Genomic DNA, 288,358 nt, shown 5'->3' on the forward strand with positions numbered 1-288,358 from the left:
CATTCCCCAGGGAGGAAGAAGAAGGAAACTATACTCTATATAAGCATTTGAGAATAGAATGTAGAGCATTGTTTGATGATCTGTATATTAGAGCTACTGCTCAGTGAAATGTCACACACAACCTCTTTCTTCCCTTTCTTGCTCTTCTTCCTATTGCTCTATCATGCAGGAACCCAGGAGGACAAAATGTTTGTGAAACTCATTTTTCACCCTGTGCTATGTGGCTTTGGCAGCCTCCCGGGAATGTGCACAGCACTCTGAGCCCCCCTGGGCTCTGTCAGGAAAGAAGCTATTTAGGGCCGCTTGCTGCTTGTTTAACACCTGATCTTAAAGGCACTGCTAGCTTTCTCTTATGGCTCTGGTTTTAACCATTTCCCCCCCCCCCCCCCCCCCTTTACTCTTTGTTAATTGTAACAACATAACAGCGCCTTGAAAGACAAAATAGAGGGGAAAAAAACATCTTTCATAAGATTATCCCAACACAAATTGGCATCCTAGCTTTTTGAAATCTGTTGGGATCCAATCTCTTTTACGATTTTTTTTTTACATAGTCATGATGTATATGTTGGGTCTAATTGTTTTACACTTAGCACGGAAACATTGTTGGATGTGCCTATAGTCTTCATCATTAACATGTAAGGATTCTTCCTATTTTAAAAAAAATTTTGTTTCTGTTTATTTTCTTTCATCTATGTATATAACACTATAATAATCCTATCAATTCATAACACTTTCTGTTTATTTTTTAAAATATCCTTAGACCAGAAACCCAGAGTGAGTGTACTGGGGTCAATGGATATGAATTCTATAGCTCTTAATACACATGCCAAATTGATCTCCGAAGGACCCGTGCCAGTTTATTTTTATTTATTTTTATTCTTTATTGAAGTATAGTTGATTTAGCATGTTGTGTTAAATTCTGATGTATAGCAGAGTGACCCACCTATATGGTTATGTACATTCTCTTTCACGCTCCTTTGCATTACGGTTTATCACAGGACTTTGAATAGCTCCCTATGCTATACAGTAAGGCCTTGTTGTTTGTTTTTCCATGTATAATAATTTGCATCTGCTAACCCCAAACTCCCAGCCCATCCCTCCCCCAGGCTGGGACAGTTGATACTGCAGGAATTATGGATGAAAATTTCAGTTTTTGGTGCAGTCTACCTCACATTCTTTATGTCTGCTCTATGCTGTAGCCTCAGGGGGGGAAAAAAAAAAACAACAGACAAATAGGACTAGCTGGTTCTGTGCTCTGTGAAGAAAAAATATTGGTTGCAGGAATCAGCTTCTAGTGATTATTAGGAGAGAAAATTGACATCTTTCACTGATAAGGCGAATTGGAGACCATATTATGCGTTGATGTTACACTATTTAAATCCTCATTCTTTATTGTGTTTCTATTGCTTATTCCCATTTTCTAAGTATGTGCTATTTTATTCATAAAGATATTTTGATAAAGTCATATTTTTATAGAAAAGGTATTGAAGTGTGGAAGCATGTGTCAGACTCCGACTTGGCTGATTGTATCATTCCTTGATCAAAACCTCTCTAGACTTTATTACTTACAAAATAAATTCCAAATTCTTTATCATGACATTTCAAGGCCTTCATTCCCTGGCCCCAAACTTTCTTCCATCCTTATCTTTTATTACAAGTTCTCTACATGCCAGTCAATGATACTGATTGGACCCCCAAATATTCTTCACTGTCCTTGCTCACACTCTGTCCAGCTCCCTCTTCCCCACCCCCTGCTTCATCATCCCACTGAAACTCTACTGGAATTTCAAGATGTTTAGAGTCAAACCCTCCTATAATCTTCCATGATTCCTGGGCAGACTTCTCCCAAATGCTTGAAATTTCTTCCAACTCTGGATCACAGTCAAACTTTTGCTGTTGTTGCTTTTCAAAATTTATTTCAGTCCATGGTTTACTTTACCTATTGAGCTATATTTTTGGAGTTTCCCATCACTCTTATTGAGGTATAATTGAAACATTAAAATTATATATATTTAAGGTATACAACATAATGATCTGATAGTCATATAGATGGTGAAATGATTACCATGTTGAATCTAATTCATACATCCATCACTTCATATAGTTACCTCGATTATGGTAAAAATTTTACTTCTTAATCTTTTTTTTAAAAATTTATTGGTATAGTTGATTCCCGATGTTAAGTTAGTTTCAGGTATACTCAAAGTGACTCAGTTATACACATATCCACTCTTTTATAGATGCTTTTTCCATACAGGCCACTAGACAGTATTGAGTGGAGTACTTCTTACTCTTAAAGAATTTATCATATTGTCTGTCATAGTGTTTGTGAACTTGTCAAATCCCATTCATCTGTAATATTTTGAGAGGAAACTTTGTATTCATTTGTGAATTATTCATAATATTTAGCAATGTGTCTTTATACAGTAGGCATCTAGTGTCCCATGGAGTATTAATAAATATTTGTTTAATGGAAGTGTTACGTTGAGCTCAAGAGATTCTCATTAGTGTTACCCAGTATTTAGTAGGAACCATCAGAATGCCGATATAAGTCTTAAGAGGTACTGATGCTCTTACAGATAACTGATGTGAATAATTCTGACCCTCAAGTGTTATGAGATCCATAAGTTCCCCTGAATCATCAAAAATAAAATTATGCTGTTTGACCTTTTCTGGTTGAAAATGGAATATAACCTTTTATATATTATATAACTAAAATATAAAATATTTATATTTTATATGTTATATAAACTTTTAAATATATATTTATATATTATATAACCAATATATATTCAGGTTACTTCAATTAGGGTATTTATTGTAAGGATTCATAAGGAAATAAAGAATGATTAGAAATAATCTCACTTACCACACAGTCAGGATCCTAGAGAACAAGTATTTTCAGCTCTTTGGCTTAGTTTCCTTGTCTCCTCAACAAAACCCTTGTTGCTCCCACCCGACTCCTGAGTTTTTCCACTGAGGTCAATTAATGATCAGTCAACTTGTGCTGCCCTTTGCTGCTACTGCTGTCATCGAGAATGACTTGGTCACATCGGTGGTATAAGAGTGAGCATAGATGCCTTCCAAGAATGACTGCCATTCAAGCGGAAGATTTGATTGATCAGCTAATCCCAGCCTACTAGGACCCTCCAACCTTCTGTGGATTGGACTCCAGTCTCACGGAGGAGACCGCATGCCAGAGCCCACTGGCATCCTACCTGTGTCCAGGGACTGTGACCCAGCCAGCTGTGTTGGGATGACTGTGACAACTGTATAAATTCTGACTCCTTTTTCCATAAGGAATTATACTTGTGATTGACAGAGTATTCTCTCTCTTAAATAGGTTTAGTATTTCAATGTTACATTATTTTCTCATTTTGTAAAGTTGATAATCCATATGTTAGATGTCAAAGCTACTTGCTTGAATTTTATGTCAGGACATTTTCTAATTATGACAGGTGTTAGTGGATGTTTTACTTATTCATTGCTGACTTTATGAAGCACTTACCATTGCAAATATATCTCATCTTCACAAGTGCCCTGTGAGTAAGCTCTTTTTATCCTCATTTCACAGATGAAGAAACTAAGGCTCAGAAAGGTGTATTAACTTGCAATAAAGTCACATGATTTGAGTTGTTGAACCAGGATGTGAACTCAAATCAGTCTGATCTCAAAACTTTTACGTGCATCATGATCAAGCATGGACAATGCAGAGTTTGGATTATTTAACCACCATTTTTCTCTTCCAAAAAAAACTTAAAAGACATGTCTGGATTTTATGTAAGTTTTAACTTCTTCACGTTTCAGAGAGCTTTTGGATCTTTTGCAAGTGAAATCAAGAGTAGTGAGGCTGAAGAAGCACAAACTGAACTTCAGCATTGTCAATATTCCTGCTCATTCCACCGTGAAAGTTTCTCCCCCTACCCTTCCGTGTCTATTCTCAAATATTAGGAAATGACCCAGAACACCTCATCAATGAGACAGAACGTGCACCGTGCTGTGACAGAACTTTCTACTAAAGGGCTTTCCAGAGGGAGTTACTGAGTGGTGAAGCAACCTTGCTCCTGTTTAAATAGCTTTCCAAGCTCAGCTCGCTGCTCAAGCATCGCTGCTGCTTTCATAAATAGTACAAAACAATTGAAGCAAGCAACTTAAATTTGCTAAACCTAGATCATTTTGCAGGAGGAAAAAAAAAAAAAACCCAGGACCTAATTTCTTTTTTTTTTTTTTTTTCTTCTTTCATTAGAAGCTGAACTGGGCTCCCCATTGCATTTCTAATTCAATGATAATTTAAAACTGACTCCAGTTTCTCCTATAATGCTGTATTCCTTTTATCTGGAATTCCAGGTTCCTTTCTCCTGTTTCCTGGGATTTGCAAAACAGCAAAATCAGCCAGTTTACATTTAAGATGTTTTGATTCTTTTCTCAGACTCTTGCCAGTGTACTTAACGCAGAATGATTAAAAGCTGTGTGTTCTGTTAGAACTGTTATAGTGTTTAAACAAGGAAGTCTGTGTTTGTTTAAGAGAATGGGGAAATGGTTATCTTGACAGATTAGACTGAAAAAACAGGACAGCCACAGTCTAGCACAGATGTCCACATTTGCCTCTTGGCTGGCTTTTTGAGGTATTCTAAACAAAAGTGGCTTGTGTGCTGGTGCTGGAGCTCTGCTTGGCACCTGACTGAGGAATGTGAGTCAGAGCCACTGCCAGGCCCTGGGTGTCTTTGTGGGCACGTGTTCCCAGGTTTGAAATTTTTCAGAGTCTATTTAACTGTGTCATAATTAAACTAATGGAACACAGAAGGAATTTCTCTTGCTGGCTTCCACACCCCGTTCCAGGGTGACTTCATCTCAATCACACGTGGTTCCTGTGGCTTCACCGAGCAGAAGCCCCGGGGATGACCATCTTCATCCATCTTTTACAAGCTTGATCTTTAACTGGAGGAAACATTAGGGGCAGCTGTGGTTAAGTGGCAAAAGCATGGGATGAAAATTCAGGACACCTGAGTCCAGCACGAGCTCTCCCACTTGCTAGCTGGTTGGTCTTGGTCGGGTCCTCATTCTCCCTCCTAGGGTCATGCAGCTGTGGTGGATGAGACTGCTGAAGGCTGCCCACGCTTGGCGAGTCTGCCCTGTGTGCCTGGCCCTGCTGCAGGCTCTACCCGTTGTGCCTCGCGCTCTCCTCCAAAGAGCTTGCTGAGGTGGGTACAATAGCCGTGCTGTGTCCTACAGCTTCTCAGAAAAACTGAGAACTCTACTCAAAGTCAGGTAAGGTGGTATGGAGCACACCGGCTCGGATATTTGACCACAGGTCCGATTAGTAAACTTATCTGGATTTCGGCTTTCTCAGGCACCCTGAACTTCAAGGTAACTTCTAGCTGTGAAATCAACAGTTGTGAGATCTGAACACATCAATAAGGCTATGTCTGCAAATGTATTAAGAAAGACCGAGATTTAGTTTTGGTTGCTTATAATCATGGGTATGCACATATATCTTTGTCTGTTGCCTGGTTGCATAGTTTGCCGTAAATGCTAATGTAAAATTCTTGTATCATAAATTTTATGAAAATCTAGCACTCTTATTAAGTAGCACTTATCGAATCAGATCTTGGCAGTGTGAAACTCTGTCATGTGTGATTTTGAATTTTTACTGAAGAGGAATTTCAAAATATGGTGCATGACGTAGGACTTTGGGATGTATTTGATACGTTATATAAGCAACTGCCAGTTTAACTCTGTTGTATTTGTTGCTGTTAATAAATACTTTATTTTTATAATATGGGTGATATTTGAGTGCAGTCAATCTAGAATTGTAATTCAGCTTTATTAATAACAAAGAAGTTTTCTATTGCTGTATTTTGAATAAATAAGATTTTGATTGATTTCTAACATATTCACATGTGGTATGTGAATATATTTTCTAAAAGTCATGAGAACATGGTTTTTATTGAAAATGTAAAATGCACAGTGTCAAAGCGGCTGGTGGCAGTCCATTTCTGCTTTGTCTGTTTTGTCTATGTCAGGGGTGTTACCTAGCAGGACGTGGGGAGAACAGACAGGATTGCAACTGTGGGTTCTACTGGCCTTATTCTTAGAAACCTTCTAGAGTCTGCCCCTAATGTAATGTCTAAGTGGTTGGTTTGAAGAATTGTCTGTACCAATTTTGATACATCTGAACATAGGTATTAGGTAATCAAAATGTATTAATTAATCATCTTCCTATGTGATTAAGTGATTTATGGTATTATGTCTTAGCTCCTATAATCTTTCAAAAAAATATTTATTATCTGTTTGGCTGTGCCAGGTCTTAGTTGCGGCCCAGGAGGCTCTTTTCGTTGAGGGCAGACTGGGGTCTAGTTCCCTGACCAAACATCAAATCCGGGCCCCTACCAGTAGACCTCCAGGGAAGTCCCAGCTCTGATCATCTTGACCTGACAATAGTTAGGCTGAATGACTTCATTCCTAGTCTTCTTGCCATAATCCTCCTCATTTATTTCTTGACCTAATCCTAGTTTCTTGTGGATGTCAGTAGTAACATTTGGAACGATAATTCACTTTATGTCTATTCTGTTTTTTCTCCTACCAATTCTGTTTTAAAAGAAATCTCTTGGAATTCTGTCCTCAACCATCTGTCTCTGCTGTTTCCTTATCAAATGATAGCAGGACTTACCCAATGCACTATTTGGTTTATCACAAAAACAAGAGCCCACTTCTCCCCAAATAGGAATCTATTGTTTTATCTTATCCCTTGGCATCTAAAAATTGAAAGATCAGGGTCACTTGCTTACCTGCTTGCTGATAGAGTGCTTGGCAATGAATAGTAACAGAGAAAAAGAGAAAATTCACTATAATTATTTCTTAGGTACATTCCTGGCAGTGCATCATATAATCTCCTTGGTTTGATTTCTCCTGGAATCCCAAAGATCAGGAATTTAGATTGGTTTCTGCTAACATTTAAGAGCAAATTGTGGCTGTCGTTTCTGTTTTCTGCATGGCTCAAAGATAAATAGAAATAATGAGCTTGGATTTGTTGGATCATGTTTAACAAAAGTGAGGTCCAAGTTTTGGAATGCTGTTGGGTCTAGAATGAGTCATACGACCTGCCTCTTCCACTGAGTATCTTTTCTTGGAAGAAAGCAGGGTAATGATCTGAGGCATGGGTGTGGGAGGCTTGCCTTGGTGTTGGAGGTGATTCATGGAGGACTGTGTGTTTGTAAAACTCAAGGGTTTGTGTTTTTCTTCAGGCTCAGCGTCCCCACCATCTCCTCTCTGGTCCCCATCTCCCCCGAGGACTGGGGCTAACTTGCCCACCTTTGAGCCATTGATTGTGTTCAAACTCCAGGCCAAAGGCAGTCACCAGGGTTTGGAGAGAAATAATTTTAGCAAGAATGGCTTTTGGAGTACAGTTTCCCACACTTGAGTCGTTTGTGAATCTACCTTTCCAAAATTTGCTAAGTCTTAGGAAAGGAAAAAAAAAAAAGAGACAGGAGCCCACTTACCTTTTTATTTAACTAAATCTGTTATAAAAAGAAACAGGATATCACATGCCCAAAATAGAAGACTCAACACAAAAACTGTGAAGATGAAACAACAGTTTTTAGATTCTCAAGGCTAAAAAGGATCTGTGTTTAAAGCCTGGTCTCTTTTTCTTAAAAAGGAGATGTTAGTTTTAAGGAGGAGAGAAGGGTATTCTTGTGCCAAAATAATTTTTTTCCCCTTAATTTCTTTGGAAGAGCTGAGAAAGAATTGAAAATAGAATAACTATAATTCTCTGAGTTGTTCAGTCACTTGGTTGTGTCCGACTCTCTGCAACTCCTTGGACTGCAGTATAGGGTCTGTGCTCAAACTCTTTGAGTTACTATTAACTAATATTGTGTGTGTGAACACTTTCATCTTATAGAAACAGTAGAAACACTGTTTTTAGTTACTTTCTGGAGCAGCTAGTACCTGGCCAGGTAGGGGTGACATTGTTTGGGTACCAAGAGGTAGTGTAAGAAAATTTTTTTAGGGTCACGGGGGGTGAACCTAAATGTTCCATATTCTGATTATGGTGGTAGCAACATGGCTTTATGCATTTGTCAAAATGTGTAGAATTGTACACTAAGTTCAGTTCAGCTCAGTCGTGTCCGACTCTTTGCGACCCCATGAATCGCAGCATGACAGGCCTCCCTGTCCATCACCAGCTCCCAGAGTTTACCCAAACTCATGTCCATCGAGTCAGTGATGCCATCCAGCCATCTCACACTAAAAAGAATGTCAATTTGCATACAATAAGATGTGTGAATTTTTAAATTTTTACAAGGAATTAGAAAAAATATTCCAGCAATAGAAAATATAATTGACTCCCTTAAATCAGATCATTGACGACCCCTCAGCAAGCAGAACTCTGTACTGTTTCTCCAGGTTCGATGGGGCAGTAAGAATGGGTTGGAAAATCGAATGGGTTTGCAAATAAACAGACTTGTAAGGAAATAGTTTCGCATTGTGACATCATTGTGAAAGTGAAGTTGCTCAGTCATGTCCGACTCTTTGCAACCCCATGGACCGTAGCCTACCAGGCTCCTCAGTCCATGGAATTTTCCAGGCAAGAGTACTGGAGTGGGTTGCCATTTCCTTCTCCAAGGGATCTTCCCAACCCAGGGACTGAACTCGAGTCTGCCGCATTGCAGGCAGACACTTTACTGTCTGAGCCACCAGGGAAGCCTCATCATTGAATAACATTATTTAATGAGCATTTTCCCAAGTTGTTAAAATTGCTTTGTATGCATCAACTCAAAATACTGCTAGAGCTGTTCTACACAGGGTTGTCCCTGCTAAGTTTTAAAGAATTTGAAGCAGGAAGAGGTCTAAGTGTCATCTGGTCTCAGAAGTGTCAAAATCAGGATCCAGTCAGTCAAAAACTTCTTTTGGAGAACTCATTTTGAATATAACATTGAATCAAACAGTGTATCTGGCATAAAAATATATATATTAAGATTCAAACTTAAAGATGCCAAGGAGCTTGCTTGTTAGGGAGTAAAACACATAGGAAAATGATAGAGGTATTCCTGTTTTCTGCTTGATACGTTTCTTATAGTCTCTATAAAGTTACGTTATACTAAGTATAAAAATAGCCCTTGTGTAGTCGCTAAGCCCTGTCCTACTCTTTTGCTACCCCATGGATTGTAGCCTGCCAGGCTCCTCTTCTCTATGGAATTTTTCAGGGCAAAAGTACTGGAGTGGATTGCCGTTTCCTTCTCCAGGTGATCATCCTTACCTAGGAGTAGAACCTGATCTCCTGCCTTGACAGGCATATTCTTTACCACTGATCCACCAGGGAAGCCTGTTCCCCCAAAAAAAGCCTTACTGAAAGAATAAATCTTTGAGGCATCAAAATCTATAAGTCTTCTTTGAAATGTGCAAACTTGTCTCAGGTGATCTCTTCCTTGTCGGTATAAAGCAGACACGGTACATGTTGCTGATTTATATAGTTCTGGAGTACTTCCTTAATTTTTCTCATCAAGTATCTTTGTGCAATTGCTGAGCATATAGAAACATACTTCAAAATCAACATAAAGAAAAGAAAGTGAAGTCACTCAGTTGTGTCCGACTGTTTGCGACCCCATGGATTGCAGCCTACCAGGCTTCTCCGTCCATGGGATTTCCAGGCAAGAGTACTGGAGTGGGTTGCCATTTCCTTCTCCAGGGGATCTTCTCAACCCAGGGATCGAACCCAGGTCTCCTGCTTTGTAGGCAGACGCTTTTACCATCTGGGCCACCAGAAAATCAACATAACTAGATATCAAAAGCAGCAGGGTTTAAGCCCAGAGCTGCTAGTTGATATTTAGGGATATCAAGTCACATTTCCTACACTCTAAAAATACAGTAAACTCTATGGTTTACTATATTAATATGGATGAATCAGTAATCATATCAGAAATCAGAACTAACATGTTCCCTGGCTGCTAATCCTAGGCAAAGAGCCACATAACTAATGTCACTAGGCTTAATTAAATTTATTCCTTCTAGGAATGATATTTCTAGGTTAAGGCTGAGGACAGTGTAAGACTGTATGTGTGTGGCAATGTTTAGGGGGCAGGTAGGGAGTTGGAGAGTAGCTCAATTTCTTTTTATGAGGCCCTTAGAGAGGCAAATATTAAAATGTTCTCATACTCCATTTTCTGATGAGCAGATACAGTAGTCATCCAGGAGGCCCTTTAAAAGAAAAATAAGGAGACTCTCAGTAATCTCCTCTTGTCAGACTTTGCACAGCAAAAATGTATCAGTAGAAGATGAAAAGCCAACTCATGAAAATAAAATAGAATGACTTGAGGTGATTCAGGGAGAAGGCAACATAGTCATTGTTTGTAAATGAAGGTTAATGATATCTTTGCACCAGTTGCAATTTTGTAGCCTGCCTATTTTGATGAATTATAGCTAGGCTGTATCATAATTTGTGACCTATATATAAGAGTCAAACTGAAGTCATTAGCTGCATTTTATTGTCACAAGAGTTTTTTTTTTTTTTTTTTTTGCCTGATTAGAGCCCTCCCCACACCCTGCTAAGAAATCACTAGACTTTAAAAGAAATATTCAGAGTTATGGTTCCCCCAGAGACTATGATAACATTGACCAGCCACAAACTGATGAAAGAGAAAGACAGCTGTGCCAGTCACCTACTCTTGACAACAGGAGCTGAAGGCAAAGACTTTCGAAACTTTTTAAATTTGGCTTTATTTACTTAAAAAATTGGTAGAAGTTTTTGCATCTTGCCTCTGAAGACTGTACAGTATCACTGCTGACAGTACATTTACCCAGAGATTGACTTTATGCTAACAAATACGGTGTTCAGGTTGTCAGCAGAACTAAAATGAATGAGCTTAGCACAATTCAAATGGATCTTGAACACATCATCAATCAATTAAACTCTTCCTGGCCCTGTTAGGTTAATATCAAAGTGTGCAATACAACATCATCCATTTTATTTAACATTTTTGTGTGTGTGCAGTCCTATAAAAGATACAGTTTTCCCTATATCTCCTTCTGGACTAGAGTGACTGTAACAGTGGCAAGGTGAAACCTGAAGGCATGTGGCCTGGAGGTGTTCCCATAGTTTTATTTTTGGTCTCTGGATAAAAGCGGAGTATCTCCAAAACAGCCCAGTTCAAGGATAAAAACCTAAAACGCAGAAATAGAAGGGTGGGAAAATGCCAGAGAAATGGAGTAAACCACCCAGAAACCTCAAGCTCAACTTTGGCAGTTCAGTCAGATTTGATCTCAGTAGAAGGCTGAGCAGTGACTGATGTGGTAGGGTTAGCGCCAGGAGCGTTTCTGAAAGCTGGAAGGTCATTCGGAAACAATAATTCCAACATGGATTATAATTTATCTGAATGGATTTTCTTCACCTCAAATGCATTAAATTCAAATTTCGTTCAAGATGAAAGTCAATCTAATTATCGTCATTACAGAATAGCCTTTTTTTTTTTTTGCCATGTACAATTTTATTTGGCACAGAAGAGCCTGGGCTTACGTGCCCCACTGGGATAAAAACTCGTGCTTCAGTGGAAAGCAAGAAAGCATAACAGGAGAATGGTTATTACAAACTCCGTTTTCTGGTGGAAAGGGACATTCAAATTTTAGCACATTTTTTATTTAAAAGATCTCAAAGGTAAATATATCCTTTACAGCAGTTATTCTTGATCTCAGAGCCACTTACCTCTAGTGATACAGTAGGGGAAATAGAAGTCATTGCAAAGAGGTCCATAATCCATGTGACCCTAAATAGTATTGTTCAGTCGCCCAGTCATGTCCAGCTCTTTGCGCCACCATGGACTGCAGCCTGCCAGGCCTCCCGTCCCTCACCATCTCCGTGTCTTGTGTGCTAAGTTGCTTCAGTCATGTCGGACTCTGTGGGACCCCATGGACTGTAGTCACCAGGCTCTTCTGTCCATGGGATTTCCCAGGCAAGAATACTGGAGTGGGTTGCCGTTTCCTTCTCCAGGGGATCTCCCTGACCCAGGGATTGATCCTGTGTGTCTTAGGTCTCCTGCATTGCCAGGTGGGTTCTTTACCACTGGCGCCACCTGGGAAGCCCCCTTACCTTAAGAGGTGATGACTATTGTGTAGCTTGTGTTCCAAAGCCCTCTTCTTGTCAATCTGGCCAAAACAAGACTTTCCCTGAGCTCACTTGCTTGCCTGGCTCCTTCCCTTTCCTTATCTTGCTCCACCCTTCTTTTAGTCTATCCTGAGAATACGATATTAACATCACTCTCAAAGGAGTCTCCATCTCAGGCTCTGTTTTTGGAAAATCCAACTTATAACACTAGGTAGGTGGCTCTCAAACTTGGGCATGCATGAAAATCACTTGCAGGGCTGGTTTAAACCCTGGGTCCCAGTCTCAAAATTTCTGGTTTAATGAATCTGGGGTGGAGACAGAATTTGCATTTCTAACAAATTGCCAGGAGATGCTGATGTGTCTGGTCTGGGTACCTCACCTGGAGAATTATTACTTAAGCAACTGCTACGTTGGTACAGTTTCAAGCACTGGGCAGGCCTCTTCCATACCCTTTTCCTATGGCAAGAATGTTCTGCCAAGTGGCTCTGCATGGGCTGATAAGCCTGAAGTTTGTACTTAACGCCTCTTGCTTAGGAGGTTGGAGACCTCAGTAAAAATGCAAATGCTATCCTGAGAGCATGAACACATTCTGTTTGAACCCCTTCGGGTCAGCTCTTTTGTAGTGTAGGTTACTTTGTCAGTTATTTAGCAGAGTTCTTCGGAAAATGGCAAGAAGGATGGGAAAGTTTTGATGAGGTCAAAAATTAAGAAGGTTCAATCACAGTGTTTCCAGCTTATTTTAGTCACAGAATCCTTTCTTCAAACAAAATTTCAGAGGAGGCCCACTATATAGAACCAAATGGACAGGATCCGAAGAAACCATCAGGACTGAGTTTGAAAAAACACTGGTCTATTCCACGGCTGTGTTGGCTCAAAGGGGTCTTCAGCTGTTTTCTAGTTTGACCCAAGGCTGGTTCCATATGGAACATTTATTTTGAGGAAACAGACCAACCATATGATTTCACTGGGAAACCAGAGCCCCCACACTGCATTTCAAGATCTGCAGACTACTGCTGAGAAAACATGCGTTATGAAAGAAAACAGGTTTTGGCTCCGTTGTTTACACAAACGATGCTTAGAAAAATCCATGTTAGAGGAATGCCCATGTCATGGGCCATGAACAAATTTTTGGATGTTTTCCCTTCTGTGTGTTTCCATAGTCTTGCTTTTTATTCCAGTAAAAACGCTATGGCATATGAAAATGCTTAAGTAACTACACATTGCCGCCTGTGATGGCTTTATTTTGATGGATGATGTGGGATTGCGCAGCTCATTGCAAAGTAATGCTTTTAACTTAAATCAAATCAGTTTTAAGTGAATACGTTTTACACATTTATGCTCCAGGGTTAGAAGAAAACTTTTTTCCCCTAGAAAACAGCTCTTCTTGAGACACTCCCACAGGCCTTAGGTGGTGGGGGGCTGGGACTGCCTCCCTGGCTCCGACAAGGAGAGTGTTTACTTGTATGGACTTCAAACTCCTGCAAGTTTTAGGGCCCACAGGCTGCTGTCTTAATGAAGCAGTTAATGATGTGTGAATTACAGATCCTGACAACCCCTCTAATAAAAACAACAGGACTACATCCGCAGTATTCTGCGGCTGCTAAGTAACGACAGACCGTCTGCTTAACAGAATGCAGTGTCTTTAAGTAAAGAGCCATTCTTGCATAGCAGCAGAGGAAATTCCTAGTCAGCACAGGAAGGAATGAGCGTCATGAACATGGATGCACAGGACACTTCATTTTTACCCAGCGGGGGTGTAGAGTGGGAGAACTCAAAGAGTTTTTAGAGATGTTGCCGGATCCTGAACGGGCCGTTGTTTACACCCTTTGCTTGGACCGCTTTGCATTCCTGGGAGATGCCTGCTGTAGGGAAGGAGGACTGCGTGATGGATGCTTTAATGGGTGAAAAGTCCCCCCACTCCCAGATTCTTTCTCCCCCCACTGGAGGCATAGGAATGCTAGCTTCCAGTGGATTTTCAAAGAGCCAATTGTCTGTTCTGAATGCTGACTGCTGTTTGGAGGGAGAGGGAGTAATACGCCGGCCTGGCCTGCATTCACCCAGGAGAGCGATGCCGAGCCCAGCTGTGGAGCGAGGCTCTCTCTGGTTGCTGACCTGGACGGTCAGAATGCATGAAAGTGGGGCTTGTGAGGGGCTGAAAAATAAACCTCAACAAAGCCCTTTTCTCCATGTAATTTGTTGCCCACTTTTAAGGAACAGTGAATTCACTTTCAGTCTCTCAATAGACACTGGATTTGGATTCATAGGCCAAGGTCCAATCTCTTTATCATCAGCCCTCAGGATGAGAAGATCCAGACCTGACTTGTTTGGGCAAGGGTAATTTTCCTTTAACCAGTTCACGGAACTGTTTGTCTAACCCTCACCATCCGAGGTGACAGATAGCAAAGCAAAGAAAACAGCACACGTTCACCGGCAACACTAATCACATGGCTAACGGTGAAATCCAGGCAAAGGAAAAGGGCATTGACATGCAAACGAGGCCCCGGGCACTCTGCTGTGTGCCTTCCCTGCTGGAAAAGGCTGCCTGACTGGGTGAGGTCTAAGTGGGCCAGGGTTACCTTCTCCTGGGAAAACCACCTTCAGAGAAGGGCCAGAATTAGCTGAGGGAAGCTGGGTTTGGCGGGAGAGGAGCCTAGGGTGCATGCTCAGTTGTCCAGTCATGTCTGACTCTTTGCGACCCCATGGACTGTAGCCCGCCAGGCTCCTCTGTCCATGGGATTCTCCATGCAAGGATACTGGAGTGGATTGCCATGCCCTTCTTCCACCTAGAGACTGAATTCCGTCTCCTGTATTACAGGTGGATTCTTTTACCGCTGAGCTACTGGGGAAGCCTAGGGAGGATCAGGGAAGTTGGCGGGGTTATAGGGTAGCCAGTGGGGGATGCGGAACCTCAGAGCTTCCGCCAGGGTGGGTTGGTCATCCTAATTTAGAAAGATCTGCTTCCCTTAACTTTCTCAGCTAGAAAGCAAACAGAACCACCATCATCGTGGAAACATTGAAATCTACTAGATGAAAAATTAATCAGTTGACCTAAAAAGAATTGGAAAATTTCATTCAAGCCAAATTTGAGGGTTTATAAATGGAGAAGAGCATCTAAGAAAGCTCTGAGAACTGTTCCAGCCATTAGTAGTCAAGACAGTTTATACAGGTTTTTTTTTCAATTGATTTATTTTTAATTGAAGGATAATTGCTTTGCAGTGTTGCGTTGGTTTCTACCAAATATCAACATGAATCAGCCATAGGTTTACCCACATCCCCTCCCACTTGAACCTCCCTTCCCACCCCACCCTTCTAGATTGTTACCGAGCCCTGGTTTGAGTTCCCTGAGTCATACAGCAAATTCCCATTGACTGTCTACTTACATATTGTAATGTATGTTTCCATGTTACTCTCTCCATACATCCCACCCTCTCCTCCCCCTCCCACCCACCAGCCGAGTCCATAAGCCTGTTCTCAATATCTGTCTCTCTGTTCAGTTCAGTTCAGTCGCTCAGTCGTGTCCGACTCTGTGCAACCCCATGAGTCGCAGCACGCCAGGCCTCCCTGTCCATCACCAACTCCCGGAGTTTACTCAGACTCGTGTCCATCGAGTCAGTGATGCCATCCAACCATCTCATCCTCGGTCGTCCCCTTCTTCTCCTGCCCCCAATCCCTCCGAGCATCAAAGTCTTCTCCAATGAGTCAACTCTTCGCATGAGATGGCCCAAGTACTGGAGTTTCAGCTTTAGCATCATTCCTTCCCACAAATAGGTTCATCAGTACCATCTTTCTAGATTCCATATATATGCTTTAGTGTACAAAATTTGTTTCTCTCTTTCTGACTTCACTCTGTGTAATAGATTCAAGGTTCATCCATCTCATTAGGACTGACTCAAATGTGTTCCTTTTTATGGCTGAGTATATTTTCCACTGTGCGCCATGTACCACAGTTTCTTTATTCAACTGTTGATGGACATCTAGGTTGCTTGCATGTCCTAGGTATTATAAATAGAACAGTGAACATTGGGATACATGTGTCCTTTTCAATTCTGGCTTCCTCAGGGTATATGCCTAGTAGTGGGATTGCTGGGTCATAATGGTGGTTTTATTCCTAGTTTTTTAAGCAATCTCCGTACTGTTTTCCATAGTGACTGTATCAATTTACATTCCCACCAACAGTGTAAGAGGATTCTCTTTTCTCCATACCCTCTCCATCATTTATAGTTTGCAGATTTTTTGGTGATGACCTTTCTGACTGGTATGAAGTGATATCTCATTATTGTTTTGACTTGCATTTCTCTAATAATGAGCAATGGTAGCATCTTTTCTTGTGTTTATTAGCCATCTGTATGTCTTCTTTGGTGAAATGTCTATTTAGGTCTTTTCCCCACTTTTTGATTGGGTTGTTTTTCTGGTATTGAGTTGTATGAGCAGCTTGTATATTTAATTAATCCTTGTCAGTTTCATTTGCTATTATTTTTTTCCCATTCTGAGGGTTGTCTTTTCACCTTGTTTATAGCTCCCTTTGCTGAAAATTGCATTGAGTTTTATACCATCCAACACAATTTCAAAGTCTTTGTTTTCCCCCATCTCAGAAAATACAGTATTAGAAAATGTTTTCATATTGACCAAACTGATAGCTAAATAAAATTTTATTGTTTTAATTTGAGCAACACTTTCTTTAATCTTCTTGTGAGTATTTGAGTATCTATATTTCTTTATTGGGCAATAAATTGTGCCTTTGTTATTATAGTAAAGCGTGTAATAAGTGTGCCTCTGTGACAGGCATGGGGGTAAATGTCAGGAATACAAAGGTGAACAGTGCAAGACACCTGTCTTCAAGTACGTCACAAGTACCTCAGTCCATCAGGTACATAAACAAAAACTGCAATGAACTGTTAGAGGTACCACGGAAGACGCTCACAGAGAATATTGTGGAAGTCCAAAGAGCCACGTGGACAATTCTTCCAGCATGCGTCAAGGCTGTAGGTCAAGGGTGTGGAGGAGCTGATCTTGAATGTGGCCTAGTAGGGTAAAAGTTGTTTTGGAGGTAGGCAGACTGGGATCCTGACTCTATTTACTGTGCTGTCTTGGGTGATTTCTTTGACCTGCCTGAGTTTCAGTTTCATTACCTGTATAATGGGTATTTTGCTGCTGCTATCCTTTCTGCCCCCTCCCCTTCCTCCCCATTACCCTCCCCTTCCCTTCTCCCTTCCTCCTCAGCCACCCCCTCCTCCTCCCCACCCCTTCCTCTTCCTCATTTTTTTCAAGGAAGGGCTACCCTGCAGGAGAAGGAGGAAGAGGTGGGGGCAGCATGGGGTTGTGGGTGAGCATAGCCCTTGATCGTCTTGTCATAGTTTTATTTCCGGGTGAGGTGGCGATGGGAAGGGTCCATGATGCTGTCTGTAGGTGAAGTGTCAGGGGCAGAGTGGACTCTGTATGGATGTTGTTGTCCAAGAGTTCTGCATTTTCCTATGGTTTGCCCACGAAAATCAGATGCTTCTGGTCAGGAGGGATGCCCTCCTTATTTTGGATTTTGGTTTTGACATTCTTGATGGAATCACTGGGCTCAGTCTCAAGGGTGATGGTCTCACCTATCAGGGTATTCACACAGACCTGCATCTCTGTGTCCTTGCTGAAAGAAAAAGAGGAATTATATGGAATCTAGAAAGATGGTGCTGAAGAACTTACCTCCAGGACAGCAATGGAGAAACAGACTTAGGGATGCAGGGGGAGGGGAGGAGAGAGAGGGTGAGATGTATGGAGAGAGTAACATGGAAATTTACAATGCCATATGTAAAATAGATAGCAATGGGAATTTGCTGTATGACTCAGGGAACTCAAACCAGGGCTCTGTAACAACCTAGAGGGTAGGATGGGCAGGGAGATGGGAGGGAGGTTCAAAAGGGAGGGGACATATGTATACTGATTATAGCTGATTCATGTTGTTCTTTGACCAAAAACCAGCAAAATTCCATAAAGCAATTATCCTTCAATTAAATAAATTTTTTTAAAAGGCGAATTATGCTTCCTTCTTAAATTATATTTTGAGGAGGATTACACAAGGGAATGCTGAAGTGCAAGTAACTATTCCATATAAACTTCCTTGTTAAGGAAAACATCTTCCTGGTCAATAATTGGTTTCCCTCATATCTGAATTAGAGTACTTCTAAACTCACCCAACTTTGAGTTTTCAAATGTGAAAATAATGGTGGCTTCAGAGCCTGACCTTGCTCATTTGTAATAATATCTTCAAATGACATTGTACTTTTATTGTTAAGTGGTATCGCTGAGGAACTTTTACACTGTCAAGGACAATAATTTCTGGAAAATAAGTTTATAAGACTACTGGAAGGAATACTTTCAGGCCCATATGTTGGAAGATGCAATAGGACTGAATCACAAATTATGAGTTGAGAGGGGTGTGATTGAAGATAGCTCTGTGCTTTGGCAGCTATGAAATGCTACAGCATCTTCAGTGCCCCCAGTGGCCTGGTAGGCTTCACCAGAGAGACCTAGTTGACTTCTTAATACCAAATTAAAGGTTCAGATACCCTGAAAACAGACTAAGAATATTCCAAATACCACAACTCTTTGTTCCCATTTAATTTACACATACTTACTGCCCTCTCTGATGAATAGTCACCCCTTGGGGGAACTTCTGGGAGACATCAGGCTGCAAGAATTTTGCTTTTATGACTCTGGAAGGCAATGGGTTTAATTGTCACTTGCATAAAAGTTTGTTTATTCTGTTTGCCATGAGAGAGACCATCTGAACCACTCCCAGTTTTGGTTTTGGTCCTTGGGGAATGTCCACTTGGTCACATGTTGATATATGTGTTCACAAATGGGCTGTTTTCCCACATGAGCTGCCGGAATGATTGCAGCTAAGAGCCCCTGTCCAGGAGAGTTAGTTCATGTTATGCTTTGGGAGGTCAGCTCTGAGGCTGCACATGGGAGGCCAGGGCTACACTCACCACTAGTGTGCCTACATAAATTGTATATTCCAGCCACTGGGTGGTTTGCCCTAAATATAGCCAAGTTCTTTTTCATTATGTTTAAGAACAGTTTTAGAAACTGAAGGGAATGTAGGAGCTTTTCTTAGAAGTCAGTTATTCGAAGCTGAGTTCAAAGTAGGCTAAAAGTAGCAGAGTAACTTCCTCATAAAGATCAAGACCCAAAGTAATGTCAAGGTTAGGGCATTATACAACTCAACAACTAAAAAACAGACAACCCAACCCATAAATGGGCAGAACACCTAAAGAGACATTTCTCCAAAGGAGACACACAGATGACCAGCGAGCACATGAAAAGATGCTCAACATCACTGAGAAACGCTAGTCAAAACTACAGTGAGGTACCACCTCACACCAGTCAGAATGACCATCATTAAAAAGTCTACAAATAACAAATGCTGGAGAGGGTGTGGAGAAAAGGGAACCCTCCCACACTGTTGGGAATGTAAGTTGGCACAGCCACTATGGAATACCATATGGCAGTTCCTTAAAAAACTAAAAATAGAGTTGCCATATGATCCAGCAGTCCCATTTCTGAAGATACAGGTGGACAAAACTAATTAACAAAGATACATGCATCTCTTAGTAAGCTCTAAAGGTACTCCATACCACTTTCAGCCTACCTTGAACTATAGGTTGGAAGAATGACTCTTTTTGAGGTCATCTTAATCAAAGTAGAGCCCACATTCCATAACCTGCACAAATCTTGAGCATAGATTGATGAATTGTTACTTATCTCCCATATGATTTGCAATAAAAATTGAAGGCAAACTTGTCAAACACAGTTCTTGCATGTATTCTGAAATTATTTTAAAAAAGAGCTACTTTTTTAGATTTTCTGATTGCTAACTGCAGTGTTGGAGAAGACTCTTGAGAGTTCCTTGGACTGCAAGGAGATCCAACCAATCCATCCTAAAGGAGATCAGTCCTGGGTTTTCATTGGAAGGACTGATGTTGAAGCTGAAACTCCAATCAACACTTTGGCCACCTGATGCGGAGAGCTGACTCATTTGAAAAGACCCTGATGCTGGGAAAGATTGAGGGCAGGAGGAGAAGGGGACGACAGAGGATAAGATGGTTGGATGGCATCACCGACTCAATGGACATGAGTTTGGGTAAACTTTGGGAGTTGGTGATGGACAGGGAGGCCTGGCGTGCTGCAATGCATGGGGTCACAAAGAGTCGGACACGACTGAGCAACTGGACTGAACTGAACTCTGGATAAAAGAACCCAAACTAAACTTTTCTGTTTTGCTGTCTCTGTCTTTACATTTAGTGCTCTTATTTTGCAGGTGTTTTGAGCACCTGGTTGGGCAGATTACAGAGAATCCAGCCCTGCCTAACAACAAGAGAGGGAATATTGTCTTCTGTTAGTGGTGCCAGAGAGTATCCTCTGGGACCCAGGGGAGCTCACAGGAGAAAATTGGGCTAAAACATCTCTGAAAATTTCTTCTGTGTGTTGGACATGTTTTTTGGTAGCGCTTACTGGAAGCTACAGAAATTGTGGCTCTGAGCTCAAAACAATCAATAAATCAAAGGTAACAGCTGAGGAAGTTTCACAGCATTCCCCAGGAAACTTGGTTTCTTCAGTTCCTCTGCTATCACTTAAAGCAGAGCTCTTTGTCTTTGGGGTCGATGAGTAGGTATAAAGGCAATTCCAGAGCCAACTGTCAGATAAAGCAAACACAGCTCATACCCTATCACGACAAGGTCATGTACCACAGAGACCAGCTTTAAGATGAGCTTTGAGTAAAGTCAGATGAAGAAAAGCTTGTATCCAGAAAAAAAGAGAGATTGAGAAGAAAAAACTCCACCTTACCTGAGAATAGAGGGATCAAAAGGAGTCCACGTCTGGTGAACACCGGCAAATCACCCTGTTTCCGTAATGACTTGTTTCTGTGATTGAATACAATGGCAACTTTAAGGGCAACTGCAATAACAGTTTCTCATGAAAAATTAACAAAGAATTTATGGAAATGTAGGAAAGTCCCAATGCAATTAGCTTAGATTTCTCTGGAGTCTGAGAAAAGCCTGGATAATTGCATGCAGAAACTGCATAAAGGAGCTATTTTCATTATCGCTGGATACAGAGGGTCCATTTTCATCACAATGGGATATAATGATGTTAAAGCTAACAGGGAGATATGTTTAAAAAGGTTATAACACAGTTTACCAAATGGTTTGATTTATGTAACTTTGCAGAAATACACTTAAGATTACCATTAAGGGGACTGGAGAGGTTACCCTTGAAATTTCCAAAGGCTCCTATAGGATGAGAAAATATATGACCATTTCTGAAAGCTAATTGTACGTTACCACTAGGATGCACAAGGATGAATTTAATTTGTCTCAGGATTGAGGGCTGAATTGTCCTACAAGCTGGCACATGAATATCCATTCTGACTCGACTCTGTTGTAAATTGGCTATTATGGATGTTTATAGGTGCACTTAGGGCTGGGTTTCTCTCCCCGGATGTCTTTGAAACTCCAAGGTCCTGGCACCTTAAGGCAGCAGAAGCAACATTTGGAAAACCCGCAGAGCCCTGACTAGGCCTGCAGAGAGATTACATGTCCTTATTTAAATGTCATGATTTTCAGTTAAGATGAAATGAAGAACATCATCTTTTCTTCTGATAGTCATTCACAAGCAGTTTAATGACTCTTCCCAGTTTCAAGAATGCCATCTTCTCCTTGGCCATCAGTAAAGAAATAGAGAAAGAGATATATAATACAGTGAGTTTTTATCAACCTCCAATGTCCTCTGCAATGTCACACACATAGCTCTGGATATCCTTTGCTATCTATAAAAAACTGTAGTTAAGGCTGCACCTGGGATTCGAATGATTCCTGAAACCATTAAATAGATTCTTGCTAGCAACCCCTTGGAATATTAATAACTTTCGTTAGCTGCAGTGTCAAAAGGATCATACAGTCTTGATCTTATTTGGTAAACATTCTTTGTTTAAAGAAAAGGAAAGAAAAAAAAGAGGAAAGGAAGAAGAAAGAGATTATTTGTTTCCAACAAAAGCCTCAGCAGAGGTCCTACTCTGAATGGACACTGCTGCCTGGGGACAAATGTCAACACAGTTCAAGCTTTGTTAAAAGGACTGAAAAGATTGGCAAGCCTGCACATGGGCACGCTTATGGCCAGCATTAAGAAAATCAATCTAAAATAACAAAACTGCATTCACATCACAGCCTGGCCAATACACTTCCAGCCGATGTGACAATCATATTTTGACAGTTGAGATAGCTGATAACGGATGGCAAAAGCAATTTTTCTTTGGCGTGGGACCTCAGTTTATGCAATTACAACTCCTCTCTGTTTGTCTGGGCCACATTAAAGATGCAAAAAGCAGAGAGAATAAACAGAAGCCGGTATTTTGGTATAATCAATGCAAAATGATGCAAGTCCCATGAGTATCATTCTAGTCTACTTTTAATTTTTATTTACTCCTGCATTTAATAATAGCCCCAAGAATAAATTAAAATTCCTGCAGTCCTTTTTGCTTCCCCACTTACCATCTTTTACCAGCCTCTTTGTCATCCCCAATACATTTTTAAAAATCACATTATTCACCTGGTTAATGAAAGAAAGGAAGCAAGAATGAATAGAAAGCTTTGTTGAAAATGGAACTGGCGTTTCACTCAAGCATTCTGAGTAGCTCTGACATTCAGCACCCTTGTACCTGAAACTTCTGGACATCTCCCATTCTGGCAGGTCAAATAGAGTTGTTCCTTGAGGGGATAGTTTAAAAGTACTTATAGCGTGTTTTGATTTACAGATTATCAATTCTGCTGAGCAACAGAGAGACATATTTGGGAGTTGCATAAACAAATACATTCAACTGTGCTGTGGATTAACCTAAAGTGACACATTTATTTAAAAATCTGCCTAGTACTTGTCCTCATTGATTAAATGCCCTTAAGAAAGTAAGTCTGATGAAATAAAAGCCATTAAGATGCAGCGCACCTCCTCCACTCCTTTTGATGGTTGACACATTCCCTAGAGTGGGAGATTGGATGGCTGATAAGCTAACGCTGAATTATAAGCACTTTGTGGAATGTCACTGGCAAATGAAAGATCTACTGTTTTGCTTGCAAAGGAACCATACGCCTTAACAGCACAAAAACGGACACGGTGCAGAATTATTTTGTCCTCTGTGCTCAGCGTACAAACGAACATGTACATTACTTGCGCACGTTCATGGCCGAAATCAGCTCAGGGCCAGCAAGGCTTGTCCTGGCTACGGCCCCACTGATCATGAATAGAGAAGGGCTTGCCAAGAACTTTGTCAGCATTGTCACAGCTCCAGCAAGCGTCGGGGCATTCTGCTGTGGCTTGTTACCTGAGCTTTTGCAGTTTGGGAGGGGAGAGTGTAAGGGGGGGCGACGGCCACGGTGCCAGGACATTAGAGAGGTGAAATGGAAACCTCTTTTCTGTTTGGGAATTAGAGGCACAAACAACATTTGAGGTGAAGTGGGAGAGGTGCCAGATACGGGGTTCAAGTTATATCTTTCCTTACTTGTCTGATGGCCTTGAGAAAAATCACTTCAATTTGCTGAGCCTCCAGTTTCTTTAGCTGAAAAATGGGGCTAATAATGTTAGCTTTTTATTGGACTGTTGAGAGGATGGTGTGGAATAATGCACAAGAATGTGCTCTGTACGCTGGATAGCAACACGCCAAGACCGAGGTCACCACTCGTTGCAGGGAGAGAGCCAGGTCTTACTTCGTACACTGCCTCTGCTGTCTGTTTCTGGCACTCTCAGTGTCAACCCTCTTTGAGAACTATTCCAGACTGGAACAGAAAAACCTAGAAAACCTGGAATACGGAAAACTTAGCACTCAATCTAAGTGGTGTAATGGATGTTCAAGAAAATTAGTGGCTCAGCTGGTAAAGAACCTGTCAGCAATGCAGGAGACCTGAGTTCGATCTCTGGGTTGGGAAGATCCCCTGGAGAAGGGAATGGCTACCCACTCCAGTATTCTGGCCTGGAGAATTCCATGGACTGTACAGTACATCACAAAGAGTCACATACAGCTGAGTGACTTTCACTTTTATACTCTCTAAAAAACAATGAAGGGTTCCCTGAAGTGCAGTGCAATACTAGTAAATTTTGGATTTGCTTTGATGTCACATTAGAGTGGGCTTGAGAATATGCAAGCTATCTTTTTTGTTGCTTCTTTTTATGAGTAACCAAACAAATATTTTAAAAAATCTTCAATGGGGAGTCAGTGTTGGGATCGACATCTACATAAGTGTTTTTTCCTTCAAATCTTTGTCTCTGACTCTGCCATCCAGGTGGTTGCTCACACTTTGTGGCCCCAAGGACTGTAGCCCGCCAGGCTTCTCTGTCCATGGAGTTCTCCAGGCAAAAACACTGGCGTGGGTTGCCATTCCCTTCTACAGGGGATCTTCCTGACCCAGGGATTGGACCTGGGTCTCCTCCATTGGCAGGCAGATTCTTTACCATCTGAGCCACCAGGGAAGCCCCTGCCCATCAGAAACAGGTATTATTTCTTCCATTTCTTCCAAGTATTTTTAAACAGCATTATTTTTTCCAAAAGGTCTTTGGGTTGAATGGGGAAGTATTTGGGGCTGGGCAGACCATGTCTACCTCTGTAGAGATCTCACAAAGGTTTCTCTCTGAGGAGGATTCTAGAGCACGCTCTGGATGCCTTGTTCCAATCTGAAACTCTCCAGGGCTGACAGTATAGGCAGTCCTGTTTTACTCCTTGCAAAACGGTGGCCACACAATGAACACGAGTCTGGTTTTGGTTTAGTCAGCTGTTATCTGTGTTGCTGTATTGTTCAGGATTTCTCTTTTAACTTAAAAAAAATAACAATAATGTTGATAACTTCTAATTAGAGTAATTACTTGCAGGGGCGCTCCGCAGAAAGAAAGAGGCAGTGGAACTTCCCTCAGCAAAGCCAAGGGATCCCGAGGAGAGGTGAGCCTGCTGTCTGCCAACCCAGCCCCTCCCGAGCAAAAGACAACCACACGCTATTGGGGTTCCATCTCAGCAGTTCTGCTTTACTGCCGCAAACTCTTGGTTTATATAGGCAAGCAAGGGGGTTTTGCGAGGGTTGGACCAATCACGTTAAAGGTCAAATCTTAATATACCATAGTTGCACCAATCACGTTAAAGGTCAAGTCGTCATGCGCTTCATTCTAACAAGAGTCTGTGGTGATCACGCGCTGTCCACGTGTACGGGAATCAAGGGAGCCAATCAAAAGTTTTAACAACTTGGGCCGCACCCTCATCTCTTCCGCCAGACGCCATCTTAGCTCTAAACCGCAGAGCTAGCCCTTCTTTTTTCAAGGTTTCCCATTTAGGGCCCCACAATTACTCATACGTCTTCATTTTCATAAGGGTTAATATAGTATATCCGCTATAATTCTCCTAGGAGTTTGACATACTGGGTTTTATTATCATTGTACAGGTTAAACTTCTTGCTTACAATCTACAGTGGATTGATGTGAAAAGAGGGATCATAACCCAAATCTGAATGACCCTGATTCCTGAGCCACATCTACTGTGCTCACCTCACTGGGTTGTTAATATTGTGATCATGCCTGTGAAAACATCTTTCCTCTTCTTTAGAAGAATGTTTATTTATTTAAATATTATGGAAGGAAATGCTTTCTTAAGGAAAATATAGAAAGCACAAAAGGAAGAAGAAAACTACTTATTACCCTAACACTTTTTATAAAAATGTATAAGGTCCAAGTCCCTCCATTCCAACTGCTCCCCCGTTACTCAGAAGATAAACTCTTGTTAAGCTTTTGTGTGTGCACTTTCAGCCCCATCCCCTTGCTTTTTTTTAATGAGAGTTATTTGAAAAGTAGAAAACTCTAAGATGAAAGGCTGATTTTCCTGTTTTTGAGGCATGAAGGATACAGACTGACCTTGAGCTTTCAGGATGTCCAGTCTGGGCTGCCTTTGACTGTGCAACACTTCTGCACAACCATCTGCCTGTGTGTCAGGAGCCACTGTGGGGTGAGCGGTGGTCCCAGCTGGCCCAAGTGATGGGAAACGTGTGTACTGACCTGTCCAGGCTTTTCGTCCTGGATTGTGTGTGTTTGCCTCCTTCCTTTCTTCTCTCACTCTTCCTTTCCTGTTTTAATTCCTGACCCTGTTCTTGATGATCCTTCATCTTGATTTCAATGAAACACATTCTAAAGTGAAAGTGACCGGTGAGGGGCGGATGGGAGTGTTGAGAGGAGGAAGAAATACTCCATTGCTATATTTAGGCAGCTGAGATTTTGTTCCTCTGATTTAGCGAAGTGCTTTGGGGTAGAATTGACCAATACGTTTAGTTGCTTCAGCAGATGTCCTAAGGCTCCCAAGGGAATAAATCAGCTATGTGGGAACCAGAGGGGGCTTGGGAGGCATCTTGGAGTCTGGTGAATAGGTGGAAGGAGGGCCCTTTTTTATTCTCCAGGGCAGTGAAGATGCCCCTGGCCAAGTCAGATCCCAGGCCTGGGCTTTAGCTGGACCTGAAGGCCTGATGACAGAGGAACAAATAGCAGCAAGGCTAGTTTTCAAAAGAGAATTGAAGTGAATGCTCTTGATCAGATGGAGAGAATCATTCAGGGATATTTCTGCCATGAGGGCTGTTTTAAAAGGAAGTTTTGAAAGCTGTCGGGTGGAACTCAGAGCAGCCCCTTCTTGCTTGCCCAGACACCTGAGCGGCACTCCCTAAACTCTGGCTCCTGGGGGGAGGCACTTCCTCTTTCAGAATAAGCGGGGCACCAAGTTAGTATGTTACCAAATGCAAGCTCTTGTGTCTACACAAAGTGAGGCTGAACAAACTGAAACACTGGAGTTTGGAGCAGAGAAAGGTTTATTGCAGGGACATGCAAGGAGATGGGTAGCTTGTGCCATGAAATCCCAGAGGGTTTCAGCAAGGTTTTTTTTAAAGGCAACATGAGAGAGGAGTGTGGTTGGTTTTTGCAAATTTCTTGGTGCAGGAATCCTTTGTTTTTACAGCTGTCCACATAGGTCAGGTTGTGATATTCCTGTAAACCTCCAACAAGACATGTTATTCTCTGTGGCCTATCCTATATACTTCATGCTATAGACAACATTCTTAACTGAAAGCAAAAGCAATAGAATGGAAAGATTAAAGTAAAACAGACAGATCTAATATGGAGCCAGATTTGTCCTTCCCTATTACAAGCACTGAATGGGGAAAACTGCAGCTCTATGACCTGGATGCTTGGCCTCTGACATCTTGAGCTCTTCATTTATTTTCTACACTTGACTGAACGTCTAGGTGTCACCCAGAACCCAGAAGTTACTCCTGCTCCAATTGCCCTTTCAGGTTCCATTTATAAGTATACTTTCATCTCTTCATAACTGGCTAAACACAATCTAAGCAAAATCTGGGCTTGTCCAGTTCATTCCATGTGGCTCTCATCGCCTGTTTTTCACACATGCAGAATACAGAACAGCTTGTACAGAATAACAAGGTAGAAATTCCAGTGAGAGGGGTTCGTCACTCGTGGTATCAGAAGCCATGAGGGGGAGGCTTTGAGTGTGTTATCAATGTCAGAAGAAGCCAGAGATCGAATTACAACTTAATATGCACAGTTGGACATGTTTTATTATTTATAACACATACTTCATTTTTAACCTTCCTCTGAATGCTGTATCATTCCTCTAATGGGTCTCCCATCCTGCTCATCTCCCTCGCCAAACCTCCATCATTTAAAATGTGGTGAACTGCTGCTGCCAGGCAGGCTGGTGCACACTGAGCAAGGCACCAGCTTTCTCTTTAGCATCCTTCTCAAAAGTCTCATCCAGGTCTCTCAGCCAGGTATTCCAGAGCTGAGTAAATTGAAAACAAAAAGGAAAAAACAAGCCATTTTTGAATCTATGTGTCGAAAATGGAACTTGTACCCACTGAGGAGGCAGAAAGTAAAAAGCAGACTCAATCACCAAATATTTGTTCCTCAGTGGCAGATGCTGTGCCAGGTATGGGGAACACAGAGAGGGTTCCCTGCCCTTGTGGAGCTTACAGTCTTGTTAGGAAGATAGGCAACAGTGAGAAATTCCCGGATAGAACTTAGGCTATAAATGATGTGAATAGTAGTGTGGTGTGATAGAGAATAAGGGGTGAGGGAGAGGAGAGAGTTGCTGTTCAGTGATGCTCTCTACAAGAAGGAGCCAATTAAGCAGATTTGAGTAGGTATGTCAATTTCAAGGTCACTGCTATACCATTTTTAAACCTGGTCAGCGAGTCTCCAGCAGCTCATAATTATAATATTGATAATGAGGCAGAATGCATGACATTCATATGAAGAGTTTTCTTGGGAGATGTATTAACTTTCTAGAACTGCTATAATTAAGTACCACAGGCTGGGTGGCTTAAACAACAGAAACTTATGTTCTTGCAGTTCTAGAAGCAAGAAGTCTAAGATCCAGGTGTTGGCAGGGTTGGTTTTTTTTCTGAGCCTCTTTCCTTGGGTTTCCCAGGTGGTACGGTGCTAAAGAATCTGCCTGTCAATGCCAGAGGTGCAAGAGACATGGGTTTGATCCCTGGGTCGGGAAGATTCCCTGGAGTAGGAGATGGCAATCCATTCCAGTATTCTTACCTAGAAAATTCCTTGGAGAGAGAAGCCTAGCAGGCTACAGTCCATGGGGTTGCACAAGAGTTGGGCACAGCTGAGTACGCACAGCACACACACTCCTTGGATTGCATCAATGGATTGCCGTTTTCTCCCCGTCTTCACATGGTCTCCCCCTCTGTGTGCACATCTGTGTTAACCTCCTCTTCTGAGAAGAACACCTGTCATGTCAGATTAGGATCCACTCTAGTGACTTCATTTTAGCTTAATTGTCTCTTTAAAGACCTTGTTTCCAGATATTGTCATCTCTAAGATGCTGGGGGCTGGAAATTCATCATATGAGTTTTGAAGGGACACAAATCATCCCATAAGGCAAGGAAGAGAACATCTGATTGTAGACCTTCCTATGGATGCAACTTGGGAAATGTCTTAACTTCTGGGTACCTTGTAATGTGCTGTGTCTGGCACCTAGGGAAAGGATGCCAGATGACACTTTGAGGGTCACTGTGTCTTCCCCTGATGAACTGGGCTCCAGTGGTATGCGTCCTGTCCTAAGTGAGTCTCCTGAGAAACTTGGCTTACAGGTTCTTTTTTTAAAAGAAGTTTTACATCTATTATCTTCAAAATTGGGTGAATCTGACTACCATCTATGAAAAAGGGTAGTTAAATATTTAACTAAATATATATTAAGTAAAAGTAATCTAGCTAAATATTAGAACAGTGACACTTATTTTTAAGAAAATCTATTGATATAGTCATAATTTTGTACCACAAAAGGAAATCAGTTGACAATTTACTGAAATCTGTGTGCTCAGCACTCTGTTAAGGAGAATCTGGAAGCATACTAATTGATTTATTCTTTCTTTTATTCAACAAATATTTATTGAATCTTGATCATTGGTTTCTTTACAGTCCATTTTTGAAAACAAATCTGCCAAGCCTACTTCTAGCATGATCTATACTATTCTTGTAGACGTCACTCTCGTGCTTGCTGGAGGTGGGTAATAATAAAACAAAGATCTGGAGGCCAGAGGACTCAGAGGAGTCTTCCTGGAAGACGAGCCCTTGAGCATGGGATTGGAGGGATGTGTAGTTAGAATCCTAAAGAGCAAAGGTAACGAGGGGAATGGAGTGCTAGTTGTGAATGTCTGGGGAAAGAACTAGATGGAGAAGCTGGGCTCTTGAGAGCAGTGCTGGTTCCCATGCAGTTATTAGTGTGGAACCTGGGAATCCATGTGTTTTTCTTCATGGACCTGATTAATAATATGAGTATCAGGGAAAAGGGCCTTCCCTGGTGGCTCAGTGGTAAAGAATCCACCTGCCAGTGCAGGAGACCCAGGTTCAATCCTGGGTCAGGAAGATGCCCTGGAAAAGGAAATGGCAACCCAGCCCAGTATTCTTGCCTGGGAAATCTCATGGTCAGGGGAGCCTGGCAGACTATGGTCCACGGGGTCACAAAAGAGAAGAGTCAGTTACAACTTAGTGACTAAACAACATCAGAGGAGAGAACAAGATGGCAGAGGAGTAGGCAGACATGGAGTACCTCTCTCTCCGCAGATAGATCAGGAATACGCCTTCAGACACAGAAGTGCATGCTCTGCACCAGCTGAGAGCAGACAGGAGTACCTGACCAGAGGAAAAGAATATATAGAACCATGCAAAACTCTGTAGGATGAAGGAGCTGAGGGGGAAAGCAGGAGTGTCAGTAGGACTGGACCTGCCCTCGGTGGATGGGGGAACTGAAGCTGGGGTCTGATCCCCACATGGGGGCAACTGTCGAGTCAGAGGAGAAACATTTAAGGCTGAGAGTGAAACAGCTGATCTGTGGCAGCCTAAATGGAATGAGAATCAGAAAGTGCTTGCTGCAGCCATACATACCTTGGACAGGGACGCAGGTCCCCTGGAAGGTGCAGTGGCTGGGAGCTGGAGTTTCGGGATTATGGAGCAATCCCAGGGTGAGGGCTGCTATTGACTGCAGAGAGACGAATCGAGGGGATATGAGGGAGGAGACTGTGGTGGGAAATGCCTGTAGAGGAAAGCCAGGCAGCCACGGAAGCAAGGCAATACTGCTGAGTTATGCATAGCGGGTGGAGCCATCACCATAGCCTCTCTCACCCCACAGGCCAGCACCAGCAGCTGAACAATAGAGAGGCTGGCCCATCAAATGCCTGATGCACTGAACTACAGAGTAGGACCCCACCCAGGGTGCCCCTTTAAGTGCCTGACATGCCAACCTACAGAGTAGGACCCCAGCCAGGGGCGGGCGCTCCTCTATGTGCCTGATGCTCTGAACAACAGAGAAGGACCCCAGGCAAGGGAGCCCTCTAAGTGCCTGAACGGCTGGACCTACGGAGAAAGACTGGCCAAAGAGGCCTTCTGATCACCAGCTACAGGAGGCTTGAATGAGCGAATTTATCAATTTGGGGATACTTGGACAGATTTTGTTTGAATAGATTCTTTTCAGAATTTGTAGTAATGATATTTTTGGAAATCAGATAGAAAATGCATCAGTAAATTCTCGTTCATGGTGATAAGATCTAGGTAAAGTTATAAAGTCTGTTTGGATGCTGGTATCACAAAATGTGACACATGAGAGGGGCTATGGAAGGTATCTTTTGTGCATTGTTTAAATGGAATGTTACTAAAAATGCATGGGAGAGTGGATAAGAGAGAAAGAGTGATGTTATTCTTCTCATAGAATTGAATTTTGCATTAAAGGAAAATGAGCACCCGGACTGTTCACCAAGAGTACCAAAATAGCCTTTTCGAGACTGCTCTCACCTGCAGGAGTGGTGTCATGGGATCAGATTAGTCCGTTACAGAAGCTCAGGCCTGGCAGAGATGGGAGTGCAGACCACAGCAGGCTCTAAGCATCCATAGGGGCCAAAGGCCCTCCCTCATGCCTACGGGCTCCCAGTGAACTAAGACTCACACAAATCAAAGAAGTTCTGTGAGAGGTAGGCAAACATGCAGGAAGAACTTCTGAATCTTAGGGGATTTCAGCTGAGTCTCAGAAGATCGGTCCAAAGACTTTGAGATAGATGCCACTTGGATGGGAACACTAAGAAACAAAAACTCTTCAGAAAAGGAAAATCACTTCTGCCGAGAATTATAACCAGAGATGGAGGAGAATTGTACCCAGTGATTGTTTTTACCTGCAAATGAATAACATCTAGAGACAAAGTAACTGGGATAAAACACGTACATTTAAAATCCATAAGTATAAAATTCATCTAAAATGTTTAACAACAGAAGTTAATTGAATTATATTACATCCTTATGATTATAGGGTTAGTTGTTAAATGTTACATCTTAAAAGAATTCTAAAAGATGTGTGAAATGCTTATGACACCATAAATTAAAAAGCGCTTTACAAACTATGTAAGAATTAAAAGACAGGATTGGGTTAAAAATATGTATAGGAGAAAGACTGAAGTCTCAGCCACCAAAATGTTAATGCTGGTATTTTAATGTATATTAGATCCCCTGGAGAAGGGATAGGCTACCCACTCCAGTATTCTTGGGCTTCCTTTGTGGTTCAGCTGGTAAAGAATTTGCCTGCAATGCAGGATACCTGGGTTTGATCCCTGGATTGGGAAGATCCTATGGAGAAGGGAAAGACTACCCACTCCAGTATTCTGTCCTGGAGAATTCCATGGACTGTATAGTCTGTGGGGTTGCAGAGAGTAAGACATGACTGAGTGACTTTCACTTAATATATGTGGACATGTATACGTTTGGGGGGACTAAAGCCAACTTTTGTTTATCTTTTATGCTTTCCTTAAAACATCTGAAGTATGAAAATTTCAGAGAATCAGAGAAGTTAAGAAAATCATGGAACTGGCACTTATGCACCTATCACAAAGATGAAGCAGATGTTAGAGTGTCATATTTGCTTCAAATCTCTCTTTACAATGTACGAGAAATTCTGCATTACAGACAGCAGCTTCTGTCCCATGCTTACCTCTTCCCCCACCTTCCTTTGCAGAAGTAGATCAGAATTTTTTGTTGGATACCTTTTTGCTTGGAATGCATGCTAGGTTTCTTCAGTCGTGTCTGACGTTTGCGACACTGTGGACTGTAGCCCGCCAGACTCCTCTGTCCATGGGATTCTCCAGGCAAAAATACTGAAGTGGGTTGTCATTTCCTTCTCCAGGGGATCTTCCCAACCCAGGGATCGAACTTGCATCTCTTACATCTACCTTTATGGGCAGGGAGGTTCTTTGCCGCTAACACCACCCACAGATATTACATTTTCCAGGTATTGCTATATGACTAAATTCTGGCCAATGGAATTAAAGCAGAAGTCATATACACAACTTCCTGGGAGATTCCTTAAAGGAAGGGGGTGGGGAAGTTGATCTCCCTGCCTTCCTTTTTTTGCGCCTGTTGGACTGTCATTTTGGGCCACCAGGCAGCATCTATGTGTTAAGGAATATGGAACTATAACACAGAAAAACACTGGTTGTCATGTTTGCAGAGCTGCCATTTCAACCTTGAGTAGTTTACCTGAGCTTTAGTTTGACAAAGAAATGAAATTGTCATTTATTTGTCATTATTATTTTAGATTTCTTCTTATTAGCATCCTAAGCTAATCCATTTAGTAGGCTATGTAGCATTCTTATGTATGTCTTGTATTTTTACCACATGTCTATGTATCCTAGCCAATTTCCACTTTGTGTTAAGATTATAACTAGACGGTATCATACTGTGCATATCCTTTTATAACTTACTTTAAAAAAATATTTGACAAGTTTTTTTTTAATATTTATCCATGTTGATATTTATAGTTCTTTAAATTTTTTGTTTTGTTTTGTTTTCAGTTCTTTATTTTAACTACTTTATACTAGTCCTCAACTTATCTCTTTTCCTACTGAGAAACAGAGAGATGATGGTTTTCATTATTTTTCTGTTGCAAAAATACTACAACAAACATCTTTGTACGTGTTTTGTGGTACAAAAGTGTGAGAATTTCTATAGGGTGAATAGCTAGTGGTAGAGTTTCTGGATTACAAGTATATACATCTTTAGCTTTACTAAGTTTTGTCAAAGTGACTGAAACAAGCAGTATATAAGAGTCTCTCTCTCTGTGTGTCCTGACCAATGTTTGGTATGATTGGGCTTTTTGGTTTTTTCCTGTTTGATGGACGAGAAATGACATTTTATTATCAGTTTCAACTTCTTCATTTTCCATGATGAAAATGTTATCACTTTTGTAATGAGGAAAGATAAACTTTCAAATACCTCTCTGCTTGAATCTCAGGATATACATTAAGTGGCTTAGGGAGTCTAGACATGTATCCAGAATAAGTGGGGAATTGTTCTCATCCATATGGTTCCCTCTCTCAGCTCATAGAGGTGGTTGTTGTTCAGTGAGTGACTCAGTCGTGTCTGGCTCTCTGTGACCCCATGGATTGCAAAACTCCAAGATTCCCTGTCCTTCACCATCTCCCGGAGTTTACTCAAACTCAAGTCCATCAAGTTGGTGATGTTTATTATTCTAGAAATACTGTGGACATTAACAGAGGACAATAAAGAATTTGTTCTGCTTTAACAGTTTTTAAAATGAGAGCTTCAAAATCATGGTACTGAAGCCCCGCTGAATTGGTGACCTGTGATTCTGTGTTTCTGGGTCCCTTGCCAAAAAATTGTCTTGTCTGCTGCCCCTTTGAAAGTGAAAGTGTAAGTCACTCAGTCGTGTCTGACTCTTTATGACCGCATGGACTATACAGTCCATGGAATTCTCCAGGCCAGAATACTGGAATGAATAGCCTTTCTCTTCTCCAGGGGGTCTTCCCAACCCAGGGATTGAACCCAGGTCTCCCGCATTGCAGGTGGATTCTTTACCAGCTGAGCCACGAGAAGCCCAAGAATACTGGAGTAGGTAGCCTGTCCCTTCTCCGGTGGATGTTCCCAACCCAGGAATTGAACTGGGGTCTGCTGCATTGCAGGTGGATTCTTTACCAACTGAGCTATCAGGGAAGCCCTCTGCTGCCTTCTTAGGCAAATCTAACTCCTTGGTATCACCTACTCCACCAAAATATTTAAAGTAGGAACAGAATGTTTTGGCTTGATCTCTTTTCTCCCCCACGATGTCCTTAGTGACTCTCCTATAAGTGAATTTGTGCCCCCCTTCTTCTATTTCCAGGGACACCCCCAGCCCATCTGTTTTCCCTTGTCCTCCCATCCCCTGCCCCCACTGATGCCCTGTAGCTTGAATCAATTTCCCACAGACCATGGACTTGAGCCCAGCTGACAGCTTATCATGCTAAATTGCTGTCTCGAGGTGGTCGCTTTCTGAAGGACATTTGTACTTTAATAAGGAGCTCTGGAAGACAGAACTGCTCCTGAGAAAGGTCTAAATCATTTTGGATGGAACTTCAGACACCTTGATAAATGAAAGAGGTAAAGGTTGGGGGCTTAGAATCTTCTGCAGGTGCTCAAATGACTTCATGAAATTTATTAACATGAATCCACTTCAGAATATGTGGCTGGGCATTTAAAAAAAAAAAAAAAAACACGTGAATGTGGTAGTCAAGTCTTTCGAAGACAGTATTTGACAAAGCCTATGTTTATTTCTAGATCTGCAAGGTAAAATTCTCGCAAGGATGGAAAAAGCCACTTCTGTGAAAAATTTCTGCCTGAGCATCCTCGTATTCAAAAAAATGAATGCACTGGAGAAATTTACACAGGTGAAGGCAGACAGCTTTGTTTAGGTGTGCAGACTGCTAAGCACAGCAGGAGCCAAAGTGTTTAGATTGCCTGAAGGCCAGGTGGCTAGATCAGGGGAAACTCAATGGTTCTATGGATGGATACATTTGGGGAGAGTAAAAGTTTTAAGATCAAATAATGATTAGACCAAATCTCAGCAGTAAGGAAAGGATTCTAGAGACATTGAACCAAATCTGTTAGTTGGTATGGAGAGATTGAAAATTAGGAATTAGGAGACTTAGTTGCTAGACCCAGTTCTGCAGCAAACCAGCCATGTGTTCTTGGGTCTTTCTAGGTCTTGGGACTCTAAAAACGTTAAGGTTGGGCTGTATAGAACTCTACGAGGTCTCCCAGCTCTAACCTTTTATTCAGAACTAGGTCTGGGTCACATTTTTGACAGCTTGAAACAGGAACCAGGTAATCTGTAACTGTTAGCAAGGTATTATAAAAATAGCATCGATTCTAGAACCTGCATAACAAAGATAATAGCTAACATATTGTATGGCAGCATTATTTACATATGGGCTTCCCTGATAGCTCAGCTGGTAAAGAATCTGCCTGCAATGCAGGAGACCCCAGTTTGATTCCTGGGTTGGGAAGTTCCCCTGGAGAAGGGGTAGGCTACCCACTCCAGTATTCTTGGGCTTCCCTGGCGGCTCAGACAGTAAAGAATCCACGTGTAATGTGAGAGACTTGGGTTTGATCCCTGGTTTGGGAAGATCCCCTGGAGGAGGGCATGGCAACACATTCCAGTATTCTTGCCTGGAGAATCTCCATGGACAGAGGAACCTGGCAGGCTGTGGTATATGGGGTCACATATATTAAAGTTCAATTTGCATAATAACCCCATGAGATAAGTATGATTCTTATACCCCATTTTTAGATGAGAAAATCAAGGCTCAGGGAGATTTAATAAAATCTTCCAGCTCTCTCAGTTCAGTTCAGCTGCTCAGTCGTGTCCGACTCTTTGTGACCCCATGAATCGCAGCACGCCAGGCCTCCCTGTCCATCACCAACTCCTGGAGTTCACTCAGACTCACGTCCATCGAGTCAGTGATGCCATCCAGCCATCTCATCCTCTGTCGTCCCCTTCTCCTCCTGCCCCCAATCCCTCCCGGCATCAGAGTCTTTTCCAATGAGTCAGCTCTTCGCATGAGGTGGCCAAAGTACTGGAGTTTCAGCTTCAGCATCAGTCCTTCCAAAGAAATCCCAGGGCTGATCTCCTTCAGAATGGACTGGTTGGATCTCCTTGCAGTCCAAGGGACTCTCAAGAGTCTTCTCCAACACCACAGTTCAAAAGCATCAATTCTTCAGCACTCAGCTTTCTTCACAGTCCAACTCTCACATCCATACATGACCACAGGAAAAACCAGCTCTCTAGGTTTTGTTAAATCCCTGAGAGTTAGTTCAAGTCTCTGTGACTTAGTGTTGCCTGTGAAATGGAAATAACCAAATCTTCCCTGTATATCTCATAGGGTTCTGGTAGATATTGGGTGGAACCATGCTTGTAAATTATATTTGAAATGGCTTTTGTGTTTTATTTATATAGATGTGCAACATCATTAATGATTGACTTTAGAAGACGGATCATACATGCTTAAGCCCTCAGATATAGAACAGCAGTGACAATGAGTGACGGAGCCTGGTGCTTTGTCTCAGGAACTTCATTCCTTTGCCATTACTATTGCTGGAGGTGGGGAGGTGTTGACTACATATGTATTTTCTCCTGCTCCCAGAGATGAAAAATGTGCGATTTTGTTTATATGACCAGGGCATCCATCTATCACTATATCTGTCATCTATATTTGTCTGTCTTTCTATCATCTATCTATCTATCTGGAAGAACTATACCACAGGTACAATTGTTCTTCTAAATGGATGTGATTGAGGCCAGTGGGATCCTCATATGACATCCTTTAGAAAGATGTCCTATTGTTTCTGGAAGTACAAATCAAAAACACCAAGAGTGACATAATTTAAAGCCAATTTTGGTCTAAAGCAATTTAGATATAATAATCCTATCGCAATTTTATTTTTGCTGTGAAATGAGAGAAGTTTCTTTTGTGAAAAGAGAAAAGCAAACATTCTAGAATGTATAGCTGAGCTTTAACTAGATTAGCATAGTCCTCTTTGCCATGCCTCAAAGGCCACCTGCGAAAATCTTAAATAAAAGTTACAGGCTTGTACTTATTTTTTCAAGTCTAATGAAACTTGGAAACATTCATATAAAGAGGTTTTATATAAATCAGCTTCAATTTAAAATGCTTCCAAGGGCAAAGCAGTGATATGAATGTCCTGTGGTTTGTTGTGTGTTTAGACTTTTTCATTAAAAGGGGAAAACTTATAAACCATAGGCTTTTAGGGTTTACAGTTTATGGCAATTTGTTCATACAAGTTTAATTATTCCAGAAATCAGGATTCTGGTGTGGGTCACTGCTATGTTTATAGCTTTTCCCATGTGAATTCCTGAAAGCTTGTTTGTTTTATTCATAGCATTTTTCTTTACGTAATATGTGACACATATGAAAAATACACACATCTATTACACTTAGAAGTTTGAATAAAACTGTAAGCAACATCTGTGAAATAAGAAACATCTGTGAAATTACCTGGTTTTGCCTTAGACTGTTAGCAAAGGTAACCACTCTCTTCACTTTTTGTGTTATTCATTCCTTTGCTTTTTTCTTTAAACATCTTTCAGTTCAGTTCAGTTCAGTCACTCAGTCGTGTCCGACTCTTTGCAACCCCATGAACCGCAGCACGCCAGGCCTTGCTGTGCATCACCAACTCCTGGAGTCCACTGAAACCCATGGCCATTGAGTCAGTGATGCCATCCAACCATCTCATCCTCTGTTGTCTGCTTCTTCTCCTGCCCTCAATCTCTCCCAGCATCAAAGTCTTTTCCAGTATGTCAGCTCTTTGCATCAGATGGCCAAAGTATTGGAGTTTCAGCTTTAACATCAGTCCTTCCAATGAATACCCAGGACTGATCTCCTTTAGGATGGACTGGTTGGATCTCCTTGCAGTCCAAGGGACTCTCAAGAGTCTTCTCCAACATCACAGTTCAAAAGCATCAGTTCTTCTGTGCTCAGCTTTCTTTATAGTTGAACTCTCACATCCATAGATGACCACTGGAAAGGCCATAGCCTTGACTAGATGGACCTTTGTTGACAAAGTAATGTCTCTGCTTTTTAATATGCTGTCTAGGTTGGTCATAACTTTCCTTTCAAGGAGTAAGCGTCTTTTAATTTCATGGCTGCAATCACCATCTGCAGTGATTTTGGAGCCCAGAAAAATAAAGTCAGCCACTATTTCCACTGTTTCCCCATCTATTTGTCATGAAGTGATGGGACTGGATGCCGTGATCTTACTGAGATATAATTCATATACTGTACCCTTCACCCATTTTACAGGTACAATTTAAATTTTTTTAAGATATTCACAGTAGTGCAACTATCACCACAGTCTGTACTAGAACATTTTCATCACCCCCAAAAGAAACATGTTACCCATTAGCAGTTATGACCCTTTCATCCCCAACTCCCCACCCTCCCCTTTAAAATACAGTCTTCTGTTGAATTTGCCAGGGATTGGTTTCAGGACCTTTCATGCTTATAAACGTTCATGGAAGCTCAGGTCCTATATGAGCCCTGGCATGGGTACCCCTAGTTCCACTGCCACAGATTCAACCAGTTGCTGATGGTAACATAGGCAAGATTCCTTGGCTGGTGGAATCCAGAGAGGCACGACCTGCAGATAGGGAAGGCTGACCTTATGTCACTTTATCAAAGGTGTACTTGCACATATGCTTTGATCATAATATAGATTTAGCTTTGAATTTATTTGAACTTAATATACTTTTTCTTGTACTTGATGTACTCTTTTTTTCACTCAGTGTAATATTTCTAAACACCTTGTTCTTGTACGAGTTATAGTTAACTCATTTTCAACAGTGGAATTTCTCTACTTGGATAAAATACCAGTTGATTCATATCTTTCACATGAATTTGATTTCCTACTCTCTTTTTGCTACAGTCCCTCTGTTCTGAATGATTTTGTCCATCTCACCAAGTGCACACATGCAAGGGGTTGTCTGGCATCTAGCTGGCACTGTAAATGGCAAGTGTAACTTTACAGAATGATGCAAACCTTTATTGCACAGTAGTTATAATTCATACTTTCATTAGTTGAGTGACGGGTCCTTTCTCAATGTTCTTGCCAGCATTTAGTGTTATTAGATCTCTTCTTCGCTCATGTGATGGAGGCAAAATGGTGTGCCGTGTTTCAGGGTTTTCCTGAGAATGAGGTTGAACTTTTCATACGTTTATTTGCAATTCTTTCTCCTCTTCTCTAAAACGCCTGTTCGTATCTTTGCCTGTTTTTTTTTTTTTGTCCCCCCCCCCACCCCCCTGCCGCCTTTGGCTACTTGTCTTACTTATTAGCAGCACTTTATACACTTCAAACACCAATCCATTTTGGGATTAGATATGCGGCAAATCCTCCTCCAAGTTTCAAGTTTATGCCTTTGTTTTTCTTCTTGTGCTTGCCTCCCATAAATGATCATTTACTTTTATGTATTCATGAATTTCTATTATAGTTTTTTGACCTATGAGTTATTTTCAAAGACTTTTTTGTTTGAGTATAAGAAAGTCTAACTTATTCATTTCTTTCTCACTATAATGGTTAAAATTGGAGATTTGTTGATGCTTATGTTAACATTTTTGATAAATATGCCCTGTGTAGTTGGGAGATCTCTAATTGTTGGGTACACGTCCTGTTTATATTCTTTAAGTCAAGTATGTAATTTTTAATTTTGTATATTTATCAGAGTTTTGTCAGTTTGAGCTATCAATAACTGTAATGTGCTTGTTCAAATGTTTCTTTATAGTGATGGATTTGCTAATTTTGTCTGTAGTCTTACATTTTGTTATTTTATATATTTTGAGTCTTTATTAGTATAGGTAATTTTTAAATTCTTCATGTTTCTATTGAAGTGAATCTTTTATCATAGTGACGTACTTTGTTTCAAAAATATGTATTTCTTAAGTCCATTCTTTTCTGAATAACTATACTTCTGCCTTCTTTGATTCATGTTGACTTTGTATATTTTTTCTCCTTTTACTTTCAGCTTTATCAACTTTCATCCTTTTACTTCCAACCTTACCGTATCCTCATTTTTGTTTAGTGAATAGTGTGTAATCTATTATCTGTATTCCTAGCTGAAAAATTCAATTCATTGACATTTATTTTTATTTCTATCATTTTACTTTGTAGTTTTTCTATATCTTGACTTTTGTGTTGCTCTTTCTTCAAATTGTTTATTTGTTTTGTTTTCTTATTCTATTTTTCCTTCCACTAGACTATGTTTATTTTTTTAGGGTGACACTTAAAATTCTACTATATTTATCTTAACAAGGTGCAAAGGCATTCTTACCTAAATGCTTTTCCAAACAACACAAGAACTTAAAAATATTTGATATCCTGATAACCTGCCTCCAGATTCCCTTCTATTTTTGTCTATTATTTTAGACATGAGCATCATTATAATTTCATACAGTTTTCTTACATTTACATCCATGTATTTCAGTTTCTTCTTTTTTTCCCCATTTTCTTTTCACATCTTAGATATTCTGTATTGAACAGTTTCTTTATTTCAGGAAATGTGGAAACAAATCTCCTATAAGTAAAAGTGTGCTGAGTAAGCTCTGTGAGTATTTGTTTATTTGCTCCTGCTAAGTAGCTTCAGTTTGGTTCGATTGACTCTGTGTGATCCTATGGACTCTAGTCTCCAGCTCCTCTTTCTATGGGATTCTCCAAGCAAGAATACTGGAGTGGGTTGCCATTTCCTTCTCCAGGGGATCTTCCCAACCCAGGAATCGAACCTGGGTCTCCTGCATTACAGGCAGATTCTTTACCATCTGAGCCACCAGGCAGGCCCATTTGTTTATTTAAACATATCCAAGTTTTATTCTTAAAGGATGACTTGTTAATTTTATCCTCATTCTGAAAGGATGATTTGCTGGACATTTTGTTTTAGGTTCATGGTTATATCCCTTAGCATTTGGATGACATTCCTTTGCTGTCTTTTAACATTCATTACTGTTGTCAAGAATTTCGCTGTCCATCTAATTGTTTCTACACAGGTGATAGACTTTTTTCTTTATATACTTTATAATCCTTTATTCTGGTATTGGATCATTGGTATTTTGCTACCATATATCTTCCCTGGTAGCTCAGATGGTAAAGAGTCTGCCTGCAATGCAGGAGACCCAGGTTTGATTGCTGGGTTGGGAATCCCCTGGAGAAGGAAATGGCAATCCACTCCAGTATTCTTGACTGGAGAATTCAATGGACAGAGGAGCCTAGCAGGTTACAGTCCATGGGGTCGCAAAGACTGGGACACAGCTGAGCCATTAACACTTTCACTTTTTCCCATTGGTATTTTGCTGTTTTGCTACCATGTAAATAGGTGTGAATTCATTTTCATTTATACTATTTGATGAAAGTTGTGCATGCTATATGTGAAGAATTTTGCCTTTCACCAGTTATAGATGTTGTTAGATATTCTCTTCTTAAATAGTGCCTCATCATCTATTCTTATTCTCTTCTTCTGAGAATAGAGTTAAGTGATTTCTTAACCTTCTCATTTTATCCTCCACACTTTATCCTCTCTGTTCTACACTGTAACTTTTAAGCATCTGTCACTCAGTTTTCTAAAATTTTGTAATATATAGTCTGCTATCCAATATTTTGATTTAATTTTAAATTTTCTTGCTCACATTTTTATTTCTAAAAGTTTGGCTTGATTCTTATTGAAATCTTCCTGATAATTTTGGAAAGATTCTTGTTGCTTGCTATCGTTTAAAAACATAACATATTACAGAAAACATTTCATACATATTTTATCTTCTCTGTCTTAGAATTATTTTTAAACTGAAATTATCAGGACACTGTTTTTTTTGTTGTTGTTGTTGTTGCTGAATTCACTGATAGCTGTCAAGTCCCTGGTGGCTCAGACAGTAAAGTGTCTGCCCGTGATGCAAGAGACCCAGGTTGGATCCCTGGGTCAGGAAGATCCCCTGGAGAAGGAAATGGCAACCCACTCCAGTACGCTTGCCTAGAAAATTCCATGGATGGAGGAGCCTGGTGGGCTCTAGTCCTTGGGGTCGCAAAGAGTCAGACATGACTGAGCAACTTCACTCACTCACTCATTTATAGCTACTTATTTCCTTGTGTGTTTGTTGATTTCTGTTGCTTTTGTTATGAGCTCCTATTTAGTTCAACTTAATCCTTAGGAATCATGGGAGCCTAAATTGGGGATGATTTCTTTCAGGGAGGATTTGCCTTTGCTACTCCTTAGAGCTGAGAGTAGAGTCCTACCAACCTGAGACCCCTTAGGTTATTTGGAGGATCCACATTAATGGATCCACAATAATTTTCCACATTTAGCTCTCCCAACTAGAAGCATTCACAAAACTTTGCTACCCAAACCCTATACTAATACCTGAATTTACCCTCAGGTTGACTCCAGATTTTGTGTTCTTATCATACATTCTTGCAGCTTTGATATCAGCTTGCTCTTCCTTTTCTATTTCTTTTTGTCTTCCCTTTAAGATTTTCTGTACTTTGTTGTTCTCTGCCTTACTTGAAAAACTTGTTAGAGTTCATCTAGGATCAGTGTGTTCCTAGTCCTCTGGATTGCCAAAATCCGATATATCCAGGTCTTTTGCACTTAGTAAACAACAGCTCTCAGGATCTTTATTTTCACACACACTTTTGAGCACTCACCATGTGCCTGGCTCTGTGTTAAGTGCTATAGGAGAAATAATTTTGTTCTTGAGAACTTGGAATCTGGTAGGAAAAAAAGGTCATGTATACCAGAAATTATTCTATAAGGCAGCATGAAGAATGTGCTAAAATAGGGGGAAAACCATGGTGCACAGCAGAGGCTAAGGAGCAGGGGGCTCCACTCCCACTGGGAGAAGCTGTCAATTGTGAGGCTCTCAGGATCAAGCTCATGCATTGAATATAAGCTTCCATTTCATAACCGTCCAAGGGTGTACAGCTGGGCAGGAGTTAAATCTAGTCTCTTTCAAGTTAAGAGTGACTGATGTGAAGGGCACAAGCTTCCTGCAGAAATCTGAGGGAATATTCCAGACAGTCCATGCTGCTCTTCTAGTCACAAACCTACGCTTGTACTGGGAAATTATTTAGAAGGTGAGTGGTTGAGAGAAGGTGGAACACTTAGGTATTTCACATATTTTTCAGGGGAAAAAATAGCCGATGCTTAACTGCTGTAAATGGGAACTTCTAATGTGACTACTGTTTGTATACTGGTGTTTTCCATTATAATCCCATTTAAGAGGGCTGTAACTTGACTGTAAAAATTTCCTCTAGGTGAAAACTTGGCATACCAGAGTGCTCCCTTTGAATAATGGCTGTTTTAAAAGAGAAACAAACTAATTTGGTTTACATTAACCACGTGTTTTGGAATTCAGCAGACAAAGCCTGTAGTATTATAGACGTTAGTGTTCTTTACTACATGAAAGTTGGAGCAAACAAACAACAAGAATCAAACTTATTTGTCTTCTTAATGTGCAAAACAAATATCCAATTTTAGACAAGGCTTCATGTGATATGCCGAAAACTACAATGACAAAGCTATTTAATGTCTGCTAAAGGAGAGAGTGTGTTCTAAACTTTTAAGAACAGATGCAGTTGTAAGAAGCCAGATGGCTAAAGTATAACCCCATGTATGGAACTACCAAGAAGCAGGCAGCAGTTTTATTATTTCTGCTGCATTAGGTGAGCTCTACTGAGGCAGAGAATTACATGGTAAAAACCCCAGTGATGATCAGAAGAATCAATATATTTAATACTAAGCAATTATGCTTGGCATTAGGGAACTAAAAGGAGACACTGAGAGCTAGGGAAGGATGTTCCACTCGAAGGCAATCACATGCTGTGTAAGACACTTGAGCCTAAGCTGGAGCTGTTGTCCACGTCTCTTTTCTTGAGGTGCTGAATATAATTCCAGTGACTAAAACTGCACACTCTTGGATATGAATAACTGACTTGAGAGAGACATCTGATCTATCCCTGAAGCATGCATTGGCTCTTTTGTATCCAGAGTGAGTTGGTATTTATATCTACAAGCTGGTGCTTTTCTAAGAATTGTGACAGATACATTTGATTATATGAGGTCAATTTTCAACTGACTGCATAGCTGTAGACTGTAACTGTGGAGTGAGACACGACTCTCTGAGCTGTGAGAGTGGCTCACAGCATCAGCAAGTAGAAGAAAGTTTTCTTGTTGTTCAGTCACAAAGTCATGTCTAACTATTGGTGACCCCATGGACTGCAGCAGGCTGGGCTTCCCTGTCCTTCACTATCTCCTGGAGTTTTCTCAGATTCATGTCCACTGAGTCAGTGATGCCATCCAACCATCTCATCCTCTGTTGCCCTCTTCTCCTCCTGCCTTCAATCTTTTCCAGCATCAGGGTCTTTTCTAGTGAGTTGGGTCTTTACATCAGGTGGTCAAAGTGTTGGAGCTTCAGCTTCAGTCCTTCCAATGAATATTCAAGGTTAACTGCCTTTAGGATTGAGTGGTTTGGTCTCCTTACAGTCCAAGGGACTCTTAAACACCACAGTTCCAAAGCATCAATTCTTTGATGTTCAGCCTTCTTTATGGTCCAACTCTCAAATCTGTACATGACTAGTGGAAAAATAACTATGTCTCTGCTTTTTAATATGCTGTCTAGGTTTGTCATAGCTTTCCTTCCAAGAAACAAGTGTCTATTAATTTCATGGCTGCAGTCACTGTCTGCCATGATTTTGGAACCCAAGAAAATCAAATCTGTTGCTGTTTCCACTTTTCCCCTTCAATTTGCCATGAAACGATAGGATCAGATGACATGATGTTAGTTTTTAGAATATTGAGTTTTAAGCCAGCTCTTTCACTCTCCTCTTTCACCCTCATCAAGAGCTTTTTAGTTCCTTTTTGCTTTCTGCCATTAGAAAGGTATCATCTGCATATCTGAGGTTATTTCTATTTCTCCCAGCAATCTTGATTCCAGCTTGTGAGTCATCCTGCCTGGCATTTTGATAATGTGCTCTGCATATTAGTTAAATAAGCAGAGTGACAATGTACAGCCTTGACGTACTCCTTTCCCAATTTTGAACCAGTCCATTGTTTCCTGTCTGACTCTAACTATTGCTTCTCGACCCACATACAGGTTTTTCAGGAGACCAGTAAGATGGTATGATAGTCCCCTCTTTTTAAGAATTTTCCAAAGTTTGTTGTGATTCACAGTCAAAGGCTTTAATGTAGTCAATGAAGCAGAAGTAGATGTTTTTCTGTAATTCCTTTGCTTTTTCTATGATCCAGCAGATGTTGGCGATTTGATTGCTGGTTCCTCTGCCTTTTCTAAATCCAACTTGAACATCTAGAAGTACTCAGTTCACATACTGTTGAAGCCTAGCTTGAAGGATTTTGAGCATTTCCTTGCTAGCAATTATAAATGTTTAAAATCACAGAGTTAAAGAGGAAACTAGAGAAATGGAGAGCTGATTAGTATTTGCCAGGGGTTAAGGAGGAGGTCTGGGGCAGAAAGTGAGTGTGGCTGTAACAGGGCAGCATAAGTGCTTCTTATGGTAATGGAATTATATTTTGATTGTATCAATGTCAATTTTTTGATGGTGATATTGTACTCTAGGTTTTTATTTATTTATTTGTTGAAGGATAATTGCTTTAAAGAATTTTGTTTTCTGTCAAACATCACTAAGAATCAGCCATAGGTATACCCATGTCCCCTCCCTCCTGAACCTCCCTTCCATCTCCCTCCCCATCCCACCCTCTAGATCGTTACAGAGCGCCTGTTTGAGTTCCCTGAGTCATACAGCAAATTCCCATTGGCTACCTATTTTACAAATGGTAATGTAAGTTTCCGTGTTACCTTCTCCATTCATCTCAACCTCTCCCTCCTCCCCTCTCCTGTGTCCATAAGTCTGTTCTCTTTGTCTGTTTCTCCATTGCTGCCCTGCAAATAAATTCATCAGTGCCCTCTTTCTGGATTCCATATATATGCGTTAATATCTGATATTTATATTTCTCTTTCTGACTTACTTCACTCCGTATAATAGGTTCTAGGTTCATCCATCTCGTTAGAATGACTCAAATGCACTCCTTTTAATGGCTGAGTAGTATCCCATTGTGTATATGTACCACTGCTTCCTTATCCTTTCGTCTGTCGATGAACATCTAGGTTGCTTCCATGTCCTAGTTATTGTAAATAGTGCTGCAATGAACATTGGGTTACATGTGTCTTTTTCAGTTTTGGTTTCCTTAGGATATATGCCTTGTAATGAATTTGCTGGGTCGTATGGTGGTTTTATTCCTAGTTTTTTAAGAAATCTCCATACTGTCTCCCATAGTGGCTGTATCAATTTGCATTCCCATGAGCAATGCAAAGGGACTCCCTTTCATTGGGATGCCCTCTCCAGCATTTACTGTTTGTGGACTTTTTGATGATGGCCATTCTGACTGGTGGGAGGTGGTATCTCATTGTAGTTTTTGATTTGCATTTCTCTAGTAATGAGCAATGGCGAGCATCTTTTCATGTATTTGTTAACCATCTGTATGTCTTCTTTGGATTAATGTCTGTTTAGGTCTTTTTCCCACTTTTTGATTGGATTGTTTGTTTTTCTGGTATTGAGTCGTATGAGCTGCTTGTATATTTTGGAAATTAATTAATTGTCAGTTGTTTTCTTTGCTATTATTTTCTCTCATTCTGAGGGTTGTCTTTTCACCTAGTTTATAGTTTCCTTTGCTGTGCAAAAGCTTTTATGTTTAAATAGGTCCCACTTGTTTATTTTTGTTTTTATTTCCATTACTCTAGGAGGTGGGTCATAGAGGATCTTGGTCTAATTTATGTCATCGAGTGTACTGCCTGTGTTTTCCTCTAAAAGTTTTATAGTTTCTGGTCTTATATTTAGGTCTTTAATCCATTTTGAGTTTATCTTTGTGTATAGCATTAGGACGGAGAAGGCAATGGCACCCCACTCCAGTCCTCTTGCCTGGAAAATCCCATGGATGGAGGAGCCTGGTGGGCTGCAGTCCAAGGGGTTACTAAGAGTCGGGCACGACTGAGCAACTTCACTTTCACTTTTCATTTTCACACATTGGAGAAGGAAATGGTAACCCACTCCAGTGTTCTTGCCTGGAGAATCCCAGGGTCGGGGAGCCTGATGGGCTGCCATCTGAGGGGTCACACAGAGTCGGACATGACTGAAGCGACTTAGCAGCAGCAGTGGCAGCATAGCATTAGGAAGTGTTGATTCCATTGTTTCACACATAGCTGTCTGGTTTTCCCAGCACTGCTTATTGAAGAGGCTACCTTTGCCCCACAATATTGTATATTCTTGCCTCCTTTGTCAAAAATAAGTTACCCATAGGTGCATGGGTTTATCTCTGGGCTCTCTATCTTGTTCCATTGGCCTGTATTTCTGTTTTTGTGCCAGTACCATACTGTCTTGATGACTGTAGCTTTGCAGTAGAGTCTGAAGTCAGGAAGGTTGATTCCTCCAACTCTATTCTTCTTTCTCAAGACTCTTTGGTAATCACGGTCTTTTGTGTTTCCATATGAATTGTGATTTATTTTTGTCCTAGTTCTGTGAAAATTGCCATTGGTAATATTTTTTTTTAAATCAGTGTCTTTTTATTTTCTGTATAGCTTTCTTTTGTCTCCTTAGATAGGTTTATTCCTAGATATTTTATTCTTTTTGTTGCAGTGGTGAGTGGGATTGATTCCTCAATCTCTCTCTCTGATTTTGTGCTCTAGTTTTTGAAGATGTCACTTATTGAGAGGTCTTGGTAAAGTGTGCATGGAATTTCTCTGTATTGTTTCTTTAAAAATTTTGTTTCACCTTTTTTGAGACATAATTGACAATTAGCTGTTAATTAAACAAGGAGGCCATTAGACTGAAGTGGTTCTGATACCTTAGTCATCTGTGTAAGCAAAGCAACACCTAAGCCCATAATGTCTCATGGCGAAGAAATAAAAACCTAAAGACAGCTAGTCACAAACGGCCATTTAGGCTTTCCCAAACAAGGCAACCATGTAAGCTGTAGTCAGTCTCATAATTTGCTTACTTTCCTTCCACCTCTTCTCTGTAAAAGTCTGTCCCCAGATCCTGTTGGTGGAGTACTCCTGAGCACTTCCAGTTTACTGGCCCCCAATTTGAATTGTATTTTGATCAAATAGTTTTGAAAGTTTAATATACCTTTGTTTATCTTTTAATGTAGCATTGTGTAAGTTTAAGGGGTATAAAGTGATGGTTTGATATACCTGTATATTGCTAAGTGATTACCACAATAAGGTTAGTTAACACATCCGGCACCTCACATAGTTCATATGTACAATTTGTGTGTGTGTGTGTGTGTGAAAACTTTTAAGATTTACTCTCTGAGCAACTTTCAGATATACAGCGCAGTATTGTTAACTGCAGTCACCATGCTGTACATTGCATCCCCAGGACTTATGTGTCATATCATTGGATGTTTGTACCCTTTGACCATCTTCACCTGTTTGCCCTATCACCCACCCCTTTGAATTATTTCTTACAACTTCATGAAAATCTGTAATTACACCAAAGTTAAAAGTTTAATTGAAAATAATATTAGGTTTACTTGATACATATTATAAAATGCAAGAGTGGAATAACATGGCAACTTATAGAACAGGGATCAGTAAACGATGGCCAGCAGGCCACGTCTAGCCACTGCCTGTTTTCGGAGATAACCTTTTATTGGAACACAGTCTTACTGATTAACTTTTCTATTGTCTGTGACTGTGTTTTACTGTGGTGGCAAAACTGAGAGTTGCAATGGAGATTATAGGATCCACAAAGCGTAAAGTATTTACTATCTTGCCCTTTACAGAAAAAAATTTGCTGACCCCCTATTCTAGAAAGTAAGCTCGACAGGAGCAAGTAAAGCATCTGATCAGCTTGTTTATCACCATATGCCTGGCACACTGTCTAGCATGCTGTGGGTGCGCAATCATCACTTGCTGAATCAAGGATCAGCATTATTATGAAATGTTAAGTTTACCATGGAGAGAATAATTGGAAGAATTTAAAACAATCTCTTGGGATCATGACTGTATGTTTTTCAAAGGCCATGAAAATGGAAAACAGTAATGTGATGCTTGCCTTTTGTAGACTGATAAAGAGGATTTCAGGTATTATGTAAGCCTGAAGTACCTACATGAGACCAATGAAATGGAAAGAGTTTTTAAAGGCATGAATTAACTGTGTAAACGGTCTAATGTAATTCTAATTCACCATTGCTTTGTTTTCCATGCGAGCTAAGTCATGTCCAACTCTTTGCAACCCCATGGACTGTAGCTTGCCAGGCTCCTTTGTCCATGGGATTCCCCAGGTAAGAATACTGGAGTGGGTTGCCATTTCCTTCTCCAGGGGATCTACCCTACTCAGGGATCAAACCTGTGTCTTGTGTTTCCTCCTTTGGCAGGCAGATTCCTTACCACTACGCCACCTGCTGCTGCTGCTGCTGCTGCTAAGTTGCTTCAGTCGTGTCCGACTCTGTGCGACCCCATAGACGGCAGCCCACCAGGCTCCACCACCCCTGGGATTCTCAAGGCAAGAACACTGGAGTGGGTTGCTATTTCCTTCTCCAAAGCAGGAAAGTGAAAAGTGAAAGTGAAGTCGCTCAGTCATGTCCGACTCTTAGCGAGCCCATGGACTATAGCCTACCAGGCTCCTCTGTCCATGGAATTTTCCAGGCAAGAGTACTGGAGTGGGGTGCCATTGCCTTCTCCGACTACGCCACCTGGGAAGCCCTCATTCGTCATTAGTCAGGCATATTGTTTCCTTTTAGGTTCATAACATGTAGCTGTAGTTCAATCTTGAGGTATGCTTGTCGTTAAGTCCCTGAAACCGATGAATTTGTTCGAAAGATATATATAGGGAAGTCACCTCATTATGTCATTGTTCTGACATCTCACTTGATCAAGAGAATTATTGAAAACAGGAGTGATAAAATTCAAACATTTAAGCTGGCCATGGTTTTGAAATTTTGATGATACCAGTAAAGCTTTCCATTTAAATGGAATCTTCAGCAAATATCCCGCAAGGTGAAACTGTCCTTTGATAATATAAACTTTGTGAGTTCTTAGCTAAAATTTGACTTTCTCCAAGGAAGGGATAATTTTATCACACTAGAGTCTCAAGAATAATTTCCAGGGAATATGGTTGCTGTTGGGAAGATGAGAAGGAGAAGTAATGAAACCAGAGTTTGAAGCCAGACAAAACTGGATTTGAATATCTGGGCCAGGAACAATTTAATTATTCTTGCTGGGGCTCATCTGAAATGAAAAAATGATTCCTGTCTCAGAAGGATATTCTGAGGATTAAATAAGGATGGAACATGCTTAGGACATTGTACCTAACTCACAGGCATTTATCAAATTGTAGTGCCCTTTCCTTGGACCAAAAGACAAACGAAATAGAGGTGAAGAAGGAGGGTCTGCCAGGTGACTGCAGAAGGGAACATGTCCCTTGAGTGACACTATCTCCTAGCTGTTTCCCTGGGGGATAGTAGGACCATTATTTGTATTGTGTCTGAAGCATTGCTGTGCAGTCTAGCTAAATGGTACATCTGCACTTTATTTCTGAAAGAATATTTTATTTATGAACTGTAACATAGATGCCTAAACAAAACAAACACAAAACCCTCTCCTTGGTGTGGAACACTGAATATTTCCAGCAGAACTCCCGTTTGTAGATATTTTCCTAACAGGAAGACTGCATGACTGAACAGGCTGGAATTCATTCAATTCCTTGGTGCATCCCAGTGCCTCCATTTTTGTCATTTTGTCTCAACCCATGGCCATATGGTTGCCCAAACTGTTTGATTAAAATGTGTGTGTGTTTCAAAAATAACTTTATGTTGCAAAGTCTATATTGTGATGAGAGTTCTTTTCTTCCGGTCAGAAACAGTGAGAAACACATTTCTGCAAGAGACGGCGTTTTGTCCTTTCCTGCCCCGAGGCTGTGACCTTGAGTGAGTTCCTTCAGCAGCACCGATGCTGCTGTTAGTTTCACAGGCTGCCTGTCAGTAACTGGCCATTTTACACATTCAGCATGAGGCGAAATTATGATGAAGCACGTTTACCATGGATAGCAATTTATTATTGTACTAAAACATATTTAAGGAGAAAATGTGACAAGAAGAAAGGTAGACAGAAGGTACTGTGACTGTCTAGGGATTATTACCTTACCTACGCTAGGGAAAAATAATAAAGCAAATCTCAGGCTGTAGACTCTGACATTGCTGGATAAATAGCTAATGTGAGGACACAGGCTTATCCAGTGACAAAGCTCACAGCAGCCACCAGGCATCGCCAGTATGGTGCACACACCAGCTTTATGTGTTTAAGAAACCTTTTTAAATTATTAAATGAAGCCAGAGGTTTTTTTTTTTTTTCTTTTTTCCCATTTTCTTTAGTAACTCTATTTGTCACGTTAGTAATTTCTGAGACCCAAAGCCACATTGCTGGGAAAATAATCCACCGACTTACTCCTGTTTTCTTTTCCCCAGATGGCCATAAGTTTCACTCAGTGGTTTGATTCACTTTACAAATGTTGAATATTATAGGGAGAAATAGAACTGAGGAATGGTGTACTTCCAGCTGGTATGTTAATTGAACACTCTTTATTCAATGGCAGCATTAAGAATATAAAAACCTCATCCCTAGTCCTCTCCGAAAAGCCTTTGCGAATAATGGCACTTATATAAAACTTAAGCCTGAATGTTTCTTGTTTTTGAGTAACATAGTATTACCATATTAAAATCATTAGTAACTGGTACTAGAATATGTGTTCAGAAGCCTGTCAAAGTGCTAACGGTAGTAGTCTTGGAAACTCCACATCTGCTACCAGATTAATTACTCACATAAAACATTATCATTTCCCCACATCTCCTATGAGAAGGAACGGCTGCTAGAGTGATTAATGGCCCTAAGTGATATACAAAGGAATAAATGGGAAAGACACCCAGCGGATTGAAAGATCCGCTCTTGATTCATATTAGAACAACTTGAAGGACCTCTGTGGTGTAACATTGATTTCTTGAGACCCATAGGCAATTTAAAAGAAGTATCTGCTCCAAACTCTGGGAAACGAACTGTTTAAATGGCTACAGCTGCCTTCCCCCAGAGGCCTTTGTGTGGGAGAAGATGAGGGTACAGGTAAGGCCAGGCCCCAGTGAGCCTAGGGGCTGATGAACTGGCTGCTCTTTATCTATGCCAGCATTCCTAGATTCTCCCACCTGTCGTTTCATTTGTTCACAAACAGCTCAGAGATGATTTCCATGGCCTGCCCTGGCTTCTCTCCCTCTCACTGTCCTACTTTCTGCTTGATGTCAGGCTTATGTGGATTCCATTTTCAGAGGATGGAGGTAAAGAAAAGTGCAAGAATTCGAAAGGCATTTATTGTTTACAATTAAAACTAGGAGATGACAGCTCAGAGGTGAGAACTCAGCCTGCAGTTATGGCTGGTGGGAAGACTTAAACAAGCTATTATATGACAGCACAAATAGAAACAGGCAATTGGCTGTTTGTGTCTCTGAGCATCCCTCATGTGGTCCATTATTCTGGTCAAGCATCTTTGCATGCGTGTGTGCATACGTGCTAAGTCACTTCAGTTGTGTCTGATTCTTTGCAACCCCATGGGCTGTAGCCTGCCAGGCTCCTCTGTCCGTGGGATTCTCCAGGTAAGAATACTGGAGTGGGTTGCCAGACCTTCTTCTTTGTCAATCCCCAAACCACCTCCATTTTCCAATAAATTGGTCAGCTTGTTTTTGGTTCCTCTGTGTTTCAGATGAGAGTGAAATGGACCTCTGGAATAAAATGAATCCTTGAGTTTAGAAAATCCATCCCATTTCTTCGTTTCTACTTTCCCTTTCCCCCACAAAAGACCTCTTTTGGGGGGACAGATTTCCACAATTGGGACTTAGGAGGATATAGCTATGGCATGTACTAAAGAAACAGAGACAATTTTCAGAAGTTTTTGAGCATCATTATAATTAGAGAAGCAGTTACAGCGAAGCTCGTGGTCATTTAAATTGATCAGCTGGATATCAGATGATGACTTTTTGGGAACCATCACATCTGATGAATATCTACTTGGTGAGCAGACTTGCCTTTCAGTAAATGAAAATAAAACCTGGTTACCTGGTTGGCCAAATTCATGAGCCTGTGAACCTGTGGGAGTACTATTTATGCAGGTGACAGAAAGCTTAGCCCTGTGGATTTTACAGGGAGAATAACAGGGGAGTTCATTCTATTGAGTCTGTAGCCCCTCCCCATTAAATGTCTGCTGCATCAATTAGAAATTTAAATAGACTCTTTTCACAGAATATCTTGGGAGAACCTAATAGAAGGTTATGTTGTGTTCTTAAAGTAGCCACATTTTTATCTCACTTGAGTTTTTGTCCGTTTCATTAGATACAATGTAGTCCAGTGTCTTGATGATTTTCCAAGCACTTACACAAGCCTAAGCAGAATCATCTTGACCCTAAGGATGGAAGTAAGAAATGGAGGGTGGGAAGGAATGGAGAGACAGAGGAGTAGGGAGGGAGAATTATGAATGACTAAGTTTTGTTGAGAAATTATGAATTGTTATGAACTGAATCTTGAAATTTGAGTTGTTTGTTGTTACTGTGATCCCAAGAGTTGTGCTGAAACTTGAATTTTGTGGTCAAACCTTGGCACTTTACAGAATTCAAAAGAAATTCTTGAAACGTTCCATACATCATGACATCACTGACCTTTTAAGGTAGTAGTGCTACTGTTTAAGACATTGAAATTTTGTCTTACTATGTATCCTTTGATATCAGAAATCTGCATTCTGGGTGATTTAGTATTGTTCCTAGTTGGCTTTAAGGTTTGGAAAGTAATAGATCTAGTGAACAGAACTTCTCAAGCCTTGAATAAAAACATTGAAAGAGAAAAGACTTAGCAGGAATTGTGGCTCCCTTTCCTTTTCTCCTTTTTAATTCCAGTTATAGGGCTTATTATAATACATAAAAATCATTTGAAGTTTACACCTTCTATTACATACTCCCAGTACTTCAAAATCCGTGTATGTATTTTCACCAGAAGTGCTAAACCTTTGCAAGAAGCACGGTTGAGGATTGAGCATCTGGCTGGAAATCATTTACTATCGATGGTCATTCAGCTCAAGATTGTATCACTGAAATGACTTAGGAAGAGAAATCAATAATTCTCACATATTGTGCAGTCCTTTTAGAGGATCATCTGTTTTACCTCACAAAAGTATTCTTGTTCCAGATCATTCTTTTGAAATACAAGGAGAAGAAGAAAAAAAAAAAAAACCTAAATCACAGCTCATTTTCTATTATGTCCTATTTTAAGTCCCCCCCCCCCCAAGGGGGAGGAAAAAACCAAGTCTCATGGAGAAGCAGATAGGAGCAGATGAAATACGAAGAAGTAAGATGAAAGGTGAACATGGGTGAGTACTTGTGTTTTAATTTCAATTGCTCATGTTCTCAAGTGAGAAAAAATTCACCTGGTGAATATTTAATAATAACTGAGTTTCAATATTGTTGGACAAAGTGGGAATGGTTTTTCTCCCTGTAGAATGGCTTTTATGAATGGAAAACTGAGGACACGGACACATATGGTCATACACAGGGCTTAGTGGAACATTATCACTCCTACTTTCTGGTAGACAATCAAACTTTCACTGTTCCCTAAACGGAATTCTTACACAGTTGTCCCCTAGCCAGGTTCTGGAACAAATTCTGGAACAGGGTTCTGACGAAATGAGGTGGAACTGTTTGATCTGGGAGAGGGACAAAATAACTTACTGGAGTGCAACTCCTCTGATATAGACTTTTCTGTACCAAACAGTGGATAAAAGAGTCAACTGAGCCAGATTTCCCTCAGCTGCACAAAAGGAAAAGCCTAGGAAGAATGACCTAATCTTGCAATTGACTTGGAACTCTCCTTGGTGCTGAGACAGCACCTAAGGCCGTGCTCTGCACATGTTGCTGATCTAAGTGTGTTTGATGGGTTGTGTTGGGTTGGGTTAGGGCAGTAATTCCCACAGTGATTTGTGTACCATAGGGTTGTAGGAGAAAGATGTTTTACAAGGAAAAAGGACATAATATTAGATAATTGTGATGAGAATGGTGAGAACATCATTCCGTTTGAAGGTCCTGTTCTCCTCTCCTCCCTCTCAGTGTTGATGTGACTGTTAGAACCCAAATAATCCCATTTCCTTCCACCTCTTGTCTTCTTGTCTTCTGTTTAGTTTAATGAGATGAAATCTCTAGGTGTGTTTGTCACTTTATCTGAATTTTACTTGCATCTCTGGTTAGCTTTGGAGGATTTCAGCTCTGCTTTTCGTTTGAGAGACCTAATGCATCCTCTGCTAGAAAGAATAAAAAAATGACTCCATTCTACTCTCTGGCTTTATTTTTGACACCTTCCCTGGGCACGGGCTTCACCTGAACCATTCATCTCAGTAATACCAAACTCCACTCAGAGAGAGCCAGGGCTGTCTTTGACTTTGTTCCGTGTGCTTTCAGCTATAGCTTATTGTCTATACTTTGTGGTTCTATTTCTGATAACAGAAATGCCAACACATCGGTGAAAGGCAGTGCTGTTATAATAACTTCCTGTGTCCTAGAAATAGAATGATTAAAACACTCCAGCCTCTTCCTTCGCAGAGCATGTTTATTTACTGTAAATTGGCTGAAATGCAGCTAGTAAATAAGGAATGGTGTCAGAATAAGGCAAAGTCAAGATTTGCACAGAATTTTCCCAGGCACTTTAATGTTTTCAAGTAACTGGAAGCAAGTTCCCTCACACTTAAAGAGAAAGCTTTGGCTGTACATGAAGACTTCAATAGCAAAAGCTGAAAATCCTGTAGAACTGGCCTCTGTTATGCTAGTTATGGCTAGTTTAGTGCCTTCAAGGATGAGTACATTTTTCAATGTGTTAAGTGGGCTGAAGGAAGTCAAGTGTACAGATAAGGAGGCTAAAGGTTATTTCCTCCTGTATTATAAGAAAATATCTGATTTTCAAGTTAATGAAACTGGTCTTTATTAGAAGCATGTACCTTCAAGGACTTGTATCTGAAAGGAGAAAGCTGGGGCCTTAGGTTGACTACAAGTGACCAACTGATTGTGGTGTCACAGTGCCATTGGAAAGTTAACTGCATCAGTATATTTATGAGAGTTATTATTCTTTTTGTTAGGGTTTTAGTAACAACATTCCATAGCTTTTGTCTAAATTTCCCCAATATTATTTTCCCCCAAAGTCCTTTTTCACATGCAATTTTATAGAATGCAAGATTTGGGGGGTATATGTACATGAAGTTATCACAACTTTGTGTGACATGTCTTATATTGTTCAAATTCATATCCTTGAGCCTGAGTGTAAACAATGTTTCACCAGCACAGAGACAGAACCTCATAGGAGATGTTGCAGTGAAAGTGGGTTTTATTTAGATGACTTAGTAAGAGAGAGAGTTTGCCTTTGTTCCTCAACATGCTCTCTGTTGTGCCTGAGATACAACTAATCTCTCTCTTGAGTGTTGTATCTGTTGAGGGGTCTTTGCTGCCATGCTTCTTTTTTTAAAATTGGAATATAGTTGACCCATAATGTTGTGTTAGTTTCTGCTGTACAGCAAAGTGAATCAGTTAGACATAAACATATATCCACTCACTTTTAGGTTCATTTCCCTTATAGGCCATTTTAGAGTATTGAGTTGAGTTCCCTGTGTTATATACAACAGGTTCTTATCAGTTTTCTATTTATATGTAGTAGTGTATAGCTGTCAATCCCAACCTCCCAATGTATCCCTCCCCCCACAATTTCCCCTCTGACAACCTTAAGTTTGTTTTTTACATCTGTGACTCTATTTCTGTTTTGTAAATCAGTTCACTTGTACCATATTTTTTAGATTCCACATATAAGTGATATCATATCATATTTGTCTTTCTCTCTCTGACTTGCTTCACTCAGTATGACAATCTCTAGGTCCGTCCATGTTGCTGCAGATGGCATTATTTCATACTTTTTAATGACCGAGCAATATTCCATTGTATATATGTACCACATTTTCTTTATCCTTTCAGCAACCCCATTCCTGGGCATATAGCCATAGGTCCTCATTCTGACTCAGCTGCTAATGACTTCCCTGGTGAGGTTTGGTTCTCAGAAAATGAAAACAAGGATAGCTTTTCAATCTCCATGTCCTCTCTTGGTCTGGCATATGAAACACCTGCCAGTTACCCTGCCCCTTTTTGAGAAGTTTCAGAATAACTGCTAAACCCACCATCCCTCTCCTTTGTTTGGCATCACTGGATCTGATGGTTCAGTGGTAGGCAATTCATAGGCTGGCCTGTGACCTCAGAGGGATGAGGCCTGAGAGTTCGGCCCAGCCCCTCCACTCAAGGTGACTGATGAGCCCTGTCGCTTGAGTATCTTGAACTTCAAACACTCAAAATCAGTTGGCAACATCAGGAGCAGCTGAACCAGAGACCCACCCAGCTACAGGGAGAATACCTGCAACACACAGCACTCCCCCAACTACCACTGCCCTGGAGTGGGAAACAGCAGAAGTCAGCTGAGGGGACAGAATGGCTTGATGCATTGTGTTGAATGATATGCTAGTGTCTATGAGACTAGACTGGACTAAATTGGGATGATTTCCTGACTGTCTTGCTTTGCTTTCCGGTGAATTCTTATCTGATGTTATGTTTTTCCACTTTCTGGTTCAGGGCTGAGGATGAGGAAGGAGTGGGGCTTGGGAAAGCTGGAGCCCAGTTATGTCCACTTACTGGTACAGAGACTTTTTTCTCCATACCACTTACTCTTCATGAGGAATCTGGATGCCCATCCTTCTTTGAAGGTTCATGAATGCTCAGGGTTATTGAAACTTGGATGAAATTATTGGGACTGAGAAATCTGGGGCCCTGGCTCTTCCAGAGGGTCACCAATTATGTGCTGTCTGCCGTCCTGGCAAGACCTTTGCCAGGACAGTGGGAAGGAGACTTGGGACAGCTCTTTGGAGCAGGGAGGTGTATTGCTCAAGGTGGGGACCACACAGTCTGCAGAGGCTGACAGGTTCCCAGGGGCTACAGTAACCTTCTTGCAATCCCCAATGGTGATGTGGGGCATATTCAAGAAGAAGAGGCCAGACAGCCTGGGGATCATGACATCACTCCTGATTCGTGGTCACTTCAAGACCCCTCTCTACAGACCTACTCGTGTCCCCCACTTTTTGTTCTCTCCTTATCACTCCTCTCACCTCGAGCTGTGGGAAGCCCAAGAATATCTTGGTGCCTACATGAGGGAAGTATGGTAGCTGTCATTCCTCTTGCTTTTTATATGTTTTGATTCCTGCCTATTCTTCTAGCTGTAGGGTACAAGAAGCCTGAGCTCCAACCCTGTTACAGGCTTCCTTTTTCTTTGCATTTTGCTGCCACAACCCTCCCTGGAGGCAGCAGATGCCATGGGCCTCATTGCTTGAATGGAGGATGAGACAGGGCAGTGATGACAGGGGAGCCTGGGCCATAATGAAGAAAGGATAAAAAGAACTCTGGTTAATTAACAAGCGCAACAAATCCCATGACCTTTTGGAAGTAACCTGAGCACATGTCTCTTATGCATCCTGAAAGAGCCTAATACACTTTCTTTGAGTTTCCGCAGGGCAAAAAGTTTCCAACCTCAATGAGCGGGCCTTCTATTTCAGGTAATATGATAAGTTATAGCATATCTAAGTAACTTGGGAGGCCTTTGAAGTTTGTTAAGATATAACCTGTAATACTGAAATGAAGGAAGATAAATGGAGACCGTTAAAGCCTTGCGATATTGATCAAATAATACCTTGGCTATTGAACTTCTGTTTAGGAGAGATTCAAGTCTAACAATGTATTCAAGAGCCAAACCAAAGAAAAAAACTTGGAAATGAACAAAATCAACAGGATAGAATCTTGAATTTGAAGCATGAAAGCAACAGCATGTTGTGTTAAATCACCCACCAAGCTTTCTCTGGAATACACTCAATTATAGGTGAAGTTCCTAATGAAGATGAACAACCGCAATCAAGTGGGATGAGCTAGAGAGGACTTCAAAGCCAGGGGCCACCTTTGTCAGAGAGGGTTTGAAAAATAACAAAAATAGATAATGATAAAATCTTCCGGATTTTGAGAAGGGCAATTTTGATCATCTAGTAAATATATCACTCCTTTTGTAAAGTCGCTAGCAAATACACATCTTTGCTGTTCTGCAATTAACTGTTTTGCACAAGAAATAGTAATAAGCATTGTGTCACAACACAATGCACTGTCAGTTCTCACTCTCCCTGTGAAGAGCCCAGTCTGTAATAGCTCAGGACCCGCATGGCCCAGAAAGGCAGAATTATTTCAGGAGGCTCTTATGCTGAGGGCAGAGGACAAAGAAAGTCACTTATATTCTACACTTACTCATCAATCAAAAATGCAAAGATATAGGTGGTGTTACAAAAATGAAATGAATAGAATGTCTTATTTGTGATTCAGTTAGCCATCACAGTGAAATCTCATGCCAACATTCTTGAATAATTATGAAGTTATGTTAACTCTCTATTGGTTAGTATTTTGTCTTAAATATTTTCTTTAAAGAATGAATGTCCAGAATTATATTTCACCCTGAGCTTACACATCCACTTGGCTGGCACTATAGTTACAGATTAGAGAAAGAAATGGCAACCTAATCCAGTATTCTTGCCTGGGAAATCCCATGGACAGAGGAGCCCAGCTGGCTACCCAGGGAATGTAAAGAGTCAGACATGACTGAATATGCACACACACATAGTTATAGGTATATATCATCACATCTATTAGATTGTAACCCATGAAGTATAAGGGCCACAACTGGTTCATCTTTGAGTTTCCCACAGTGCCTCATCCATAAGGGATCAGTAAATATGTACTAAACTGAACATGTTTTATTAACCCTCATGCAGTCCCTGCCTAGTCTCCTAAAATTCTGTAATATATATATAATTTACTTCAGTTCAGTCGCTCAGTCGTGTCCGACTCTTTGTGACCCCATGAATCGCAGCACACCAGGCCCCCCTGTCCATCACCATCTCCCGGAGTTCACTCAGACTCACATCCATCGAGTCCGTGATGCCTTCCAGCCATCTCATCCTCGGTCATCCCCTTCTCCTCCTGCCCCCAATCCCTCCCAGCATCAGAGTCTTTTCCAATGAGTCAGCTCTTCGCATGAGGTGGCCAAAGTACTGGAGCTTCAGCTTCAGCATCATTCCTTCCAAAGAAATCCCAGGGCTGATCTCCTTCAGAATGGACTGGTTGGATCTCCTTGCAGTCCAAGGGACTCTCAAGAGTCTCCTCCGACACCACAGTTCAAAAGCATCAATTCTTCGGCGCTCAGCCTTCTTCACAGTCCAACTCTCACATCCATACATGACCACAGGAAAAACCATAGCCTTGACTAGACAGACCTTAGTCAGCAAAGCAATATCTCTTTTGAATATACTATCTAGGTTGGTCATAACTTTCCTTCCAAGGAGTAAGCGTCTTTTAATTTCATGGCTGCAGTCACCATCTGCAGTGATTTTGGAGCCCCCCAAAATAAAGTCTGACACTATTTCCACTGTTTCCCCATCTATTTCCCATGAAGTGACCAGATGCCATGATCTTCATTTTCTGAATGTTGAGCTTTAAGCCAACTTTTTCACTCTCCTCTTTCACTTTGATCAAGAGGCTTTTTAGCTCCTCTTCACTTTCTGCCATAAGGGTGGTGTCATTTGCATATCTGAGGTTATTGATATTTCTCCTAGCAATCTTGATTCCAGCTTGTGTTTCATCCAACCCATCGTTTCTCATGATGTACTCTGCATAGAAGTTAAATAAGCAGAGTGACAATATACAGCCTTGATGTACTCCTTTTCCTATTTGGAACCAGTCTGTTGTTCCATGTCCGGTTCTAACTGTTGCTTCCTGACCTGCATACAGATTTCTCAAGAGGCAGGTCAGGTGGTCTGGTATTCCCATCTCTTTCAGAATTTTCCACAGTTTATTGTGATCCACACAGTCAAAGGCTTTGGCATAGTCAATAAAGCAGAAGTAGATGTTTTTCTGGAACTCTCTTGCTTTTTTGATGATCCAGTGGATGTTGGCAATTTGATCTCTGGTTCCTCTGCCTTTTCTAAAACCAGCTTGAACATCAGGAAGTTCACAGTTCACATATTGCTGAAGCCTGGCTTGGAGAATTTTGAGCATTACTTTACTAGCATGTGAGATGAGTTCAATTGTGCGGTAGTTTGAGCATTCTTTTGCATTGCCTTTCTTTGGGATTGGAATGAAAACTGACCTTTTCCAGTCCTGTGGCCACTGCTGAGTTTTCCAAATTTGCTGGCATATTGAGTGCAACACTTTCACAGCATCATCTTTCAGGATTTGAAATAGCTCAACTGGAATTCCATCACCTCCACTAGCTTTGTTCGTAGTGATGCTTTCTAAGGCCCACTTGACTTCACATTCCAAGATATCTGGCTCTAGATTAGTGATCACATCATCATGATTAGTCTTTACTTAGTCTTTGTTTATTTAATAGCTACTATGCTGTGCTGTGGCAAAGACTGCTCAACACATGTGGTGATCAAGCTAGCAAGATGCATTTTCTTTTGGAGCTTAAGCTCATGTGGAAGGAGGCAGACAGGAAGCACCTCCACGATCCAGATGCTTTGGCCCCTGCAGTAGGCTTTGTGTTATATGGGGCCCTGATCTAGCCATGTACAGGGAGTCCTGGGGCAAATAAAATAATTACGCCTAAAGCACACTGCCTGTACCCCTTCTCTCCAGGTGTCCAAGATGGGAATTACTGCCTAAACATTTCCAGCAGCTTGTTTTTCCAGATCTACTTCTCTGGAGCAGACAACATTGATCCAATAAGCTCTGCCAGGCCCATGGATTGCCTGGAGGCAGTAGTTTAAGAAAGAGGTTGTGGGCAGAGCTTGGGTGTATGAGCCACAGTGTCCAAATGCATGTGTGGCTCCTTCCAGTCATGATAGAACTGTGAATGGGAGTAAAGGAGAAAGCAAAACATAGCCCAAGTGTTTCAACTTATAATCTTGTCCCAACCACACATCTATCAGAAATGGGTCTGCACAAAGATAAATAAATTGAAGGGCAGAAACATTGAGTACTAACTACAATCCGAAAACTAGGTTGCTGAGGGAAAGCTCCCCTGAATAAACAACTTGTAAAGAATATACTGAAGAACAAGTAGGAGGAAGAGTATTCTAGAGATGGGGAACAATGAGGTAAGGGAATGAGTTTGGCCCATTGAAGGACCTGCATATACAATATGGCTGAGTCACAGCATACATATGTGTCTCTGAGTGTGTGCTGGGTAGGGAGAGGGGAGATGGGGGGTGAGGAGAGAGAAAGTTCAAAAGATAAGGAGATGAGGTTGGAAATGTTGATAAGAGCTAGACCATGAAGACCTTGCTGGACTGTTAGGAGCTTTTCCTAAGGGCAATCAATGAGAAGTTAGTGATGGGTTTTAATCTGGGAAAGTATAACATTTCAAGATGCATCTCTCTAAGTTTGTGGAGACCAGACTGTAGATGACAAGTCTGTAGATAATCTATTTACAAGGTGAATTTGATAGGATTTTGTGATAAATTGAATGTGAGATGATGATAATAGAGAGAGAGGGGTTAAGGATGACTGGAGTTTGCTGGATTAGACAACAGGGATGTGGGTGGTGGTGTTGGCTGACTTGTGAGTTACAGCAGGAGGGAGAGTTGAAGTGCTGTGATCAATTACTACCTTAGACTTTAGTGCCTTTTCCTGGATGTAGCCTTTCACCTAGATTCAAAGGGCATGAGAGAGCCAATTCCTAGGCAGGTTGATAAGAAGTCTGGGGTCCCCAAGGAGAAAAAAGGGGCCTGGGGCTCTCAAGGAGGAGGAAGGGGTCTGGAATTCTCAAGGAGGAGGAAAGGACAAACTTTTCGTTTTTTCTACATTCCTTAGTCTTAGTCACACAAAAGGGTTTTTTTCTTTAAGCCGAAACTGATGATTACACAACAAACAGCAGAGTTTAAACCCTGCACAAAGGATTATATAACAACAATGTATCCTGCTTGAGAAGAGTGTCTCCTTGAAAACCTTCTACCTTAGAATTCGTATTATGGGAGTGGTTCTAGTAGGAGCTTTCTATTGTTAAGTTCTAATCCTGTTATCCTAAAATGTAAATTGTGGGAGTGGATCTGATAAAATTGTTACAACCTTGAGATAATCTTTTGATTTATTGTAATAACTAATTTAAAATATATATAATTCCCTTGCTAAAGACTAGTGAGGGGATCACTCTCCATCCCCCTTCCGATGTCTATGTCAGAAGCTTCTCTGTCCCTTTTTCACTTTAATGAAACTCTGCTACACAAAAGCTCCTGAGTGATCAAGCCTGGTCCCTGGTCGCAGAGCTAACTCTTCTTTGGAGATCACAAATCCAACATAGTTCAGCATAAGTGATCAGGCATGGAGCCAAAGGACCTTATAGAGAAGCCATTGGATGTCCTTTTTCCAACAAATCACCCTAACGGGGTATGTCATGAGAGCTGAAGAAAGTTCTTTCTTTATGCTTCAGTAACTCAGTTCCCAGGAGAAAACCCCAATTAAAACAACCTTTGGGCTATCCTATTGTCTCCAATATGGGATCCTAGATCACTCCCATGAGGATAGTCCAGGGACTGCTCTTCAGCCCTAAGTGTGACCCAGCGGCCACCATAGCGGTTCTGTGTCTTTGAGGTCAAAGTCATGGAGAATCCAGTCTACTGGCTGATCTTGGTGTACTGGCAAAGTTGATTCCATTTTTTCCTCTTTCACCGATGGAATAACTCAAGAATGTCTCATTTACATTTTTTTCTCTGACTTTGAAAGAGCTGTAAGTTAAAGGCTATGTTTATTTTGTGTTTTGTTTTTGTTTATTTTTTTTAAAGGCTATGTTTAGTCGCTCAGTCATGTCCAACTCTTTGCAACCCCCTGGACTGTAGCTTGCCAGGCTCCTCCGTCCACGGGGATTCTCCAGGCAAGAATACTGGAGTGGGTTACCATGCTCTCCTCCAGGGGATCTTCCTGACCCAGGGATCAAACCCAGGTCTCCCTCACTGCAGGCAGATTCTTTACCATCTGAGCCCCCAGAGAAGCCCAAGAATACTGGAGTGGGTAGCCTATTCCTTCTCCAAGGGCTCTTCCTAATCCAGAAATTGGATTGGAGTCTCTTGCATTGCAGGCAGGTTCTTTACCAGCCGAACTACCAGGGAAGCCCAGGTTAAAGGCTGGAACTCTATAAAAACATCCTCTTGAGTCCCAGATTGATTCAACCTTTCTCCATCAGTGTGCTTTCCTATGCCTTTACTCTTTCAAAGGATGGAAACGTTGGTCTTACTTGTCTTCAAGTAGATGCCTGGGATATACTGATTCCTCCTTGGTCCTTTGCCTGTGAAGCTGGTGGCGAAGCATTATCTGCTCAGAGACTAGGGATGTGAGTTCCTGCCTTGGAGAAGTGTGGTGGGGGAAGGGAGGTGGGGAAGAACAGTTGCATAGGGAAGGAAGCTGCACTGTGTACAGCCCTGCAAAGAGCAGACTCTTTGGTTTGATATGCAAGAGGGCTTGGAAGTAGAGGAGGGGAAGTGGAGGGTCTACTCAGGAAGAACAGAGGTGAGGAGTAATGAGAACTTTGTAGGTCTCAGTGACACACGGATTGCCTTGGAAGAGAGATGCCATAGGTAGGAGTTAGATTTTGCTGGAAACTGTAGCCTAAAGGGTGTCAGCTGATTCTGTGTTATAGTTCCAGTGTTGGTGCAGAAACTGTATGGGAAAGAAGGACAACTTCCACAACTAAGGAATAGACAGTCCCTACCATGAAGGGGCTCAGACGGTAAAGCGTCTGCCTGCAAAGCAGGAGACCGGGTTCAATCCCTGGGTCGGGAAGATCTTCTGGAGAAGGAAATGGTAACCCACTCCAGTATTCTTGCCTGGAAAATCCCGTGGACTGAGAAGCCTGGTAGGGGTAAGCTACAGGCCATGGGGTCACAGAGTCAGAAGTGACTGAGCGACTTCACTTTCACTTTCACCCTGAAGGGTAGAATCAAATGGTATTGTTTTGGAACTTAGAACGTGGTCTTTACTACCCCAGGCAAACATCTCTTTTCTATGTAGGACCTTGGAGAGTAGGACTGTTGGGAAAATGACAGATAGACATCTGTGGTATGAGCGTGTGACCCCACGTAGTCACTGGAGCAACAGCCCTGCCATGTAATGCAGTTATTTCCCACTTTTCAGTGTCATCAATATACCCTTGAGTCCCTTAGTCTCTTGGAATTAATTTCCGTTCTTCTCTTTAGCTGAACTTCCACACAATTTGTTTTATATGCTTCTTAGCTGAGCATGAAATTCACATCTATTTTTAGTCTCCCACTTTGTCAATTAAATGCTTTCCTATGTCCAGTTTCCACTCAAAAACGTAGAAATGTCTACTGAGGAGATATCTTTGAAATTGTCCCACCAGCAGCTTTCTTAGTGACCTTTAGAACCAAATCTCCTTCATCTTCTGAAACCTAGCCTACTGACATTGCTAATGTGTCTTGTCATATACAGCTCATGGGAAAAAAATAAGTTCAGATCCATGCAAACATATTCAGGACATGAAACATTTATCTTAGGAGCAACACATTTATCAAAACAGAGGTGGGAGATTTTAAATGAAAGGCCTCACTCAGCACTGTAAATTTTTCCTAGGTCAGGAATCCCCAGAAGGAACTGGAATGAGAAAGTTACTTTTCGTTTTCAAGGGCGTGCAGCAGTGGGGTAGATAGAAGGGAGGGTGTAACCAGTGATAATGAAGTTCAACTCTGGAGAGGGCTACTCAGATCAAATTTATCGGGGTTGCTTGCTTTCTGCTGCAAATCCTGGTATGTCTCAGAAGCCACATGGAATTGGCCATTGGCTAAATCTCTTACCAAAGAGGCTTCTTGACTTACAATTTCTGGTGTAATCCCCAGGACCTGTTTGTTTTTGCTAAGTTGTGTCCAACCCTTTGCAACCCCATTGACTCTAGCCCACCAGACTCCTCTGTCCATGGAATTTTCCAGGCAAGAATACTGGAGTGGATTGCCACTTCCTTTTCCAGGAATACTGGAGAGTGGATTGCCATTTCCTTATCTAAGGGATCTTCCTGACCCAGGGATCAAACCCATATCTCCTGTTTTGGCAAGCCGATTCTTTACCACTGAACCATCAGGGAAGCCCCAGGACTGGCTCCTCTAGGCAAATGCCAACACTAGCTTACATGGTAATGAAGAAATCTTGCTTGGCATGTTTCTTTAGGAAGGGACCACATAGTATCTGATGAGAAAGTACCTGTGGGTTAAAATTATTTCCTCCTTAACAATGTGAAGAAGTAGGATGGCCTAATTGCCTAAGTTGTTTATTTAAGGGGGATGCAGATTCAAGAGATCCTATCAGACTGAAAGCAAGAGAAATCGACCACCTGAAAACAGAATTTTTTTTTTTTTTGCTTTACAATTTGTAATACAGGTTCGCAAATACAATGTTTAGCATAAAAAATAAGAATAGTGGCTGAATTAATTCTGCATTGAGTCTGTGAGATGCACCAGGGGAAGATGTTAGAGTGGTAAATAAAGACTTCTCCCAACTCTATTTCCTTTTTCTTTGGGCCTTAGGTCTTTGCTCATCTTCTCTCATCAAAAGCACTGCTTTTCTCCTCATCCTCAACGTTAACGCTCCTCATCAGATGGAGAGTCAATTTTCATTCTCCTATGAACAGTCTCTGGTTAGGCTCCTCTGCACAGAGTCAGCAGCTATCTTTTCGGCTCTCAGGGTGTCTCCATGTTGGTGCACCCTACATCATATTGTGACAATATCTCAAGCGTCAGACTGTGTACTTTGCGTAAGTGGAGACTAGATTTTATGACCATATTCATTTTTTGTAACTGCCCTGCAGACAGCATAGAATCTGGAAACCTGTAGGAGTTTATTGGGTAAGGTAACAAATACTTATTGCCCAACTACTGTGTATGAGGCTGAGAGGGAACTGTATAAACTATTAGGCACCATTTCAGTCCATTTTGAGCTCATAATCTAGCTAGAATGACAGAACAGAGCATCTGAAAATACAAGTAAGCAATGCACGCAACACTTGGTAAAAGGTAAGAGGGATGACCCTAGGGCCATAAATACTAATGAGATAAAGACTGGCATTCCCCCTGGGCTGGCATAACAGGCACATCTTTGAAGCAGTTTCTCTAGAGAAAAGTCATCTGTCTCTTTCTCTTGAATTATAAAATTAGTTTATATATCTTTCATGATACTCATCACATTTTACATGGTCATACAGATATTTGTGTCGTGTCATCTTTTCTTCCTTGCTAGAGTAAATTTTATTTAAAAAAATACCCTGTAGTGCAAGGTTTAGCATTGTGTTATGGATGGAGTAGGTGTTCAAGTGCATCCTGTTGAATGAATAAAATACTTGTCTTAGACAGTGAGTGTTACATAAATTCAAGGTAGGAAAGTTCATGCTGCTAAGCTGCTGCTAAGTCACTTCAGTGGTGTCAGACTCTGTGCGACCCCACAGACAGCAGCCCACCAGGCTCCCCCGTTCCTGGGATTCTCCAGGTAAGAACACTGGAGTGGGTTGCCATTTCCTTCTCCAATGCAGGAAAGTGAAAAGTGAAAGTGAAGTCACTCAGTCGTGTCCGACTCTTCAAGACCCCATGGACTGCAGCCCACCAGGCTCCTCCGTCCATGGGATTTTCCAGGCAAGAGTACTGCAGTGGGGTGCCACTGGCTTCTCCATGGGAAGTTCATAGCCTGCTCTTTTGGTCATTGAATGCTTGCAATAAGAGAAGGAATTGAGCTGTATTTTTAAATAAAGAGTAGGTTTTATAAATAGACTCAGGGAAGGAATTCTCTAAAGAGACACTGGTAGGAGCAGAGGCTTGGAAAGAGGGCTTCAAAGACACATGTTGGAAAGGGGTTAGTGGATAGAAAGCAGATAGAAGGAAGAGTGTGGATAAAGTGGGAAAGGTGGAGTCTGCTTTTTTCTTGGTTGGTGAAGCCAGCCTCTCTCTGTCTCACTTCCCAGATTAGTTCTTAATTCCTGTTGGTAACACAGTGGTGTTCATGACCTGCCCACTATCATTACTGCATGGTGGCAGATGGAGAAGCTTGGAAAGGAAGAGCAGGAAATAGAAAAGAAGGGTATGGAAGGGAGGGAATAAAGAGATAAATAAACATGGAAATGTCTGGTGTAAAGAATTAATGGGTGCTGGAGAGTTCTCGAGCTGGTCTGGAAGCAGTACTGGTACTTCTGAGGTCAATTGAAAGTTGATGGAGTTGCTGAGATGGATAATTTTCAAAATTATGAGTGTTTTTTGTTATTTGCATAGATAAGGGCAACATCAAATTTATATTTTCCTTTTTTCCTCTGTGACGCTGTATCAGCAGAACAACTCATTTATAAAGACCTTGCTATAGTGAGCTGTTTTATAAAATAGTTTCTATTCTTGTGTTTTTACAAAGAATATAAAAGGGATTCAGTGCTTCCCATTCTCTGATTATCATAACACAAGGGTAGTGTGAGATGGTGGAGTTCAACAAATGACTGTATTAGACACGGGCAGGTGAATTCAGTGGCCATAAAATAATAGTGGGGCTTTCTCTGTAGGTAAAACAGTGGCAATTGTATCCATCACTTGAGGGCAGAAAGTGATTGTATACGGAGGTCAGGAGAGCAATCTGCTGGCCACAAACCCCACGGCATCACTGGGAGGTGCATTCGTTTTAAGCCTGTTTTCCTTCCTTTGAAGCCGGAAGTTATTGGCTACTGCCGGAGGCCTGTTATGACCATGTGAGGATCAAAAGCCTGACCAGGGGTGGGAAATCCTTTGTTCCTGGCTCTCTCATAATAGCTTTTTCCTTTTCTTTGACTGAGAGAAGCAAGTCAAATAGGATTATCCTAATGGAACAGAAGTGTTTTCTATAAAAAGTTCAAAAAAGAAATCCACACAAAATCCAATGTCTTTCATTTACTGAATACTTTTTTATTACTGAGCCAAGATGGAAAATATACTGGTGGCAAGTGGGCAATTTTCTGAGGCGCTAAAGAAACCATCCTTTCTCAAATTATGACTGATTTACAAGCAAATGTAATGGTCCTTTTAACCACAGTAAATAAGTAAAACAAATGTTGTGTTTTTTTTTCCTTCTTAATTCAAAGCCCTTAAAAGTACCAGCTTCAAAGACTGGCCTCTTCTCAAATTACTTCATTGCAACTCCAACTTGTTTCAATTGTTACAAAACTGCAAACCATATGCCCTAAGATGAGAATAAAAATACGCTTAAATGACACCTTCAGGGTATAATAAAGTACCATAGAGGTGCAAAAAGCACAATGCAGTCATTTAAAAATGAGAAGCACAACAGTAAAGTAATAAAATGATGAGCTTGGAGTTATTTTCTGGGCTCCATTGTTTTTAAGAGGAACTATTGTCTCCCGTTTAAATAACATTAACTTCCTGATCTCTGTTGATGTGGAATCCGAGCAGAAGATGCCTCCCAATCATTCCTGCTTGTCTCCTTGGCTGTGGATCCCATATAGGTGGGGATGGGAAGTTTAAGTGGTTCTGTGAATGTGTGAGGCTCAATTCTGGAAAAAGGAATGGTGATCTTAGAAGCCTGAAATATTGCACACCAGGGCATTGCACACGAGGAAGCTGGGAAAAAACCAAATGGTTCCGGGGTGGCATTGTAACGCTTTGGCGTATGGAATCTAGCTTGGGTTTTTTATTGCACAGATTTGGGCATGCTGAGGGTTACAGATGGGCTTCTTTCAGGATTGGGTTCAGCAGTGTGCTTGGCTGAAAATCTTGCGAGGTTCTAGAGTCCTCTTGTACTTCCAGAGCACAGGTTTGCAAGGCAGAGGAGTAATTGCAGCACTTTCCCCTCTCAATTAAAATTTTGCCTGGGTGGCTGGCTGCTGGTTTCAATCTTTCTTCAGTAATTTAGGAGAAAGTGAAGAATGGATGGATTACAAGATAGAGTGAGTCAATAAAGAAGCAGCAAGTGGGGAATTGCAGGGAGGGGTCTGGGATGCGCTCATGAATAAAATTAATGCAGGGACACATTAGCAAGAGGCTAATTAGCAAGAGGCTGTGTCCCTTGCCGCCCTGGAGGGAACACAGACACTGGTGGTCCACTGCTGTCTTCTGACTGGGTTGTGCGATGATTTAGAAGTTAAATTAACTGGCAACATGGAACAGCAGACATTTCATGTAAAAACCTGCATTTTGATTCTCTCGAATCCCTGGAGGATAAGGCCACATGGGACCCTCATTGTTTCTGGGAGACCAATGTTTTTTTTGGGGGGGTGGGGCATGGGCTGTGCTGTGAGGCTTGTGGATTTTAGTTCCCTGACCAGAGATTGAACCCCTGCCCTCATCAGTGAAAGCACAGGGTCCTAACCACTGGGCCACCAGGGAAGTTCCAGATCACTCACTGTTTCTGAAACTTAGTACCAGTTGCTCCCTAGATGAGGCCTGTGTTTTCTCCATACCTTTGGATGGTCCCTGTAAACATCTGAGTTTTGAAGTCCTGTCTGTAGGACCCTGTTTCCTCCACTAGAAATTTTAAAATAGCTAATATTATTTGATACCAGACTTTGTCCTAATTACATCACACAGATTCACTTATTTAACCCTTGTAGCCATCTCTTAGGGAATTCCTGTCGCCACCCGCCATTTGGCGATAAAAACATGAAGGTCAAGGGCAATAAAGTAACTTTGCCAAGCTCCCACACTCAGAGATTGCTCTTTTAGTCATCTCCATGTAAGGGAGCGTCCATGAGTTATCTTAGAGGGAAAGCTGAGCTTGGCCAGATGCATTATCAATTCTCATTTTAATGCAGTTTTTAACTTTGAACCCTCGATCCTACAATTAGTTGATGGTCATATGGACATAAAGGGCTGCAGATATGTTACATGACCTAAACCTGTATCGGGGGCTCCAAACATCAATCATGTCCATAAAGAATTATTGCTTGGCATGTATGGCATCAGACAAATCTTACTGTTTTTTCCAACATCAGTGCTATTTTAATGAGAAATAATAGGTTAAAAATGAATGGCTAAAACAGCCTTAAAATGGAAAAGTAAGTGTAACAATGATATGGCTTATGGTTTACAGGGTAAGTCGGCCTTGGCACCTGGACTGTTGTACCCTGCTTTGACTTTTGTGCTGTGGCTTATAGATGAATTGTATTTATAGGCTGTAAAATACATTGTGAAAGAAAGAGGTAGAAAGAAACAATGGAGAGCCTGGCTATTGAGGGATTTGTGCATATGTGTGTGTGTGTGTTATGGACTGTAGGTGCCCCCCACCCCGAATCACATGTTGAAGGCCTGTCCCCCAATGTGATGGCATTTGAAGGTGGAGCTTGGGAGATAATTAAGTTTAGATGACATCATGATGGTCGTCATGGGTGTATTGTCCTATAAGAAGAAAAGACAGCAAGTGCTTGTCTTTGCCATGCAAAGACAAAGTGAGAAGGCAGCTGCTTGAGCCAGGAGGATGGTTGGCACCTTGATCTTGGGCTTCCCAGTCTTAACATCCATGAGCAATAAATTTCTGTGTTTGTGCCACCTAGTCTTCGATATTTTGTTATAACCCAAGCGGACAAAGTCTGTGGGTAGGTGTTTGAGGTGAGCTCCTTCCTCAGGGCAGGAGGCTGGACCTGAGTAGACTAACAGGAGCCTGCGAACGACCGGAGTTGGCAGAAGTTTCCCTGGAAAAATGCAACTCGGTTTAGGCTCTAAATGTTTAGACAGGGCGAGAACTCGGGATGGTAATGGGGGTGAGTGTCACGGGCTGGGAGTGACTAGGAAAGCCTGTGTGGGCTTTGCTAACACGGGTCTCCAGTCTCAGGCTAGAATGCCAAGGAGATGCTGGCAATACGGATTTTTATATCAACCATCTGATTTTTAAAACTTGGCAGTTGGTTAAATATTTATTTAAAACATTGCAATAGCCAAATAAAGCCATGGTGTGAAATTCTACTTGTAACTCCCAGTGGGACCTCTGCCTTGGATCTCTGACCTAGTTTTATCCTGTTCATAGTTGTGTGATACAGCAGCAGGGGAAAAAGCACGTCTCAGTAGAGACATCAGCACTGGCTGAGACAGGGGGGCGAAGAAGAAGCGTGGGCATGACCCGAACCCTGAGCACATGGAGGGCATGGGCACAGTGGCCAGGGAGGCAGCAGAGGACACCAGTGTGAGAAGCGGGGGGCAGGGGGGGAGGGGAAGATAGGGGAGTGGGAGCCTGACCCAAGGGTCATAGGGCCCAAGTCATGAAAAGCATGGACTCATGGCTTCTAAACCTGGCACGTTACCTTGTAGGGAAGCACCATTGCCTGTGTTGGAGGTAGTGGATTGAACTGCGTCCCCAAAGTGAAAGTGTTTGTCACTCAGTCATGTCCAACTCTGTGGCCCCATGGACTGTAACCGGCCAGGCTTCTCTGCCCATAGAATTCTCCAGGCAAGAATACTGGAGTGGGCTGCCATTCCCTTCTGCAGGGGGTCTTCCTGACCCAGGGATCAAACCTGGGACTCCTGAATTGCTGGGAGATTCTTTACCGTCTGAGCCTAAATCCTAACCCCTGATACCTATGAATGTGATATGACTTGGAAAGAGGGTCTTTGCGGATGTCGTGAAATTAAGGCTCTGGAGGGGGCATAGTCTTGGATTAATTGGGCCCTAAATCCAGTGACTGCTGCCCTTACAGGTAAGGGGAAAGGAAGACGGGAGACACACAGACCCTAAGGGGAAAACAGGAGAGAAGGCAGAGCCTGCTGCGGTGACAGGGCTACACAGCAGACACATCAAGGTTTGCTGGAGCCTCTGGAATCCAAGCAAGAGGCAGGGAAGGGCCCGCGCTCAGAGCCTCCACCAGGACCCGACCCTGCCCACGTCTTGATTTCTGGCTTTCAGAACTGTGAGGATTTCTGTCGTTTCAAGCCAACAAGTCAGTGGTGTAATCTGTTACCGCAGGCCCAGGAAACGAGTTCACGGGGCTTCGCTGTAAGATTTCATCGGCCAACCACAGGGGAGGCTGAGGCAGGGGTGACCCACAGGTAGGCTCCTCGTGTGGGGAGTGAGGAGGTAGAATTTGAGGGGCAATCCTTCCAGCACCTGCTCAAGAGGGAAGCAAGCCCAGGGCCAGAAAAGCCTCCTAGAATCACCACGGGACCCTGCGTGGGACATGATGACGTCCCTGACGGTGGGACTGGAGTTAGAGCAGAGGGAGCACCTTGGACAAGGGTCCCTGCAGGACGGAGAATCAGCAAGGCTCGGTGATCCCTGCGCGGAGGGCGGGGTGAAGGTGGGAGACGGAAAGAGAGCCACCGAAGTGGGGTTAGTGACTTTGAGGTCACAGGAGAAGGGTGAGGGTGGTGGCACCTCTTAAAATAGAGACTCTGGGAGGAGCTACAGGTTCAAGAGGGAATACAGTGAGGTTGGCTTTGGACAAGTTCAGGTTGAAGTGCCTGTGGGTCCCACAGGTGGACATGAGAGATGAAGGTTAAGCCTTTTCCCATCTTCCTTGGAGGACAGGCTTTATGGTGAAATGGCAAGAGCTGTTGAACATTGAGCCCAGGAGACTGGATTTGTTGAGAAAAACAGTATATTACCTACATTTGCTTTTAGTTTTTGTTCCTTTTTCTTATTTTTGTGTAGGAAACAGATAGATATCTTGGAGCCAAAGAGTGTGGCTTCATTCCATGGGTAACATTGGTTACTTTTGCTGTCTCATCTCTCCTCTCCTTCCTCTGGCCACACACCCTGCTTTTTTGTTGGGAAGCTGCCCTCTTCATTCTTAGCACCTTCTGGTTTCAGGAGCCCTCAGGTGACCACAGCCTGGCAGTCAGAGCGTCGGACCTCACTGGCTCCAGTGATAAGCTGATGATTGTCGAGATCTCAAATATTTTTAGATCTAAGAGCAGAAAGTTTTGCCTGAGACCTTGTCCTGGTAGGTGGGTGGTTTGACTGAGAGTATGTAAGCCTGGAGCTTTAGGTGGGCATCTGTGCCGTGACAGGGCAGGTCCTCTTGGGTGATGCAGAGGGAAGCAGACTCGAGAGATGAACATGAGGTCCCTGATGGTTTTGAGCCACTAATGCCCCTTTTGCTTTAAGCCAGCATGAGGTGGCATTTATTTCTTTCGCAACTAAAAAGGGTGCTGATGAACACATCAGTAATAGCTTTCCATGGGCTTCTGCCTCCCAGAGTAGGTGCCTTCAATGTTCTGATGGCAGCACTCAGGATTTGTACTAAAGAGAGGAGCGTCAAGGATTCTGGACCATGATGTGAAGAAAGCCAGCATCATTTTCAGAGAAAACGAAGGCTGTCACAGCAGGGCAAATAAATGTTATCTGTTTCTTCCCCCTCTGCTATGTTTGGCAGTATTTCCCTTGACAGAAAGTTACAAAATGACTCTACAATTGCTAATTGGTCTGCCTGGGATCAAAAGTATATCAAGTGCCTCTACAACTTCATTACTGTCAAGCTCTCCTTATTTGTGGTAAAAACAACTGGTTGGAAATGTGTGAATGAACATCAAAAAAAGTTAGATGCTCACATGCATCTTATTCCATTCTGCTTCAAGATACATCCTTCAAACCGGGCTAATTAATGTTAATTTCTCGTCTCTCCCTCTGCCATTCGACTCTCAGAGTGGCTAATATCTAGGATCCCTTTTAGCTTCACCGTGTCACCTATTATGCAGGATTAAAAATTAAAAACTTGATGTCAATGACAAGTTTTTTTTTTTTTTTTAATCAGTAAAATGGGAACTGCAAAATTAAAAAGGTGTCATTGACTTTAGTCTTTTGAAATGAATTCTCTCCTTTTGTCAAAATAATTCTTTGGACTGTTTCCAATGCTGCTATGTGATTTCTGCTCTGTTCCTGTGTGTATGAATGTGTGTAATTAATGACGTCTTCTCCCCCATTAAATTAATCTACTTTGATGGGGAAAAAAGGCTTTAGAAATAGGGGAGCAGTGCCAAGATTTAAATTTATTAACCAAAGTGAAATATAGAACAAATATTCCATTCATTCATACATGACTCTTTTTTTGGAAGGATTCTATATTCATTAGCATGGAATGGCCTAGGTAACTTGACATTCTAAGGAAAATAGAGGCTGCAGGTGATATTAGACTGGTGTCTACAACTTTAAGAGTCATTCTTGAAAGAAATGTTTATAGCATTATAGAATTTAATTTGGAAGCTGCAAAAATTAGAGCCCCTCTGACCAATTATTCCCATAATTTTGTTCTTAAAGACTCTGGGCCACAGTGAGGTTGAATTGAATGTTGCAACAGTGAGAATAGGAGCCTGGACCCTTGGCTCCTGGTGCAGTGAACATTTCTGTAGACATTTAAGCCCTCCGGTATGTCAGCATTTTGAGGGCCATCGTTTTATGCCAGACACTGTCCTATGCAGGGTGTATTTATAGCATCATAGTCTTTGTCTTGAAGGGCATCATGAAGTTGGGGAGACAGACATCTCAATGAGTGATTCAGGAGTCTCGACATGAGTGTTCAAAATGAGACGCATACAAGGATGTGAAGGGATTCCTTAGGGAAAGTAACAGTTGAAGTGAATCTTGGAGAATGATTAAAATTCTGCCAGGTGAACAAAACAGAGAGGGTCTTTTCTGTGGAGAGGAAAGGGTGAGCATGCCCATGGGAATGAAAGGTAGGGAGGACTCACAGAACTGAGAGGCAGGCTGGCCAGAGGGAACTTAAATGTGGCAGTCATAGGACAAAAGATTAGAAAGGTAGGCAAGGGTGGGACTAATTTGGATGCAGTGTTTAGAACTTTGCACTGTATTCTAAAGGCAATGGGAAGGCAAGTAAAGATGGTAAGCAGAGGCCTGATCAGATTTGTGATTTAGAAAGATCTCGGTGGGGTAAATGTGACCTGTGAATTCAAAGCAGGGGAGATGAGGAGGAGGAAGACTAATTAGGAGCTATCCCGATGTTCCGTTTAACACACAACAAAAGCCTCAATGAGCATGGCAGCCCCAGGGGTGAGGTAGAGTAGGGTGTAATATTGATAACTGGAAGGATATTTAGGCAGGAGAATGAAACAGAGCCTGATCACTAATTGGATGGCGGTGTTACAAAAGAACAGCAGTATGAGGCATGCTGATTTTGTAGCTCAAGAAATTGTTACCTGAAAACTAGGTTCATCTCTTGTGTTGAGCCAAAAGATACATCAAGCCAAAGATGGGGAGAAGGAAGGCTTTATTACTTGCAGCAAGTAAGGAGGACACTGGGGATCTTTCCCAAAGCAGTGTCTCCCCAAACAGTAAAAGTTGGGGAAGTTTTTAAGCTGAGGGTACATACATATTCAGGAAGGGGCTTAAACAGAGGAGAATTCAGCATAAAATTGGAACCAGTCCAACAGAATCCAAACTTTAGTGGATTGAAATCAGGAGAGTCAATGTCATCATTCCATCTGCCACCTGGGTGGAGGACTGAATTCCTGTAGAACTCAAAGATGTGTATCAGACTACGTACATCCCTTGAGGAAGATCTAGGGCTCTTTTATTGCAGAAGTATTGTTTCTTGACTGCTTTTCCTTTGTTTCTGCCTTCCTTCACTTCCCTTAAGATCCCTGATGACTGAGACCTGTTCAAGGGCAAGCACTGCTGCCAGGATTGGGCCCCAAATGCCTTAGGCCAAAGTGGTTTCTTTTGTGTCAAAAAAGTCATGCCTGCTTCTCTTTCTCTGAGGACCTCCTCACCTATCTTCTTTCCAAATGTGGGGTGGATGGAGCCACCTCTCAGGACACAGGATAGATGGGTAAGGAGCCATGTAATCTGAGAGGGTTCTGAGAAATTTTGCAGGCTGGGGATGATACCTCCTCATGGTACCTGAGATGATGTGCACAGGAAAGGGCTCCTACTTTTCAGCACACTTTCCAGGCATGCCTGGTGCTAGAATTTAAACAGCTTATTCTTTTCACTTTGTACTTTCTTTTTTTAAATTCTGAGATAATCAGGAAGCTCGGGCTTCTATAAACCAATCTTGTACAACCTCTTTTCTCTTCTTAAGCTTGGATGAAAGCTTTCAGAAGAGCCTAACATTATTGGCAAAAATAAACAAGTACTAGATTTCATGAAGGTGATTGTATTCTGTTAGCAAATTTGTTTCTTGACATATTGAAAGAGGAGTACAGTGTGGCTAAAACAGAGAGTATTTAACCTCTTTGTAATACAGAAAGTACCTTAGATGTTTCCAATTGCCTGTTCTTGCTTGTTAAATAAGAATGACAAAAACCAGCATTTAAATCTTTCCCCTTTAATCTCTGTTTGACAGGTAGAAGGGATTCTCCTCTTTTCCAAGCTTATGTTCACGTGAGAGATAAATGTATGTAACACATTTGATTCTCACTAAATTGGTATATGTTCCACACTTCTGCTGTCAAAGCATCTTGTGGATTTTCAAACAATATTTCATTTTAAATGAAATCCTTAATACCGTTTGACATTTGGGTATGAAATTAGAATGGAAATCTAAATATAAAGGCAAGCAAAAATGAACTAAGTTTAGCTGAAGGTGTTAATGCCTTTTGGTGTGAACATACGTGAAACAGCACACCTCAGATTAGGACTCCAGCCCACTAGCACCTCAGAGGAAACTCAGATCGGGAGCTGAAGCCACAGAATGGACTGGAGCCCACTGTGGTTTTATTAAAATCGCTCAGCTGCCATCAGGACTTGTACTGAGGCTCATGTTCTTCGTATCTCAGCACAGAAGGACTTGAATGAGAGGCAAAGTGATAGGCAAGAAGTGAATTTATTACCCAAGGACTCCTGGGAAGGATACAAGTGTTCAGGCAAGAAGGCTCTGCCCGGAGAACCGAGTGAGAAAGCAGGTTTGTTTGGGGAGATATACACTCTATGGACAGAGTGCGGCCATCTCAGAAAGCAAGAGGCCCTAAGTATGGAGGACTAGCTTTTATGGGCTGGGTAACTTCATAAGCTAACAAATGGGAGGATTATTCCAACTGTTTTGATGAAGGGGCAGAGATTTCTAGGAATTGGGCTACCACCAATTTTTTAGCCTTTTATGCTTGATCTTGGAACTATCATGGCACCTGTGGGTGGGTCTAATTATAAAGAAACTAGTTCAGTTCAGTTGCTCAGTTGTGTCCGACTCTTTGCAACCCCGTGAATCGCAGCACGCCAGGCCTCCCTGTCCATCACCAACTCCTGGAGTTCACTCAAATTCACGTCCATCGAGTCAGTGATGCTATCCAGCCATCTCATCCTCTGTCGTCCCCTTCTCCTCCTGCCCTCAATCCCTCCCAGCATCAGAGTCTTTTCCAATGAGTCAACTCTTCGCATCAAAGAGTTTGGCCAAAGTATTGGAGTTTCAGCTTTAGCATCAGTCCTTCCAAAGAACACCTAGGATTGATATCCTTTAGAATGGATTGGTTGGATCTCCTTGCAGTCCAAGGGACTCTCAAGAGTCTTCTCCAACACCACAGTTCAAAAGCATCAGTTTTTCGGCGCTCAGTTTTCTTCACAGTCCAACTCTCACACCCATACATGACCACTGGAAAAACCATAGCCTTGACTAGATGGACCTCTTTGTTGGCAAAGTAATGTCTTTGCTTTTTAATATGCTGTCTAGGTTGGTCATAACTTTCCTTCTAAGGAGTAAGCATCTTTTAATTTCATGGTTGCAATCACCATCTGCAGTGATTTTGGAGCCCCAAAAATAAAGTCTGACACTGTTTCCACTGTTTCCTCATCTATTTCCCATGAAGTGATGGGACCAGATGCCATGATCTTCATTTTCTGAATGTTGAGCTTTAAGCCAACTTTTTCACTCTCCTCTTTCACTTTCATCAAGAGGCTTTTTAGTTCCTCTTCACTTTCTGCCATAAGGGTGGTGTCATCTGCATATCTGAGGTTATTGTTATTTCTCCTGGCAATCTTGATTCCAGCTTGTGTTTCTTCCAGTCCAGCGTTTCTCATGGTGTACTCTGCATGTAAGTTAAATAAGCATGGTGACCATATACAGCCTTGACGTACTCCTTTTCCTATCTGGAACCAATCTGTTGTTCCATGTCCAGTTCTAACTGTTGTTTCCTGGCCTACATACAGATTTCTCAAGAGGCAGGTCAGGTGGTCTGGTATTCCCAGACTGTGTATTTTCCACAGTTTATTGTGATCCACACAGTCAAAGGCTTTGGCATAGTCAATAAAGCAGAAATAGATGTTTTTCTGGAACTCTCTTCCTTTTTTGATGATCCATACACATTGGCAATTTGATCTCTGGTTCCTAGTTATAACTAATTAGCTAATTATAAAGAAACTTAATGTCCACTGGAAGTCGAATTGTCTGCAATCTTGGGCCTAGTTGGTTCCAACCAGTTTATATCATATCCTTAAAGGCTATGTTATTCTTTTAGAGGTTGCTCCTGCCCCCTTCCCTCCTGTCTCACACCTACTTGGCAGACTCAGAGGTTCTTATCTAGTTGTTACTTGAAAACTGAGTTCATCTATTGATGGGTGTCGAGCCAAAAGACACAATAAAGCCAAAGACCAGCGATGGAAGGCCTTGTTATTACTTGCAGCAAATAAAGAGAACGCTGGGGATCTTTCCCAAAGCAGTGTCCCCCAAACAGCAAAAGTGGGAAATTTTAAGCTAAGGGTACATACATGTTCATGAAGGGGCTTGAGCAGAGGAGAATTTACATAGAATTGGGGGCACAGGTCAACAGAGTCCTAGCTTTAGCTGATTGAAATCAGAAGGGTAAACATTATCATTCTATTCAGCTGCAGAACTCAAAGATATATTACTATATATAATTTCTTGAGGAGGAAGGAACAAGGGCTCTGCTTTATCACTGCAGAGTGCCTCATTGGACTGCCTTTCCTCTGTTCCTGCATTTCTCTGTTCCCTTGAGATCATTAATTACTGAGACCTGTTCAAAGTCAGGCATTGTGGCCAGGCTTAGATCCCAAAGGGGCTTAGGTCGGCATGGTTTTGCATATGTCGAGAAAGTCTTGCCTGACTCTCTTTCTCGGTGACATCCTGACTTATCTGCTTATACAGTGACCTGGTATATCATTCTTTGGGCCACTACAAATGAGGGGGTTGGGGAGAAACTTAAAAAAAATAACAGTCTATAAAAGTGGCTTATAATAATTTAAGAGCAGCAGAATTTTCCTCCAAATAAAATCAAATAAACCACATGCCCTAGTCAGAATCCAATTGAGAAGAGCAGGGCTTGCAGCCCTCAGTGAAAAAGGAGAGTGAAACTCTGGGTCCCCATCCAAGCCCCAATCCCCAGCCCCCTCTCCAAGACAACCAATGTAACATCTAGGGCTCCTCAGAGAACAATTTGAAAACCATTGATGCAAAAGCACAAAGATGGCCACCATCTATCACATCTTACAAGATATGTATTTGAGTGTATATTTTAAAAATTGCCTTTGCTCACCTCGGAATGTAATAAGCTTTCTTGGGCCAGCCACAGTTCTTTCATTGTCTAATTTGATGTCTTCAGGCAAATTCTTTGACTTACAGCTGCATGGCTAAGTTTCTTCAGTTATTTTGGAAATCTAAAAGTGTTACAGAAATGAAAGGCAAAGGGAGTTGTTAGGGAGGAGGAAATTTTCCTCTATCCTTCTAGGTTATTCTGGTGGGTCTAAGAATTAAATTGACATGAAACATTAACAGGAGAAATATCAAAGTTTAATTACATGGGAGAGACCCAGGAAAACTGAGGAACTCACCGAACAGCAAGAGTCTACACCATAAATATCATTCCCAGCTAAAGACAAAAGAATATGTTGAGGGTGGGGAGAGTCAGTTATGGGAGGTCACCAGGAAAACTGCAGTAAAGAAGGGCGATTGTGAGGCAGATTTACGTCATTGCCTTCACTGATAAGAGTTTCTAGAGATTCGATCCTCCTCTTCCTTCAAGTACAGAACGGGAGACACCCTTACAAATGGAGATTTCCCTTACCAGTGTAAATGTTTCTTACAAAAGGGCAATTCCTACTTGAATTTCAGAGCCCTCCCCAATGTCTGCTTTTTCTCAGAAAACAACAATATAAAATAATAATATATTTTATTATTCAAATAACATAATATACTGAAGAGACATGTTTTAAGGTGACGAATTCTGCCCCACTCCTACAGAGTTCATAAGACACCAATAATGTTCTACTCTTTGGGTTCTATCTTTGTAGGTGTGAATCTTCTTTCTAAACATGAATGTGTAAGAGAATTCATGCTAATTTGCTTCCCTGAATTAAAATCTCTCTGAGTTCTTACCCCATTGGGCCAGCAGCAGATTCAGCACCAGCCATCACATAGGTTCCAGTCCTGCACTGTCCTAGGGTCATGGGAAATTTCTGGGGGTTTTGAGATGAGCAGGTCATGTGTTATAGTTGCATTGGTCCCAGGTGGCTTGCTAATATTCTAGGCTATATTTTAAAACAAAATGTTCTTGAATTTGTCACATTGCTTCTGAAACTTTCTGGGAGCAAGAATGCTACATGTTCCCCAAATTGACTCAGGATGGTTTTTCAGGGCATTTATTAATTGATCATGTTCATACTTGCTGGCCTGCCATGGAGCAAAGCCAATTTAATGACACCAGTTTGTGGGGAAGGACAATATGATGTTTACTGCAGGTGCCAAGTAGGGAGAATGGGTGGCTCATGTTAAAAAGACCTGAATTCCTGATGGTCTTAAAGGAAGCATTTTTAAAGACCACAAAGACCACATTTGGTGGTGAGGGCTGTTGGGTGCATAACTTTGGTCTGATGGGTTAGTAGTGAAGTAATAAGGTGGTGATTTGGAAATATCAGTCATCAACCTTCTGGTTACAACTAGTCTGGGGTCAGTGTGCTGGTGCTCAGTGTGAGGTCACCATCCTCTAACTGGGTGAGGGCCTTAGTTCCTATAGAGGAACTCAAATATATGCAACAGATTGTTATATATGTCCCTTGAGGAGAAATTAAGACTCTTTATTATTGTTTCTTGACTGCTTTTCCTTTGTCTTTGCATCCCCCAGTGTCCTTAATTAGTAACTATTTGAATCTACCCTTTGGAACTTAGAGAAGATCTACAAACAAGAAATGGGGGACACAAAAAAGCCTTTGTGCCTAAGAAGGTCCCATAGGCTCCTGCTCAGTTTCAGGCATTTCCCTGAACTTTTGTAACAGGTTCTTTGGGTCTTGACCAAGAAATTATGAGACCATTTTTGCTCCAGTAATGCCTCCATTTCTGACTTATTTCTGAATGCTGCTGCCTTTACCTAAACATCAATATTACTCTTTTTCTATTGGTATAAGAGCACCATGTATCACATGGAGCTGTTAAAAATATTGACAATGTCTCAGTACCCCTCACCCTCACCCCTACCCCCCACCACCCTCCTCTTCATCTCTCTTCCAGGATTTGTTTTCTACAATAGATGTGCTGACTTTTTTTTTTTTTTTTACTGGCACATTTGATATAAGCTGCCTGGCAGTAAATACTGCCTGGTGCTACAGATTGCTTCCAACCTGATTTCTTAATCCTTAGCTTGTTCCAGTATTTGATGGCTGAGTTAGCACATGGGTTGCCATAAAACACTGGGGCTGGTCTGAGATAGAAAGACAAAAAAGCCTTCCTTTTTCTCCAGATTTCCTCCCAGAAGACTTTATTTTTAGAGTTAGAGATAGAACAGACTAAAGCCTATATACAGGAGATGAACTTGGAAGTCTAGCTTGCTGAGACTCACTTGAGCTTTAGATGTTGAATGTAATCAACACTGTTTGCAGTAAGTTTGGGTTGTCATTTTGTAAGTTGTCTTTTTATGTGTAAAAATGAAATGGAAGCCTTTTAAAAAATCTTCCTGCCTGTGGGCCACCCTAAAATTACACTGGTTTCAACAGCCATTTTTCAATGGAAAATATGAGGCCATGTTGCATCTCCAGATTCCATTACCCAATGCAGTGAGAGAAGAAAATGGGCCAGTATCAAAAAATTTTAAATCCTTTCAATTGCACAAAAAGAAGATTTATGTTAATAATCTGTATTCCGGTGAAAGACATCCATAGAAGCCAGCATTACTGATACATTTGATACCAAATAGTTAACAAGTTGTGAAGGAGACTGCTGGCCTCCACTAAAATCACTTTTGTATCTCTGCATAAAGGCTGCCCAGGTACCTTACACTTCCTGGTTCCCCTTGCCTATAGGTGGGGGCGGGTGACGTATAGGAATGTGTAATCTCATGCCTGGACCTCAGCACGGATTTTTCTATTTTGGTACTAGTATAAATAAGGAAAGGTAATTTGAAGTCTTATCATTTCCTTGAGTCACTAAATCTTTAAAGCACAAGTGTTCTTAGAGATGCATCTTATCTATCAAAAAATAACAGCATGTTGTGAGCATCTAGTTATAGCTCTATTTCATTTTACTTATATTCCACCCCTGGGTGCTCAGTGCAGAATAGTATAAACTCTTTTTAAGATATAATCGTATCCTTAAGTCAGTGAAAAATGTATAGGTTAAGCTAGATGAAAAGCCACTTAGAGAAATATTGAACAAAGATGGGGATTTTAGTTCACATTGAGAGACCAAGGCCAGGACATGCTGGCCTGGCATGGACTGGAATGTTGGCATGGAGGTAGAATACTTAAGGTTGAACTGGAAACAGGGGAAAGAGCTTATAGTCAAAATAGAAGTGGAGGGCCAGGGGCCAGGTGAGAAGGTTAAAGTCTAAGTTGACAGCAGGGCTTAGGTCTCCGGGAAGAATCCAGCAGATTGGCATCAGGAGAAAGTAGATGCCAAAGGGAAAGCAGCACTGGGGGTTGTGAAGTCTAAGCAGGTGGTCCCCAACGGAGAAAGCTGAAAAACCTGGAGAGCTAGACAAGGAAGGCAAAACTGATGCACAGTCAAAACACCCGGGAGAGGTTCTGAGTGCGCGGCCATGCTGGCTCCAACTAGAGGCTTCCTCAGTTTCAGAGAGGACAGTGCTAGCCTCACAGACGGTGTCAGCTGCTGTTCCACATTTGCAGAAGGAGTCATCCCTGGCAGTCAGAAAGGGATCCTCTCAGCATTCCTGTGACAGTGAAAGGGTCTGTCCTTTCTCAGAGGGTGCAATAATGCTGAACATATAGCTCTCAAGACGTGGCGTGCTTCAGTCCCAGCCCATGGCAAAGCCTGGCGCCGTTACTTTTCGAAGAGCTGTTTATTAATATCTTTTTTTTTTTTTTTTTTTTTTGGCTGCAGTGGATCTTCGCTGCTGTGCATGGGCTTTCTGTAGCAGTGGCGAGCAGGGGCTACTCTGCCTTGTGGTATGGGGGCTTCTCATTGCAGCTGCTTCTCTTATTGTGGAGCATGGGCTCCAGAGCACTGGTTCAGCGTTGTGGTGCATGGGCTTAGTTGTTCGATGGCCTGTGGGATCTTCCCAGACCAGGCATCAAACCCGTATCCCCTGGGTTGGCAGGTGGATTCTTAACCACTAGACCACCAGGAAAGCACCCGCCTTGTGCTTCTGAATTGAGTAGTCACAATGAAGTTAAATGAAGAGAAACAAGACAAGTGGACCTTGACAGCCCTTGGGGGACCCACCTATCTCAAATCTTTTGTTCAAGTTCCTCAAATTTTTAGATGAATCAGACTCCAGGAAGAAATGGTTATAATGTGCAACAGATTATTTCTACTTCCAAATTGCAGTTGTATTCCTGGAATCTTTCTGTTAACAGGAGAACTCACCCTTTCAAACAGAAAATAAGCTCTCTTCTGATCATTCTTAACAAAAAGCTGAAGATTTTTCTAGGATGACAATGTCATTTTGAATTTCATGGTTACCCACAGCAACTTCCAGTGGAGGCTTGATTTATATCCGGATTCTCATGATTTTCAAGATGAAGGCAGCTTTCGTTTAGGATTCTAATTTCTAATTAACAAACATATTACTTGATGATAACTCTGGCTTAATGACTAACAACCATGATTAGCAGAGGGTCAGCTATATCTGAAAGGGCAGGGCAGTGCTCAGAGTTACACATTCCTCTCTCTTCGAGATAAAAACATCCAATGTTGTTATGAATTTTCATGAGAATTAATACTAGGATTTGTGTCTTTGCTGAAGGTCTTTGATGATAGAATAAGCAAGCAAACAAATAGCTCTTTAAGCCCTATGTGGGAAAGTCATTAATTTATTACTTATATCTTGTTAATCACAGGAAAACTGGAGCAAAACTGGAACAAAGGTACAGTAACCGGTTAGGTGTGTGTGTATACAAGGGTCTGATGGTTGTAAACTGTGAAAACGACCTCAGACAGAGCAGAAGCCAAACACCTGAGTCTAGATTAGGAATTAAACACACAAACTCAGCTTTTTGCCTTCTTAGTTGTATTGCTCCCCTGACATCAAGCTTTTCTCCCATTGGCAATCCTGGATATTCCACATACATTTTAAGGGACTTAGAAGAAATCTTGCCAACCAGGCGGTTTTGTTACTGAACTCCTAGAACACCTAGTTAAAGGTCCTGCCTCTGGGATAAAGCCTTTGGTTGTGCCTTGAAAATGTAACAGATCTTCTGTTTTATGAACTTGACGATTTTTCTGATCTTTGTGCCAGTCCACATCACTAGAAAATTCAGAAGGGCAGTTCCTGGGCAAGGCTTCCTGTTTTCTTTCAGAGACATTTTTTTCTTGCCAATTTTTCCTGATGGTCTTTGCTTGAAGAGGAAAGGAGTTCTAGTGGGAGCTTGATTTATGTGTTTAAGATGAAATCTGTATTATAATTTCCTAAGAACAGGCGTATTACTTTATGACAAGCAAATACGCATGTAGCCATGCCTTTGGTTTAAAGACCAGTGAACATGAAAACAGAGGTTAATGAGGCAGATCCTGCTCATTGTCTCACTGAGACCCATTCTTTCCAGCATGTCCTCCCAGACATGCTCTCCTGAAAAGCTAGAAAAACTGCATCCAACAGATTCCTTTTCAGTTAGGTGTGCCTCTGACCTCCCTTCTCCAAGTACACACACTCAGATGAAATTTATAAGGAGAAAAAGTGCAAGAAGTTGGGGCTGTGTGCATGAGATCCAACCAAGGAGGACAGAGCAGTGTGATTCTGGGGCTGGCAGCTACAGAAGCAGCCACGCGATTCAGCATTTTCTAATTGCGACAGAGGCCCAAACTATACATTCTTTAATGTACCAGTTCTCAAGAGTAGTTCTGAAGTTATTCCTTGAAAGTTGAATTTAAAACCTATTCTTTCAAATCAGACAATGATTTTGTGGGCTCTCTTCTATCCTGTAATAATTCCATTTCTCTTCATAGTATCTGTAATGGATTCTGTAGTCTGCAACACAAAACATTGGCTGATAGAGAAAATCTTTTTGGAAAGTCTTGATAGTAGAATTTCTGCAGGCTGTTGGAAGATTCTCTTCCATTCTTACTACTGGCCCCAGGGATGTGGCCTGCACACCTTTTTTCTTTCTAGCTGTCATTATCTTTATTTTTTGTGGTCTAATTCTTATGACATTATTGTAAGAAAAGAATGCTAATGTTTATATGTCCTTGACCCAATAAACCCCAATCCATTTTATGTTACTTGTCACTGTGTGTGTCTGCTTCAGTCGTGTCTTACTCTATGTTACCCTATGGACTGTAGCCCACCAGGCTCCTCTGTCCATGGAATTCTCCAGGCAAGAATACTGAAGTGGGTTGCCGTGCCCTCCTCCAGGGGATCTTCCCGATCCAGGGATTGAACCCATGTCTCTTATGTCTCCTGCATTGGCAGACAGGTTTTTACCACTAGTGCCACCTTGGAAGCCCATAAAGTGTCACTAATCATGATAAAAAGCAAAGTGGGGCTGCTTGCAAACCCAGTAGCTGGCAGGCATTTAGGTTTCCTTGGTGACTTTTCATAGGAGCTGTTCCCTGCCCACAGGGAACTGTAACAAGAACTAGAGTTGGACACTACTAGTCCCTTTTTTCACATACTTCTCAGGTAAACCTCACCCTGCCATGTCCTCTTTAAATCCCCAGGGATGGTATTCCTTAAGGTCATATCTTCTAAGGAGTGAAGCACCCTGGTGATTGCATCTATGCTTTCAGATTGTACTGGCTCAATTATGTATCAAGAGAAACAAATATATCTGTAATCCTAGAGTCATGTTGCCTCTTCTGCCCTCCTTATCTCACCTTGTAACCGGTCACTTAAGCCATCCTTATACTCCTTTACTAGTTCAATCAACCCTCTCAGTCACTCACAAACTGCTTGCAGTTGGGGCCCTGGCTTCTGAACTGGTTCCTCAGAGTTGCATAGTTCATACGACTATTTTTCTCTACTTTTCTTTGCCAGGACATCAGAGTATTCAGGTCTGTTCATTCTTTTAAGAAGCCAAGTTTCCAAACATGTGTTTAGACTAGAGGAAGTGTAAAGAGCAGATTTAGACAGGTGGGAATTTAGAGACTAGATAAGACTCTGATTGCATTTTGAAAATTTTATACTCCTAGAGAAAGGAACCCTCCTGCACTGTTGGTGGGAATGTAAATTGATGCAGTCACTAGAGAAACAGTATGGAGTCTCCTTAAAAAACTGAAAATAGAGCCACTCCTATTCATATAGCCAGAGAAAATTAATTTGAAAAGATTCCCAATGCTTATGGCAGCGTTATTTGCAAGTCAAGACGTGGAAACAACCTAACACCCATCAACAGATGAATGGATAAAGAAGTTGTGATACATACAAACACACACACACACACACACACACACATGAATATTACTTAGCCATAAAAAAGAGTGAAATAATATCATTTGCAGCAACATTGATGGACCTAGAGATTACCATATTAAGTGAAATAAGTCAGAGAAAATAATATTATATGGTATCACTTACATATGGAATCTAAAAAAATTATACAAATGAACTTATTTACAAAACAGAAGTAGATTGGCAACATACTGAAAAAAACCCAACACTTTCGCTTACTGAAGATGTGGGGAGATAAATTAGGAGCTGGGGATTAACATGTATACACACTTATATATATAATAAACAAGGACCTACAGTATAACACAAGGAGCTATATTTAATATCTTGTACTAATCTATAATAGGAAAGAATATGAAAAGTATGGAATTATTTTTCTGTATACCTGAAACTAACACAACTTTGTAAGTTAACTACACTTCAATTCAAAACAACAGTTAAAATAATTTATTCTCCTAGAATTCACACTCCATATAGAGATAAGAGAAGTCCAAACAGTGAGAAAAGGAAGAGGTACAATGCAAAGAAGCTGTGAGCTGCAATACAGAAGAGGAGGTTTCACATCTCTTGAAGCAGGCAAAATCAATATAAACTTTTGGCTTCTGTGGTTATATCATACAGACTCTGTTAATTATCATGAATTTTTCTTTGGAAGGTCTATTTGTACCTTGCCAGAGAGCCAGTGACATGGAGTCATGGCAGTGTGGCAGAACTAGAATAAGGCTGTGGTTTCTACAAGCAAGGGACTATGCTTTAGGGGAGATTTCGGGGTGTTTCTTTCCACCTCCTGATAACAAAGTCTCTTCCATGTTGAGCTGTTGCTGATAATGCAGAGTCCTTGAAGGAGGGTAGGGTGGAACAGTGAAAAAAAGGCTTGGATTTGGAATGATAGTTCTGGTTATAAATCTTTATCTGTTATTTTTTGTGCTGACCTTGGTCAAATCAGTTGCTTTCATAGAACCTTAATTCAACACCCTTCAGTTGGAAATATTTATATTTTATATCCTGTGCCCTTCTAAGGTTAATTGGAGGATCAAACGAGATAATATATTTGTTGACACTATGTAAACACCACATTGCTTTAATATATTGGTGGTCAAAGGAGGCAATCTCTGATAAATAACAATTAAAGTAGCAAACTAACTCGTTATCAGCCACAGACTCTGAATCAGTTAGCCTTGTAAGTGAGTCTTAAAGTTGGGTAGTATTATCCCTTCAATATTGTGTGGGCTATTCTGGGTCTTCTGCTCCTCCCTATAAATTTTAAAATCAGTTTGTTAATAGCCACAAAATACCTTGCTAGGGTTTTGATCATGATTGCATCGAATCTATAGATCAATACAGGAAGAACTGATATCTTGACAATGTTGATTCTTCCTATCCATAAACGTGGAATTTCTTTCCATTTCTTTCATTATTTTTATTTTTTCCATCAGAGTTTTATAGTTTGCCTCACATTTATCTTGTAGATATTTTGTCAAATTTATACAGAAGTATTTAATTTGAGGGGTTGCTAATATAAATATTGTGTTTTGAATTTCAAATTTTGTTCATTGCTAGAAAGCAATTGACTTCCATAGATTAATCTTATATCCTGTAACCTTGTTATAATACTATAATTGCTCATTGAATCCATAAGATTTTCTATTATTTTTGTTGATTATTTTGGATTTTCTACATAGACATATTATCTGTGAACAAGGACAGTTTTATTTCTTCCTTTCAAGTCTGTCTGTATACCTTTTACTAATATTTCCTTTTGTTCCCTAATTGCATTAGCAAGGACCTCTAGTAGGATGTTGGAAGGAAATGGGGGGAGGAAACGACCTTGCCTTGTTCTTGGTCACTCTGAATCAGTTAAGAATCTTTTAGTCATGAGAAACAAAAATGGTCTCCAGTGGAGATCATAAGCAAAAAGAAGAATTTCTTGCAAAGTTCTTGGAGGGTTTTGAAGAATCAGACTTGGGAAAATAGACAAAAGCCAAGAGAGTCTAGACTCAGGAAATCCTGCTGTTTTAGCAGAAGCCTGACCTGAATGTTACCACCGCCAGTACTGGAGAATAGGACCTCTGCTTTTGAAAGGGCAAATGTCTACCCCTATTCTCAGTTAATGACGATGCTCCTATCATTTCTGCTGATGTACATGAATCTAAGCAATTCTTGTACTCCAGTGTTATAAGACTAAGACAAAGATCCAAAGCCCTGAACAGGAGCATCTTACTGGCTGACTCTGGGTTGCCTATCCTATAGGCTAGCTATCACCATTTAGTGGGAGAGAAGATCTGGTGCCTTTAGCTTCCACTGAAGGATGCAGTGAATTGCTATTATTAAGGCTCCATATAATAGAGAATCACAAGTTCTTTGTCAAATTTATTTCTTTAGAACTTAGCTCATTTTGCAACAAAGGAAAACAGAAACAGCAAGTTTTGGAGTGAATTTGGAATAATAAATTTCATCTAACCATGAATGGGGGCAGAAGGAATGCTGAATAACCAAAGGTCACAATGGATTGTGTACTAAAATGAAAAGGGAATTGGAGGGAGTGATAAGAAAGATGCAAAAAATTACTTTATTTCACCAATACTGTCTGGAAAATTTCTGAAAAATCGATCTAAAAACTCCTTTAAAATTGCACAGTTCTTAAAGTACAGCATGTGTGATCTAGAAAAGACTTATTCATCACTCCATTTGTGAAGAAACTCAGGCTGAGTGAGTTGATATGAATATGCAAGTTAAGGGCAGAGTCAAGACAAACCCCATTTTCTAGACTCAGGTCCAGTGTTATTTTCAAAGTACTACATGGTATCTGTTTCCTAAAACTGTCATTTATTTATTTTTCTGGCAAAAGGGAAGAACTGTGAAATATCTTAACTGGAAAATACACTCAGTGCTATTTACTGATGCAGTCCAGCTGGGCCACTGAATTCTGTGTCTACCCATGACTTCTGCTTCGGGCAATGGACGATTTTCTTAGGCTTGCAGCCTGGTATATAGACCAAGAAATTGCATGGAAATTTCAGAAAGAATTATTTGAGAAAGAATAGCTTAATTTATTTTATTCAGTATTGATAGCATACCCCTTGTATGCAAAGGCGTGAGCAAAATGTGTGTCCTAACCTCAAAGATCTCACAAGCCACTGAAAGTAAAATAGGCAAGCCTACAAATATAATATAAAATGAGTTTTGAATGTCACAGGCAAGGTGCTAATCATAAGCTATGGATTTTCTAAGGAGAACCATTACATCTAATACCACTATATTCTTCCATGTTGGAGACTTCCACTGCTTACTCATATCTGGTTCTCTACACCCTTTGAGGGTGTAGGAGGGTCGCATCTTGTTCTTGTTGCCATGTGACTACCTCTGGCCAACGGGCTACAAGTAGAATGGAGTGTGCCATTCCCAAGCCCAAGTGTTTCATTGCAGTAATAGCTCTTTTCACCCACTGAGGTAACAGACAGGCTATAGCCTCAGATAGTGTAGCTATAATAACGTGCATCATTCATGAGACTGGATGGCTGAGTCACTGCATGGAGATCAAAGTCCCTGGAAAGTCTCCTGAATCCATGGTGGATATTTTGTGAATGAGAATAAGCCTTTGCTGGGTTGTACCACTGAGAATTTTAGACTTTTTTGGTATGACATTATCCAGTTTATCCCTTGTAGCTCAGTCGGTAAAGAATCTGCCTGCAGTGCAGGAGACCCGAGTTTAATCCCTGGGTTGGGAAGATCCCCTGGAGAAGGAAATGGCAACCCACTCCAAAATCCTTGCCTAGAATATCTCATGGACAGAGGAACCTGGTGGATTTCAATCCATGGGGTCGCAAAGAGTCGGGCACGACTGAGCGACTAGCACACACACAGTGTACCTTCATCCTGGCCTATTGGTTATGAAAAACTTACTAGGTAAGTGAAAAAAAAAAAGTATATATAAGCAAATATATATTTAATAATTTAAACAATAGTTGAATTATTAAATCTATTTAATAGCTTAAATATAAGGTAATAATTAAAATTTTTCTCTCTCTGCATATATTGGAACGTATATTATTTATTACCATGAACAACTTAATACTTGAAAAATTAGGGTTCTGCTCAAAGTCTAGGTTGTCTCTATTTCTCTCCTTCCCCTAACCTTAACTATTTGTGTATATTTAGAAGAAGAATTACATTTTCCCCCTTCACTATTAACCACCTGATATTCTTACATAGAGCTAACTCTTTCATAGAATCATTCGACTCTGTAGTCTAAGAGTTTGAAGTTGATGGGCACAAAGTATGCAAATAAATATAGATGGTTCAGGTTGAGTGAGTGAAGAAGTAGGGAATAGGCTCAGGATTCCTAAAGCCTCAAAGAACAAAAATAACTGACTTAACAAAATAATAAGAACAAGAGAATTGCTGTCAAAAAGAATATTCATGTAAATGATAAAAACATTTTGTTGTGGAAAAAATGAAACTCATGGAGTTAATTTTTGCAAAGTTTAAAAAAATTTTTTTCTGTTACTCCTTTTTTTCCTTTTGGCAGTGTGGTGGTTGGGGAGATTGTTGGACTATATGAAGCCAAGGAAATCAGCAGCGATGATTCCAGCCAGTTGTACTCTCCAAGAAAGTGAAATCACTCCAAGTTAAAAAGCACATAATACTGCCTGAAGTCTACTGAACTCCTTCCAAAATATGCCCAAATTAAGTCTTCCAAGTTTCATTGCTCTATTGGTGCCCTCAAACAGAGCGCTTGCAAATCATGAAACCTACAAGAAAACTGAAGTTTTTATTTTTTTATTTTTTCAAAAATAACAACATATATCACAAATAGGTTTATTCCTTTGGAATTATATGACATGAACAGATAATTTTTTCCCTCCTTACCCCATTATCAGCCCTTTGGCATTGTTATTTTGTAGCTTCCTTGGTTTCTCCTCAACTCCTTTGACTGCATACCAGGAAAACTTGGAGAAGTACTTAAAATAGAAATAACTGGGAAACTCTCAGGCCATTCTACTTTTCTTAATGCCAGCACTTAACCTTTGTTGATGTAACGTTTTCTTTGCAAATAGTGCAAATTGGAAATTTCCCTAAGACCACAATCCAGCCCTCCCCAGAGCCAAATTCAGCCTCAAAGTTGCTGTTCTCAAGTATAATGATACTTACTCAGTCTCAGCTCATTTCCTACTTTTCTGTTGAAACATCAGCACCACAGCATTACTTAACAGTCAAGTCATTTGGACAATGAATTGTTTGGTTCCAAATTTTGAATTTCTGAAGGAAGTGTAAATATTTGTTCACAGTTGATATTTTGGGTATTGATCAAGGAGGGCCTGGTCTGTACAACCAGTTCGACCTTTGGCTTCCCATAGAGACGTGTAAATTTCTTCCAATTTCATTCATTTTGTTTCACCTGCTGAGAATCATGTTTACATACAACAGTACTATAAGAATCTATTGAGAAATCCTTGGAGCTGTCATTAATGTGATTTCATTAAAGTGCAGAGGAGGCTTTTATTGTGTAGCCCTCCACTGACACCCTATTCATGCTTTCTATTATCCTTCTAGCTTTGTCTTCAGCTAAACACATTCTCTACCCGCCCCCCTTTCCTCCAAGTGATTATTTGCATGAAGATTTGCATTTAAATGAATGTGGAGAGTACATTGACAGCACCTACTCCAACCATGTAAACGCTGCACAGTATTTGTTGTTACAGACATGAATGGGAAGAAAAATCAATGAATGTTTTGTAAGGAGAGTCTTCAGGTAACTGCCTTTTAGACACAAAGACACATCATTAGATTATATTTAATAGTGATTATGCATGCAGAGGTAGATGAATACAGATGCCCTATCCCCAAAAGGGATGATGTGAAATCCAACAATACATACGTGTTCACTGCAGAAAGCAAACATATATGTCAGCATTTGAGTTGAATTCAAGGGTCCCTAAATGGGTTGAGAGGATATTCCAGGGTTGGTTCTTTTTGACCTTTATGTCCTTGCTAGAACAGGAAGGAAAGTGAGACAGAATTAAAATACACTGCATTTTCTGTCTGCATCTTAGGGCTTTTTGTAAAAAGGCTACATACTAAACAGTGTAAAACAAAAAAAGGAGAGAAAGGGCCTGGAGAGCAGGGTGGGAAGGAAGAGAAGCGTGGGTAGTGAGGTTTTAGGTGTCTACCCAGTTTTGATTCAAAGAAAAAAAAGTGGGAAAAGAGAGAAGAGGAAAAGGCAAAAAGGGAGAGAAATGGAGAGAAGGAAAAGACATAGTAAAAGGACAGATAAGTCAGAAAACAAGTCTGCATGCAGAGGAGGAAGAAAGGGAGGGAGGGAGGGAGGGGGAGGAGGTGAAAAGAGAAAAAAGAACAGAAGAAAGCTTGTGAAAGAACCTTAATGTTTTATATACAAAGCAGAGACCCTGGGTTATCATTCAGTATTACGAGAGAGAAAATTAAATTGGTCTTGGCAAAAGGATTCTATTACGGGATAATATCTTCCCTTTTATTGTTAATTATTTTATGTTTACAATAGTCAGTGTAAATGTATATTATTTTTACAGTAACACATGGCTTAGCATAAATAATTTACCCAGGATATATGGCTAATTTCTAATTAACTTCTAACTCTGTTAGTTTGCTTTAGATTAAAGCCCTTTCTCTTTCTAACAAGTCCTTGAAGGAGAGCAGACAACCTAATTACAGGCATTCATTGTGGAATATTTATATTTAGCAATTTAAAAAGGTAATATCAATTGAGAAATGTAGTGGAAAATAAAATGGAAGAAAAAAGGTTTCAGCGGATGAAGGAAAATTTATTGTTTGTCTTTGTATTTTTATGTCTGCATAAGAAAAAAAAAATTAGCCAGAGAAATTTATCAGCAGGCTGAATGCAATACAGCCCTGGTACCTCTGTGTCCCCAAATATAATTATTGTTTATTGCTTAAAAACAATTTTCCATAGGCTGTATGCACTAAAGAGAAATCCATAAACATCAGAAACAAGTCTCTAACAAGTCCTCATTGTTTATGTGGATGAAAAAAAATCCATACTTCCCTTCCCGTTAATCCAGAATGGACCTGAATAAAGCAAATTCACTGCATCCAATGAGATTTGTAATGCAACAGTAGAAGAATCTGATTTCACACATTACAGTTAGGGTCCTCCATATCCCAGCCATAACAAGGGTAATAAATAAAGTCTACTCTAAAACCAGGCATCTAGCCTCAGTAATTGACTTGCTGTCTGCATGAGACACAATGATTTCCGAATGCGAGGGGCTCACCCGCGTCTGAGGGCTTGCAGAAATTCACCATGGTAATGTACTGACATAAACATGCCTTTGTGCATACAGCCTCATTCTCGATGCTAGGGCTTCTTTAAGAAGCAACAAAATGGGATCAGTTTCCTGCTTTATACCTGTATCATTGTAATTGACACAACAGAGGGAAGTCCTTTCCCCCTGGGATCTTATTTCTTGAACTAATCAGAGTCACCTTTGTACCAGAGGTACCACAGCCCTGAATTCACTGAGGTTTAGATAAGTGTGGTGTGTTAGTCTTAATGTGCATTTACAATACATGGTGTAATTGCTCCTTTGGAGCTGTTAATGCATTTTTATGGCCAAAAAACAATTTCCCGGAGACTGGATGTATTAAGGAGAAATGCCTGCGTTAAGATTTATACTGAGAAGGCATAAAAACAAAGCAAAACATCCTAGCGCGTGCATTCATCTCGTTAAAGACCATACACTTGGGTGCGTTTGTTCTTCAAAGAGCGTGAGGAACATCAAACATTTAAAGTTCTTTGTCATTCCCGACCCTGCCTCCAGAGCTTCAGTGGTCCTTTTCTATTTCTTTCTGTATCTTCGGTATATAAGGCTATCTGGGGAACAAGCGAGAAAATATAGGGCAAAAAGGTTTATGCGGAAATGATCAGAGAGAATGATATAGTCTACATTTGAAAATCATTTCAGAAGAGATGGTACTGATTCCTATGAACAAAAGAAAAATTCTGGGAAGTGAATATTATAGGACACAAGCATGTAAAGTCACAAAGTGTTTTCACCCCTTTTCCTAATGATTCTTTAAGGGCATTATGTAATACTATCAAAATAGAGGAGGTGAGTAGGTTCCGGGTTATTCTGTTTTGTCCTAAGCCAGATTCTTAGTTTGCACTGCTCTGGGCCCAGTGAGGGCTGCTTTATGTGCATTTTTGGGCTCTGTGACTGGCTGGCTTTCAGATTTCATTGGGGCAGTAAGAGGCACTGACTGGTTGGAGACCAGAGGGCAGAAAGGGAGATGTTGGGTGGATTCTTCCTTATTTCCTGTCTGCCTTGGGGCTGTGTCTCTCTCATGCATCCCTCTGTGGCCACAGCCCCAAGAGGACTCCAGCTCTGTCTGAGCAGGGGTAACACAGGATGCTGAAGCCTTCTCAATTGTTAGTAGTTTCTGGGCTTCCCATCCCTCATTAATCCTGCATCCTTCTCTGTAAGTAATCACTTTGAAAAGTGAAAGTGAAATTGCTCAGTCATGTCCGACTCTTGGCGATCCTCTGGTCTGTGGCCTACCAGTCTCCTCCGTCCATGGGATTATCCAGGCAAGAATACTGGAGTGGGTTGCCATTTCCCTCTCTAGGGGATCTTCCCAACCCAGGGATTGAACCCGGGTCTCCCGCATTGCAGGCAGATGCTTTACCATCTGAGCCATCAGGGAAGGCTGAGAAGTAATCAATTTACTGAAATACAATTACTGAAACCATATGGGTTGAGTCTTGGGACCCAGGACGCTGGAACTCTGGCTGATAACAAGGGTGTACAGGTAGGAGAAAGAGACTCCTAAATGTCCAAACTATTTTACTCATGTGGTAACTGAAATGTTCCAGTAGCTCTGCTGACTGTAGATTTTGGCAAACTGTGATAGTGCCAAAATGATGGATCCCTCTAGGTCTTTGCTGATTGTCCTGTTATGTAAGTGGGATGCTTTGGTTTGACCTAATGCAAACATGCATGATACACAGGAGACATGGGCTGGATCCCTAGGTTGGGGAGATCCCCTGGAGGAGGAAATGGCAACCCACTCCAGTATCCTTGCCAGGAAAATGCCATGGACAGAGGAGCCTGGCAGGCTACAGTCCATGTGATTAGAGTTGGATATGACTGAGCATACACACAATTGTGTAGTCATCAGGACTTTATAGCTGCAAATGACAGAAACCCAAATTAAACTAAAAAAGCAGGGAGGGAGGTGTGGTGGATTTATTGGCTCATGTAATTGAACAGTCTGGTGGTGGTGTGGCTTTAGACATGGCTAGAAGCATAGGTTCAAATGATGTCATAGAACTCTACCTCTTTCCAGGTCTCAACACTACCTTTCTCTGCACTGGCTTTTTCTTTGGCTGGATTATTTCACATGCAGCAGAGATACCCCTTGGAGTTCCTAGCTTACACTGCCCTGATGAGAGAGATCTTCTTTTCCCAAGAATCCATATAGACTCTGGAAAAGAAGTCTAATTCTCCCAGCATGATCTGAGGCTAACTTCTTTATGGCTAGGGGATAGAGCAGTCACTCTGATTTGCCTGGGTCATATGCCCGAGTCCAAGAATGCAGGAACAGTTCCACTAAGTCCAAAAGGGGCCATTTTTCAAAGGAGAAGATGCACCTGGAGAGGGAATTCCCTGGCAATCCAGTGGTTAAGACTTGGCACTTTTGTTACTATGGCCCAGGTTCAATCCCTAGTCAGGGAATTAAGATCTTGCAAGCCATGCAGCGCATTAAAAAAACAGAAGAAAAAGATGTACCCAGACAGAAAGAGGTGATGTGAAGATTAGATGCACACTTAGATATGTTCTAAACTATTCTTAGAATATGCTGTCACTGTGCAGAAATGATCCACAGGAGCCATATACAGATGAGTCGGAAAAAACACATGAGCAGTCTACACTAAACACATTTGTGACCTTCCTAACTGCCTTTTAACACTTATTTGCAGTCCATAAATAAATACCAGAGTAGATGACTGTATTTCTAGTCTTCACTTTATGGCAAAAAGAAGATAAGAGATTTTTGGAAAAAGCACTGAATTCATTACTTTATATCCAGTAGGTGCTTAATCAATTTTAATTATCCCACTTATGAATGGGAGAGAAAGATAAGGGATGCAAAATCATTGCCAAAAAAGAAAACATCTGGCTTGGCAATGGGACTCAGAGTCTGAATCCAGTCCAGGCTCTAACTTGGGCACGCTCACAAAAATCTGTGGTTCTTGGTTTGTTTCTCTGAGAAATGGGGAGGAGTCTAGCAGATGAAAGGAGGACAGGTCCTGTTTTCCCTTTTTCTCTGAGATTTCTTTTACAAATAGTTTGTGCTACGTCGCTCTAGTTGCGTCAGACTCTTTGTGACTCAATGGACTGTAGCTTGCCAGGCTCCCCTTTCCGTGCGATTCTCCAGGATACTGGAGCAGATTGCTGTGCCCTCCTCCAGCGGATCTTCCCAACCCGGGAATCGAACCCACATCTCCTGTGTCTCCTGCATAGTTTAATAAAGGCATCGATAATCATTAGGCTTATATCTTGGTTTTATTTCATTATTCAGGAAAAAATACATACTTCTGTACAATCTTTGCCATCTAAATATTTCAGAGAAAACATTTAAGAAGAAATGAACATTCTGACACCCAAATTCTGTTACCCTAAGACCAGGGGAAACAGGTGATGTGATGGATCCATTTAATTTCTTACCTGTCATTATTGTTTCATATCTTCTCTGGCCTTAGAACATCTTTTATTCTGGTCGTGGATTTTCTCTTTCTCCCTTCTTAATAGACAGTTTCGTACAAAACATTTTGAAGGCTCAATTAGGACAGAGGCTTTTACAAAATGTTTTTGTTGTTGTTGTTGTTGTTGTTATCTGATCTGGGCAGGAGTCGGTGTTGGCAGAAACTGGGCTATCTTTTGCTGCTTCCCTGTGAACATGTGGATAGGACTTACCTGAGATGCTTTGGGGTTTCCCTCCCCAAGGAAGTGTCACCCTCTAGAATTGAGCCTTTGTTTTGTCCCTGCCCCTTGAATCTGGGCTGGCTAGTGGAATGACGCTATAGTGCACTGCTTGCCTTTTGAAGTGCATTGAGAAGACTTGTAGGTTTTACTTGGGTCTCTTGAATCCTTGCTGTGGGAGAAGGCTGGTGCTACTTAAGAAATCAGACTACCCTGAGACTACATCTGGTGAGGAAATCCAAGCTAGCCATGTGGAGAGGCAGCAGTGGGGAGAGAGGCCCCTAAGCACACTGTAGTTATTCCGGCCATCTGAGGCATCAGACGGGTGAGCGACGAAGCCATCTTAGTTGGCCAGCTCCAGTCTTGAATTTAGATGATTCCAGCCCCCATCTGCCATCTGACTGCAAATGCATGAGAGAACCCAAGTGGGAATCTGCTTGACTGAGTCTAGTCAGTTCAGGAACTTCAAGAGACAATAATAAACTGTTGTTTAAAGCCACTGTGTTTGGGGATGGTCTGTTATGTAGTAGTAAAGAACTGAAACAGGACTTATAAGCAGATGAGTGGCTATTTCCATGGGGGCTGAAGTGGTTCCTGATTTGGGGTCATTTTAAGTCGGTTTAGTTGGTAGGACTGTGAAGATGAATTGATGGCCTGAGAACTGGAATAACTGTTTCATATGTTGGACTCTAACCAGAGTGAGTATCCTCTCCATGTCCTGCAGTCACCCCACCTGCCTTCTCTCTAAGTTTAGGCTCTTTGCCCGAATAGATATTTATTACTTAGTATTAAAAATGGTCCTTCTCTGGTGCTGTGCTCCCTATTCACCCTTATTCTGTTTAGCTAACACTCACTACTATACACAGTTAGGAGAAAGGAACTTAGGCTATAAATGTGTTTTTAAAACAATATAAAGAACCTCATTGTTTATATTTTTACATATAATAACACATACTCATCACAATGTATCACACTTCCTCAAATAGGCAAAGTAGGATGGGAGGGTTCTTATAAATAGGAAATGACCTATTGAAGGTCTTCATTGAAAAGTTTTGTTCATATTAAAAGAAATGCAAAAAATTAACATCAACCCCTCCAAATCCTATCAGCACTATAAAGATATATTATATGACTAGTTGTGAGGATTCGTGAGATATAAAACACAATCTCTAACCCTAATGTAGAATTTAGTTGAAGAGAATTGATGAGAACAACCAGTATTTGTTGAGCACTTATTATGTGCCAGGCACTATGCTAAGTACTTTGTATGTATTTATTCATTTAATCTTTACAACAACCATCACACAGATCACAGTAATATTTTGAAACTATAGCAGAGAAAAATTAGGGAAAAGAGAGGTCTGTGGCTAGTGAATGGTGGTAGTAAGCAGTTAACTTCTATGTTATATTGCCATGTATACTATAAAACATATGCTATCATTACCATTATTATAAGCATTACTTAGGCTCTGTGCACAGGATACTTTGTCACTCAAAGTGTGGTCCCTAGGTCAGTGACATCAGTGTCCCCCAAGAACTTGTTAAAAATGCGGAATCTTGACCCTCACCTCAGACTTACTGAGTCAGATTGTGTTTTAATAAGATCTCCAGGTGATTCAAATGCACATTAAGGTTTGAGAAGCACTGATTTAGAAAGTAAATGCTAAAGGACTTCCAAAGAAGAAGTTATCACTGAGACCTTCAAAAGGGTGGCTGCTGGTTGCCTGCCGGGGAAAATGGGTGGCCTGATCATGTGAGGGGGCTTGTTTCATCATCAAGATCTCATGGAGTGGTGATGCAAATGTAAGATGAGAGACATAGTCTTTTAAGCCATGTATTTGCATTTTTGAAATCTGAAAAATGTGTTCAGGTCAGAGACATGCTAATTCCTAAACTGAGCAGACTCTCAGGGGCCAGGTCATAGTTTATTCCATCTGCTAAACCCCTTCAATGCCAGTGCTCAGCAACCCTAGCATACAGAATGTGTCAGCTTGGCCCAGGAAGATGGATGGTCATCCACAAGGTTATTTGGCTGTATTTGGTGAGCTGAGAGGAGCTGCCCCAGCTCTCTATATAATGGGGAATGCGATCTATCACTTCTAAAAAGGAAAAAAAAAAATTTTCAAGTCCTCAAGAAGTTTGGCTAGGTCATAAATTTAAAAGAGACACAAAAGTATTGCATATGACCTTAAACTGATCAAAACATGAGATCAGTAAATCTTTAGGATGTGGGAGCAGGTAATAGAAGATGGGAGAGAAGTAGAGGGTGTCAGAAAAGTTTTATGACATAGCTTGCTCTCTTAATTTGGTATATGGTTTGGAAATACCCCCAAAGAACTGAAAGAGATTGTTGAGATAGTTACCAGTAGAAGCAGGGAGAAAGCGTAAGAGGCTAAGGCCGGGGAGTAAAGGGGATATTTATTTTCGCTGGTGCAAAAAAAACCACCAAAACTAACAAAAAAGCACACCAGTGGACAGTTGTTACAGAAAAGGAATTTTGTCTAGCCAACTTAGGAGGAAGAAGGAAAAAAGAACTGTACAAAGCACAGTGGGAGAAAGAATCCTGACTATGCCTTGTACAGCCAACAGAGGGATCTTGGTGGTGATGGTTTTCTATTTGGTTTATAAAGTAGCGGTAGGTGAAGATGTCAGCGGCTTTACCTTGCCCACTGGAGGAAGAGGCTAACAGTAAGTGTTCTGTGAGCAAATCTAGGAACAGAGAACTGAGAAGGACTGACAAAGCAAGAGGAAGTTCAAATGTATGTGGGAGACAGTGTAGGAGATCATGTTCTGCTTCTTATGAAACAAGTTCTGTGGAAGAAAATAGGGGCTCCTAAGGCAGAGTTGGTATGGGAAGCTGCCTTTTGTCTTTTTCTGACTTCATGCCTTCCTGAGCCTGCACTTTTGTATCTATAAACTTCAACTGGTCAACATGACAAGGCTGTCCAGGGAATTCTCTTAAGGAGTGGATATTAAAAAAATCTCAGTTCTGAATATTCAGTTCATCACCGTGTTCTGTGTACTCACCTTCTCAAGATCCCTTGAATCCATTTACCCTTCCCCAAGGTTATCACTTCTCCTCTAGCCCAAGATCAGTCAGTTCAGTCACTCAGTCATGTCCGACTCTTTGCTACCCCATGGACTGCAGGATACCAAGCCTCCCTTTCCATCACCAATTCCCAAAATTTACTCAGACTCGTATCCATTGAGTCAGTGATGCCATCCAACCATCTCATCCTCTGTTGTCCCCTTCACCTCCCGCCTACAGTCTTTCCCAGCATCAGGGTGTTTTCAAACGAGGCATTTCTTCGCATGAGGTGGCGAAATTATTGGAGTTTCAGCTTCAGCATCATTCCTTCCATTGAACAGCCAGGACTGATCTCCTGTAGGATGGACTGGTTGGATCTCCTTGCAGTCCAAGGGACTCTCAAAGGTCTTCTCCAACACCACAGTTCAAAAGCAGCAGTTCTTTGGCATTCAGCTTTCTTTATAGCCCAGCTCTCACATCCATACATGACTGCTGGAAAAACCATAGCCTTGACTAGATGGACCTTTGTTGGCAAAACAATGCCTCTGCTTTTTAATATGCTGTCTAGGTCGGTCATAACTTTTCTTCCAAGGAGTAAGCATCTTTTAATTTTCATGGCTCCAGTTACCATCTACAGTGATTTTGGAGCCCCCCAAAATAAAGTCTGTCATTGTTTCCACTGTTTCTCCACCTATTTGCCATGAAGTGATGGGACCAGATGCCATGATCTTCGTTTTCTGAATGTTGAGCTTTAAGCCAACTTTTTCACTCTCCTTTTTCCCTTTCATCAAGAGGCTTTTAGTTCCTCTTCACTTTCTGCCATAAGGGTGGTGTCATCTGCATATCTGAGATTATTGATATTTCTCCTAGCAATCTTGATTCCAGCTTGTGCTTCATCCAGCCGAGAGTTTCTCATGATGTACTCTGCATATAAGGTAAATAAGCAGGGTGACCATATACAGCCTGATGTACTCCTTTCCCTATTTGGAACCAGTCTGTTTTTTCATGTCCAGTTCTAACTGTTGTTTCCTGACCTGCATACAGATTTCTCAAGAGGCAGGTCAGGTGGTCTGTATTCCCATCTCTTGAAGAATTTTCCACAGTTTATTGTGATGCACACAAAGGCTTTGGCATAGTCAATAAAGCAGAAATAGATGTTTTTTTCTGGAACTCTCTTGCTTTTTTGATGATCCAATGGATGTTGGCCATTTGATCTCTGGTTCCTCTGCCTTTTCTAAAATCAGCTTGAACATCTGGAAGTTCACAGTTCACTTACTGTTGATTTTGGGAATTACTTTACTGGCATGTGAGATGAGTGCAATTGTGTGGTAGTTTGAGCTTTCTTTGTCACTAGTCCAAGATACCAAGTACTAAAGCCCTACCTCCCTGAACTACTTGCTATAGGCTCTGAAATGGTCTCCTTATATCTACCCTTCATTCTTTCCAGACTGTTCACACTCTTCACAGTGCAGGCAGGGATATTCTCAAAATGCATATCTGGTCAGATTACACATACCACCTCCCCGCCCCCTTCATGCAGCACACATAATCCTTAAATAGCTTCACACAGATCTTAGGGTAATGATGAAACATGGCCTGGCCCCTGCCCACCCACCACTTACATTTTGGCTATCACAGCCCTTTGCCTTTTTTCAGTTGTTTGAAACATTTTTTCTTTTTGCTTGTTTCATGTCGTTTTCATCACTAGAATTTGAGCGCTGGGAACTCAGGGTCTGTGCCTATTTTCTTGGAGACTGCACAAATGCTTTTTTTTTTTTTTTTAACTTTATTTTACTTTACAATACTGTATTGGTTTTGCCATACATTGACATGAATCCACCACGGGTGTACATGCATTCCCAAACATGAACCCCCGTCCCACCTCCCTCCCCATAACATCTCTCTGGGTCATCACCGTGCACCAGCCCCAAGCATGCTGTATCCTGCGTCAGACATAGACTGGCGATTCGATTCTTACATGATAGTATACATGTTACAATGCCATTCTCCCAAATCATCCCACCCTCTCCCTCTCCCTCTCCCTCTGAGTCCAAAAGTCCGTTATACACATCTGTGTCTTTTTTGCTGTCTTGCATACAGGGTCGTCATTTCTCTGATACCCTGGAGGCTCATTCACTGTTCCCAAATGAATGACAGTGCCTATTTAGCAAACTCTGACCCTTGTTCGCTGATGGGAAAGAGCCCATCTCAGAACAGTGTTGGGATTCAAAGCATACGCTCAGTGTCTGGTCTTCCATCATTGGACTTACGCACCACACAGTGGAAGGACAGGGTTAGTGGCCATGTTGATGCTCTGCTTACGAAGACTTGCCAAACCTCATTCTAGAATGGTGTTCTCAGTCTTGACTCAGAATATGAATCCAAGATAAAGAAGCCATTTGAGGACCTGGGAAAGGTATGTGATGCCTTATGTTGCAGTAAAATTTCCTGAGTAAATAGAATTGTTCCATTTCATACTTTATTTTTCCTAACATCAGAAATATTCTCCCAGCATTCATTTATTTCTTCTTTCATCGTTCGTAAAGTAGAAGATGATGAAAACAACAGCACCAACTTTTATTTGATAAAATTTTACATTTTAAGGCACATCTTAATTGCCTTACCCGTTCTTAATTTTTATTCTCTGCATTATGTCTTTTTAGTCCCACTTGGAAATAGCCTTCTGTCACTTTCATATTGGCTTGCTCACATTTTAGAATCAGCCTATGTACTCTAATCTCTAGAAGTTTAGCTTTTGCAGTTGTTAATAATAATATGATATGATTAATTTCTAAAGACCCTCATTAGTAAGACTATTCATTTCAAATCCTCGTTAACCTGTCAGATAAGAGCTTTGGATTCTCCACTGCTAGAATTAAGGCAGGTCCCAATAAGGTTTAATTACTTGGAAGGAGGCATTCCATGTTGTCTTTCACGGTGTTTGTGTGTTCAGGGATTGATGGCACTTGGCTCAAATTTCATCTCAGATATATATTTTCTGGAATCTGCTGGGCTATGGCACTGTTGACAGAGAAGATGAAAATCAGACCATAACATGAAACCATCTGATTTTTTCTGAATGCTCTGCCTTGTCCATTCTGTTGGGTTGAAATCTCTACACACGTGATGACAGCCTTGATTCTATCATAAATGTGTAGAATAGATGTTAGAAATATGGCACCTTCTGTCTCTTGGCTGGTCAGATTTGAAGACTGTGTGTGGGAATGTGTGAGAGCTTGGTGGAGCACTGAACTCTAGAAATAGGGCAAAATTATCTTCATTCCTTTCACTCTTGACTCCGGAATGGTACTGTGTGCATGTTTAGAACTATTAACCTGTGGGCCTCTGGTGTCTGGTGGAATATTTTGAGCAGGCTCAGAGTGCAGTCATTTCTCTGAGGTATCTCTTTTAGCAAAGGAAACTCCATGAAGGTGCATGGGCATGTAGTGGGAGATTGTGCTTAGGTGAAGTTTGATAATTTGGGAACAGTAAAGTTCAGCAAGATAAATGGAGATACAGGCTATTGTCACATCTGCATGAGCTGAGCTAATGTGATTTTAAACCTTCACTTTAATGCCCAAGGTTATATGTGGCGAATTGTAGGTCAGGGGTCCTGGTGAACCAGAGGAACTGACCTTTCGTCCTTGGTGCTTTGCAGAGTGCATCAGGTAGAAGTTTGGGTGGCTGTGTAAAGTACAAAGAGAGATACCCTTCAGGAAGCAGAGTAGTCTCATTAATTTATTTTTTAAAATAATTGCTTTTATCGAGGAAATTATATAATATTAAAAATAGATTTCTTATATTAAATTTAGAAAATATGAGTCAGGAGAAAGAAAAAACTAAAACTTTCCCATAAACTCATTATCCAGAAAAAATCACTTCCAATTTTGGTGTTCTAATTAGAGTCTCCTTTTCTCTGTCTTTATATTACTGTGAGTGCGTGTGTCTATGTCATATGCATACAGATACACGCAGGACAAAGTTAGAAAATTACATACACACAGATTATAGAGAAAATGTATCTTCATTTTGTTTTAACTGATCTGATCATCTTCTCAAGACCTCACATGCTGCCTGCTGAAACAAAACCCACATTTTATTTATTTATTTATTTATTTTTTAATTTTTATTTTTACTTTATTTCACTTTACAGTACTGCATTGGTCTTGCCATACATTGACATGAATCCGCCACGGGTGTACATGCGTTCCCAATCCTGAACCCGCCTCCCGCCTTCCACCGCATATCATCTCTCTGGATCATCCCCGTGCACCAGCCCCAAGCATCCTGTATCCTGTATCGAACATAGACTGGCGATTCGTTTCTTACATGATAGTATACATGCAGAACCCACATTTTAATCTAGTCAGGTAAACGTTGTCTGACCTGGTACAGACATTTTTTACCAGTCTCTTTGGATAACTCAGTCTCTTGCTACCTAATCTGGGGTGGTGTTGTGCTCAGCCACTAAGTCGTGGCTGACTCTTTGTGACCATATGAACTGTAGCACGCCGGGCTCCCCTGTCTTTCACCATCTCCCATAGTTTTCTCAAATTCATGTCCGTATAGTCAGTGATGCTATCTAACCATCTTATCCTCTGCCACCCTCTTCTCTTTCCTTCAATCTTTCCCAGCATCAGGGTCTTTTCCAATGAGTCAGCTCTTCCCATCAGGTGGCCAAAGTATTGGAGAAGCTTCAACTTTAGCTTCCCTGGTGGCTCAGATGGTAAAGAATCTACCTGCAATGTGGAAAACCTGAGTTTGATCCCTGGGTTGGGAAGATCCCCTGGAGGAGGGCATGGCAACCCACTCCAATATTCTTGCCTGGAGAGTTCCCATGGACAGAGGGGCCTGGCAGGCTACAGTCCATGGGGTCACAAAGGGTAGGGCACAGCTGAGCAACTAAGCATAGATTCAGCAACAGTCCTTCCAATGAATGTTCAGGGTTGATATCCTTTAGGATTGACTCGTTTGATCTCCTTGTTGTCCAAGGGACTCTGGAGAGCCTTTTCCGGTACCACAATTTGAAAGCAGCCATTTTTCAGCACTCAGCCTTCTTTATGGTCCAACTCTCACACCCATACATGACTAGTAGAAAAATCATAGCTTTGACGTTTGTCAGCAAAGTGATGTTTCCGCTTTTTAATACACTGTCTAGGTTTGTCATAGCTTTTCTTCCAAGGAGCAAGCATTGTTTAATTTTGTGGCTGCAGTCACCATCCGCAGTGATTTTGGAGCCCAAGAATATGAAATCTGTCACTGCTTCCACTTTCTCCCCTGTATTTGCCATGAAGTGATAGGACCAGATGCCATAATCTCAGTTTTTTAATGTGTGTTTCAAGCCAGCTTTTCCACCCTCCTCTTTTCACCCTCATCAAGAGTCTCTTTAGTTCCTCTTCACTTTCTGCCATTAGCGTGGTATTATCTGTATATCTGAGGTTGTTGATATTCCATTTCTTCTAAGGGACTCTTGCCCACAGTAGTAGATATAATGGTCATCTAAATTAAATTTGCCCATTCATGTCCATTTTAGTTCACTGAATCCTGAGATGTTGATGTTCAGTATTGCCATATCCTGCTTGACCACATCCAATTCACCTTGATTCATGGACCTTGTAGTCCAGGCTCCTATGCAATATTGTTCTTTATAGCATCAGACTTTACTTTTACCACCAGACACATCCACAGTTGAGAGTCATTTCTCTTTTGGCCCAGCTGCTTCATTCTTTCTGGAGCTAGTAGTAATTAGCTCCACTCTTCCTCAGTAACATAATAGGCATCTTCTGACCTGGTGGGGGTGGGGTCTTTTTGCCTTTTTATGCTGTTCATGGGGTTCTCATGGCAGGAATACTGGAGAGGTTTGCCATTTCCTCTTCCAGCACACCATGTTTTGTCAGAGCTCTTCACTATGATTCATCTGTCTACCTTGGGTGGCCCTGCATGACATGGCACATAGCTTCATTGAGTTAACAAGCCCCTTAGCCATGACAAGGCTGTGATCCATGAAGGGGCTGATTTGGATACAATTCAGGTTTTCAGAATTGAGTGCCCTTCCCTCACTTTTCTTTGAGAGGCTGTCTGGATGATACGTGTGACCTCATGGCATGTGGAAGGAGGGAGCTGCTCCCCATGCTGGTGATCTCTGAGGTGCTAGAGGTCCCAGGTGGCATTTCCCGGTCAGGTGCCACCGTTCCCTCTGTGCACACTGGCTCAGTGTGGAAGGTGGTTTGTTCCTCTGGGCTGCAGCCCTCCTGTCCTTCAGAGAACTCTCATCCCTGTGTCCCACCATCACTGACTCTGGCTGCCTTGGGCTGCATGCCTGGACCTTGGGGAGCCAGGACTCTGCTCCCCTCCCATAGTGGACATTTTGCTAAGCAGGGCTGTATCACCATGCCTGCTGATGGTGAGTGGAGGAAGCACAGCCACGTGTAAATACCATAGCAACTCAGGTTGGGGTTTAGAACTGCTTTCAGGATTGCCCAGTTAAACTGTCTTTTTCTGGATAGGCTTCATTCTGCTTTGTAAATTTCACCTGACCTGCCTTACCCTCTCATCTGGGTCAAGATTTGTTCTTATCAAATGTTGCCAGGGCAACAATGCCTGTGGCTGTTTAAGGTATTTCAGAAGTGCCTGAAGAGCTCTCTCCATCTGCCGGTGAAGCTACTTGGGAATAAGAGAGAGGCCTTATGTCAATTTGTTTCTTATTAAGATCATATTAATAAGCATTACTCAAGTAAATCTCACAGGCAAACAGAAATTCTTGGGCTCTGCTTACATATTTCCAAATGCAGAATTCTCTGCTTCTGTGCTCATGCAGCACACCAACTCTCAAAAGACAAATAGGTTAATTCACTTCACTTACTCCCTGTCCTCTGAAAGCACAGTCCAGTTTGGTTTAAGTGGCTGTTGAAGACAGTCTGGAGAAGTGTGAGTCCATGAGGAATCCAGTGAAGGGGCACTTAATATGCCTCTGGTCATATGTGGACTCTTAGTTGGGGTCATGAAAGAGAGTGTTACTTGATAGGCATCGAGGAGACCCTGGGTTGACCTCAGGAAAAGGCCTGTGACTTAATATGCTGGGTTGGGTAGACTGATCCAGGGTTGAGATGGGGCACTGGGTCATGAAAGGGGGCTGGAGAGGGCCCTGTGCTCTGTACCCAACCTGGAAGAAACAAACCCCAGGAGTCCAGCTGTGTCTGGAGTCCAACGGACCATAGATAGTCTGTAACGGATGCCTGAGACTTAATATGGAGGGTTGGGTGGATTGGAGGTAAATAGTTGAAAGCCTCTACCAGTCTCACTCTGTGGGGAGCAGATTTGCCCTGGCTCTTGCAGAATTTGCATCTGAAGCATAAATGTCTTCATTCAGCCTTCTCTGTTTTGTATTTTGTGAGTAAAATTACTTTGTACCATCCCCTTGAGGAAACAAATCTCTATTAACATGCTCACAAAATATAACCTATAGCCATGGGCCAGGCTGACATGCCAGACAGGAGAGGAAAACTTGTGGCTTTCTGACTCTAACTTTAATCGGCTTGTCTTGATTACACAGCGCAAGCAATGAGAAGCTTGATTAAATGACTTTAGTTCATTGATGTCTTTAAGGAGCTGAATATGTAATTTGAAATTTTACCAACTCAGTTACCTGTGGGTTACCATGGTAATAAAGCATATGCTGAAATGACATTTGACATTAATTTTATAACTTTAATTTACAACCACTGAAACACAATAGCACATCTCTAACAATGCATTTCATTTTAAGGTAACCAAGGAAGATATACTCACATTTTCAATGTAGTTATGAATTACAGTACATTAAAGAGAAAAGGTTAGGACCAATTCATCCATCCTTTAAATTAAACCTTAAACTTATGTGGGTGGTGGGGTTAAATGGGTTCTCTTGAAACAGGTATCTATCTGGCCTTCTCACCTATGAATCAGTGGTATTTGGTGCTGAGACAAGTTACATCCAAATCCATACTGCAAAATGTGTTATAATGAGATGATACTACCCTGGCTTCCTTCTGGAGCTTAGCATTTGATACAAGATTAAGGTAGGAGATACAACCAATCTATTCTGAAGGAGATCAGCCCTGGGATTTCTTTGGAAGGAATGATGCTAAAGCTGAAACTCCAGTACTTTGGCCACCTCATGCGAAGAGCTGACTCATTGGAAAAGACTCTGATGCTAGGAGGGATTGGGGGCAGGAGGAGAAGGGGACGACAGAGGATGAGATGGTTGGACGGCATCACAGACTCGATGGACATGAATCTGAGTGAACTCCAGGAGTTGGTGATGGACAGGGAGGCCTGGCGTGCTGCGATTCACGGGGTCGCAAAGAGTTGGACATGACTGAGCGACTGAACTGAACTGAACTGAAGGTATCCTTACACTTTGTTGGCAGTCTATGGCTGTATAGACCAAATAGGCTTTGGTTGAACATTGATGGTTTAGTTAATAATCTAGGAATAATTACTCAGGCATAATGGAAATATTAAGAACTTTGGACAATTGTTTTAGTCCAATGGCAGATTTTGGCAAAAGGGTAAAATAATGAACTAACATAAAAACATTTTAAAGAATCAGTACAATTAATAGTATAGATGAGCAAAGGTTGGCATGAAAGAGGAACTAGAACTTTATACTCATTTGGAAATGGTTCCCCTGGAGAAGGCAATGAAAGTGGTTCCACATGAATTCACCATCTCCCTTGTCATGAACTTTGTCTCTCCCTTATGAAGAGAGTCCCAGATCCTGGCCCCTATTCTTGGTTTCACTCTGGACCACATCTGACTCTAAGGATGTCAATATTGCTTCTCTTTGTTTCAATTCCTATCCATATTTGATGAAAACTTAACTTTTTACTTTTCAAGTTATTTCTGTTGGAGGGATTATTATTGTGAGAGTGCATTTTCGAGTACTTCTTTTATTTTTGGCTACTAAGGGTATCTAAAGTCCTATCAGAGGTATTTGAGTATCCCCACCATATTCTGCAATGGCACATACGTTTTTAAAATTTGAGGATGAAGATGCATGAAGGAATATTTAAGTCTAGCTAATTCATTGTTTTGTCAAAAAGCCATGTGCAGAAATACTGTTTAAAATAGATCCTGTATTTTAATGGCAAATTAATCCCTCTCAGCTGTAGTAATGATAGAAAACATACAATCTAACTTTCTTTCCTTAAATGAAACATTCATCTAGAAGCCAACCAACAGAAAATTGAACATGGCACACCCCAAGCACTTTTTAGTTATTTATTGAGAAGTTAATTCAGATTTTTGCTACCAAGTCATTACATTTATTATCTAACCACTCATGGCAAATAAGCAAGCCAAAACAAACCAAAAAATGAAAAACACAAAACCTGGCAGTTGTAGGGAGAGAAGATATTAAAAAGTAGAAAATAAATGTATCTATCAGCTAATGGAAATAAAACCAATAAGCACCAAAAACAGCAAAGAAAACATTAATTCAGGCAGTGCCCTTTCAGTTTGCCTTAGGAATCATGAGTAGCAATTTGAAACCCTGTTTTCTCTTGGGAAGGAGTGCTGCCTAGAATATGATATAAACTATACTGATCAAATAAAGAGGAGAGCCTCAGGCTAAAACAGGAAGAAAGAAGTTACAACAAAGAAAAACAGCAAGTTGTATGAAATGACACATTTATACACCAGCAAAGTAAAATTAGAAACCTCCCCCTACATAAATGTTATATCAGCAGTAGAAGAAAAATAGCTACATCACAGAGACCAGACTTGAGAAAGAGGACGATGTAAAGCAGGAGATTATCTCAAATAGTTCCCAGAGCATGCTGTATGTGTAAGTGTTTTGATCATGTTATCAGTTTAATTTTGTTAAGTGATGATAAAGTTACTAAAAAAATTGAATGTTTTAGGAAAAATATAACAGTGAATAATAAGTACCTACTAAAACAAAAAATGTGATGGGTGTGGATTATTAAATTTAAGCAGGCATTTGACATTCTCTTTCTTCTTTGAAACTATAGCTCTTGATTCAGGCAAAATGGTACCCTTTGACTTTTGCGAGCATCACTGAGCTTAGAAAAGTGAAACTGATGACTAAGTGAAATATTGCAGGGGCAAGCTTTGGACATGATGAATTTGTTCTTGCAGAAATTTCCATTAGAAATTCAATGTCATCTATCAGGAAGGCCTCTGTGCCTCGATTTATGCAGCAGATGGATTTTGAAAGGCAACAGATAAGTAAAATTTTTGTAAATTAAATCAGTGTGCTTGTCATTTGTGGTTCATCGTTTTGTAAAACCAAGAGTCCATTTGTAATGTCAATGATTAGGCCTAAAATATCTGATTAGATTTTCTAAATCTGATTTTATTTGAGAAAAGCATTAAAAACATTGTCGAAAGCAACTTAAATGTCTGTCAAAATACTAGAATGACCAAGAGAAAAGAAAACTGTAGGAAATCATGAATGATTCAAGTTGTAGTCAATAAAATCTAAACAAGATTTTATGAGTGTCTCATCTTCCCAAGAACTGGCAACCACTTAACTTTTCTCTTTCTGCAGCCCAGGTTTCTAGATGCCCAGTTCATATTTTGACTGATCTGAAGGATTTTTTTTTTTAAATTTTTTTTAACAATTATTGCTTCTCCCTGCTTGAAATATTCTTAAAACATCACTCTCTCTTAGAATTCTTCAGGTCTCACTGACTGCTTCATCTTCATCTCCTTTTCTGGTTATATCTCAATGTTGGAGTATCTAGGCTTAGTTCTCGGATCACTTATCCTCTATTTGACTTCATGCATTGATGATTTTGTTTACTCATTGAACCTTATAACTTTAAACACCATGGATATGTGAATTACACTGGCTTCACTCCTGAGCTCCAGACTCATATATACAACTACATACTCAACATGTCCATTTGGGTGCTAATGAGCATTTCATGCTTAATACTTGCAAAACTGAATGCCTACTTTCCCCCATGCTTGCTCCTAGATACGTCTCTATTTCAGTGACTTAAAACTTTCGTCCTTTCATTTGCACAATTTCTAGATACCTCAATAATAATCCTTATTCTTATAATACATCTAATTCACCTCCACTTTCATCCACCTGATCTAAACAGTGAACTTACTGGTATTACTTAGTGGCCTCCTAATCTATTTCCCTGTTTTCTCTCCTACCCACTCTACAGTTATTTCCCTAAAAGCAATCAGAGTGATTCTTTTAAAAGGGAGATCAAGTCTCTCCTCTCTCCCCCAACCTTCCAGTCATTTGCCATGTCACTCAAAGCAGAAAACAAAGTCCTTACATTGACCTTCAAAGCCCTCCATGAACTGACCACACTACCTTCTGGCTTCATCCCTTATTTCTCTCATCCCCCTTCTTGGACTCTTCTCCGGCCACACAGCTCCATTATTGCCATTCAAAAGTACCAGCCTCACTCCCAACTTGGAGCCTTTGCACCCTGGACCTTGACCGTGTTTTCCCCAGATACCCACGTGGCTATTTCCCATTATTATTGAAGTGTCATCTTCTCCATGAGACATTCTCCAAGCCCCCAATCTAAAATGCAATTCCCACCCCTGCACTCCTTGTCTTTTCCTTGCCATTCTCTTTGGCACTTTCCACAGTCTGATATGCAATATGGTATCCCTTTTCTTATACTTAATGCCTGTTTCTTGCTGCTCTAATAGACATTCCCCAGAAGAAAAAATGATTGTCTTTTTTGTTCACAGCTATCTCCTCAACATCCCAAGAAGTGCTTAGCATGTAGGAGGGGAATAATTGGTTTTGGTAGCATGTGTACAAATGGCACTGTGGCCACTTTGAATATTTTAAAAATCTAACCTGCATGTACATTCTATTGTAAGGTCTGTTCTTTGTGACTACCTGAATTTATAATCTAGAATTGGGATCAAGGTTCTTGTAATGGAACATACCATAATGTAGATGGAACAGAAGCTGTTCAAGAAATATAAGTAGCAAAAAGTCAGGATCTGGCCAAGGGCAATTGATTGCTCACCCAACAGCTATTTCCCCTTTTTTCTTGGTCAAAGACTTCTGATTTTATGACTACTCTAATGAATCCCATCCAGCCCCCGTATGGTTTGTGATTAAATTAGGGCAGCCACAAAAATCTCATTCCTCTTTGCCCAGTGACTAAACTAGGGCAGCTCTAATCAATGATATAAGAAAACTTCTGGGAAAATTTTCCTACCCTCATAAAACAGTGGGTGGTACAGAGAAAAGCTCCTCGTTTGCCCTCCTCCTTGCTCCTCATTTTGGATATTTCTTACGGGTGATGTGATGCTTCAACCTTGAAGCACCACCTTATAGCCGTGAAGGAAGCACCCCCAACTTCCAAGAATATCTGAGCAGAAACACGGGAATGGCTGCTGTCCTTGCTGACAATGCTGGCACTTGCCAACCTCCAAACAGCCTGCCCGTGGACTTCCCAATAAGTGAGATGATGAAGGTTTGTATTGCTTAAACCACTCTTCATTGGCGAAAATTATTGTCACTGATTCAGAGGACATGAGAAAATGAAGACACAGCCACGACTCAAATAAACCTCAGTTGTAATTATTTTCTTCAGGGAGAATGAACAGATAGCTATTCTTGAGAAGAAAGCTTGGGGATCACTTAAAATCTCTAAGTCTGAAGACTGATTCTCTCACTCTGCACGGTCTTCACTGGTTTTAGATCTCTGCACAGAATATAGGATATTATGAAGCAACATGTTTGGTAGTGTTGTGCCATCCTCCGCTTTCTAGGTACATTCAGCCTCGGCCTGCTGCCCCTCACACCAGAGTGTGCTCCATTGGTGCTGGTGTTGGCTGTGCCTGGCCAGGGGTTGACCTCATAGTCCTTCCACAGTCAGGGCTGACCGAACTTTCCTCTCTGCACAGGGAAGTTCTGCCTTCCACAGAGCTGTAATGGTGGCCACCTTATCCTTGCAAGAATTTCTCTTTCTCATTATTCTTCCTCTTCAGTGCAGCTCCAAATCCTCTGGCTTCACTAAAATGACTCTCTTCGAACATTTTCTCTACAGTGTTGTGCCATTGTTCATGCTCAATTAAGGATGATGACGAATAATGCAACTAACAGTAATTAGTAGCCTGAAAGAAAATGACGGCTGAAAAAAACAGTAGGGAACTTCCCCCAGAGAATTTTATCCCTAATTCGACTAGCCAGATGAAAAATGTAGCGGAAGCATCATCCACCTGGGATAGAACAAGGCTGGACAAATAGCAAGAATAAATGACAGTGGGGAATTCTGCAATAGTGAGCTAATGAGCTGAAAGACCCAATTGTTTTTTTTTTTTTATATTCTATTTAATTTCAAAGGTTTAATTTTCACCATTACCAAATGGTGATTATTACTTTCCCTTGTGAACACAGCGTTGACCTAAATACTACCACCTAGAAGCGGATTCTGCCAGCAGGCACTTTAAATTGCCTTTGGCTCTATTCATAGGAAAACAGCACCTGATGGAATGATTGTAATAGCGAATTGTCCTGCCTCTCTGCCTTTTGCTCTTGCTGTTTCCTGTGACTGGAATACTCTCCCCTTTTCCATTACTTCTGCTCCTCCAGTCCTTCCCTCTCAGGACCCTGCCCTTCTGGTAGCCCTCAAGAATCCTTCGTCAGAATTGTTTCTTCCTCTCAGTTCCCCAAGTACCTTATTTGCACCCACATTCAAGCGAACCGTTTTAAAAAAACTGTTGTATGACTTGATACCCTAAAATTCACATATCTTAAGTGTGCAGTTTGATGAAGTTTAAATATAGCCACCATTCAAATCACGATCTGGAATATTTTGAGAAGGCTCCAACATGCCCCCACTCAAGTTAGTACTCTTCCAGCCCCCACAGCATAAGCACTATTTTAAGCTCTAGCACCATAGATGAGCTTTGCATTTTTTCTTTTTTTAATGTGAATCAGTGTCTTTCACTTGAGGGTAATTCTGTCTCCCAGAAGACATTTGGTAATATCTGGACCCAATGTTGGTTGTCACAATGAGTGAGCGGTGGGGTGGAGGGATGTACTGGTGTTGTCAGCATCTGATAGGTGGAGACCAGGGATGCTTCTAAACACCTCAAGATGCACAGGACAAGGCCTCACATCAAAGAATTCTAACATGTATACTATCATGTGAATTGAATCGCCAGTCTATGTCTGACGCAGGATGCAGCATGCTTGGGGCTGGTGCATGGGGATGACCCAGAAAGATGTTATGGGGAGGGAGGTGGGAGGGGGGTTCATGTTTGGGAATGCATGTAAGAATTAAAGATTTTAAAATTTAAAAAATAAAAAACTAAATAAATAAATAAATAAAAATAACCTCAAAAAAAAAAAAATAAATAAATCTGGCTCAGAATATCAATAGTGCCCAGGTTGAAAAGCCCTGATATGAAAAAAAAAAAAAAATAAAATAAGAAATCATAAAGTATATACTCGTGCCTGACATTTTACTCAACATTATATCTTTGAGACTTATCCACATTTCTGAGTATATCAGTAGTTAGCTCTCATTTATTGCAGTGTAGTGTTCTACTCTAGAGATGCATGGGTTTACTTTTTCTGCTGTTGATGGATATCCCAATGTCATTTTAAAAAACTGAAGTATAGTTTATTTACAATATTATGCTAGTTTCAGATGTACAAGATAGTGATTTGATATTCCTTGGGCTGTACATCACACCCTTGTATCTTTTTAATTTTATACCTAGTAGTTTGGACCTCTTAATTCTCTTCCCTTATTTTATCTCATTCCCAATCCCTCTCCCCATCCAATGTCATGTTTTTAGCAACACACTTAGAATATTTACTTCATTGGTATATATTTGTATCCAACTTGGTTGAAGAAAGTCAGTAAGTGATTAAGAGGTTAGATTTTGCTTATAATAGCGCTGAATGTATGGCAAAGGGCTAAAATATGTTGGGCTCTGTGCCCAACCTAATTCATTGAGCTTAGTTACTGGTCAAAGTTGTTTACTCTAAGAAGCAATTTCTGGTGAGAAAGTGGGGAAAGGAAGAATTGTTTGGCTAATTGTTAAGACTACAAAGAAAAATTCAGTATTCAGCAAAGTGTCTCTCATGAAGTGTCTCCCCTTTCCAAACTGGGGCTCTCTTTGATTATCAATAAATCTGTAGACAAGTTATTTTTATATTCATCTTAAAATAACAAACTTCAGAAACTTTTAGAAAATGAAGAAAAGTTTATTTTCTTTAATGTCTTTCAAATTAAACTAAAACTTTATGTTTTCTAAGAAACTTTCTCCAGGCTGAACAGAGATAATCATAAACAAATATTCTAATCATTTTTAGTCATGAGAAATAGTAGCACATGGGGGAAAATGACTAAAACTATTTCAGAAGCTAATTTAAGAAGGTTTTGGAAAGAAATGATATTAAAAGAAATATAAACAATTTGCCTGGTTGAATGAGGAGATCATTAAAGATGATTTTAAAAACAACTTTCTGAGGCAAATATTAATTCTTAACCCCTCTTTTTTTTAAAGATTTTTTTTTCACGTGAACCATTTTTTAAAAAGACTTTATTGAGTTTGTTACAGTATCATTTCTGTTTTATGTCTTATAGTTTTGGCCCCAAAGTATGTGGGGTCTTATCTCCTTGACCAGGGATCGAACCCCACCCTGCACTAGAAGGTGAAATCTTAACCTCTGGACTTCCAGGGAAGTCCCCTTAGTCCCTGTTTACATGTTACTTATATTTAGGTGCAAGTGAGATGCTTGGCTACATAGCACACCTTTTGGCTCAGTCTGTTGGTAATATTTCTGTTAATGAAGTTTGTGCAGATGGTCAAACCTTGTTGTAAGAAACAATTCAATATACGGTACAGATTGTTTGCTTGTGACAGATTTGCTTTGTTGTCATGATAATCCTTATTGTGTAAACATAGATAGTGGTCTCCAACCCTTGTTATCTAAATGTGGATAGGATCTGAATGGTGATCCGCTGAAAAGACAAATTTAGTGAATATAATCTCCTACATACAAATTCTGGAAGGAACTCCTGGCTATTGTCTCTCTGCTCTTTTTTCCTAGCAATGACCTTCTTTCTCATGGAAATCTGGGGATATGAGATATAAAGACAATTCCTGGGTTTTGTTCATTCAAGTAATGGGTTTCAGGGTTGTGATATCACCACTATGCAAGGCTAGCATGTTATTAACCTGTGTTCTGTAGATGTCTAAATGTTACCAAACTGGGAATGATTAGGACATTTGGTACATAGTCTGTTGTTGCTGAAAGAGCCAGGTTACTCTACCCAATTAGCGCTTCCCAGAGGCTCTTAAAAAGTGGGTGTCACCTGTGATGGCCAGGGGTGTTCCTGACTGTGAAACTGCTCATGTTGCCTCTTTGGGGGTGCACGCAATTGTTTGACAATGAATAACTTTGTAACAATGTAAGAAGGCTTAAGAAAAATATAAATGTTATTAAAACCAGGTGGTACTGTGAATAAAGCACAGTTTCTTATTTGAAAACATGGAAAAAAACCAAAAGGAGAAAGACCATTCTGCATAATCCCCTCTAGTAAAAGTTTATTTCAAGAAATATTCTCCAGTGTGGATGGATTGATGATATAGGTACATTTGACACAACCCATGGAAGTCACTTTCTATGGTTTTTGTGATGGGTTACAGAAGAGCATAAAATTATTGCCTCTTGACATGGAAATCTGAAATGCATCCCCACCTCCTCCCCCCGACCCCCGCCCAAGACATGAGGAGACTGTTAAAGAAAAAACTGACAGTAAATTCACAGCACAACCAAAGTGAAGGCCTCATTCCAGCTGAGGTTTGATTAGGAGAACTGCCAAACAAATGTGAATGGATTGTTATTTCACAGAACAGAGCAACAGTGAAGACGCAGAAGGAAAATGAGGTCACTGTGCTCTCTCGTTAAAAAAGAAAAAGCCTTGTTTTGAGTAGAAAACATAGTTGAAGATTTTAGTGTCAAATCCACACTGTAATTTATCCTGGAAGATTGAAAACGAAAAGTCATTCATTTATTCTTTTTTCACATGCCTCTAATGAGTGCTCTCATTACTGGAGCTGAACCTACTTTGGTTTGGTTGATGGGTATAAACACCAGTGAATATCAACTCCTCCTGAGGAATGTCTGCAAACTTCCACGGCTCAAGGCCAGCAGGACCTGCATGTTTCCATCCTGCTGACTGGCCTCTGCATGGTACACTGCATTGAAGGAGCATCACAATGGAGTCTCCCACATAGCCATTTATTAGCCCACAGGCCTGGTGTGTAGTCCCGAAGAGGACTATCCCCTGCTCTTTGATACCCTGGTCAGCATCTTACATGAAACAGGCTCCCTGTGAAGTGGACAGGATCTTCTGCCAGTGACTGTGGTCCTTTCTTTTGAGCAGCCTCTGCATCCTCGGTACAGAAGTGTGGGAAGAGGCAGGCTTGAACCTCTAGGTCCAGCAATGGTGAAGGTGACTGATTCATTCCACTTCACTTAGGAGTCCTGGGTCCTCTCACGTCACTCCCACCAATCACATGCCCTAAACATCACCGTTCCCACCAACTGCAATATATTTCTACTATTCCTGATAAGAACCAAATCAGTCTCATATGGGTGCTATTGAGGCTTTAACTTATTGCCACATATGTCGCGTCATGCTATTCACACTCAAATATTTCAGAATAAAACACCAAGTGTAACACAGGTTTATTATATGTTAGGGATTGTTCTGGGGATTCATGCTGAAAGTTGCTGCTCTCACATAAGGAATAGTTCAGTTCAGTTCAGTCGCTCAGTTGTGTCTGACTCTGCGACCCCATGAATCGCAGCACACCGGGCCTCCCTGTTCATCACCAACTCCCGGAGCTTATCCAAACTCATGTCCATCGAGTCGGTGATGCCACCCAGCCATCTCACCATCTGTCGTCCCCTTCTCTTCCTGCCCCCAATCCCTCCCAGCATCAGGGTCTTTTCCAATGAGTCAACTCTTCCCATGAGATGGCCAAAATATTGGAGTTTCAGCTTCAGTCATTGGAAGGCATCAGTCCTTCCAATGAACACCCAGGGCTGATCTCCTGTAGGATGGACTGGTTGGATCTCCATGCAGTCCAAGGGATTCTCAAGAGTCTTCTCCAACACCACAGTTCAAAAGCATCAATTCTTTGGTGCTCAGCCTTCTTCACAGTCCAACTCTCACATCCATACATGACCACTGGAAAAACCATAGCCTTGACTAGATGCACCTTTGTTGGGAAAGTAATGTCTCTGCTTTTGAATATGCTATCTAGGTTGCTCATAACTTTCCTTCCAAAGAGTAAGCGTCTTTTAATTTCATGGCTGCAGTCACCATCTGCAGTGATTTTGGAGCCCCCCAAAATAAAGTCTGATGATGTTTCCACTGTTTCCCCATCGATTTCCCATGAAGTGATGGGACCAGATGCCATGATCTTTGTTTTCTGAATGTTGAGCTTTAAGCCAACTTTTTCACTCTCCTCCTTCACTTTCATCAAGAGGCTTTTAGTTCCTCTGCACTTTCTGCCATATGGTGGTGTCATCTGCATATCTGAGGTTATTGATATTTCTCCTGGCAATCTTGATTCCAGCTTGTGCTTCTTCCAGCCCAGCGTTTCTCATGATGTACTCTGCATAGAAGTTAAATAAGCAAGGTGACAATATACAGCCTCGATGTACTCCTTTTCCTATTTGAAACCAGTCTGTTGTTCCATGTCCAGTTCTAACTGTTGCTTCCTGACCTGCATACAGGTTTCTCAAGAGGCAAGTCAGGTGGTCTGGTATTCCCATCTCTTTCAGAATTTTCCACAGTTTATTGTGATCCACACAGTCAAAGGTTTAGGCATAGTCAATAAAGCAGAAATAGATGTTTTCTGGAACTCTCTTGCTTTTTCGATGATCCAGTGGATGTAGGCAGTTTGATCTCTGGTTCCTCTGCCTTCTCTAAAACCAGCTTGAGCATCTTGAAGTTCACAGTTCATGTATTGCTGAAGCCTGGCTTGGAGAATTTTCAGTATTACTTTACTAGCGTGTGAGTGCAATTGTGTGGTAGTTTGAGCATTCTTTGGTATTGCCTTTCTTTGGGATTGGGATGAAAACTGACCTTTTCCAGTCCTGTGGCCATTGCTGAGTTTTCCAAATTGGCTGGCATATTGAGTGCAGCACTTTCACAGCATCATTTTTCAGGATTTGAAACAGCTCAACTGGAATTCCATCACCTCCACTAGCTTTGTTTGTAGTGATGCTTTCAAAGGCCCACTTGACTTCACATTCCAAGATGTATGGCTCTAGGTGAGTGATCACACCATCGTGATTAGCTTGGTCATGAAGAAATTTTTTGTACAGTTCTTCCGTGTGTTCTTGCCACCTCTTCTTAATATCTTCTGCTTCTGTTAGGTCCATGCCATTTCTGTCCTTTATTGAGCCCATCTTTGCATGAAATGTTCCCTTGGTATCTCTAATTTTCTTGAATGCACATTCATATGTTAATTACTTGACAGACACTTTAAAATTAGAGAGTGAGAAATGCTATGAAGAGAAATAAAGTTAAAGGTGACTCAGTGGTAAAGAATCCGCCTGCCAATGCAGGAGATGTATGTTCAGTCCCTTGGCTGGAAAGATCCCCTGGAGGGAAAAATGACAACCCACTGCAGTATTCTTGCCTGGAGAACTCCATGGATAGAGGAGCCTGGAGGGCTACAGTCTGTAGGGTCACTAAAGTGTCAGACACGACTGAGAGACTAAAGAACAAGAAGGAGAAAGAAAGGGATGGGTAAGGGTGGTGTTTAGATAGGGGTCAGGAAATAGCATCTTTGAAGGATGCACTGAGCAGAGATTGGAGGAAAAGAACCATCTGGATATCTGGGGGTGGGGTGTGCTCTGGAAGAGGACACAGTAAATGCGAAGGTTCTAAGGTCATGTACCTTACTTAGTCTTTAAGAACAAAAGGAGCCACTGCAGGAACATCGCAGAGAGCAAGTGCATGAGAGGTGGAGAGGCATCGAGCTGGATCAGGTCACCCTGGGGGCCTGAGTGCAAGACAAGGAATCTTACTCTGAATATAGCTGGAGACCATGGGAGAGCTTTGCACAGGAAAGTAAGATGGTCAGATGTACTTTAAAAAAAATCTACAAGAAAGTGTAATATCCATATAGGACTCCCCCAACATACGTCCTCTGGCAAACTTATCTGTTAATAATCATTGGTAACATGTTCAGAGTTAACTCTCAGTTATTTACAAAAAGATCATTCTTTGTGGGATATGGTCCAATGGCTTTTGTGAAAACTCTCATTTCGTCTTTAGGAAAACCCTGCGAGCAATCCTGGCCACATTTGACTGAGTCACTCCTGTGGCCTTGCAGTTTGCTGGTTGGTTTTCACTCACTTGCTGATCATCACAACCACTTTGCAAAGGAGATTTTAATAGTTCCATTTGAATATAGGGAAACTGAGGCTCAGAGAGGTTAGTGATGGTATCAGTAGCCTTGAGCCAAGACTTCGACACCAGTTTAAGTCCAAATTCAGAGCCCTTTCTTCCTCATTACTAGGTTTGCATTGGTTTTGCTCATATTGAATAAATCAAGTAATGGATGCTCAAGAGATGAAATGAGTCTCTTAACAATCTCATGGCTGGAGCTTGTGGCCTTTCCACTGACAGTTAACCCTTTGAAAGTTATCGGGCTCATAAGAACCTGTTTTCAAACTCATGTGATGGATCTAGGGCCAGAACATAGTTTATGTTGCTTTTCCTTCTCTGGTGCCATTGTCATTCTCTTTGTTAAAACTGATACCGTGGCTATAACCTGCAGATGAATAAGAGCTAGACGGGATGGGTGCTCAGTGCTCCTTCAGCTTACATCGGGTAGAGAGCAGGATGGCAAAGCCTTTTAAACTATGCTGTTTAGTTAGTTCCTCATAGAAGTTTGTCCTAAAGAGCCAGGGAACATGTTAGCTCAGTGAAAAACAAAACTCATGTTCAGTTAGAGAAGGGAGTAGATTTGGTTAAGTTCAGTTTGACTTATTTTAGCTATTTGTATCTGCGTGCATGCTTGGTTAGTCAGTTGTGTTCGACTCTTTGCGACCCTTTGAAGGGTAACCTGCCAAGTTCCCCCATCCATGGGATTTTTCAGGCAAGAATATTAAGAGTTGGTTGCCATTTCCTCCTCCAGAGGACCTTCCTGACCCAGGGATGGAACCCAAGTCTTGTGTGTCTCCTGCATTGCAAGAGGATTCTTTACCCACTGAGCCACCAGGGAAGCCCTGATACTCTGTTCCTAATAGGATTTCCTACCTTGGAAGTTCTGAAGATGGGGGACCTTGCCTGTGCAGTGAACCTCGTCTATGAGCCTGTCTCTGCTGCCAGTGCGCTAAATTCAGCCAGTGCAGCTGCAGACACCTCGGGACGGCTCATCGATCTTCCAGGTCCAAGAAATGAGGCCCGTGTGTCTGTAACTTTTAGGGTTTCTAATAGTGGCTTTGTTTTATGCCACAATGGCTTTTCTCAATACTGACAAGGATGCATACTCTAGTCTTCAAAAAGTGTGTTCAAGGAGCTGTATTGCATGCGAACTCCTCATACACGGCTGGTGGGGCTATGAGATTAAAGAACTGATTTGAAATCAGTTTGCCAGTGTTTTTAAATGTTAAACATATACGTACCATACCATTCACATTAATCAAGAGAAATGAAAATGTACGTTCCTCACAACATGAATGTTCCTAGAAGCTTTACTCATAATAGCCCCAAACTGGGAACTACAGGTAAATAGATTTTTGAAATGTGTATTATATCCATACACTAGAATGATCCTTGACGATAAGAAGGAATGAGCTACTGATATATTCAACAATATGGATGAAACTCTAATGCATTATGTTGAGTGAAAAGAGCCGATCGCAAAGAGTACGTACTGAATGATTGCATTTATGTGAAGCTGTTGAAAATGCAAACAAATGTATAGTGACAGAGCCGGTCATTTAGTGGTCACCTAGGTGTTGGAACGGAGGAAAGATGGTGTTGGGCTTGAGGAAGCATTTTGGGGGTAAGGACAAATATTCTGCATCCTGATTGTGGTAGCAGGAGATGAAACTATACATGTCCATTCAAGTATATATATGTCTGACAAAACTCTTCTAACTGAAATTAAAAATATAAAGCTTATTACATCTTATTTTACACTTGAATAAAGCAGTTTTTTTTTTTTAAGTTGTGTTAAACTGTTTCCCTAAGTTGCCCTAAATGAATGAGTCCCTCAGTTCCCCCTTTCCTGGTAGGAAATGTCCTGGCAGGAAATCTGACCTGAGTGCTGAAAGTTAGTCCAATAATTCATTGGCTCCTCTTTTTGTATCTGGAAACTCCCAAATGGTTATGGTCAAGTTGATGTTTAGTTGCTCTCTACCTGTATTTTATTAGCAGAGGAGTGATGGAAATGTATGGGCAAAGATCTGTATTCTGTTGATGAATGGGCCTTTAAGAACGACATCTGTTTTAAGCATGAGTTCTCACTCCTCATCTTTCTGACCCTTCAGCATCAAATACAGATTTAAACAGACTGGGGTGGGGAGTGTCAATGGACAGCGAGAGGAAAACAGTTTAAATCGAGTGAATCCTCCTTCCGGCTAGTCCATTCTGCAAGTGACTATACTAGCAAGAGCTGGAGATGGGAAGATGAAAACTCAGGTACCCAGGGCCTCCTGCTGTGTGAATATCTCACCACACTGAGTGTGATTTTAGCAGTTTAAAGATATGTGCCTTTCATACAACAGATTCCCTGAACATAAGCCAATTGCTTATGCCATACATCACTGAAGAAACTGGATGTTTCTAGGCTATGAAGTTAAGGGGGACAACATTTTCTTTTTATTAGAAGGAGCTACCAACTCCTCAAAAAGAGGAATTTGGGTTCCATTCCAAGACAAGTACTAATGCAGTGGTCCCAAGATGGCCCCAATGATTCTGCATCCTGGTACCCAAGTTTTTTGGTAGTCTTCTCCACAGTGTGTTTATTGGAAGGTCTGTTGCTGAAGCTCCAATACTTTGGTCACCTGATGTGAACAAACAACTCATTGGAAAAGACTGAAGCTGGGAAAGATTGAAGGCAAAAGGAGAAGGGGTTGGCAGAGGATGAGATGGTTAGATAGCATCATCAATTCAATTGACATGAATTTGAGCAAACTCCAGGAGGTACTGGAGGACTGGGGAGCCTGATATGCTGCAGTCCATGGGGCTGCAAAAAGTCAGACACAACTTAGCAACTGAACAGCAACAATTACACGGTATAGAAGGGCCGCTCCTCATGACAAACAGAATTGATGTAACTGATGGTCTTTGACATGTGAGACTCATGAAGGACATTGCCACTTTTGCTTGCTGTTTCTAGAAATGCTTGCTTTCTCTAGATCAGTTGCTCTGAAGGAAGCTGACACTCAAGCATCCCTAGAGGCATTTTCTATGACAAGAAACTGAGGCCTCCTACCACCCACCAGCACCCATTTGCCAGCCCACGTGAGGGAGTTTTCTTAGAAGTAGGGACTCCAGGATCAGTACAGGGTCAGGATGACCACAGCCTTCCTTAGAACCACTCATGTGCCTATTCCCAAATTCATGGCCCACAGGAACTGTGAGGTAATAGATGATTATCACTAAGTTTTGAGGCATTCTGTTACGCAGCAGTGGATAACAAATTCAATTAGAGTCCTGAAGGCCCTCAGGGACTCGAGAGACTAATTCCGTTTTCCATAAAGCATCTAGTTTAAGTTAAACTGTGGGTACAGTGATTCCAAAAACTTTAGGCAGAGCCTCAGGTATAGTTTAATACTGTCTCATTAATCCAGCTCTGTGAGGTGGATATTCTCTATAATCCTGTCTCACAGATGAGGAAATTGGAGTCCAGTAAATTCCAAGATCACTTCAGTAGGACTGACTGGCTTTAGTGCTTGCTGACAATGTTACTAACTCATGCTAGTTACTTCTATTTTATCTGAGATGTTCATTTGTTTTCATTTTTCTCTAGATGAGATGCAAAGTGGGTTGCAAGAGCATAGCTATTTCACTCGGCCCCTTGTGAAACCTGGGTAATGCAATAAACCAAATTTCTGTGAAATCGGAGATCCTTAGAACGTTGTATTTTCGTAGTAAAACAAACTGGGTGAGGAGGAAATATGTTACTTTTCTTCTTCTTTTTTTTAGTTGCTTGAAATAGCTTTGTTTATACTAAGAAAAAAATAAGTTTTGTAGAGATTATCATTTCAATATGCTCACAGAAATTTTATCAGTCAAAAAGCCTTAGTTTGATCCTAGAAAGTGGAATTCATCATGCTCAGCAAGAAGTATTTTCTCCCTTAAACCAATGCAACAATTGATTTTTCTCTTCAGTTACTAAATCCTCCCTTAATCTTTGCCTGATTTTAGTAATAGTAGCTATCCCTGTTAAGAACTACATGGCTGGGATGTATAAATGTGCCTTGAGTATATAATTTTTAAAAATTCTTTATAAATGCTTCTATAAAGTAAATACTAATGCTATCCTCATTTTACAGATGAGGAAAACAAGGGTCAAAAAAACGCTGTCTTTGTCCAAGGACACCCAACTCAAAAGCAGCAGACTTGGGATTTGAGCACATGTCTGCCTAAGCCCAGGGCTAATATGCTTTTTCTCCTCTATTGCTCCCACCTCACTCTGAAAAGACTGACAAAATATTGAACATACAAGACCAAATAGAGTAGATGATCAAATAGATCAAATGATCAAATAGAGTAGAAGCCTATTGTAAATGGCTTTGGGATGCAGATTTCATTGTTGAGTTGCTGAATTTCTGCATTGCGGTGTAGAAGTGTTCAGCTGTGACAAAAACCAGTGATGTGAAACCAGTTCTTGTATGTGAAGGGTTTTAGAGTATACCTTTACTTTATTATTATTGCTTCACATGCGATCTGTTTCAATTTATTTTATGTAGTTTTTTTGGTTGTTTGTTAAATTATAGGTGACACTTTTAAATAGTGAAGGAGTGTTTTGTGATATGTAGATTTTCGCAGTCACTAAATGTAGCTCAGGCTTTTATGCACCTGCTTTTTGTTTGTGGAAAACCATTTTTCCTTCAGATATGGTACTAGTAACCGTTGGTCTGCTTGGTGGTAGGGTCAAGGCGGCAATGCTAGCTTTCATGTGCCACTCCTAGTGATTTTGGCGACATGTTTGTGCCTTCCTTTTAAAGTATTTTAGATACAGCGTGAAATGATTTTGGGTCAATGTGGGTTCACCTCTTTCTTTTCTTTTTTTTTAGCTTGGAAAGGAATAGCAATTTTAAAAGTATCTTTCTAAGTCTCAATGTATTTTAGGTTCTGCTAGAATAGTTTTTTATTTTCTTTTATTTTTCCCTTCTGTGAGGTCATTCTTTCGGAAGCTATAGCTATTGGTTGCTGGGGTAATAAACATATAAATATTTATAGGAATGAAGAACAGTTTTTCCAGAAACAGACTTTTATATCATCTTTCCCCAGTCATCTCATTTGAATCATCTCATTTGAATTTAACATTACTGATCCCAGTGATTGTACACAAACTCAAGTCACCCTAGGGCTAACTGTACTAGGTTTCCTGTGCAAGAAAGGCTCGTGCACAGATAAAAATTTCTTCATGAAACTCTAGAGAGAATATATATCAACTCAGAGAATTCTTTCAAAAAAGAGCAAAGTAAAGGAGTTTGGCAAAACTTACCCTGAGGATAAATTATTCCCTGTCTAGTCCTATAGACATACTGGGCTGAAGAAAGAAATGGAAATACTAGTGCCCTAAATGGGCCAATTAAAGTGAGGAAAAATAAATGCAAATTAAACAATAACTACTGGTTTATGCTATGATCATGTGTTTTTTTTTCCTAATTTGAAAAACCAACTTCATTCAACTTTTCTCCTTCACTATTGATGCCTTTGTAGAATTGATAAATCTAGTTTAATATAGTGAAGTATCCTTCTGACTCTAATAGGCACAAAGGTCTTTCTCACATGTATAGAGTTTATAAAAAGTTTCATAAGTTGTAATTATTATATACATTGGAAAAATTGCAATGATATTGGTAACAGAACTTGAAATGGTTTCTAAAAGGACAAGTTGAAAGGTGGATCAGATGCTGCTCCTGCCAGACAATGGTGTGTATAGAAATTAGATTAATTAATTAATGGGTTAATTAATATCATTATTTATAAATTACCTGCTATAGGCATGCTATGCTATTTATAACTCAATTGTAGTCATGTTGAGAGTATTTCGGATTTGGCAGCTATCGAATTCTTTCTATCCAATTTTGTGCATTTCTCCTAAGATAAACAGAGAGATGGGAAAGAAAGTACCTCCTGAATATTCTGGAATCTAGCATGTGCTCCTTCTGTGACCTGTATATCTTTGGTGTTCAGTTAAGTTCAGTCGCTCAGTCTGAAGTGAGTGTCTGACTCTTTGTGACCTCATGAATTGCAGCACGCCAGGCCTCCCTGCCCGTCACCAAGTCCTGGAGTTCACTCAAACTCATGTCCATTGAGTCGGTGATGCCATCCAGCCATCTCATCCTCTGTCGTCCCCTTCTTCTCCTGCCCTCAATCCCTCCTAGCATCAGAGTCTTTTCCAATGAGTCAACTCTTTGCATGAGGTGGCCAAAGTATTAGAGTTTCAGCTTTAGCATCAGTCCTTCCAAAGAGCACCCTGGACTGATCTCCTTTAGAATGGACTAGTTGGATCTCCTTGCAGTCCAAGGGACTCACAAGAGGCTTCTCCAACACCACAGTTCAAAAACATCAATTCTTCGGTTCTCAGCTATCTTCACAGTCCAACTCTCACATCCATACATGACCATAGGAAAAACCATAGCCTTGACTAGACGGACCTTTGTTAGCAAAGTAATGTCTCTGCTTTTGAATATGCTATCTAGGTTGGTCATAACTTTCCTTCCAAAGAGTAAGCGTCTTTTAATTTCATGGCTGCAGTCACCATCTTCAGTGATTTTGGAGCCCCCAAAATAAAGTCTGACACTGTTTCCCATCTATTTCCCATGAAGTGATGGGACAGATGCCATGATCTTTGTTTTCTGAATGTTGAGCTTTAAGCCAACATTTTCACTCTCCTCTTTCACTTTGATCAAGAGGCTTTTTAGTTCCTCTCCACTTTCTGCCATAAGGGTGGTGTCATCTGCATATCTGAGGTTATTGATATTTCTCCCAGCAATCTTGATTCCAGCTTGTGCTTCTTCCAGCCCAGTGTTTCTCATGATGTACTCTACATATAAGGTAAATAAGCATGGTGACAATATACAGCCTTGACATACTCCTTTTCCTATTTGGAACCAGTCTGTTGTTCCATGTCCAGTTCTAACTGTTGCTTCCTGACCTGCATACAGATTTCTCAAGAGGCAGGTCAGGTGGTCTGTATTCCCATCTCTTTCAGAATTTTCCACAGTTTATTGTGATCCACACAGTCAAAGGCTTTGGCATAGTCAATAAAGCAGAAATAGATGTTTTTCTGGAACTTCTTGCCTTTTCGATGATCCAGTGGATGCTGGCAATTTGATCTCTGGTTCCTCTGCCTTTTCCAAAACCAGCTTGAATATCTAGAAGTTCACGGTTCACGTATTGCTGAAGCCTGGGCTCACAGATATCCTAGAATGCATTTCTATACAGGAAGAGAAGAGGGGCCACAGGGAAATGTCAGGGTCCTGATGTCCTCCATATAGCAGTCCTTTGTGATAGCAGAGATTGAATGGATTAATGATCTGCAACTAGTAACTAGCTGTTTTAATTCTTATTGGCAAGAAAGGCAATAATCAAATGACTCCTGTGGGAATGAATTATAATGCTGTTAGCAATAAGCCTTCAAGTGAATTATACTAATTAATTTCTGTAGGTCAGAATTATCCATCACCTCCATCATAAAAGCAGGGAAGCCTCAATCCAGAAAAACAAAGTTGCCTTTCAAAAGCTTCTTACAGTGGGCATCCAGGGATTGGAATCTGTAGCTTTGCATCCTGAAAGAACAGGATGTTGAATGTAGAGATTCTGCATAATGCCCAAAGGTTTAGCCCTGTTTCTTCTCTATAGAGGTCATGCACTAGAGAGAGGAGGAGCAAGTACTTGGAGGGCTCAGTAGGAATGCTCTTACTGGCAGTACTTGTGCTGCCAATAAACAAACCAGCCCAGAAGACTCTCATGTGTACCTTTGAAGGCATGAAATTCTCACATACACAGTGGTGATTCAATAGGCTACTGCCCAGTAGGACTACTCTTTAAAAATTAAAATAAGATTGAGTTTTCTATACAAGGAAACAGCTCTGCCCTAGAAATTGGCTTCACTGGGCTCTCTGAATAAGAGCTAATCTAAGCCTTTTGTGCCTATGTTTTCTTGCATGTGCTATCTTATGTTAGTGCAAATGAGTAAAAAAGCGGATCACACAGGAAAGAAAATGAGAAAGTTTATTCTTAAAGTGTTAAGACCGCCACCATTCAGTCTTACTGATTCAAAAGCAGACCGTACATAACAGTTTTTCTGCCATTTTAGAGGGCATATATGCTAATAAAACTTATTTGAATAAGATGTAAAATTGCTCATGCTAGTAGACTTTTGTCACATTAGTTTAAGAATTCACCTTCCAGCTATGTTGGCCCCATGACAGGTATGCTTGTGACCACAACAGCATAATGTATTTAAAATGTTGCACGCTTTCCAAACTGGAGGCAAGTGTGTCTAGACTTTATTTGTTTTCACAGCTAGTGCATTTGTGAAGCCATTTACTATGAATAGCACAAGAGTACATGTCAAAATCTTGTTCCTTGCTGCTAGGCATTCTAGATTTTGGAGTTTGGTATCATTTTTCAGCTCCCTCAGTGACTATCACCTTTATGTGGAAGGTAATACTTGATGTTACATCTTGTAGTCAATGACAAGATAAAGGCATTATAATTCATGCCCAAGTCAACTCTCCATTTTGATAAAGCGGCTAGTTTAGACAGTTGGCATGAACTTTTACATATGATATTCAGATTGAAATAGGCATTTCTTCTTAGGTAAAACTTTCATCAACTCTGCCAAAGGCATTGATCAATTTTAGTACTTTTCTGTCTCTCTAGGGCAGCAATATTTTTGGATTACCATCAAAGCTGGCTCTACTGCCATCCTAAGGGCTATATTCAAGGTCATGTGACTGTTTACTGCTTCAATAAAAAACAACTTATAAATGCACAATGTTATTCACTGTTTATTCATCTCATGTATTCATGTGATGCTTGTTGGCTCGCTGTGGTGTCTGCTCGATATGTATTCCACAGCACTCTGTCTGTTTTTGCAAAGCTGAGCATTATATCATTTTTGCATCTGACACTGACTTTGTTCTCAGGAAATGTTCTAATAACAAAGAGAAAAATAAGCTCCAGTGAGGAGCTGTGCAACCCCTGCAGATTTGCTTAGCTTGCAGAAAAGGCAGGGAGATTTTGGAGGGCACTCTGACCTTGAATAGTGAGAAATCCCTCCGTGAAAGGTGCTGAACTATATAATTCATTCTCAAGTCTTATCACTGTACTTCCTGGTTTGCTTGTTTAAGTTCCTTATTATCCATACAGAGTGACATCATGGTTTACATGAAACCCCAAACAACCTCATGAGGAAATCCAGCGTCTTTATTCTGCTTTTTACCATGAGGAGTTGAGAAAATGCTTTTAAGATTACTTCATTCTCTTTTCTTTGGAAGACTTAGAAAATGAAGCTTTAAATGATGATGTCTCTAAATACAACAGTTTTAGCACTGCATTTGGAGTAGTTCTGTTCATTCATTCACATAATCAGACTGCATAGATTTGATGTGCTTATCTCAAGCTAAGTTTCAGAATGACATATGGGACAAACCAGATCTTGGTTTGAGTGAGGCTTCTGTACTCTTGAGTTGTATCAGACTAAGAAATCATTATCTGAACATTAGTTTCTTCATCTATAAAAGGTAGATAAAAATGCCCACCATGAAAGGTTGGTGTGTGTATATGTATAAGAGATTCATCCAATGTTGGTTCCCTTCCTAGTCTCCTTTAGAAAGGGTGAAGTAACTTATTTTTTTTCACGTTCATTCACATCTCTAAAGTAGAGTTAGTTATAATGATTGCTGAAAGTATTAGCAAGTGGAAAAGTAGTGGTACTATCTTTTCTGAAACTGATGCCAGACCACGCAGTGGTTAAATCAAACAGACATGAAGTATATTGAAGTATGTTGGTTCCAGGAGACCAAAACACCAGGATTTAGATCCTGATTCTCCAGTCACTAACTGGATGACTTAAACCTCTCCAAGTCTTAATTTCTTCAACCATAAAATAGAAATTCTAATAAGACAAATTCTAGGAATTCTCTTACCCGGAAGAATCATAAGAATTAAATAAAGTACTGTGGGTATCAAGTGATTGGAATGTTTTGCACATAGTAGGGGTTCAACCACACTATCTACTGTGTGTCCCTAGAAGTTTCCTTTTAGGCCAGGATTCTCTGTTGGATTGTGGCCTTGAAGATCACACATTGAGACTCAGCTATTCAGTCACATGGCAAATATATGGGGAAACAATGGAAACAGTAAGAGACTTTATTTTCTTGGGCTCCAAAATCACTGCAGATGGTGACTGCAGCCATGAAATTAAAAGACGCTTACTCCTTGGAAGAAAAATTATGCACAACCTAGACAGCATATTAGAATGCAAGGAGATCAAACTAGCCAATCCTAAAGAAAATCAGTCCTGAATGTTCATTGGAAGGACTGGTGCTGAAGCGGAAACTCCAATACTTTGGCCACCTGATGTGAAGAGCTGACTCATTGGAAAAGACTCTGATGCCAGGAAAGATTGAAGGCAGGAGGAGAAGGGGACAGCAGAGGATGAGATGGTTGGATGGCATCACTGACTCCATGGACATGAGTTTGAGCAAGCTCTGGGAGATGGTGAAGGACAGGGAAGCCAGGGGCACTGCAGTCCATAGGGTCACAAAGAGTCTGACATGACTGAACGACTGAACTGATTCAGTTACAGAATCTCTAGGTTGATAAACATGTGGCCAAGACCAACAGTAGCATTAGTTATCATTTTTTACAAACTTTATACCACTTTTCAATGTAACCTCCTTCCTTGAGGATATCTGGTGAAGGATACATATGATGTCATGTGCCTGAGGGCTCTGTTGTAGTCATAAAGAATCCTCCTGCCAAAGCAGGAGACACAGGAGATGTGGGTTTGATCCCTGGGAAGGGAAGATCTCCTGAAAGAGGAAATAGCAGCCCACTCCAGTATTCTTGCCTGAGAAACCCCATGGTCAGGGGATCCTGGCAGGCTGCTGTCCATGGGTCACAAAGAGATGGATATGACTGAGCAACTGAGCATGCACACACATCTAGGGGCTCTAATGAACCCAAAAAGTGTATTTAGTATTTCAAGAGTGAAGGCAGAAGATACTGTGTTCTGTATTAATGGCTTGAAGATGAAACACAATTTCCAAGGACATCAATGTTTGCTATAATTTTGTTAGTACCTTCCAAATCTTTAGTTTGAACATCTTGGGGGGAAAATGGCCTTGCTTCTCTGGGAAGCTTCTGGGTTGATCTGCAGGGACACAGGGCCAGTGTGAGTGAAACAGCAGTGACCCGTAGGCTAACCATCAAAGGTAAAGCGTCACTAGGTTCTAAGCATGAATTATCTCCGAAGGTAAATATTGCTTTGAGCTGAAAGAAGGCCTGTCATAAGTTCATGTTCAGCAGGGGACAGAGAGGTGACAGGTACACGGAGATTAGGGGACAAGGAAATCCAGGTTGTTCTTTAAACAATGGGCTGACAGAGTGCACATTTTTAACCATTTCCAGATGGCAAGCAACAAAGTCACATGAGGGATTTATTTCTTTTACAGCAGAAGTCAATTGGCCATGACACTAATGTATTGTTTCAAGGAAAGTCTAACTCAACTAAATCTGGCCTCAGTAGGAAGTTTAAAGAGAAGCAATTTCTGTTATCGGTTTTAATGAATACCATTAAGTGATAACCAAAAAGAAGAGAAGAAAAAAAGATTAGGGATTGCTCAGAAAACATCCTTCCCACTCTTCTAAATTATCATGACAACACAATCTTTAGCTGTGAAGTTAATTTCCTCAGTAATTACTTTCTATTTAGAGGTGCGATTGCTTAGAAATACCCTCCTGGCGGAAAAAGCTTTTTGATTCTGGCAGGGATGAGGAAGAAGGGGTCCCCAGCACCACACAGCAAGTAGTTATTTTCCCTGCTTTCCCTTGGGCACTTACCCATCGGGGTGCCTCCGGAGTCCCTCCCATCCCAGTGGCTGCCTCTCATCTTGAGAGCAGTGGGCAGGAGCATTCAGGAGAAAGCTTCCTTGACTGGATGTGAATAGCACTCAGACTGAATTCCAGGGTCTCTCTGAAGGCTCTTAGCTCTCCTTCTGTCCCCAGGATGGAAAGAAGGCTGGTTGAGTGGGCCCTAGCCTCACCATCGCTGCTCTGTAGGTGAGCAGACTATGTACTTAAAAGAGAAGTATTTCCTTTTTATATGTTAAGAGTAATTTATTTGTTGTTCTTTTTTAATTTTTATTTTATGTTGGAATATAGTTGATTTTTTTGGGCTTCTCTGGTAGCTCAGTTGTAAAGAATCTGCCTGCAATACATGAAACCCAGGTTCAACTCCTGGGTCAGGAAGTTCCCCTGGAGAAGGAATAGGTTACCCACTCCAGTATTCTTGGGCTTTCCTGGTGGCTCAGATGGTGAAGAATTTGCTAGAGACCTGGGTTTGATCCCTGAGTTGGGAAGATTTCCTGGAGGGCGGCATGGCAACCCAGTCCAGTATTCTTGCCTGGAGAATATCCATGGACAGAGGAGCCTGGTGGGCTGCAGTCCATGGGGTCACAAAGTCTGACACGACTGAGCGACTAAACACACACACAGCACATAGTTAATTTACAATGTTGTATTAGTATCAAGTGCACAGCAAAATGATTCAGTTATATATGTAGAAATATTTTTAAGAAGATGAACGCTGATCTCCCAAGGTTCTTTAGTATGCAACTGAACCAGCGCAAGCCTAATTCCCCAGGGATGAATGTATTTTAACATTTTCATCACCTGCTTTCTTGTTTACAACCATCAGCTTTCACAGTCATTGAGTGGAGCGGGGCGGGTGTGGGAGGCAGAGGGTGGGGCTAGGGTGGGGAACAAAAGCAGAAACAAAAAAAAGTCACAGCTCAGATGTGCTATCTTTGAGTTGGCTGTGAGGTCTTCACCCTAAGGACTGAAAACTAGGGCAAGTTACTTTGCTATGATGTAGGCCGGTTTCTGATTTTCAAACCACCAGGAAAACAACAACAACAAACGAGGCCAAAGGATTCTGATAAATGATTCTCAGAGATGAATCCCAAGATTCTTTCACTTTTCACAAAAAAATCAGAGAATGCTCACGAGTGAGGGTCCTGAGTCCAGCTCCCAGAGCCTCTAATTCTATTACTGCCTCATCCAGGCACATTATTTTTGCTCATTAACAAGATGGCATCATAATGGAGCTTGTGGCAGCCAGAGTGATTAGCAAAGCGCCTCCTTCCATTCTTCAAAATGTCATCAACACACTGGTCAGGAAACAAACTCATTTTCCGACTGCCATGATTTGCGGGGTTTCAGGCACTGATGATAGCTTGTCTGCTCGGTTTAAAAGAGCTCCTGATATAACAGAACCTGACACTGTTTACTTCAGCCTATTATGCCTGCTGCATTCACTGAATGCTTCAGTGGAGAAGAAAAATCGAAAGAAGGCTATTCATTGTAATGCCAGCTGCTTTTTAAAAAAGAAAATCAATTTTTGCTTGAGCTCGGAATGTACTCCGCAGGTCCAGAGTGACCTACCACTTTTGATGTCAACAACAAAAGGATCTGCCTGAATTTTCCACAACAATCACCCCAGAGCTCAAAGAACATTGAAAATCCTAGATTAGTTTCATTTTAGTTTATGTTCAAATTGGTATCCACTCATCCCAACAATATCACAAAATAGAAAGTCTTGGGTGACACAGCCCTTGAATGCCACGCTGTTGGAGAGCTTGGGCTCTGCCTTCTATGCTGGGTTTTGTTATAAATTACTTGGCAGGACCATTTCATGACGGAAATAATTAGTTATGTTTAGTATTTATAGCTAGTATCATGATGCCTTTCTGCACTGCTAATTAATTATTTTATGGCCAGCATGTTTCAAATGCAATTAGTTAGGTATGGCAATGATCATAATATTTTGCATATTCATGACAACATTCTGCCTATTTACAGCAAAACTTGGGTGTCAGAATCAGTTATTTTCCTTTTGTTATTAGGCAGAATAATTACAGGAAACAATAACAATGATCTCTTGCATGTGAATAACATTTTACAACCGAATACCTCATTTACGTCAGCCACGCAAGTGCCCTTGTGGCTTCTCACAGGGGAATGGAAACTCCATATGGTGACATGTCTTGACTGGGTCTTTAGCCAGCTTGAAGGTCACTGACAGAGGCTTTTGCTCTTTTCACATGTAGTTGGAGCCTCATCTGGCCCACAGGGATAGACTGGTTGCTAAAGGAGGGGTCTTGGGAAAGAGAATATTTGGGTTGAAAGGGAAAACAAAGAGGCCCGCTTGAACCAGTTTGTTTAGAACAAAGCTCCAAACTATTTATGATTGGGGGCTAAATAAAGAACAGCCTAAATAACCAATAACCTAAATACAGCAACTGTTATTATTTTTAAATAGCAGGCATGGAGGGGCCTCTGCACAGAAAAAAGACTTCCTTAGGTTTTTCTGCACTGGAGGCTCAGAAGGCAGATTGAGTTATTGCTTAACCAGACTCTGTATCTAGCAGGCACACCGCCTCATGTCGAACTATTGAGTGCTTCTTAAATCCTGCGAGTCTAGACAGAGTATTGCCTTGTGAAGCCTGGGAATGTTCTCAATTAGCTTGTGGACAAGATCAATGACACAGGCTTTCTTCCAGATCTGCTCCTATTTCTCTTTACTTTAAAGCCTCCCCGACTAGCCATAATCCTCCATTTCCTTTTCCCCATATGTGCTCTGCGAAGTGCTGAAAATAGTAAAAATCAAGAAAAATATTGTCCACTGAGAGCTGAGATTGAGCCATAAATTTCCTTTTATGGAGCAATCCTGAAACTGGACTGAGGGGGTTTGCAGAACTTGTGTGGGATGGGGGAACAGAAACATTTACATGTTTCCAGTTTTTGCTCCTCAAAGTCAAGGCTCCAAGAAAATAAAAACCATTAAAACAAAGTTGTTAATGGATTTAGATTTTTAGAGAACTGTGTGGTGTATCCCTTTGTTAAAAACTGCATACAAATGTAGACTCCTTGATCAGATTGTCATGCTTTTCCCTCTGAAGGACAAGAAAGTTTTCTATTTCTGCCACCAAATTCTCTCCTGCTTTTAATTCAAGCCCATTTTCATTCATGGGGTTTGTTGCAGACATGAAGAGCAAACAGACTTTGAAGTTAATAATCATTATTTTCTCATTTCTTGGGATAAAGGCAAAAAGAATCCCTTTAGCCTTCCCTCAGAAACCATTCTTTATCCCTTTAATCATCTTTGTCACTTCTCTGAACTTACTCCAGTTTTACCACATCTGCACATGACAAGCTTGAGTTCTCAGTGTTCTCAAACATCCCCCAACTCCATCCTCCAAAACATCTGCCAGCACTTGAGGCCAAGTATAGAATTAATCCTTCTGCTTAACAGCTCTGGTATTGGTCACAGCCTAGCTGGTTTGGTTGCCTTTCAAAACAAAAACAAAACCCTGTAAAAACACAAAGCAAACAAACAAACAACCTGCAGAGAAGAGGTATTTTTAAGATGAGGAGCCCACTCAAGGAATGGCAACCTTCCCTTGTGACCTCAGTAATGGGCTGCTTTCTAGTCTGATTCTTGAGATTCCTTGGCCCAGGTCTAGGAATGGCCGAGCAGTGGAGAGTCCTGTGAGTCATGAGGCCCTCTGGGAGGCTGGATAATTTTGGACTAAACCCCAAGAGTTCTGTTCCTTTCTAGGGCAGGCTAGGGGGCTTGAGAATTGAGTCCTGCATGCGATCTTTATAACTACAATTCCAACCATTGTTAATATTACTTTGGGAGCCTCTTCAGCATCTGCAAGGCAAGCTGCAAAGGCAGAGAATGAATTGAGACAGGAACTGGCCTGAGATCTGGAAGTTACATGTGTGTGTTGAAGCAGGAGTGATAAATTCATCTTCGAGGAGGAGTGACCATTGACTTACAGATTCTGTTCCCATTCATACTTCTATTCGTAACTTACTATGTCTCAGTTTCCACCGTGCTTTCCCTCTGACACATCCCAACCTCTCCCCTCTAACACCATGACATTCCATTTGCTTGGGGGGCTGTGCTTTCTTCTTTGGCATTTAGAAAAATCGAAAGGTGACTGCTACTAGTAGGAGATAGAAGCATTGTTCCTCTTACTATAAACATGTGTACCAGCTCATCCTCTTTTTCTAGTCCCTCCCACAGCTGCAGATGTTCCCTTATGGAGAGAAATTCGAAATACAAACATATTGTAGTCCTGATGAACTATTCATGCTTTTTATCATCAAAGAGCAGCATAAAGAGAATAATGTGGACAATGTGCTTTTAGTAATCGAGAGCGTAATCAATGCCACATCGTAATTGCCCCCGTCATCTGTTTACACACCTTTCATCGGTTTACAATCGAGCTCTTAAAAGGCAGGCTTGCCCCAGCCTGCAGGTTGGCAAACATCTGTCTTCCTGCTCTCTGAACACAGCATAAAGGTTATGTTGAAAGAGAAACATCAGTAACTTTGTACAAACTGATTTTTTATTCATTGAATGTATCATTGTGAAATATTAGTCTTGGGCATCACTTAACAGCCAAAACAGAGAACTTTTCTGTGCTTGATTTGTATTAAAGAGTTGATGTGTTTAGAGAACTTGACAGATTTTAATATTTGTATTATGAATTTACATTACATGGTCTTAGAATATTTTGCAGGCCAGTTATTGTCATCAAAGCTGAATCATTTTACGTATCCCGAGCTCAGGTGAAGTTTTTTTTGTTAAGGTTTCTGTTTTCCAGTTATAATTTTCACACCTCTTATATTTCTAGAAACTTCAGAGGCATCGCTAATAGATTTCCTTGAAGATTGACTTGTAGCAGCCTTCTATAGGGATTAGAGCTGACATCTGTGTAACAGTGCTGGAGAGGAAAAAAAAATTAATATAGTTCCTGCTATATGATGATCGACATTAGAATGTCATTAACAAGCCAGTTTCTAAAATAGAAGCTGATGTCATACTGGGCGTTCTTGTCTTGGGATGAGAACAGCACTGTGATCAGAAATCAAGACAGGACTGCTGAGGAACTATAAACAACCAATAGAAGTGGGACCCTTATTTTTTCTGTAGACTTTGTAGGCACATGGTAAAAATGAAATTAGATAAGGCAGTGTGGTTTTTCTGGTTTTCTTGCTTTAACTCTTTTTTTCATAGCATACCCCCCTCCCAAATGTATTCCATTTTTTTCTTAGGAAAAGATGGAATGCAGCAGAAAACTCACTGTTTTATATAGAAAACTCAGTCTTATATTTGTGTATCTGAAATATGAATAAAACGCATTTAAAAGTAGCAAATTTAAGTGGAGCAGAGGAGCTGTGTCTTCTTTGTCCCCGAGTCCTTCTACTTACTACCAGAGAGCATCCACGGGTGCCGCTTTCTGCATCTCTGCTCATCTCTTCACGTTCCATGCATGCAGGGTGTCTTCAGCTCGGTTGAGGGCAGGGCCACGTGGTTTAACTTGCAATTCTTCAGCTTCTGTTTCTCGAACTCTTTAAAACTTTGTAAACTCACAAATGTCATGCCATTTTCATGAAAGCAATGACTTTGGACTTTACCTTTAAAAATACAATTTAGCTGCTTTTCAGTCAACAGATAAGCATTATATTTACCTGCTTTGGTAACCAGCGTCCCCACTGCTCAAAGATGCCTCACACTCAACCCAGGCCTGCATGTTGCTTATAATCCAGGAGCCTTAGTTACAGAACTCAATACAGTTACCTAGTTTTCTCTCGATCAGTGTCCAGTTTTTGTTTTAATTCCATATTTTATTCTCATAGAGCTGTTTGGTTTATGTTAGAGAACCACCTTTTCATCTTATCTGTATAAAACTTCTGCCTGTTTCTGTATCTATCACTTAGTTTTGCAGCCACCTATCTGAAGGAGTAAAAATGTAAAGATGTACAGTGAGCACGTCTAAAGGAGATAAGGTGATGGTTAGTTCTCCTATTCCATAGTGTTGAAGTTGAGTATAGGAAGCCCCGGGTGAAAGGTCTGAGATCTGTGGCTGGGTCTAAATGAACAGAGGTCTCTGGATGCTCAGGACAGGGTTATTTTCTTACTCCTCGAGGGTTAGACAGAACCAAACATTCCAGGAGTGATTACTTGCAGACCATGCCAAGGGTCCCCATTGCAATTCCCAGCGTTGTGATTTTACCACAGGATGTAAACAGATGGGCCGTGGTTCAGAGAACCAGCTGAATGCTTCAATCTGGCCCCTTTAACCATCAGGACAAAGCAACCCATCCCTAACAAGTACTGTAGGCCAAAACACCCTCGTGGCAGCTCCATCGTCTCAGATTTAGGAACTTAAGGAGAAAGCACCCTCGTGCCTTTGTTGCCATGCTTAAAAGAGATCTCGGGCACTGAGGTAGGAAGTGCACCTTTGTTGTTTTCATTGCCCACGTCAGTGGAGAATGCATTTTCATCAAAGAATTGTGTAACTTTGTTCTATTGTCTTGAGCCAATTGTTAGAGACAAATTTCCTTTGTTTTCTTGGCCGCAGCAGCCTTGACCTAAGCGTGCCTTTGCTCTTCACGTGCCCATCATGAAGTCGTAAAAATCCTGCAAGTCTGTACTGATATCCCTCACAGTGCCGCAGAGGAACCCACTGAGTTTGAAGCGGACAGACTTGGAAAGGATTTAATTGCTACAAACTGTATTTGTAAACTAGGGCTTTCCACCACATCTGACAATTTCATGAAGTAATTGTTAGCAGAAACAAAATCTGGATTTATTAATGTTTATTGTATTCCAGCTGAAATTAATTTTCGAAGCATACTTCTGAGTGCCATTTACGTTCAAAAATAAACACAGCAGATGTGTTATTAGGCCAGCTTCAGGATATTCCAGGAGACCTAAAATGCCGACATTTACTGCACTGAGGAAAATGGGTAAATCTCCAGAGTGCTCAACTCCATGGAACTAATGTTTTATCTCATCCACTGCCTGAATGAGATTTGAGCAGATTTCTGCTTCACTGCGATACCAGTAATTAGCAAAGCCTCCTTAGGTCTAGTTACATTTAGAATAAAGTAAATAACTTATTCATGATTTGGCCATTTCTGATATATTCCTATGGCTTTTAAAATTGAAAGAATGAATTAAAACAAGCTGTTGCATATCGCAGTAATCATAAGTGCTTCTCCAAATAGAGAAGGATTAAATAAAATCAAATTTTCCTTATATCTAAGTCTTAAACTAAATAATATTCACAGTAGGGCTGCTTTGTGCCATTTCTTAAAAGCCTCAAGAAAAACCATGTATATTTTTAGCTACAGGGGACTGGTGGGTACTGGTATAATTTTGTCTTGTTTCCTGGCCTTACTGAACAGAAGAGGACCTGTTAGAAGTTTCCCTGTCTTCAATTCTCTTATGTGTGTTTCTAAAAATAAAATGGACATCTTGTTAAAAGATGACAAAATGCCTACTTTATTGCAAAAGGCTTCCTCTTCACATAGAAAATGGATCTAGACATAGGTTCTCAAATTGCCAACCTTCCTCGACGGAAGAAATGTAACAGGGTGAATTAGTTCCCCCTCCTTCAGGGAAATGCTTTCCACATATCATCCTCTGCTGTGATTGGGCTCCACCTCCCTGGGTAGGCAGATTATTCTCCGTGACAGGAGAGACATCTGCAGTACCTCCACTCAACCAGATGTGTCCAGCTTCATCAGGTCCCGAAGGCACGGAGATGTGGCTTTTTGCACTGCATCTGTTTTGATGCAGAACCTACAAATGGAAGAAAGAATTTTCCAATACCAAGTGTACTAGGAGGCTCTGATCTTCTGTCCTGGAAGATAATGGGGTTTGAGTCTTAAGAAACACATTTTTATGACGGCAAAGGTCTTACGGGGAAAACAGTGAGTGTTAAGCTGAGGAGTGATTTTAGGATACCGATTTGGTAAGTTTGCACTCCTCTCTTCTGATGGGCTTCCCTGGTGCCTCAGATGGTAAAGAATCCAAGTGCAATGCAGGAGACCTGAGTTCGAACTCAGGGTTGGGAAGATTTCCTGGAGAAGGGACCAACTACCTACTCCAGTATTCAGGCCTGGAGAATACCTCTGGACAGAGGAGCCTGGCAGGCTACAGTCCCTGGGGTTGCAAACAGCCAGACATGACTGAGTGACTTTCACTTTCTACTTTTGATTGCATAGTGGAATGTCCTTCACTTCATTTTTTTTTTTTTTTTTTTTTAATGAGCATGTTATTCCCCAGCAAGCATTCAAAGTTGGCTTTGTGTGTTTCGTTCTAGCTAAGGTTCATATGACAGGGTTCATATGAAATCCGTGCTCTTGGACAAGCTTGTATTTCTGGATACAGAAGAGTAATTGTTGACTGCCTATTGGCTCTGTGGCCGTCTCACCCTGAGGCTCTGTTTTCATTGGCTGCTTCATCTCATGGGCTTTTGTAAGGCTCTTCCGAGGACCTGGATTACTCATTGCCATTACCCCATCTTTGGGGACAAGGGCAAAACTTAGACTTTTTCAATTTGAAGACTTGTATAATGGTTTCAGAACTGTGGAACTCCTAAAAAGTAATTCCGTTTGTATGTGCTTCCACCTTCTTAGCTATAAAATGTGCCAATATCTGATGAGTTGTAAAGGATAAATATACATTGAAAACTAAAGTGCATGTTATAATGCCTGACAATCAGCTGATATCGTTAATAGATAAATGTTACAGTTGATACTTAATTATAAAATCTTATATACAAAACCACTTAAATGGAGAATTTAAGTTGCGTAATTTTCTGTTTCTTACCTCTGGCAGTTCTCTATGATTAAAATTCTTCATATTGGATGTTACTGTCTTTATCTTTGAGATGATAACAACCAGGGAAAAATGTAAAAGTCTAAATGAGGTTATGCTGTCATAAAGGTGTCAGGAGATATATTTCGTTTTGAATTCCTTTCAGTTTAGAAGCACATGAGTTAGTTTTTTAAGGGTTTGTAGTGGCCAAAGGCCACCTTTGTTTAATTTTTCAAATAATTTAAGACTAGATTATCTTTCTAATGTTCTACATCAGTCCTATGTTAGTGGTTCTCAAAGCGGGGTCTTCAGGTAAATGAGAGCTCCTAAGGCTAGCAAATTTGGAAAACTCAGCAATGGCCATAGGACTGGAAAAGGTCAGTTTTCATTCCAATCCCAAAGAAAGGCAATGCCAAAGAATGCTCAAACTACCGCACAATTGCACTCATCTCACACGCTAGTAAAGTAATGCTCAAAATTCTCCAAGCCAGGCTTCAGCAATATGTGAACCATGAACTTCCAGATGTTCAAGCTGGTTTCAGAAAAGGCAAAGAAACCAGAGATCAAATTGCCAACATCCACTGGATCATTGAAAAAGCAAGAGAGTTCCAGAAAACATCTATTTCTGCTTTATTGACTATGCCAAAGCCTTTGACTGTCTAGATCACAATAAACTGTGAAAAATTCTGAAAGAGATGGGAATACCAGACCACCTGATCTGCCTCTTGAGAAATCTGTATGCAGGTCAGGAAACAACAGTTAGAACTGGACATGGAACAACAGACTGGTTCCAAATAGGAAAAGGAGTATGTCAAGGCTGTATATGGTCACCCTGCTTATTTACCTTATATGCAGAGTACATCATGAGAAAGTTAAAGACCAACCTAGATAGCATATTCAAAAGCAGAGACACTACTTTGCCAACAAAGGTCCGTCTAGTCAAGGCTATGATTTTCCTGTGGTCATGTATGGATGTGAGAGTTGGACTGTGAAGAAGGCAGAGCACCGAAGAATTGATGCTTTTGAACTGTGGTGTTGGAGAAGACTCTTGAGAGTCCCTTGGACTGCAAGGAGATCCAACTAGTCCATTCTTAAGGAGATCAGTCCTGGATGTTCTTTGGAAGGAATGATGCTAAAGCTGAAGCTCCAGTACTTTGGCCACCTCATGCAAAGAGTTGACTCTTTGGAAAAGACTCTGATGCTGGGAGGGATTGGGGCAGGAGGAGAAAGGGGACGACAGATGGTGAGATGGCTGGATGGCATCACTGACTTGATGGACGCGAGTATGAGTGAACTCCGGGAATTGGTGATGGACAGGGAGGCCTGGCATGTTGCAATTCATGGGGTCGCACAGAGTCGGACACAACTGAGTGACTGAACTGAACTGAACTGAAGGCCCTTTCTGAGTAGAAAATGGCAACCCACTCCAGTATTCTTGTCTGGAGAATTCCAGGGACAGAGGAGTCTGGTGGGCCATAGTCCCTGTGGTCACAAAGATTCGGACATGACTGAGTGACTAACACACACACACATACACACACACGAGGCCTTTTTAGGAGGTTGTGATGTCAAAGTATTTTTATAATAATGCTAAAACTTGCCTTCTCCACTGTGTTTATATTTGTCTTGATGCTAGAAAAGCAATGGTGGCTAAAAGTACCTTAGTATCAATCCTGATAATGGCATCAAACTATTGTAATAGTTATTCTTCACTGGCACCTACTTGTAATTTGAAAAAAGAAAATCTCCAATTTCTTTGAGAATGTCTTTGATGAAGCAGTAAAATTAAAATTTTTTTTTTAATTTTGGCTCTGAATACACACCTTTTAATATTCTATGTGACAAAGATATGTATAAAGCACCCCTGCAACTGAAGGAAGTACGGTGGTTGTCTTGAGGAAAAGCACTTGTGTGATTGTTTGAGTTGTGAGCTGAACTATCTCTCCTTTTGCCCTGGAGCATCATTTTTATCTGAGATAATGAGTGATGGACAAACCATGGTTATTCAGGCTTGGACTTTTGGCAGATGATTTCTGAAAAATGAGCAAAGTGAACCTGTTACTTCAGGAAAAACATCTTCCAGTATTTCTTGCCTGTGGTAAATCTGAGCTTTCAAGAAAAATCAGAATTTTGGAAAATGTGTATTTACCCCTGGGAGCTTGACAGCTTCCATGTTCTTAAGGGGCTTTCCATAAGATCTGGGCTTTCCATACTGATGATTAACAAATGTGATTACGTGACATTGTGTAATGAACTAAGTCGGTCTTGGGAAGATCTGCATACCCCAGGGAACAAAACATTTCCAAATGACTGGTGTATGTTACAAAATTATGAATGAGTTAAATATCCATCAAAAGTATAAGGTAGAGCAGTGAATTTTGAGGAGTGTATTGCTTATTGCAGCTAAAAACTGCTATTTGTTGAGTTTTGGTGTAGCATAAAAGAATTCTTATAGTTTTCTGAAAAAGCCTCCTTTTCCAAGGAATAGCTGTGTCAAGATATTCTCCATGAACTTCAACCAAAAGATCATATTGCAACAGAAGTAGAAACAGACATGAAGTTATAGCTGTATTCTATTAAACCAGATGTGAAAGAGATGTGAAAAAATGTAAAACAATGCCACTCTTCTCATGGTTTTTGAAAACAGTTATTTTCACTTAAAAACTGTTGACATGTAATGGGTGGGTTTCATTTCCAGTAGGATAAATATTGATAGGTATAACCCATATAAGCAAAAGTTCCCTGGGGTCCTTAATAATTCTTTTGGAGTATAAAGGATTCTGAGACCAAAAAGATTGAAAAGTACTATGCTAGATAATACAGCAAAGAGTTGAAAAAGTCAACAAAAGTATTTGTGTTTGGCACATGTCGTTTCCACTCTATGGTCTGATCCATTTGTGGGCAAAGGCATTCATTCCTAAAACGCATGTGAACTGGGAAATACCATACTCTATCTTGTCCAGTATTCACCTTCAGTTCCTCACCATCCTTGAAGTCACAAAAGCACATTAACATCCTGCAAAACTTAAGAAAGAAATCTGTGAAACTCTGCTCTTTTTCCATACTTATTAGGTAAGAGACTGATATTCTGATTCATGATCCTTGAGCACTGATGTACTGAGAAAGTATTTTGGGTTTTCCCCAAATGTAATCTTTAGTTCTGTATCTTTTATTATAACATCTTATTGTCTTGATGTATATTACTTTGTTATTCTGAAAATGTTTTATTTTTAATTTTGGGTATTTTGAAAATTCAGAAACGTTCAAAAAATAATAGTAAGCTCCATGAACATGCCATTTGGGTTTCACAAAGTGTTCGTTGTAACATTTATCTTAGATTATACTCTTCAAGGTGGAAAAGAAGGCTGGGAGAACAGAGTGCAGATATATCCTTCTGGAATCTTTTTTTATTTTTTTCATTTCATATTTGTTTTTGAGTTTTATCCACATTGAAACATGTCAATCTGGTTAACTTAAAACTGTTATAAAGTATTCTATTATGTAAATTCAGTTTCTTGCATTTTTTTTTAAATGGTTAAAAATTTTTAATCCCTAATGAAAGCATGAATGCAATGACAGAAAGATGTACTACTTCTCATACTGGTCAAGATTTTTGGTTAAAGTTGTAGTGAAGCCATACCAACCTTTGATACTTAAATTTTTAGATATCACATAGCATAAACTGAAGCCTGGCTTTTTGGTTTAGTTTTGTGCATATACTCTAAGTAAGCAATTAGTTTATATGTTGTTGTTGTTCAGTTGCTCAGTCATGTCTGACTCTTTGCAATTCCATGGACTGCAGCATGCCAGGCTCCTCTGTCCTTCACTATCTCCTGGAGTTTGCTCAGATTCATGCCCCTTGAGTCAGTGATGCTGTCTCATCCTCTGCCACCTCCTTCTCCTTTTGCTTTCAATCCTTCACAGTATCAGGGTCTAGTTCATATAAATGATCACTAGACCTAACTTAATGCTTTTAACTACAATCTTCAACATACTCCATAGGAAAATAGTTTTGAATCTAATGAAATTCTCAGTCATCTCTGTGTCCCTGGTCCCAAGAGAAATAGTATTTTGGCAATGATTATCATACAGTTGGTCTAGATGACTGTTATGAACTGAATGTTTGTGTCTTTCCCATAGCCCTCCAATGTTTATGTTGAAGCCCCAACCCCCTAATGTGACTATATTTAGAGACAGGGCTAGTGTGGAGATGATGAAGGTTAAATGGAATCACAGCCAATAGGGCTGGTGCCCTTACAAGAAGAGGAAGAACGCTAGCACTCTCTCCACCACGTGAGGGCACAATGAGAAGGCAGCCATGTGCAAGCCAGGTAGAGAGCTGCCACTGGAAACTGCATCTGCCAGCACCTTGGCACTGGATGTCCAGACTCCAGAACTGTGAGAAAGAAAGATCTATTATTTAAGCCTCCAAGTCTGCAGTATTTGGTTATAGCAGACCAAACTGGTTGATATAGTAACCTTTGTATTCTAACATTTCTGAGGGCATTGCCATTTTAAGAAGTGACCAAAACAAGAGTCTTCCTGGCTTTTGTTTATAGCTTGTGTCCCAGAAACAATGAAGCGAAGAATTTAATGCTAGATTGATCAGCTGTTACTGACGGGTTCTTCCTCAGAATGGAGTGGAGTTTTCATTGTGGTGTTGATGAGTAAGTTTATCACTGTATATTGTTGTTATTACTGTCTTAAAGAGAAGGAAATCAACTTGCCAAGAGTCACATGGTTAAACTACAAATCCGGTGCTCTTTCTGTACCACATCGCCCTTCGCTTTTTAAAAATTCCATGCTGAATCATTTTATCGGAATGACTTGCATCACCCTAAAGAGAGCTCTGATCACCAGGAAGCTTTGTGCAAAGAAAGGGAACCATAGATGCTGAACAACATTTAATCAACTGAGAAACCTCTGAAGAGTCCCAAAGCGATGTTGTATGGAGTTACGTGCCACTTAGAGGAACCAGCTTCTAGCAGGTGGCTTACGAAGGATAAGGAGGAAGTGAAAGGTAAAAGCTGAAAGAGAGCAAGTGGTTGGGCAGTATTTTTAGGTTACAATCCTTCAGTCAAGGTCCTGGTGAGAACTTCCCTCACAGGGTGGGTGTTTAATGAGAATTTCTAGGAGGTCCGAGACAGAGTTTTGAAAAAGCAGCTAAAGGTGGGACAGCCTCACTGCAAAGAACAGTAAGAGTGCAGAGCTATGGTGCCAGGCCTGAAGGGGAAAGTGGAGGGAACAGTTTCAGGACCCAAGAGAGAAAATCATGTGGGAAAGCCCCGGAGAGGATTTGTGGGCAGCACAGCCTGTCCAGAGTGAACTTCATCCTGCTCCCACCCTCTGTGCTCTGCTAAGCAGGACAGGTGGGAGCAGCGGCTTAACTCAGACAGAAACCAAAACGTCTGCCTTTCAGTGTGCACGTACCCACAGTGCAGAAGCGGGCCAGAATATCCGGGTCAGACCTTCCACCTGGTCTGGCCTGGACCCACTTTCCTGATATCTCTGCATACCACTTACTGTGTTAGCCAAAGTGACCTTGGGCCACTGGCCATTTGTTTTGGTAAAGGAAAAAAAAAAATTCAATGACACTTGTTAAAGTTGGTAGCACTGACTCTATTCAGGACCATCTCATTAAGCTTAGAATTGAATACAATGGGATTTTACAGTGGGGACAAGAGGCGGGGCATGGGTAAATGGGAATGTATAGCCAAGGAGGTAGGGTCCAGGGGTGGAAAATTACTCAGGGAGAACACCAAGGGTAAGGGGAATTCTGGCTACACTGACCTAACAAGATTCTCTACTGAAGACAGGCCAAGATGATTAGACATCACCTGGGGTTGGTGGATGATAAATGATCACATACTGAGGGTGATCAGATATCAAGGGGATGGGTTTCTGGTTAAACTGACTTAGCAGGGTTCTTGCTAAAACCAGATTTTACAAGGACTTGCACTGATGAGCCTGAATCTTTGGTGGTGCTGTGCTTTGCCTGGCGTGGTTCTCCCTTAGATCAAATGTAGCCTGATCAGAGAGTCCACCTCTGAGCACCCCAACTTCTGTTCTCTCTGTACACAGTTCTCACCCCAACAGGGCCTCACTCACTCATTTCTTGTTTCCTTGTTTTATTTGCTTCATGTTCTTCAGAGTTTCTTAGGTTGTTAACATACTTATCTATGAACTAAAAGCTCTGTAAGACAGGGCCTTGTCTGTTTTATTCCCTGCTTGAACCCCAACCTCTGGGTCAAGTGCTTGGCATAGTTTGGATTCTCAAGACATATCTTCTGAATCAACGCGTGAGTTAGTGAATGAGCAAGTGGAGTGTTTTGGGTGTGCAATATCAAACAATGTAGCAAATAGACAAGGTGGCCCAGGACGCTGGCCGAGACATGCCGCGTTCCATAACAGAGCAGTACATTACGTCTTTAAGCTGTCTCTGCCGGATTTACTGGCCCCAAGATGACGCTGAACAAAGTCATCGTTGAACCCAGCAAATATCAGTGGTGCTCTTCTCACTGCCTGTTAGAAAGTCTAAAGTGGAGGTCTTGATAAATGGCAACAAATGCTCTTGTTTTCCGTGAGAATCTCAGAAACCTCAGGGACAAAGTCAACTTCATGCTTTTTTTCAGGAAGCCTACCAGTTTAGGTGATGCATTTACATCTTATTCACGGTATATATTAATAACTCTCCACATAATTCCTATGTTAGAGAATTTATACTTTTTGACTAGGATTTTAAACATTTTTATTAAATTAAATTTCTTACTCACTTTTCAGGTTAAGAGGATCCCATATACCCCATTAGCTCATAAAGGCAAAGAACACAAATTTTATTTTTTCTGCTGAGCTAAGTTTCCCTCAACAATTTACATTCCTGTTCATCCAAGGAAAAAAAATTTTTTCCCCTTTTACTTTTAGTTCTTTCTGGAATAAGTACTTCTAAATTTCTTGTGATTCGCAATAATCATTCTCTCTTTCAGGAACAATGGAACCTTAAAATTTGAGATTCCTGATCCATTAAGATACTTTAAAAACTGAATATCAGTATATTAATTACTTAAGATTTACTGAGGGACTCAACTCTGCTGGGTGCTGTCCTGAACATGAGCATTTTCATAAGGAACAAGAAAGACCTGGGTCAGAGCTTGTGGAGCTTCTTGGGAGAGGGGATTTTTTTTTTTTTTTTTTAAAGAAAGCCAAGAAAATGGAAAACAAATAGTGCATCCACCAGAACCTTACTTTAGGTAGAGTGTTGAAGGGCACCCTTTCTTAGGAGTGATCTGAATGGTAGGCAGGAGGCAGTCAGGTGGACAGGGCACTCCACATAGGGCGGAGGGGGAACCCTGGTGCATTTGTGGTCCTGAAAGGAGGCCAGCAGGAGTGAGGACCTGTGAGGTGGGGACGTGAGGCTTATGAAGAAGTTGGAGGGAAATGCAGGGCCCCAGAGTGTACCGTGAGAACATTAGACTTTTTGTCTAACTGCAGTGGTATGCCTTTGTTGGTTTTTAAATTTCAGAATGATACGATCTTCCCCTTTTTAATATGCTTGTCCCTCCACGGTTGAAAGCATCTCTTTTGGCCCCTTTGGTCTTTGCCCATTTCTGTTTCACTCTAACCTTATAAAAACCTAAGTATAGGAATGAGATGACTAGGCAATTTCACCTAACTCCTGATTTATGCACTCCTGAATGCACACCATGCCTTGACTAACCTGTTGATTCTTTTCCTAGATTAAAAGAAGTAAGGATGAAGATTAAGGAGTTAGAAAATGACTGGTTCCTTACCCCCACTAGTCCCCTTAGGAATCCTGCTGGCAGATCATGCAGGCAAGATGAAAACTGAAGAGTTAGTGCACACAGTGGAGAATGATGCAGAATCCAACCTCATGCCCTAATGATTCACTGAGATTCTTCCCCCTTTTTCCCTTTAAAAGCTGTCATGGCTGAGCAGAATGCTCAGAGTTGGTCTTGGGACATGAATCCACCTTCCCCCAAGACTACTAGCTTTGCTGATTGAAGCATCTTTCCTTTCTACTGACACTTGCCTCTCAATTATTGGGTTTTGAGTGGCTAACAGATGAACCTGAGTTGAGTAACATGGTGAGTGGCTCAGAGGTAGAAAAAGTGAGGTTAAATCAGTTAGGAGGCTGTACACAACACCGAAATGGTGGTAGAGTATATGAAGAGAAGTGGGGGTTCCAAATATCCTTTAGAACTGGAGTTAATTGGACTTACTGATGACTGAGAATGAGGGGATTTAGGGAAAAGACTAATTGATGAAACTTTTAAGAGTTTCTGAGGAGAAGATACTATAATGTATTGCTTAAAAGCATTGGCCCTTGGGCTAGAATGCCTGGCTCCTAATCTCATTTAAGATTCTTATTAGCTATTTGACCTTAGCAAAGTTAACCTCTCTGTGCCTTGGTTTTGTCCTCTATAAAATAGGAATAATAAAAATATCTATTCCATAGGAATGCTATGAGCATTAAAGGAGGTTAAGCAGTAGATGGCTTTCTTACTGGCACTTAGCATGCATTGAACACACACCAGCTTTTGTTATTACTGAAATAGGAAGACCTATTAGAGGAGCTGGAAAAAGTTTTGGTGGGAAACTGTCAAGAGTTCTGTTACTGACATAGTTTAAATTGCCCATTGGAAATACAAGTACAGACATAAGTTAGACAGTTAGAATCACAAGTCTGGAACTCAGAGGAGAAGTTTCAACTAAATACATCAACTTGCAAGTCATCAGCAATAGATGATTTTGAAACACATGTAGATAAGTATCATCTGGGAAGGGAGACAAGATCCAGGGCTGATCCTCAAGGTCAGCCATAGGAGGAGAAATCAGGAAAAAAGACTGAGAAGAAGCATGTGATATGATAGGAGGGAAACTCTGAGAGAATATAAGACCAACAAAGGCAAGCATGGGGGAGAAAACATCAGTATTTGGAGTACTACGGAAAGGTCTGGTAAGGCATCCATTGGGTTTGGTGAAATAGAATGCCATGGCTACCTCAGTGAGGATAGTTTTGGTGGGAGTGAGGGGAGGAGGACAGGGTGGGGTCTTGGGAATGTGCTAGGATGAGGAAGTGGCGTTAGCACTTGTAGACCACCCTTGAGAGGGTTTACTGGGAAGGACTGTAGAGGGATTGGGCAGACATGTGGGGAGAAGATGTTTGGTTTTGTTTTCTTTCAACGAGTGAGCCACTTCAGTGGGGGGGGATTTCCCATCTGAAAGTGGGAGGTTGATGATGCAGGAGAAGTAGAAGGTGACTTTAGGAGAGAAATCCTGGAGAAGTGATAAGATAGGAGAATAGAGAGGTTGGCTTTTAGTGAGAGGAGGTCTTCAGTGGTCAGGAAGAAAGCAGAGCAGAGTCGGAATGTGGGCTAGGTGTGGTAAGATGAAGGATTTGTGTTTCATTTCTGTTTCGTTTTTTTGTTTGTTTTCTTAAAGCCTGGAACTTGCTTTGTTCATTCGACGGTGTGTTTATTAATTTGTCCATGTTAATGGGTGTAGATTCTGTTCATCCCCTTTCACTGCTATACTACATTCCATAATGTTAATATACCATAATGCATTCATTTCTTCTCCAAGTTATGGACATCTGATTTTTTACAATTAAAAACAGTGCTTTGTGAATATCCCTGCACCAGTGGCTTTGTTACATTTCTGTTTTCTTAATGAAGTATGCACTAAAGCTGTCGGCTGAGAGGGAGGGCCAAGGAAGTGTGGGATGCTGGAGGCAAGAAGAGGTTCGGAGACCCCATCTGAGGTTTGAAATCCTGAACTGAAAATCTGACCACTGCATTTAATTGCATGATCTTCTTTGGCTGTATTCAGTTGCTGGAAATCTTCTTAAACTATTAAATTTAATGATATTCTCGTAAACTTTAAGCTTAGGGATTGAATTAGAAGACTGTTAGTCTCATGGTGGTAGTTGCATTAATGGAAGCTCTTCTTAAAATTTAAGGAAGAACTGATTATCCTTTGGTCCTATTAGACTGCTGCTGTTCTAGCCAGCTGCAAAATGAAATAGACACCAAGTGGGGACTGGAGACAAAGTTGGCTGCGATTTATTCTGAGCAAGTAGAAGACTGGGCCCACAGGCCTTTGCATGATAAGGTAGCCTGCTGAGGAGACTGTGCTTCCAGCAACTGTCATAGACATGCTCCCACAGTTCCTAAGCAGGCCAACATTTTTGTTGCTGTATATAACTGAAGATGGCAAGTCGGTTATTTCCATACTATTTTTTTTTTTAACAGACTGAAAATCACAGTTAGTTGTGGCAAACTGATCAACATTATGTTTAGTTTTCTTGACATTTCCTAACCACGCCTAGTTTTGTGAGAATGTGTGTGAGGTATATCACGTATGCACATATCTGTGTGAGTGTGGGAGGGTAGAGGGTGGGTGGGTGAATGGCAGGTGCTTGTTTTTGCTTTGGGAAAACGAAAGCATCTGTTCCCAGAATCCAATTTTTCCACCTATGCACAAAAACAAATCCGGTTGGTTCTGAGAACAGCTGAGTGTTTCTATATATGTTATCTTCTCGGGTTACCCATTCAGGAAGCTTTTCTACACCAAGGCTGTGTAACCCTACTCTGAATATGTTCTCTTACTCTCTACGATGGCAGGCCTATGCAGGCTGCTGAGAACATTGTGCGGAGGGGCCTTTATTTGATCCAACAGCCATTATGAGACACACTTTGAAATGGGATCTGTCTGCACCTAAAATGGACCAGAGTGATGCTGTCTACCTCTGGGGAAATGTAGCATTTTACTTTGTGGAAGGACAGGGTTTCACAGAGAGGCTCTGTTGCTTAGACCAGCGTTTGCCAACCTGCAGGCTGAGGACTGGGTACCTCCTGTCAGATCAGCAATTGCTTTAGATTAGAAATGAAGTGCACTATACATGTAATACACTTGAATCATCCTGAAACTGTCCACCATCACCCAGTCGGTGGGAAAATTGTCTGCCATGAACTCGGTCCCTGGCGCCAAAAAGGTTGGAGACGGCTGGCTTAGACTTTCAATGACTTTAAATAGTAGCTAAAGTGAATTTTGTTTTGGAGACTTTTATCATAGGTATTGACAAAACTGGGCGCCCTGGTGGTGGGTTGTTAGTTATTTAGAGTATGAGGCCAGGGTTCATAATGCTCCTGAAATGTGACATTGTGTGTGCAGAGGGCTGTAAGAAGCACGTGTGGAGAAGCTTCTTCACTGGGACTCTTAGTCCATTTTGGCTGCTTCAGGAAAATAACACTGTGATTTGTAAACAGCAGAGACTTAATTCTCACAGTTCTGGAGCCTGGAGGTCCGATATCCGGGTGTCAACATGCTCAGGTGAGGGCCTTTTGCTCTGTCACAGACCTCTCCTTGTGTCCCCACATGGAAGAGGGGGCCAGGAGGCTCTGTGGGGTCTCTTTAATAAAAATAATTTATCCCATTCGCCATTTTACTATCCAGAGGCCCCACCTGCTAATACCATCACCTCTGAGTATTAGGATTTCAACATATGAATTTGGTGATGGGGGGAGGGGTGTGAGGAGCAGGGGATGCAAACGTTCAAGTCAGAGCAGGCTCTGGTCACCTGTGGAGAGAGAGAGCAAGAGAGAATCCAAATCCTTTCCCTTCCTCCCAGAAAAGCATTTTCTCTTGTTTTCGGTAACAACTAGCTGCCTTACACAGGAAACTATTTAATTGTTGTGAAAATCAGTAGACCTGGATTCATTACTTGGGTCCACCATTTAATAGCTATGAGACCTTGCTTGAGCTCAAATTCCACTTTTATGAAGTGTTGAAGGGTTGTTATAAGGCTCAAATGAGCTGAGTGGCCTGAGATATACGATTTGGGGCTGTCGCTTGAGTCTTTCAGTGCTTCTCAGAAACATCGCTTGTCTCTAGTCAGCCTGATCTTCTGCCTCCCTTACCAGCTTCTCTCCTCAAATGTCTAATCCTAGAAACTTCTATCCCATAAAATATCGAGTGAGAATTCCCCAAGTTTCTTAACTTTCTGTCCACAAAATGATCTTCATTTGGCCTCTCCTTAGCCCTCTCTGTGTCCCAGGGTATGAGCCAGGCCTGCCCTCTTACACATTCACATGTCTTTGCTTATATATCCCGATGATTCGCCATGTATCAACTTTTCAGCTTCACTGTCTCCTTCCTCTTACCAATTATCTAGCACAAGCCTCTTCTTATAAAATAGACCCTCTCTGGGATATGAGTTTCTTAATTTCTTAAACCAAAGATGTAGGGGCATTCTACACTCTTCTCTCTCTCATCTCCAAATTTGGTTAGTCAGTCAATGCTCAGTTTCTCTTTTCTCTCTTCACTCCTCTATCTCCTTTCTTAATTTGGGCCCTCGTCATCTCTATTGAATACCTTAGCAATCAGCTCTTAACCAGTCTGTCTGTCCTCTTCTCTTGCTGCCCTTAAATCCGCACTCCACACAACAGAGAGAAGGGGGATCAGGTGGTTTCCCAAAGCAGAGGTTCTCAGCCCGTGCGCTGGCGGGGCCAGCACCATTCACATCTCCTGAGACTTGTTACAAATGCAAATTATCTAGCCCCACTCCAGGCCTATTGGGTAGAAGAGCAAGGGGGTGGGCTTATCAATGTGTTTGATAAGCCTTCAGATGATTCTAATGATCTAAAGTGCATGCGTAGTCACTCAGTCGAGTCCAGCTCTTTGTGACCCCATGGACCGTAACCCACCAAGCTCCTCTGTCCATGGGATTTTCCAGGAAAAACACTGGAGTAAGTTGTCTTTTCCTTCTCCAGGGAATCTTCCCAACATAGAGATACAACCTGTGTCTCCTGCGTCTCCTGCATTGGCAGGTGGATTCTTTACCACTGAGACACCTGGGAAGCCCCAAAGTTTGAATGCCACTGTCTTCAAGGATAATCAAGGAGCTGTTAACCAAAGATGGCAAATGGACACTGGAAGGCAAAGCCATGTCTCCTGCCGTCTCAGCAAGGACCTCCTCGTTCCTTGTTGCGTCCCTAGATGCTAGCCCACGGCCAGGCGTGTGGTTTCTCCAGTGACTTCTGAGTGTGTTCTCTGCTCGGCTGTCACACACCAGGTTAGTTTCTTTCTTAGTTTCCTTCACTCAGTTTTAGAGGTTTGCTTTTGCTTGGAAGCAGTCGACTATGGACTTCTGAGAACAAATGACTTGTTGCCTAGGGGGCTGAGTCGTCTCCCTAAAGCTTTATGACAGCGCAGGTCCCTGGTACCGTGACCCTTGTGCCCCTGTCTCCTGTGGCTCTGTCCCTTGTCTTGGTTCATTCTGACCTCACCAGGGTGATGGCATTGGAGTGGGGCCTGCGGGCTAAGGATTTGGTAAGTGGAGAATGAGGGGAAGGATATTTCAGGCTGAAGGAATGTTATAAACAAAGACAAGAGGGATGGAATTACAAGACATGTTATGTGAGCGACAGAAGTCCAACAGTGGGGCTGAGAAGAAGAAACGAGACTGAAAAAGTCATTTGTCATCAGTCCTGAAGAGCCTACTCAGGAGTTTGGGCTTATTTCAGGAAACATGGAGTGTGTAAATAAGAGGCACAGTGTCAGAAGTGTTCTATCCCGTGTTTGTATCTCTAGACTGTTTTATTTCCTGGTCAAAGACAGGGAAAGGCAAGCAGTGTGTATCTAGCTGAAGAGTTTGATAAATCTGGGGAACCGAGGTAACAGCTGCATAGACATTAATACACTGGGAAACAGGAAGAGGTCCTCTCAGGCTGAGCTGTGGATGTCTGAGTGTTCTTTCCTTGCTTTCTGAGGTGTTGACACTGGCTATCCGGGTGTGGGAGTCTTCAGTGGTGACATATGAGCTCAGGGACTTCACTGGAGCCGAAGGCGGCCATGTGGTTGTAAAAAGGCACTATAAATGAGGCTGGTTGCTTCTTGAATACTGTGTCCCTCCTGCCCTCGCTTAACCACCTTCATATCTCTTACTCAGGGAATGATTCTGGTCTTCCAGAGTGACTGTTGTGACTGACTAAAGAAAGCGACCGTTCAGTTCCTAAGACATGACCATTTTGAATGGGCACTGAGACACTTTCCATCCATCGGGGAGCATTTTAACCTTCTTAAGTGGCTGAAAAGCTAACTATCCCTGATAGGTGATCAGCGTGATCCTCTGTCATTAATTTAGCCTCTGGCTCCTTTGATTTCAGAATGGTAACAGAACTTGATGGAGAAGGCCCTGCACCAGCCCACAGAGGAGCTTCCCAAGGCTGCCTCTGGTTAAAATAGATTTATTGGATCAGTTTAAAAGACTTGCTGCCCAGCCCGGGCTTAAAAGTCTAAGACAAAGATTTAACAAGGAGGAGAAACAGAAAAAGGTGGTGTGAGGGTTAAAAAAAAAAAAAAAGAATTAAGGTCAGTTTCATTGTTGTTATTGTTTCATTTCCCTTTATTCTCTGTTGGGTGATTAAAGGAAAAACCAAGTCATGCCTTGACTTCTACGGCAAGACATTTCTGCCTCAACTGATTAAAAAAAAGAGAGAGCTGGATGGTGGAAAGCCCCAGAAACACAGCTCCATCACTCCTCACAATTACTGTGTCTTATTGATAACTTGCAGCTCTCTCCAGCAAATGCCATCTTTGGAACAAAGCCTGTCACAGATCAGACTGAATCCATTAAAAAGCTTTGATTAACATGTCCCTGGGGTGTGCTGTGGAAACTTTTTACGCCAAATGACAGCCTATTGCTGTGGCTTCGGAATTGTCCTCCTGAAATACTCTTGTGTTTTAATCTAGTGCGTGGTTTAAATTAAAAAACGGCAATGACTTTGTGTGACCTAAATACGAGCCACTTCTATTCAGGATGGGATTTATCATTGGCTTGCAGATTAAGTGTTCAGAGAAGCCACAATTAACCTTACTGTGGGGTAGCTAATATTCATTATATATATATTATATGTAGGTTGTGTGTATAATCTCTTGTTCTTCCTTTTCTTCTTCAATGTGGCCCAGAGACAGGGTTGTAGTTAACGTGCTTAATCTAGTGGATACAGAGCTTTGTGTTCATCCTTAGTGGAAAACAATTTGTTTGTGTTGGAGGAACACAGTAATCACTCTCCCTGGTGCTTTTTTCTTTATTGGTTTCCGACATGGATGCTGTAACGAACAGCAACTTTTTGAAGTAAAGATAAAGCTGCTTTTCTAACTGTGGACTTGTTGGGGGTAGGGACCTGCCTGTTTCCACACAAATACCTCACTTTCATCCTAGGGGAAAATTCAATCTTGATCGACCCTGTCTGTATGGTGTGTGTGCGTGAGTGTGTATGTTTCTTTATTGTTACCGTATACTCACCTAAAATACAAGTGTTGAATGGTTACGTTTCAAAACTGTCATGAACTACGTTATTCAATAAAAAATGATTCTCTTAGATGCCATAAAAAGACACTGTGAAAGCTACCCACAGAAGGCAGGTACCTATTCTACTGCTTCCCTTCACGGAATCTTTTAAGTCTCTGAAATTGGTGGAAGACAAAAAGTGCTTTGATTGGCAAGATTCTCAGAAAGTAAACTTGGAAATGAAAAAGTATCACCTACAGAATGTAGGAGAGCTGGGGGCCCCTGTGCTGCCCACTTAGCTATATAAAGCTAGGCTTTTCTTTTCCACTACCCCAGGAATGAAGCCAAGCTCTCCTTTTAAGGCTAACATCTTACCGCTGACTGGGAACTCACAGCACCTCCATCTTTAATGTGGCAACACTGTGTAGTTTCAGAGGGAAATCTAGGATGAAGGAAAATTTTGATCATTTTTTAAAAGGATTTTCTAATTAATATGGGATGTATAGACATGTAGCGGCCTGCACTGTGAAGCAGAGAGCTCTGAGTCACTCAAGGACTGAAATAAGCTGGGTGATGAATATCAGGGAACGTTAGGAGGGGATGGTTTATGAGGCTGACAAGATTTGAATTTTTTTTTAATTGAAGTATAATTGACATGCAACATGACATTAGTTTCATGACATTAGTTTTGGCGCTCATATACTTGTGAAACAATCACCGCGATAAGTCTAGTCACTGTCACAATACAGAGGTACAAAATTTTGTGAAACGAACTTTTCAGATTTAATAGTAACTTTCCAATTTGCAACATGACATCAGTGAGGGTAGTCACTGTACTATACTTATATCACCATAACTTATTCATTTTGTAGCTGGAAGTTTGTACCTCTTGATCCTCTTCACCCATGCTGACCTCCTCTCTGGTAACCACCAACCTGTTCGCTGGACCTATGAGTTTTGTTTTTTAGATTCCACATGTAAGTGAAATCATGTGGAATTTGTCTCTGACTTACTTCATTTAGCATAGTATTTTCAAAGTCCATCCATGTTGTTGCAAATTTAAAAATTGATTTGATTTTTTATGGATAATTAACCTTCTGGGAGGGATTGGGGGCAGGAGGAGAAGGGGATGACAGAGGATGAGATGGCTGGATGGCATCACTGACTCAATGGACATGAATCTGAGTGAACTCCGGGAGCTGGTGATGGACAGGGAGGCCTGGCGTGCTGTGATTCATGGGGTCGCAAAGAGTCGGACACGACTGAGCGACTGAACTGCACTGAACCTTCTATTGTAAATATATATATATTATATATATATATCTTCTTTATCTATTCACCCATTGAGGGCACTTAGATTGTTTCCATATCCTGGTTATTGTAAATAATGCTGCAGTGAACACAGGGGTGAATATATATATATATATACACACACATATACACATATATATATATATATATTTTTTTTTTTTTTGAGTAAGTGTTTTTGTTTCCCTCAGTTAAGTATCCAGAAGTGGAATGCTGAATCATGGGGTAGTTTATTTGTTCAGGAACCTCCATGCTGTTTTCCACATTAGTGGTGGTACTAATTTACATTCCTACCAACAGTGCACGAGGGTTCCTTTCTCTCCACATCTTTGCCAACACTTGTTTCTTATCCTTTTGATAATAGCCATTATAAGAGGTGTAAGGTAATATTTTGCTGTGGCTTTGATTTGCATTTCCCTGATAATTAATGATGTTGAGCATCTTTTCATATGCCCATTGACCATTTGGGTGTCTTCTTTGGAAAAACGCCTATTTAGATCCTCTGCCCATTTTTTCATTGAATTGTTTTTTTGTGATTGAGTTATATGAATTCTTTATAATGTCGACCCTAGAACAACTCAGGGTGAGGTACCAGTCCTCCATGCAGTTGTAAATTGGCACATAATTTAAAGTCAACCCTTCACAGCCACAATTCCCCATCTGCACATTCAAACAACTGCCTATTCTGTAGTCCTGCAGAATGTATTGGTTGAAAAAACTCCATGGAAAAGTGGACCTGTGAAGTTCAAACCCATGTTGTTCAAGGGCCAACCATATATTTTGGATATTCTTCATTGAATATATGATTTGCAAATATCATCTCCCATTCAGTAGATTGCCTTTTTATTTTGCTGATGATTTCATTTCCTGTGGAGAGATCTTCAGTTTGATAAAGTCACACTTGTTTATTTTTGCTTTTGCTTCCATTGCGTTTGGAGTCAGCTCCAAAAAATAGATAGCTAGACTCATGTCAAGGAGCTTTCCAATTATGTTTTCTTATAGGAGTTTAATGGTCTCTGGTTTTATATTTCAGTCTTTAATCCATTTAAGTCTTTAATCCAAACTTTTGTGTATGGTGTAAGATAATGGTCCAGTTTCATTCTTTTGGATATGATTGTCCAGTTTTCTGAGACCATTTATTGAAGAGTCTGTTCTTTCCCCATTGCATATTCTTGTCTCCTTGGCTGTAGATAATTGACTATACAGGTGTGGGTTTCTTTCTGGGCCCTCTGTTCTGTTCCATTGATCTATGTGTCTGTTGTTTTGCCAGTACCATACTGTCTTGATTACTATACTTTGTAGTATAGTGTAAAATCAGGGCGCATGATCCCTCCAGCTTTGTTCTCCTTCCTCAAAATTGTTTTGGCTACACAGAATCTTTTGCGGTTCCATACAAATTTTAGAAATATTTGCTCCACTTCTGTAAAAAAAAAAAAATGCCATTTTTATTATGAATGGGTGTTGAATTTTGTCAAATACTTTTCAAAATGTATCTAGATCTTTGTGTGATTTTTTTTTTTTTTGTAGTCTTCATTTTGTTAATTCAAGGTATCATGTTGATTTTTTGGAATGTTGAACCATCCTTGCATCCCTGGAATAAATCCCACTTGATTGTGGTGTATGATCCTTTTATGTATTGTTGATTCAATTTGCTCATATTTTGTTGAGGATTTTTGTATCTATGTTCATCAGGAATATTAGCCTGTTATTTAATTTGGCAGCTGAGGTCCTTATCTGATTTTAGTATCAGGGAAATGTTAATGTCATAAAATGAGTTTCAGAGCATTTCCTCCTCTTCAGTTTTTTGGAAGAGTTTGAGAAGGATAGGTATTACATCTTTGAATGTTTTGTAGAATTCATCAGTGAAGCCATCTGGTCCTCAAGCTTGTATTTTCGGATTTGATTACTGATTCAATCTCTTTGCTAGTAATCGGTCTATTCAGACTTTCTATTTCTTCCTGACTCAGAAGATCATATGTTTCTAGGAATTTATTCAGTTCTTGGTTGTTCAATTTGTTGGCATAGAAGTGTTAGTCGTATTCTCTTAGGATCCTTGGTATTTCTTTAATATCAGTTGTAACTTCTCTTTAATTTCTGATCTTATTTATTTGTCTTCTCTCTTTTTTACTCAGGTCTAGATAAAAACATCAAAATTTTGTTTTTTGTTTTTTCAAAGAGAGCTCTTAGTTGATCTTTTCTATTTCTTTTTAGTCTCTATTTTATTTATTTTCATCCTGATTTTTATTGTTTCCTTCTTTCACCATTTGCTTTGTTTGTTCTTGTTTCTCTAGTACCTTTAGGTATAAAGTTAGATTATTTCAGATTTTTCTTGTTTCTTGAGGAAGGTCTGTATTGCTATAAACTTCACTCTTAGGACTGCTTTTGTTGCATCTAATACATTTTTTTATGGTGTTTTTTTTTTTCATTTGTTTCAAGGTATTTTTAAAATTTTCTGCTTTGATTTCTTAATTGACCAATGGTTGTTAAGTAGTATATTGCTTAATCTCCACATATTTGTAACTTTTCCAAGTTTTCCTTGTAACTGCTAGTTTCATACCATTATGGTCAGAAAAGATCATAAAAGATGCTTGATTATCCTTTCAATTTTCTTAAAATTTATTGAGACTTGTTTCATGGACTTGCATGTGATCTAGCCTGGAGAAAGTTTTATGTGCACTTTGAAAGAATGTGCATTCTGCTGTTTTGGGATGGAATGTTATGTAGATGTCTATTAAGTTTATCTGGTCTAATGTGTGGTTATAGGCCAATGCTTCCTTACTGATTTTCCTATCTGAATGCCATATCTATTGATGTAAGTGGGGTATTAAGCCCCTCATTATTTTGTAGTACTATATTACTATGTTTCTCATTTTAGATCTGTTAATATTTGCATTATATCCTAAGGTGCTCCCTTGTTGGTTGCATAGATAGTACAAATGTTACATCTTTTTTGCTGGATTGACCCTTTTATCATTATGCAATGCCCATCTATTTCTTTTCTTACAAATGTCATTTTAAAGTCTGTTTGTTTGATAAAAGTATAGCCACCCCAGAATTCTTTTGGCTTCTATTTGCATAAAATATCTTTCTCTATCGCTGCTCTTTCTTTCTATGTGTGTCCTTTTATCAGAAGTGAGTCTCTTATGCAGCATGCAGATGGTTCTTGTTTTTTATCCTTTGAGCCACTCCATGCTTTTATTGGACTATTAAGTTCATTTACATGTAAAGTAATTATCGATAGTTATATACTTATTGCCCATTTTGTTCATTGTTTCCTGGCTGTTTTGTAGTTCTTCTCTATTCCTTTATTCTCTTGTGTGTGTTTGTGTGCTTCATCTTCTATTTTGGCTGCGGTGGGTCTTCGTTGCTCGAGTTTTCTCTAGTTGTACCAAACAGGTTCTCTCTAGTTGTGGTATGCAAGCTTCTCATTCTGGTGGCTTCTCTTGTTGCAGAGCGTGGGCTCTAGAGCATGAGGGATTCATTAGTTGTGGCACGCAGGCTCAATAGTTGTGCCTTGGGGACTCTAGAGTTCAGTAGTTGTGGTACACAGGCTTAGTTGCCCCACAACATGTGGAATCTTCCTGTGCCCCCTGCATTGGCAGGCGAATTTTTAACCACTGGACCACCAGGGAAGTCCTGTCCCTTTATTCTTTGTTTTATTTATTTATTGACTGCTCTGAATCTTTGTTGCTACACATGGGCTTTCTCTAATTGTGGCAAGTGGAGCTACTCTCTCATTGTGGTGCATGATCTTCTCATTGTGGTGGCTTCTCTTGTTGCGGAGAACAGGCTCTAGGGCATGCAGGCTTTAGTATTTGTGGCACAGGGGCTGAGTAGTTGCAGCTCATGCTGTCTACAGTGTGGGCTCAATAGTTGTGGCAGCACATGCACTTAGATGCCTTGCAGCATGTGGAATCTTCCCGGACCAGGGATCAAACCCATGTCTGCTGCATTGATAGGCAGATTCTTAATCACTGGACCACCAGGGAAGTCCCTATCCCTTTATTCTTATCTTCTTTCTTCCCTTGTGTTTTGATGACTTTCTATAATGTTATACTTAGATTCCTTTTTCATTTTTTTGTATGTTTTCTGCTATAGGTTCTTGCTTTATGATTACCATGAGGCTCATGTATAATAGCCTATACACACACACACACGTACATGTACATGTCAGTCTATTTTAAGTTGATAGCAAGTTAAATTTGAATGTACTTAAAACTCTACATTTTTATATTTCCTCCCAAGTTTTATGTTTTTGATGTCACATTTTGCATCTTTTTATTTCGTATGTCCCTTAACTAGCTATTGTATTTCTAAATTTTTATTATTTTTTTGTCTTTTAACCTTCATACTAACTTTGTAAGTGATTAATTTACTACCTTTATTGTATGTTCAACTTTGCCAGTGAGATTTTTATCTTTTGAAGGTATATGTTTTCTTGTTACTAATTAGTATCTTAATCCGCTTATAGAAATTCTTGTAACATTTCTTATAAGGCCAGTTTAGTGGTAATGAACTCCTTTAGCTTTCATTTGTCTGGAGAGCTCTATTCCTCCTCCAGTTTCTAATGATAACCTTGCAGGGTAGAGTATTCTTGGTTTGAAGATTTTTTTTTCCCTTTTACCCCTTTAAATAAATCATGCTACTCCCTACTGGCTTGCAAAGTTTCTACTGAGAAATATGCTAATAGTATTCTGAGAGTTCTCTTCTATGGAGCAAGTTGTTTTTATCCTACTGCTTTGAAAATTCTTTGTTTAATTGTCGACAAGATTTTAATTATGTGACTTGGTGTGGGTCTCTTTGAATTCATAGTTTGGGACTCTCTGGGCCCCTTAGATCTGGATGTTTATTTCCTTCCCCAGGTTAGGAAAATTTTCAGCCATTATTTCTTCAAATAAGTTTTCTGCCTCATTCTCTTCACTCTTCTCTGGGACCCCTGTGATGCAAAAGTTACTCTGCTTGATATTGTCCCATAGGTCCCTTAAGAAATTTTCACTTTAAAAGTTTTTTTTTCTTTTTCCTGCTTTGTTTTGGGTGAGTTCTATTACCTTGTTCTCCAGATCATTAATTCTTTCTTTGCATCATCTAGTCTACTGTTGAACCCCTGTGGTATATTTTTTTTAGTGCAGTTACGCTTTATTCTGGAGGACTTAGTCAGCTAGTTTGCAGGTCTTTTTCAGAGGGAATTGATCAATATGTAGCTGTAGCTTCATTGCCTCAGTGGGAGGAGGTGAGTTTGGGATCTTCCTATTTTGCCATCTTGAACTGTCTCCAAGGTTGACAGAAAAGTAAGCCTATTGGCTAAATTACAGATCAGATGTTTGCTGTTTCTTATTAGAAAGTGAAAATGTCTTTCACAGCTCACTAAAATGTCACCAGAACATAAGCTTCATGAAAGTCTGTATCTTGGTATTTTGGTCGTTGCTATATCTTCAGCTTCTAGCACAGTAGGAACACCTGGTAAGCTTCTGGCAAATATTTATTGGATGAATGAATTACTAGTTTATAATACTTTAGTTCGCATTAACTTCTCAGAAAAGAGCAACTCATTACACATTATTACCAAAATTAGGGCTTCCCCAGGGGGCGCCAGTGGTAAAGAACCCGCCCGCCAACACAGCAGATGCAGAAGACGCGGATTCGATCCCTAGGTCGGGGAGATCCCCTGGAGGAGGAAATGGCAAACCATTCCAGGATTCTCATCTGGAGAATCCCATGGACAGAAAAGCCTGGCAACCCACAGTCCATCAGGTCTCAAAGAGTCGGATGTGACTGAAGCGACTGAGCATGCACACACCAAAATTAAGACCAAAGATGTTTTTTACTCGGCTTATCTCATCTCAGGGATGCTAGACATCCTACTACTGGGGAGACCAATACTTTATATTTAGCCTAAGTTCTGATTCTTATCTTTCTTAATGGATGATTGTTGGCAGCCTTGGGTATACTGGTGTCAAAGCATATTAGAATGAATTGGTGATGACTGGATCTTTTTGAGCTGGGTCTCTTAGGTTGATTTCTGACCTGGTTAGCTCTAACTAGACTCCTTCCCATTGATCTGGAGTACCATGTACCCTGATAAAGAACAGCATCTGATATGCGCCAAGAATGATACTGGCTTGGAAAAACCCTCCTTGGGGAAGAATGGAAAGGTAGATGTGAAGCAGTGGTCCATAAAATTACAAAACAGAACATCACCCTTAATGCCACAACTTGTCTAGAAGCTCTGATACTGTAAAAGGTTCTGTGCTTGGCTTTGAAAATTCATCTCTCCCTTCCATGTCTATCCATTGTTTGATATTCTATTTCTATTATTTCCCAGACAAGAAAGTGAGAAAGACATGAGAAAAATGAATCCTACCAAAATAGTCAAAGACTGTCCTCATACCCTTTAGACATTCTTCAATTTTCCTATAGGAAAGTCTGGGGGAAGCTGAACAAACATTATTCCCCCAAACCTTTGCAAATGTTCTCATGGCAAATTTATGCAGTAAGTATTAGGATCACCATCTTACATAGAGATAATAACCTTCAGAGAGCTTAAATCACATATATCTAAGGGAAAGCTAGGAGGAAGAGACAAAGTGGGTATTCCAATACAGTTGTGTTTGAAGCCCAAACCAATCCATTACAACAAAGAATTTAATGTTCATTTGGTTATTCCATTCTGTAATGTTACATAAAATTGTGATTTCAGAAATAGAGTTTAATATGATTGCTTCAGATATTAATGGATCATAGGTTAGCATCGCATTACATAAACAGATTCTTATAAATTTAATTTCCAATTGGCAGAAAAGGAAGGAGGTTGATGTTGTAGATAGAAATCTCTGTCATGGAGTTTGAGGTTCTTTTTTTCCTCTTAGAACACAAGCAAATGAATGATGAAAATCCACTTTCTGGTGCTCTTTGCGCTTCAGGACACAGACTCGTCTGTGAGTAGAATAATACTAATAATTTAGATATTGTTGCTAATTTGGTATTGAGAGGTGAAAAAGCTTGTGATCTTTTAATTTCTTCTTAAAAATATTAGAGCTATCCAATTCAGAAAATTAAACTTAGAAGTCTTTATACCTATAAATATCTGCTCCCTGGGAGGCCACCATATTCATCTCTCCTCTTTTCCATGTCACCATCCAGTGGTAGAAGAAAAGATGTCTTTAATGTCTTGGCAAACATTTTTCTTAACGACAATAGCATCTTTGGTCATGAAAATCTTCTTATCTGTATGATGTATCTTGTCATTTTATACAGTGCTGACATCTGTAAAACAATTTTATTTTCTAAGCAATATTTCAAGACAGTAGTACTATTCTGTACATCCCAGGGAATTATAACTCTTTATTTGTATTGTATGACAATGCTATTAAGTATAAGGCATACCTCTTATACTACAATCCTTATCCTATAGGGCTAGTCAGTTTGGTAGACCACTTGGCTGGAAGACTGGGTGGGCTATGGCGAAAAGCTTGGGCATAGAAGAGCGGTTAATTGTGAAGATGTCTTCTAGAAAATGGGGTTAAAAAGTGTACCTACCTTGTAGGGTAGTTCTAAAGAGCTTATAACAGTGTTTGACACTTGATATACATTCAATAATGTTCTTAGGTGGGCGAAATATAGTAGCTATTAGGTGCATGGGTTTTGGACTGAGACAATCCCAGTCCCAGCTCTACTACACAAAAGCCTTAGGAAAGTCTCCTTTCATCTCAGTGGTCGTATCTGTAAAATGGGAATCATGATATAATCTGCCTCAAGTAATTGCGATGGCACATAATAGTAAGATGTCTTAGATGAAAATGTTAGTTGTTAAGAGTTATTCTTCAAACAGGAATCATCTGATTGAATGGCAAATGCTCACCTGATGACTTATATGTCTTAAAATTGTCATGGTTAATTATGCTATCATAGATTCTTGCTTACTTTTGAAGCCTCAATATTTCCATAACATGGAATATTCTTTCAAGTTTTAGTAGTACAAAATAATCATATGGCTTTCAGCAAGATAAAAGCTGGACACTTCATTTGATGCTTCACTTAAAAAAATCATGCCAGGTGTCCCTGAGTATTCTTCAGGAATAGGATTAACGAGCAACTGTCATGTTTCATGAGTGAGTTGCTCTATTTGTCCATCTCCTGATGAAGTCAGGGTAACACAATACGTTTGTGTATTGTGCAATGCCAGACCCAGTTTCCCACTCTGACATGAAGCTCTGTTCTTCTTGAAGACTGAGATCCCTTAGGTAGGCTGGAAAACTGTTCACAAAAGCCTCTGAATGGAGGATGTGCGTGCTTAACAAACCTGCCTTTGCTGGTCTCCATTACCTTCTTTCAGCAGGTGTAAAGCTTTATACCCGGTATTCCATTCCATTGTAGATGCCTGGCTCTAAGCCGCCTTTGTTTCCACCCAGATGCCAGCTTTTAGTTAACTATTCTTTTTTTTTTCCCCTCTAAGCTACCAACCATCTGGAGGAAAACTGATTGGGGCTAGGGTCATTTTTGTACCTTTTAAAATTGCCATGTAGGTAAAAGGATTTGTCAGACCCATGAATGACCCTTCTCAGATTTCAGAAGCATGGCAGATTGGCAAAGGGCTCCTCCTGGAAGAAGCCAAGTCAAGCAGAGGTAGTGATGGAGGCAAAGAGGAACATGCTGAAGTTACAAATGGGCTGAGAAATAGAGATCAGCCCAATTATAATTCACACAAAAACAAGTGAGAAACTGTAGTCGTTGAGGCACTCTTGGCCGAGCATCTGGGCTTTGCATGCATGCATGCATAATTAAGCTTCAGACAGCTGCAGGCTTCTGCAGTGCCACAGGGTGGGCAGGGTATCAGAATACACAGTAGGTTGCATATCAATGGAACTCTTTTTAAATTCACATGAAGTCTAAGATAAAAAGACATCAGCAAAAATTAAGCAGCATCCAAAACCTCCGTGAAGAGGGACAGAGGCCAGCAGGAAAACAGTGGAAACCAACCTGGTTTTCCCCCCATTGTTCTGGTTCCTCCCCACAAATAGAGGAGGGAGGCAGAGCTGACTTGGTTTTAAAATACTCACACTCATTAGATCAAAGGGATCAATGCACATTGAAGCAACTTTCAAGGCATCACAGGAAATGGTCTGCTTTCTTTTGAAAGACAACAGAGAAAATCACACACATGCATTGGGACCTTGTGATATGCAGATAGTGGGCTGTCAGGAAAATTAAATATTCATGGCAGAAAAAAATCTCTCCCATTATATTTTTCATGTATATGAGGGTTTGGGCTCAATGCCCTCTGTGTTCCAGTGATGCACAGACCCTGTTCTCTGGACTTGCAGTGCTGTGCCCAAGGTTGGCTCAGATTGTATACTGTGATGTCACCGGTGTGCTCAGGCGTTCTGCAGGTGGGCTGTCCTGTGGTAGTCAGTTTCAGTGCTCGGAGAACTTTGCCATTGCTCTATTTGTGTTTCCTTGGATGCAGTCTATGGTCTGAGAACCTCAGCTGTGTTTTTCTTGCTAATTGCCCCAAGCCTTTATTAAATCTGATTACCAGGGCCACAAGAAATCTTTCAGGCCTCTGACAGGTAGAGGGAGGTCTCGGAGGTTCCTGGGTGCACAGAACGCTTCTCTCACCATCCCACAGGTGCGGCACTAGCATCTTCCCAGCTTTTTTTGTTGTTTGCTTGCATACCTTTGACAGGGGATCAAAGAGCTGTCTTGAAGACTCTTAATCTGATTAGCCACAGTGGGTAATAACTGTAAGGCTGGGGATACTACAGGGCAAGGAGGCATTGTGGAGAAAGCAGGCTTTGTGGTCTCTGAAACTCGACACCCCACCCCACCCCCGTTTCTCCCTGCAAACCCCCACCTGTCGCCTCCCCACCCCCCATATACCAAACCCATATGGGGAAAAAAAAAACAACAACGCAATTCAGAGAAGTGCTTTAGTTTAAGAAGAAAGATGAAAAAAATGGATTTGCTCTGAAATAAAGAATTGATGAGTCAGAGATCAGCGACATCAATGAGTGTGACACCTGCTTATAGGAGGGCATTAAGAATGTGGGGGAAATACATATTCCCCTGGATTTCCATCTGATTCTGAATATAGTTCATTTTAATCTGTTTAGGAAACTGACTTCTCCACTGGAGCTTTTTCTTCTCCATGTGTTCTTTTCATATCCTTTAAAACCATCTCTTCTAGAGCGGATGAGTAGTTAAAGAATGACTAAGGCAGAATAGTTGTTGCATTTTGTCAGCATTCAGGTTATTGGATTTGCACATTATTGTTGATTGCTTCCCATGTGAGGTACTGCACCCCTGCCTTTTTTGTGAGGGGGCGGGGTGGTGGGGGGCAGCGGTCATTGCTACTGTCCTCAAATAAATTCCATCTTATCTCCAACTTAGATTTTAAAATACTTGCTTTCTGTTGTTTTTATGTCCATATTTTTAAAAAATTCAAACGTAAGTGTTCTTACATTTCTGGACCCTAAAATTGTATCTATATACAATACTCAGGAATCTGATCTAACCCCCTCCCCCATCCCTGTTCAGGCCCAAATGTGGGACATGTGCTTTCAGTAAAAATGAATGTTTCCATGATGAGAACTTTGGCTTTTTTTCTTTTAAATATCCTCCAAAAGTGTTAGTTGCTGTCATGTCCAACTCTTTTTGTAACTGTAGCCTGCCAGGCTCCTCTGCCATGGGATTCTCCAGGCAAGAATACTGGAGTGGGTAGCCATTCTCTTCTCCAGGGGATCTTCCCAACCTAGGAATCAAACCTGGGTCTCCTGCATTGCAGGCAGATTCTTTACCATCTGAGCGACCAGGGAAGCCCCAAAGGCCTGATTTAAACAGGACCACAAATTCTTCCTCCATTAAGTTGAACATTGCAACCCAATAGATACTAGGGATTAAAGAGAGGACTGAGAAACCAGCTGCTTGCCTCTTGTTATCACCAGGCACCTCACTGATTCAGCAACATTCTTGGGTTGCATGCTGGACCCTGCTCCAGCCTTGTTGCCCAGAGGTTCATTGGTGAATGGGGCCAGTGGGAGGGCATCTCTGTGAGAAAAACTCTATCAGGACGTGAAGTTTCTCACCAACAGCACACCTGCATTAATGCATGAGGCCCCAGTTCTTCTGGAGGAGGCTGTTGACTTCTTCCACAAGAGTAAATGGTGATTGTTTATAGCTTCGCCTTTGTCCGGTTGCATCAAAGCCCTGGTCCCTGGGGAGAGGAAGCATCCTTGCTCGCAGTAGAATCATGCTGCCTACTTTAAAAGTGTGAAAATAGCACTGTTAATTTTAGCAGCGCTTAAAAAAAAAACAAACACCTCTCACCTTGCTCCCTGTCCTCCTCCTTCCCAGCCCACACACCCTTTTGACAGCTCAGCGGCCTGATTGTCTGATCTTTCTTACAAGGATGTTTCAAAAGAGATAAGTGGTAGGAATCAATGCACATCATCTTAATTACCAAATACAGCTTATTTTATTGTAAGCCATTTATCTCCCAGTGGCCATAAGACAAGTGCCTGGTCCTACTGCTAAAGATTTGCCTAGTTTTTAAAATGGGGCCAGAACATGTGTTGGATAATTCAAATATCCCATTAACTGGCTTTCCTATTCAGGATACCCTGAACTGTAGGGGCAACTGCCTCAAAATTTAATGTAATATGTCAACTTTTCTTAAAGTGTCCCCGTACCTGTCATGTATCTTCTTGCTTTTGTAATGACTTCCTGCAATCCAGAGATGGTTTTGGCTCTAACTGTGAAAGGTTGGGATGCTTCTCAGATGGTTTTTATAAGTGTGTTTTCAAGGTATTCATGTTTTTTTTTTAACTGTAAATTAAAACACTTTCACTGTAAAACAATAAAAAATACAGATACAGGAGACACAGGTCCAGACGTAGCTACCACAGGGTCAGACCTTCCTGAGTGCATGTGAGCCTCTGGGGACCTGGAGAATTATGGACCAGGGCTCCATGAATGTTGTGGGAGGCTGGAGATCGGCATAACCAACAATCTTTTCACCCAAGAGGCATCTCTAGGGGCCATTTGTGTCTTCCATACTGCAAAATTTCCTTGTTTTGCATCCAAGACATTTAAGATGTTACGATATAAGCTCTTAGCCACTGTCTGTTAACTTTTCTGGTCTAGGAACCCTCACACCCATCATATCAGTCAGATGACCTCTGTAAAGCCAGTTGTGGCCTGGTGTCACTATACCTGAGTAACTCTGTATCTCACAGGATAAAGGCAGAGAAGCCCTGTGTTTGGGCTCCTGCTCTCCTCCTCAGAAGCTCCTCCTGTCAGCCCCATCCTGATGCTCACATTGAGGATCCATGCTAGGCTGTCTTTAGCTCCTGGGCTTAGTCCATGATCTCCCATCTGCCTGGCATGCCCTCCTCCACTCCTGTCTTGCTTGTCCATGATCCTGCATTGATGATCAGCATAGGGATCATCTCATTCTTGAAGCCTTCTCTGGTTCCTCACTTCTCCAGAGGGGCACTGGTACCCTGGTTTTGTTTTTCCATGACTGTCTGGGCATTTCTCTAGCATGGACTGAATACGTGAAATTTCACCCAGAACTTAGTTTAGAGCTGTGGTCTCAGAGGGGATGTTGCCTGGAAAGCTTTGAGCTTTCCTGGTCCTTTTTTCCTGTAAGAGGAAAGGGCCATGTTGGAAAGATAAAATAAGGAGAGAGTATATGAGAAAGGCCCTGGGGTTTTCTGAGAGCAAAGGACTCTAGGAAAAAAGTGGGACCTATGGAAGACCCACCTGGCCTACACCACAGAAACATTGAGGTATCTACCACCTCCTCTCCCTTCTCTTTGAAGAAAGGAGATAGAATGGAAACAAAGACACTATTGTCAGGTCACTTTTGGTTGGAAAAAAGCTTTGTTCTGCTGAACTAGAGGCTTGTATTAACTTGATGTTTTTTCCCTGCTATTGAAAATGTGAGTGTGTGTTTTAAGACTCTACACCATTAGAGTGTTGCTCTGTTTGTCCACACTTGACTCCAGAGCAGTGGCCGCTGGAGACCTATAACAAACACGCTAACGTTATGAGAATAAACTCAAGAACTGGATTTGTCTTCTGGCACAAAATTGCTGTGTGACCTTGGGCAGATTGCTCAACTTGTCTGTTTCTTCTTTGGTAAAATAAGAATAAAGTGTTTCTACTTCGTAGGTTTGTGCAGGGGTTAGTGTTTGCTATTATTATTGTTGCTGTTTTTCTGTTTTCTATATCTCATGTTTCTAGTCTTGGTTAATTTACTCTCAAATTAACCAGGACTAAAGCCCAAATTAGTGTCTGGGTAAAATCTAGTGCCATAAAGAAGACTAAGATCCAACTCCAATACCAGGTTCTTTCCACAACTCTCCTGATTTTGCAACTTTACCCATTTATTCCATAGATTCCATAGACATGGTGTCATAAAGGTTTCCCTTGCTTTAATCCCATGACTTCTGCATCAGGATTGTGTATACAGTGCTGTATGCATTTTTCTTTTCCATGGGTATGGTCTTGATCCCTGTCTCCTGTACAATGTCACGAACCTCATTCCAAAGTTCATTAGGCACTCTATCTATCAGATCTAGGCCCTTAAATCTATTTCTCACTTCCACTGTATAATCATAAGGGATTTGATTTAGGTCATACCTGAATGGTCTAGCGGTTTTCCCCATTTTCTTCAATTTGAGCCTGAATTTGGTAATAAGGAGTTCATGATCTGAGCCACAGTCAGCTCCTGGTCTTGTTTTTGTTGACTCTATAGAGCTTCTCCATCTTTGGCTGCAAAGAATATAATCAATCTGATTTTGGTGTTGACCATCTGGTGATGTCCATGTGTAGAGTCTTCTCTTGTGTTGATGGAAGAGGGTGTTTGCTATGACCAGTGCATTTTCTTGGCAAAACTCTATTAGTCTTTGCCCTGCTTCATTCCGCATTCCAAGGCCAAATTTGCCCATTACTCCAGGTGTTTCTTGACTTTCTACTTTTGCATTCCAGTTCCCTATAATGAAAAGGACATCTTTTGGGGGTGTTAGTTCTAAAAGGTCTTGTAGGTCTTCATAAAACCATTCAACTTCAGTTTCTTCAGCATTACTGGTTGGGGCATAGACTTGGATAACTGTGATATTGAATGGTTTGCCTTGGAGACGAACAGTGATCATTCTGTCGTTTTTGAGATTGCATCCAAGTACTGCATTTCAGACTCTTTTGTTGACCGTGATGGCTACTCCATTTCTTCTGAGGGATTCCTGCCCGCAGTAGTAGATATAATGGTCATCTGAGTTAAATTCACCCATTCCAGTCCATTTTACTTTGCTGATTCCTAGAATGTTGGTGTTCACCCTTGCCATCTCTTGTTTGACCACTTCCAATTTGCCTTGATTTATGGACCTGACATTCCAGGTTCCTATGCAATATTGCTCTTTACAGCATTGGACCTTGCTTCTATAACCAGTCACATCCACAGGTGGGTATTGTTTTTGCTTTGGCTCCATCCTTTCATTCTTTCTGGAGTTATTTCTCCACTGATGTCCAGTAGCATATTGGGCACCTAATGACCTGGGGAGTTCCTCTTTCAGTATCCTATCATTTTGCCTTTTCCTACTGTTCATGGGGTTCTCAAGGCAAGAATACTGAAGTGGCTTGCCATTCCCTTCTCCAGTGGACCACATTCTTTCAGCAAAATGGCTGTCTGGGGAGGCCTTACAAATAGCTGTGAAAAAGAAGAGAGGCGAAAAGCAAAGGAAAAAAGGAAAGATATAAGCATCTGAATGCAGAGTTCCAAAGAACAGCAAGAAGAGATAAGAAAGCCTTCTTCAGTGATCAATGCAAATAAATAGAGGAAAACAACAGAATAGGAAAGACTAGAGATCTCTTCAAGAAAATGAGAGATACCAAGGGAACATTTCATGCAAAGATGGGCTTGATAAAGGACAGAAATGGTATGGACCTAACAGAAGCAGAAGATATTAAGAAGAGGTGGCAAGAATACACAGAAGAACTGTACAAAAAAGATCTTCATGACCCAGATAATCATGGTGATGTGATCACTAATCTAGAGCCAGACATCTTGGAATGTGAAGTCAAGTGGGCCTTAGAAAGCATCACTACAAACAAAGCTAGTGGAGGTGATGGAATTCCAGTTGAGCTGTTTCAAATCCTGAAAGATGCTGCTGTGAAAGTGCTGCGCTCAATATGCCAGCAAATTTGGAACACTCAGCAGTGGCCACAGGACTGGAAAAGGTCAGTTTTCATTCCAATCCCAAAGAAAGGCAATGCCAAAGAATGCTCAAACTACCACACAATTGCACTCATTTCACACATTAGTAATGTAATGCTCAAAATTCTCCAAGCCAGGCTTCAGCAGTATGTGAACCATGAACTCCCTGATGTTCAAGCTGGTTTTAGAAAAGGCAGAGGAACCAGAGATCAAATTGCCAACATCTGCTGGATCATGGAAAAAACAAGAGAGTTCCAGAAAAACATCTATTTCTGCTTTATTGACTATGCCAAAGCCTTTGACTGTGTGGATCACAATAAACTGTGAGAAATTCTGAAAGAGATGGGAATGCCAGACCATCTAACCTGCCTCTTGAGAAATCTGTATGCAGGTCAGGAAGCAACAGTTAGAACTGGACATGGAACAACAGACTGGTTCAAAAGGAAAAGGAGTACGTCAAGGCTGTATATTGTCACTCTGCTTATTTAACTCATATGCAGAGTATATCATGAGAAACGCTGGACTGGAAGAAACACAAGCTGGAATCAAGATTGCTGGGAGAAATATCAATAACCTGAGATATGCAGATGACACCACCCTTATGGCAGAAAGTGAAGAGAAGCTAGAAAGCCTCTTGATGAAAGTGAAAGAGGAGAATGAAAAAGTTGGCTTAAAGCTCAACATTCAGAAAACGAAGATCATGGCATCTGGTCCCATCACTTCATGGGAAATAGATGGGGAAACAGTGTCAGACTTTATCTTTTTTGGGCTCCAAAATCACTGCAGATGGTGACTGCAGCCATGAAATTAAAAGATGCTTACTCCTTGGAAGAAAAGTTATGACCAACCTAGATAGCATATTCAAAAGCAGAGACATTACTTTGCAGACTAAGGTCCGTCTAGTCAAGGCTATGGTTTTTCCTGTGGTCATGTATGGATGTGAGAGTTGAGCTCTCAAGGCTGAGCACCGAAGAATTGATGCTTTTGAACTGTGGTGTTGGAGAAGACTCTTGAGGGTCCCTTGGACTGCAAGGAGATCCAACCAGTCCATTCTAAAGGAGATCAGCCCTGGGATTTCTTTGGAAGGAATGATGCTAAAGCTGAAGCTCCAGTACTTTGGCCACCTCATGCGAAGAGTTGACTCATTGGAAAAGACTCTGATGCTGGGAGGGATTGAGGGCAGGAGGAGAAGGGGATGACAGAGGATGAGATGGCTGGATGGCATAACAGACTCGATGGACATGAGTCTGAGTGAACTCCGGGAGTTGGTGATGGACAGGGAGGCCTGGCGTGCTGCGATTCATGGGGTCGCAAAGAGTCGGACACGACTGAGCGACTGAACTGAGAACTGATGCATTTTTCTACGTTTATCTGTCTGTCTTATCTATTACTCCAATTCAGCTGAAGTGCTATAGAAAGCCTTAGGCCAAACACTTGCAGGGTGCAATCAGCCACCATGAGTCCCTGGAGGACCTTGTTTGAAAGAGGTAACCTTAAATGTGTAATTCTTAAATATTGTATACTGGAGGAGAGCTGAGAACCTGCCTTCAGCACAGGCCCGCAGTTTCTGGGGAGGACTCCCACCCAGGCCAGGGGTCACTGCCTAGACCAAGGCCCCTCCACACTGCTCTGCATATTCTGGACAGCCCTTCCTGAGACCTCAGCCCTCACTAACATTCACCCATCAGACAGGCCCTGCCTGGGAGCAGGCTTCTCCAACCTAGTCTTATGGCAGCTATCACTGAGATGAGGCCAAACATGGCCCAGGAGGCTGGGCCAACTCGGGGACCAGAATGAACTGTGACAGTTGTGGGCTGTTGGTCACCAGCTCTGATTCTTGTCACCCCCCCAGTTACCGCCTAAAACTTGGTGAATACACTTGTTGGGGATAATCTGATATACACTTTTCCTGGCACAATTGTAAATAGGACCTCCATTCACTCTTGTAAGTACCGTCCCTGCTAAGGGACAAGATCACACTCACCCTCCCTGATCATGCATCCTCTAGCATTTTTATGCGTTTCATCCTTTTTTCTAGTTGGCATACCATGACTCTTCCCACTTTATATGTTAGCCCTCCTCTTCCCTTCGCCCACACTTTCCTCCACCCTCTGTATTTACTCCTCTATGAAACAACCTTGCTGTACTCTTTCCTTCTAGAGGATGTATCTGAGGTCCCCGAACGGGCAGCTCTCCTGACACGCATATGGCTACAGTTCTCCTGAGAACTGCTCAGCCCTGTGTCAGGAACTAGAACCCGTGCCCCTTGATAACTCAAGTGCTGTCCTCAGCACATTTCAACATCCTGCCCATTCCATGTCCTCCTCAAGTGATGACAGGAGGTGGAAGGAGCTTATCCGTTCTTAGTAGGGCTCTGTTAGTCTCATGGAGTCTGCAAGGTAAAGAACTTGGCCTTGCTGGAAGAGAGTTCTGGCCTTTACCCTCACTTTCTGGGATGTAATCTGTATCATACCTGACAGGAGTGTGTTGGTTTGGGGCAGAGGCTGAACACATCAGGTCGTAGACTGGGGTCAGCCTCTGTGAGTAGATACAGGATGGGGGCTGATCACACCAGCAAGGCCAACCTTGATGTTTAGGATGAGGGTGTTGTTTCCTGAGGTACTAGCCATCAGTCTGGTGACTGAGATCAACCATGTGGACACTTGATCAACCCACCAAACCTGCCTAATAAAGCCCTGCTAAGAACACTGGACACCAGAGCTTGGGTGAGCTTTCATGGTTTTTCCTGATTGGCAATGTTCCCTGCTTATTGCCACATGTGGATGGCAGGAGGGTAATGCATCCTGACTCCACGGGGAGAAGGAATGTTTGAGACCCCTCTCTTCTTCCCCTGACTCTGTCCATATGCATCTTCCCTTGGCTGATTTTGACTAGTATTCTTTCCCTGTAACAAAGTGTAACTGGGAGTATTTCCATTAGTCTGGTCTAGTGGATTATGGAACATGAAGGTGGTTTTGGAACCTTCTGAACTTGCAGTTGGTATCAGAAGAGAGGGTGATACTGGGTGGAGACTGTGCCCTCTATGTTTTGCAGTTTGGCCAACACCAGATAGGATCCACTGCAATATCTTTGTATTTCTATGGGAAAGGGGACAAATTCCAGGCCCTTTTCTCTCAAGAGGCTTCTGTCTCCTTGCCTGGGCAGAGTTGTCAGGGGTGGGATAAGAACTCCTCCAGTATCAGTGGGATGCCTCACGCCTCAACCAACCCAAGGTCTGAGTCTCATTTCTCAAATCCAGCCAAACACGTCCTTGACTTTTGTGTCTGTCTACTGAAAATGCTGAACCACTTTCATAGTTGGCACTAGAATCCCTCTTCACAGTCTTGGTGAAACACCTTGATAAGCCTGTGCTGAGATAAGCCTTGATACCCCTTGATAAGCCTGCAGGAGGGAGAAGATGATCTGAATAAGAGGAATAACTGATTATTTTCCCTTGATAAGTGAAGAGTAGGAAGGGGAGGGAGGGGAGCGCTTTGAAAGAGGAGGGGAGGCCAGGATGAAAGAGAGCAGCAGTCAGCGGACCCTGACTGATGGGTGGCCTCGGGGCACTGCAAGACCTGACACCCTGGTCTCCTGGGAGCCAGTCAGCTGTCCTGATCTGTGCCTCCTCCAGGGACCCCCTCCCCTCTTTCAGAGGGAGCCAGAGCTTCTCACCGGGACATGGAGCAGTGCTGGGAAGCAGATGTGCTGGAGGCAGCAGAAGCCTTGGGATCAATCTGCTGTGGGAATTTGCAGACATCTTAGAGGGGACTTGGGACTCTGCACAGTGGGCTTGGGGGCCCTGGAATAATAGTACTTTAGATCTCCAGGATGGATATTTTTGTTACATGCATATTCTCTCTCTCTCTTTTTTTAGGAATTTTGTTTTATTGTTATTTACATTCCGGCACATTGCGTGACATGTGGGATCTTAATTCCCCGGCCAAGGGTCAAACCTGTGCTACCTGCCGTGGGAGCAGAGTCTTAGCTGCTGGGCTGCCCAGGAAGTCCTCTCATACGCATTTTCTCTCTCAGCATTTCCTGAGCCCTGCTTCTGTTTCACCTCTCCTAAGTGGTTTGCTCCTCATTTCTTCTTTCCCATCACCTGATAGGATGGTTTCTCATATCTCCATTTCACAGTAGAGGAATCTGCCACATGAATTCCCAGCCGGTCAACAAGTACATTGATTCTGGCTCTGGCTTGACAGCCCCCAGTGACTCCCTAGGACTTCAGCGTTTAATTCCAGACTTCTTACTTGCTCCCCCAGCAGGTCCTGCAGGATGGGACCCTGCTGAACCCTGAGGCCTGACTTCTCATCCCTCCCTGCTGCAGCCTCCAATACCTTAGTATTTAGAGAAACCAGCTCATGCTCTTTCTACCACTGGGTCCTAGAGCCGCCGTCGTCTTTTCCCAGCCCACCCTCTCCCTTCCTCTTGGCCTGAGGGAGCCCACCTGCTCTACCTTCAGATGGTGTCACCATCTCCCAGAGTATGGAGCACGTGATAGTGCTGCCACCATGTTCTGGGCACGCATCGGTCCTAGGGTCACCTCAGGGCGCTGAGAGCCACAACGGTCTTCTGTGGCTGGGAAGAGAGCATGCTGTGACGGGTTAAGGGCGCTGTGAGCAAGTCAGCAAGACGATGATGAGGAAGGGTAGTGGCAGGAAGACAGGTTTTGATTTTCCCTAGTTGAGCTGCAAGGAAGGTAGTATTAGAAAGCTGGAGTTTGAGTGTATGCTGTCTCAGAGAGTGAATGATGTAGGGGGAATGGGCAAATGGAGAGGAATTGGGAGGTGGAGCTCAGTTTCTGCCTTCATTGCCCTGCAAGCGTGATAAATTCGGTCAACGATTTTTTCTTATCCACTCACTCATCTTTCCTGTCTTCTTTATCTTTCTGATTTCTAGCTTTAGGAATCTGCTTGGATTTTTAGGTTCTTTACTTAGCAGTCTTAGCACGTTTGGTAGACTGGGCAATGGCCCCATCCACCCCTCAAAGATACCCCTGTCCTGATTCCTGGAACCTGTGAATATGTTAGGTCACATGACAGATGAGAATGCAGGCTGCTAATTAGCTGACCTGCAAAAAGGGAGATTATCCTGGATTTTCCTGATGGGCCTAACATAATCATGAAGGTTCTTAGACCTGGAAAAGGCAGAGGAGGTTAGAGTAAGAGGGGGATGTGAGTAGGGAAGAAGAAACAGAGATGCAGTGTTGTGTCATTTAAGCAGCTCTGTTTGTGCTAATTTCTTATAGCACCAGTAGAGAAGGAGCACGGTGATGACTACAAAAATGTCTGGCAGTCTCATCTATTGGATTCTAATGCCAACTATGAATAGGAAATTCGTCCATCTAGGTTTAATCGTAAGGAGCCCAGGCTCCAAGGCTGCTTGAGTCAAATCTTGGCTCTGAGATGTTGATATAAGGCCTCATATTAAACGTAAGAATTAAGTGAGTTTGTGTATATCTAAATGCTAAAAATGGTGCTGCTAAGCCCCTAGTATGTTGTTGCTGTGATTATTATTTTTACCTAATTTTTATATTCCATGCTAGCCAGGGCCAGTTCTAATGGGGGGAAAAATCCCTTGTATTTAGTAAACATTGACTTCATGTATACATAGAAAAATTTAAACTTTAGTTGCTTAACTTGGAAGATCTGGATTCAGACCCTAGTTCTGCATAAAAGCCATGGCATTGGTACATTTAGAAAAGCTGTATCTTTGAGATGTGGAGAAAATTTAAGCTAAACACATAGCTTTAAGAAAACGCGGGGGGAACTGTGCATTTAAATGAGAGGGAGTCTGGTACTTCACACAATTAGCTGATTGCTCGTGGAGCAAGACAGGTTTTGATATTTCTTTTAGAGATGTGAGAATGGTGAGGTTAGAATACCAGGTTGGGTAATGATGGTCTTGAGCCATTTCATGCAAATATGGCAAAGCAGAGTTTGTTTATTGCAAGGAAGGTGTGGAGGTCAGATGGGGAGTTTGTTTTAAAACTGTCTTAAAACAGAAAGTTCATTTGTCTTAAAAAAAAAAAGCAAAGGCAAAGGGTTTTTTTGATGTCTAATTTGGCATTTTTCAATATTTCTATATGAATTCAAAGTATATTTGCATCCGTGTATAAAACATCTTTATACTTTATTTGCAAGTCCAGCTGATGGTTTCCAATGCAAATCAAAGAACTTGTATTTGCAAAAAGCGATCACCTGCAGGCTGGCGGTGACGTGGTGGAAGCTAGAGTTCAAATGTGAATCTATACTTAAATGATCATCTCCGACCCTATTTCCCTGCCCAGCACTCCTGGCAGCCTTTCTGTTCATCACTAATTCTGTTTTAAAAAGCCCTGTTTCTATCTCAAGCTGAAACAACCATGTTGTCTTTGTCTCTCTGACCTCTCCTCTGTTTCTCTGCTTCAGCTTTGTCCCAACAGTAGCAGAATTCCCATCATTTCACGTCTCCCACATGCCCATCCTTTCTGTTCTGACTGTGCTCGCCCTGATTCACGCCTCATCTCTCATGTTTAGTGTACTGACTGTGATGCCCTCAGCCTCTCCATTTGCAGATTTGCCCTATATATGCAATCGGTTTTTTTTTCTTTTTTTGAAGTACAGTTTGATATGTGGTCACTCCAATTTGTACAATGCTCCAGTGCCTCTTGCTGGCTGCCGAATTAAATATCAGTCCTGTGTTCCATCATTCAAGGACTGCTGTCCATTCCTGGTACAGATTCTGAGGTTTCCTTCTCTACAGATCCTGGGGTTGCTTTTTCGTTCTGAAATGACTTTCTCACTTCCTCTTTTACTATCTGAGGTCCTACTTACTATTTAACCAAACTATAAATAATATCTCTTCGTTTCTCCCTGGTTACCTCTATACACATCTTTAATGGTGGTGGGGCGGGGTTGGGGGTGGTGGTGACAGAGAATGAGGTGGTTGGGGTGGCATCACGGAATCAATGGACACGTGTTTGAGCAAACCCCGGGAGATAGTGAAGGACAGGGAGAGCTGCAGTCCAGGGGGTCCCGAAGAGACAGACACGACTTAATGACTGAACAACAGCAGCAATGGAATTTTTATTTTCCAGACACATGTGCACTGCATCTTCCCCTGAGTAGAAGTTCTTTGAGAAAAAGGACTATGAGTCTATATCTGTGAATAGCTCCTGTAATTTGGTATGTTACTTTGAACATGGTGGCTGTCTAAAGATAAAAATCATTTCATCATTTATGAAACTACCATTTTCTTTTTTAAAAAATGCAGATAAAACAGTACATGAATTATATATTGTAACATGAGAGTCCATAAAAATGGATGAATGTGGCATGTCTTGGGGTCCTTGTGCTAAATTCTGCATTGTGGGGTGTAAGAGACTTGTAGCTGAATGGATCCCCACCCTCAAGTAGTTATTTGGGTCTGAAGGGAAATGTGTGGCTTTTTTTATAGAGAGGCTTCAAGGTAAATGGACCCAGTCAAGCAGCTGAAGATCACACTATTCAGTCATTATTGCTATGTAATGAGTTAACCCACAGCTCAGTGACTTAAATCAACAAACATCTCTCCCGGTTACTGTAGCTCAGGAATGGCTTAGCTGTGTGCTTCTGGGTCGAGGTTTCTCCTGATGCTTCAGTCCAGATGGTAGCTGTGGTTACAGTCACTGGGGACGAGATGGAGCCTGGAGGACTGGGAGACCCACTCACACGGTAGATTTGTGTTGATTGTGGGCAGGGATCCTGAGTGTCTCATGACGTGGTCTTCTCCTTTGGGCACCTGGAGTGTTTCCTGATTCTGAGGCTGGTTTCCCCAGAGTGAGTGATACTAGAGAGAACAGGAACATGCCTTTTATGTCTTGGCCTGTGAAGGCGGATGCTGTCATTTCTGCAATATCCTCTTGGATACACAGGAGGCCTTATACACAGTGGAAGGGGCTACACAAGGGCATGGATATTGGAAAGTGAGAATCCCTGGGCCATCTTGGAGGCTGGTTATCAGACTCCAGTAGTTACTGCCTATTTAGGTCTTTGGCACCCTGGCAGAAAGAGAAGACGATTGTCTTCTTTCTTCCCCAATGCCATACATGGATGGCTGGTTGAGGGGAGGGTAGGTTTGATTCCTGGGCCTCTCAACTAGCTTTAACAGAATGCAGCAAGTCACAAAAAATCCACAGCTGTCAGTGGTATTTGGATGAGAATTTGATGGAAGTTTATAAAATGAGTCCTGATGCTGCCAGAATGCCCAAGGTATTTTTTTTTTTTCCTGCAGGACTGAAATGGAGGGTTGATTTCTTCTAAATGGAAGGTATTTCTCTCTCCCTTTGGAAACAAATTCTTTTCATAAGAATCTAGGTTGACTTTGGTTATTTACCTGGCACCCTCTCATCTGCAATTTGATGATTAGATACATTCCAGTCCAGTGACACACATGTTTGAAAGGATTTGTGCTTCTAATCATAAAAAGATAAAGTTTTTTCCTTTCTTAACATCTGGAGCCTGATGAACAATTACTATAACTAAACGAGAGGATATTATTTGGGTATTTTTTTAAGTTTCAAATGCCTCTGTTTACGGGATTCACATTGCACACGCTTTGCTTTAAAGCATTCTGCAATGCAGTGCTCACAGTCTACTGGGGCACCTTAGTGACTGTATTAAAAGTAGGTCATTATGGCCTAATCTTCACGGCTTCCTTATTCTGCTCCTCCAAAGGCCTTAATCAGTAAACCCATTGCTCCGTTCAGGGTCCTACCCTCTGCCCTCCCACAGCTCATGGCACTGAAGAGGCAGAAGCAGGACTGGTCCTCGAGGCAGGACGTTTCCTGCCTACCCCCCAGCCCCCCACTGTCATCACTGATTTAGTGATGTCGTCTTGATCGGTAATGCCAAGCAATTTGTTGTTGTGACTACTAGGGACACATTGTAGATGAACCTATGTGAAGCAAGCAACTGAAACAACCTACGACCAGATTTGTAGTGAAAGAGTGGCATCTTATATTTGGGGGTGACTGTATTGGTACTAAGTTATGCCAGCCTGTTGCCATGTCATCATCTGAGTTCACACCCAGGCTTATTTCCCTTGATATCAGATCATGCTTATTCTTTTTCCAAATCCTGGTGCTTTGCAAAGCTGGCTGACCTTGGCACTGGGTCTACTATCCAAGAACTTGCATCCAAGAACTACAGGTGGGCTTGATACCCAGTGTTTTGACAGAGCCGTGGAAGTAAACCTAATTACCTAGAGCTCAAAGGGACTTTGGAAAGGCCCAAAATCTTCATTTCTCTTTGAGTTCACCATTTGTTAAGCTTCATAGATGTTATTTTTTTTTTAATGGCAAGAAATTACAGAGAATTCTGGATGCTCTAATGAAGAAAGTGCTTTATATTTCATAATATTCCTTAAGTACCTTGTACATGGTATGTGCACGCTAAATTGCTTCCATAATGTCAGACTCTTTATGACCCTGTGGGCTATAGCCTGCCAGGCTCCTCTGTCCATGGGATTCCCCAGGCAAGAATACTGGAGTGGGTTGTCATGCCCTTCTCCAGGGGATCTTCATGACCCAGGGATCAAACCCGCATTTCTTGTGTCTCCTGCATTGGCAGGCGAGTTATTTACCACGCCACCTGGGAAGTCTTTGTACTTGTTAGGGCCTCAGCAAATTCTTACCAGTTGATTATAATAAATTCTGAATAGTTTATGGTTTGAAATTTATGTCTGGGCTATCAAATCATGATCTTAGAGGCAAAAATAACTAGAAGAGAGTTGATATGAAGTAAAGTTAAAGCTGGGTCAAATTGATATATAATGTTGGGAGATTGATCGTTATAGAAAATTTTAAGTTCATACTAGTATTTAAATAAATATTTACTCTTCAGTAGAAGGTAATGTTGGAGAAGGCAATGGCAGCCCACTCCAGTACTCTTGCCTGGAGAATCCCATGGATGGAGGAGCCTGGTGGGCTGCAGTCCATGGGGTCACTAAGAGTTGGACACGACTGAGCGACTTCACTTTCACGCATTGGAGAAGGAAATGGCAACCCACTCCAGTGTTCTTGCCTGGAGAATCCCAGGGATGGGGGCCTGGTGGGCTGCTGTCCACGGGGTCGCACAGAGTCGGACACGACTGAAGCGACTTAGCAGCAGCAGAAGCAGCAGCAGAAGGTAATGTTGAGCTTATTACAAATAAGTGATACATTTGTTTGATATATAAACATTCTTCCATGGCATCTTGAAGAATTTAGACTATACCCACACTCAGGAATTTAAGCTAATGGGCATCTTCATCACTTCTCATTCACTCTGAAGAGGTTTTATGAAAGTTACAAGATGGACCTTCAACTTTGAAGCTTTAGTGTTTTGTTTTATTTTTATAAAATAATCCATGTGAGGGTAATTAATGCAAGCTGCATGCTAAGTCATTTCAGTCATATCTGACTCTGTGTGACCCTGTGGACGATAGCCCTCCAGGCTCCTCTTTCCTTGGGGATTTTCCAGGCAAGAATACTGGAGTGGGTTGCCGTGCTCTCCTCCAGGGGATCTTCCCAACTCAAAGATCAAACCTGTGTCTTTTAGGTCTCCTGCTTTGGCAGGCAGGTTCTTTACCACTAGCACCCCCTGGGAAGCCCAATTTATGCATACATTCAGCCTAATCAAAAGAAATCTGCTGGGATAATAAACATTTAAGTAGCTATTATAAACAGCAACCTTTCTAATATAATTTTATCTGGAACTTCATATGTTTTCCTTAAAACCAAGAAGACAGTCTAAAAGACTTAACTGTTTCTTGTCTCATAGCTTCTAACTCTAACTTAGTTTGGTAAAACTGGCCAAAATGGTATTCTTCTGGTACCACCCACCATGACAGCAAAGATGTCCTGTAGCTGCATTCCACCTGCCACGGGGACAGTGATAATGTCAAGGGCTAAACTCTAGGTTTGAGCCCCATACCACACCATTCTCTGGATTATAACCATCCACATTTCCTTTATAAAGTTCTGATAAAAAACAACCACCTAGGGTTTACAGCAACAAAATCAGATGCCTGCAGTAAAAGAACCCAGGGTTTGCAATAAACAAAACAAAAACCGAATAACTGAATCCCCAAACACCCTAACTGGATCCTTACAGTGAAATAGGACTTAACAAAGCACCTTCTTTCAGAATTAGTAATCCGCTTTAAATAGGGGAAAAGTTTGCAGCTCTTCCCACCACTGGGTTAATCCACGTCCAACATGAAAGTTGCCTTTTAGCTCAACTTATAGCTCACAAAAATAAGATATTATGTTATCTCATTCAACCTTCAACATATTTCTGTTTTTCATTCTTTCAACTCACAAATGAGGAAACCTTCAGAAACAACTAATTTGAAATTTCTTGCATGCTCCACTGTGCTTGGGTTGGGTTTATTTCTAGAATTACCATATGCAAATAATGAAAGATGAGTGCTCTGATGTAGTCATAGAGTTGCAACAAGACAGAAAGCAATTTTTGTAGGTGATGTTTTCTCAGATGATAATCTTGCTTAGTAACCCTTCTTCATCAGGAGTTGTTGTTTTGGTGGTCTTTTTTTTTTTTTTTTTTTTGACCAGAAGATAATGGAAAAAAAAAACTATCAGTAAGTCTCCTAAAAGCCAATTGCTCTTATACTACTTTTTTTCCCTAGTGGGCAAAGTATATGAAGATAGAGGCAAGCCATTTCAGATCCAGGAACTTGGGTACCATCATTCATGTCCAAGGCAGTTGAGACCTACCAGTGACAGATACCTGAGAATAAGTAAGATGGGGACATGGGGAAGGAAACAGCTGAATTAAAAGTGTTATTTTCCTTGCTAACAATTACTTCACACATTGAAAAAAAAATTAATTACAGCTTATAGAGAATGGAACATCTACCTAACATCCCACTATTTGGAGCATCATGAGAGCAAAGGTCTCTAAAGGTCTCAGTTATTTCCACAGACAGATGGCAGAGGAACAGTGTGGCTCTCCCAGTTCTGTCATGAGCAGGCCCAGATGCAGCCTGTTATGGTCTGAGCCCTGTGTCCCCAAAAAATTTGTTTTGAAAATTTAAATTGATAGATTTAGAAGATGGAGGGCTCTGGGACATTCTTAGGTCATGAGCATAGAGTTTTGATGAACAGGATTAGTGCCTTGTAACAAGAGAGAGATCCCCTGCCCCTCCCACCATGTGAGGATGTAGCCAGAAGGAGTCAGTTATGAACCAGAAAGAGAGCCTTCACCAAGCACCACAATGCTGGTGCCTTGATCTTGGACTTGCTAGTTCCAGAGCAGTGAGAAATGAATTTCTGTTGTTCATTAACATCCCCTCACCATCACCAAGTCTCGGGTATGCTGTGGCAGTAGCCTGAATGGACTAAGAGGCTTCGGGCATGCTGACAAGTTAATAATTTGCTCCTTTTAAAATCATATTCTTTCAGTATGGACATTTACTTTGAAGAGACACTGAATTGTGCAAAGCAGAAAGGCGGAAGGGGGAGTAGAGGCGTCTCAGTGTCTGCTGCCGTGTCTCAGCTAGTCAGCTCTACCAAGACTTGAATACTCCACTCAAGAAGGCTATGCTTGAGGCTACCTGGCCCACTCTTCTTGGAGGTCAGACTCCAATAATGCTCTCAGGAGGTCTCAGCCCCACCCCAAGTGTTTCGTCCAAACAACTTCTCTGTCCGTAAGGAGCAATGTGGTTCATACAAGTTTCTCTATCTTGTGACATTTCCACGACCCTCTGATTACCTCCTGCAAAGTGGTACCCAGGCCAGCAAGCTGCCTGCTGCTGCTGCTAAGTTGCTCCAGTCGTGTCCGACTCTGTGCGACCCCATAGACGGCAGCTCACCAGGCTCCGCCGTCCCTGGGATTCTCCAGGCAAGAACACTGGATGGGTTGCCATTTCCTTCTCCAATGCATGAAAGTGAAAAGTGAAAGTGAAGTCACTCAGTCGTGTCCGACTCTTTAGCAACCCCATGGACTGCAGCCTACCAGGCTCCCCATCCATGGGATTTTCCAGGCAAGAGTACTGGAGTGGGGTGCCTAGTCTGCCCTTAATTCAGCTCTGCTTCTGACAAAGCTCTTTTACAGAAAAGATAATCTTGTATATCAGGTGTTTCCTGTGGCCAGTACCAAGGAACCATTACTTGATTTATATATATATATATTTGCAAGGGTAGAGAAGGGAAAATGACCGAAAGTTTTTACTACTTTAGTTCTTCAATTAAGAAAAGAATGTTCCTCAATTTCCTCTTCCCTTTTCTGAAATTTACTTTTCCCCTCATTTTTAAGTGTCTCTCTCAATTAGGAAAGCTCCGTTTTACCTCCTTCAGGGTATAGCTGCCCACATACTAAACCATAAATAGAAGAAATGGTGTTTTAGAGGAGAATTACCATTTAGGGAAATGACATAACTTACTTTTATTTCAAAATCTATAGGGAGATAGGTGAGACCTCAGATCCACCACCTGGATATATGACTTCAAACTACATATTAACCTCAAAGGCATTTCGAGTTAACATGCCTATATGTATTTTATTTCTAGTGAACCTGCATTAGTTTGACTTAGTAACATTTGAAATTGTGACACAGAAATCCTTCCAACCTCTGGGTCACAGTAATACTCAAACTGATATTTTTGGTGCACCAAATCTTTTTATTAATTTCCATTATGAAGACATCCTACTTTATTTTTCAACAATAAGGTTTGGAAAGAGTAATAATACCTGCTAAATGGAAAGAGTAATAATATCTGCTAAATCTAGGATGCAACTGTATAAATTTCTGTTATTCTCTGAAATTCTTTTAAGTATGTTATTGTCAACTAAAAATAAAATGCACAACATGAATGTTGAGAGTTACATTTTATTTGGTGGACAAGACTGAGGACTTAAGCCCAGGACACAGCATCTCAGATAATTCTGAGAGGTTGTTCTGAAAAGGCAAGGGGGAGTGGCCAGGATATACAGGCATTTTTACCACAAAGACCAGGTAGTTGGAACATCAAAAGATTACTGTTAATAAAGAAAACCAGATATCTCAAGTAAAGGAATTTTAGAGCTTTTCTACATATGGGAAGATGTCAGAGTCTAGGCTCCTTGAAATCATTCCTTTGCTGTGCATCTCAGCTACCTGGGGCCAGTGTCCTGGGTGTCCTCATTTTGAGTCTCCTCTGGGTGCTCCATCCAGGTGGCTGTAGTGTGATGGCTACAACATCTTTTGTTTACTGATATGGCAAGCAATATTTTAGTTCACATTAGACAGCCTTCATCATCAAATGATACTGAAAGAAAAAAAATAGAATGTTTCATTGAATTGATTTTCCTTTATAATCATCAGAAAAAAAAATCCTCTCAGTAAAAAGCCCTTAAATTTTACTTTAAGTAAAAATAACTTTCAGATATGCTTTTATCATTTTATGTAATTGTTTCCCACATGTTTTATGAAGCTGATTAATTGTTTCCCAAGTCAATGTATTCATTTACCTCTGTAGGAAGTCATGGTAGCACTTGACTCCCAAGTTTTAGAGAAGTATATATGTAAAAATTTGGCCAAGCTTTCTCTCACTTTCTGGTCCATCAAGGAGAGCAATGCTCAGTTTCTCTGTTAATCACCCACTCTTGGCAGTCCAAGATAGCAGCTGGCTGAGAAGAGCCTACAGGTGTGGGAGCACGTCTGAGCTAGGCTGACCAGTGAGGGCCCCACCGCAGTGGAGAGGTGGATTATTCACTCTAGGCGCTGCCACACTTCTAGATGTCAGGTGCTGGGGTAATTAACACACTAATGTACTTCACTTCAGACAGTTCATCTTTCTAGTAAATAAAAAGAAACAGTGATGGTAATCATTGCTATGAAGAAAGTAAGTCTGGCTCTTGTCATGGGAACTGAGACATGATGGAAGGGGGTGTGGGTGTGTGTGTGTGTGTGTGTGTGATTTCAGGTAAACAAATCAGGGCCTGTCCTTGGAGCTGACGATAGGAAATAGAGAAGAATAGGGAAGGAATGTTTTCCATCTTCTTCCCATTATATTCATTATCTTTGCTTTCCCAAACAAAGGAATGTCCAGAATGCAAAACTTCACTCTCTTTAAAATCTTGGGTCCAAATGTGGTATGGGGTGGGGGGGCGGTTAGAAAATGTGGCAGGGGAGGGAAATATGGTGAATTGTCCCCCTGTGGTGTTTTTTTCATTTTTCATCCTGTTGCAAATGAACTTTAAATCTGATATACACTGTTCTGTTATCAAAGTGAACTCTTATGGCCCAACTACCTGCGATAGCAAGCATGGACATTACATAAATATATTCTCCTTGATGAATAAATATTAAAACATTTCACTTAACTGGAGTTTTCTCTATAGTTAAAAGTAGGAAATGAAAATACATGATGGAATAGGAATCATTCAAAAGGATTTTTATAAAGGCTTAGTCTCTGAAAAGTGGTTAAATTCCAGTAGCTGCCTAAAATAAGATTTTTTTTTTTAACCTTTTAACTCATTAGCAGAAATCAGTCAGCTCCTCTGGTAGGAATGCCCAAGAACAGCCTTCATGTAGTCAGACACGTGCACGGCAACTTCCAGAATTCCATGCGATGTGTCCCACAGGGCGGGGGAGATGAGCGCACGGCAGGGTCCACACTTCACGTCATTACTGCAGTTAATTTTATCCTCATCACACCCTATTTGGAAAGGATTAATGTTTAATGTTAATACATGGTTACCATGATTTTAGTGTGGGCTCTGAGCCAGAAGTTTCACTAGAAAATACAGGTACAAATTAGTGGGCACCATTGGGGAGAAGAAAGCGGGGCAGGGGCAAGGTAGAGGTAGGGGATTAAGAGGTACAAACTGTTATGTATAAAATAAGCTACAAGGATATATTGTGCAACATAGGGACTAGAGTCAGCATTTTATAATAAACATAAATTAATATAACCTTGGAAAAAAGAAAAATTCTTGTTCCACTAATCTCAAGGGATCAGAAAGAAGTGGTGATCTTGCCTCAAGATTCACGGCAGGGTGAGAAGGGTGTGTTACTGGCAATGCTGGGTCATGTGGACAAAGTGTTTTTGCAATCACACACACAGGGCAAATCAAGCAGGCAGGCACCTCCTCCAAGGCGCACAGAAAGTCCTGTTCAAATCCATTAATCCCCTCCCAGAAGGGCGAGTGGAGACAATGACCGGCTGGGTGTGGCATGGAAGAAATGTGAAATGGAAGCAGTAGCACATCCATTTTGTTTGCGTCTCTAGTGGCTTAGGAACACAGAAGTTTTCTGAGGCTCAAACAAAGAAACTGAGAAACCTCAATAGCTTTAAAGGCTGACTGTGAATATGTGGGTTTCTCTTTAGTCACATTAGAAGGCTCACATTGTTTGATCTAAAAGCTCAGTCATCCTTCTAAGTTTTTAAAACAAAATTCTCCTTACACCTGTGTCCTCAGTAGCAATCAGATAAAGGCCCTTCTACCCTCATGTTCATGTAGAGTTTTACAGAGGAAATGACCTAATCTGAGATTACAAATGAAACCAAAATAAACACAACCAAACAGCTCACTAGGATGTCAATACATGGCTCATGTTCATCCAGCTATATAGTTAATTATAAAAGAAAGAAATGGACCAGGAACTCAACCTGAGCCAGATCAAGAAAGTTGATCTGGAAATCAAGGAGTTTTGTTTTGGACATCTTTCAGATATTGCTATGAGCGTTTTTTTCTCTTCTTTCTTGAAGATCCTATAGGTACCCTCCTCTCTCCTGGCTCCCTACCTCCTAGACGAGGATGCCACGGTTTATCCAACCTCTTGGTGTCTGTTCAGTTCTTCTCAACTTGGTCATGAAGTAATAATTCACTCTTGAGCAGGTGAGAACACAGGGGTGGGACTCCTCTGGGGGGGTGATGCTCAAGACTCAGAGGAAGGAGGAGAGTATGGTGGGACGGGCAGGTTGGTGGTGGGCTTGGCACTGCAGGGAAGGATGCTCCATCTGCTGCCACTCATGCCTGCCTGCCACTCATCTGCCTGGCACTGGTCTATCGCCTCATCACTCCCGCTGCCACCACTGACATTGCTTTTGCTGGCTCAGGTCATTGGATTTTCCTTCTCGGCTTTGTTTACCTCATACATTCCCCAATCCCCAGCTGATTGGAAAGAGTTCACACCAAGCAATTATAAATCTAAATAACTGAAAATAAGGTAGAAAAGGGGCCTGACTCTGGTAGTATGGCTCTGAGAGCAGCAGCTTTGACATATTCCTGGGTGCTGGTTGGGAATGCAGAGTCTTGGGCTCAGGCTGCACCCCCTGGATCAGAATATAGGGGGGTTCCTGGGAGATGCGTATACATATGAAGTCTGAGAAGTGCCGCTGAGGCCCTTAAGTTACCCATTTGAAATATGGACTCTTCCTTGATAATGGGAAATGCCATGACGACATGGAGACTGCTATTTACACATAGCTTTTTTTTTTCTTTTTTTTTTTAAATTTTATTTTTACTTTATTTTACTTTACAATACTGTATTGGTTTTGCCATACATTGACATGAATCCACCATGGGTGTACATGAGTTCCCAATCCTGAACCCCCTCCCACCTCCCACCCCATATCATCTCTCTGGATCATCCCCATGCACCAGCCCCCAAGCATCCTGTATCCTGTATCGAACATAGACTGGCACTTCGTTTCTTACATGATAGCTTTAAAAGAACAATTTGGGAAAGAAATATGAACAAGGAGTGTTGGTAATGAAGAGACTTCAGATGGGGAAAGGGTGTGGCATTAGCAGTGTTATTGTTCCGGATTTGGAGGAAAGAGAGTGGCATATGAGGATACGAGAGATTCATTTCAAGCCAGAAGCATTGTTAGAGGCTGGAGGAAGGGACTCTGGGAGTGTTGTAGGGTATAAATGAAGGAAGTGAAAAAGGAAAGAATTATTTAGAAATCCAGCTACTTGTCCTCATAAGGCTACTTATCCTCTTCATGGAGCGAGAGAAATCCCAGGTATAAGTGTGAGTTATTTCAAAAGTATGTTTTGAAGTATGGACTCTATTTTGATGGCAGCACTGAGCCTGAATGTGACTATGTAAGTAACAGCTTCGATAGGGTTATGAAAGATTACACTTCAGGAGCACCGTTATCAGATTCAAGACTATGTTACTGTTTAAACCCTGTGAAATATACCACCAGGGAGCGTTATGTTTTAGGTCATGCTTATCTGCTGACAGCAAACTAGACAGTGATGAAGATGGTTGGGTCTAGGACCATGCCTTCCCTGACTGAATCACCCTTGGCCTAGGACTGCCTAGAACCTAAAGGGGGGTGCAGCTGTGCTTTGACCATTTGCTAGTTGTGTTATCCCAGTGTCTACAGGACAAATATTTCTTGTGTTTTCTTAGATAGATACAGTGGAGTGTAGAACCAGATTCACTCTGCTCTGTTCACCGCTAAGCATATTTTAGTATCTTTGGAAAGAATTTATAACATGCAAACATGAATCATTTAAAATACAACTTTTTAAAAGCCTCCTTAGTTTAAAAACTATATAAAAATGCAGTATTTGAATATTTACCTGGAACTCTGTATTTTGTAGGGAAATGGTAGGATCCAGAAATTCCTCCTTTTCTAATCTCTTGTGGCCTGTGGCATTTTTTAAAGAATGGCCACAAAAATATTTTAAGTATCTCAAGTGCTTTTCCTACAAGGTGACTTTGATGCTTTTGCCAACAAAAGCTGAAGTCTGTGTCTTCCTGATGAAGACCCTGATGCTGGGAAAGATTGAAGGCAGGAGGAAAAGGGGACAACAGAGGATGAGATGGCTGGATGGCATCACTGACTCTCGGTGGACATGAGTTTGAGTAAGCTCAGGGAGTTGGTGATGGACAGGGAGGCCTGCCATGCTGCAGTCCATGGGGTCGCAAAGAATAAGACATGACTGAGTGACTGAACTGAACTGATGTCTTCCTCTTGGCATCAGGCAGGACTGGGTGACTGTTTTGACTAGCGAGGATGAGGCAAGTGCTCCTAGATGAAATCTGAGGCTAGGTGATTTAAATTTTGTCTTAGTTGTTGGAATACCTGCTCTTGGAGCTTTCAGTCTCTGGGTAAGAATTCCTATTATAAGGAATTCTAAATCAGCCCAGGTAGAGTTCATGGAAGGGCCCTGAGACTACACAGAGAGGGAGTCTGGACAGTCCAGCTCCCTGCTGTTCTAAACCTACCACACAAGAGACCTTGCTACCCCCACCCCCACCTCAGTTGAATTCCTGACCCACAGAAACCATGAGAAAAGATAAAATAGTTGTATGTCTTTGAAGTAAGTTGCTGGTTGCAAATATTTTATTGGTTTCTGGCCAGTGACCTTTTGTGTTTTCATGCCAGTTTTCTGTGGTGATGCCTAAATCTGAGGTATGATTATTGTTTCCATGGGGTGGTGGTGTCTAAGTGGAAAGGAAGATCTTGAAAGAGGGGCAAGACAGAAAAAGGAAGGATGGTGGAAATGGGATGTTGGAATACCATCAGAATAAGGGAGGAACTTGAGCACTATGATGAAAGAGAAAACGGGAGTCTGTTGTGCAGGAATTACTTTTCTTGGGCCAGAGAGAGAGCAAGGTGAATTAGGTTACAGAAAAGTTGCAGCCAGATTATGGGGGTTATTAAATGGCAAGTTGAGTTTTGACTTTCCTCTGTGGGTGAGTAGAACTGATTGACAGTATTTCTGTGTGTGTGTGTAACTGTGTGTGTTGGGGGAGGGGGGTTGGTGAGGCTTACTTCATTGCTATGTAGCACAGCTCCAAGTGGACATAATGTGAAATGCGTCTGATAAACTTCCATTGTGAATCCCATCTGAATGCAATACCCAAATCCGTTCTTTCATGCTTGGTCTTTATAATTTGTTTTCCATGTGCTGAGGGTGCATGCTCACACTTTATAAAAACAGAGGGAATATTGCTCACAGCTGTATTTGGACGGCTCTTACACCCCAGAGATTGCACTCCTTTTTTCTATTTTTATAACCATCTTTGTCACTTTCACTTCTTTCTTTTTTTCCTCTCTTTGATTCAGCTGCAGCCGCATCCAATAAAACATAGTGACAGATAGATGGATCTTGCAGAAAATCTGCTGATTGCTCTCTCTGTAAACCTCAAATGTAAACAATAGGAGGACATTTGTTTCTCTGTCATGTTTCTTTTAGTACATAAAGATGAAGCACCAGATCAATGTTAGGAAAAAAAGAAAAAAACAACGTGTCATGTTGTCTCTCATTAGCTTTTCGGTACCCATTCTCTCTTAAAATGGGTTTTTACATTTTGCCTGTGTATTTCACTGGGGATAAAAAAAAATCTGTAACTTTCAGATTCCTTAGTGAGGAGACTCTAGGGAACAAAGCCAAAACTGTACTTATTGAAAATTGTTGTGTTTTTTTCATTCTTCTAATTCTATGAAGTCCTATAGCCAGAATATGAATCCAAATAACATCTCCAAAATTTTTATGTGTGGAATAGTGACTATGCTAAGGACTTGGCTTAATAAAAATCTAGATGTGAGATATTTTGTTATTTTGAAAAAGCCAGAAAGAATATTAACAAAATTAAGCTCACTACTCCACTCCTCCTTTCATCTCCCTTCAGATATTTCTCTCCAGCCCCCAACCAATAATTGAGATTGACACTGAAAAGACATTTGAGTCCACTACACGACGGATTATTTTGGGGTTCAGTTTTGGTTATGCAGATAAATTGTTTGCCTTGATAAAGATCAGTCAGCTCTACCTGGATGCCACTGTTGTTCTGCTTCTGAAAATAACCTTGTACTTTAATGTGTTTGTACTTTTCACAGCTGGAAAATGCATTCCTTGGTCAGTAATGTAAGGCACAGAAATTATGCCTTTGTGGTCAATAGCAGGTGAGCAACTCTGGCCCCTTGTGGAGTCAGATGGACAAGAATGCAAACAGCCAAACAGATGGATAATTTCAGCACCTTGTGGTCCCTTGGGGTTGTACGGCTGGAAGACATTTTCAGCCTCACGTAATAAAAATGATGGACAGTCACTCAGCCTGCATGGAATTGTATCCTGTCATCTTTACTCAGAAAAATCTCCCTCTGAAGTCAGTGGGGTTTTTAGGCTGAGGATTGGCCATAGAATATGCCCCTTTTAGTAAAGGCAATGGAATTAAGGTTTAGCTGAGCAATTCAAAACACATTTCAGTGATGTGGTATGAGAAATCCAGGAAATTCCCTCATTTCTCTTATAAGGGCATCATCACATTACTAGGTATCATGGTAGCCACCCATTTGTCTCTGAGGGTGGATTTAACTGGTTTACTCATAGAATTACACAGAAAAATGCTTCTCTTCTATTACAAAAAGAAAACCTATTAAGAATCTCACTCTATCTCCAAGTTCTGCCTAGTTGCTATCAGTATCAAGTGCCTGATAGGGATTTACATAATTCTCTGAGGATATTTTGCACAGAGCTCACATTGCGATGATCATGGTAGCTATAACTCAAACATTACTATAGCTGAGAAAGAGAAAACCTGATCACAGAAAGAGTCACTGGAGAGGCATAGAGCCAGACCTAGGTTCCTGATCTGTGGTCTTCACTTCGGAAGAAGTCTTCTTAATTCTTCCTTCCCCTGCCACACAAGCATGAAAGCATCCTTCAAATGGTGATGGTACCAGCCGTGTAGGTAGATTCACAACCATACCTAACACCAGTGCTTGTCATCCTCACAATACAGTCATTCTTTTTAAAGTTAAATTTCTCCGTAAATTTTCACCTTTTTTCTTGTGGTAGCTTTTTAAGATGAGGGTGGAGGGTTGACTGCAATCCCTTGAACAGTCTTAACAAGTTTCTGAGACTTTTACCATATATATATATATATATATATATATATATATACACACACACACACATATAATCATATATGTATTTTGTACATGTGAAATATACATAGTTTAAACCCTACAATGACTAACACATTTGTACTTTAGAATATATGTGTGTTTTTAAAACTATTTTATGAGACAGATTGGTAAAGGATGAATGGGAAAGATGCAGGGGCTGAGGGGGACGGGCAGGGACTGTTCACCGGATGCTTCATGTTTAAACATCAGGTTGTTGGTGAAATAAATAAAGGAAAATAAAATTACTATCTACGATTATTGAGAAATGCAGCCCAGGTGTGACTGTCCTATTGTAGGGCGCTGATCATTACTAGAATTGCCTTATTCCTTGCTCAGAATTCTGTTTCCTTCCTGGGCATCTTTCCTTTTTGCATTAATAAGTGGTCAGTTTTCCATTTGAGTTTGGTTGGCTGATGGGCCTGGGGGCATGTCTCGTCTCATCTCCACTCTGCCACACTCTCAGCACATAGTTGGATGCTAGGTCTTGGTAGCAGAGAGATGAACCAGCGTACGTGAACCAGAGCATAAAATCTACGTGACAGTTCTCACCTTGCTGCCCCTTCGCTGCGTCACATGGCTGCTGCCTCTCTTCATCCCTTCATTCCAACCCGCAGATAGTATCACAGGACTTTGACCAGTTCAGCTATGTTTCACTCATATTTTTCTCTTTCCTTTTTCCAAGCTCATTCTGGTCTCACACAGTCTTTGTAAAAGTGCCAACAATCCATGAATCTTCCTGGAAATTTTGGTTGGTGATACCAGTACCATCTTGCTTACACGAGATTAGTATGGTAATGAATTTGCACAGCCAAGAGGCAGTGAGCAAATGAACAGACGAGGTTAGTTGGGCTGCCACCAATATGACCCTCCACCCAAACTGCAAGGTTTGTTGATTAAACAGCAAAATAGATTTCTCGGAATCTCTTCCACCTGCTGCCAATTTGTCCAGTTTTCGTTTGAAAATGAATGACCCCCAGATAAATGTCTTGATGTTATTTCCTTATGCACTTCTGATCCCAGGGACTTAAATTCCTGTTAAAAATCGAAGTATAAAAACAGTGAATAAAGCAGATAGCTATGCTCTTCAGTTGCGGCTTTGAGAAGCAGAGTGAGACAGGTCCTGGCACCAGACACTGCTGTGCTCGGTGCCACCGGGCGCTCCTTCCCCTGCCAGCACCCGGTAATTAACGAAGAGAGACATCACGGTGGCACTAGAGCTGAGGTGCCGTCCAGTTGAAAAGGTCAGCGCCGCAAATGAGCAATTATTGCTCCCTGCTGCTGCTGCCACTTTGGCTGCAGAAAGAGCCTCGGAAATACAATGCCTGGATAAACCAGCTTTGTAATCTGCTTGTCACAAGTCCAGTCATCAGGGGCCTGCCCTGAATCTGAAAGGATAATGCTGTCCGGAATGGGGAAAGTCAGATTGGAAAAATGCGGCTGTCAACAGAACAGGGAAAAGGGATAGTTCATATATCGGTGCCAAGGATGTGGTGGACCAAGCCTGGGGCTGTGGCTTTGAAGTCTCATTATAAACCTTAAATATCTGGGGGTTGCTTTTTCTGGCAGCCTCAGAGCTTGGTAGCAAAGCTTCAAGTAATGAAGTTGCTCAGTCGTGTCTGACTCATTGTGACCCCATGGACTGTAGCCTACCAGGCTCCTCAGTCCATGGAATTTTCCAGGCAAGAGTACTGGAGTGGGTTGCCACTTCCTTCTCCAGGGGATCATCCCAACCCAGGGATCGAACCCAGGTCTTCCGCACTGCAGGCAGACGCTTTACTGTCTGAGCCACCAGGGAAGTCTTTGTTGCCTCCTAAATGGGGATTTGAAAAAAGTGACTCCGAATACCTGGGTTAAGTTGCCTGCGATATTAGCAGTTTCTTTGAGAATCAGCTGCTTTATTGGGGATTGTTCTTAAGATTGTTCCACTTAAAGCCCATCCCTCTGCGTTGTCCTAAGAGGGGTGGGAGATGGAAGCCAGGAAAGGGGTAGAGGTGGCCTTGGTGGGCAGACAAGTGGGGAGTGGAAATATCCCCTCAGTGCTCACAGCTCTGGAGCCCCAACCTGTCTGCTCCTCCTCTCCAATCTCCAGAATGAGTCAAGCAAAGAGGGCTTTAGTGAGCCCCTCTGGAGGACCAGGGTTTGACCTTGAAGGCTGGTGAACAGCTCCCCCGTCCACACCCCACCCCCCAAGGCAGCCGGATAGAAACTTCATTTCTTCGCCCACTTCAGTCAAATCCAGAAAAAGAATGAAGACAGTTCTCATCTTATCAGCCCCAAAGGCAAGATTTTGTTTGATATTACAGACAAAGCCTTAAAAATTGCATTTGACAAGAGAGGCCCCAGATAGTGAATCATCTAAGGTTTTGACACATGAATCAGGATTTTCCCCTTTGTGTTGTAAGGTAAGCTTTCAAATCTCAAGGCGAGATGATCAAGCTCTCTGAGTTTCATCAGGAGGAGGGAGGCAGCCGCCTCTCCCACCCTTTCCTCCTTAGGGTGTCTTCTCCAATACATTGAGACCCTGTGTTTATAGAAACTCAGGCTTTTGATTTTACAATGCGTGCAAGGTCTTGGGTCTTCTAACACTGCTTAGAACTATAAATACATGCCTCTGAGATTAATTTAGAAGCTCTTCATAGTCGAATTGGTTTCTCTGGCTCAGCAGTAAAAGTTCCGCTTGCAATGCAGGAGACCCAGGTTCAATCCCTGGGTGGGGAAGAGCCCCTGGACTAGGAAATGGCAACCCACTCCAGTATTCTTGCCTGGAGAATCCCATGGACAGAGGAGCCTGGCAGATATCCAGGGAATTGAAAGAGACTGACCAACTAACTCTTTGACTTTCACATAGTCATACAGAAGGTAATATCAAGTAAAAAAATTTTTTTTAAATTTTTTTCTCATTCATTTTTCTGTGTAAACTTGTATGAAAGTCTGTCTAGACTTTGTCCACCGTTTTATGTGGGCAAATTCATAATACATTGTATTCTCACTCCTCTACGTTGCTCAGGGGAAAGTCTTTTGTTGGTAGGATGGTTTTAGTTCCCTGACAGTGGTGAAGAGGGTGAGGGGTCGATTAAGAAGGGCTGAGGCAGCCAGGAGGCAGGGCCTGGGCAGAATGGGGCTGAAGTGTGAGGGGATGGGGCTCCAAAGTCTACCTCTTTATCTCTGCTCGTCTCTGACAGGGATTGAGTTAGAGGGCTCCATCTCTCACTCTGCTTCCAGCTCTTTCGAGAGGACATTTCCCTAAGTTTGGTTTTTCAAATTCCATTTATCTGATCTTGTTAAGCAGCTTGTCTGAGACTCATGGAGACCGAGATGGCAGTTGATGCTTACTCCTTGGCACAGAAAGCTGCTTTTCTTCACAGAGGCCTCGGCTTACTGCATGGAGCCATTTTGTTGGCAGGTCTTGAGTTGACAGCATGGAGTTACTATCATTCTTTCAACAGAACCTAAGTTTATAAGCTTGCAGTTCATGTTTAATATTTACACAGAGCTTTACAAGGCTCACAACATTCTATGAAAAGGAAGGGGAAATTAACCAAAAGAAAACAAATAACCATTAGAATGAGAGCATAAAGTGGTGGGAAATCATATAAAATCGAAATGCTATATATGTGTGTGTGTGTGTGTGTGTATGAATAAAGGTACTCTTCCTTTCGAATAATTTATGGCAGTTTTTAGATGATTATTGAGGTATTCCTGGGACATATTCTTAATATTTTTTTGTTTAGAAATTATGAGTTTTATTACTCTAGAAATAACAGTATTCTGTGGTTTATTGAGTCCAGGTAATGACACTAAAGAGTTTTGGCCATAGAGTCTATTATGTTTCTAGGGGAGGAAAAATGATTTTCCTTCTACTCTTCTGAATTCTTGGCTGTGACCTCCTGTGATAAAAAGACAGACTAGGGACTTCCCTGGTGGTCCAGGGATTAAGGATCAGCTTTGCAATGCAGGGGATGAGAGTTTGATCCCTGGTTGGAGAACTAAGATCCCACATGCTACGCTGCAGCTAACTTGAGCTGCAAGCACTGAGCCAGTGAACCACAGCTAGAGAGTCTGTGTGCCACAATGAAAGATCCTACACACTGCAACTAAAACCTGATGCAGCCAAATAAGTAGATAAATATTAACAAGGATTAATGAGAGAAAAGCAAAAAGAAGTTTCTTAAAATATGACTATCATGCATACACAGGAGACACGCAGGGAAAAATGAATAACTGTCTTACATGGCCTAAGGCGTTAGCTTGAATACTGTCTTTAATGACAAAGGTGTATGGGGTGTGTGCGTGTATGTGGTTTGTAGGTACAGTTATGGGAGGTTACCAGGGAAAGCAAGGATAAATAAGGATAAAGTTGTTATGCAGATTTAAGTTGGTGTCATTCTCCAGTGAGAAGACTCTCCTGTGGTTTAAGAGTCATCTTCTTCCTTAAAAAATGGAGATTTCATGCACATTATATAAAATACCTATACAACATGGCCCTACTGTACAGCATAGGGAATGATATTCAATATCCTGTGATAAACCATAATGGAAAAGAATATGAAAAAGAATATATATGTATATTTAAATCACTTTGCTGTGTAGAAACTAACACAACATGGTAAATCAACTATACTTCAATTTAAAGAATGAAAAAAATGGAAATTTCCTTTGTAAATGTAAATGTCTCTTACAAGAGGGTAATTTCAGAGACTCTTCTGTTTCTCAAAATAATCACCTCAAAAACAATCACTGAGCCAAACAGGCATACTCTGGGCTGCCCCACAGGGTCTTTTTCTGTTTCAGCAGAGCCAAGATTAATATCCAGGTTGATACTTCTAACCTCTTTGCTCTATTTTTCTTGCCCATAAATAATATCCTTATGTAGAAATTGTATTCTGTACAAGCAACAATGTATCAAGAAGCTTTTCTATATTGATGCATTCTAGATTACTTTGTTCTTTGAAATTGTTGTATAGTTCTTTGTTTTATGGATGAATCATATTTGATTTAGCCATTCCGCATTGCTCAACATTTTGATTGTTACTGTTTTTTCACTGTATTTATCACAAAGCCAAGCCTTGTGTTGGTGTTTTCATGAACATGCATGCATTTATTTCTTAATGAAAGGAAAAAAGTATTAATTTCTACAGTGATATATATTGCCAAGTTGCCTTCAAAAATTGCGCTCATTTCCATTTCAAACCTATGTTGTATGAGTATCTCTTTCATCATGTCAACACTTGATGTTATTGATGTTAAAAATGTTTGCCACCCAGATGAGAGAAAACTTGATATTCTGTTATTGAAATCTGCATTCCTTCAGATATACTGGTCATATTTTCCCCACTTCAGTTTCACATTTACATTTAGCTGTTGTGAGCAGCTACTTTAATTTTATGGCAACCAGGATTTTCCCAGGCCATCCCATCTGGGGGGTGCAGATGACATCACTTTAGCAGCAATAACCCAAGGCCAGCACAGTGGTTAGAACATAATCAGTAGTCAATAAATAATGAATAGATGATCAAAATTTCACTGGCTTCTGACTCTACCTACTTCTGTAGCATCTTTCACCTCTTAAAAATGAGCTCTCTCTCAGCCTATCTGGGAGTCCTCAAGGTCCATTTCACACATGGCCACAGACATGCTTTCTTACCTGACAATGCCAAAGCTCTATTGGGCATCATAACCCTTGTGGTCACAGCATCATTTCATGCTACTCTCCAGGGGCTTCCAGGTGGCTCAGTGGTAAAGAATCCGCCTGCCAATCAGGAGATGCAGGTTCAATCCCTGGGTCGGGAAGATCCCTTGGAGGAAGACATGGCAGCACACTCCAGTATTCTTGCCTGGAAAATCCAGGGACAGAGGTGTCTGGCGGTCTACAGTCCATGGGGTTGCAATGAGTCCAGCACAGTTTAGCAACTGAGCATGCACGCTACTCTCCAACTCCAGGCACCATAGTGTCCCCTGCTCCTCAGGCATATGGCTCCCTCCCACGACACTTGGGTGCCCTTGTTGTTGAATCCAAGTTCATGTTCCTATGCACAGTGAGGCCAAACAAATGAAATATCAGAGTTTGGAGCAGAGAAAAGTTTATTACAAGGGCCAAGCAAAGAGGATGGGCAATTCATGCTCAAAAGACCCAAACTCCCCAATGACTTAATAATTTTTTTTAATTTAATTTTTGGCCACAAGGCACAGTATGTCGGATCTTGTTTTCCCCTACCAGGGGTCAAACTGTTGCCCTCTGCAGTGGAAGTTTGTAATCCACTGATGGCTGGGGAAGTCCCTCAGGCAAGGCTTTTTAAAGACATTGTTAGGAGAGAGGGTCATAGGATGTGTCATCAGCTTGTAGACTTTTTCTGATTGGTTGGTGGTAAGGTACAGGAATCTTAAATATTTGGTTCCAGTCAGTCTGGGGTCTGTGCACTTGAGGTCAACATTCACCTGAGTGAAGAATCTTACTTTCTGTGAAACAACTCAAGAATTTGTATTAAACATTTATGTATATCCCTTCAGGAGGAACTAGGAGTCCTGTGAGGTTTCCTTGGTGGCTTAGATGGACGATGCCCTGGAGGAGGGCATGGCAACCCACTCCAGGATTCTTGCCTGGAGAAATCTCATGGATGGAGAAGTCTGGTGGGCTACAGCCTGTGGGGTCACAGAGAGTTGGACATGACTGAGCGACTAGCACAGGAGTTCTGTGACTTAATCCTTAACTGCTTGAGCTTGCTCTTTGAAACTCAGAGAAGGCTAAGGAGACCAAAGACTACCCCCACCCCCACAATAAAAAAACAGGGGACCTGGAGGGACTTTTGTACATGGGAGGACCCCTTAACTATGGAGGTAGGACTGTGTGATGGTCTGAAGAGGAACGGCTCAATCTTCCTCATTGTTCCATTTTGCTCAGTTCAGTTCAGTTCAGTTCCATCACTCAGTCGTATCTGGCTCTTTGTGACCCCAGGGACTGCAGCACACCAGGCTTCCCTGTCTATCACCAACTCCCAGAGCTTGCTCAAACTCATGTCCATCGAGTTGGTGATGCCATCCAACCATCTTATCCTCTGTCATCCCCTTCTCCTCCTGCCTTCAATCTTTCCCAGCATCAGGGTCTTTTCCAATGAGTCAGCTCTTCCCATCAGATGGCCAAACTATTGGAGTTTCAGCTTCAACATCATTCCTTCCAATGAATATTTAGGACTGATATCCTTTAGGATAGACTGGCTGGATCTCCTTGCAATCCAAAGGACTTTCAAGAGTCTTCTCCAACACCACAGTTTAAAAGCAACAATTCTTTTGTGCTCAGCTTTCTTTATAGTCCAACTCTCACATCCATACATGACCACTGGGAAAACCATAGCTTTGACTAGAAGGACCTTTGTCAGTAAAATAATGTCTCTGTGTTACTGACTCTGAAAGTAGCATCTCCTACATCCTACTTCTTCAAAAAGTTTAGAAAAAGCTTCCCCCCACCCCCGAGTGTTTACCTATAATCTCTCTTTCTTTTTTTTTTTTGAAGGAAACATATTTCCAAGAAGCAAAGTTGAATGTCTAGTTTATTTTTCTTCTGAGATCATTTTTTCACCCTCAGAGTAACCTCAGGTCCATACAAATAAACATTCATCAGCTCTGTTTTACCCATTCATCAAACAATTCCAGACATGCCTGAATGCTGGCACTAGGCAGTAATGTGCTCTACAGTCCTACAATCTCCCCAGCTACATGAAATCTCATGCTTTGATTGTTAGAAAATGTGTTTCTTAATAAAAGTAATTGTTTAATTAGCGGCAAAATTAGGGCCCAAAACAGTTTTGGAGTGTCTGTATAAGGACTTACTGGGTAACTGTTTTAAAAGAAGATTTCCATATGAAAGATTTCCTCATTTATTCTGCAAATATGTATCTGATGCCTATTATATGGTGGTACTCAGATTATAAACATACAGCCTTGTCTTCAAGGAGATGGTAAGTTCAAAAACAGATGTGTGTTACCAGCCAAGCACATAATGTACTCGTGTAACTATGGTCTGGGGAGGCTAGCAGGAGCCACAGAGGAGAGTGGGGTGAAGTGTGTCACAGGGTGTCATGAAACACCGCACTGTCGAGGTGGTGCTTCAGCTAAGAAAATTCCTTTCTTAAGATTTGAGTGGCTGAAGTTAAGATGACTTTGGTGTTGGCAAACAAACTTTGGCTGTGATGACTGACAGTAGCTCAAAAAATGATCTAACCCCCTAAAACTGACATACAACCTAGAACTAAAACTAAATACTTTCAATAAGTGAGAGGACATTTGAAAAGTCTATATAAAAACTTTTTGTGCATATTATCCCTAAATGCTCTACCATAACAGGAAATTACTGTGGTAACATAAAATGAGACAGATTTAGGAAAGCCCCTCAGAAACTTCTAATCATAGGTTACTTTGAAATCTGATCATCTGGGCAAAAAGGCAATTATTCCCTTTTCTCTAGCATCAGAGTTGGTCTATGTCTTCATATTTTCGCATACCATATCTTTAAATGTCTACATTTTATATCATTGCATTTAATTCTGTCTTTATAAATGGGATTAAAAGGCAGTAAGATGAAGTCAAGCCTTTCTGATGCTTTCTGTTTCAAGTTCCTAAAAAATATTTTGAAGAGTGATTTATAAATGGAGGATGTAAAGAAGGAGAATGCCAACATCTTTGTGGTGGTTCTTGTTTAATTTTCAAGGTCAGAGGATAACATGGCTATATTCTCCTGGAATTCTTAAGAAAACAAAACTTAGAATAGTCTCTAATTTTAAATGTTCTGAAACAAATCTAGAAATAAGGAGGAGGGAGATGAGAGGGTTAGATGAGTGAGCATCAGTCCCTTGAGAGGCATGTGTTTATAGACTGTGTTCATTTATTCAAACAACAAAAATAAATAAATACTAAGTGCTGGGCTGTGTGCAGGGGGTAAAGCACAAGAAATAGTATAACTTGTTCCTTTTAAAGAATTCGTAGTCTATTCCAGCGGTCAGGTCAGTTCACTCACTCAGTTGTGTCCGACTCTTTGCGACACCATGGACTGCAGCACGCCAGGTCTCCCTGTCCACCACCAACTCCCAGAGCCTACTCAAACTCATGTCCATCATGTCGGTGATGCCATCCAACCATCTCATCCCCTGTCATCCCCTTCTCCTCCTGCCTTCAATCTTTCCCAGCATCAGGGTCTTTTCCAGTGAGTCAGCTCTTCGCATCAGGTGGCCAAAGTATTGGAGTTTCAGCTTCAGCATCAGTCCTTCCAATGAATATTCAGGACTGATTCCTTTAGGATGGACTGGTTGGATCTCTGTGCAGTCTGAGAAGACTCTTAAGAGTCTTCTCCAGTAGACACAGACTTAAATGTATAATTATAATGCAATAGAATAGACACTGTTTCCAACTAATCGTTTACTAGAGTGGAACTGCAGACAAATTTTGTGTTATAGGAGCTTAAAGGTGTGAATTACTGACCTCACACTGGGGAGCCAGGAGAGACTTCACAGAGAAGGTCATGTTTCATGGATAAAGAAGTGTAAGAGTTTTCTATTTTCTCTTAAAAAAAAAAGGCAAGAGTAAAATGCAGGAAAGAATAAAGCAAAATGAATGCAACAAAAATGTTACAAGTAATGGTACAAATAAGGAGCAAACTCCAACGGGAAATGATTTCTTAGATTTAATGATTTTTAAGAAGAGTTCATTCATTTAACTGAATGCTTAGTTCACGTGTTCCTCCTCCTTTGAACGGCACAAAGGTTGTGCGTGACTTTGGACCTGTGAAGAGAGAAATACAGTCTTGGCATCCTGCTTAGCTCTGAAGTGAATATCATTTTACGTGCCATTTTAATCCACACTCTGGTTGATTTTCAGTATTTGCTTAACTAAATCCTCAACTTCAAGCTGAAGAAGGATGCCCCCCCAAAGTTAATAATTTCAGTGTAACATATTATTTAGAGTTAATAACTAAACTAATCAATAAGTTATTTAACTCTAGTTATTTAGAGTTAAATAACTAAAAAATGACAAGATTAAGGTGATTGTCTCTGGGAAGCAGTCCCTGGAACGGACACCCAGAATGGAGATTGCATGCATGCTAAGTCGCTTCAGTTGTGTGTCCAACTCTTTGCAACCCCATGGACTATAGCCCACAAGGCTCCTCGGTCCATGGGATTCTCCAGACAAAAACAGTGGATTGGGTTACCATGCCCTCCTCCAGGGATCTTCCTGACCCAGGGGTTGAACCCACATCTCTATGTCTCCTGCTTTGGCAGGTGGGCTTTTTACCACTAATGCCACCTGGGGAGCCCAGAATGGAGATGAGGACAATTTTTAAAAATTTAAAATCATTTCTGTAGTATTTGACTTAAAAAAAAATGTGTATGTATTAGTGTGTGTGTGTTTATAAAGGATCCATTAAAACCCTAAGATAAATCATTTATTGGTGGCTTCCCTGGTGGCTCAGAGGTTAAAGCATCTGCCTGGAATGCGGGAGATCGGGGTTTGATCCCTGGGTCGGGAAGATCCCCTGGAGAAGGAAAATGGCCACACACTCCAGTACTCTTGCCTGGAGAATCAGTTCGAAGTGGAAATTCATAATTATTCAAGATGACCTTGTTAGCTGTATGAAATCTGCAGGTCCAGTGAGTACTTTCATTTCCACTCTGTGTTTCTGATACTACTATCCAGGACTTGCTATCCTCACTCACAGTGGGACATTTACTATGCCATGTGGTTTTGTATTTAGAGTTACATTATACCCTTTTGGTTTCCCGTCTCTTTTTCCCTCTACCAAATCAAGATAGGTAGAAGGGAAGGAATTGAAGAAATATAGTTCAGTAGCCATTTGTCCAGAAGATAAATGGTTGCAAGTGCTTTTGCCACTAAATTATGCTAATCCACCCTGTAATCCAATCACTGTTTTCTAAATGACAAGGGACCCTAGTGCCAAAGGAACTGTAGTCAATTTTCTCCTATGTCCCAATAGGTCAATTATTCTTTTTTTCCTGAGGTAAAAGAATAACTTTCTTTCCCTGGAATTTGTGAGGGCTCTGAAATGCACACCACTCATAGGATCTGCCAAACTATTATCGCTCCATTAGAACTGGCTGAGATCATAATTACCTAAGGAATACCATTCTTCAACTCTACTTTCTGGAATGTCAAGAGTCAGGGTTCATATATCCTGCCCTTTATTTTCCCTCTGGACCTGTGTGATTCTGAATGCTGAATAATCCACAGAGCATTGCCTTAGTGTTAGTTAATGGGAGTGAAAACCCAACCATTTGGAACCAATTCATCTATTGCAGAATCCATAAGAAAGATGGCATGAAACATGCTTATTTTTTAAGAAGCATGAAAATTCCTCACACTTTGTTTCCTAAAATAACACCATACACAGAAAATTAGAAAGGGCTATGGATGGGAGAGTTCCTGTCACTTGGATGGTTGGTGCACATAACGATCCAGGAATACAACAGAAACAGAGGCATGCACTTCAAAATAATTTAGTAAGACTAAGAGTTGAAGTCACTATGGAATGGGAAGCGAAAGGGAGACTTGGATAATCTCTCTCCAAAGAACTGACTTCTAGAATTTTTTTCTTTTCCTCCTTGTTTCTACCTTGGGACACTATTGATTTGTCTTGTTTGAAAGGCCTTGATTTGTGTGAGTGTGTGTGTGTGTATTGAGGGGAAAGGGTGTCTTGATTAGCTTTGAAATGTCCTTCTTGCATAATCAATACCATTCTGGCAAGAGCTGGCTCTAGCATCACGGCCTTATTGTTAGGGTGGCTTTATCAGACATTTCCCTCAGTTTCTGAACATTCCAAAGAATGTTATCAGAGATTTTTCACCCTTTGAGGGTGTGTTTGGATTTGGAAGACTGTCAGGATTTATTTGATGCGAAGATTGATGAATAAGTAGGTGGGTGATGAATCCGAGAAATAGAATATTTAGAGAAGTGATGAAAAAAATGATCTGAAAACCTTTTTTTCCCCCCTTCTTTTTAGCAATGTATGTTTGGGTATAAATAGAATGCATTGCACTCCAAGGTGACTCGAAACAGGACTTAAATTTGTTCACTATAGAAACTAGAAAGAAGGCTATCAGAAGCCTGCCTCTCTGAGAAAATGCCGGGTGGGTGGGCAGTGTTGTTTATATAGACAAATAATGAGAACTTTCACAGTTCTCTTGTCAGAGAAGTGGAGGAAATTATTCCTGGGATACAGCCTTCCTGCTCCTTGCCTCTAGTTCACAGTTCTCTGGTAATCTCCTGACCCTCACAGCAAATGTCATTAACCTGGGGAAAGGAAAAAGGAAATTTGATCTACTTCAGCATCTTTGATAGAGCCTGTCTGATGGGTAGAAGAGAGAGTTATGGAAAAGGTCAAAGAAAGCAAGCAAATTGTGGACACTTTCCCTCCCTCCTACCCCAAATAAAGTAAGATTCACTTATCCTCCAAGGACATTTATGTACTCTGTAAGTTATCATGTGTAAAACTTTCTTTTTAATGGGGGAAAGTGAGAATGCTGCCAAAGAATGTATTCTTTGGAACAATCTAACATTTTTCTTTTAGAAGAGAACTCTCAAGAATTAAAAAAAAAAAAAAATCAACATTCCTCCCCTTCCCCACCCGACCCCCATTCACAACCTATGAATTAGCCTCTTGATTTTCCAAAACGCTTTATTTGCTTTTGACAATATTTGATTTACACATCTAGAATAGTTGTTATCCATAGAAAGATTAACCTTGTGCTTGTCCTGCAAGATGGAGCAATATATTTGAAAAAACAAAGTACTAACAAATCACTAAGCTAGAAGAAGACAACTGGTAAAGGAAGGCAGAGATAAGAAAGGTAATCAAATTTGACCTGCAGCCCTAGCATTGAACTTGACGCTATACAACCATCACTCTCGGAACTATTTACTATTTCAGGTCTGCTTAAAAAGAACAGTTTCATGGATCTCTTTTCATAGATGTTTGGGGACATTCCTACTGGCATATCACATAATTATGTGATTTTTGACATTCATAGGAATTCTTTTCTGCTTTACTTCCTTTTTTTTTTTTTTTTTGCTTACTGATCACTTTTAAACTTATATTTTAGACGCATTGAGATTTTAGTTTTGGTTTGGTAAATCAATTTTGTGGGAATCGAGAAGCATATCCCATCAAACCAATAGAACGAACTGTGTACCCATGGGATCACATGCTCTAATTATTAAGGGGAATTTTTTTTCACATTTTCCCTGGTGTAAAAGAACATCTAATTTTCACACTAGGGGACTATGAAGAAAAAATTTGTCGCCTGGTTTTCCACCTAAGGTCATGAAATGTCTATTGTTTATAAAAAATATTTTATCTAGATGATGTTATCTTTTATAGTAAAATGATCTAAAATAGATGTTGACAGCGAGCAGCTGTTGACAAGCAGAAATTTTTAATATAAATAAAAACCTTAATGCTTGCGTGAATTTAACACTTTATGAACTTGTTCCTGTCAAGTTTATTTTTTAAGTGCTTTTATTTCAAGTATCTTCATGAAGGGTCCTCTCACCTAAACTGAGAAATATTGTAGGATTGTAAAAACAGGTGATATCAGGAACTAAGTTTTTTCTTACTCTTCTGTGAGAAAGACTTGTTCCAAGAGAAGAGACTAAGGTGGATGCTAAGTCTCAACTCACTAAGTTTACAGTTAGTGTTGGGTGATGGGGGTGGGGGTGTTGGGGGCTGCGACCTCAGGTCTTTGCTTTGGGTGGTTTTTCACTGCTCTAATTCTAATTTGAATTATTTGCCTTTTGCATCAAACATTACCAAGGACTTGAAATGTGACTTCAGGCAAATTATTTAGTGATTTTAAATTCTAAAAGAATATTACTGACTTCAGACAACGCTTGTACTGCTCAATTAAGTTTCGCTGACACTTTAAATTTAGTCCTTCTATATGTAAAGAAAACCTGGAATTGCCTGCTGTTAGTCAAGGAATAATTATTGCCCCTGTGTGACCTATTTTCAGATGCTTCTTGATTAGTGTCAACTCCCTTTTGGAAAAGAGGCATATTTATTTTTGTTTCCAGGAAGCCATTTCCCTCTACATAGAGATGATAGACTTAGGTATGTCTCCTCTAAAAGGCAACAATTATTAGGTGACATCAGAGCCAATTTGCCATTACTTCCAATCTTTATGAATGTAAATATGTCACCCTGTTACAGTCTGGATCCATTAACGTTGCTGTAGCATTTTAAAGAATGTTTTTACATCTTGATCCCTGTGCACAAAAGGGAAATTTAAAAAGAGGCCCATGATATTAGTCACATGAATGCTGGTAAAAGAGAGTGTGTGTTTCTAATTAACTTGTCTTCCTTTTACTGCTTTATGGAGAACAGATGAGAAGCTCACACCTCACTGCAGTGAGGTACAGGGTGCTTGGGTGTCATGCCAGAAGTCTCGGGGGCATTTTCTGGCTGGGAGAGCATGGACCAGTTGTCTAAACCTTTTGTGCCTAGGTTTTTTTCATGAATCAGTGAGTGGATATAGTATCTGCTCTATTGATGTCAGAGTTCTATGGGAGTGAAATGGAGTACTAGATGAACAAAAGTCGTGTAAACTTTAGCCTATTGTATGAAAGTTGTTGTATATTAGTTTCATGCCTTTAATGACAAGCTGCAGTCATGAATCTTGGCTAACTAAAGCTAGAAGGAATTTGCTGGAAGTCTATCAGAGGTTCACAGAATTGCCAGGATCCTAGGAGATCATGCTGAGGATAAAGTAAGAAATAAGACAGCTCCAGAAGCCAAATATTCTAGAGGCCGCAGTAGGAACTCTCCATGGGGACAGAGTGGATTCTAGTTACTTCCAGATCCTTTGACCTGTGCTCAGATTTAAATATCAGGGTAGGGGCATCTAGTTGGTTCAGTATGCATCTTGAGCTAGTTCCTTGGGTAGGGAAGGCCATGATCCTAAATTATTATCCCAATAGACATTGTCCAATGGGAAAGAAGTTATTTCTCAGAAGGAAACAGAGTGCTCTTAGAAAATGAATGGATATTGGGCACTCCAAGTATCTACAAATGTGAAATCAGTTTTGGATATAAAATGTACACATTCAACTTCAATGATTCTTAATTCCTACTGCAACTGAAGGGATGCCATTTTTCCTTCCACTTGTTTTACATGACCACTCCCAAGAACAGTAATACTGCTCAGACCGGAGGGTCAATTCTGACTACCAAGGTCTCAAGCAGAGGAAAGAAATCATGAGATTGGGCTCAGCCTTCTGAAGAGGCCTTGTCTGGGGCTCTTGATAACATTGCTACCCGTTGTGATCCTGCTGAAATCCAGATGCTCCAGCTTCTCTGGACCTGGCCTCGTGGTCCAGTGCTTAAAGCTGGGGGTTGATTGGGTACTCACTGGAGATCAGGGGGCCTGTCTCCTGAAGAGATGTACTGTTTGTTACCCAAAGCTGCTATGAAGTTGCTGTCCTCCATGTACAGAAGTCATCCCATTGTCCCCCCAAATTCCTCCTGGCTTGGTCATGGTGCTGATGGATGGATCCAGAGGATGTCTTGTTTCAGTCATATGCTGTATCTAGGCTTCTCTTTTCTCCTGATCTCTGAGCAATTGTCGTAGAGGGTCAAGGAAGCCCTTCCCTTTATATATATATACACACACATAAAAATTTTATAATTTTAAAATATATTTTTATATGTTTAAATATCTAATTTTATATATAAGTATCTATATATATTTTGACTATACTGAGTCTTACTTGCAGCACTTGGCTCTTCAGTCTTTGTTGCAGCTTGCGCAATCTTTTTAGTTGTGGCATGGGAGCTCTTAGGTGTGGCATGTGGGACCTAGTTCCCTAACCAGGGATCGAAACTGAGCTCTCTGCACAGGAAGCACAGAGCCTTAGCCACTGGACCACCACAGAAGTCCTGGGAAAATACAATTTTTTAAGGGTATTATTTCTGCTGGTATGATCTTTCTTAAAGACTGAGAATCTTGTGCTTCAATTAGAATGTCTACCCACTCCTTCAGAAGAAAGAACAACTCAGTTCTGGATGCAAAGTGAATCAGAGAAAATTAGGGTATTTAAAATAAGGACCAAGATGCAGCTAGGGAAGTCGGATCAGTCAGTTCGTTGGGGCAGACACTGTGCGTCTCCCTTCTCTCCTTCTCCTGTCTGAGTTCTTCCTGTTCTTTCACAGGTTTGGCTTACTTTGCTCACAGAAAGATGGAAAGCTTTGTTTTCCCTGGATCCTTCTAGGTATCAGATTGCTATAACTAAGAAGAAAAGGGATACTGCCTGAGTTGGCAGTGGAAAGACAGTAGTTAGGGAAAGACAGGTGAATATGATGTAAAGGACTGTGGTGGACATTCAGGAAGGTTGTGCAGAGGCCAACCTCTCCACTGATGAGGTGAAGCCAAGAAAAAATTCTAGTGAAGACATATACCCAAGCCTCCTTCCTCCTCCCACCCCAGGACAACGTATAGTGGTTTTTGTGACAAGGTTAGGGCATGGAAAACTTGGCTTATTCTTGTGTTTCTTGGCCTTTTGAGCTGATCGTAAATATGAAGTCACTTGCAAAGAGTATGGGAGCATTGTGTTCAGATGAGCCTATGAGACACTCAGGAAGAAGAAAAAGGATCAGAACTACCGAAGCCCACTGAACATTAGGTTAAGCTGCCCCATGTCAGGACTTCTTGTAAAGGTCAAGTAGTTTCCAGGCTGGGTGTTGACTAGCAGTGTATGTTAAGGTCGGAGCTTATGTCCTTACTCAAGATTTCCTTTAATCAAAAAAAGTCAAATTTCAATTTAGGATGATACCAAGCTTTCTCTTGATGCATGACTATCTAGAAGTATTTCCAAGGATGCCACAAATGGTTTGTTTGGGAAACTTCCTTCCTAAATGTCAACTGGATTGGCATTTGCTGAGAAATCGGAACACATGGGAGTAATCAGATCTGCTAGGATGTTGATAGTTTGGAATTCCTGCTTTCTAAAACATTTCACAATTTCCATTATGTTTTTCCCACAGAGGACACTATGTCCTATGGTATCTCTATCTGGTTACAAATGCCTCCAGGCTGCATTCTACAGCTCAGTAAGTGTGCTGTCCAACAAAAGTTATGTTCATTTATAATACATCTCGGCTATTTGGCAGGGACTTATCAATATGCTTTGGTTTGTCGAACAGAAAGATTAACATAGAGTTTGTGCATTTGCTTCTTTCCTAACACAGGTATATTTTTTAGAAGTCTAATATTTTTGTTCAATTTTGGATGTGAGTCCAGAAAAAGTATGAAAGAGGCTCTGTGAAATATTTTTGGTATGATCTAACAAGTCATATAAAGAGCAGCATACAGAAATACTCTGTAGTTTTTCAACACATCAAAAATGTGCTCAGAGCATTACAGGAAAAAGAACTTGAGACATGCCATGCCTCTTTTCTGTTTGCTAGCAAATCTTGGTAAGAGCCACATTTGTTTACAGGAGGGAACATGAGTCCGTCTAATTTAGCATGGTGTCAATGTGTTTTACAGGGAAAAAATATGTAGAGTATATCATGAAATTATGCTTTGGCACTAGAATCAAATAATGTGAGAGCTGAAAGAGCTGAGAGGGTATCCAGCTTAATACTCATTTAAATGATGAGAAAACTGGGACCCCAATGTGCGAAATGACTTGCCCGAGACCAAATAGCTAGTAATTTGTAGAGCTCAAGTGATCCGATCAAATAATCTGTCTACTATTCTTTCTGTCTTTCCATTCTTTTCGTATTTAAAAAACCTCTTTGGATAATTCTTCAATTGTGTTGATCAAAGTGTATAAGAATATCCAATGTAAGACTGAAAATTAAAGCCAAGATTAAATTATTACCCAGTCAACAGAACCTCTGCATCTTTTCCATTAGCCTAAAAAATTAAAACGACTTTTTAAGTAGGAAAAACTTATTGATGTTTTCTCTGAAGTTTACTTCATGTTTCTTGACTGAATTTGGCCCCCACTTAGAACACATTTCTTTAACAGGGAAACAGACTTTAAGGGAAGAGCAAAATTGTAGATCAGGAAAAGGGCATTAAAAACCTTCCAGAGGGGAAGCTGAATCTCTTGGGTAAAAGTTCTAAAAGGGAACCATTTGTGTGAGTCCTGATATACTGAGAAGTGGAGAAGAGAGAAACTTCCATGTGAGCTTTGGTCATGGCAAACAAGATTACTTTTCTCAAATCTTTAGCATCATTTGTAGATGTCAGACTGACCTGTATCTAAACCTGGAATTATCACACAAGCTATGCTTTCAAGCTTGGGTCTCAATTTCCTTACCTGACGAATAACGAAAACAATTATCGACTTCATGGTATTGCAGTAACCTAATGGCAAAAATCAGTTACCTTCCTATTCACTAACAACGAACTACTGGAAAGAGAGCTTTTTTGTAATGACTGCAAGCATAAACCCCACAGACTACCAGTGCCATGGGGATCTAGAGGGTCCCTGGTGACATTTGGATTCTACTTGCTTGACTTACTATGAGTAGAATGCTCGATTTCTACTTAAAAAATAGATATGCAACAAGAAGCAAAGTTTTACTGCATAGCATAGGGAACTATAGTCAATATCTTATAATAACCTCTGATGGAAAATAATTTCAAAATAATGTATATTGGTATAACTGAATCACCATGAGGTGCCCCTCAAACATTGTAAATCAACTATACTTCAATAAAATGTGTGTATTAAAAAAAAACCTGGGGCTCTAGAAGCATGTATAAACTCCCCTCTGGGAGATCGTGGTACTCTGGAGCCCAGCACAGAGACAGTGAAGGCCGCACGCTGATGATAGTGAAGCAGAGGGACAGTGTAGAGAGGGCGCCTGCCAGGAAAGAAGAAAATGATATGGAAAATACCTAGAGTTTTATAAGCCAAAAAATAAAAAGAGAGAATGAAAAGAAGGAAAAAGAAAATTAAAAAGTGGCTCCTGTTGGCTGGAATAAGGCAGCGGGAGAGTGCAAAGATGAGGCCCCCAGTCTCCATCCTCAGAAAGCACCCAGTAACCCCGAATGTGTGTCAGATCGGATGACTGCCCATCAGCCAACACTCGAAGAAAGCAAGTAAGCCTCTCCTAGGCAGGACCCAAGCCCCTCTTGATCAGCTGCTGGGTGTGGGCCCTGCGGGGAGAGTCCACGCCTGAGCCACTTAAGAGCTGTTGCTCAGATTGCTAGGACTTCATGGGTTCCATGGACATGAGCCTTGAGAGTTTTCAGACCTGGATACTGCGTATGCTAAACTCTCAGGGGGAGGTTTCAGAAGTTGGGGATGCCCAATGTGGAGTTCAAATCCTCCACTCCTCAGGGAGAAGGTCCAGATTTTGAGTTCTGATTGTGGGTTGCTGTGCTGGGGTTGAGAGGTTTATGGTGAGACTCTGTCCCAGCCTCCTCTTTCCTTTGTCTGCCCCGTGTGTAGGAGCTGCTCGGCCAGTTTTTTGCAGAGGACACTTTTCCATGTATAGCTGTGGATTTATGTTTGTGGGGAGAATTTGAGGCTAGGATCGCCTTCCATCTCGAACCAGAAGGTGTTCTTGACAGCAGATTTCCAACCCTTAGTTAAGAAATGGGCATTCGGCTCCTTCATGGACGGTGGGAGGAGGTGGATCAGAGAAAGCTGCTGTTTGTTCAGTTGCTAAGCTTGTCTGACTCTTGACAACCCCATGGACTGCAGTGCTCCAGGCTGTCCTGTCCTTCACTATCTCCCGGAGTTTGCTCAAATTCATGTCCATTGAGTTGGTCAGAGAAACAAGAAGGAACTAATGTTTATTCAGATCAGCTACCATACTTAATGTCTTCCATTAGGCTTTCTGCCTACTTGTGAATTCTCACAATTACTTTGGAAGACAGATATCATTATTTTCAATTTAGAGTTGAGTAAATTGAGGCTGAAAGGGAACAACAGGTAGTTGGCCACCAAGGCCACAAGTGTCAGCATGAGAAATATAGGCAGACCTGGGAGACACTGTGGGTTCAGTTTCTGATCACTGCAGTCAAGTGAATATCACACTTGGGGTTTCCCAGTGTCTATAAAAGACTACACTATAATCCATTAAATACGCAATAGCATGATGTCTAAAAATGTATATCCCTTAATTGTAAAACACTTGGTTGCTAAGAAATGCTATTCATCATCTGACAACGCAGAGTTGCCACAAACCCTTCAATTGGCAAAAGCTGCAACATTTGCAAAGCACAATGAAGTAAAGCGCAATAAGATGAAGTATGCCTATGTGCTGTATAGGCGTTTATGTTATGTATATGTAAATATGGGCCTGTATGTTATAGCATCTTATGGACAAATCCAAACAAACTTTTTGGCCAATCTGATAAAATCCAGTCCCTTTTTTGTGCAAATCTGTGACTTTCTCACTTCAATATCCATTAGCGTGATTCAAAATTCCTGATTTGAGAAAACATCGGAAACTGACCCACTAGAGTTTGGAGTCTCCAGAACTGAGGATGGACAAAATCACCATACAAAAATTCACCAAAGTGATGGTGCCTGGCATCAGTCAGGTCTGACTAATCATATCTATCCTTGATGAAGGGGAAGCAGCCAGACACTGCTCCCTGAAGACAGGGACTTAAGGGGATCCTGCTGACCAGTTCCCCACCTTGCTAACCACCTCTGTCTTGCTGTGCAGATAGTCAAGGCACTAGCCCTTACAGCTTGGTGCCCCTTTGCTGCTCAGTGTTCCCTTTGGCACTCAGGGACTCTTTGTGTGACAGGGCTCCAGGCAGCTGCTGTGAGCTTGGAGGTCAGTCGAATGCAGGCTCAGGACCTGAGGACACCTGCCTCTTGCTTGCAAAGATAGAACAAATGACAACATTTGTTGCCTTGGATCTGAGCAGCCCAGGCAGCACGTGTGAGGGCCTCACAAGCCTGTTTGCTTCCCGAGCATGGGTCCCTCTTTTCATATCTGGAGCAGGGAACAGATGTTTCATCAAAAGACACATTTAAAATAAAGATAATTATGCAGTAAGAGGCTTAATTACATCAGCTTATTCAGGTCCACTTAATTGCCTGACAGCCTGCGTGCCTCCCACTTATTTGCAGCAGAGGCTCTCATGTTTTGCTGGTATATCAAATCCTTTGATGGTTCAGGGAAGATGTTATTGACTTAGCAATTCGGAAAATATCAATTCCTTGTATACAGCTGGTAGAGGAAAATGTAAATATTTTTAACAAGCAATAAAGAATCATCATTTTCCTAGAGGTGGCTTATGGTGTGCTATAAATGATTAATAGCTGGAATGGCTGAGAGAGGTAAGCCTGAGCTAGATATTTCATCCTTAGCTGTCTCTTGGTTATATTTGAAACCTTTCTGTCAAATTAAAATCCCAGGGAGAAGGTGATTTGCTAATTTAAGAAGGCCATTTGAATCATGTGACAATGAGGCAATTGACCAAAAAAGCAGTTTTATGGGGCTATTTCCATCTCTCTTTAACTTTAAAGGAATGGATTAGTTCTGCTTCAGACTGGTGTCCTTCCTCTTTTCTCCTTAGACCACCAGCCTTTTTGAAGCAATATTTTTAACTCGCCGCCTCTGTTTTCTTTCACTGTTCATTTCCTCCCCCAAACCTTGCATCCTGATTCCCGCCCACACCAGTCTTCTGACAACAATTGTCAGACTCTGCTTCCTTTTAGTCTTTATCCCATGATGTGATTTGGAGCATTTATGCAAGTCCTTCTCCCATGGCTTCCAGGATATTACACCCTCCTGGATTTACCTTGGAATCAGTCAGCATCCCAGCAGAGAACAGATGGCACGTTCACACTGCAAGGACTGTAACCAAGGGGCTCTTTATGAAGATCAAGGTAGCCAACAAAGGATGGAGCAGTATGCTAGGAAGGCAAAGGGGAGTGTGACTGCCCCAAAGGCTGAGAGATGGGACCAGTTAGCCAACCAGCTACACGGAGAGGACCCACCCAACAGAGCTGTGAGCTCTGAGAAAAAGGTAGCTACAGAGAGAAATGTAGTTAACTTGGGACCACCCAGTGGGGAGTGAGCTAGGGGACTGGATACCCCAGCATCATGCTCACCTGGACCAGTGCTGGTTGTTGTTTAGCCACTAGGTCATGTTTGACTCTTTGCAATGCCATGGACTATAGTCCGCCAGGTTCCTCTGTCCATGGGATTTTCCAGGCAAGAATGCTGGAGTGGGCTGCCATTTCCTCCTCAGGGGATCTTCCCGACGCAGGGGCTGAGCCTGCGTCTCCTGCACTGGCAGGTGGATACTTTACCACTGAGTCACTTGGGAAGCCCAACTCAGGGCTTCCTATTGGCCAAATCAGACCACTGCCAGAGGACAAGCCAAGGGAAGCAGCCCACACAGGTCAGCCTCCCCAGGCACAGAGCTGGGCAGAAAGTGGGTTTGGAAGAACCAGTGGAAAGTATCCATTGCATCCCCACGTCTCCTACATTTTCTTTTTAGTCTCACTTGTTGGTACTTCTTTCATCACCACTTCTGTAAGTATAATGTTCCGGAGGGCTCTGTACACTCATCTTCTCCTCGCCCTAGACAATTTCACCTAGTTCCCGGCTTCAAATAGCATTGCTTAGTTGTTGATTTCCAAGTCCCTATCTATAGTTGTTGTTTTTTTTTTTTTCTCTCCCAAGCTCCATTCATAACATGTGTTCATATGAAAATACTCGCCGCTTCCTCTATTTTTAACACATTCAGATGGAACTCATCTGTCTTTCCATTGAATTCTCCCTGAACTCTATTCGGAGTTTATGTTCTTCTCCTAGAGACTTAGGCTAACATCATCATACTCACTCTTTTCCTCACTCTTATCTAGCCACTTGTCTGCAAAGTTCTGTGAAATCCTCTCCAAATATTCCACAATATTCCTTCTCTTCTTTCTAGTACCATGAAAAAAAAAGTGAAAGTGTTAGCTACTCAGTTGAGTCCGATTCTTTGCAACTGCATGGACTGTAGCCCGCCAAGCTCCTCTGTCCATGCAATTCTCCAGGCAAGAATACTGGGAGTGGGTTGCCATTCCCTTCTCCAGAGGATTTTCCTGACCTAGGAATCGAACCTGTCTCCTGCCTTGCAGGAAGATTCTTTACCATCTGAGCCACCAGGGAATGGGCAAGGCTAGGTCATACTCTCATTTTTCTCTTCTGTGCTCTTTTTAAAAATAATAACATCCTTCTAGTCTTTAATTCTTTCATTCTGTCCCCCACATTGCTGAAATTATCTTTCTAAAACAGTACACATTTTGTTAAACACTTTAGTGAAAACCTTCATTGTCTTGCTGCTGCTACTGCTAAGTCACTTCATTCGTGTCCGACTCTGTGCGACCCCATAGACAGCAGCCCATCAGGCTTCCCCGTCCCTGGGATTCTCCAGGCAAGAACACTGGAGTGGGTTGCCATTTCCTTCTCCAATGCGTGAAAATGAAAAGTGAAAGGGAAGTCGCTAAGTCGTGTCCAACTCTTAGCAACCCCATGGACTGCAGCCCACCAGGCTCCTCCGTCCATGGGATCTTCCAGGCGAGAGTACTGGAGTGGGGTGCCATTGCCTTCTCCTGAGGGAGATCATAAAACAACCATGTGACAGGTGCCCTCCTTTGGTAGACAAGAGCATCCCTAACATTATTTTAACATTGTCTTAACATTATCTAAAAAATAAGCTCAGTAGCTTAGGTGAGTTTTCATAGAGCATTTCATTGTAACCCCTACCTATGTTTCTCTTCTCATAGCTTAGCCTATGTCCTCTTTCTTTAAAAAAGCGTATTATTGGTTATATTTCTTTTTTAATTAGTTAATTAACCTGTTTGTACTAAGTTTCAGCTGTGGCATGCAGGATCTTCTATCTTCCTTGCGGCTTGCACGATCTTTAGTTGTGGCATGTGAACTCTTAGTATGAGTTTCCTAAAAGCATATATCCCTTTAAATAATTCACAATTCATACCTCCCTTCCTTTTGTCATGCTCCTCCCTCTGTCTTCCCTATTCCTTTAGATTAAGACGTGCAATTGCACATGTAAATGAGGGAGGTTGTCCATTTAACATGACAAAGAGTGAAGGCGATTGTGACGATTGGACAGCAGGGCCAGTGTGAAGAAATAGTTTTATTCCTGTCCTTGGATTGTTGCCATGTGGGGATGTAGATTCTTTGGGGATGTTTATTTTTTTTTCAAGAGAACTTGAAAATTTGAATTTTTATGTGAAACTCCCTGGGCAGACATGCAAGAGCCAATAATCATGTGAATTTATCATGTGTATGGGATTTACTTGTGTAAGAGCATCTGTGAGTTTCAGTGCAACAGAACCCTAGAGAGGCACATCAGACATCCCCTGAAGAGAGCTATGTGGATATTCCATGTACTGCACAAGGTTCTGGATCCTCCTGCTCATTATTCAGTGGGGGTTCATATTCTGTATACTACATGAAAGAAATATAACCATGTGGTTAAAAAAAATGTGGAACAAGGCAGCCATCTGATGATTCTCAAATGTTGGAAGCGGAAACCAGCTCACACTCCTGCATCTGGAGAGATATGGGGGGAAATCCATCAATTTTCTCAACATGCAATGGCAAAAGCAGTTAGCTTTGTGGTGAGGACCCAGATTCAGTGATCAAGGGAGAATGCAGTAAGGTGCTGTTTTTTGCAGTGGTGGGACGATGGGTAATTTGAATCTTCTAACAGGGTGACCCTGGCTATGGGACTAACCCTAGATTTCTGATCACAGGATGCTCACGTGTGATTACTTTATCAGCTAGAATGTGGCAAATGCTGTGAATGAACTCTTTAGAAGGTAGGTTTTATGGACTTTCATACACTGAATTCTGCATTCTCACCTGACCATCTGAGTAGAATGGTTAATCCCTTGACTAGAGAGTTAGAAGATGATTTAGAAAAGTGCACTCCGAGTCCAGAGCATTAGAATCATCTGATTTCTTGGAACACATAGACTACTAAAAGGCTAGAGTTTTGCCAAGACTCCCACCATACCACTTAACCGTCATACTGGGGTGAGGATATCTGATGCACTTACACAAATAGTGGCTTCCTGGGTCTCTCCTGGGTACTTGAAACAGCATGTATCAGTAGGTAGGGTCGGCAGGACCATTGGTGTGGTAAGGCCAGATACCTAGTGCTTGTGTCACCAGTCTGAGAGATGGCAAGCATACCACTAGAAAAATAACAAAGACACCTGATCGGGGGACCCTCCTACTCCTAATCCCTGTATCCTTTGGACAGTCTCAGGATGGAGTTTATTTCAGATCTTGTGCCTTCTATCCTCCTATAGTCATAAAGATGGACACTTTCTTTGATGGCACACTCTATATCTCCTGAATGTTACCATTCCTCTGTTCTCCTCACGTTCGTGATAATTTCTGCAACCCTTGTCATGAAGGAAGATGTTCATCTTCTTAAACTATCATTCTTCCAGTTCTCAGATACTTGGTCCAAATTTATATCTTGGATTTTGGGAGCACTGTTCAAATGTCTTCATGTCTTCCCACGTGTTCATCATCACTAATGGCCTGATGGAACAATTCAATTGCTCCTTTAGGAATGCTCTATTCCTACTTACCCTACATAAATTTTAACTTCAGATACTGCAGAATCTGCACAGACTCACCTGCCTATTCATCCACCCACAGTACAACCACTCCAGCAACTAATACTGCCTTGGTCTCAGGTAGTTAGCTATCACCTGTAGAAGTCACAGTCCATTCAGAAGGACTTACAGCACATTCTGATCATCCTAAGAACTAAGTAAAACATAATTTGCTTGTCACTAAACCCAAGAAGAGGTTATTTAACTAAGATAAGTCATCTGATTTGTTAACAAGAAAATAGCTGTGTATGATCACAACGATAGGACTGGTCCTGGGAGCCTAATAGTCCCTTCCATGGCTATCTTCCACGAATGGCCCTTTTTAAAAGCCCTCCATGCTAAAGCTGAAGCTCCAGTATTTTGGCCACCTCATGTGAAGAGTTGACTCATTGGAAAAGACTCTGATGGGAGGGATTGGGGGCAGCAGGAAAAGGGGACGACAGAGGATGAGATGCCTGGATGGCATCACCGACTCGATGGACATGAGTTTGAGTGAACTCCGGGAGTTGGTGATGGATAGGGAGGCCTGGCGTGCTGTGATTCATGGGGTCGCAGAGAGTCGGCCACAACTGAGTGACTGAACTGAACTGAACTGAAGCCCTTCCCACAGGAACCTGGGAATTACTTTCTGCCCCATTATATAGGGCTTCCCAGGTGGTGCTAGTGGTTAAGAACCTGCTTGCCAATGCAGGAGACGTAAAAGATGTGGATTTGATCCCTGAGTTGGGAAGATTCCCTGGAGGAGGGCATGGCAACTCACTGTAGTATTCTTACCTGGATTATCCCATGGATTATCCCATGGATGGGCTACAGTCCATAGGGTTGCAAAGAGGCAGACATGACTAAAATGACTTAGCACTTATGCACACACCCACAAATATAGCAGCAGTGCATCATACCCCACAGTGGGAACATGTGAAAGCAAATGATAAACAGCAGTGCAGCAGTACCTGATCTAGACTGGACTGGCTCTCTGCCTACCCTATGGAGATGCCCCCCACCCCTGCCCCTGGCACCACAGAACTCTCATCAAATGGCTTGACTCAAAACACATTTTCTCAAAACAGAAGATCCTAAAGTTTAGAAAGTCCTATATTCCTGATTTGTCCATTGTAATCCTTTTCATCCATCATCCAGTTCAAATGATGACTTAATTTGTCAAATGTTCCCTGCCCACACAGCCAGAACTAATGGATTCTTCCTCTGAGCTTCCATAGGCATCTCCTGTAGGGGAAGCAAAGAATAGCTGCAAACTCTGGAGCCTCCACAGTGTGATGGCTGTGTACAAATAAGAAATATTATATTGTTTAGTCCCTACAACCACATTGTGAGACAGTATTTGTGGCTCCATTTATAGATAAGAAAACTAAGGCTTGAAAAAGTCATTACAACTTGCTTAAGATCACGTAGATATTAAATAGCAGAACCAGAATTCATGTTTCTTTCACAGTAAAAGTCTGTGCTTCTCTCTATAGCACAGTTTTCCAATTTATTTCATTTCTTCTGTAATATATTTAGTCTTCAAAGTTGCAAAGTCAGTTCCCTCGGAGGTCAGGTGGATAATGTAATTGTGAGGCATAGTCAAAAGTAAATTAGCAGAGAATGAGCTGGAGAGTGCATGCCTAGTTTAAAACATTCAAATTGGACAGTCAATAAAGCAAGCCAACAAAACAAGGCTGTAGACCAGATTTACCTACAGGCTGTGGGTTTGCAAACCATGGTTAAACACCTGATTCTATAACTAAAGATCTTCAGGGTCTGGAAACTCCTCATTTAGCAAACCCTCTGTGTCTTGGCCAGGCCTTTTCCCAATAATAAGTAGATACCCAATAGATGTCCATTCAATGAAATGAAAAAATGAAAAACTTGCCTTTAGTCTTCCAACTCATAGTCATTTTTGTTTCTATAGACTCTATCCATACTAAGGTAATTTAAAACTATTAAAATAGTTTGATTAACACCTGCTGCCTCTCAGTCACTCATCTAGAATTTTGAGCTGAAAGATGAGACACCAAGACCAAAATTTGCATATTGGTCTGATTCCTTTTTTTGGCCTCAAAAATCGTAAAACGGATGTTTGGTTTCCCAGAGGCCCTGAAAATGTGACCTGGTGAACAGGACGGAGTGGTTTTACTCCTAAGAGGATTTTTTTTTTTTTTTTAAATCCATAAGCTGTGCTTAAATGAAGGTATTACACAGTGAAACCTTGAATGAAGCTTAGGTGTGTCTCATGAGAATGCCAATGGGAACAATGGCCCCGGCCAGTTCCTCATTCTATAAAATACCCATCCCCGCTGGCCAGTACATCAATCTAACAGGCCTCAAGGAGAAACTCTGGTATGTGGTTTTCAGAAAATGAAAGAGGACCGCTTCAAGGAAACAGAAATCCAAAAAACTCTGTCACTAACTGTTGGTTTTCTGACAAGGAAGATTTATGAGTAATCTTATTTCATAAAAATTATAAAGCATCTGAACTAAAAATAGGTACCTGACCCAAACTAGAAGATGAAGAGATGATTTTGTCATTCAAGAATGCATTTGCTTTCATGTTCTACTACTGTAGACTTTGTATAAATTTGCACATACTAATTTTCTTGGTATGAAGGTCAAGGTTGTCCTTAACATAGAAGGTCCTACTTATGGCACAATTTCCAAATTTATCTTGAAGAAGGATAATTGTCCTGTAATAATTCTAAACCCATACTCATGGGTAGAGTCATTTCAAGCAAATGCTGATACATTTTGGAACTCTTCCCAATAAGCTTTGAGGTTTTGACATCATTTATTATCATTCTGTGGCTACATTAACTACTATTTTAAGGGCAGCCACAAAGATTGACCATGTGCAACTGGAAATCTTAAAACTCTTAAGTTTATTTAAAGTGTAATTACCACATGTTTTGAATTAAACTTTGTACTACTTTGCCCAGATTTCTTTAAATAAACTTATCCTTGGACAGACAAGTACAGTATGCTAATATAATATATAGGACAATCTAAGTCTGTAAGTTTAACTGCTTAGTTTTACATCCTTGCATTTAGTTGCATCTTGAAAATTTCTCAGGAAATCAAAGGCTTGTCTCTGTTCCTATCAGCAGTACTGGAGATGTTTTAAGTTTTCTCTTGATCCTGGGATTTTGATTCCCCAAATCTCACCTCATTCCCTAATCCAAAAACATGCATCTTTCTGTACTTTATTTTATCATTGTACTTGCATTATATATTTTCTTGATAAATTAATATTCAGTGTTTCGTTATTATGACCATATACATATGTAAGTAGGTAAATATAGAGTTCATTGCATATATGGTCATATTATGCTATATTTAATATATATGAAACCCTTTTTATTTTCCCTGAAATTAATGATCCCAGTGTCTTAAGACTGGTATGCACTCTGCACCTCATTCTTTGCTGTCTTCCATATGGCCACTTTACACAATTATATTATCCACCTGACCCAGAAGGAATTGTTTTCTGTGATCCTATAATCCAAACTAGTACTTTCTGAAAGAATTCTAAGACTCCTTTTACTCTAACACTCAGGTCATGTATTAAGTTCCTTTTTTTTTTTTCCCCTTGCAGAAATTCCCTCCTCCAATCCTCTAGCCTTTTCTGATGTGTACTGGTTGTTTTCTAGATCCACTGTACAACTGTTGTCTTGGAACTTCTGCGCTAGGAAATGGTAGATTACCAAAGTCCTCAATATCCTTTACCCATATCTGAATCCCCACCCCTTACAATGTGTCTTTGCAGCTTCCCTCAGTGGAATTAATTTCCCTGCCTTTGAGACTTGACTGGCTTTGTGACTGACTTCAGCCAATAGAATGCACCGGAAGTGATGATGTGCCTCTTCCTCCTAGGTTCATTTCCTCTTTCGCTCTTGGAACCCTGCTGCCCCTGTGAGAACAATCCCAGTCTAGCTGGAGGATGAACATTTATGTGAAACCAAGATGATCTACTCCACTGAGGCTGTCCTAGAATAGGTAAACCCTAATTGATCCAGAATTAGATTGCCAATTAGAAGAATTATGCATCTCAGCCTAGTTCAACTGGCCAAACTACAGAATCTCTAGCTAAATAAATAGTTGCTATTTTAAGCCACTAAGTTTTAGAGTAGTTATGCAAAATCTGTTACAGTGGTTTCCAAGAGAAGGTGCTAGATGAATCTGTGGGAGGAGTAAAGACAGCATGTTGAGGATGTAGTGATGGTGTTGGTCCTCCCTAGGCACTACAAGCTGGGGATTTGATGTGGATTTGAAGTATCAGCAGCAACTTTGGTTCTAGAATATGTTGAATGTACTTAAAAAAGTTGTAAAGATAATTCACACAGTATAAAATTCACACTTTTAAAGTATACAATCTAGTGGATTTTAGTGTATCCACAAATTTATGCAACTATCGCCACTCTCTAATTCCAGGCAGTTTCATCACCCCTAAAAGAAGCCCCACAACCAGCAGCAGTCACGCTTCATTCCTCTCTCCCCCTGCCGCAGCACCCATTCATCTATCCCTGCTCTATGGACTTGCCTATTCTGGACATTTCATATAAATGGAAACATACGACATGTGGCCTTCTATGCTTGGGTTCTTTCAATTAGTGGATAATTTTAGCCCTTATGTTTAGATCTTTGATCCATTTAGAGTTAACTTCTGCACATAGTGTGTGGTAGGGGGTCCTCTTTTATTCTTTGCAAGTGGATATCCAGTTGTGAGTATATTTCCAGCCGAATGTATTCAGTGTGGGGCCAAAATTCTTACCTAAACAATTCTGATACAGGAGGCAAAGGCAGCAGCACAGGCTCAGAAACACTTTCTCCTGAAATTGTGTGAAGTCTGTGTTACTAGACAGACTTCCCCCTTGGGCAGCACGCAGGTTCCAGGAATGCAAAAGACAAAAAGGCAAGTGAAACTGACATAGTTTAGTACCCTGGATGGAAAAAATAGGCACCGTAAATAATTCCTTATGATTGGGTTCCCAGTATTTCACATTTCTAATCTTTGTAAGTAGGCAGCAATATCTGGCATGCACTTTGAGAAATGAGATGGTGAATTTAGAGAGACCACCACAGAAATGGTGAATGACTAGTGTCAATAGTAACATTTGCTGGGAGATTTCACCCGACCAATTTTTCATTCATAGTTCGTGGATTCTGGATAATAGACATCAACTGATTGCATGTGAAGATGCTACACCAATATTTTTCCCATCTACTTTACTCCCCTCAGACATCATTGAATTTTTGTTATATGGTCTTTAGCAACTCTTAGAATGGATTCTCAGAGTATATTACTGACTGCAGGAATCGTTGATAGAGGCTGGGGATCATCTGGTTTCCCTAGTTTGGTGTTTTTGGAGCCAGGGCTGTAATAATCTTGTGTGTCATATGAAGTCTTCAGCATCTTAGAAACGGGATTGCGATTATTGTGATCAGCCATGAGAAATACATATTTTATTTTTGTTCTGGCACAGAACTCTTAAAACTCTTGGATTTTTCCCAAGAGATGAGAAAGATAAAGTTGTCTTTTGTTATGTCAATGAGAGGAAAAGTACCTAAGAATGGGTGTTTCTTGCCAGTCGAGTTAACCACATGATTAGAGAAATGGGACCCTTAGTTCCACTCCCTCACTCCCCAAAATCTGGAGCTTGAGTTCAGCTATCAATGGTTGATGACTTACTTACTCAATCATCCCTATGTAATGAAGCCTCCAGAAAAACCCAAGAGGATAGGGTTCAGAGAGTTTCCTGGTTGGTGAGCAAATAGATTTGAGGAGAGTGGTGCCCCAGAAGGGCATGGGAACTCCTAATCCTTTTCTCTAGCTTGTCCTATGCATCTCTCCCATCTGGCTTTCTGAGTTACATCCTTTAATATCCTTTGTAGTAAACCAGTAAGCTACTGAGTAAACAGGTTTCCTGAGTTTTGTAAGCTGCTCTAACAAATTTATCAAATCCAAGAAGGGAGTCATAGGAACCTCTGATACATAGCCAGCCTGTCAAAGCCATAGGTAACAACCTGGACTTGCAATTGGCATCTGAAGTTAGGACAGTCTTGGGAGACTTTGTCCTTTACCTGTGGAGTCTAATACTATCTCCTGGTAAGTGTCAGAATTGGATTGAATGATAGGACTCCCAGCTGGTGTCTGAGAATTATGTGATGGGATAGAAAACCTACACACATCAGAATCAGGCTCAGCAGCTGGAGGTGCACACAGAGGATTGGCATGGAACTAAATGCTGCTTTGATGTCAGGAAGGAATCACATCCATCCTAAGGACAGACAACACAGGACAGGGCTGCTGAAGGAACAATAATTTTCTGAGGCATTAAGAACTCCTTTACCTGACAGATGAAAGGATACTAAATTGGGCTTCCCTGGTGGCTAGGGAAGGTGTATTTTGAACTGTTAAAAATTTCAGACTGGATCATTAACTCACTTGATCAAGAAAAACTGATTTTTAACTTGATTGCCTTTGGACTTCAACTCGCAACAACTTTTACTCACAAAGCCAAGATAATTTGATTTGGATTTTAAAATGCAATGCTTTTGAATTGTAATATGATAATGGGAGAGTGTGTATATTAAAATCTGAGCCATCTCTACATTGTTGACATTTTATTATTAGAGTATCTTTCTGCAGTTTTTTATTGAATATTTTCATGTTGTCACTTAATCTCATTACCGACTCTCTCATATGTTATGTCAGACAGTGTGCCTGGACATTATTTAGGGCAAAAAATAAAACAGTGAATGGGTTTTCAGTTTTGGCTGCAATAGAAATTTGAAATTAATTTACTCATTGCATCCTTCAAACTCATTTTTAGAGCTTTCCAGGTAGAAAATCAATATCGATTCCCAGTGGTCTCAGGAGGATGCCTAAAGAGAATGTTGTGGGGATGACTTCATGAAGCACTCTTCTGATGCATGTATGTGTGTTAAGTCGTGTTCACTCTTTGTGACCCTGTGGACTGCAGCATCCCAGGCTCCTAAGTCTAAGGGATTTCCCAGGCAAGAATACTGGAGTGGGTTGCTGTTTCCTCCTTCAGGGGACCTTCCCGAACCAGCGATCGAACCCATGTCTCTTGCATCTTCTGCACCGGCAGGTGGATTCTTTACCACGGACCCACTTGGGAAGCCCACTCTTCTGATAGACACCTGTCTTCACCCCAGAATAATAGCCAGCTGCCCCCCATCCCCAACTGACTACATACTTCATGATTAAGCCCAATATGTTAAGGCAGGGGGAGGGGAACAAAGGGAATTTTTTTGAGCAATATTTCTCTTCCAGATGTTTTTCTCCATGTGGGGAGATCTCATGTAGTATAATTCTTGTCCCTTTTCTCCCCTTTACCTGATTCCACAGGGGAGGACCCAGGCTTCTCACTGCAGGGTGCTTGGTCTTTCAAAAGCAATATCTAGAAAGTAAGCGTTCTAAGCACCTCAGGCAGAAGCTGTCTGCTTGTGATAAAGTAGCTTCAGTGGCACCAGAATGTTATGTCTGTAGTATTCAATTCATTAAATAAGTCAGTAAAGCCAGTTTGGTTTCCAGGGGAGGGGTATTAGACTGTACCTTTTGATGTGAGAGACAGTAGGCTTATCTGCAAGGTAGGATTGATGGTAGCCTTCTCCAGCGATTATCTACTATACCCTGTATCTTTCCCCCTCCCTTCACTTTCAATCTGTTTATGCTCGTAATTAAAATATGTTTCTTAGAAGCAGCATGATGTTGCTCTTGATTTATTTTAATCCAAACTAATCATTTCTACCACTTAATATACATGTTTAGTTCATTTACACATAATATCGTTATTGGTATAGCTGCGTGGAAGTCTCCCATGTTATTGTTTTATATTTAACCCATGTGTTCCTCTACTTTTTCCTCCTCTCTGGAGCAAATTGCACTTGTTTTAGTATCCCATTTCCGTTTATGTATTATCTTCATAATTCTTTGTGTTAAATTTGCTGTTAGTAATTGCTTTGGAGTGTACAATATGAATTATTTAATTGTCATCTCCTTTAATGAACAGCATAAGTACCTTGAATAGAACAATTCCCTTTATATCTTTCCACACCTTGTATTCTTATCATTTTATACTTTACCACTATATATATTATAAATACCATAATCAATGTTTCTGTTTTGGTTTTAATAAAAAGTTTGTTAGAGAAAAACATGTTTCTGTGTAAATAGAATCTATAATATCCCATTAGGAAATCATACGTGTGTGTATAATACATATTATGTTATATAAAACAAATATGTATGTGAGTGTATACATACAAATCTATGACAGATAGATGGATAGATAGATGGATAGAAATAGACTCCATCTCAAGGGGCATCTCTCGCAAATGTCCTCTCCTTCTGTTTAGGTCACTGCTCCCAAGCACTGAGAGAAGACCCATGGAAGAGACCTGGTGAGTGATCGGAGACTTGCCTTGTGGCTTGCTGAAGCTTCTTTGAATCGTAATCAATCATGCTTCCCACAGGAGACTATTAAAAGGTCATTAGAATTTTGACTGCTAAGTCTATGGATGGATTTCTTCTCCTGCTGAAGTTGTGCCAGGTATGAGACCGGTGCTCAGTCCTTTTTCTCCTGGAAAGCATTCCTCACTCTCTGGGGTGCAGTTCACTTGAGTTTCTTTGTGTCCTCTTCTGATGGGTTTCAAAGTATGATTCTGCAGCTTTTCCAGCCTTCTGTTGTTGTTTAGTTTTTGCTCCTTTCTACATATAAATTAGAGCAGAATTTTCCAAATTCCTTAGAATTAAGAGAATTCACATTTAGGGTCCCTTCAACCTCAAAGGAATTTGTCAAATTCATGTTTACCACTCCAGTTTCAGCTTAAATATCATTTCTTTAGGAGAGATTTCTTCTAACAATCCTTTTATTTCTCTTCTAATTGTAAATCATTTTCTTTGTGAGATTCTCAGTAGTTGTCATAGTGATAGGACTAATACTCTGTGATTAATGTGGCTATTGTAACCGAAAATACGAACAGATAGGGGGAAGAGAGGATTTTCTGGACAGTGGTTGTGTTTTTGTCAGTCTTGCCCTCTCTTTGTTGTCTTTAACTATCAGTGGCCCCCATTCCTTTGGACAAATGCTTCTCACATGTTCTCTAGAGACTTAAGGACGGTTATTGTACAGCACCTCCTAGTTATACCTCGTTCCTGTTCTAGGCAGGTAAGTGATGGAGGCTGAGCCAACCACAGAACCCTACTAAGTACCAACATCAGTATTATTCAGTATTGCAAGGCACACAATACTGCACATACAAGGTTGCAAGGCACAGTCTCCCAACTTAAGCTTAGTCAATACGGGCAATTCATGTATTTATGTCGCTGAAAAGTACAAGAAGTTTGTTTCAAAAGTTGGATCACAAGCATTTTTTTTTCAACATGTGGATTTCATTTAATAATGAAAATAAAGTATGTTAATATTCTACTTTGTATTATTTTAGACGTGACATTATTTAATAGGTTCTTATCAGCATGATAGGTCAATGGACTTGGTTTCATTACTAATTCTTTAACAACTGGTCAGATATTCTGCAGTTTTACAATAAACTACTGTATACCTGCTTGGGGGGGATAGTACCTTACATCCTAAATGGAAAATACCAGTAACACTGCAGCTCATTAAAAAAAAAAAAAAAGATTATTATGGAGAAAGCACATCTATGGCAATAATAATTTCCTTTTTAATTTCAAATGGTCTGCTTTTAGGGATTCAGCATCAACATCAATATAATGCAACCTGTAGTAGGATCCATCTACCTGCCTTTCTTTCACCCTTCTTAAACGTCTCTGTTTTCTCACCCTTGTTAAACTTCTCTGTTTTCTCTCCTTTATTTCTCTCTTGCTTTCTTCTCATCCACATCTTCCTTCATCTCCATTCCTCTTTATGACATATACCCCCATTTCACTTTTGTTAGAATGCATATGAGAGAGACAATAAAACTTAATAAGATGGCCATTTACTAAGACAGTTTGGGCCGATGAAGAATCTCTGCAATGTTATTTTCTGAAAGTGGGCTAGTTTCTCTTAGAGTCATTTAGGGAAGAGAATTTCCCAAAATGAGGATCTGGCTAAGCCTGACAGGCTCTGGGGCAGGGTTACCACCTCTCCAGGGCTCTCTAGTTGGTGGGTTGTGATAATAAAACCAGCTCTGAGTACAGGAGATTTTAATTTGATGAGTGGTCTGAACATCTACTTAGTGGTTATAAAATATTTGCTGCTGAAAGCCACAGAGCATTGATAAACAGATCCTGGACAGCTGAGTTATTGCAATCTACTTAACATGAGGAGAACAAATTATGAGTCAAATGGTCCTGTTTAATAACCCTACTCAGGGCAGAGGGCTGTTCAAGGCTGGTATTAACCCTGCCTGTACCACGTCTGACCGAGATCCCGGCAAGGGCTGTGCAGGATGGAAGGGATTCAGGTGGGTTTGCCATTAGGTCCTAAGGTACGCAGAGAGGAAATTTTAAAAGGCCCATCTGGTAAAGGAAATAAACAATTTGTAAAACTGCTGTATGATATTGAATACACTACCTAGACCCCCCTCTGTGGTTTACATTTCTTCTTCCTTATATTACACATGTTTAGGCTTATTAAATCTTGGCTTTGGCATAATCCTGTATGCTTTTTATGCTGTTGGGGGAAGGGAAGGAATATTTGTCTGTTCTCCATTAGTCAGTTGAACTTAGGTCAGTCATCTTTGCCCAAGTGCTGTAAATACTGTCGTTGAAATCTAACTCCTTTTCTGTATTTCCAGGATTAGGCTTTTCCTTAACGTGGCCAGAAAGGGATGGCTTCACATTGCTCATGAGAAACAGACTTGGAATGTGTTTCTTGTGAATGTTATTTTTAAAAAGGAAATGAATTTAAAATAGCATTTGTTTCTCAACTGGCTCCCAAGCAAGCTTTCGGGGGTATGTATGGAACGTACATACGTATGGAGGGTGAGTGAAAGGAGTGCTGAGAGTGGGCAGTGAGCAAGCTAGTATCATTTCCCATGGCCGGAACATTGTTCTGAGGATTTCGCTTAATCAGGGCTACGAGGTGGTGTTTTAGCCTTACCCAGATTGAGGTGTCACACCTCTGTCCTGCGTCTCGACCTCATTCACTAGCAGTCTGTACTCCTCCAGCAGAAAACACATACGCACAAGTCTGGGCTTCTCAGGCAGCTCAGATGGCCAAGAATCCGCCTGGAATGTGGGAGACCTGGGTTCAGTCCCTGGATTGAGAAGATCCTCTGGAGGAAGGCATGGAACCCACTCCAATATTCTTGCCTGGAGAATCCCCTTGGACAGAGGAGTCTGGTGGGCTACAGTCCATGGGATCGCAAAGAGTTGGACACGACAGAGCGACTGTCACTCCCTCACTCACCCACATGCATGCACACACACGCATTCTAGGCTTGAGTTCTGACTGCTCCAAAGCTTTTTACTCCTATAAGTCATTTTCCTTCTTTCCTTGACCCGCAAGGCGGAATTCACTGCTGGAAATCTACCTGCAGAATCCAGATGTTCTGCAGACAAAGAATTAGAAGTAAAAGGTATGCAAAGTATATGTTTAAAGAAAGTACACAAAACCAAATTTAGCCACACAGTATTGTTGTCTCTATTGGCATACTCCCAATAATTCCAAATTGGTTTGCCTGAGTCAGGAATTTTCTTAAATGACATGCTCTGTGCTAGGAAGGCTTTTAAGGCCTCTTCACCTTAGAGTGCAAACCTAGAAAGCAAAGTCTCAATTTGGCATGCCACTTAAACCATGATTAGTGGAGTGTATCAGCAGGCTAGAAATAGCTGCATCTGCGAACCTCATGTTCTCCAGCTCTTGACTGTCTGCCAAGCCCCAAATCAATCCCAAAGAATGAAAAATAATATGATAATGAGAAAATTGACTTTTCAAGCCAAAACCCAGGAAAGGACCTTAGTTTTTGTATGCTGACTTCAGGCCACATAAAGCAAGGAGCGGTGACTCTGTCCTGTCTTTAGGACAGTTTTCTGTGTGACTATACATAGACCCTTCCTTCTCTTTAGGTCTTGGTTTCTTTTTGAGTAAACTGGGGACAATTTTGCTGACTTCCTCCTTTGGAATATAATGCATTCTTATATCTAAATACCTGGTTCTGGGATGTGTTGAGGGGGAAGGTTTTTGCCAGATACTGAGCTGAATTCCTCTTCTGAGTTAGTATAAGACAGACCTGATGTTGGGTTTTTTTCCCCCCATTAAAATATGTCCTGTGCCTTTCCTGTGACAAGCTGCTGCAAAATGTTTCAAGAGATCGCTTCTGTTTTGAGGCTATACTTCCTTTGCTCTGAATCTGAGCTGGGTGGGGAGTGGGCCCACTTTTAACTTCACCCTGTAGAGCCGGGTGGGCGTTTACTGCCCCTGTTTGTTATGGAGAAGTAGCCATATATCAGCGCTCAATTTCCATTTTCTCCCTATTGATGGAATTGCTGGAGGAAAACAGCTTGTCTCTCAAGCTCTTGGCGCCCTGCGAGCTGAAAGCCGCATACAATAAAAGTTGTTTTGACAGAGAGCTGACCAAACAGGACAATGGGCGGAGGGAGGGTGAGGAAAGCGAGGGGGAGAGAGGGGACGCGCTTGTCTGTTTTGAACTGAGGCATGCTATCTTTTTTTCTTTGTTAAATTACTTTTTCATATGAAGGACACAAAGGGAGTGGCCCCTACTGGCAGCCAGAAGGCAGAAAACAAACCCTTTGAAATTTCTAATTTGTTTATAGATGGTCCTCCAGGAGTCGGCTGGAAAATAACTTTGTCTGCCAGAGACAGGGAACAGCTACCCGAGGGTGTTGTGGTGAAAAAAAGGACTCTCGAGTTTTGGTCCTTGAATGTCTTACTGTTCAGCACTCCGCAGTTGTTCTGAAATAACTCATCTGGCAGAGAAAGAGAATGAGAGAAAAATCCCTCTGCTACTCTCTGGCCTGAGTTTCTAGGAAGCTTACTTTCTTCTTCTTCTCTCTCTCTCTCTCTCTTTTTTTTTTTAAGTGTATTTTTGCCTTTTTTTTTTTAATTTTTTTTAAATTTTAAAATATTTAATTCTTACATGCGTTCCCAAACATGAACCCCCCTGCCACCTCCCTCCCCATAACATCTCTCTGGGTCATCCCCTGCACCAGCCCCAAGCATGCTGTATCCTGCGTCAGACATAGACTGGCGATCTTTTTTTTTTTTTTTTTTTTTTTAAGGTTTTTGATTTGGCTTTACACTGTGTGTCAGTTCATTGTGGAGTGACACCAAGGTCTGGGAAATCTTGTTGGCTAACATGTCTTCTCCTCTTGGACTGTTTTTCCCCTGTGATATGCTAACAATCAAACTCTTTTTCTAGATGACACCACAGAGTTTATCTCTCATAGGCAAACCTAATCTGAGGGTGTTTCTGAATGTGGGCGAGACATAGATTTGGAGACAGGGATCTCTGTTCTCCAACATAAGAGGATTTCTAGACTTTTCCTCCTTCCTGTTGTTTGTGCTGTGGGGCTTAGGATCACCTTTCCTGCATTTGTGTTTATGTTGTGGAGATACCCTCACACCTGGCAGAAAGGAGTGGCAGTGTTTCCACAGAGACTTAGATCACTGGCTGGGAAGCCTCCAACAGTCCTTTCATTGTATAGATTAGGATATCAAGACCCAGTGACTTGATGAAGGAGGCAGAGCTGTTTAGGACAGAACTATGGTCTAATTGTTAACCTACAGCTGCTTCCCCTATTTCTCCCATTCTCACGGCTTTGGTGATGGAAATAATTTTAGGAAATATGTCAAGTTTAAGTGAATCTCTCTAAATCTATAGATTTGACTCCTCCCTCTAAGCCCGGAAGAGGGTTAGCTATTTGTCATCTGAAGCTGAGCAAGTAAATTAGGTCGGTTGGTCCAATTACCTGCTTCTTTTTTTGCCTCTCTCTGGGGTGGTGAAAACTACTAAAATCACAGAACCAGAAAGACTGGTACAACTTTAAGATCTACAACTTCTCCCGGGCTCTCAGTGTTTCCTGATTATCCTCTGCTTGCCTAATTTTTTCAAGCCTCCATTCTCCTTCAGCTTCCTGACCATCCCCCCAGTCTTCTGCTTATTCTCATTCATTGAGCACACTCTGTATTTTACAGTGGAAGTGGAAGCTGTTAACCGTCTCCTTCAAACTCCTATCTCTAACCCCCCACCACTTACATCTCTACCTATCTTGCTCTCCTTCATCTACCTGTGATTCACGTCTCCTCTCCCAAGCAACTCCCAAATGATTCATGCCTCTTCTCCCAAATCTGCCCTCTTTACTGGTTCTTTGTTCTTGTCCCTTGTGCTTTTTTCAGGGAGCTCAGTCTAGTCATTGTGCTCTTCCCTGTATGTTTAGCATGACTCTGTTTTGTGGTTCTTTCCAATTTGTGCTTAAGCCACTTCCTCTGACTCCCTATCTTCTTTGGCTCCTGACTTATCTTTCTCTTTTTCTTCACAGCAAATCTTCCTGAAATAAGAAGTCTATGCTACTGCTTCCTTTAAAAAAAATTTTTTTTTTACCTCCCACTCATTCTTCAGCCTAAAGTATCTATGTTTTACTTCTGCTATACTTCTGAATCTACTCTTGTAGGTCCCAAGAGATAGCTTGTTGCAAAATTCACTGGATATATACTTTCTAGGCATAATCATATTTAACCCATGGCCAGCATTTGTTAACCATGATATCTTTATCTTAAAAACAATTTCTTTATTGATGACAGGACATTATATACTCTTGTTTTTTTCCATAACCCTCCGGCCATTTCATTTCAGAATTCTTTGCATGCTCATTTCCTTCTGCCCAGGTTTTTACTCTTGGCATTGGTTAGAGTCTCTCCTAAATTGTATGATCCACCCATTTCATTATGTTTAACTTCTCACACATGTTCTGGCAAATTTCAGATCTTCATTTCCAACATATGTATGTTTTCTAAATTTCAGACCCAGTTATCCAAATGCCTATAAGATGTCTCACTTTGGATGTTCTACAGGCAGCTCCAGCTCAGTACAGAGCAAATCACCCTTTGTTTCAAACCTGTTCTTTCTCCCATGTTACTTATCTCAGTGAATAGTAAGAGTTCACCCAGTAGCCCAGGCCAGTAACTTGGGATTTCTCCTTGACTCTTTTACCTGGTACTTCTTATCATCCTGTGTCTCCAAGACATTCTCGCACAACCCTAAATATTTCTCAGTTCCATCCAATTTCCCACACACCTTAATCCCAACTACTGTCTCTCTTGCTTGAATTACTCCATGGACTTTTAATTGTTCTCTTAATCTTCTGTATTGTTTCCAATTCACTTTCTCTATTGCAGCAAAAGTGGTATTACTACAACAAAAGTCTATTCAAGTCATCGTCTAGTTTTTCCCTAGCTCTCCATTGCCCTAAAAGGCAGTGCCTTAACTCCTTTTTCTGTGAGTTATGTGATCTGGACTCTCCTTATCAATTCGACTTCATCTTGCCTGATTTCCCTGCATATACTCATTAAACCAGTAAACTTACTTTATTTCCTCCAACGTGCCTTGCTTTTTTCTCTCTTTTAGTCAGCAGGGATTTACTGAGCGTTTACTGCGCTCAGCTCCTTCGTTGTTTCCCCTGCTTTCACTCTTTCTCTCCTTCACCCTACTTCAAATGCAACTGACTCACTACTTATCCTGGAGTTTACCTGGGAAGTCTTTCCTGATACCCTTCGTATTAAGGCTTCCTACTATGTTTCTGTGGCTGCTTCAGTGTCTTCTGTGGCTTACTGCTTTCTCTGTAATCGCTTGTTTAATTACTGACCAGTCTTCCCCACCATTTGTGCAGGGTTAAGGGCATAGACTGGTCTCTGCATTATTCATTATTGTGTCTCTCTTGTCTAGAGTAAAGGGGAGACTTAGCAAATATTTATGGAATGAATAGGTGGGTGAATATTTTCAAAGTTTGGAAACAGAATGTGCATAATATTGCCAATAGTATCACCATTCAAGTAATAATAATAAGATAACTTGCTTCTCACTCAAGGAGTTAAGAAAAGTTTTGTTTAAAGTTCATCTTTTCATTCTGGAGGTCTTTAAAACTTTCTCAGAAAGACCTGGCATAAGGGAAAGGTGAGATGAGATCATTTGTTGACTGGGCACATTTATAAATGTCTGCAGTGGTTCCCAAGTTAGTCCCACGTTGACACAGTTCAAGGAGAGCCGTGGCAGGTGATGTCCAGCCTCCCTCAGGTGTATGAGGAACAGAAAGAATGCAAAAGGAAAAAGAAAAGCAGAAAAGGAGCACAGGTAGGGACTGATTGTAGAAGTTTTGCAAACTATATGTTTAAACTTTACAGCTTAATTTCAGAGCCTAGGGGCCAGTAGCAAGGCATGCTCTAGGGGCCATGGCAAGGTTGCTAAATGCAACGAGTTCTTATTAGTATAAAATCACGTAAAGGGGCACAAATAAAGAATGACAGAGAATAATTTTATAACAGTACAAAGTTAATGTGCATAGCAATAAAGAGCCCAGGGCTAAAAGGCAAAACTTAATATTTGCGTAAGGGATAGCATGGTCATCATTAATAAGACCAATGGTACACTGTTAATGTGATCAGAGCTAGCAAAGTAGCAAAGATTCGCACATGATTATTCTATTAGGTTATTTATAATGTGCGGCTATTATAAAAAAAAAATCCCCAGGAAATATTCACATATCAAATCTAATGGCAGATCAGATTTAATAAAAGCTATCTTGTTTATTGACTTTTATCATACATCGTAAACTGTGCTAAGACCTTATAAACATTATTGGATTTAGTCCTCATGTCAACCTTGAAGTGGATATTATGTTTCCCATTTCACATACTGACTAGTGTGTTGGGGGTGTTGGAGAATTATGACTCCACACAGCCTGTCTTCTGCAGGGCTGTGTCATCCAGCCATTCTCCTAATTGGTAAACACTTAATTCTCATACTAAGGGTATCAGTATACATTTCAAACTACCGGATTCAGGTCTTACTGAAATAAAACCATCCAGATTGTGGAAAAGTCCTTTTCTCAGTGTGACACACGTAGGGTGGAGTGATGGAGTGAATGTGAGGATGAGGGAAGAGCCTGAAAGTGAACTGCTCCCTTCCCACCCTTAGTTCATGAGTCCTCAGTGGGAGTGATGTGATGTGCTTTGATAAACCACTTATCCTAACATGTTATCTGCAATCTATATCATCATGTTAAAATTTTGGGCAATATTACTAGAAGATCCCTGCTAGTATATCTTGAATGAATAATACTGTAAGCTGACAATTAAAAAACACCTATTGAGAGAGCTGTATGTGACTCATTTGCAAATAGACACTGGAACCTTGTTTAAAGCAATATCAACTCCGGCAAGACATATAAACATACATACTGGACATATAAACAACAAAATAAAATATAAATAAGTACCATGCTGGATATTGTAGCGGGGGTTGATTAAGCAGGCATTCCTACCATCCCTTCCCCTTTATCTGGTGACAGAGTTTATCTTTCTTGTAGGAAATCCATTTTGTCCATGACCCTGAGTTTAAGTATGAGTCCAAGATGTAGGCTTAGCCAATCAGAGAGAAAATATCTCTCGTCTCATCTGGATTCATTCAGGAATGGGCACGTGACTCAGGCTCAACCAGTCCCATTCTCTTTCTCATGAATTTGAGTCTTGAAGTAAATGACACGAGGTGGGGGCGTTGTTTCTTTGTGAAGGCAACACTGCAGAGATGGCCCGTTGCTCTCTACCATCATGAGTCATGTAACTGCCCTATTTCTGTCCTCCCAGAGGCCTGATGGTCCAACTCCTCCTGCAGGTCTGTGAGACTTCGAGTTTGTCACCTAATTTCTCTTATGTAATTGTATCTTTCTTTTCCATATTTTTTGGTTGTTACTTCCTATTTTTTTGTTTGTTAACTAGAGCTTCATTTTTGCTTATGACCAGAAGACTCTGACTGGTGGAGAAATTGGTATTAGGAATGGGGTATTGCAGATAACACAAGCTAAAGGATAAAATTGGCAGAAACATGGCAGGGTGAGGACCCTGGGAATTCTCCCAGTTCTGACTGAGAAGGTGGCAATGCTCATTCAGTGACACCAAAACAGCTTCTTACAACGTCATTGCTTGTAGTTTCTTTGTACAGAAATATAGCTGCTAAACTGTAAGTCCATGGGGTTGCAAACAGTTGGACGCAACTGAGCGAGTGAATAATAAAAGACCTCTTAAAAGTAAGAGGTTTTATGGGAAAATGTGGGAAACTTGGAATTTGTTGGTTACTTAAAAAAATAATTAGATGAGTTGGTTTATTTTTATGAACGTTATTTCATATCAAATAAATGCAAATATATTGATCTTTATCACTCAGTTTTCAAGGATTAAGCAGAGTTCCCTGTCCTACATAGGAGGTCCTTGTTGACTATCTATTTAACATATAGTAAGTTACCAGTACTCTTGTCTAGAAAATCCCATGGACAGAGGTAGGGATTATGGTCCATGGGGTTGCAAAGAGTCAGACACAACTGAGTGACTTCACTTTCACTTTCAGTGTATATATATCAATCCCAATTTATCCCTCTCCCCGATTTCCCCTTGGTAACTGTAAGTTTTCTAAGTCTGTGATTCTTTTCCGTCAATACATTTGCATCATTTTTTAGATTCTGTATATAAGCCACTGGAGAAGGAAATGGCAACCCACTCCAGTATTCTTGCCTGGAGAATCCCGTGGACAGAGGAGCCTGGTAGGCTGCTGTCCATAGGGTCACACAGAGTCAGACATGACTGACGTGACTTAGCATGCATGCATATAAGCCATATCATATGATATTTGTCTTTCTCTTTCATTTAGTATGATAATCTAAATCATGCTGCAAATGGGATTATTTTATTTTTTATGGCTGAATAATATTTCATTGTATATATGTACCACATTGTCTTTTTTAAATTAATGAAATTAATTTACCTTTTAGAGCAGTTTTAGGTCCACAGAATCATTGAACAGAAAAGTACAGAAAGCTCCCCGTCTCCTCAAACATACCACCTCCTCTTGATTACTTTTTAAGATTTTTGATAAAGTATTATAATAAAGGTACCTACCAGCCACAGTCTAAGCTAGACCATCTGAAATCAGAGAGGAGAGGGGAGAACGCTGCTGAGACGACAGTTTCAATTGAGGACTGTGAGGATGGACTGCCATGGGGGCACCTCAGTAAGACAGAGAAGTAGAAAGAGAACCCTAAATTAGATTCAGAGACCACGCCTGGACAAATTCTCTAACTTCAATAGCTTGTATGTGGAGTTTTCTAGAAGGTTATTGTTCAGTGATGAAGTGAAGTTTTAAGGTGCTTATTCTGCAAGGACTGCGATTTCCCATCCCTCCAAATTTAATAAACAAGAATTGGGCTGTTATGGCAAGGAAGCCCTCAGGACACGAATATTCTTTGATAAAAGTGAAAGTGTTAGTCACTCAGCCATGTCTGACTCTTTGCAACCTATGGACTGTAGCCTACCAGGCTCCTCTGTCCTTGGAATTCTCCAGGCAAGAATACTGGAGTGGGTTGTCATGCCCTCCTCCAGGGATGTTCCTGACCCAGGGATTGAACCTGGGTTTCTTGCATTGCCACTTCCCTGGTGGCTCAGATGGTAAAGCGTCTGCCTACAATGTGGGAGACTCAGGTTCGATCTCTGGGTTGGGAAGATCCCCTGGAGAAGGAAACGGCAACCCACTCCAGTACTCTTGCCTAGAAAATCCCATGGACGGAGGATCGTGGTAGGCTACAGTCCACGGGGTCGCAAACAGTTGGACACGACTGAGTGACTTCACTTTCCTGCATTGCAGGCAGATTATTTACTATCTGAGCCACCAAGGAAGTTCATATAGTTCTCTCATATTCTCATGATTACAAGGAGCAATGGACATGGATGATTTTCTCAGAGGACAGAATCAGGGCAGTTAGAGTAAATGACCGAGGAAGCCACCTTATTGCCTGGATAGGGAATCTTTGTAATCCTTGCCTGGCAGGAGATGCTATGTTTGGGGCTGTAGCCATTGTAGGTGGTTTCTAAGTGGTAGGTCTTGGTATGGGCTCCCCTGGTGGCTCAGATGGTAAGAATATACCTGCAATGCAGGAGACTCAGGTTCAGCCCCTGGGTAGGGAAGATCCCCTGGAGTGTGTTGGGTGGTTCATTTCACAGGTGGTTACAGCTTTTAGAACCTGACTTGCTTTGACTGAAATCAAGGGTGCTGAACGAACATGGAGCTGGACATGGTAATTGGACAGACCTTTGGTTTGTCTCTTTTGAACATAGGGTCCTTCTAGTTGTTAGTAGAAGAGTTCATAGTGAGATTGTTTTGAAAGTGTTTTTCTCATGGTATGTATGATAGTGTGATACAAATATTAAGCAGACAAGCAGTAGAATACAATGGAGATCTATGTTATTCCCAGCATCCCATATGCCCTCTTGAAAGAAAGAGCCTGGTTTTCTGTGGGGCAACCATTTCTTTGGTGGAGAGGGCAGACTCACCATCACCTCCTCTCCCAGTACCTTCCTCATGAATGGATTGGATGTGTAACACAGGCTGTTCAATTCTAAACGTCTCCTTTCCCCTGGTCACAGGAACTGGTTTAGGGTTGGATATGAGATCTAAGCCAGGATCGTGAGAGCCCTCTGTGTGATCTTTGTGTTAGCATTATGAAAGAAAATGCTTTCTTTTTACTGGAACAGCTAAATTAGTAGGATATGAGTCTTGAACTGCCCACAGACACAGGATGGCCACCTGGAGAGAGCCTTTTTGGGGGACTGGAGAGAGAGTGAATGAGCAAGCTGAAGTCTTGCTTTTGTATTTTGAGCCCTGGAAATGGCTAAAGTCATCTTTCTTTTCCTAAGCTGCTTTGCATACTGTCACACACATCACAGGACTAGGGAGCAAAGAAGCATCAGTGGTTATCTCCTTGCAGGACAGCTGCAAAGAAGACAAGGCATGGGTTTTGAAGGATGAGCAAGGGTTTTCCAATCAGAGAGCATGGATGAAAAGGCATTTGGGCAGAGGTAACAGCATGATGAAATGTCGATTTACAGGAGGATGCACTTTATCAAGGGAATGGGCATGGCAAGCGTGGCATGTGGGGTGGAGAGATGGAGGCTAATCCTTCAAGGATAGTGTGGGGCTGGATGATGAAGGGTCTCTTTGCTGTCTAGGTGGTTCCAGCTTCACATTATCTTTGAGGGTATTAAAGTAGCAGAGCTGTGAGATCCCACCAGAAGAGGGAAACAGGGATGCTGGGGTGCAAGGAAGAGCAAAGGCTCAGGGACCACAATGTCTGGAAGAAAACCCTGGCTCCATCACTTATTCTCTCTGTGACTTTGGGTGAATTCTCAAAACTCTTAGAGCCTCAGTTTCTTCATCTGTAAAATGGGTCTGATAATAGCATTAATAGCATGTATAGGTTTGTTACAAACATCAAATATGCCAATGTAAATACCTACACAAGTGTTCAACAGGCTGTTTCATAGAAGTATTATTATCAGTGATTTAGAAATAAAATTCTGGGGAGAGAACTGAGGATTTTTGTAGGGGAAGGGAAGCAAGGGGGGAAAATATTGATCATTTGTAAGTGTCCCTTTCACACGGATTCATTTCCCAACCTGGATAACTTTCCCCTAATGGACAGAGAGGGCTTCCCCGGTGGCTCAGCAGTAAAGAATCCACCTGTCAGCGCAGGAGATGCAGGTTTTAATCCCTGGGTCGGGAAGATCCCCTGGAGAAGATAATGGCAACCCACTCCAAAATTCTTGCCTGAAAAATCCCACGGACAGAGGAGCCTGCTGGACTGCAGTCCATGGGGTCACAAAGAGTCGGATCCAACTTAGTGACTAAATAACAACAGAGAGGTAGGTCCTACAAGAATAGGATGTAGGACCAACTTGTTCCGGTAGGAGAATGAGAACGGATAAAAGACCAGTTTTAGAGCACATGATGCCACCCAGAAGACAGACTTGGGTACAGTTCTCAAGTTGGGGGGCCTTTGGTGGCCAGGAAATGGTCTGAGATCACTGGAGATTTGGAGGAAATGGCTGTGACTAGGGACACAGACTCCAAAGTCCAGCAACAGTGGGAAAAAATTGCCTAGAGATGGCCTTGATTGTGGCAGATCACTGGAAGAGTCTTTGAAGATGTGAAGGAGAACCACAGGCAAGGGTCTGCATGAGGGCAAAGCAAGAGTTCAGAGGGCAAGGGGCCAGATGGTTCGGTTAACACCTTAGTAAGAAGTTCCACGAAATCCTTAACCATCGCAACTAGCCAGGGATTCCACTTGAGGTCCCATCACCCAGAACATAGGTTTAGCAAACCCTAAATGTCATTCACCCTAGCTGTCAGCAACAGGAGAGGCAAAGCCCCCTGGCCCACCTCTAGGCTTAAGGTGAAGGCAGAAAATAATTGAAAGTACAGAATGATAAGGGAAGAAAGGAAGGAAGAAGGCTCTATAAGAGCATGAAAACTGGACCTCAATTCCAAGCTCTGAAAATGACTAGATGTTTGATCCTAAACAAGCTGTTTATTTAACTGTATCTTAGAAAGAACCAGTCTGTCTGGATCATTGCTCCATTCTCAGTGTCTAGACCAGAACGTGGCTTTTAGCAAGTCTGCAATGATTAGCTGTTGAATCAATATAAATATAAAATGGCATCTTGTAAAAATTAAACAAACAAATAGTAATAGTTACTGTTTTTTTGAATGCTCACGGTGCAGCAGGCGATACTGTGAGTACTTTACATTCGTCAATTCATTGAATTCCCAGGGAATCCTGTGAGGCAGGAAAGATAATCCTGTTCATTTCATAGATGGGCAGATTGGGGCAAAGACAGATGAAGGACATTGTGCAAAAATCACAAAGCTAGAAGGGAAAAGAGTCAACTTTTTTCCCTAGGTAGTCTGGCTCTAGAACACAATTTTTTAACCATAATTTACATTGACCCTTAAAGCAGATATTTAAACTGACTGATCCATGTCCCATTCTCCTCTCTTTTGGTAATGACCCAAATTTTTCTTCAGGTGATAGGGCTGGATTTCCAATCCAAGAATTAGACTCTATAGCATGTCTAGAAATCATCATATATGTTGCTGCTTATAAACATTTCTAAAAAGGAGCTCAATGCACAAATGTGCTTGTGAAATTAAACCGTATATTAGAATATTTAAATTTAAAGTTAAATAGCAATTTGGAGATGGTAACATAATAACATTAATGGCACAATTTATATATGTATAATACAGATCTTCCTCTATATATCATACACTATTGAGCATATATACATATGTTGTGCATTGATGGGTAAAGATATACATCGTTGTTTATTCACTAAGTCGTGTCCAGCTCTTTTGTGACCTGATGGACCATAGCCCACAAGGCTTCTCTGTCCATGGGATTTCCCAGGCAAGAATACTGGAATGGGGTTGCCATTTCCTTCTCCAGGGGATCTTCCCAACTCAGGGATCAAACTGGAGGCAGATTCTTTATCACTGAGCCGCTAGGGAAGCCCAAAGATGCATGTATGTATGGTTAAATACATTGTTAAATGTTTGTCAAGCATAATACGTCACTTAGAGTAGTGCACCCTAAGTTTTAAAATCAACATGTGGCCTTGTAACTGATCAACAGAGTAAGGTCTAAAAGAGGAGACAAGCACTCTGTTGTACCAGTATCACAGTATTAATGGAAGTGTGATAAGGTGGATTTTTACCAAGGAATGCTGCCAGAAGAGGAGGTGAAAATCCTTATTCCCTAGGGAGGATAAGAATGTGTCTCTGAGGAGGCAGCTGGACCCAGGGGGTTTCAGATTTGGAATAAGGAAGAATCAATGTGTGTGTGTTTATCAGCTTTGACCTTGGGCCCTCTCAACACATCCCAGAGAGAATGGCTGGCAACGACTAAAAGCCTCTGGAGATTGTTCTTATGGGTTAAAACCATTGCTGACCGAGGCCAGTGACCATGGAAGGGAAACATCTCTTCCGGTGAGCTGCCCTGGGAAGTCTCTTCTATAAGCATCCTTTGGAAAGGAAAGGAAAAGGAGTGAGTGGGAGAAATTCTTGAATTTATCTGTATACCCCCAAAAGAAAAACCATGGGCGTGACGAAGATTACCTTGAACTGGCAATATTATGTCTTCCGTCATTTGGCAGAGTGGAAGATAAAGGACAAAGAGAAACAACCCATAAATTTACACTTCTACCCGGCAGGGTTTATGGTGAGGAAACTTGTTCCTGCTCTATCTGTAACAAACTGAATGTTCTTCAGCAACTTCGTTTTTCCTAAGCATCTCATCTGTGCCTGGTTTATGTTCACTGAACTGCAAAGTTTACTTTGTTAGATTGCTTTCCTAATCCTAGGCGAGACAATCCATCATCTAAAGCTGTCAGCTTCCATTTCTCCACCAAGGAGGTAAAGCCTGAGAGCCAACAGCTTATAGAGGTGTTGTCAGGGGTGGACCTTCTGTGGTCGCCACAGTTACCTCATTGTCTTTCTATCCTGTTGCTTATATACTTGGCCTTCCAACAATCCTTCCGCTCCTGCTGTACGTTCAAATGTACAGAGCATTTCATGAAAGAGGCTGTAATTTCCTGTCATGTCTCCTGGGTTGGGGTAAACTCCAATGGCACTACTCCTTCATCATTATTTCTCATTGGTAATTTGTCTTTAAAGTACATATTTTGGATTACGCAATTTATGAGCATTTCGGTTTCATAGGTCAAAGCGTGCCTCTAACCTGGGTGCTCTAAAATTTACCTTGAGTTTCATTAGAGGCAAATTATACTCTGAGCAGTTCCTCCTCAACGTACTTGTTAGTACTCTCCCTGATGAAAGAAAGTCCTTTTATTACTTCATGAATTTATTCACTATGTTTCTTTGCCTCAGGGCTGAACTACTCCAGTCACCCAATTTTCCTTTCTAAGTTGCTTCTGGTGATTTCTTTGGACATACCCTCCCTCTGCTGCCCCACAGAATCTTTCCTTTTGAGATGCAAAGCTCAGTCCTTCAGCTTATTAGTTCTGGTAGCTAAAAATAAAAGCTGATTTCTGTCATCTGTCAATCATAGGGAGATATTTGTCCACTGATGAGAGTTTGCAAAGTTTGTTTCCTCAACGGTGCATTGGTATAACCTGCACACAATGCTTTAAATATAGACTTGTACATTTAAGAAGCACTTGTATGCTTGGTTTTTCTTAGCAGTGCCTTATAACTCACCCACTTTGGAGAAGTTTTCAACTGCAGGAATCAAGATGATGGTGTCTTTTACGATAGAAAATACATCTAATAAAAGTCAACTGGTTCCCCTACTTTGTCAAGCAGAAGACAATACTGCCATAAATCAAAATAATATAATTGATTTTTACCCACTGACTTTGAAACCAGTCATTTGTTTTAGTTGTGGAATTTGATCCAGTTTGGGATAGTCTTCTGTATTTCCTGGGCTTCCCATGTAGCTCAGCTGGTAAAGAATCCAGCTGCGATGGATGAGACCCTGGTTCAATTCCTGGTTCAGGAAGATCCACTGGAGAAGGGATAGGCTGCTGCTGCTGCTGCTAAGTCGCTTCAGTCGTGTCTGACTCTGTGCGACCCCTACCTACCCCAGTATTCTTGGACTTCCCTTGTGGCTCAACTGGTAAAGAATCCACCTGCAATGCAGGATACCTGGATTCGATCCCTGGGTTGGGAAGATCCCCTGCAGAAGGGAATGGCTACCGACTCCAGTATTCTGGCCTGGAGAATTCCATGGACTGTATAGTCAGACACGACTGAGTGACGTTGACTTCACTCTGTATATACTAGGTAATTTCCATGTATTTTAGGTATTTGTGTAGGTGGTTTAACTTGTGTTTACTTTGTACAGCCCTAGGTAGTAGGAGACATTATTAGCTCCAATCCACAATGATGACCCTAATCTGTACATGCGTGCTAAGTTGCTTTACTCAAGTCCAACTCTGTGCAACCCTATGGACTGTAGCCTGCCTGTCTCCTCTGTACCTGAGGCTGCTGCTGCTGCTGCTAAGTCGCTTCAGTCATGTCCAACTCTGTGAGACCCCATAGATGGCAGCCCACCAGGCTCCCCCGTCCCTGAGATTCTCCAGGAAAAAACACTGGAGTGGGTTGCCATTTCCTTCTCCAGTGCATGAAAGTGAAAAGTGAAAGTGAAGTTGCTCAGTCGTGTCTGACTCTAGTAACCCCATGGACTGCAGCCTACCAGGCTCCTCCGTCCACGGGATTTTCCAGGCAAGAGTACTGGAGTGAGGTGCCATTGCCTTCTCTGATACCTGAGGCTAATAGAAGGTAAATCAGTTGTCCAAGTGTTTGGAGTAGACATCAGAGACAGAATTTGAACCCTAGCAGTCTGGCTCCAAGCCATTCCTTTAAGCTCTGCCGTAAACACTGAACTCTGTGACTGCTCTCGGAAGCTATGGATTGATTCTTAGACATTGCATAAGATTTTTTCCTTGTCCAAGCATAGTAACTTTCTGAAGGTACACTTGGCTTAGCGTTTATTTCAAATGCTCCAGGAAACTTTTCAATTGAATTTAGAATTAAGTAGTTCATCTTTCAGAAAAGTTGAGACAATGAACTTTATTTGAGCGTGTTTCTCAGCATTTGGTATAAGTTTTAGCAATTTAGTTGCATCCCAACTCCACTTAATACGAATTATTTATCTGATCCAAAAGTTGGCTCTATTGATGACAGATGTGAGTGAGCTGATTCACACATTTTTTTCATCTTCACTCTTGTATTAAATCCAGTAATAAACAAAGTGCACCAATTTTCTTGATGACTAAAGAAATGAGGCAGGATGTAAGAAAGCCACTCAATGCCAGAACAAATTCTACACAAGCAAGATATTAAATCTCAATAAGGCTATGGTGCTTAATAAAACAAAAAAGTTTTATTGCTTAAAACTATGAACTCTTTGCAGCATTTTTCAGTGCTAAAACATTATGTTATTAAGGCATAGTTAGACACACATTTTTTGTGTGCCCACTTTTCCAATGATTTAAGTTCAAAGAGGACCCAACTTTGACTCTGTAATATTAAGATGAAAAATAAAGGACAAGTAACTACAAAAAGAAGAGTAATAATTTTGTATGATTTTATGACTATGTTTAACTAGTGACTCCTTACCACACAATTAAAACAATCGAGAAAAAACTGCCTGGATTTGAATTGGTGGTATAGGGGAAAAAAGACTTTTAACTAAAGAATAGTGATCTGGTGTCTTGCAAAAGAAACACTCAACTTTACTATTATCTTTTTCTTTGGACTGACTGGAGCCAGGAGTGAAGAGAACTCAGTGCCTTTAGATCCAAAGGAAAGTTGTACATAAATGGTGGTGTATCCTTGGAGACCAAGTAAACTCTGTCTGGAGGTCATGACTGGACCATTGAGCAGTCAGGGTGAATGGGCCAAAAGCATACTCTGCTTTCATTGTCTGTACCTGGCCCAAATAAATAAAAACTTTAAGGTCAAATTCTATGATTTTACCTTAAATATTGAACATATATCTCTGAGTTTTTCAAAGGCATTCACAATGCTGGATAGTCACATATAGAAAATAATTACTATAGCAGATGTAGTTCAGCATTTATTTCAGCAGTATTTTAAAAAGTGATTTTTCCATCTACCCTCCTTTATTTTTTCAACACCTGTGCACACATACACACACACTACTGAGTCGAAAACATGACCCCAAATTCACTAAGCAATTCCTGCAAAATAAGACAATAGGATTTTCCATGTGAGCTAGCATGGCTGAATACGCACAAGTGCCTATGTTTTTCTGGTGGTGGAGTTAGCCATACAGAAACTATCGAAACTGAATTTTCTGCAAAATCATTGAGAAATCTGGTGTTTTTAAAAGTATGGTATCAATAAGAATGTGGCTTCTCAAAAATTCTTGCTGCCTTGCTTCACTGTACCGGCAAGTCACTTCAGAGTGCACCAGGGCAAGTCACATCCTGTCATTATGTCATAGTTCATAATGAAGCACAGAGGCTGATTGAACCAACAGGCCTCAATGCAAACCTCCAAGCCAGACTGGAGGCTTGAGAAGTTTTCTGATGGGGATAAAGGGGAAGAGATTGAAAGCTGAAGTTAATGATTAAAGCAAAATGAACCCCATAGGTGAAATTACTTCAGTAGCAACATGTCTCATAGTCAGAGTTTTGATGATTAATAAAATGAATAGAACAGGTCGGGAATTCCCAGGCTGCCCCAGGTCAGAGTGGTGGGTCAATCAATGCGTAGGATTGCCTGATGCCTGGGGGCCAGAACCCACCTACCAGAGACACATGGGGAAGGGGGAAAATATGGGTCACTGGAAAGAAAATAGTTCTTTTTTTACCTCTTAAAATTGGAAAAAGTAGCAAAGTAGGCGTCTTTTGTTCATGTTCTGTACATTTTTTTTTAAAACTTAAGACCTCAAAGAGCATGTTACCTTTTACAAATTTATGGAAGGGTATTTTTAAAAAGGATAAAGACTTGCAAGTCTATACTACACAAAAAATTACATCAGCCAGTCACTAGAATCGGTCAGTTTAAAGGACTTTATTTTAGTTCTGGTCATTTTTTCCCCCTAAATATAAAAGTCATGCTTGTTTACTATAGGAAAAAAAAATGAAAAATATGGAAAGACATATGGGGGAAAAGAAACAACTAATATTTCTGCTACCCATAGTAACTGTTACTCATATTTCAGTATATTTTATTTCTGGTATTTTTCCATACATATAGGCTTCTTCCATAGTTAAAGCAATAATGTACATATGGTTTTATATCCTGACTTGTTTAACTTAATGATATGCATTTTTGCTATTAAAATTATTACAAGTGTTTTTAAGGGCACCGTTATATCACCACATTTAGACTATAATGCATTTATCCATTCCCATGGTGTTGGACATTTTCCTTTCCCTTTTGTTATTGTTATTAATCTGTGATGGAGATCTTTGAGCTAAGATCATTGTTCATATTTCTGGCTTTTTCTTTTTCAATGATTGATCCTAGGGATTTTTCTAAATTTGAACTCCTCTTTGGGAGGAAATAGGGTCTCAAATAAGTATGTGCAATATATTCCAGAGATTCAGCCCTTTGAAGGAAAATTCTTGACTTTCTCATTGTCACTGTTTGATTCACCTTTGAAGGTAATCCACCAAATTATGTAATTCACAAAAATCACCCTTACTCCAACTTCATCCACCATTCATGCAGTGCAAAACTGATCTGATGGTCCATGTGAAGCCTTGAAGGGCTGTGGTTACTGTGACTGGAGAGTCATTGCTTTTAGGCATCGTAGAAATGCAACTCTTTAAGGCTGAATAACTCTTTCCATACAGCTAGATAAATGATACCTGGGGAAAGTTATAAATTTCTATCACTTGATTTCAACTGTAGAATGTAATACCACAGTGCTGACTCCTCTGTCCTCATCAGATCACAAACAATGATAGACTTTCCATCTGATTTGACATGGCAGCTGAATCTACTGTAGCCATTTCTGACTCTGCAAGACTGTCAATCTCACCACTGAATAATATAAAACCTTGCATTTGCCAAGTCTCTTGCTTACATGCCAGATGGAGGAAAACTGCCACCATATCTAATTTGTAAGCTGGAGTATCTGATCAGAGGGGGGGAAAATCATTCTGCTTGTGACCAAGAATGGAAAGAACCATATCATAATCTAGGAAGGATAAACTTACAGAGGAAGAAAAAAAGAAGAATGTGTAAGCTGACAACACAATCTACTTATTGCTAGATAAGGTTAATGCTTGTTAATGTAAACATATAAAAACTACATTTTAACAAAACTGAGTGTGCTCTAGAAAGTACTTTTCAAGGTTGCAAAATTGCTGTAGCCCTAAAACCCTTTGACACATGAGCATTTCAAGGCTATGCTGAAACAGTGAGTCAGAGAAAAGTAAAATACAGTGTAGATGAGGGATTTAACCTAATCAGAATGTAAAGCTGTGTGGGGTAAATCTATGCTCTTTTCTAGCTCTCTGTTTAGATGCGGCATAGATTTATACATATTGAGGCACTGCTTTTTCCTGAATACTGATCATATGGTTGGGGTAACAGTAGACTTAAAATATTTATAATGCCTTAGGGCCCATAAAAGTGGTGCTGGAGAAGACTCTTGAGAGGCCCTTGGACTGCAAGGAGATCCAACCAGTCCATTCTGAAGGAGATCAGTCCTGGGTGTTCTTTGGAAAGAATGATGCTAAAGCTGAAACTCTAGTACTTTGGCCACCTCATGCGAAGAGTTGACTCATTGGAAAAGACTCTGATGCTGGGAGGGATTGGGGGCAGGAGGAGAAGGGGACGACAGAGGATGAGATGGCTGGATGGCATCACTGACTCAATGGACGTGAGTCTGAGTGAACTGCAGGAGTTGGTGATGGACAGGGAGGCCTGCAATTCATGGGGTCGCAAAGAGTCGGACACGACTGAGCGACTGAACTGAACTGAGGGCCAATAGATGAGACTGGAGGGTTACAGTCCATGGGATTGCAAAGAGTCGGACAGGACCGAACAGCTAACACCACTGCACTAGAATGTGCCACCCCAAACTATACTGCTTTGGCATAAGGTTTATTTTGAGCTGAAGGCATTTATGAAGAACCAGATATAAGAAAAGCTCTCTGTCCTCCCTCTATTTGCCTAAAAGCAGGATACAGATTTGTAAAGGTACTCCTGACCGTCTTCTACAAGGAAGAGAGAAGTTAGTCACCTAGACAACTTTAGACGCTTATCCAGTGAGAGAGAGGGAACCTACATAACAAGCCTTGCCCAAGACTAGCTCTCATCTACCGTTAGTTTCCCTATGTATCTGTCTTCCTACCGCATGCTTTCCCATGAAGCTCAAAGTCCTGTTCCTATGCCTGTCCCTTCTCTAATAATTTATCGTTCTTTTGTTAAGATGCTATAGAAGTCTGAGTTTCAGCCACCCCTTCAAGTTACTCATCACTGGATGTACTCCTAAGTGCATGCATGATGTACATGTGAATAAGCTTGTGTTTATTTTTCTCCGATTAATCTGTCTTTTGCCATTCTAATTTACAGGGCCCGAGTCAGAGAACCTCAGGTGGGTAGGAAAGAGAGGTTTCTTTTCCTCCTTACAGAGTGCTCACATCCATTACTTTCTTTTGATATGCACACTGATACAAATTACAAAACTCAAAAGTGGACAGACATAATGTTTATATATGAGGAAACTGGGATTCAAATTCATATACAGTATTTCACAGCCACTAAGAGATGGGTCTGGGGCCGGTAGCAAAGTTTTCTTCTTTCATGTCTTTCTCTCGTACTTCTGCATGTAGGACAAAATCTTAAATTTAGCAACAAGGAATTTGATTTGGACTCTTGTACGAGGGCCTTGAGGGTAGAGCTTCCTTGCCTGTGACTTAAAGAGGTGGTAGCAGAAATGTTCCATCCAACCACAGCCAGGTTAAATGAGCCTTACAGTGGTTCATCATCAGGAGAATAAACAATTCTAAAATGGTTCCAAGAGGAACTTTGTGGTTTGGGTTCTTTAACCATTGTAATATTCCCTGTCCTAGCATACCTTTCATTATTTCTTTAAGTTTCCAGTTAGTTTGCTTTTCCATTATGGTTACAGTGAGTGAAAGTGTTACCCAGTATCAGAGCAGACAGCGGAGCAGGAAAACAGCATGGACTTTGGGGATGTAGGCACTGTGTTTAGGTTTTCAGTAATTGGGGGTTATATCAAGCAAGAGGAAAATTGGTGAAGATTAGTGGAATAATAGATGTAAACATGACTGAAATTAGAGAGTGTGTAATTTTTTAATGTCGCTAGGATGCTATGTTTAAGTGATAGTCTGTGTAGATGTATTTGTGTATCTGTATACAAGTATAATGCCTATCTGTATATGTGTGTTTTATATGTATACGTGTGCATGTGTGCATATAACGTGTGTATGTTTGTGTGGATATTATAGGATGTATAGTACAATGTTGGGGTGATAGGTTAGAGCTATGAACTGATGGGCTTAGCTGGTGGCTCAGAGGGAAAAGCCTCTGCCTGCAATTCGGGAGACCCAGGTTCGATCCCTGGGTGGGGAAGATCCCCTGGAGAAGGAAATGGCAACCCGTTCCAGTATTCTTGCCTGGAAAACCCCATGGACGGAGAAGCCTTGTGGGCTACAGTCCATGGGGTCACACAGAGTCAGACATGACTGAACAACTTTACTATGAACTGATGGGCTGAACTGTTCTCCTGCTTTTTATTTTTTTGCACCTGAAACCTCTATGGATATTTGACTCTGTGAGTAATATTTGCACAGGAACTAAAAATGTATTATTATTAATAATGTCCTGAGACTTCGGTCTTCTTTGAAGCCAAAAGTAAGAGGGCGGATCTTAGGTAACTTACTGGCAGTGAGGATATCCTAGGCCTGGCTTAGTCGCTGACTTGCTGATTGCAGTTCCACAGAACTTGGGCAAAGGCTGTAACAGTTCTGTGTGCCCAGGTCTCCTGAGTTGGTGTGTGACCAGCCCTCTAATCAGAGTCTCTGAGGTTTTGTTTGTTTGCTTTGTCTTTACAGCTTCCTGATAAACTAGCCAGGCAATTGGACAGTACCCTAGATTTCTGTGCCTTTGCTGATTTCAACTTGTATAGTGGAAAGACTGCTGACTACCCTCCAATATGGTACTTTATGTCTGACATTTTGAAGATACTCCCCAAGCATCCTTTTCCACTTCTTGCCAGAGTGAGTGTCACTCTGTATTGTCATGTTTCACTACTAGACTCTGGGTGCCATAAGGGCAGAGGCTGTCATCTTTGTGCCTGGCGCCTGGTATATGACCACTAACTAAATACTGGCCTGAAGGCATAAATGAATCAATAGCAGGTAACTGGGGAAAGCTCCCAGAATCTAATGCAAATGCTGAGTGTAAAGAATTAGTCCTGGACACAGAATCTTTCTCCTCTGCTGACGAGGCAAACAAAGCCAATTTTTTGAATAACTACATTGTAAATAACATTAGTGGCAGATTTTACTGGAGCAGTGAGGCAGCCCATGTTAAAAAGAACCTCTTTTCTCTGTGTGAAGTTTCAGCTTATTTTGCTGAGTGCAAAATTCTTTTATATGCTTTTACAAAAAGGAAGGAGGCATGCTTTATTATATAGGCATAAATGTAGGATGAGGAACTTTGAAAAAGAAAAGCAGTTCTGTGTGGAAAATGTTTCAAAATGCTAATGCAGGCGCACTGTTGTATATTGGGGAGTAAAGTGACCATGAAAAGGAAAGAAAGGAGGCAGAAAAACTTCTGATTTGTACCAATAAAATGTAAATGCTTGTTATTTCCCTGTGAACATCAGCATATTGGATTTAGAGAGCACTCTTTTCCAGAATTTAAAATGCAACAATCCATAGAGAGAAACTGTTCCTCTGGCAACCAAATCTTAAAAAAAAAAAAGTTTAAGATTAAAAGCAAATACATATGAACAACAACAAAATATTTTTCAATTCACATACTGGAAATCAATTTTATTTCGAATTATGAGCAAGAAGTGCCTGGTCTGTTTACCACCTGCATTTTTCCAATAATTTATAATTAGAACCCAGCAGTAAGTATTGATTTCCAATTGATGGATATCATCTGTGCCCTAATAAACTGACAGACCTTCAGAAATCTATCCAGGGAGACCTTTAGAATACATGACATGAGTTAAACATATTTTATTTAACACCCGAGGAAATTTGCATTTCATCTCTCTGGCTTTTACGAAGCGGCTGTAAATGATTTAGCTCAGCTTTTAGATTTCAGAGTCATTTCATTTCAATTTGGGAGTACTCTTGTATAATTCTTAGCCTTTGTTCAACCAAATGTAGACGACCGACATTTAGCATGTGGAATAACATGTCAAAAATATGGGATGCTTCAATTCACGGTTTGTGGATTTAGTAAAGATGTGAAATAAAGCCTTTGATGCGTGTAAAAATCACAGTAAAATGTAAGTGAAACCTAATTGTAAAATGTAAATGAGGTCTAATTGTTTACCATACTCTTGTAACAGGAATCCTGCTGGGTAACACACCACAGCATTCTCTAGGAAGTGGTGATACCACATCCATTGAAGTCCAGGGAGGCTTAGCTCCTACAAATGCTGTCCTTGTTTATGTGAAATGGGTGGGGCATTTCTTCCAGGAGTGAGTTCTGTTTTATGTGGTTGGCAACCTATTCAAGGCATAACCACTGAGGATAAGACATTCATACAGAAAACACCAAGAATCAGTGTCCTTGAAAGATCGCTGTGATCAATCTGAGGCTCCTAGACCAATGCATTATTTCATGAGTACTATTTTATTAGTTTTATAATCTGAGAAAAAAATTAAATGGAAGTGGTCTTACCATTAAATATTTGGCATTATTAATGTGTCAATTTACCAAAATTTCCATTTAGGTTTTTGTAGCAGAACTTTTCATATTTTGATTTGGTTTGGTTTTGAAGGGAGGCAGAAGCAACATGCAGGTTTTATATAAAGTAGGGCCCTCTAGCACTTCTCTGTGGATTTTGTTTGTTTTCTGGAAAAAAAGGATCCTATTAGCAGGTTCATTTGTATAATAATCATTCATTAAAATAGACTCCGTGGCAATGAAATACAGTACTTGAATTCCAGCACAAAGCCTTTAAAAAGCTAAAATGTCAAAACAATAAAACTAATTAAGGCAACAAAATAGCTTTTTCCAGCTTAATGACAAGCTGGTCCAAAAACACACTTGAATGATTTTTCTTTCCTCCAGAGACACTTTAAGTAAAGCAAGGATAGAATTTTCTGCAATCATTATCTAGCCCAGCGTCATCCAGGAACCTAGCCCAACTGAACTGTCTGGCAGAGGCGGTAACACGTCTACCTTTGGCTGGTTTTTCTCCCCCTCTCCCTCCTGCCCTCTCTCCCCTCTCCTGCCCTCTCTCCCCTCTCCTGCCTCCCCTTCTGTCTTCTGCAAACATTTATGAGGGTTTGCTATGCTGCAGGGTGCTGTGGAGGAACAGCTGTGGATGCAGAGGTCAAATGCCTGATGGACTGGAAAGGGAAACTACAGGTATATAACTCTAATCCAGGGGAGAAAGGTAATGCATTTCAAAACTACAGAAAATTGCAAGAATAATACACAGCTCTCCCCCAGTGCCCAGAGACTGGGTTCAAATTTTGCCAGTTGTTCCAGTAATGTCCTTCTAGTAGCAAAGGATTCAGCCCAGCATCACAGGTTGCTCCTGGTGGTCACCTCTCTCTAGCTCTTTTAATCTATAATTAATCTGGAATAATTCTTTGGTACGTCATTGATTTTTATGATTTTGCCAGTTTTAAAGATGATAGGTCAGGCATTTTATAGACTGCCTCTTGATTTAGGATTGTCTAATGTTTCCTTATGAGTAGATCCTGGTAATAAGTCTTTAGCTAGAATATTATAGATGCTATGCTGTTTCTGTTGTATCCTACTGGGTGATACATCACGTTTAGTTTTTCCATTGGTGATGGTGTTCGCATTTATCATTTGCTTTACATAATGTCTGCCAGGTTTTTTCACCATAAGGTTCTTTTAAAGAAATATGGATTAATATTTTGTGGGCAAAGACTTCAAGACCATGTAAAATTCTTTTCCTCACCCCATGTTCATTCATGAGTTCTAAACATCCTCTGATGTTTCCTGCCTGAATTAATTGTTACTATAATGGTTGCCAAAAGATGGTTTTATTATTCCTTTTATATTTAGCATGTATTTTTATTATGTGACTTTCTGTTATGAGGAATAGCTCTTCTTATTTATGTGGCTTTTAATTTATTTATGTCAGTATTAAAACTTAAGGTTCTTATTTCCTGAGAACTTTTATTATTCAATCCATCCCTTTATTTATTTTAAAGATTTTAAAAAATATTTGGACCATTTTTGACGTCTTTATTGAATTTGTTGTAATACTGCTTCTGTTTTATGTTTTTGGTTTCTTGGCTGCAAAACATGTGGAATCTTAGCTCCCACACCAGCCCTCACTCCTTGAATTGGAAGGCAAAGTCTTAATCACTGGATCACCTGGGGAAGACCGTATAATTATTTATTTTGATGATTAGTTCTCCCCAGATTTGGCCAGTGGGAGCTCCTTCGAGCTCCCTTTTATATGTGTCCGTTTTATATGACTGCTTTATCCTCTATTTCCATACTTTCTGATGCCACATGATATTTCAGACTCCTGTTGTACCAAAACCATCTGGTCTACAAGAATCATCCATGTTTTCAAAGATCTGTGGCATATCCAGAGTAGTCGCTGGGAATCAAGATTTGGCCACTAGAGCATCACTGCCTCCTCAGTCTTTCAGTGGAAAGAGTTGGGATATACCTCTGTATGCACAGTTACAAGTGTATTCGTTTTCTATCTATCTATACTGACAACTTTGAATTTACTCTGAGGCCTCCAATTTCAAGCCAACACCACAGATTCATTCCAGTCTCTTCCTTTCCATGCTTCCATCACTTTCCCTACAGGAAGAAACCTGACTCCTTCTATTTTACTATCCCTACATTTAACCTGAGTGTCTGTCCTTATCTGGTGCCATTCTCTGCCCTTCCCTCCCCTAATGCTCCTGCTGGCCCTGATCATGGCTCAGACCTGCTTGCTCTGGTGCCTTCCTTATTCAAGCCTGCCTGTGCCTTTTTGATGAAGGGAGGGAGGAAGCGAGAAGGGAAGGAACTATTTTTTAAAGAAAGGAAGGAAGGGGAAGAGGAATGGTGGGTGTTCCTGGTTGACAATTGCTTGGTGTGTAAGCGTGCTTTCACTTTAACTACAGTAAATTTTGATTTAACAGCTGTTCTCATTGTTCATGCAAGCTCACTAGTGGTTTACAGAGCAGTAGCTTGACTCTACTTGAATAATTCTCCCCACATATTCTCATAGCAGCCGTCAGACATTCATTTAAGAGCTTATGGAATGCCTAGACCTTTCTGATTGTTCTCTTCATATCTAGTGTAGAATATTAATAATATCCATTATATAGTAAAACGGTTAACTTTGTTTTCCTAAGATTTCCTAACATGAGTAATATTAGTCATGAAAACAATACTTACATTTGAAATAAAAGCTATAGTTACTGTTATAAAAATCCCCATGAATCAATAGTCTGCCTCATGTTCGGTGTCTCATAAGGGTTTGGAGGAATAGACTCAAATACCTCCATTAATGAGATATTTGAGCTGGGGCTTGAGGAGTAGGTAGGACTTAGACCAGTGTTTTTTCGAGTATATTTCTTAGAGAATTAGTCATGTGATATGGACTTCAAAAAAGTGTTCTGTACCATAATAAATTTGGAAAAAATATATTATACCAATTATTTGCCTTAAAAAATCCAAAAAAAGGCCTTGAGAAGTTTTTGAGTAAAGAAATTTGTTTAACTTTATTTTACTCAGCTTTTCCTATGCTTGTTTAATGATAATTTTTTGTGTGTGTGATAATCAACCAGCCAGAAAATATAGTTTAGACACATGGCAAAAAATTAATTTAAAATGAAAGATTGGAAAGTAGTAGCAATTTGAGTACTCTAAGCTGGCAGAAAAAGGTAATAAGTGATAGAACTATACAAGATTAAGAGTCTTGAATACAGGCTCAATAATTTGCACTTTATTCAAATCAATAGGCAATTATGATATTTTCTGCACTTACTGTTTACAAATTTGAGGAGAAGTAACATTTGTTGAGTATCCTCTACATCTACAGTCCCCAACAGATACATTTCAGATCATCAGGCATTAGATCCCAGAAGTTGGGGATCCATGCCCTACATCTCAGCTACACACACATGCACACACGTGTACACGCACACACGTACATGCACACACATACACACACACTTTCTCTTACACTACCTAACCCCTTGGATCTTACTCTCTACATTAATAGGACTTGACTTTACTATTATCTTGGATAACATAACTTTACGATTCTGGAAGAATTTTGTACAGGCACGTAATGTGATTGTTCATTTTAAGAACTTTCCAAAAAAAAATTAGTTCTTCAATCAAGCCTCAACAGTTTTACACAGTCCCAAGATTCTTTGAATTCCTTGTTTCAAAGATCCTGGCCTTGCTGTTTCCACTTGAAGGAGACCAGAATATGTTACCCCAAAATTGCCACTGTGGCATAAGGAGGACTGTTTCGAGCTGAAGATAATTGAGAATCCACAGAGACAGAGAGAAGCTGACTCAAAAGTTTCCCTTATCTGACTAAAGGGCAACAACTTTTGGAAAATAAGACTCCCATAAATTTCTTCCTTTGGGCAGATTTACGCCTAGAAGAGAGAATGTGAATGTGAATAAAACCTACCCCAAATCCGTTGTCTAGAGGAATTTTATGGCCCTAAAGGAGGAAGAAAGACCCTCTCATACTGTATACATAAACATTATCATAAACTTTCTTATCTCCTGATTGTTCTTCTAAAAACCCTTTCTTTCCTACAGAAACTTTTTTCTTCTTCCCACAAGAAGACTTCTCCCCTTCCCTCCTCCTCTTCTAAGTTAGGATCATAAGCCTTTACTTTAATCCCTTAGTGAGCCAGGTACTTCTTCTCTTGGCTTCCATATACAAACAAATAAATCCTTTTTTTCTGTATCTTTTGTCAGTTTAATTCACAGGCCTCAATCACAAAACTTCAGAGAATAGATGAAAAGTTTTTTCCTCCCCTACACGCTAATCCTAAACTGTTATGTCACGATTCTCACCCAGTCCTAATAGAATACCCACACTGAAAGACCTAATTTAATCCAAACTTCCAATTCTAACTAAACTCTGATCTTGCCTTCCAATTCTGAGATACCATCAAAGCTCTCTTGAGGTGGTGTTCTCCTTCACTATGGTAAGCAGTAAACTCAGCTCTGTCTTATCAGTAGGGTTTGTGAGTGGTAACTGGGGAAACACATGACATTCTTTCTGCCTGTCTATCTATCTATAATTTAAGACGTTTTAAAAACCAAAAACATTCAACATTTCAAAACTATTAAGTAAAGAGATGGTTGTTGGAGAGGATCCTTTAGCAGTGACACTCAGGAATGGCTTCAACTTCTAAGTCAGTGTAATCTTTGGGTAGAACGTGGCTTTAGTTTGGCTCATGTTCTTATTTTGTGGTTAAAAGTAAGAAGCATGAGTAAATGGGACTTAGCTCCAGAAGGCTGAGAAGGGGCTTCTCCTCAAGATGAAAGAAACTGAAAGCCTAGAATGACCCAGAAGCGATACGAAATTGGTGCATTTTCCTGAATAAGACTTGTCTGTTTTGAAGGTCATATAAGAAAGCAAGACCTGTGAGTAGGAAAATCCATGGCAGGCTCATCTAAAATGTTTTAAGGGGAAGAAATTTAAGTAAATTGCTTACATATCCCACAAAACAATAGTTAGAGAAACAACAACAAAACCCCACCTAAGTTAGTAATTTCAATTTACCCTTAATTCAATGGATGCATTCTTTCCCTTGCAGCTTCAGGAAGATGTTTGTTCTTTTTTTTTAAGGCAATGTATACAACATAAAGACTTTTTCACGCTGTGTTTGATCCTTCATGAACGTGCTCAATACTGTTCTTGCTGTATCACTTGCAATTCCTGATTCTTGTCTTCTGGGTGCCATGAAGTAATCCGAATCCAGAAAGATTTGAAAATGCAAAAGGCTTTCGGTACCTGTTCTTTATCTGTCCTTCTACTGAGTAGGTCTTTCTCAGGTCAGCCATTCTTCTGCCCTCACTGGTCCTTGCCCCCAATTTCCTGTGCTTTGCAGCCCTCCCAGCAGGCCTGTAATTCTGACATCTGGATTCATTATCCTCGGCTTGCTCTTCCTTGTCTCGGAGTTAAAACGTCAACCTAGATATTGGAAAAAAATGATTCCATGGTTAACATTCATGTGGGAAACATTTTTGAGGCCATTGAAGACATTTAAGTAGCAAACAGGCACATATCGTATGCTTACAAATTTAAGGCGGTGATTATTTTAGCAAGAAAATTGTACTGTTCATAGACAAAGATAGCTACCCTTGCCTCTTAATGTGTTGTCTGACCATTCCTTAAAAGGAGAATAAGATCATTCAGATTTGTTAGATGAAAATGCTACCTAATTAATTTAAATTGTATTTCTTCAAAAAATATTCTCTAACGAAAGAGAATTACTACCAAGTTTAAGCTTTGGTTAATGTTTATTAATTTTTAATATTTCATCTACCATATATAGACTGCTCATAGCCTTTTCCCATTTATCTATTAGGATATTTATATTTTACTTAATCATTTGTGAAAGCACTGTATGTAGTAAGATTGCATCCCTTTATATCTCATATGAGGTATGATATATCTCTTGTGATATATCTCATCCCTTTATATCTCATATGAGGGCTTCCCTCATAGCTCAGCAAAGAATCTGCCTGCAGAGCAGGAGACCTCGGTTCGATTCCTGGGTTGGGAAGATCCCCTAGAGAAGGAAATGGCAACCCACTCCAGTATTATTGCCTGGAGAATCCCATGGATAGAGGAGCCTAGCAGGCTATAGTCCAGGGGGTCACAAGAGACGTGACTTATTGACTAAACCACCATCAGATCTCATGTAGGTACAAATATTTTTGCCAATTTTTTTTGTTGGTATTTTATATTTTGTGATATGGGTTACCCTGGTGACTTCAGTTCAGTTCAATTCAATCACTCAGTTGTGTCCAACTCTTTGTGACCCCATGAACTGCAGCACGCCAGGCCTCCCTATCCATCACCAACTTCTGGAGTTTACCCAAACTCATGTCCATTGAGTTGGTGATGTCATCTAATCATCTCATCCTCTGTCATCCCCTTCTCCTCCTGCCTTCAATCTTTCCCAACATCAGGGTCTTTTCAAATGAATCAGCTCTTTGCATCAGGTGGCCAAAATATTGGAGTTTTAGCTTCAACATCAGTCCTTCCAATGAACACCCAGGACTGATTTCCTTTAGGATTGACTGGTTGGATCTCCTTGCAGTCCAAGGAACTCTCAAGAGTATTCTCCAATACCCTGGTGGCCTAGCTGGTGAATAATCTGCCTGCAGTGTGGGAGACCTGGGTTCAATCCCTGGGTTGGGAAGATCCCCTGGAGAAGGGAAAGGCTACCCACTCCAGTATTCTGAGCTGGAGAATTCCATGGACTGTGTAGTCCATAGGGTTGCGAAGAGTCGGACAAAATTAAGGGATTTTACTTTCACTTTTTCACTTACATTTTGTGATATAGAATCTTTAGTTTTTTTCAAATCTATAAACATGCATCCTGGGCTCCTCTTGTACTTCTCTTACCTATTTGTCTGGAATGACTTCTATTTCCTCAGATTAGAGGGTCATCTACACTTTGTTTTCTTTTCGTTTGGTTTGGTTTCAGTTCTGTTGAAACTCTAAATGTCCAGTACAAATTCGAAAAGACACTTTATATCAAAAAAAATTCACAACAAAATAAAGTTATTACAAAAGATGAGAATTATAAAATTTTGGAGTTAGAAACATTAAGCTCATTTAATTCAAATAATCAACATTAATTTAGTGCCAGCTACACAGAAGTTATTTTGATGGCTGTTTTAAGCCAGTGATTCTCAGCTTTGGCTGGACATTAGACTCCTTTGGGAAGCAGACATTTATTCTGTTGTTTGGACTCTACCTCCAAGGATTTTTATTTCATTGGTCTGAGTGAGACAGAGAAATTGGCATTAAAAACAAAATCTTCCTTAGGCCCTTCTAACATACAACCATGGTTGAAAACCAGCGTAGTCCAATTTTCCACATTTTTAGAAACAGTTGCTAAGAGTTGATGAAGACTCGGCTTAAAGTTTAGAAAAATGCTCAAGTTTGGTCATGCATTCATTCTACTACACTTCAGTTTTTCTTTTAGTTGTGAGGTCATGGAACAGAAAAACCTAAGAATAATTTTCACCACTTTTCTCCCCCCTCCCACTGGTGGGCAGTTGGTTTCATGACTGCATTTATTCTTTTCCTAGTTTCTTTTCCTGCTCCGATAACTGTGGAGCCAATGCTTTGCCTTATTATTCCCTTCTTCTCCCCACTCCCAAACTGCAAAGATAAGCAGATGGATTTAAGAAGCCAATTATTTATTGGGCATTTTCATTGATTCCCTGCTTTGCATTCACACTCAGAGATTGGCAGTGGGTTGAGAGAGACCTGGGATAGAGACAGAAGGACGCGTGAAGGAGAAATGACATAGGGCTTGAGGACAAGGCAGCAGCAGAGGTGGGACATTCAACAGTGGGATCCAGCTCCTTCTGCCTTGGCATTTCTTGTTCGTTGCCCATGTAGGAAGAGTCTCTCAGACTTCAGGGATGTGGGAGGAGAGACATGTTTGCCACAAGCAGAGGGGAGCAGTAGAAATAATTTCTGAAACTCAGGTGCTTGATCAAGTTTGTAATGACGGCAACACAGCTCTGTATCTTCTTCTTCTTCTTTTTTTAATTTTAAAATCTTTCATTCTTACATGTGTTCCCAAACATGAACCCCCCTCCCACCTCCCTCCCCATAACATCTCTGTGGTTCATCCCCATGCACCAGCCCCAAGAATGCTGTATCCTGCGTCAGACATAGACTGGCGATTCAATTCTTACATGATAGTATACATGTTAGAGCTCTGTATCTCCTGAGGCACCATGACAACCCATGCTGGGTTTTGAGTCATCTGAGTTCTCGGCTTTAGAAATGAAAGTAGCCATGACAAAGTTTGATCTGACTGCTCCCATTTCCAAATAAGATAAAAATTCATTTCAGAGTAAATAACCCAACTAGATGTTTTTGGCGGAGGAATCTTGTCTCTTTTAATTACTATTATAACCTCAACGCTTGGAACAGTGTTTGATACCTAGAGTTGGAACTCAGCAATTATGAGTAAAGAATTAATGAGTATCTAGTTCAAGTCATCCGGAGAAGGCAATGGCACCCCACTCCAGTACTCTTGCCTGGAAAATCCCATGGATGGAGGAGCCTGGTAGGCTGCAGTCCATGGGATCGCTAAGAGTCAGACATGACTGAGCAACTTCCCTTTCACTTTTCACTTTCATGCATTGGAGAGGGAAATGGCAACCCACTCCAGTGTTCTTGGCTGGAGAATCCCAGGGACGGGGGGAGCCTGGTGGGCTGCCGTCTATGGGGTCTCACAGAGTTGGACACAACTGAAGCAACTTAGCAGCAGCAGCAGCAGTTCAAATCATCAATGAGAATTCCCCCAAGGGTCAGGCAGATGACTTAAGTGACTGCGTCAAATTGGATAGACTGTCGACTGGAAACAAACAAAAACAATGCGAGAGCTGCAAGTCATGTTTTATTTGGGGCACAATAAGGATATAGCCTGGGAGATGGCATTTCACATGGTTCTGAGAAACTCCTCTGAAGAGGTCAGGGGAGAGATCAGAATATACCTGATTTTAGTAAAGGGAGCTATGATCAGATGTCACCATTAATGATTTTAGTGCTTTTATAGATATGAGGAGACAAAACAGTTGGGCTCATAAAATCTTCTGAAAATACCTAACTTTCTGAAGGTCTCTTCTACCAGTTTTTCCCAGAACACAGAAAGCCTCATTTCTGATCTCTATCCTGAACCCCTTCCAGGGTGTATTGAAGGTCAGCTGCAGTGACTAGTGACTTCATCCTAGTAGAGGCAGATGGCGAGAGCCAATTTTAATTGTCAGGAGGACAATAGAAAAGCAGAGTCCTGGCGCAGACTGGACATCTACAGCGCTCTTTGTTTCTCCTTTTTAATTAAAATGCTTTATTTGTCAGGCAAAGCTCTGAAGACCATGTTTGGCACAGGGCTGCTAGTTTGCATGCTCTGCTCCTAGTCACTGCAGGATTTTCATCATTTCTCAAGTTGTGTGGCACAGCCAAGTTCCTCTGAGTACTTTTATTTCTCACTGCTACAAGATCTTCCACAGGTTGCTTAGATTGCGCAGTCCAGTATTCCAAAGCCCAATGAGGCCTGAGGGATGACAAGTAACAACCATTTCATTTTTTTATTGGTGAAGAAGCTCTTGCCCAGAGAGGTTAAGTGAAGTGGGCAAGATTAAACAGCCTGGTAAAAGCAAAGCCGGTTCTGGATCCAGGGAACTGGAATTGTAGTCTGGTGCTATTGCTCCCGCACCACTCTGGCTATGCACTTTACGGGGAAAAGCTTTATTGCATTAATTCTCGAAATGATCATTGCTTAACTGGAACCATGCCTGCTTTTACTTTAATTGAGATTTTATTTTTGCCTGCCTGGAGCAAGGAGAGCATTATGCTATTTTAAATGAGAACCAAGGAATTACCTGCACTTCAAATATTAGCAGTTACATTCTGCTAAGGACACTTGTGGACTATCTATTAGAAACGTGTCGTAAGTAAACCAGGAACATTTCATACTAATTGTTATAAGCGTATTATCCATCAAAATGTAAATTTCCCAAAGTGGGCTTTATATGGATCATAATTTCCTTTATTATAAAATGGACTTGAAAACTCTAGCTGGCTCCTTGTCCTTATGTAAAACCTTCATTTCCTGTGGTGCCTCCAATTTATTTTTTCCCAGCTTTAGCAGCTTTCACACTGTGATTTTCTATATCTGTTGCAAATGTTCAACAATTTACAGTGAAAATTTTAGTCCGTGGCTTTCTGCTTGTAGCTTTTCATGTATAAAGATTAAAGAGTGAATGTGCAATCAGCAGATATATAGAAAACATCTCCTGCTAGAATAAAATAGATGGTTCAACTTCTGAAACCCCAGTGGAATTTATAATATCTACCTACAGCACTGCCTATCTTTTGTACTGTGCCTTCTGATAAATAGGCCCCCAGAAGAGACAATTTGGGGAGCTGGAAAGTACTTTATTTTTCTTTATAACCTGACATAGCATTGTCCAGGCCTTGCAGGTGGGAGGAACGTCGGAAGCAGAAAGGCAGGAGGAGACCTAACAGTAATAGTGACTGACAAATCAAAAGAAAGTTTACACCACCTAATGCGAGCCTTAAAAGCTAATGCTCTTTTGGAAAGCAGCACAGAATTTGAGATTACACCTGGAATATTGATAATCGGTTGTTGCTTCCTCAGGACTTAAAACATGGTAACGTAGTCAGTTATCTGCTGGTATGTTTAGTTATAGGTAAGGGGCCAGTTCCTGAAATTACATATGGTGTGTGTGTATGTGTGTGAGAGAGAGAGACTTTTGCATTTCTTTAGTAACAATGCTTGCATATATAAAAATGGCTTTCTTTGAGGTCGAATCTATATAAAAACAAAGGCCCAGTTTGCTCTGACCTGTCTGTAGGGGAAACCAGGAGTACTTTTCTTATATTGTTGATGTAATTAGATCTCTAATCCAATCTGTCTGCATGGGATGTATTTGACCTCTCTTTCAGAAACAAGAGCTATTATTTCAGAAATGCCTGAGTATAAAAGCTTTTATTTACATCACTATTTGGTTCTGTTTTGATTTGGGAGGACCTGATGGAAATGTGATTGCTCTGGGGGTTCTAAACAAGCTGCTCTAACCCAGCAGGTGCATTTGAAAGCACATTTTCATTGCCAGATTTTGAAGGTGACTGAATAAGCATAGTGCATCCAACCAGTGAGAAATAAGAACTTAGTATATGGGCTCAATTGGGTCTCTTCAACATTCATGTGTTGAAATCCTAATCTTAGCACCTCAAAAATATGAGTACATTTGGAGATGGGGCCTGGAAAGAAGGAGTTAAGATAAAATGAGGTCATATGGGTGAGCTCTAATCCAATATGACTGGTATCTTTATTAGAAGAGGAAATTTGGACAAAGACAGACATAGAACAAAGACCACTGGAAAGAAAACAGCCATTCACAGGCCAAAGAGAGGTCTCAGAAGCCTATCCTGCTCCTAACTTGCTCTCCAACTTCAAGCTTCCAGACTGCAGGAAAATACATTTCTGTGGTTTAATCCACCCAATCGGTGGTACTCTGCGATGGCAGCCTTAGCAGATTTATACTATGAGTTCAAGAATATCCTAGCTTAATTTTAAATGGCTTGTTTTGTATGGTATTTGACCTTCAACTATGATTCTCAAATCCAGCCCTTTCTTTATGTCTGTGCTGCCATTACACTTTGAAAGACCACCTTCACTTTTTCACCTGGAATGCAATTAGGCAACAGTGAGAAGGGACTCGCACAGGGGCTTGGAAGGAGCCTTACCAGCCAAGTGAGAGAGCTGATTGCTGAGAGAGGTAGAAAAGGGTCTGGCAGAAAATTCCCTGTCTTAGGAGCTATAGCTCCTCTATTTCTCCCATCTATTGCCTGGTGGTTTTGGGTATGGATTATGTGAGAAGTTAAAACAGAGGACTACTAGTATTATAGTTGTCATTGAGTCGTTAATCGTCGTTGGACTGTTTGCAACCCCGTGGATTGTAGTATGTCAGGCTCCTCTGTCTTCCACTGTCTCCCAGAGTTTGAGTTTGCTCAGATCCTTGTCCATTGAGTTGGTGATGCTATCTAATCTTCTCATGCTCTGCTGCCCCATTCTGCTTTTGCCTTCAATCTTTCCCAGCATCAGAGTCTTTTCCAATGATTCAGCTCTTAGCATCATGTGGCCAAAGCATTGGAGCTTCAGCTCTATCATCAGTCCTTCCAATGAATGTTCATGGGTGATTTCCTTTAGGAGTGACAGGTTTGATCTCCTTGCTGTCTAAGGGAATCTCAAGAGTCTTGTCTAGCACCATGGTTTGAAAACATCAGTTATTTGGTACTTAACCTTCTTTGTGGTCCGACTGTCACATCCATACATGACTGCTGGAAAAGCCACAGCTTTGACTATATGCACCTTTGTTGGCAAAGTGATGTCTCTGCTTTTTAATATGCTGTCTAGGTTTGTCATAGCTTTCCTTCCAAGGAGCAAGCATCTTGAATTTCATGGCTACAGTCACCATCTGCAGTGATTTTGGAGCCCCCCCAAATAAAATCTGCCACTCCTTCCACAAGCATATCATAGTATATAGTAATACAAATTTGAAATGAGACTATATGTTGGCTCTTATAAATCTATTAAGGGCATGGAGAGATCATATTGGCTAAAACTGTTCTGAGATTGAGACTGAAGTTGATTTTTCAGCTTCACTGCCCAGAGGACAGTGATGCTGATATAATGATCCACAGATCAGCAGCATCAGCATCTCTTTGAATTTCATTTGAGGTGAAGAATTTGGGGCCCTATTCAGAATTACTGAATCAGAATTTGTATTTTAACAGAATCTCCATGCCAATTAACATTTGAGAATTACTAATGTGTAGTGTCAAGTAAGAAACATCTGTCAATGGAAGGACCCCAGTTTATGGAGAAGATGAGTACGTTGGTCACACAGGGTAGATGGGAAGTTAAATCCTACCTAAGGTAGATGGTTCTAGAGCTGAGATCCACAGTTGAAGCTTCCTGGTGTCACTATCAGGGTTCTCCAAGATGGAGCAGCTAACAGATGCTTTCTTCCAGGAGTTCCTTGAGATACGTCACAGTTATCTATCCATCCTCCTCCATGAGCTCAGAGCCACAAGAACTTACATTGGCCAGTTGGCAGGTACTGATTTTATACCTGCCTCCTCACTCTATTCTGTTCTGCTCTCTGCACCCAGTAGTGGCGGGGAGAGAAGAGAAAGAGTAATAAGGGAGTACCTTAGAAAGCCAGCAGTGGTACTTTTTTTTTTTTTTAACATTATTCTATTCCCAACTGACTCCAGAGTGAAAATAAAGTCCTAGGAGGGCAATGAAGTTCACTTGATGAATGAACCAACATTCTTTTCAAATCTCAAAACATTGAAGCTGGGAACACGTGGGGACAAGCACCACACTTTGTTAACATTATTGTCATTTTCTTTCTCTTTCAATAAGACTCTCTTTGACGTCCATTGCCCAACCTTTATTGGTATCAGCCAGGGTTCTTGGCCTTCCCCCAATTGATAGAAATTGATAAGAGGCCAGATGAGAAGTTGAGGCAAGGCTTCATTGGCCCCTGCTGCAGCAGGGGGAGCAAAAACAAGTAACAGATCCCCTTGCTCATTCCTTGAGATTGGATGTGCTGGTTCCTTACATGGAGATAGGGTAGGGACGGATCCAGGGGTCAGGTTGGAGCAGTGGCTTAGGTGGTTGCTTGATGGTGTTGAGTGAAGAAGGCATGTACATTACTGTCCTTTTGCTCCCAACGCCGTTTTTGCTCCCTGCTCTTCAGAAGTAGCAGCTGAGATTTTGGGCTTTTTGTATCTTGTCCATAATTTGCTCCAACTGCCCATGCATGTGGTTATTCTCAGTCCCTCATAGTTTCTTTGTATTTTGTGGCTCAAGGAGACATCAGTACAAACACTGCAGCAAAGGGTCCCGGGTCACAGCCTACGTCTCTGTATGATTTTTCATTCTTACAGCAATCCTATAGGAAAGTGTTGTTATTTTTGGATGACCAAAGTGAAAACGGAGGGTCGAGCACTAAGCATTCATGCCAGAGTTGATGTTCCGGTAGAGGACTGACTCCAAAGCCTCGAGTGCATATCCTAAGCTGTGTTCTGCTCATCCACTATTCTTCCTCTCTTGTCTGCCTTCCCTCCTTCTGTAATATCCACTGAACATTCACAAAAAGGAACACTTCTTCTTTTGGGACCCCTGCTTTCATTTCAACAGATGATCTTTGAGATGTAGTCAAGCTCCCTGTTTCTGTAATTTATTAAAAAGCCAACCCCATACAAGCAAATATTCAGCCACCCAGCTCTTCAAGTTTGTTCAAATAATGCATTTTAAGAACAACAAAAAAATTTGGCAGTGATAGACATCCAGGTGTACACAGCACAAAGCCTCACGTGATCTCCACGTGCTGCGTCTTCCTTTTCTTTTCGTCCTTTGTTTCTGGTGGACGGACTAAGCCTTGAAAGATGACAGGGAAAGGGCTTTGGTTCCCAGGGCAGGAGTGGGCAGAGGGTTGGTGGAAAGGAAAAGGAGCTTAGGAGAGGAAGGTTCCGATCGCAGATAAGTAGATGACATACTAAGAGGAGCCCCTGCCCTATTTCTCTAGCATTTTAAAAAGTTGAAACCCAGGTTATATGAAAACTTGCTATTATGATAGTGTCTGAAAACGGGAGAGGAACAGTTGGTGAGAGGGAAGCATGGGAAGTGGAGGTGTGCCAAAATCGGACATTCCCTACTTGACAATTTTGCTTTCCAATTAGAAAAACAGCGCCACCCCCATCCTTTTGCATAAGTAGAATGCTTGTGCAGACCTTCCACAAACACTGCTGATTGCATTTTTTTCCACAGCAAAGGCAGACAACAGTCAAGTTAATGAAGAATATACGAAAAATCCAAGCAACATTTTAAGATGACTTACAGTATCTTCAAATTTAAAGGGTTGAGTTGAGAAAGACATTGGTGTTTTCAAAAACAGAAACAAGACTGAATTCGGCTAGTGCCAGGGAAAGTGAGAAACAATGCAAATAACAAATAATAGTGTATATCAAGGCCTTCTTAAAATATACTATCCTGTGGAACCTGTGGTCTTCCAAGCAAATACTCAGCACACTTGAGCCCAGTCCATCCTCTTGGGCTTCCTAGGTGGCACTAGCAGTAAAGAATCCACCTACCAACACAGATGTGGTAATGGATGTGAGTTCAGTCCCTGCATAGAGAAGATCCCCTGGGGGAGGAAATGGCAACCCACTCCAGTGTTCTTGCCTGGGAAATCCTATAGACAGAGGAGCCTAGCAGGCTACAGTCCATGGGGTTGCAAACAGTCAAACACGACTGAGCATCTGAGCCTGGCCTGGCAAACTATCCTCTTAGTAGGAATACAAAATAAAGCCTAGATTGGATCAGATAAGTGTTGTTGCCTCCCTTTCTAATGAGAAGTTGGAGTACAATTAACGAAAGCTTTGTAAATGTGCTCCAGGCTGTTAACATTACAAAGAGAGTTCAGGGCTAGGGAGAAAGGATCCAGGGACTAGGATCCACAATCAATTACAGACGAGATCCTCCTATCTCGGACAGGCACACACATTTTGATATCTCATCAGGGAACCCATTGCATTAGGGTGCCTTTTGGAAGAAAAATGTAGGAACATGCTCCTTCCTATTTGGGGAATGATACAAGGGGGCTATTTTTGAATGATTAATTAAAGGGAATCAATCTTCATTGCTTTACTGCTGACGTGAAAAGCACCAGGCCTGAGCAATAATCGCGTGCAATTATTCAACTACCCCTTTGGCAAGGACAACGTAATTAGTCCTGGTGGTGTCGAGAGATTCTCTTTATTCCCAACAAATTGGCAGTTTTAATCAAGTGTTGCTGGAAATTTATCATAACACAGGGAAAACAATAGGTGAAGGTACAGGGCCCCAAGCTGTGTGACTCCTATCTACAATGGTACAAATTTACAATGCTAACAACATGATAAATACTACCAATCCACGAATGTGTTGATTATAATTTCATATCAGCACCAAGCCTTGGCAGTTCTTATTTGTTTAGAAGCATGGCTGTAACCCTTTTTGTGCTGCCTTGCATTTGTTTGAGGAGGGTGCTGAGGTTAACCCTGGGGGCTGGTGGCCTGGACCTTGGTAGGTCTGTGCATTTCCAGAAAGGCTCACCTGCTCTAGCAGCAGGAGTCTGGCAGCAACTGATCGCAGCACAGGCAAGGCCAGGAGCACATGCCCCAAGGGTCATTTTGTGATTCCCTCCAAAGAGTCTTCTGCAGCGGTGAATTTCCAGACATCCAAGATTTTCTCCGCTCTCAATTTTTGCTTCTTTTGGGTATTTTCGTGCCTCCTAAAATCTTTACTTCAACATGATAGCTGATGTTTATCAAGCACTTAGAACACTCTGGATGTTATACTTAGCAATTTACCTATGTTGTGGAAGTTAATCCTCTCTAACAACTTGGGTTAACAAACTATTATGTTGTTCACTCCTGATTTTACCCGATGAGGAAATTGAGGCTCTGAAAACAGGGCAGGAGAGTGAGAGTCCCAAATCCAGGTGGCTGCATTCCTGGTCTGTGGCCTGACCCACTGTCTTGTACCAGTGTCTTGTACCAGGCCTCTTATTCTTAGAGGCCTGACAATAAAAAGATAGACTTGTTTTACCTGCTTTGACTTGAGCTAGAATGCTACTGCCAACATTCTCTCTGCCTTCTTATTGCAAGAAGAAATCTGCTTTGTTACGTTCAGGGTCTTATATATATTTTTAGGTGATCTTTTATAACTAGCATATATTTGTGTTTGTGTGTGTGAGCGAGAGAGAGACAGGTAGAGAGGATGGGTATCCGGAAAGCTAGAACTTCTCAAACTTTCCTCATTGATAAGAAACATCAGGAGTCCATCTTAAAACTCAGATTCCCAGCCCCGACTCCAGATCTGTCCCATCAGATCCCCAGGGAAGGACCTGGGAATCTGCTAAGAAACTGCTCCTGGTATATCCTGTGTTCCTGCTCTAAGGCAGATTATCTTGAAATGTGTTCCCCCAAGAGTTAGTTCCATGGAATATTAATTGTAATATGGAGAACATTTCTCCTGGTCAGATAATTTAGGGACATATGGGTTAAATGATACCTAACAAATTTCTTCTAAGAGATTTTGCATTTAATGCTCAGTGAGATTATCAGGAGGTAATTGTGGTACTCATGTTTCCCTAAGTCCTTTGGCTATGGAGTGCTTTCTTCAAGAAGCATCTCCTGGGACTAAGGATTTACACAGTATACCCTGGGAGATCTAGTTCTATGGGGTGCTTAATGAAATATAAGCATCACCAAGAAAACCTTAGCTGCTAGCTTGAACAGTTATGGAGTCATTTAGAGAAATCATCACCAGTGTCTCTTCCCTAAAGGTATGGAAGGCAATTTCTGGAAAACATTATAAGGAAACAGTATTAAACTTATCCAGGAATTAGAAAGTGTGCAGAATTTGCTTATTTTAGGTGAGCTTTGGAAATATCTCTCTGATGTGAGATTTTAACAGCAAGTCCTTGGAGGCATGTTGGAAAGGTCCTCAGGAGAACAACCATAATCCAATTTTTCTTTCTCTCTTTCTGCTGTCATAGTAGCAGCACAGGCTGAGGGAATAAAAGTGGTTATTTAAAGACTGTTTTGGCATTCAGAAAGAGTCTGCGATCCTAGGCTGAAAGGGTTGGAAACATATCTCATAAATCAAAGGATGTTAGCCCAAATCCCCTTGCTTAAAGGTGAGCCTTCTTCCAAACAGAATCGAAAAGCTCCGAAGAAATCATGATCAGCACGTTTACCACCAAAGCGGCTGATTTCTGGCCTTTGTAGAATGCGGCGTTACTTAAAGCAGGCTTGAGGAAGGAACACATCAAGAATGAACTCCCCAGCCCAGCTGAGCTCATTTGTGGACAGGGCCTTGTCAGTCGCTGCCCTGATCTCACTTTCACTCCTTTGTTCTCCTGGTTGCAAGAACGAACATCTGGTGCAAGGCCTGGAAAGCAGACTCCATCCTCTGCACCTGCCCCAGGAGAAGAAGGAGAAATGCTTTACAGGCGAAAGGTAGGATTTTCAGAGCAGCATTCCCACCCATTAAAGCCGCTTGTTTGATCCCTTCAAAGCTCCAGATCAAAGGGAGGCTTTTCCGGTGCTGCCAACTCATAAAGCTACAGGCAGCGAGGAGGACCTCTGTTTGCCTGCCGCATGCAGGTGGACCCACCCTTGAAAGTCCTCAGCCAGGGGAGGGGCTGGAGGCAGGTTGGAAGGACTTCTCACATCTGACTGCTGTTATGGGGATCCTGGACCTTCCTGGAAAAGCAGGAGTTATGCCAGGATGATTTTGGCAAAGTCAAAACCACCATTTGGCAGAGAAACCCCAAAATCTTCTCTTTCTCTTTTTCTCGCCTCCACCCAGAGAACAGGTTGCCAGTGTTCATTTTATTTCCTAACCCCAAAGGCACAACCGCACATTTCTGTGTGTAGGAAAAGTTCCCAGCACCTTTCCTCCCCCGTAATTTACAAACCTGATCATGAGAAAACAATCCTGTAGTCTGAAGTGTATTTAAAAATCTCCCTTTTACGAGGTACTTGCTGGCTTTGACTCTAACAGAATGTATGAAGCGGAGACATGAATTTGGACTAGCTTCCCAGAGAAAGTGCGAGGAGAGGATTCTGAACCCCCCTCAATCTGTCACCACCTCCCTGCCAGTAGCAGAGCCCTGTTGGCCCCAGGCCAGGGCCACATGCTCACTCTGGCCCTGGATCCAGGAATGGTGGGGTAGTGTTTTCTGGGTAGAGAGGCAGCCAGACTGTGACTTCCTCTGGCAAGGGCTACACAGTGCTAGAGAAGATTTTTTATTTAAAATAATAACCACCTTCTTCCACACACAAACAAACATAAGCATATTCAGAAAAAAAAAAAAAAAGAAAGAAACCTTCCTTGGCACTGGAAGAAACGCAGGATTGTATAGAAATTAACCATGGTGTTGAGAACTGTATATCATACCTTGTAATAGCCTATAATGGGCTTCCCTCAAGTGTGCAGTTCTGTGCTCAGTCCCTCAGTTGTGTCTGACTCTTTGCAAACTTATGGACTGCAGCCTGCCAGGCTTCTCTGTCTATGGAATTCTCTAGGCACAAATACTGAAGTGGGTTGCCATTTCCTCCTCGAGGGAATCTTTCTGACCCAAGGATTGAACCCATGTCTTCTGTGTCTCCTGCACTGGCAAGTGGATTCTTTACCACTGAGCCACCTGGGAAGCCCTCCATGGCTCAGTGGTAAAGAATTTGCCTGCAATGCAGGAAATACAAGAGACATAGGTTCAGTCCCTGGGTTGGAAAGATCCCCTGGAGGAGGAAATGGCCACCCACTCCAATATTCTTGCCTGGGAAATCCCATGGACTGAGGAGCCTGGTGGGCTATAGTCCAAAAGTTTAGTCCAGACACAACTGAACATACACACAAAATAACCTATAATGGAAAAGAGTCTGGATCACCTCGCTGTATGCCAGAAACGAACACAACATTCAATAAAAATTAAATTATCATCAAAAAATAAAAGAAATTAACCATGGATTTGTATCTCTCAGTCCACACATCTTAAGTATAGAACTGAGGAAGAGGATACAGGTGGGGGAAGTTCAAAATAATGACTAATTTGTAGGGGGGAGGGGAGAAAGGAAGAAATGTGCCCCAGACTCCTGAAAATAAGGACAGAAACCAGAGAAGACAAAGGCCAAAGGGATGGAGTGAAGAAAACCGATTTTTGGATGCACAGTGGCCCACGGTGCCACTGAACCAAGCCTGCTATTGGCCCAATGATCCCTTGTGCCCTAGGACAAATTTTTTCCATAGAAAAAAATCTTCATGAAACAAAATGGGTTGCATCATAGGATTCTATCTACAGAAAATGTTTTTAAGCTTTACCTCTTTCCTAGGTTCTGTATACGAGGCCAGTTGGAGAGAGAGAGTTGAGCAGAGAAAAGCTACCTTTGTTATGAGGGTTAGCTGAGGATGGAGAGGCAGAGAGATGCAATCATCCATTGACAAGGAGGGGAGGGTGGGGGCCTAAGAGACAAGGTCATCTTGTGAAAGGTGAGGCAGTGGAGAGGAGTGGACACCCGGGAGCAAAGCAGGAGGCAGGGGGAATGTTCGGTTTCCATGCATCTCCTTGGCAGAGCTCCAACCTGTGGGAGGAAGTTACTGAGTGAGTCGCTGTCTTTCTGGGCTCCACATGGGCCATTGCTGTGCTCCTCTTTCCCCAACTGGACTTGCAGTGGCGAGAGCGAATGTGATGTTTAGAATCCACCTTATACATCACTCAGAGCCTGTGCAGCTTTCTGTATCAAAGAAAGAAAGGAAAAGAAGGAGCAATGATAAATAGTGAGACAATGAAATATAAATAAAGCCTTTCAGAAGCAACACAGAGAGATCAGGTCCAAAGTGGGGCTGTAAACCTGGTTTTCTAAGCCTCTGTTGGGGAAAAGCAGAGCCAGACCTCCTGTTTCAGCGACCTCCTTGGCATCCTAAGAAAGCCAGGGGTTTCCCAAAGATAGAGCTCTCTTGGGTCTCACTTTTTCCTGTGCATTGGAGGTAGCACTTTAGCAGGGTATAGACTGCAATTCAGAGTCTGTGACAGATGAATTGGCAATCATGTGCTTTTAAAGTGAGAACACAGATATAGAAGAGGCTCCTCATATTTCCCAATTCTAACATTTCCAATTTTTGGAGCAATCCTAGGTTTCCTGAAAAAAAAAAAAAAATACAGTCCTTCCTTATAGAAGATAATGAAAAAGAGAATCCTTCTCCTTTTATTTTAGGCGCACCAACTCTTAAAGTATGGAAACTAAAAGAGATTTAAGTTTGGTCGTATTACCAATTCCCTATGAGTAAAATGAGACTTAATGAAAATGGTGGATTTTCTCAGGCCTGGGGTGATGGGCGATCATTTAGAATGGAAACACTGAAACAAATGAGGCTATATTGATCTGTGTGGCCACTGGTCAAATTTGGAGGTGGCTATTCAACAAAGGCAAGCACTATGTATGTCTGAAGCATCTTTACATTCTCTTTGCTTAACCAAGTTCCTGGAGCAAGAAAGAGACACAGCAAAGATATTTCTCTTTCACAATCTTCATTGAATCCTTTAGCACGTTCTTACGGCCCCACTCTCAAAATATATTCTCAGTCCAACTGCTTCTCACCTCCTCCACTGTTGCCACCTGGAACTTATGCAATTTCTTCCCTTATCTGGGTTATTGTGGTCATCTTTATATGAGTCTTGCTACATCTATCTTTACCACCACCTCCTCCATATAATCTACTCTTCCCACAGCAGCTAGAATCATCGTTTTAAGAAGTAAAACAACTGTTATCAGTCTTGTGCTCAAAGCCCTCCAAGGCTTCCTCATCCTCAGCATGTACACCATTAACTCTACCTGCTTTGCCCACTGTTCCTGCCACATGGAACTGTTACTGCTCCACCAATAAGCATGGCATTCTACCATGTCAGGGCTCTGGCAAGTTGATATTTTATTAACCTAGAGTCTTTTTTCCCAGCTATCTGCTGGGCTCTGCATTACCTTCCACAGGCCTTTGCTCCGTTGCTGTCATCTCGGTCCTGCCTTTTTCCCGAGCATCCTATTTAACCTACACATACTCACTCTATGGCTCCCATCTCCCTTCCCAGCTTCGTTTGCCTCCATTCCACTTGTTACCTGACATGCCATGTAATTTACTTGATGACTGCCCATCTCCCAATAGAATGTAAACAACGCATGGTCAGGGATTTCTCTTTTGTTATATCCCCAATGATTAGAAAAATATTTGATATATACTAGGTACTGGATTAATATTTATTCAATAAAGAAATGGAAGAACAGATGCAGGTCTTTTTAACTTTAGCAAATTCAGGTACTTTTCTTACCAAAATAGTAGAATTATAATGCATTTGTCTTTCTTAAAATTGTTCTCCACGGAAAGCCCTTGGTGACAAAAATGTGAGTCCGAGACTTAGTTCTAATCTTGGATCCAGTCTATTAGTTGTGTAACCTCTCTAGGCCTTAGTTTTCATAAAAGTAAAATGAAAATGACAATATCTATCTTGTCTAACACAAAGAATTGCTATGAGAATAAAACATTATACATGTAAAAGCATTTTGAAAACTCTAAAGCTTTTCGACATAAGTTATTATTATTCCCTGCAAAATTATCTTCCCTAAGGAAGTTGCTTTGCACTTCAGGTAAAGTAATAAAGCATGACTCAGGCAAGACAAGTCATCTGAACAAATTGGGTGTCTTGTTAACTTTATAGGCCAGAAATATAAGAGCTGATGGGGCCCTTTGAACATTGTTTCACCATGAATTCTAAGCAGCAATTATCAATGCCTACAAGTTGTCTTGATTTACAGGACCTGGTGAAAACCCTGGTGGTACATTTGGGGGAAGTGAGTAGAAACTGTCAGTGCAGTTTACTTAAGGGTCCTCAAGTCACAAGTATTTACTGATTATCTACTAGCTCTGTGAAAGTGAAAGTAGCTCAGTCTCATCTGACTCTTTTTGGGTCATGGACTATACAGTCCGTGGAATTCTAGGCTAGATGCTAAAAGAAGATGCAAACTGCCTAACGTTGTAAGCCTGCTGGTCACAAGTGTAGTCTAATAAAATATAGAATCTTAGCAAGTATAAACAAATGTGCTTTATATATATGAGTGGCAGTAGTTGCAGTGTTAACATTTCTAGAACCTTCCACCTTTCCTAGGTTCAGATACTGCTTGTGCTGTCTCTTAGTCTATGCCCTAGCAACTCTGGTCCCCTATGGCTTCCGCCAAACACCATGAAAACCCTCTATCTTTATTCATGGTATTGCCTCCACTTCAACTGCCTTCTCTCTTTCTCCTATTTTCCCCTTTCTTTTCAACGTTTCCTCCTACTCTCCTGCTGAAACATGTTAATCCTTTAAGATTCAGCTTAGCCATCAACTTTTGCAGTTCACTCAGGTCACCTCACCTCATCAATCTTGTTGAATTTGCTGCTACTCTCTCTCCAACTCTCCAGAAGCACAAAGGATAAAATCTAAGTTGCACTCAGAATGAAATCTGAAGTCTTTTCCTGGACTACACACTCTGATCCTGGCCTCCTGCTGTGTCTCATCTCTCACTATGCTTCCCTACAAATATCGGCCTCCTTTATTTTCTTCAGATTCTTCCAACTTGCCAAATATGGGTCTTAGGGTCTTTGCATTTGCTGCTTTCCCTGCCTAGTCACATTATTTATGTATCAATTCAATGTTATCTCCTTAATATTTGTGAAATGGTTGACTGCATACCCACGCTCCCAATATCTATCAAGGCTAAAGGAATGTTTGTTGAGCTGACCTGAAAAAAATGCCATCATCTCTGAAACTCACTTTCAAAAGAGAAGAAACTGTAGTTTTCCTTCAGGTGAATATCATCCTACACAGCAGCATCTACTTTATAATGTCAAGGTGTCCTATTTCTGAATTAGTTGAATTTTGCAAAGTAACTCATGACTAACAAGATCTTAGAATTCCTATCTTTTGATCTGAGAGATCAGCCCAAGCTCTTCACTTTATAAATGAGAAAACTGATTTTTTTTCCCAATGACAGAATCCTGAGCCATAGCCACTTCATGATTTTCAAAGCAGGAGTATGGATTCTGAGTTAACAGCCAGAGGGAGTTGTGTTGTGTGTGTGGTTTTGATAGAGCAAAGAAGTCGAAACTGTAGAAGAGGACCAGTGCTTATTGTGGAGCCTGTGCCTAAATGCCATCTTCTCAATTCCCTCTGAATCTGGGTCCTTTGTAGTTCCATCATCCCCTTGCATTCTTCAGAAAACACACAGAGAAAGTGGTGTGATCTTAGACTTGGTAAGAGGTGGCAGACAGTAAAACATGAACTTTATGTCAATGTCTTAGTGCTCTGACCGTTAGTCCTTGACAGACTGGGAATGTGTAATCTACGAGGTGCAAATGACACCACCTTTATGGCAGAAAGTGAAGAGGAACTAAAGAGCCTCTTGATGAAGGTGAGAGAGGAGAGTGAAAAAGTTGACTTAAAGCTCAACATTCTGAAAACTAAGATCATGGCATCTGGTCCTATCACTTCATGGGAAATAGATGGGAAACAGTGGAAACAGTGGCTGACTTCATTTTTCTGGGCTCGAAAATCACTGCAGATGTTGGTTGCAGCCATGAAATTAAAAGACGCTTACTCCTTGGAAGGAAAGTTATGACCAACCTAGACAGCATATTAAAAAGCAGAGACGTTACTTTGCCAACAAAGGTCCGTCTAGTCAAGGCTATGGTTTTTCCAGTGGTTATGTATGGATATGAGAGTTGAACTATAAAGAAAGCTGAGCACAGAAGAATTGGTGCTTTTGAACTGTGGTATTGGAGAAGACTCTTGAGAGTCCCTTGGACTGCAAGGAGATCCAACCAATCCATCCTAAAGGAGATCAGTCCTTGGTGTTCATTGAAAGGACTGATGTTGAAGCTGAAACTCCAATATTTTGGCCACCTGATGTAGAGAGCTGACTCACTTGAAGGGACACTGATGCTGGGAAAGATTGAGGGCAGGAAGAGAAAGGGACGACAGAGGATGAGATGGTTGGATGGCATCACTGACTCAATGGACATGGGTCTGGGTGAACTCTGGGAGCTGGTGATGGACAGGGAGGCCTGGCATGCTGTGTCTCATGGGGCTGCAAAGAGTTGGACACGACTGAGTAACTGAACTGAATTGAACGTATGAGAGCAGGAGCCGCCTATGTAAAGTAGATTGTTGATTTTGAATTTTGAGAACCTTAAGTGTTGTGTCTTGGTACCATCTATTGTCACTCAATGCAAATGGTGACCCCAGTGTGGGCATAAAGACAGAATGGAGCTTCCTAAAGTTAGAAAAATCAAATGATTATTCCTTTGCTTGAACTTCAGAGACCTGGTGGGACTCTAAGATTCTGTCCATGGTTACATCAGACTGAAAGGGTTGAGGTGTACAGGTGCAATTGGGAGTGTTGAACCAGGGACTGACAGCTTTAGAAAGAATCTCTTAACAGTCCATTGTAAACAGTCATCTACACTTAACATCTACAGTGTTCTTTTTTTTTAAATTTATTTTAATAAATTAGGAGGCTAATTACTTTACAATATTGTGGTGGCTTTTGCCATACATTCACATGAATCAACCATGGAGTTTAGTCAGATTCCAAATTTCAAAGAATCAAAGACTTTCTGTAGTCATTGGACTAATATCTCATGTTAACAGGAGATGACTCTTGAGGGTCCCTTAGACTGCAAGGAGATCCAACCAGTCCATTCTGAAGGAGATCAGTCCTGGGTGTTCTTTGGAGGGAATGATGCTGAAGCTGAAACTCCAGTACTTTGGACACCTTATGCGAAGAGTTGACTCATTGGAAAAGACTCTGATGCTGGGAGGGATTGGGGGCAGGAGGAGAAGGGGACGACAGAGGATGAGATGGCTGGATGGCATCACTGACTCGATGGATGTGAGTCTGAGTGAACTCCAGGAGTTGGTGATGGACAGGGAGCCCTGGCGTGCTGCGATTCATGGGGTTGCAAAGAGTTGGACACAACTGAGCAACTGAACTGAACTGAACTGAATAGGAATCTGTCCAAAAGCGTGACAAAGGCATCCTCAATGCTACTTGCCAAAAGCAAACTTAATTCAAACCGAAAATTAGTTTCCATATTTTTCAGTTTTGATAAACACACACATAATTATATAGAGAGGAAGCTCTATAGAGTTGGTAATAAACACTGAAATTCTTGGGGTCCTGCTTACTAGATATTACCATAATTTGACTGCTACATTTTCCTACCTGTCATTTATTGGCCCTAAGTATGGCTTTAATTAGTATATTACATTGCTCAGGGACTTTCCTGACAGTCCAGTGGTTAACACTCTGTGCTTTTACTGCAGGGTTCAATCCTTGGTCAGGGAACTAAGATCCCACATGCCCTGCAGCATATGTATATATGTGCTGTGCTCTGTTGCTTCAGTCGTGTCCAGTTCTTTGCAACTCCATGGACTGTAGCCCACCAGGATCTTCTCTCCATGGAATTCTCCAGGCAAGAGAATTGAGTTGCTTTATATTATATATATATATATATATTCCATGGACAGAGGAGCCTGGTGGGCTACAGTCCACGGGGTCACAAAGAGTTGGACATGACTGAGCACACAGCACAGCATATATATATATATATTTTTTTTAACGTATATACATATTTCATTGTTTAAAAATATTATGGAAACTCTGAAAATCTTCAGTTGATGTGTTCACCAATCTTAAAGTTTAGTTTCTTTCTTACATTTTTTATCTTATTATAACTCCTTGGATTCATTCATTGAAAAAGATGTTTTTTCAGTTACAGTTATTGTAATTAAAATGTGCCATCATAATCAGTATTCCAGAATCAAGATCAGTAGGATATCAAAAAGAAGCGATAGAGAGTTACAATGGAAAGAACTAGGTTCTAGGCCTAACTCTTGACTATTAGCTCTTGATATTGGACAAGTACTTTCCCTGAGCCTTGAATTAGAAAGTCAAATATCTCTACAAGATTCAGGTTGGCTAATTATGTAATAGAAGCTCGCAGGCTGGATTGAAACTGGCAAACTGATATACTAGATCAAAAGGGGATACAATGACTCAGCTTCAAATGTTACTTCTTCCTTTGAGTATTCAAAAGGAGCCAGACATAGATGTTTTTATATGGAATCTCATCATTTTTGAGGTTTATAATTAATATGTCTAAAAAAATAATCAAGTCAAGAAAACAAACCTGAGGTTACACTTGGCCTATGGACTGATTTTATGTGACCTCTAGATAAAGAACATTTAAAATTCTTTTAAAGTGTCAAATGTCATGAACAAAAAACAGACTGTGCCATCTTTCAAGTGTTGTGATGTCTCATCTCACTATAGATGATGGTGATATGGAAACCAAGAAGAGCATTTAGTGGTCTCCTGTGGAAAACCTGACTGTTTGCATTAGTTGGTGCTTTTTTTTTTTTTTTTTTAAATCCTTTTTATCATGTTTTGCCTCCTGTGTGGATCTATAACCCTCATCCTCAGCAAAGAATCCCCTCAGAAGGTGGTCTTCCTGGGACAGGAGAATCAAATGATCTAGGAATAATTGCCTTAGCTTTCCATTTACTGAATCTTCTTATAAGGGATCTAAGACAATTTTCAACACGTTGGAGTACTGAAAAACTGTAACAGTATAATGGATTAGTTATGAACCAATAAAGGTATCGTCTCAAATGTAGGGTTTTTTATTTTTCAGTTTAATAAGCAATATTGAGACTGTGAAGCTGTCCATTCAGCCTTGTTTAATCATTAACATCAGGTTTCATGCAAATTGCTTGTAATGATGTGTGGAGTTGAATGAATTAACTGCATGTGGAGAGGAAGTTCTGAACAGCTCGGTAGAAACTTTGAAGTTCTTGGTTCCCTTTCGGGTTCTGCTTCCTAAGTAATATCATAATTTTGCTGGTGGAATTTTCTCCCTACTCAGATTACCCCTTAAACTTTATTGCCTAAAAGCCCCCACAGGGTAAACTCTGTTGATTCTTTTGAATTTAGGTTGACAGAGGATTTTGAGGTCATCTGCTGGTAACACTGAACTTTGAACATATGTCTTTTGTTTGCATGAAAATTCTGGAGCCACTAAATACTGTCTAAATAAGCACATATGTGCTTTTAGAGCATGTCATTCATGTCTTTATCTTGGGCAAACACACGTATTGCACCCATTCTTAACCCAATTCTTCCGTTACTGCTGTCACTGGAATCTCCGGAAAGAGGTTGTCTTTAATAGTCTCCGTGTCTAAAATCATCTCTGAACTTTGAATTTTTTCCTCAGGCTACATTTCCATGTTCAATGTTTTATAATACTGCAAGTGAAACGGTTTTACACTCTGCCAGAGTCCTACATTACTTGTGGCAAAGTGGTGATTTGTTATACTGAATGACATTTAGTTAAGGATACAAAAAACAAACAAAAAATTGTGAGGTAGAAAGGGAGAGGAGAAGAGAAAAGCCTTGCCTCATGCAGCAGGCTTTGTATCTAATCTGAATAACATTCAACCCTGCTGAGGTCTCTTATCTTAATGACTTTGCTGAAGAAGTTGTCTTGTCAAATCTTTTTAAAAGCTTTTTTTTTTTTTTTTTGCCTTATATGAATAATTTACCAACAGAGGCAATTTGGGAACATTCTGATGAGATTAAAAAAAAGAAAAAACAATTCAGTGATAAGGAGCAAGCTTGAAAGAGTTGAATAGAATAGAAAAGTTTTATAGGATTCTGGGACTAGTCCTCAAAGAGGCAATACAGTAGATGTATTTTTCTGGTTTTAAAGAAGACTCTCCTAAAGATTTCTACTTAGAGGAATAGCATATTTACAAAGACATACTCAAGGAAAGAAATCCATGATGTTTTCATAGTGCTTTAGTCCATTATCTCCTTAAAAAAACCACCTATTAGAAAGATTTTGCTTATATTTTCATAATTCTATTTTGAAGACTCTACTTCAGTGACATTAGAGAGTATTCATTATGTATGACTCATATGTATCCTAGAGTCCCCTTCAGAATGGTGATTTCCTCGGTTCTTGCTCTGTCAAGGGAAAGAATACAGTTGAGAAGCATAGAGCAGATTTAAATAGCAAGAGTTTTATTAAGCAGTGTGAAAGTACACTCCTGAGAGAGGATGAGACCAAGCTGTCTGGGGACCAGGAGCAGGCCCACAATGGGGTAGGGTTGGGTTTTTTACAGTGGTGGTCCTTTCCCGTATCCTGTGTCAATTGACTGACAGCTTTAGGTTATGTAACTTTTCTCCTGTGACACAGGCGCTTATCCATAAGCACCCAAGTGAAACCCGTGGGGGTGGGGGGAATCGCAATGTTAGTTTATTACAAATATGGCGTAATGAACCTGAGTTACTTTGAGTCACCTTTTAGGTCTTTGAGTGCCTGCACCAACCTGTGCTGGTTTTATCTTGCTTAGTCCTGATAAGCCTGGGAACTTTATGGTGGTCCTTGACTAGAAGGGTATGGATCTCCTGGCATGTCCTGATCACCAGTGTGCAGGTGGAGAAGAGAAACACGACCCTGCCTAGGATGGTGTAGAACCCACTCATGTCTAACTAGCTACCTAACAGTAGGACTGTATTGACCACTGGGCTCTCGTCCTTGTATGAAGGTCATCATCTTCACTAGACAGTGATCTCATGTGCTTGATAAGGCAATGATCTGACTTTTCTCTGGTCACATCATTATAGTCAGAAAGAAATTGTGAGGACTTATTGGAAACATAGGCTGAAAGAACGGCTCTTAGCCCCTCGTTGGGGACTGCCCATTTGGGAGTATTTTAGGGCTTATACTCATTTGAAAGCTGGAGAGACTTCAATCAGTACCTGCTCACAGTGAAGGAAATGGATATTGGAAACTTTCTGTATGGCACGTGCAGTGCTGGACTAATAGATATTAGAGAATGAGAGAACTTACTATGCAAGAAACTAAACGTTGGGTTGGCGCTGATACTCATTCGAACTATTCCCTGGCAACCCCTCCTCACCAGCATATTTAAAAGTACAGGTAGAGGGGAATCCAGGTTATCTGCAAGGTTTCCATGGCCCTGTGTGCTCCTGGTGATGTCATAAAAGCCTCATCCATGTTTATCTCTAATATCGGAAATCTCCATGCAGAGCAGAATCACTTAAAGTAGATAATGGACAAAAAAGGGTTTCTGTTGGCTTTTTAAGGTTTCAACTGGAATCTTGTCCAAAACAAACATTTCATTAAATGCATTAAGCTCTAGGATTAGGATCTGACTGGATCTCAGAGGCTTAAATGTAAGTAGAAAACGTGTCAAATGAAAAAGGTGGCGGTGCACAGCGAGGGCGAGAGTGAGCCTGAGGAAGCTGGCAAAAGGAGCTGTGCAGCTGTTAGATCCGGGCAGGCCTAACCCCAGCAGAGCAGACCCTCTGGCTGCTCTGTGCCAGGTGCAGGAGTCTCTTGGGAAGCTGCTTGCTTCCCATCAGAAGTTTATTTCCTGTGTACAAGAGAGGCAGCAAAATGAAGAAACATCTCCCTCCAAGCGGTAGGAGACCAGGGCCAGGGCAAAGGTGAGAAGAAAACAGGACAGCAGACTCTGTGGGTGGAGAGTCAGGCAGGCAAAGACTGCCAGCATTCCCAGAGAGCATTGCGCCTGCAGCACTGACCGGCCTTCAGTATGGTGCAGCCTTTGAGCCTTCCGCTGTTAGTACCTAAACTCCAGGAGCCTTTGGCTTGCCCATCTGGCAGTCTCTTCTGTCTGGGAAGTTGGGGTATTCATGTGAATCTCTTCTTATCTTTTGGATAATTCAGTCTTTTGGAATTCCAATAAATGCTTATTTGATCATAATTTTCCAATGCTTTTATAGATATTCGGGGAAAAAAAATGTAAGATCCAGTCCTTTCAGACAGGGCCTCCAACAGAAAACCTGTGGTTTTTATATGCCTTGGGAGAATAACTTTTCTTTTTTGCTGATAGCCTTTGAAATTTTTCTTCTTATTAACTTCCAGTCCTACAGATCAGTAAATCATTCCAATTAGGGTTGGCAGAGTTAGCCAATAAAAATACAGAGTCAGGGTCAGTTATATTACAGTTTCAGATAACACTGAATACTGTTTTCTTGTATCAATGTGCTCCAAGTGTTGCATGTCCCAAATATATATAGGTCTGATTCCATTAAAAAATGTATGTTCTTTCAAAAAAATCTTCCTGTGGTTATCATATTCAGAAAATAAATATATACAATTTCTGGTTAAATTTGAGCTTCAGAAAAATAACAAATGTTATTTTGTTATTAGACATTCCTATACTAAAATGTATTTGTGGTTTATCTGAAATTCATATTTAATGGGCTGTCCTGTATTTAATCTGGAAGCCTAA

The 288,358-nt window shown here is 41.1% G+C and overlaps 1 long non-coding RNA gene across 1 annotated transcript; it reads left to right on the top strand.

The window, feature by feature from the left end:
* The first annotated feature begins 5,059 nt into the window (after window positions 1-5,059).
* On the top strand, window positions 5,060-239,541 carry LOC132659814 (uncharacterized). Its single transcript, XR_009600673.1, has 3 exons — window positions 5,060-5,201; window positions 24,995-25,061; window positions 231,233-239,541. It is a non-coding gene; the product is annotated as an uncharacterized LOC132659814 (long non-coding RNA).
* Window positions 239,542-288,358: the final 48,817 nt, after the last annotated feature.

The sequence above is a fragment of the Ovis aries genome, chromosome 5 (assembly GCF_016772045.2).
Source record: "Ovis aries strain OAR_USU_Benz2616 breed Rambouillet chromosome 5, ARS-UI_Ramb_v3.0, whole genome shotgun sequence".
Taxonomy (NCBI): Eukaryota; Metazoa; Chordata; class Mammalia; order Artiodactyla; family Bovidae; genus Ovis; species Ovis aries.